Consider the following 243,793-nt stretch of genomic DNA (forward strand, 5'->3'; position numbering starts at 1 on the left):
AAAGATGATAACACCCTCTGGGAGATTACATTCAGATAGAACAAATAAAGGTGTAGAACCTAAGATGTGACAAGGACACTGTTGGGTGACTGATTCTTCCTGGGAACATTTATAAAGGCTTCCTAGGGGAGGGCGTGTTTGTGTAAGAGCTTTCCAGGTCAGAAAGTATGTACAGTGGAAAATGTATATGAAAAGACCGTGTTTGGGAATCAGGGATTATATATTGTGATTAGAGGAAAGAGTCCTAGGGTTTGATACCTACAAAGAATTAGAGTTTCTAGGTGCTTCTGGACATGTGGATTGATGACAGCAATACTAAAAATACAAAAATTAGTGGGGCATAGTGGTGAGCGCCTGTAGTCCCAGCTACTTGGGAGGCTGAGGCAGGAGAATAGCTTGAACCCGGGAGGCGGAGGTTGCAGTGAGCCGAGATTGTGCCACTGCACTCCAGCCTGGGTGACAGAACGAGACTCCGTCTCAAAAAAAAAAAAAGAAAAAAAGCAGGAGTTAGCAGAAAACCAACAAGACATGGGAAGGAGAGAGAGAGCTGCAACACCCAAGAGAAAAAATAGCAATGCTGAAATCAAAGTATAATGAAGGAGAGAGGATGCTGGAAGCTATGAAATTCTTTCTGTGAGGCAATGGGGCAATGACCCTAGAACTGCTGAGTTAGCAGCAGTGACAGACTCAGTGCCAAATCATATATTAGAAAAAAAAATCAGATAGAGGTAAAGTCCAGATCCAAAGAAGAGGGTTTTTAGCAGTAAAGCAGACAGTAGAACCCACCCAGCTTTCTAGGGTGCAGGGGGCCTCCCTTTCAGGCATCATGAACAGTGGGGGACCATAACTAGGCATGATGGCTTCAGATACAGGGCTTGTTCATCTCTTGTTGTGGTCAGGCACTGCCTAATGAGAGCAACCCCTTCCAAATGCTACTGCTGTGTTTAACTAGGGCTCTTGATAATCTGACCAGCTTCTGTCTTACTGATTTTAGGAGAAAAATGGAGCAACCTGCAAGATGAGTGGGATTAGCTTCGTGCTGTCTCCCATGCACACCACTCATGCACACTTGGCGAGCATGGCAGTTCCATTTATTTTGCACCCAGTTGTGATTTAAAAACTTTTAATTAATTAGTCTTATTAGTCTTCAGTTGGATTTAAATGCCAAATAATAACCTTCTACCTTGTAAGAGGAGCCCTTTTACCTAAAGCAAGGCTTAAGTTTGGATAAATTTTGTCCTATTTATTATTCATCCACAAGCTCTCTTAAAACACTGAATACACACTAAGAAGGCTCTCAGCACTCCGAATAGTGTGATAAATCAAAAGCCAGTAACTTCTCAAAGTCATTGTGTATTAGTCAGGGCTCTCCAGAGAAATAAAACCAATAGAACATATATACATGGGCTTTTACCCAAATGTCATCTTTTCAATGAGTCCTCTTGCCTGCTTAATTTTTCTTTTTAGCATTTGCCACCTCCATATAACATGCACTTTACTTATTTATTGTCTTATTCTCTTTCACATGGGCAGGGGTTGCATTTGTCTGTTTACTGCTGTATCCCTAGCACCTAGAGTGGTGCCTGGCATACGGCTGGTGTGTGATACATATATTTGGAGTGGAGGTAAAAGTCACCACTTAGGCTATCCACTTTTGTGACAGGGACAACACACGTATCACTTGTCATTGTACCTATAGCATCTCACCCAGAGCCACAAAAAAAGTGGCTCAAAGTATATATTAACAAAGAACAAAATGGAATAATCCCATCTGAAGGCGAGGATATAATAAAAGCAACATACCTTTTTTTGGAAGGACATGGAGAGCATCAACCTTAAGACTAAAGACTAAACTTGAGAAGCAATTATTACATTTCTATTAAAAATTACCAAATACAAATAGTTAACTTTGAAGAAATATATGAATAATGATGGTATCTGCAAAAGAGGAAAAGACTTACTCAATTTCATTGTACCTTAGTTGTAAATAGTATTCAGGCCACCATTTGGAACCTATGTGACACAGTTTAGTTCCTGTCTATGTTCATAAGAGAGGGCAAAGGCCCGTTTACATCCAACCTCTGTATGCCAGCAGCCACGTATGCCACACTCTAAAATGGCTAAACAGTCATTCATCAGAATCGGTTCCAAGAACTCCAACAAAAATTAGAGCTCATGGTGCCAGATTGGCCTGGATTTTCATGCTCCTGGGTGATTACAAAGTTGTAAATAATGATGCTGTCCACTGATTTTCATCATGCGGGGCTCTCTGCTTCACTGTGCCTTCCTCTTATGTCCATGGCACCAATTTCTCTGATAGTTCCCCCAGGGGATAGGGTTAGATGTGGGTTCATAAGCGCTGGACCACTGAGGGTAATTCACTCTTAAGACTAGCGAGCACTTTCTGAATCTGAGGAGTCACATATTAAAAGAGGCAGAATCATCTTCTGATTTCAAAAAAGCAACTACATGACCACCCTGAAAGTGATTTCAAAACAGTTGAAAGCTAGCTGTTCAAGTTGATAAAAGCCACTGCAGTTCCCTGCAGGGAATGCTGATGGGCTCCGTTCCCTCTGCACATTAGAGCCATTTAAATGAAATAATTGATCATATTAACTGAAATCACCTGGCTTATAGCTCAGGTCCTAAGAATTGTTAGTGGCACTTGGAGCTACAAAGAGGAGTCCCCAAAAGAAACGATTCTCACTTTATTTTGGCAAATGGGTGGCTTAAGTAGAACTGGTCCTATTCCATAACAATAAAAAAGGAAAAAATAAATTTTATATAAACTTATTTCCAAGATTTCTTACCCCTTCTTGTCAGCATTTCAACTTTATTTGGTGGAACTATCTTTTCTCAATTATGTGTGATGTATTGTGGTCGTGAATCATGGTGTCCTGAACTCCCTTTGGAAGCTAAAACGGTCTGTTGAGGCTCTGCCTACCAGCTCTCTAGGGTTTGTTAAAGCAAAAGAGTGAGCACTTTACTTAAATTTCACCAATTATATTATCTTCTGAGACCTTAAATGTTGAGTAGAGGGAAAATACAAGTTCAAGCCTATTTATTTCAACAATGGAGCAAGTTGCTACAGCTAAGACCTTTTGAGGCTGCCTGTTTCTTCAGGTTTTCCTTTGATTCTCAGAGTAACCCCACCTCAATTTATTTGAATACATGTACTTATGGCTTAACCAACACACAGGTGGTTTCTTTAACTACAGTGCAAAAATCTTCACACATACAAACTTTTTAAAAAACAATTCTCAATATGAAAAAGAGAAATCAATATAATTGGCTACAAATTATTGGCATCTTTTCAGAGATTTTCTCAAGAAAGTAACTGAATTCCTAAAATTCTTATGACTTTGTTAAAGGACTCAAAATGAACATATATTCTGGCTGGGCAGGTGGCTCATGCTTGTAATCATAGCACTTTGGGAGGCCAAGGATTGTGGATCACTTGAGGTCAGGAGTTCGAGACCAGCCTGGCCAACATGGTGAAACCCCGTCTCTACCAGAAATACAAAAATTAGCCAGGCGTGGTAGTGGGTGCCTGTAATCCCAGCTACTTGGAAGGCTGAGGCAGGAGAATTGCTTGAACCCAGGAGGCAGAGGTTGCAGTGAGCCAAGATTGCGCCATTGCACTCCAGCACGGGCAACAGAGGGAGACTGCATCTCCAAAAAAAAAAAAAAACAAAAACCTCATATGTCCTACAAAGCAAGTGATAAAAATCAAAATATGACAATGGGCTGAGAGGAAAGGGAAACTAGTAGTATTAAAGAAAGTTTTTAATGAACAAATAATGTTAAGGCGGATTTTTTTGTTTGTTTATTTGTTTTTGGCCTTTTTTTTTTTTTTTTTTTTTTTTTTTTGAGACAGAGTCTCACTCTGTCGCCGAGGCTGGAGGGCAGTGGCACTGTGTTGGCTCACTGCAACCTCCGTCTCCTGGGTTCAAGCAATTCTCCTGTGCTAAGGCAAATTTTTAAGGATTATAAATAGTAAATATTAGAAGGGATACTGCTTAAAAATAAACAATTTGGATAGCTAAATGGTCTTCAGACTCTTTTGATTGTACAACATGTAAAAGAATTTTGAAAACTTTAGGCATTCCTTTGAATATTTTTAACTTGATTTCTAAAACTTTTCATCAAAAAATAAATTGTTTTGTAAATAAAAGAAAACATTAAACATGTTATAAGATGAAATAAGATGAAGAGTGACTATAATTAGAATAAGTATTTCATGACATAAGTTTATTTTAATAAAAGTTCTAACCACTTTATTGTATCATTCATATCAAGTTTTTTAAATATATATTGAAATTTGGTGCTCTGGGAAAATATGCCAGCTTCATTTGAAAGAATGAGTTCCTATCCTGTACTGCTTCAGTTATTCTGAATTCAGAACATTCCCACTCTGGCCAGTCCTCTCTTATAATAAAACATACAATACTGTGCATATTCTCAGTGATTAAAAAAAATACACACAGCAGATAAAAGAAGAGGGAGCAGGCAAACCAAGAGCCAAGGTGAATGTGTTAATCATTAGCAGGTTATCCCCAAACCAATATTTGGAAGTACTCCTTTGTTGACAACCAGAAAGTGTTTACACTTCAGGCATTGCACCTAAATAAAGTGTGGATGCCTTTCCTTTCTAAAGTGGAAGGAGGGATATTGTGGACATAGGCACATTCTGAGGCAATTTTAGGAAATAAGTTGAAATTGATGGAAATTGAGAAAGACTTTGGAAAGTGTTTGCCTGCCTCCACTACCAAAAAGTCCATGGAGAAAGCAAAGTAAAAGGTCCAAAAATGAAAGTCAGCAGAAACCAGAAAGATGGGCAACAAGGTTTTACCATACAGATAAATAGAAGAGAGATTCTTAGTAAAGAAAACAAATTGAGGACAATCACTAAATAAAACAAAATCGAAGGAAACTCTAAGACCACCAGCCAAAAAGCAAGAGAAAATGATTAACACCTTGGCACATCTTGGTGAAGGAATTCCAGGATAAAGAGAATCCTATAGCACCTAGCCTAAACATAGCTCTCCTACAAAAAGTAGCTGGCTAACTAGACTTCCTCATATTGGACATCAGAAGAGACTAGCAGGAAGTCAATACTGTTCTGAATAAGACAAATTGTGGAACAAAATTTCTGTTCCCAGCTAAGTTAATATTACAATGTTTTAAGGCTCCACAGTGATCATAAAGAGTACTATGAAATAAATTCTCAGCTACTGTGGGACTCAGAGGCTCATCCAAGTACTGCTCCAAAAAAATACTCCATTGAAATGTTTTGAGATGAAGAAGGATAAAGGATGGACATGAAAAAACAAAACAAAAAACACTTCATTGTCCAGGGGTATGCTAAGTGAGCAAGAAGTGTCCAGCACTCAAAATTAAGGAGGCACTCACTCTCATGTGCCAATTCTGTTCTTGCATGAGCCTAAGAAAGGATGCCTCCTTAAATATTGCTTCCTGGGCACCTCACTTGCCTCATCTTGGTTTCAGCCCTCAAATTATGTTCAAATAACAGTGAAAAGTATAATACCCAACAGAATGCAAATGCTATAATTCTTCTATGGAAACTACTCAATGCAAAATTAATACATTAACTGCAAAAGGTCAGAGCAAAACTTCCAGAGAACAGTAGTGAAACCAAGAGTGAGATGATAGGATGCCTCAGTGTGTCTGTTTTCTTATTATATATAAGGAGAGAGACATGGCTAGGCATGGTGTCTCATGTCTGTCATCCCAGCATTTTGTGAGACCAAGGCAGGAGGATCCCTTGAAGCCAGCAGTTTCAGACCAGCCTGAGCAACACAGCAAGATCCCTGTATCTACAAAAAAAAAAAAAAAAAAAAAAAGCTGAGAGTCAACAGCCACTTTTTTACTATATAGGTTATTAACTTGAGAAATAAAGCATTAAAAGAACAATGAATTTGGGAGCACAACACAGCAAAATGTAATCTGCCCACAAAATTGGACTTAGAGGAGCAATTTTCCTCTAAGCTTTAACCTGTTTCATAATTAAATGAAAAATAAATAAACTATCCAAAACAAAATTTATATGAAGTAAAGCAAAGGGAAATAGGACATAAGCTTGATAAAAGATAAAGCTAATCAAATATAAAATAAAAAGACAAGCAGGGCTGGGCGCAGTGGCTCATGCCTGTAATCCCAGCACTTTGGGAGGCCAAGGTGGGTAGATCATCTAAGGTCAGGAGTTTGAGACCAGCTTGGCCAACATAGCAAAACCCCATCTCTATTAAAAATACAGAAATTAGCCAGACATGGTGGTGCATGACTGTAATCCCAGCTACTCGGGAGTCTGAGGCAGGAGAATCACTTGAACCCGGGAGGCGGAGGTTGCAGTGAGCCGAGATCGCGCCACTGCACTCCAGCCTGGGTGACAGAGTGAGACTCCGTCTCAAAAATAAATAAGTAAATAAATAAAAGACAAGCTATTCTTAAAATTAGTAAATGACTAAGTAGTCTAATGAAGGAGAAAGAAAGCACACATGCAATTGGGTCAGAAGTACAAAGAAGCTAAAACCTCAGATATAGATAAAATGAATATATTATTAAAAAGATAGCCTGATAAAACAGTTGAATTTTTGCAAATATACTTTAAATAGTGTGTAAAATAGATGATCCTCCAAGATAACATAAATGGTCAAAATTGATCAAAGAAAAATATAAAACCCCTTAAAAGACCAGTAACTGAAGGAAATTGAGAAAGTTATCAAAGTCTCCTCAAAATGGCTTTCAGCCTGCATGATTTTTACAAACCAATGCTTTCAAGCTTTCAAATAACAACAGCAATTATAAAAATTCCATTCTAGTCAATCTTTTTCAGAGTAATGGGGAAAAAGGAAAGTTCTCCTTTCTTGTTTTTGAAATCAGCATAAGCTCCATATCCAGACACAAAAAAGATACACAAAACACATGTATGCATACAGAGCCAATCTCATATATCAGTACATCAGCCAAAGTCCTAAATAAACTATTAGTGAATCAAATTCTGTCGTACATCAAAAGAATATTCAAGGGAAAGCTCAACATTAAGAAATACATTAATATAATTCATAATATTTAACAGTCAAGGAGAAAAAGTAAGTCATCTCATCATTAGGTAGATGACAATAAACTATTTGAGAAAAGTGAATTAATTTTCATGACTATTGTTAGAAACAATCCTTTAGGGATGGGGAGGGGAGATGAATTAGAAATGTTTCCTATCAGTTCACAATTGCATCTATTCTGAAGCCATTAGGAATGTGAATGGTAACTCTTCCTCAAACCATCACATAAGGAAAGATACCCTGAAAGTCTGACACACCGAAGTCATCTGTCAGGAATCAATCAGAGAAGCTGCTGGGAAAACCTCAGAGAAGCTGCTGGGAAAACCTAGGCATTCTGAGTCATCATTGTTCTTATCACCCGTGGCAACTGATGCAATTGGAAGCAACTGATGCTTTCAGGGTCATGGTTTCTTCAAAGCCTGAGCTCATTAATTTTGCTGTTTGAGAACTTGCAGTTTGATCCAAAAGCTGACAGCATCGATTGACCCATTGCCTTCCTTCCTGCTCTGATACTGGAAGTTCCAACAAAAGAGGAGGAGGAACAGGACCAAGAAGAACATGAAAGCAGAGGACCAGGGGCCGGGCGCGGTGGCTCACACCTGTAATCCCAGCACTTTGGGAGGCTCAGGTGGGCGGATCACGAGGTCAGGAGATCGAGACCATCCTGGCTAACATGGTGAAACCCCGTCTCTACTAAAAAATACAAAAAATTAGCCGGGCATGGTGGCAGGTGCCTGTAGTCCCAGCTACTGGGGAGGCTGAGGCAGGAGAATGGCATGAACCCGGGAGGCAAAGCTTTCAGTGAGCTAAGATCGAGCCACTGCACTCCAGCCCGGGCGACAGAGTAAGACTCTGTCTAAAAAAAAAAAAAAAAAAAAAAAAAGCAAAGGACCGAAGGACCAAGACCCCTTCCCAACTGCTCCATTGGTCAAAACGAAGTCAGAGCAGAAGCTCTCAAAAGGATGATACTTTGAATTTGCTTTCTGTTTTATTTTCTACATTCATAAACGTGCACAAATCATAAATGTACAATATTCACAAAGTAAACACACATCCAAGTCAAGAAATAAAATATTTCTAGTACCCCAGGAGCACTTCTTAAGTACCATCCATCCAGCCACAACCCCCATCCCTGCACAAGGGAAATCGCTCACTGATTTTTAACAGGACAGATTGGTTGTAGCTGTTTTTAAAAAGTATTTTATAAACCTTTAAAAGAATGTGCGTTTTGTCTTCCTTTAATCAATATTGTGCTTATGAGACCCATTCATCTATTATATATTGGGGTCTGTTAATTCTCATTGCTATACAAATAGACCGTGGTTTATTTACTCATTCTTTTTTTAACAGACAACTTCCTGTTCAGGCTATTACAGATAGTGCTCCTATGAACATTGTTGTACATGTTTTATGGATGTATATGTGCATTTCTAAGTAAAATGTTTGAGTCACTGGAATTGTACATTTAGCTTTAGGAGATATTGCCGAGCAGCTTTCCAAAGTTCACATTCGTAACGTATGAAAGTTCCAGTTGCTCCACATGTCTGGCAACATTTTGTTTTCCATCTCCTTTCATTTTATCCATTAGTTAATTTTATAGTGGTATTTCATTGTAGTTTTGATTTTCATTTCTGTAATGACTAATGAAGTTGAACATCTTTTTATATGTTAAGGAGCCACTTACATTTTCTCTTTTATGAAGTCCCTGTTCAAGTCATTGGCCCATTTTTTAGTTGGGTTGTCTGTCCCCCACCCTTTTTTGTTTTTTTTTTCTCTTTTTTCTGTACATAATTTGACTACCTATTATACTATGTCTTTCTTTTTTCTTCTACTTCTTCTTTTAGTTTTCTGCAAACCCCCTTTCCTCTTTGTGTTGTCAATATCATGAAGGCAAAATCAATGTTCTCATCTTAGTACCACCCTCAGGGCCTGACACTCTGTTTTTCTGAAAAACTTGCTCAAAAATACCCATTGATTTGCATTAGGAGATTCTCTTCATCTGCTGAATTAACCCAAGGTTCTTGTCCAAGCAGTTTTTTAATAGGATTTAAAATATGGTGGGAACTTCTTCTCTAGACATGTTGTGGCAAAACCAGAATCAGTTCTGTGTGAGGAGACAAACTAAAGGATATGTCTTAAGTGTTAGGAGCCAAATTAATTCCTGTTAGAGTTGACGCTGCCTATCTGAGTATCTTGGGAAAGTAAGAAAAATATGAAGAAGGTTAAATTATCTTTTTCTACGCTCAAAAGGAACTTCTCTTGTATGTGATACACTTCTATGCCTTGTATGTGATACATTTCTATGCCTTTTCTCATCTTGTTATGTCTTCAATATTTTTCTCCCCCATATAAATTGTCATTTCACTTGAAAGTGTCTCTGTCATCTCTCTCCAATTTTCATTATATGGTCTAAACTATATTGCTATCCCTTCTGGAAGTGTCTACATTGCCTTCCTTCACATTCATTCTTCTCACAATACAAGCCTTCCAGTTCTATCTTCTCTGTCCTTGATTTCTAAGTTAACCTCATTTATTTAATCTTGTATTGGTCATTTTCTCATCATTAATCTCTTGCAATTGGGCTAGGATAAATAAATATCTGTTTAATCTGATGGAAATATCTGGATCTAAATAATTTGAAAATGGTCTATTTTATTTTAGCATGTAAATTTTAATAGAATTTAATCACATAAATAAACGTCTATGTTTTACAATGTATAAAAAATAATAAAAACTTTAATTCTGGGGATTATAGCTTTACAGTTCCGATCGGTGCTGAGATCTGTAACATATGGCTACAATTCCGAGCAGATCTTCTCTGCATCCAATAACCTGCCCCACCATGAAGATATTTATCAGTGATCATTTTCACATGAATTTTTATTTATTTAGTACTTTCCAATGAGGAAAATTCAAAGGCCACATGAATTGACTTTTCAAGTTTGTCCAGCTGTTGTCAACCCCGGGCGCATGCTAGAAACCTCTAAGGAGTATCTAAAAATTAGTAGTATCTGGGTTCCACCCCAGACCAATTCATTCAGAATCTCTGGAGTGGGTCCCAAGTATCAGTGTCTTATAAAGGCTCCCCAGGGAAGACTAACACACAGCCAGAGTTAAGAACTGCTGAGTCTATGGTCAGGAATATGGAGAGAAGTAAAAAATGTTTAAAAAGTTCATGCTCAGTACCACATTTAAGTTTGTAACTTTATGTCCTCAGAGGCGGGTAAGGGTCCTCTCTTTGGCCCAGTCTTGAAGTTCTGCTTGTCCAAACGTGAGGTAAAAGACCAGGCCAAACATGTTGACTGCAGCAGACAGGAAAAAGACATTCCTCCAACCAGACTCAAAATCCTAGATGTAAAAAACAGAGAAAATGATCAATCTCACAAGTTCCTTCTACACCAGTTCTAGTAGCCCTCCCAGTTGTGTATTGCAATGTTGATCACAAGGAATATAAGGAACAATGTGCAGTAGTTACTTAAGAAAGTTTATGAAACTATTGGAAACAAAATGGCCAAAATGCACATGGGGTTCTGAGTTGAGATGGTTATTTCTTTAAACAAAAATAAAATACACTAATGTTTTTCTGAAAATTTGGATTTCAACATATAATATTACTCATTTAAAATTATGCCTAAAATGGCATTGTGGCATTGTGTTTGTGTCTTCTCTGTTTTTTTTTGTTGTTGTTGTTGCTGTTTGTTTTGTTTTTTTTTGTTTCTGTATTGGCTGTTGACAACTATCACTACAACCCATCTCAATTCAACATGAGTTCTCTTTGGTCTTCTGTGTGACCCTCCTCAGAAAGCCCTACTAAGTCATTTCCAGCATTATAGTCACAGTGGATTCCTAGCAGTTTAGTCAAATATTAACCTGGGAACTTGATCACATAGAAATGTAGTAAAAACAAAACTTCTCTTTGTAAGTTGGTTCTCGTCAGTCCTTCCATCCCTGCCTGGGTCTGTCTTTTCATCTTCCTCATGAGCCTGCATTTCCAAACACCGAGCAAGCCTCCTTGCAATGTCTCACAGCCGATCTGTTTCCAGACATTAAATTATCTTTAAACTGGCCTAGGACACTTTGTTTCCCTTTTGTGATTTTTTAAAAATTGGATTAGTCTGAACATATTCTTCATGATCTTCTTTTGCCCCTCTGTCTTCGTCTCTTGCTATTCCTTGACATGTGTCTTTCATTCTGGTCATAACTAAGAACTGTTTCATGCTCATGTACCTCTAGGAAGTCACACGTGCTGTCTTCTGCACCGGAACAGCTCATTTTAATCAATCTAACATCTATTCATCTTGAGAAAATAAGCTTATATTTTTCTTCCTCTGGGAAATCTGACCTACCAGAGTCTGATTTAGAGGCTCATGTAAATAGAGTAATTGTGTTGCCATCCAGATCTTTAGAGCACCGTGTGTATCTCCAACACCTAAAACAATACCTGCCACTTGAAGATGTTCAATAAACTGGCCCAACCTGACTGATGAGGAATCCAGTGGCAGTGGAAGAGATGATTCCTGCGATGAGCCCAAATCCCCTTGAGATTCCCATGAGGAAACTTGCATATCTGTGGGAAGATGATTTTATAAATGATTTTATATAGAAAGCCACCTACAGCTTCTGCAGCAACTCAACTTTAATGCAATTCAGCTCTAATGGCAAAGTCATTTTGCTTAATGCAGTTTTTCATTCACCTAAAGACATTCAGGGCAATGTCTATTTGCCAAACCTGAAATTACCAATCTACCAAGTCAATAACCAGGGAGCAATGCAGTCTCTCTGGGAACCACGTTTCTTTACCCCGGCTGCTCAGTGGAGAAGCCAGTTTGTGCAACGGGCAGGACACAGACTCCAAAGCCAGACTCCCCCAGTCCAAATCCTGGCTCTGCCTTTATGTGACCATAGTCACACCATTTAACCTCCTTGTGCCTCAGCCTTCTCCCTTATAAAATGGGGATAACAATAGGGCCTACCTAATATAACTGTGAGGATTAGATGTGTTGATATATGGCAAGTCTTGGCACAGGAGCTGGCTTATTGTGACTGTATATATATATATATATATATATATATATGGTAGCTAATATGAACAACACCATGGAAACTTTTCCAAATCACCTGTGTGTGGGCCTTTTCCCAGCATACACAGTTCAATCTCTGTTAGGGAAGCTTGGGAAGGTTTTTGTCAAAATGATTACTGGCCAAGATTGGAAATTGTTGTTCTAAAAATGCCACATTTGTTGTTCTAAAAATGGCCACAGACAGATATTTGTAGTTATTTGTCATTCTGCCATTAGTGCAATGTCAGTAACATTAAAGAGTTTCACGGCGACCACTGAGGTCTAACACCTCTGGAGGGGTCTGGAGGAGGGGAAAAAACAGGTAGAGCTCTTACCTGGGGGCGATATCTAAGGTGTTGATGATAAACCCTGAGTCACATAGGTTACTGGTCCCAGGAATAAGTATCAGCAAAATAATGGTTATCACGTAACTGGAGGCCACAAAGGGCAGGGCCACAGCACATATTGATGGAAGGAGGAGCCCTGGGCAATGAGGACATGCTGTCAGGGAACCCTCTGAGACCATGTGCAGAAAAGGGATTGGTTAAATGGGCCCACACGCTTATCCTTACCAAGAGATGAAAAGAGCTTTCGCACAGTGATCAATCTGAGAAGATTCCTGGACAAAAGGAAATCTGCCAGCTGACCTCCTAAAATTGTACAGCTTGCAGCAGCAATAAAAGGCAGGGAGGACAGAACTCCACTCTGAAGGAAGGAAGTTTATACAGAGTAGTTATAGAGATACGTTAGCACCAAAATTTGTCAGTTACACAGACCAGCCATTAACTTACCCCCATGATACTGTGGGTTGTTTGGGGGAAAATTAGCATCCTTTTTCACACTAAAAGAACACTGTCTCAGATAAGAGGGCCAGAAGCTGCATCACTCTGGGCTCCAGATAAAAGCAATATTAATTTCTTGGGTTTTTTGTTTTTGAAACGGAGTCTTACTCTGTCGCCCAGGCTGGAGTGCAGTGGCATGATCTTGGCTCAATGCAACCTCCACCTCCTGGGTTCAAGCGATTCTCCTGTCTCAGCCTCCTGAATAGCTGGGATTACAGGTGCCTGCCACCACACCTGGCTAATTTTTGTATTTTTAGTAGATGATATTTAGTAAACCATATTGGTCAGGCTGGTCTTGCATTCCTGACCTCATGATCTGCCTGCCTCGGCCTCCCAAAGTGCTGGAATTACAGGCATGAGCCACCATGCCTGGCCCAGCAATATTATTTCTAAAAGAAGCTTTGGAATCAGCTGGTGTGGTAGTATAGCATAGTGGTTAAGAATATGGATGCTGCAGCAGCTCTATCACTTAGTATTGTGCAACCTGGGGCAAGTTATCTCACCTCTAAGTGTCCTGTTTCCACATCTGTGAAAAGGGAATTATAACAATGCCTCTCTCAAGGTCATTGTGAAGGTTAAATTAATGGTTATATGTAAAGCCAGAATGTAATAGGTAACACAGAACTGTTTCTCCTTATTACCATTATCATTTTCGTAGAAGTATAGGAAGTAAACTCACATCTCTGATGTTAACATGGAGCAGAGTACTGATATACGTTGGTAGGTATGTTAGGATGATGGTGCACAACCAGAAATGGCTGAAAAAACCCAGGAAAATGGCCCAAAGTGGTAGGCATGTGACCATCGCCTTTATGGGGACAGCTCGTCCAGGAGAACTGGGCTGAAAAGAAAGATCTAATCAGCATGAGTATTAGAGCAGCCAAGATGGTGCCTCTCAGAGGAGATCCACACCCTGCCCTAGAGACCTCTGCATGGGCCACAGGTACAAGGTGTGCACTGTACCTGTTGAGCCAGTGAGGACAGGATGTGCTCCTTTTCCCTAACACTTATGCACGGGTGATGCATGGGGTCATCATAAATCACTGTGAACCATAGGAGACAGCAGACACAGCCAGTGCTACCTGGGAAGAAGGGATAAAATTAGTTTTTAGGTAGATTTGTTTACTGGGGGAAGGAAGTTTCCTCTGAAGTGGCATGCCTCTCCCTTCTACACACTAATCAATTAATGCTTATTCTACCATAAGGACCTAAATGTTCCCATTCTTTCTTTCAATCCTTCTACAAACCTGTTAAAGCTTTTTAGATATTACGTCTCAAATAGAAAGCCACCATTTGTCAATGTCAGAGCCCTCTGGAGATAACAGGAGCGTGGCATTGCATAGCTGATTAATTACTTTAAAGTCTCCAATGATTACAGTGTTATGTATTTTAGGCAGCAACTTCTTAATGCACACATAAGTTGTCTTGTTGCGGAAGATCTGAATAGTCAGGTTTGCAGTCATACATACACGAAACAACCTTCCATGAAATCATGTGGCAGGGAAAAATTTCCAATGCACTTACAAGAGACAGTATTATTTGTATTCAAGCCATACATCCATTATGGATTCCCAAAAGAAATATTTTTGTACAATACCTGGTTAACATGTACAAACCAAAATAATTAGCATCATTAATGAGAAAGCCATTCAGGCCAGGACTATATTTAATGACACCATTTGGCTATAAAAACAAAATCAAGTGTAGAAAATTGTCTTATTATTGGAATTCCTTATTTGAAGAACATTCTATGTTAAAAGATTCTGAGGACTAGTTTTCTTTAAATCCCCTCTAATTACTGGATTCACTGATTCTTTTATTTTAAAGCTAAAAATCAGGCACCATGATGACACCCAAGTGATGAAAACATAGAATGGATTCCTTGCCTCAAGCATTTCACAGTCTAGTGGAAAGAAAAGGAGAAATAAATAATTACACACCAACATAACCTAGAGAGGAAATATCATAAAGGAGAGAATGCCAGAATCTGATAGGGTAAGCCCTGGAAGGGCCCATGGGGAAGGGAACATTTGAATTGAACTTTGCAAGATTAACTTGGTAGAGAACAGGTGAAAGGCATCTTGGACAGAAATAATAATTATAATGAAATATGAAGACACATTGAAAATGTACTTCACTATCTTTGACATCTTAACTGCATATAGCAGGCACTTCAGATGTGGTGGTAGAGATTCTGCAGAAGGTGCTTGATATGGAAGGACAAGACTGCATCACAAGTCGGTGGGTGCCATGTGAATAGTCAACTCCTCTACCTTGTGCGTGTGGCTTCCCAGAACCACCAGGAAGGTGTTAATCAGGTTGTGTGACTAGATTAAAAATGATACCAACCGTTGACATTTTTTATCATCTTCCATTTGATAAAGGACATTTTCTTTCATATAGGAAGAATGTGGGTGGTGTAGGTGCCAAAATGGATGCTCAGGAAATGGAGGCGTTAGGATTTAAGAGAAAGTGACTCACCAAAGATGTAGAAGATAAAAGGCCAGCTCAAGGCCTGTGAGATTAGTCCCCCCACACAGAGGATGATGAAGGATCCAAATGCTGACCCTAAAGGAAAAAGGGAGAAAAACACTTATGAAAATATCAAAGGCTGAGACTTCGTGGCCTCCCTAAACAATGTCCCAACAGTGAGGTGGCAGACTTAGAATTATTGGGCAATGAGAGTATTTATTTCTAAAATAGCTCACAGATTTTCCCCAGTAAAGTAATATGATATAATTAAAATTAACAAATAATAGTAACACACTCTCTGATTCTTCAATGGCTCCTCAACACCAATGTGACCAAATCTAAATCCCTTAGTTTGTCACAGTAACTCTCTGCTATCACAGCCCATTAGCATTTTCTTGTGATTACAGTTGCATTCTTGCATGATCTAATATGAGGCTAGGGGCAGGAAATGAAAGACTTACAAAAATCGGTAAGATACAGCCCCTGCCCTCAAAGAGCTTCTGGTCCAATTGGAGAGAAAAATGTGAATAAAATTGATTGTCACTAGTGAAATGCCATGTAGGCTTTGGAAGTCTACATTAAAAAACAACAAGACACATATTTCACAGAGACCTATAGTAAGAAATGCATTTTACAGGGTAACATAACACACACACCAATATGCATAAACACTTGTACATACAACCACACACATATGCCTCAAACGATGGTTTCATGAATCGATATTTAACTTTACCATGTCCAATGCACTCCAACAATTTCTATTCTATTCTATTCATTTTTTAAAATAATGATTTTAACCCGCTCAATGGATTTTATGACTCACTAATGGGTCCCAAACTGAAATTTGAAAAAAAAGATGTAAAATATAAATATAATAAAACTACAATGTACGTGGAAGTATATCTGAGGATAAATTGATAATAATTATAAGATTTAGGAAGTTTTGGCCGGGCGCGGTGGCTCACGCCTGTAATCCCAGCACTTTGGGAGGCCGAGGCGGGCGGATCACGAGGTCAGGAGATTGAGACCATCCTGGCTTGAAACCCCGTCTCTACTAAAAATACAAAAAATTAGCCGGTCATGGTGGCAGGCGCCTGTAGTCCCAGCTACTCGGGAGGCTGAGGCAGGAAAATGGCGTGAACCCGGGAGGCGGAGCTTGCAGTGAGCCGAGATAGCGCTACTGCAGTCCGGCCTGGGCGAAAGAGTGAGACACCGTCTCAAAAAAAAAAAAAAAAAAAAAAAAAAAAGGTTTAGGAAGTTTTTACATAAGCTATGCAATAGGATAGATGGAATTTTGGCACAAGGAACAGGGGCAAAGAACTTTCCAGGCATATAAACTAACGGGAGCAGAGCCAGAGGGAAGTGCAGTGCAGATCTATGTGGAGAGCAGCCAATGTCCAGTGCCACTGGAGCCATGCTTGCACAGGGGAGTTGAGTGGAACAAGGTTGGGGCCAGATGGCTAAGAACTTTTGTATTCATGCAATAAAGAGGTCAGGCTTTACTCTGTAAGCATGAAGGAACACATTGAAAATTCTCAAGCGGGTGAGTAAAAATGTGCCATCTTTATTTTAGCAAGCTAACTTGGTTTTGGTGGGAAGAAGGTTGAAAGAAACCAGTCTAGAAGAGAGAGATCAGCAGATAGTATTTGCAAATAGAGGAGATGGTTACAACTATGATGGAAGGAAGCAAGAACGCAGGAGGGTTGCTTGAGGTAAAAGTCTGCAGGATGCAGCTGTGTAGTGGACCTAGGAGTGAGAAGCTGGATGGAATTTTAGTTCTGCTCTTCGAGTATATACTCTCAGCACGACAGGCTGGGGAGAACAGCAATGATAAAGCTGTAGAGGCCTGAGTAGGATCACATACCATGGAAAGGCAGTCTAGCATAGTGATTGAGAATGTCTGCTCTGGGGCTAAAATCTGCATGGGCTTAAATCTCAGACCTACCACCTGCTGGCTATTTGTATTTGGGCAATTTTCTTAATCTCCACCTTCCTTAACTCCCTTCTCTGTAAAATAAGAATTTAAAATGGTACTTATATGAGAGGGTTGTTGTGAGAATTAATGAGCTCATAATAGAATAGTAAAGAGCTTAGAATAATACAGAAACTTCAAACTCTTCCAGCCTGATTTCTCTCCTTACCACCTGGAGCTGTGGTAGCCTTAATTCTCACTTCAAAATCATTGCTAAGATGGTGTATATATAGCTTACTTGATCTTTTTCCATGTGTGCAATTCTTAAAGGTTTAAACTTTTTCCGACAAGGCTTTTCTGACTACTAAGGCTTTTCTGACTACTAAGGCTTTTCTGAGCTGAAACCTAGCTCACAATGGTTTTTTCTACTTCTAAGCTTCAATGTCTTTACTGCACAGATGCATCTTTCCTATTTGTGATGCAAGTGTCTTATATTGTTGAATTTTTCAGCAGTACTTTTTCTCTCTCTTCCCCAAACCATTTGATTCATAGAAGATAAGACACAGTGGGATGGAACAGATGACAAAGCTATGACCCATCTGTGCACACTTACCTGATCCTGCAATGGTGGTGAGCTTGCTTCGTTCAAGTGGAGGAGCCCACTTTGCCCAAATAGTAAACTGACCTGTCCATGCCATTCCCTGAAATGAAAATCATTAAGACCTTTGATATTTTGTAGAATTCAGAAATCTGGATCCCACCAAGAATGAGAAAGTATCTGGATACCTGGGCCATGCCCTGGACTGTCCGAACCATGATGACCAAAATCACTCCGAAGTCAGCAGCCAGTGGTGTAAAGAGGGTGAGAAGGGAAGAGATCAGCAAACCAGCACCAAGCATTTTTTTTGCTCCAAATATCCCTGCTAAATATCCACTTGGGATCAGAGTCAGTATTATCCCATAGTTGATGGAGCTAAAGATGATACCCTGAGTTTCTGGGCTCCATTGATACACAGAGGCCTGGGGGAAAAATAGGAAAACTCTTTGTCAAGAAGTCCTATTATGAAAATCTACTTTACAGTCAGAGTTGCTTGAGGTTAGTGAGACCCTAGTATAAAATATTGATTTTTGTTTCTCTCTATATTCTTCCTACCTTCCCAAATAACCAATTATACCCCTAATTTGCTTGTCTTAGTAGAAGGAGAGAAAAACAGAAGAAATGAAGAAAAGAGGTAAAGAAAATGATTATATAGATGAATAATAGGAAGAAGTAAATGGAAGAAAACATTGAGAGATATTTCATCTGTGAAAGCACTTCCTCTATTTTGCTTCTAGTAAAAGTTGAGTAACATCTTGACTCTTATATCAAAGAATTTTTTAAAACACACACACAAAACTTTACTGAACTCTTAACCAAAATCAGTGCCTAATTAAAAAGAAAAGTCAAGTTTGGGAATCATGGTCTGCCCTGGCTGAACTGAGTTCCTAAAACACATATTACAAATGAATAAGATCACATTCTTCTGATATAACTCAATAAATAATTTGAATTATTTTAAAATAACTACCTAAAATTCCTAAATAATTACATAAATTATATTACCTGAATATTTACCTAAAAATAAATAGATTTTAAAATAAATAAATAAAAAATAAAATAGATTTTAAAATAAAATAAAAAATAAATGCAATAAGGCCCCTAAATATCTGGCATCATGCTATAAAGTAGAGAGCCAAAGAATATAAAATATGAAATATTTTACCCACTCAAAAAAACTATAAATAATACAAGGTATATGATTCATGTGAGAATCAAGATTTGAGGATGAACATAAATAAAACAGAGACTTTGAGAGGAGAAAATAATAATTTGGGAAGGTCCCAGAAAGGAAGCAATACTTGAACTATCCCTTGAAAAATGACTATGATTTGTAGAAAGTCAAAAAGGAAAATTTTATCTCATCGGAAAAAATAGCAAAAGTGAACTTGTAGCATTTGGAAGAAACTAACAGGGACTCTGGCTTGCTCAGGGCAAAAACTTTCCATGGGTCATTGATAGCAGATGTGAGTGTGCTGAGAAGCAGGCCCAAATTCTGAAGGAACACAGCATGTCCAGTGAACACTGCATGTTTGGCAACTTGAAGGTGTCCAAGATTCCTGAGTAGTGAATCTACTCAGTGTGGATATGTAGACGGGATAATGGAGGAAAGACTGGAGACAATAAATTTATGTACTCATTGTAAATAAGCTAGGTCCAATGTAATAAAATCATTAATCATGAATTATAGGGATGACATGGGAAATGTACAGTACAAGATAATTTAAAGGATAATTTTTTTAATTGGGTAAATTCATGGTTTTCATATAAATGTAAAATAAACATACAACAAAGATTTTATTTAACTCATTGATTAATGGAGGAAGTAAGTAAGATGTTATAACTGGTTCAAAGGAAAACTCAAAGAATCACGCATAACACAAGCAGGAAGCAATGCTGAAATAGACTTTAAATATACAGCAGAGCCTGGCACAGTGGCTCACACCTGTAATCCCAACACTTTGGGAGGCCGAGGCGGGTGGATCACCTGAGGTCAGGAGTTCGAGACCAGCCTAGTGAAACCCTGTCTCTACTAAAAATACAAAAATTAGCCAGCCGCGGTGGCATGCCCCCTTACTCCCAGCTACTTGGGAGGCCGAGACAGGAAAATCTCTTGAACCCGGGAGGCGGAGGCTGCAGTGAGCTGAGATCATGCCACTGCACTCCAGCCTGAATGACAGAGGAAGACTCTATCTCAAAAAACAAACAAACAAACAAACAGCAAAATTGGCTAATTCAACTGGGAGGTGAGTGGAGAAAAGTTTTAACTGATTTTTCTCTTGGCAAAATTTATTTGCAAAGCTATGGACAAGAATCGTTTGCATTTCTATTGGTTATATAGAATTTACAGGGATATAAAATTGCTCAGAAACAATAAAACAGGCAGAGAACTGAATAGGATTGAGTAACCTATAAGAATGTGCCCAGGTAATACCTAGTTTTTCATTGAAGACATCACATAAACTGTTCCATTTTTAAATTTTTCACATTTAACTCTACAGTTCCCCCACCTTATAATCATAATAACCTCAATGAAATCTTATTTTTATTATTGAAGTAAGCAATGTCTCAAAGAAAAATAGTTCCAGTCAGTTTTAATTTGTCATTGGAAATGTATACTTCCATACTCCACAGAATCAAGATCTATGCCTTCCTTTCAAAGTTTTTTCTCTCAACAAAGAGCCCTATTTTCCATCATACTTACCTTTGTATCAAATTCCTTGATGGATATGCTGGAGTTATTGAAGGCATCTGCAACAGGCCCCTCAGTGGAGGCATTAGATAGACCTTGCTGCTGAGTGGTGTTCACCATGGCGATGATCGCAATGCTCAGACTCACACGCTGCGTTATCATGGTGAAGTTTGAGAAGTGCATGATAAGAGCCAGCCCATAGCGTAATGAACAGAAATCTGGACCTAGACAACAACACAGATGTATGTAGTGAGCATCCTGACTGAGACCCCTTTCTTTTCCTTTCTCTCACAGCTCGATCTGATAGAACTTTGGATGACACATGAAGTCTCATTGTCTTTTTTTCACCAAAATAGCCAGCACTACAAACCCACTTTGTCAAATTATTTGGTTGGCTTCAAGACAGCGAATATGGGATCTTATAACCAAGTAAAGCAAATATGGCCATCTTTCAAGGGGATAGGAAACACATGATAAATAGAGAAAACCCACATGTAAGGCATTTATGTCATATTGCTCCAAAATGAAGTGAATGGGGATGACAGTGGCAGAGCCAGTCACATAACCTTCTCAGCGTCAATAAAATTCCCTGGGCTGTAAGTGAATAGTCCCATCTGTTATGCACATTTGTTTATCACAAAGCTTGAGAGTTTATACATAACGAGCTGCCTTTGAATTAAGGTATTGCACATCCAAGGATTCTCTTTTAATACATTTGAGAGATGGTACTTTAAATGAGCACTTCGACTAATTCCCTAGTGTAATGTCTACTTGGAAATGTTATTGCTATGTGTCACTAGGTCCTGCCTTCACATATGTTCAACTTAAAAAAAAAAAAAAACTACGTGGGGTGCAGTGGCTCACGCCTGTAGTCCCAGCATTTTGGGAGGCTAAGGCAGGTGGATCACTTGAGGTCAGGAGTTTGAGACCAGCCTGGTCAACATGGTGAAACCCCATCTCTACTAAAAATACAAAAATTACCCAGGCATGGTGATGCATGCCTGTAATCCCAGCTACTCGGGAGGCTGAGTCAGGAGAATCACTTGAACCCAGGAGGCAGAGGTTGCAATGAGCCAAGATCATGTCACTGTACTCCAGCCTGGGTGACAGAATGAGACTCAATCTCAAAAAAAAAAAAAAAATTAATATGTAGAACTATTTTTACAAAGCTTGCAGGTGATGTGGTGCTGGAAGATATTCAATATATTGAAAGGACAAATTTTTTCTTTAAAAGCATCCCCATAAAATGGAACAACCACAGACCAATATTGAAAGGGTTCCCATGTGCATGATAGATTGGATTTTTCCTGCTTATTTGAAGAAAAGCACTAAAGTGAAAGAAAGAGAAAACCTGTGAAGACACAGATAAAAATATAATGGAAGAAATAATTTTTAATGGCCAAAAAAGCTCACAGATAAGAGTGGTGGTCTGGGAAATAATTATTTCCATTTTACTGGAGGTTTCCAAGCTCAGGAGAAAGAGCCAGCCGCTTGGTGAGAATATTATAGTAGGGATTCATACATAGGTTGGTTTAAAATGACTTTCCCGGGCCAGGCGTGGTGGCCCATGCCTGTAATCCCAGCACTTTGGGAGGCCGAGGCCGGTGGATCACGAGGTCAGGAGATCGAGACCATCCTGGCTAACACGGCGAAACTCCATCTCTACTAAAAATACAAAAATTCATCTGGGCATGGTGGTGTGTGCCTGTAGTCCAAGCTACTCGGGAGGCTGAGGCAGGAGAATCACTTGAACCCGGGAGGCAGAGGTTGCAGTGAGCCGAGATCGCACCACTGCACTCCAGCCTGTGAGACAGAGCAAGACTCAGTCAAAAAAAAAAAAAAAAAAGACTTTCCCAAAACTTATTCCACTCCCTAGATCCCAGGATTTATTGCTTATTTGGCTTAATTTCTCACAGATGATTTCATGGGGCTAAGGAAAAAGCAACAGGATCAGGGGCTGGAGCTGGCTCCAATGTTACACTGGGAGTATCTTTACGAAGGGTCAGTGTGATGCAGAGATGTGTAAATGTGTCGGAATAAGCTTCAGCTTATTAACATAGCCTGCAAACAAGAGCAGTGGCTTTACCTTTCCTGGTGGCAGGCTTCCCGTCCATTTAGCTTCTGTGGGAAATGGTACCACGCTTTGTGGTGGAGTTTCCCTGTGCCCTGAATCTCTTTTACTACGACAGTCTTTTATCTATGGAGAGAACATAATCCAAAACATAATACACAAATAATTTCCCCTTGTTAATGTTGCCTCCTCTTAGCATCAGTAAAAGTTTTGACCCAACACAGCTCTATAACTTACATTTTATGGGGCACTACTGGTATGCTTTTGGTTACAGGATTGTTAAAAGGAAATCTGGCTGTAAGTTCCAGCTGTGTGACCTAGAGCTAGTCATTTAAATTCTCTAATCATTCATTTCCTCATCTGTTCAATAAAGATAAGGCTCCTTTCTTAGTGCAGCTGGAAGAATTAAATGAAAAATTGCATGTACTTTATCAAACCACAGAGAAGCATGCGAAGGTGAAGAGTGGTATTGCTTGTAGCAGACCATAAGACAGGACAATTAAACTAAGCTCAAGAGCTAAGGAGGAAGGTTCCAGAGCGGTCTTTCCTTTCATTCTGATGGTGTTTCTCTCCCCTCTGTACCACCAGAACAATGTTCCATGTGCCTTCGAACATGAAGGATGACATTACATAACACTAATATGTATTACATTTAAAAGTTTAAAATGTTTATTCTCATGTTTGCTACACACAATGTGGACACTTGCTTGGACTGACAAAGTCTTCATATCACCTAGAAAATTATAATGAACAGGGACTAATTACTACAATTGTGAATAAATCCAGCTATTGTGACAGGCAAAGAGAATTCATGGCTCTAAATATGGACATGTTTAATTTAATATTTGTATACTAATCAAATTATCTTTGGGGATGCATACATTTGTTTCTTTTAGGAAAAATCCATATCCTAAGAATATCATCAATTTTCCATTCATTCCTAAATTGAAGCTTCTATGACTTTATTTTTTAAATTGCTTAAAATCCTTCAAGACATCTGAAATTTCTGTGACTTTAAAAACACATGTATCGGCCGGGTGCAGTGGCTCACACCTGTAATCCCAGCACTTTGGGAGACTGAGGTGGGTGGATCACTTGAGGTCAGGTGTTCGAGATCATCCTGGCCAACATGGTGAAACCCCATCTCTACTAAAAATACAAAAACAGCCGGGTGTGGTGGCACATGCCTGTAGACCCTGCTACTAAGGAGGCTGAGGCAGGATAATTGCTTGAACCCAAGAGGCAAAGGTTGCAGTGAGCCAAGATCGTGCCACTGCACTACAGCTTGGGGGACAGAGCAGGAATCCGTCTCAAAACAAACAAACAAAAAAACACATATATCAAACCTCTATTTTATCATTCAAGGCTTTGCACTGTTTTTGCACACAAAATTTAAAAGACTTGTCCGTACTTTAAAGATATTCATAATCTGTGACCTTAGGATGAAGGATTATAAAGAAAGGCATAGATGAAAAATTGTGTCCAAAAATATCCTTTGTAGTATTACTCATGACTGCATAATGTTAGAGATAAATTAACCTAATAATGAGAGTCTGGCAAGTCAATTTGATAGATTATTGTGATGGAAGCTATTTTAAAATGTTTTCGACAATATTGAATTACATTAGAAAAATGCTAGTACTCTAGTGTACAAAGCAGGATACGCTGTGCACATCCACATACAGGAATAGAAACTGATTCACACAAGTGCCAGTAATGACTATTTCTGGGTTACAAAACAGGATGATCACTTCATTCTTTGTGACTTTCTATATTTACCAAGTGATTTTGTAAATAATTAGTAGATACTCATTTTATATTCAGAAGTAGCTAAATGTATTTAAAAGAGCAATAATTGGACTTCATCAGCATGGCAAGTATAGTTTTCTGCTTTCCAAATATCTCTAGAATTCTGGGAATAGTATCTCTCCATCTAAATTTTGAATTTTGGGTGTTTGGAGATTTTATTGTTGTTGTTGTTGTTGTTTTGTACAATGGACCCAAATGGAGGCCCAATTGCTAGTAAGATCAGGTCAGCACCAGGACAGATACTGGTTGTTGCTCTGCCTTAGAAGGCCTCCAAGTCTTGCTAACATCTGGATATCAGGAGTTCAGCTCATTGCTCTACACTCAGATCCTAGCTGAAGTCATCTGTGGTCAAACCCAGAGTTTGGACCATTTTCTATTTGATTTCACTTTTTATGCAAGATCCCGTGGCTTGGCTGAAGGCAACTCTTTAACTGTACATGCAGCTGCAATTACTTACACTCCACTTAAAGCTTTCCCACCAACTTCTCCAATCTTATAAACACTGAAAGCTGAAAGAGACTCAGAGATCCTCTGGCCCAACTGTTTATTTTATTGATAAGAAAATTTGCGTAGAAAATTTGAAAAGTTGCCTGAAACCACATGATGCACAGAGCCAGCACCAGATCCCCTAATGCCTAGACTACTGCTTGTTCTACCTATTACAACTTCCCCTTTGTTTTCGTAATATTTTAATCACAAGCTTAAAACTCAATGGGGTAGCTCCATTTTGAGGTATTATAAAGGAGAATTTGTATATTTTAAATCAAGTTTTAATCATTTATTCTAGAAGGAAGTTTGATAATGAAAAATACTTTTAGGTTGAGCTTTGAATATTAAACATAAACACAACAAAACTACTTCTCCTTGCTCTTTATGTTACTGGAATTGTATCACAAACCCATCACTTTAGTTTTTCTTCCCATTCTCTGTTGCTGTCTAACGAGAAAGGATGAAAAGCCCTACTTAAGTTTTATGGTTTCAAATGCTACTTTGATTTTGTATCAATAGGTAATTTCAGTTCTTCGTTTCCTATTTTCCTTTGCATGAGACGAATGCAGAAATCAGGCTAACATACCAAACCATCCTAAACTGAGGTCTTTCATGGTAATGGGAAATGTTTTTCCAAAATAAGCACAGAAGCTAATAAAATTATGGAGGCTGAACACTGGCATGGTTGATATGTACTTAGAGACACTGGAATAATTATTAACCTATTTGCAAACAATTGAGAACATGTAACAGTGTCAGAACCCTTCCCTTTAAGGAGATATACCTCTAAAAAAAAATTGTGAATTCTAGTGCCAAAGTTGTAAGTAGACACAGAAAAATGAATTGAAATTAAGTTAAAGGAAAATGTTATATTAAAAAAAATTACTTGACACAGTATAGGTTGAATTTGAGAAAAAAATAAATAATGTAAATATTATGGTATACGCATAAGCAAAAAAACAGGTTTTTCCCTTTTTTTAAGTCTAGAACTCATGATTTTATTATAATGGTCGTTAGATTGCTCTTAGATTCTCCTAATATCCAGCCTGTCTTGCTTCATCTCTGTTAGCCCAGAGTCCTAGTTTACTCAGAGTAAATGTTACACCTAGATCAAAGAGCATGAACCTGCAGTGGGAGGATATTCAAGGACTGAATTCTGCTCTGCCATTCCCAAATTGAGTAAACCAGGTAAAGTTTCAAAAACTCTTAGGGCTTTCACTGTTTCATAGGAAGAATTGGGATAATGTTACTTCACTGGGCAGTTTGGAGTGAAAACAAAAGTATGAGACATGCCTCGTAAATTGCAAAGTGTTATATGTTGTATAATATTCTAGATACTAGCAACAGCAATAATAATAAACAGTCACAATATTGGCAGTCTAGCCCTCTCAGATCCATAAATACAGGCCTACAGCAAATGAAATGTATTTCTATAAAAGTGCCTTTGATTGGTTGTTAAATTGGTTTTAAATGTTTCTTTTTTAAAGTGGATTCTTCTGGCCTGGAATCCTCAAGATGAGTGGGGAGGAGTTCACCAGAAAACATAGAAGCAATTCCTTCAGTGTTAGAAAAACTGAGGGCCCTCTCATCATCTGCCTATCTTTCTGAGAAATTGGTGCTGACCACAATGTCCCTGGGTGCCTTTTCTTAGCTGTACAATGAGGGCAACAAGCTAGGTGATCTCTACAAGCGTACAATTTTCTTGCCTTCAGTCTTATTCATAACTTTGGTCATGTTCTCCTTTTCTTTTATTATTATTATTTTTTTGAGACAGAGTCTTACTCTGTCACCTAGGCTGGAGTGCAGTGGTATGATCTCAACTACTGCAACCTCTACGTCCTGGGTTCAAGCAATTCTCCTGCCTCAGCCTTCTGAATAGCTGGCACGCGCACTATGCATGCGCATAGGTGCACGCGCCGCTACGCCCTGCTAATTTTTGTATTTTTAGTGGAGACAGGGTTTCACCATGTTGGCCAGGCTGGTCTCAAACTCCTGACCTCAAGTGATCTGCCCGCCTCAGCCTGCCAAAGTGCTGGGATTACAGGCGTGAGCCACCAGGCCCGGCCATGTTCTCCTTTTCCTGAGAGACCATTTCAAATTCATATAGAAGTCTGAAAAGACTCGTTAGCCACAGTCCCAAACACAAATCTTGTCAGTTCTGATCAGTATTTCATTCCACAGCCAATCCCAGTCTGACTAATCACAGCATCACAGTTAATACTCACAGCGTCCTTGGAGAAATGACCATTGTCCACAGTGTCCATTGGTACCAGTGGCTTCTCAAGCCTTGCCCTAGGGTCTTCATTGAATCAGTTATCTTTTTCAGAGAGTCTCTTCATTTTGGAATTAGGCAATATTACCAGATGGAGATCCTTATGTTGCTGTTAATGTCTTTTCTCTGACTTCTCCTAAAACTGTTCCCTCCCCTTAATGGACCTTTGGTAAGTTAGTAATAATCCTTCTACCCAAAAAGAAGAAAAGCACTTACCTTCACCATTAAACCAGTATTTTAAGCCCTAGACTATAAGGCTAACTTGGAAAAGGAGGGAGTTTTCTGTCCCTTCTTCCCTTTCAAATACTTTTGCAGATTTTTACAGGGATAAATAGTGAGCCACGTGGCAGTCAGACGGCAACAGGTTTGGCCCCACTTTCTCAGAAAGCCTCGGCTTGGTTTTGCCGCTTAATTTTTAACTTCATTTTCAAGTTCTCACTGTTAGAGTATCTCAAAAGATGTCATCGTGTGTTTCTGCTTTGAACTGTGCATACAACCATTCAGTCAACAAGCCTTTTTTTCTGAAAGCAAGGGGGCATGGTGTGGAGGAAAGGGCAGGGCTCCTGAAATCAGTGATGGAGTCAGACCCATATTCACTTCCTAGTGTTTTCCCTGAGCTTGGACAAGTCACTGAACCTCTTTGAATTGGCTTCCGCTTTAGTAAAGCAAGGATTGTGTTACTGTACTCATGGGGTTATTGAACAAATGAAATACATATTCTAATTGGTAGTAGCTCCTCAATAAATGAGGTGTTCATTCCTCTTCAGGAGTTCAGTTAAGTCAGCTAGATTTTCCATATGCATTTGGTGCCCACAGCCTAATGAATGTGAACTGTGACTGCCCTGGCAACTTCCCAGGAAGCTGCCTTGTACCCCTCCTTCCTGTTTCATATCATCCATGTCTTCCCTAATCCATTTTCTGCTTGGCTCCCGACTCTTGGAATTGTGTCCTATTTGTAATCATTAATTTTGAGACTGTGGTTGCTATTGGATCTTCCTAGTGTGACGCAACCCTTATAAAATGAAATGAGAGCCTTCCCTCTCTGGCTTATCAGCTTCAGACTTCCTTAATTGAGTTCCGCCATCCTAGTGAGTCTCACCATACTCCCGAAATAACCTGCTGGAGTAGGCTTATCCTACTCAACTCCTCAGATCTCTGTATTTAATTCTATTTTATTGCTGTTGTAGTAAATTACCACAACTGTGATGGCTTGAAACAACACAAAATTATTTATTTATTTACAATTCTAAAGGTCAGAAGTCCAAAATGGGTTTCACTGAGCCAAAATCAAGGTATTGGCAAGGTTGTGCCCCCTCCAGAGGCTTTAGGGGAAAATCCATTTCTTTTTCTTTTCAGCTTGTAGTGACCACTGCATTTTTTGGCTCTTGGCCTTTCCTCCACCTTAAAGCCAGCAGTGTAACATCTTGAAGTATTTTTCTCTTATTCTGACTCTTCTGCCTGTCTCTTATAAGGACCCTTGTGATTACACTAGGGCCCATCTGCAAAATTCAGGAAAATCTGCCCATCTCAAAATTCTTAACTTATTAAACATGTAAAGTCCCTTTTGTCATATAAGGTAATATATTTACAGGTTCTGGGGATTAGGACATGGATATCTTTGGAGGACAACATTCAGCCTACCCTTTTGAGGGATAGAGGGGTAGCAGGAAGAGTTGAAACAATTCCTTCCTTTCTTTATTTAAAAATTCTGGTTATTGATTTATTATAGTTATCATGTGCCTGATAAGCCAATGAAAATAGTTATAATGGCCAGGGGCAGTGGCTCATGCCTGTAATCCCAGGACTTTGGGAGGCTGAGGCAGGAGAATCGCATAAGCCCAGGAATCCAAGACCAGCCTTAGCAACATAGGGAGATCCCGTCTCCACAAAAAAATGCAAAAATTAGCTTGATGTTGTGGCACATGCCTATAGTCCCAGCTACTCAGGAGGATTGCTTGAGCCCTGGAGTTCAAGGCTGCAGTGAGCTGAGATTGCACCACTGCACTCCAGCCTAGGCAATAGAGCAAGACCCTGTCAGAAAGAAAAAGAAAGAAAGAAAGAAAGAAAGAAAGAAAGAAAGAAAGAAAGAGAGAGAGAGAAAGAAAGAAAGAGAAAGAGAGAAAGAAAGAAAGAGAGAAAGAGAAGAAAGGAGAACTTTCTTGGCTTAATTTACCCAAAAGGTATGATATTTTCTTAATTTGCATAAGGCAGAGCATGAGCTGATACCAGTTCTGGTAGAAAAAGTAGGTGAGACTGGATCCCCCAAACAAGAGTAAATATTTAATATAATAAGGAAAGAGTGGCCGAAAGTATTCAATGCCACAAGTAAGATTCAGAGTAGATTTTTCAAACTGCATAATTTGTTTAAAAAGCATAATTTTATAGCTGGATTTTGCAAGCTCTCTGAGGGGATCTTGTTCATTTTGAGAATCACTATATCCACAATTCTTGGCACAGTGTCTGTCCTATGGTGTGTGCTATGATCCAAATGTCTGTATCCTCTCAAAACTCATGTTGAAATCCTAACCCACAAAGTGATAATATTAGAAGGAGGGGTCTTTGGGCAGTAGTTATACCATGAGGGCAGAAACCTCATCACTAGGATTAGTGTCCTTATAAAAGAAACCCAAGGAAGTTTATTCAACCCTTCTGCCATGTTAGGACTCAGCAAAAAGATGGCTACCTGTCCTCACCAGACACTAAATTTGCCAGGGCCTTAATCTTAGACTTCCCACCTCCAGAACTGTAAGAAATAAATTTTTTGTTGTTTATAAGTCACCCAGTTTATGATATTTTGTTACAGCAGTCTGAACAGACTAAGACAGTACACGCTTAATAAACATTAGTTTACTGAATGAATGAATTCTTGCATTGCTTCACCACCAACAATCAAGATCTCTGTAGCTGGTTTAACCCCCTCACTCCCAATCATGATTTTCATATAACAAAGTTAACTCAGTTAAATCAACTCAATAAGGTATACATTAAATGAAATTAAAGAAGTTGTAACATTTATAAACATCAAGAGTAATGTAGAAGAAAAGTCCAGAGATCCTTAAAAATTTAAGCCTCTCTGGCCTGACATTAACAGCTAAGGCAGGAACAGAAAACCAAACACCTCATGTTCTCACTTATGAGTGGGAGCTGAACAATGAGAACATGTGGACACAGGGAGGGGAACAACACTCACTGGGGCCTGTTGGGGGAGGATGGGGTGGGGGTGTGGGAGAACATTAGGTAAAAGAGCTAATGCATGCTGTACTTAATACCTAGGTGATGGGTTGATAGGTGCAGCAAATCACCATGGCACACGTTTACCTATGTAACAAACCTGCACATCCTGTACTTGTACCCAGGAACTTAAAAAATAATAATTTTTTAAAAAACAGCTATTTCCAATCAGAGCAGTTCAATTCCATACAATTATTATTATTATTATTATTATTATTATTATTATTATTTTGAGATGGAGTCTCACTGTCGCCCAGGCTGGAGTGCAGTGGCATGATCTCAGCTCATTGCAATCTCTGCCTCCCAGGTTCAAGTGATCCTCCCGCTTCAGCCTCCTGAGTAGCTGGGATTACAGGTGGGCACCACCACGCCTGGCTACTTTTTGTATTTTTAGTAGAGATGAGGTTTCACCATTTTGGCCAGGCTGGTCTTGAATTTCTGACCTCATGTGATCCTCCTGCCTCGGCCTCCCAAAGTGCTGGGATTACGGGCTTGATCCACTGCGCCCAGCCAACATACTATATTTTTTTTTGATAAATTTTCTGTATTCTAGACATGACATTAGCTTCCGACAATATTAATTTATTAAGATCTGACCCATGACATGACTTCATAAGAGTTCAGAGTCCACTGAATGAGACCACACACAGAGACAGACAACTAGAATGAAGGATGATAAACATGAACAATACAAACTTGCACAGGTGACTAGAAAAGAACAAATGAAGACTCCTGCCAACTGGGGGTATCAGGGGAAGGCTTCCCAGGCAGAACAGGGCTGCGCCAGTCTCCATGTGTGGTATGAATAAGTCAGTAATACAGGGGAAGCACCTTCCAGAAAGAGCAAACCCGTTGAGGCTTGGTGTGAGGAATAAGAAGTGTTCAACATGACTGGGGATTAAAGTACAAAGGTATAAAGGAAATGTGGTGAACTGACTGGAAAGATAAGAATTTTTTTTAACAGTTACTTTTCCCAATAGTAGAATTAACTAGACAGGAATAGAAATGGAAAGAAGTTTTTATGTTCCCTTAGAATGAAAACTATACATTTTTTAAGAATTATATGAACAAGGAAAATGTGACTCAAAGGCAGAAAATGATAGAATTTTATTAAAGGGCAGAAAACAGGATCTGGCTAAATTAAACTAAGTACTCTACTATACTATACCATATGCTATATTCTTGAATGGGAGAAGTAATACCATAAAAACTATTGATTCTTCCTAAATTAGTAAACACATTGAGTGAAAATCCAAGAGGAAGAAAGAAAAATGGAAGACAAACTGGAAATAGCCCAAATTTTCATCAGTGGAAGACTGAGTACTTTGTGATACATAGTCATTGCAGAAAAATAACACAGTTAAAAAGAATGAATCACATCTATAACATTTGACCTGAATACTTTCATATAATGTAATACATTTTTAAATGAGTAAAGCAGATACTAAGGACGTATAAAGGGACTCCATTTTTTTCTGAATATTAATCAAGAAAATTCTATATATCTGTATCTTTGTTTACATAAGATTGTGTGAGCCATAATAGCTGTTGACTTGGGTTATCAGGTTTGGGTAAACAGTTTAGTGGTAAAAAAAAGATGTGTAAGACTTGGCCGGGTGCAGTGGCTCACATCTGTAATCCCAGAACTTTGGGAATCTGAGGCAGGCAGATCACTTGAGGTCAGGAGTTCCAGACCAGCTTGGCCAACATGGTGAAACCTCGTCTCTATAAAAAAACTACAAAAATTAGCCAGGCATGGTGGCGCACACCTGTAGTACCAGCTACTCAGGAGGCTAAGGCAGGAGAACCGCTTGAACCCGGGAGGTCGAGGTTGCAGTGAGGTGAGATCGCGCTACTGCACTAAGCCTGGGCAATGACAACAAAACTCCGTCTCAAAAAAAAAAAAAAAAAGTGTAAGACTTAGCAAAAAGGTGACCAAAAAAAAGCAACATTTATAAACTATGGATGTAAAACTCTATGTATGTGTGAGTGTGTATACATGTGTGAATATACATAGGATACATTTTTGTCTGTATGTGTATATGTACATACATGCATGTATGTGTATGTGTGTGTATATATACAAGCTTTTTTAAAATGTTTTCAACAATATTGAATTACATTAGAAAAATGCTAGTACTGTAGTGTACAAAGCAGGATGCGTTGTGCACATCCACATACAGGAATAGAAACAGATATATACATACACACACACTACACACACCCCTATACCTACACCAAATATACATTGAGAGAGAGAGATAGAGAAAATAGTAACTAAGGTAGTTAATTCTGGCCACAAGGATTTTTAGATGAATCTGACTTTCTTCCTTAGGTTTTTTTTGTATTGTTTAAAGTTTCACACAAATAGCATTTATTTACTGTATAATCATAAAAGGCAAAAACCTATTTTGATTTTAGGAAAACACAAAGCATCCAAACCAAAAATCTCAACTTAGGAAATAGCGGGAAATCTAGGGAAGTCAACAGGACCAGGTCATGACGGTCTTTTATGCAATGTCCAGGAGCTTGAACTTTATCTTGTCGTTCCTATATTTCCTCAAAACAAATGTGTGTGGACGCAGAAATGGAAATGCACAGCAGTGCACTGAGGTCACAGGAAAAATACAAAACAGTTTTTCTGAAGTACTAACTTCACTCAAAACTTCGGGAAACATTTTAAAAATGGTTTTAAACAAATTTGACTAAATTTGACAAATTTAGTCAAATGCAAAATTTTCATTTTTAAAAGGAAATAAATTTTAGAGGAAAAAACAGATGTGAAAAAGAATACATGAAATAGTACATGAAGGAATACATGCACGTGGCATACACTTGAATCCATGTATATGCCAGGTTTTCTTGTGTTGCACACAAGACCAACTCTGAAGTTAAAGATAACCCAGTAGAAAAAATTAAATGATGGGGAGTAATTAAAATGTTTTCAGCAGGAGTAGGACATGATTTTTATATTTAGACTGTTTAGTCGGCTAGTTATGTCTGACGGATAGAAGTGAGGACACTCCTAATTGAAAAGTAAGTGCTACTAAGAAACTCAACGTGGGGGTCATAGAATGAAGCCAGACTTTTGTTCCCAAGCAGGAGACAGATGCAGATAAGAGGGAATGAAGATGAAGTAAGGGCTGAACCACAGAAGCTTCGCATCATAAGTCATTGTATTTCTCTGAGTGAACATCATAGAACTTATTTACTATCTGGTCACAAAATGCCACTGACATGAAAAGAAATCGGGTTGAAATGGCTCTAGACCAAGATTCCCAAGACATCAAGAAATCACCAAAAGTTGCCTCAGGTTCACAAAAAAAGATATTCCAAGGGAGTTCTCCAAGTAAGTAAACACTCATTATTTCTATAAGGCTTAGGCCACAAGACCTTGGCTGAGACCCCTGTCTCTGTGATCTGGTCTGTACCACATTGGAAGGGCCATGACTGATTTCTACCTAGACATTTAAGGCTGAACGGAGGCTGAAGAACCTCTTGCTTGCTTTCCCATAGACTCACATCTGATAACAGCCCTCATCTTAGGCCCCAGAGGGCAAGAAGAGGTTAAGAAGGATCAACCAAAGGTAAAGTACACCAAGAAAAGAGCAGCTCTTTGGTTAGAATTTTAAGATAAAGAGAGACACATAAAAGCTACTGTTGAAAAATAACAGAAGGAACAACGTTTTATCTAATCAATAGATGGAACAAGACAATAGAGGACCATCTCAACAATAACCTAGAATACCATGGAAGACAGACATAAATCATCTGTATTTGTCCTGCTCAAGACTTGCCATATGCCAGGTATGGTGGCTTATACCTATAATCCCAGAACTTTTAGGCTAAGGCAGGAGAATTGCTTGAGCGCAGGAGTTCCAGACCAGCTTGTCTCTACAAAGTTCTCTGGGGGTTTTTTTTCGTTTGTTTGTTTTTTAGGCAGGTGTGATGGCACACACTTGTGGTCCCAGCTACTCAGGATGCTGAGGTGGGAGAACAGATTGATTCTGGGAGGTCAAGGCTGCAGTGAGCTATGATTGCTCCACTGCACTCCACCCTGGGTGACAGGAACTGCAGACAGCCTCTAGAAGTTGAATCAGCCTCTACCAAGAAGCTTCTACCGGTGCAAAGAACTGAATTTTTCAACAAACCTGAGGGAGCTTGGAAGTGGAAATTTCCACAATCAAGCCTCTGATGAGAATTCAGACTCAGCCAACACCTGGATTGCAGCCACATGAGGCTTGAAGCAGGGAACCCAGTTAAGCCATGTCAGAACTTCTATCCACAGACCTTAGGTAATAATAAATGTGTGTTGCTTTAAGCCACTAAGTTTTTGCTAATTTGTTTTGTAACAATTATATATAACTAGTACACATGAATAGTAGAATCTAATATCAGCCATTGACTTCAATGAAGGAAAAAACAGATGTGAAAAAGAATACATGAAATAGTACATGAAAGAATACCTGCACATGGCATACACTTGAATCCATGTATATGCCAGGCTTTCTTGTGTTGCACACCCAGACCAACCCTGTAGTTAAAGATAACACAGTAGAAAAACTGAAGAGTTACTGAGAGTAATTAAAATGTCTTAAGCAGGAGTGGGGCATGATTTTTATTTTTAGACCGTTTAGTCTGCTAGTTATATCTGATGGTTAGAAGTGAGCCTATCTCTGGTCCCATGTTCTTAGAGAGAGTACTTTTATCTCTTTATCCATCTAACATCTCTAATTTATGTAACATCCCAAGTCCTCATTAATCCTGTGTTATTGCTGTTGGAAGTCCATCTATCCCCTCAAGAACAGAGCCTGAAATTCCTCTTTGAAAAATTTCCATTCATCATAATCTCAAATTTCTCCAATGTCATTTTCCACCTAAATTTCATGTGTGACTTGAATCTCAAGACTATTCATCTGCCCCAGGTATCTGTTTGATGCCTGGATATGTCTGAATTATTATTATTGTTATTATTATTATTTTTTTTTTAAATGGAGTCTTGCTCTGTCACCCAGGCTGGAGTGCAGTGGTGCGATCTCAGCTCACTACAACCTCTGCCTCCTGAGTTCAAGTGATTGTCCTCCCTCAGCCTCCCCAGTAGCTGGGATTACAGGTGCCTGGCACCTCGCCCAGCTAATTTTTTTGTATTCTTAGTAGAGATGGGTTTTCACCATGTTGGCCAGGCTGGTTTTGAACTCCTGACCTCAAGTGATCCACCCACCTCAGTCTCCCAAAGTGCTGGGATTACAGGTATGAGCCGCCACACCCAACCTTAGACCTCATCCTACCCAGCTCACGTGTCTTTTAATCCTTTAGCTGAGGTTGTAGTTTTAACTTATTGCTGCTTGAACCTATTTCAATGCAAAAGTTCTAAAAGAACTCAGCCACCAAAATTCCCTTGATTTGCTGCACTGTACCAAATATTAGTCTTAATGAAATACAAGATTTGTTTCAGGATCTCAAGCCCAATATTTTCAACTGTAGGCTTCCCAGTATCCAAGGTTTACGCAGGAGATTGGCAGTGGGTACATTCCCAGGGTCAGTGGTTTTTATCCAGGAAGGAACCTCAGAATCACCTGGGGAATTTTAGCAACATACACACCAGTGTTCTCAGGAGTGAGGCTCAGGTATGTGGATGGCAACAATACTTCCCTTATCAAAAAGCTGCCACCACACCAGACAAATGAAAACTGCTCTTTAATTATACAGCTTGGCCTTACCTAATGGTTCTCAATTTTGGATGGACATTCAAATCACAAGGGTAGTTGGTTTTTTTTGTTTTGTTTTGTTGAGACAGACTCTCACTCTGTCGCCCAGGTTGGAGTGCAGTGGCGCCATCTCGGCTCACTGCAACCTCCACCTCATGAACGTAGTTTTAAACAGCACTAGTGCCTAAACCAGACTCCAGAGATCATGATCCCTAATCCTATCCCTACCCTGCGGTACTCATTCTGAGATATGCCCTGGGTAATAAGAATTTTAGAAGGTACTCAGGTGATTCTAATGTTCAACCAGTCTGAGAACCATTCGCAGACTTCATATAGATACTTTATTCCAAACAGCTGAGCTGGACCATAGCTAGAAGAAGGAATAGAGATGAATGAGAGTTCATATTTTCCATAGAAAGCCGCTGCCCTCTTCTAAATGTGAATGGAAGTTCTGGAGACCCCTATCCTAAGGTAGACAGATGACAGATACACTGGAGAATGCTGAAGGAAGCAGATAGGAGTCTAGGCTTTAGACCACACCTTCCAAGACGTACTACTCATGCCTGATGAAGTATTACCAAACATACCCCTGGGCCAATAAACAAAGCAGGAGCAAATGTGTTTGTGTGTGTATAACTTTCTACACAAAATACAGAAAAAAGTGATTCAATGTTCAGCATAAATAAAATTTTGTGTTTTAGTATTGTTTTATTTCAAAGTACATCTTGGTGAGAATGCATTATTTTGAACTGGATAAAAGCCCCCCACTACTGAATCCCAGGTCTCTCTATGAAGCCTGAATAGAGGCACTGTAACTCTAATGGCCAAAGGGCTGGCCTGGAAATTCTCCCTTCAGCTGCAAAAAGAGAAAAAGAATAATCCAAGCAAACAAACAAAACAAAGAAATGAGCAAACCACTACAACACAAAACCCTTGGGATGAGATGAGTACTAGACTGGGAAAGTGATAGCTCTGGTATTCATGTGTGTGTGTGTGTGTGTGTGTGTGTGTGTGAGAGAGAGAGAGAGAGAGAGAGCACATGAGAGCACACACAAGACCCTATAGAGGAACCAAGTAGCTTATCTTCTTCCTTGGATTCCTCTATCTCATAGCCTAGAAGACATGGGGTGATCCTAGCCCCTGGTAGTGTAGGACAAGGTAGAGTGGGACTGTGGTTTTAAAATACTTTTTAGACCGGGTGTGGTGGCTCATCAACACTTTCGGAGGCGGAGGTGGGTGGATCACCTGAGGTCAGGAGTTTGAGACAAGCTTGACCAACATGCTGAAACCCCGTCTCTACTAAAAATATAAAAATTAGCTGGGCATGGTGGCAGGCACCTGTAATCTCAGCTACTCAGGAGTCTGAGGCAAGAGAATCGCTTAAACACAGGAGGCAGAGTTTGCAGTGAGCCAACATCATGCCATTGCACTCCAGCCTGGGTGACAAGGGTGAAACTCTGACTCAAAGTTAATTAGTTAATTAAAATAAAATACTTTTTTATTTGGGGCTGGGTGCAGTGGCTCATGCCTATAATTCTAGCACTTTGGGAGGCCAAAGTGGGAGGATCACTTGGGGGCAGGAGTTTGAGACTAGCCTGGGTGACATAGCAACATGCCATCTCTACAAAAATTTAAAAAATAAAAATTAGCTGAGTGCAGTGGTGCACACCTGAAGTACCAGCTACTCATGAGCCTGAGGTAGGGGGAATTACTGGAGCCCAGGAAGTTGAGGCTGCAGTGAGCAATGATTGGGCCACTGAGCTACAGCCTGGTGACAGAATAAGATGCTGTCTCTAAAAACAAAAAACAAACAAAAAAAACCCAAAAACCTTCTTATTTTAAAATGATTTCAAACATATAGAAAAATCAGAAAAACAGTACAAAGAACACTCATATACTTTTTACCTAGATTGTTAATATTATACATTTGCTTTTTCTCTACCTATCCATTTATTTATATGTCTTTATATCTCTTTATATATATATATACTTACTGAAACATTTGAAAGTTGCAGATAATCATCTTCCTATATTACTCAATACTTTATCTTTAAATTCAAATTCAAATTTTACCAGCTGTCCCAATCATGTCTCTGACAACACTTTTTCCCCTCAATCCAGGATCACAAATTGCATTTGGTTGCTATCTCTTTAGTCTCTATTAACCTGGAACAGTTTCCTGGCCTTTCTTTATCTTTCATGATATGAAATGACAATGAATTTTTAAAGGTTAGGTGTTTTGTAGATTAGTTCAGTTTTAAAACTTCACAACAAAGTGCCAAAGATGTCTTGGCAGCAGTGCTCAAAACAGGTTGGAGATGCATAGGAGCCACAGAGAAGGGTCTGGTTCAAAGGCCAGTGGTCGTCTCATTACAGCACTGCTCCATCAGGTCTAGGTCTGGAGACTTGGTAGCACGTCTATGGCCCCAAAGTGTGTAGAGAATGTTGAGAATTGCCTAGGGTGGCAGACTTAGAGGAAGAAAGGTTGGTATGAGGCCTGTCTAAAATTGAATTTGGCTATAGAGTTATGGAAGGGTTTTAGGCCATGTCTGGGTGGAATCAGATTCAGTCAGCAAGTAAGGGGTCTTTGGGAGGTGAGCTTAGGCTGTCTGGGCCCCTTCGAGGAGGGCAGATTTTATGGGGAAGGGCTCTCCTAGAAGAACCTAGTTTAGGATGAGCAAATCACGCAGGTTCATTCTCCACTTTACCCTAGCACTTCCTAGGCTCAGTGGTGGTTTTGAACTTTTCCCATCCCTGCAATTACTCCATAAAGGGAATGTGCAAGGAAGAGGGGAGGAAAGAGATGTGAGTTCTGCCAGAGGCTTCACTGTTTCATTCCCAGATTTATTTGAAACCAACCCTCCTCCTGTACTTCATGCTCTCCAAGCTCATGGTCCTGGAACTTCACATTTACATAATACGGAATTTTTTTTATTACCCTTGATCTTTATGCATGCAATCTTTCTGAACACCCTGGACCCCCTCCTTCTCTTGGTGACCTTTTCCTTCTCCAAAACATGGTTCACCAGTTATTACCTCTGCAGCAGTGGTCCTTCCAGGAGTTGCTTGCTGCTTTGTTCTTCTCTCAGCCTCAACACTTTTTCTTATCTTGTTACAGCATTTAGAATGTAATGTTTTGTTTTGTTTTTAAAACACATCTTGGCTTTCTGGAAACTTATATAGAAAATAATTTTTTTTCCCTCAATAGATATATGGCTAGGGTCCAGCCTAATGTCTGCCATAGAGAAGCCTAATGTCCAGCCTAATGTCAATAAATGTTTATTGTGGGCATAAAGGAATACATTTTAAAATAATGGAGTGTTTAGGTAAAATTAGGATTATTAGCTTGAGTCATTTAAAATCATCCACAAGAACCAGATCAAATGTACATGTCTTTAATACTGGTGAAAGAAGTAGTTACGCTGTCTTAAAGGCAAAACGATATGGACATAGCCACCAGAAATACAAGAGTGCCATCTCTTGGTAAACCTGTTAGCAGACAGAGAAGACACTGAGAAGCCATGTAAAATATACTTGATAATGTGTCTCTTATGTAGGTTATGTAAAATGTGGAAGAAAGATGGAAACAAAATTGAGAGACGTGGTTATGGCATTTTCCAGGAAAATTGGAAAATATTTTCTCCTAATAATTCATGCAAAATGTAATGATATTTTTTAATGCAGAAGAAAACAGTGTAACAAAAAGCATTATAATTATGGCAAATTGTTGAATGCTTTCTCCACCCCTGCCCTTTCCACTCAGAGTAGGAATGAAATAAGGATGTCAGTTATCACACTTTATGTTCAATATTATATGGGAGATGCTAGCCAGTGTACTGTGGAAAGAAAAATAAATGTTAATGTTAGATGTTAATGGTGTAAATATTTCAATTGAAAGGCAAAGATTGTTAGAATCGACTTAAAAATGCAAGAACCAAACACGTTGGCTAGAAGAGAAACATCTTAAATATAAAAACACAGATAACTTGAGAATAAACATATTAAAATATATACACTATGCAAACAGAAAGCATAAAAAGACTAAAATGGCTATAATAATAACAGCTAAAATAGAGTTTAAGACAGAGAGTGTTACCAGAGACAGAGTGATATTTTGTATTGTTAAAGGAGTCAGTTGCCAGCCTGGCCAACATAGAAAAACCCCATCTCTACTAAAAATACAAAAATTAGCCAGTCATGGTGGTATGTGCCTGTAATCCCAGCTACTCGGGAGGCTGAGGCATGGGAATTGCTTGAACCCAGGAGGCGGAGGTTGCAGTGAGCCAAGATCACACCACCGCATTCTACCCTGGGTGACAGAGTGAGACTCTGTCTCAAAAAAATAAAATAAAATAAAAATGCCGAGGTGGGCGGATCACCTGAGGTCAGAGGTTCGAGACCAGCCTGGCCAACGTGGTGAAACTCTGTCTCTAATAAAAATACAAAATTAGTTTGGCATGCTGGCACATGCCTGTAATCCCAGCTACTTGGAGGCTGAGTCAGGAGACTCGCTTGAACCCAGGAGGTGGAGGTTGCAGTGAACCAAGATTGTGCCACTGTACTCCAGCCTGGGCAACAGAGTGAGACTCCATTTCAGAAAAAACAAAAACAATGACAATAGAAAAGTGTCATTTCATCAAGAAAACATAATAATCATAAATGTATGATTCTAACAACAGAGTTTCAAAATACATAACGAAGTTTTAAAATACATAGCAAAATGTCATAACAGAGTTTCAAAATACATAAAGTAAAAATGGAAAAGAAAAGACAAAATAGACAATTCTACAATCACATTTGGAGAGTTTAACACCCTTTTTTTGGTAATGATGCAATAACTAGACAAAATATCAGTAAAGACACAGAAGATCTGAACAATCCTATCTATTATCTTGAGCTAATTGATTTATAGAACATTATACACAATATCTGCATGCACATTTTGCTCAAGTACACATGATATATACATCATGATAGATCATATTCTTTTTTTCTTTTATTTTTAGTTGACATATAATAACTGTACATATATACGGGATAAAGAGTGATATTTTTATATGTGTACACAATGTGTAATAATCAAATCAGAGTAATTAGTATATCCATCACCTTAAACATTTATCATTTATTTTGTTGTGAGTATTCAAAATTCTTTTCTAGCTTTTTGAAAATATACAATAAATGAGAGTTAACCATATGCACCCTACAATGGTGCAGAACACCGGAACTCATTTCTACAATCTAGCTGTAATTTTGTCACCATTAACCAACCTCTCCCTATCCTCCCCTCCTTGCTACCCTTCCCAGCTTCCGGTACCCACAGTTCTGTTCTCTAAATCCATGAGCTAAAAATTTTTCTCTACTTTCACATATGAGTGATAACATGTAGTATTTATCTTTCCAATCCTAGCTTATCTTACTTAACATAATGTTCTCCAGTTTCATCTACGTTGCCACAAATGACAAGATTGCATTCTTCTCATGGCCAAATAGTATTTCATTGTGTATATATGCCACATTTTCTATCCATTTGTCTGTTAATGAACATTTAGGGTTGACTCTATATATCAGCTCTTGTGAAGAGTGACGCAATAAACATGGGGATGTAGGTGTCTCTTTGTATACTGATTTCCTTCCCTTTGGATAAATAGCCAGTAGCAGATTTTCAGCCTCATCTGGTAGATCTATTTTTAGGTTTCTGAGAAACCTCTGTTGTCAGTAGGCTGGTTCAGATTCTTGAATTCCCTGCACAAAAGAATTTGAAAGCCAGTCCAAAGTAAAAGTAGGCAAAGGAGTTTATTGCAAGGTGAAAGTACACGCTGATAGCAGAGTCAGGGTCGGCTACTTCAGCACCAATTGACACTGAAGAAACTCCCGTTATGGGAGTCCTACGTGATTATCCATGAGGGGGTGGGAATGGGCATTGTTGTTAAATATGTTTTGGGTGGTCTCTTGAATGTGCATGCAATATTGCCATACACGCTAGTACATACATCACATGTATTATTAGCATTTTAATTCTCTACCCAAGGGTGTGTTTCTTACTATTAAAATGAGTATATGTCAACCTGAGAACACAGCTTGTGGGTTTCTGCACTTGCACGAACTTAGGGATTTTCCCTCCTGCTCTTCTACCTCCTTGACTGAGGATATTCTAACCACTAGCCCCAGATGCAGTTTGTGTAATGTCAAGAGATTTGTTCTCTCCATCAATTTGACAAGTTTCTTGTTTCCTTTCAAGGGAGGCTGTGACCACCCTATGTAACCTACCTCACTTCCATACTATTTTGCATAATGGCTATGCTAATTGACATTTCCACCAGTGGGACATAAGAGTCCCCTCTTCTGTACATCCTCACCAGCATTTGTTATTTTTTGTTTTTTTGACAATAGCCATTCTAACTGGGGTGAGATGATACCTTATTGTGGTTTTGATTTGCATTTCCCTGATGATTAGTTATTTATATGGTTTGGCTGTGTCCCTACCCAAATCTCATCTTGAATTGTAACTCCCACAATTCCCATGTGTCCTGGGAGGAACCCAGTGGGAGGTGACTGAATTATGGGCCGGGTCTTTCCTATGCTGTTCTTATGATAGTGAATGAGTCTCACGAGATCTGATGGTTTTAAAAACGGGAGTTTCCCTGCACAAGCTCTCTCTTTGCCTGCTGCCATCCATGTAAGATGTGACTTGCTCCTCCTTGCCTTCCACCATGATTGTGAGATCTCTCCAGCCATGTGGAACTGTAAGTCCATTAAACCTCTTTCTCTTGTAAATTCCCCAGTCTCAGGTTAAGTCTTTATTAGCAGCATGAAAACAGACTAATACAGTGATGTTGAGCATTCTTTCATATATTTGTTGGCCAATTGTATGCCTTCTTTTGAGAAATGTCTGTTCAGTTCACTTGCCCACTTTTTAAATGAATTGTTGGTTGTGCACGGGTGGCTCGTGCCTATAATCCCAGCACTTTGGGTGGCTGAGGCAGGAGAACTGCTTGGGACTAGGAGTTTGGGACAAACCTGGGCAACACAGAAAGGCCCTGTCTCTAAAAAAATGAAAATAATAAAAATAAATGAATTATTAAATCTGACTACAGTAGAAATAAATTTGAAATCAATAAAAATAAGAAATGTAGAAAAAAACACACATATTTGGAAATTAAACATCATTCTAATTAATCAATCTCTCCAAACAAATCACAAAAAATTACAAAATACATTGTACTATATAATAATGACAATAAAGCACATCAAAATTCATGGGATGCAACTTAAACAGTGTGTAGAGAGATCTGTAACTTAAATTGCTTATAGTAGAAAACAAATAAAGTCTAAAATGAAAGTCCAGATTCTACAAAGGTGGTATGTCTAATAAGAGATACTTGTGTTCTCCCAGTAATACTGCGATCCCAAAGGATGATAAAAGTAAACTAGAAGTAATCCCATCCTACTCTCTGGAAACTGCTAGAATGTTTGCTCTGCTTCTCAGCAGAGCAAGGGATGTGAGAGAGGTGGGGAGAGACAGAGAGAGAGAGAGAGAGAGAGAGAGATCATCAATCCTGATAAGTTGTAACCACAAGCCAACTTTTATACACATTTAGGCTAAAAAATAAAAAGTCTTGGCTAGCCACAGAGGCTCATGCCTGTAACCCCAGCACTTTGGGAGACCAAGGTGGGAGGATCACTTGAGCCCAGGAGCTCGAGACTGGCCTGGGCAACAAAGTGAGCCCCATCTCTAAAAAAAATATTTAAAAAATTAGTCAGGCATGGTGGCACACACCTGTAGTCCTAGCTATACAGAATGGTGAGGCAGAAGGATTGCTTGAGCTCAGTAGGTTGAGGCTGCAGTGAGCCATGTTCACACCGCTGCACTCCAGCCTGGGTGACAGAGTAGGACTCTGCGTAAAAAAAAAAAAAAAAAAAAAAGTCTCAATTCATGAATTGAGTTTAAAGTAATACTTGACTGGTGGTACCCCAGCTTCCTGGCAAAAGCAGACACAAACCCCCTCTAGAAGAAAGAACATCCCAGTCCTCAGTGACCCATAAGTAATTTTACCAGAAAAATAAAGAAGTTACTGGCAAAATCATCAAATGCACAAAATGGATTGGAGGAAGCGTAGCAAGAATAAATGAAGAGGAGCTGGGTGCTGTGGCTCACGCCTGTAATCCCAGCACTTTGGGAGGCTGAGGTCAGGCGTTTGAGACCAACCTGGCCAACATGGCAAAACCCCGTCTCTACTAAAAATATAATAATTAGCTGGGCATGGTGGCATGTGCCTATAGTCCCAGCTACTTGGGAGGCCTGAGGCAGGAGAATCGCTTGAACCCGAGAGGTAGAGGCTGCAGTGAGCCTAGATGGTGCCACTGCACTCCAGCCTGGGCAACAGAGTCAGACTCTGTCTCAAAAATAAATAAATAAATAAATAAATAAATAAATAAATAAATAAATAAATAGGGATCAGGAGGTTTGAGTAAATAAGGTTAAAAGTGATGGTGTTCTAGACTATTTGTGTCTTTATATTAAAGTGAATTTTTTGTAGGCAGCATGTTGTGGCTCTTTTTTTGCTTTTTTTTGTTGTTGTCTGTTTTTTTAATTCAATCTGACAACCTCTGCTTTTGTATTAGAGTATTTAGATCATTTACCTTAAGTGTGATAATCTATATGGGTAGAGTTAAGTCTATCATCTTGCTATTACTTTCCCATTTGTCCCATCTGTTCTTTGTTCTCTTTTTCCTCTTTTTTTTCCCATCTGTTGAACAACTTAAATATTTTTTCTCATTCTATTTTATTTCTTTTTGTGGCTTGTTAGCCATAATTCTTCGTTTCATTATTTCAGTGGTTGCCTTAGAGTTTATAGTATACATCATTAATTTATCGTAGTTCATCTAAAAGTATACCACTTATATAAAATAACATTATTTTCATTTCCACTTCTTTTGCACTGTTGTTGTCATACACTTTTCTTTTGTGTGTGTGTGTGTGTGTGACAGAGTCTAGCTCTGTTGCCTAGGCTGGAGCACAGTGGTATAATTTTGCCTCACTGCAACCTCCACCTCCTGGATTCAAGTGATTCTTGTGCCTCAGCCTCCAGAGTAGCTGGGATTACAGGCGTGCACCACCACGCCTGGTTAATTTTTGTATTTTTAGTAGAGATGGGGTTTTGCCATGTTAGCCAGGCTGGTCTTGAACTCCTGTCCTCAAGTGATCTGCACGCCTCGGCCTCCAAAAGTGCTGGGATTACAGGCACGAACCTTTGTGCCCGGCCTGTTTTACTTTTAAATGCTATAAATCACACATTACATTGTTAACTATTTTTGTGAAAATAGTCAACCACATTTTATGGAGAAAAAATATTATCTGTTTACTCACATAGTTACAATTTCTAGTACTGTTTATTCCTTTGTATAAATAGGAATTTCAATATGCCTAAGGGACTTTTATCATTCTGCCTAAAGGACTTTTAAAAAATATTTTTTATTGTTCTAGTCTGCTGATTAGATGTTTATTGCCTTTAGGCAGGGAGATAAAAAAATACTACAATATTTTAGTTAATGACTGTGTCAATCAAAAAGAAGCAAGACAATCTACCATTTAATTGCACGGTTGATTTTTTAAATGAAATAGAAAACATCCACATATACAGTACAAAATGTATCATAAAACTCTCACATATGACTAGATAAATTCCTTCCTCTTTTCTCTGTATTAAATTGTCTTATTTCACCCTCATTTGGGGGGAGTTTTTTTGCTTGGTACAGAATTGTAGGTCTTTCATTAATCTAAAAAATTTTGCTCCACTGTCTTTTTGCTTATATTGTGTCTATGAGAAATATGTGATCTATACACTTGTTCTTCTGTACATAATGTGCCTTTTGTTCTTGGCTGCTTTGAAATTTTTCATTTTCCTCTTGCTTGCTTTGGGTTTGATTTGTTCTTATTTTTCTAGTTTCTTTTTTTTTTTTAATTTTGAGACGGAGTCTCGCTCTGTCTCCCAGGCTGGAATGCAGTGGCGCGATCTCAGCTCACTGCAATCTCTGCCTCCTGGGTTCAAGTGATTCTCCTGCCTCAGTGTCCCGAGTAGCTGGGACTACAGGCAGATGCCACCAGGCCTGGCTAATTTTTGTATTTTGTTAGTAGAGACAGGGTTTCACCATGTTGGTCAGGCTGGTCTCAAACTCCTGACCTCGTGATCTGTCCGCCTTGGCCTCCCAAAGTGCTGGGATTACAGGCGTGAGCCATCACGCCCAGCCTAGTTATTGATTTCTATCTTCATTCCACTTTGGTCAGAGAATATATACTCTATTATTATAGTCCTTTTACATTTATTGAGACTTATTTCATGAAGTAATATACAGTCTATCCTGAAAAATGTTTCATGTGAGCTTCAGAAGGATGTTTATTCTGCTGTTTTGGGGTGTAGTGACCTATAGATTTATGTTAGGGTCAGGTTAGGTGTTTTCAAGTGTTAAGTCTTCTATTTTTTTGTTGATCTTGTCTAACTAGTGAGGTATTGATGTCTCCAACTATTATTGTCGAATTTTCTATTTCTCCCTTCAATTCTGTCAGTTTTGTTTCATGAATATTAGGGCTCTGTTGTTAGGTGCATGTATGTTTATAATGTTATGTTTTCTTGATGAATTGACACTTTTATCATTACAAAATACCTTTCTTTATTTATTATAACAATGCTTATCTTAAAGTTTATTTTGTCTGATATTAGTATACCTACTCCAGACATCTTTTGAGTACTATTTGTATGTGATGAATTGTTCCTTTCTTTCTGCTCTCAAGATTCATCTTCTTCATCTTTTGATAATCTGATTATGATGTGTCTAGGTATGGATCTCTTTGAGTGTATCCTACTTGGAATTCATTGAGCTCCTAAAATATGTATGCAAGTTAATGCTTTTTTGCCAAACATGGGAAGCTTTGAGAAATTATTTCTCCAAACATTCTCTCTCCCTGTCCTCTCACTTTTCTCCTTCTAGGAGTCCCATTATGCATATATTAGTATGCTTGATGGTATCCCCTGTCTCTAAGGCTCTATTTCTTTTTCTTCATTCTGTCTTCTTTCTGTTTTTCAGAGTAGATCATTTCAATTGACCTATCTTTGAGTTCACTGATTACTTCTTTTTGCTGCTCAAATTTGCTGTTAAAGCCCTCTAGTAATTTTTTTTTCTTACAGATGAGATATCATGCTGTCGTTCAGGCTGGAGTGACCATGATCCTCTTACTGGGATCACAGATCACGCATGCTCCAGTCTGAGCAGCAGCATGAGCTCCAGCTTGCTCCAGCCTGAACAGCAGCAATACATTCTTTCACACACAAAAGGGTTATTGGATCTCACACAAGAAGGAATTTGGGGCTAGTCCATACAGTAAAGTGAAAACAAGTTTATTAAGAAAGTAAAGAAGGGCCGAGCGCAGTGATTTATGCCTGTAATCACAGCACTTTGGGAGGCTGAGGCAGGCAGACCACTTGAGGTTAGGAGTTCGAGACAAGCCTGACAAACATGGCAAGACACTGTCTCTACTAAAAATACAAAATTAGCTGGGTGTAGTGGCACATGTCTGTAGTCCCAGCTCCTCAGGAGACTGAGGCAGAAGAATCGCTTGAACCCAGGAGGCAGAGGTTGCAGTGAACCAAGATCGCACCACTGCACTCCAGCCTCTAGCCTGGGTGACAGAGTGAGACTCTGTCTCAAAAAAACAAAAAAAAGTTAAGAAATAAAAGAATGGGTCATGCATAGTGGGTAATGCCTGTAATCCTAGCACTTTGGGAGGCCAAGGCAAGTGGATCGCTTGAGGCCAGGAGTTCGAGACCAGCCTGGCCAACATGGCGAAACCCCATCTCTACTAATAATACAAAAATTAGCCAGGCATGGTGGCACCCACCTGTGGTCCCAGCTAGTTGGGAGGCTGAGGCAGGAGAATTGCTTGAACCCGGGAGGTGAAGGTTGCAGTGAGCCAAAACACGTCACTGCACTCCAGACTCCAGCCTGAGTGACAGAGCGAGTCTTTATCTAAAAAATAAAAATAAAAGAAAAGAATGGCTACTCCATAGGCAGAGCAGCAGTATGGACTGCTCAAATAAGCAGACGTATAGTTATTTCTGGATTATGTGCTAAACTAATGGATTATTCAAGAATTTTTCAGGAAAGAGGTGGACAATTCCCAGAACTAAGGGTTCTTCCCCGTTTTAGACCATATAAGGTAACGTCCAGATGTTGTCATGGTATTTGTAAACTGTCGTGGCACTGGTGGGAGTGTCTTGTAGCATGCTAATGCAGTATAATTAGTGTATATGAGCAGTGAGGATGACAAGAGGTCACTTTTGTGGCCATGTTGGTTTTGGTGGGCTTTAGCTGGCTTCTTTACCGTTACCTATTTTATCAGCAAGGTCTTTGTGACGGGTACCTTGTGCAACCTTCTATCTCATCCTGTGACTAAACTCCTGGTTAGAATGCCTAACCTAACCCAGCAGGCCTCAGCCTTATTTTACCCAGCCCCTATTCAAGATGGAGTCACTCTGATTCAAATGCCTCTGACATATTTTCCCACTCCCTTTTACCAGGGAACCCTTAATCCTAAGGATTGCAGTGGGATAAAGATCCGTCTTCTATAACTTCTTCAGACTAAATAGGGGCAATGATATTCCTGTCTAATTATTAGGGTCTCTTGTGTCCAGGGTAGAGAGGAGCTCAGTCACAAAGTGTCAGTATGGTGAGACATTCATAACTCTGAGGCTTCCCAAAGTGTTGAGATTACAGGCGTGAGCCACTGTGCCTGGCCAGGGTCCCATTTTTATACCAGATCCTGGATCCCAAAAGAGGGAATCAGCCCTCTTTTGGGGGATCAGCCATCTCCCCTGGGAATCTTATCTCTCGGTGGGGATGGAGACATTTCCATACCTTCTAGGTAGTCAAGAGAATGCTTCTTGTGATCCAAAAGTGCAAATAGCCAAGTATTCACCTATATTTGCCTTTAGCTATCCCCAGAAGTATATTTCCTACCTGGTTATTACACACCAGATCTCCCTCATAATGCAAAGTAATTTCTGATACCCCCAAAAGTCAAAAACATCAGATAACATAATGCAAAGCCAAACAGAGCCTTAGATTTTGCGAAGGATCTATCCACTTCCAGTTCCTGGGGTTTCATGAGGAAAACAGAGGTTTTCCCAAAATGGGGTCTGTGGTGCCTCCTCTGCTTTTCCCAAGGAGTCCCAGGCTTTTAGAGATTGAATATCCACTTTTAATTAAGCTTTTAACCATAAACCATAGCACTCTAAAGCAAAAAAAAAAGGAGTCCTTTTAAGTTTCTTATTACTCAACTTTAGCCATCCCACACGGCCATTATTTCTGGCTTTTGAACTTTACCAAAGATAATCTCCCAGGTTCTCAGAGAGAGGAAAACTCAAGACAGTGTGTGGAGGGGAAGAGAACAGAATCAACAAATGGTAAAGGTCACACAGATATCAATCAGAAAGTACTCATTCCCTAAGCCAGGATTGAACCTTGGCCGCCATTATAAAATGACAAATCCTTAGCTGCTGAGCTACAACACTGGTTAGTTTCCATTGCCCTTCCCAGAAGGGGTCCAGAGCAGCCAATTTTGAGCTTGCAATGGCTTGAGATAATTTTTAGAGTTAACTATTACATAAACCCCAAAATTCCTGTTCCCTGGATGGCAGAGACCAAGAGAAAGTACCGCCACGTGGTTACAAGGTGAAGCTCCAAAGGACATAAAACAAGATGAGAAGGAAACTTCATCCAGTTTTTATTTTTTTTTTTTTCCAGGGACCTGTAATAAACTTTGCAACGGACCAGTTTACTGGGCTGGCTTGAACAGCAGGCTTATGGAGTCCTGAGCCCATGTTCTATCCTACCATATTCCTCTTTATGACAGAGTAATACAGAAAGACAAATTGATATCACAAAGTATACCAGATTCATTACAGCTTAAGACTAGCCCCACAAATCCTTGTTCCCATTAATCAAAACTTTACAGAGGTGATAAACAGTGATTTTTACCATTCATTCAGTTTTCACTAAGAGAGAGAGGCCAGAAGCCTGACTGGTAAGAAATCTTTACCCTTTTGCTGGCATGCCAGGTTTCTGGGTTCTCTTTCACTGAGCAGCACTAGCAACCTTGCTCACTGCAAAGCCCTTGGGTCCAAGCTACGACACAAAAGAAAACCAACTTTTTTCTGTTTCATGGAACCACAGGCAAATAAATGTCTCTCACTTTTGTAAGATGCTGCCCAATGGCCACATAAAGTAACCAAATTAACGTTTTCCATTTCAGCCAGAGCAATATACATGTGACAAAACATAGACATTGGCCACTCCACTTAGCACCCAATATCTAACTGGGAAGGCTCAAACTTGCCCCCAGATAGGCCCTTTCATCTTTAATCAAACTTCTGACCAGGAGTTTCAACATATGGTCTCTGGGCAAGATGGTTGTCTCAAGTAACAGAAAAGACAGAAAAGAGAAAAGAGAGAAAGGGAGAAAAGCATTGCCTGTGGTGAGATGGGGAAGGTGAGGAGTTCACAGAGGCCAGAGAAAGACCCACCCATTGCAGCAACACTGAATCAAAAGTTCAGGCGGCTGCTTGTCATAGCAAAGGGATCTTTTCCAACAGTCCTATCAGCTGTCAAGCTTCCCCTTTTGGAGAGAAGAAAAGTTCCCAATGTCCCGTGATCCTGTACATGCCTAATCCTGTCACCCATAGCTGTCAGCAAAGAGCACAGGGAAGATTAATACAAACAGAATAGCAGTTAACATCCCCTAATGCTAAATCCGTTTTTAACCAAGAGAGACTTTACTGAGAGGGGCCTCTAACCCCTTAAATCTTAAGGACTGTAGCCTTCCTAAGTTGGGTCTCAAACCCAAGTTCGGTCAAGCATTCTTGCCCTTTATTAAGAGCGGACTGAAACCCTCTCTGTCTTAGGAGAGACCCTATCTCCCCTAAGTTGCACCTCTAACCCAATCCTATCCTTTACCCGGGGACTCCACCACTTACCCAAAGTCAGCCAGTTGGTGCTGTAGTCTGTTTCCTTTGGCTTCAGAGTCTCCTCAGTATTGTCCCTTCGTGGTCACCAGAAAGATGTTACCAGAAAGGGGTCTTGATCCAGACCCCAAGAGAGGGTTCTTGGATCTCACACAAGAAAGAATTTAGGGCAAGTCCATACAGTAAAGTGAAAGCAGGTTTATTAAGAAAGTAAGGAAATAAAAGAATGGCTACTCTGTAGGCAGAACAGCAGCGTGGTCTGCTCAAATAAGCATACTTATAGTTATTTCTGGATTATGTGCTAAACAAGGGGTGGATTATTCATGAGCATTCCAAAAAAGGGGTGGACAATTCCCAAAATTGAGGGTTCCTCCACCTTTTAGACCATATAAGGTAAAGTCCAGATATTGCCGCAGTATTTGTAAGCTGTCATGATGCTGGTAGGAGTGTCTTTTAGCATGTTAATACATTATAATTAACATATAATGAGCAGTGAAGACAACCAGAGGTCCCTTTGGTGGCCATGTTGGTTTTGATGGGTTTTGGCCAACTTCTTTACCACAACCTATTTTATCAGCAAGGTCTTTGTGATGTGTACCTTGTGCTGACTTCCTATCTCATCCTGTGACTAAGAATGCCTAACATACTGGAAATGCAGCCTAGCAGGTGTCAGCCTTATTTTATCCAGCGCCTATTCAAGATAGAGTCATTCTGGTTCAAATGCCTCTGACAATGCAGCCTTGAATTCCTGGGCTGAAGCCATCTTCCCACTTCAGCCTCCTGAGTAGCAGGGACTACAGGCACACACCATCATGCCTGGCTAATTTTTTTGTATTTTTTTTTTTAGAGATGGGGTCTCACTGTGTTGCCCAGGCTGGTCTTGAGCTCCTAGGCTAAAGCAATCCTCCTGTGTCATCCTCCCAAAGTGTTGGGCTTGTCAGAGGTATTTGAACAAGAAAGACTCCATCTTGAATAGGAGCTGGGTGAAATAAGGCTGAGTCCTGCTGGGCTGCATTCCCTGTAAGTTAGGCATTGTAAGCCACAGGATGAGGCAGGCAGTGGGCACAAAATACAGGTCATAAAGACCTTGCTGATAAAACAGGTTGCAGTAAAGAAGCCGGCTAGGCCAGGTGGGGTGGCTCACACCTATAAGCCCAGCACTTTGGGAGGCTAAGGTGGCTGGATGGCTTGAGCGCAGGAGTTGGAGATCAGCGTAGGCAACATGGCGAAACCCGGTCTCTATTAAAAATATAAAAAATTAGCTGGGTGTGGTGGCACATGCCTGTAATCCCAGCTACTTGGGAGGCTGAGGCACGAGAATCGCTTGAACTCAGAAATTGGAGGTTTCAGTGAGCTGAGATCGTGCCACTGCACTCCAGCCTGGGCAAAAAAAAAAAAGAAAAAAGTAAAGAAGCTGGCTAAACCCCACCAAATCCAAGATGGCGATGAGAGTGACCTCTGGTCATCCTCACTGCTCCCCACCAAATCCAAGATGGCGATGAGAGTGACCTCTGGTCGTCCTCACTGCTATGCTCATACCAGCGCCACGACAGTTTACGAATGCCATGGCAACGTCAGGAAGTTACTTTATATGGTCTAAAAAATGGAGGCATGAATTATCCACCCCTTGTTTAGCACATAATCAAGAAATAACCATAAAAATGAGCGACCAGCAGCCCTCAGAGCTGCTCTGCCTATGGAGTAGCCGTTCTTTTATTCCTCTACTTTCTTAATAAACTTGCTTTCACTTTACAGACTCGCCCGAATTCTTTCTTGTGTGAGATCCAAGAACCCTCTCTTGGGGTCTGGATCTGGACGGACCCCTTTCCGGTAACAGGATTACAGGTGTGAGTGAGCCACCATCCCCAGCCTTAGTAAATTTTTATTTCAGTTATTATATATTTTTATTTATTTTCTGTTTTTCAGTTATTATATTTGAAACTCCAGAATTTTTATTTAGAATGTATTAACAAATCAGGAGTACTGGCATAAGCCTGGCACAAAGCAAATGTTGACATAGGTCTGGCACAAAACAAGTGTTCAATGCATTTTAGCTACCTTTAAGTGTATTATTACTAGCTGCTTCTGGGGCTATCCGGGGAAAATTATCCTTGCAAAACCCCCACTCACTTCCAGAGCAGGCTTCAGTGAAGCAGTCATCTGTGTCATGACAAGAGCCAAACTCTGTAAAACATTTGAAGAGATTTATTCTGAGCCAAATTTGAGTGACCATGGCCCATGACACAGCCCTCAGGAGGTCCTGAGAACAAGCGCTCAAGGTGGTTGGGATGCACCTTGGCTTTATACATTTTAGGGAGGCATGGGACATCAATCAAATACGTTTAAGAAATGTACACTGGTTTGGTCCAGAGAGGCGGGACAACTGGAAGCAGCGGAGGAGTGGGGTGGAGGTGATGACAATTGGTTGAGTTTGTATAAAGATTTGGGATTAATAGAAAGGAGCACTAGGTTGTGATAACAGGTTGTGAAGACCAAAGTTGTACTATGGGATGAAGTTTTTAGCTAGCAGGCTTCAGAGAGAATAGGTTGTAAAATGTTTCTTATCAGACTTAAAAGCTGTGTTGATGTTAATGCCAGAGAGGAATAATGAGGCATGTTCAACCCCCACTTCCCTTAATGGCCTGAGCCAGTCTTTCAGGTTACATTTTAAGAAGCCTGACTGAAGAGAAAGTCTATTCAGATGGTTGGGGGGCTTTAGAATTTTATTTTTGTTTTATACCTTTGCCCTTGGAAGTTTTGCTGAAAAATGAACACAAAAAAAGGCAGATTCATAAGATAAAAGGCTTTACAATTTAATTACTCTGTGGTTCTCCTCATGCACATAGTACCAATATCCCAGTGGAATTTAGAAGCTTATATGCCACCTTGAAGTTGAAGAAATAACAGGGGCTTGATCCTTGCAAAATAGGTTATGGGAAACAGAAGAAGAGGAATTCTGTTGAGGGGCAATATGTAACTACCAGGAGAGACTAATTGGATCAAAGAACAGATAAATTTGTAAATAGTTCTCCTTGGAATTTAAATGATGCTTAGAGACTGATTATCTTATAAAAGGGTCTGTTCAGGTGTGGTTACATTCTTGGTCTTTCCTATAATGCACAATGAGATAACAGAGAGGGAGAAAAGAACAATTGTTCTCGCTGGTGGGGCCATCCTATTTTTATGTACCTAGGGAAAAGTCTCTTTAGTGTCTGTTGATCTCTAAGAGTTTTTCATTCAAAATACTCATTATATCAGGAAGCCACATTTTGGGGTGAAATTCACTACTCCCTTTTAGAGATACGGGTACAAACTGTTTGTAAAGAATGCTAAGACTTTGCCGGGTGCAGTGACTCACGCCTGTAATCCCAGCACTATGGAGGGGCCAAGGTGGGCAGATCACTTGAGGTCAGGAGTTCAAGACCTGCCTGGTTAACATGGCAAAACCCCATCTCTATTAAAAAAAACAAAAATTAGCCAGGCGTGGTGGTGGGCATCTGTAATCCCAGCTACTTGGGAGGCTGAAGGCAGGGAGAATTGCTTGAGCCTGGGAGGCAGCTGTTGCAGTGAGCCGAGATCACGCCACTGAACTTCAGCCTGGGCAACACAGCGAGACTGTCTCAAAAAAAAAAAAAAAATGCTAAGACTTACTTTGGGACATCCTTTGTCAGGGTCCATGATTCTGATTAGCTCAAGGCAGGTATTTTTTTTTTTTAATAGAGACAGCATCTTGCTATGTTGGCCAGGCTCGTCTCGAACTCCTGGCCTCCAGTGACTCCCCCCACCTCAGCCTCCCCAAGTGCTGTGATTACAGGTGTGAGCCACCACACCGGTCTGGTTTTTTTTGGTGGTTGTTGTTTTAATCCTATAATCCTGTGTCCTTTCTTCCTACCTCTGAGTAGTGCTTACTCTCTCCCCTTTAGTCATTTGAAAAGTTTATCAGAAAGTGGGTGCAGTTTCAGGCTGGGTACCGTGGCTCATGCCTGTAATCCCAACACTTTGAAATGCTTAGATGGGAGGATCATTTGAACCCAGTTCAAGATTACAGTGAGCTGTGATCGTACCATTGTACTTCAGCCAGGGTGACAGTGCAAGAGCCTGTCTCTAAAAACAAACAAAAAATTGCTTTCACACTGTGATGCTATCACATCTCTCCTAAGCTCTTGTTGGGGCTCAGAAATTGATACCCTAATATATGGCCCTTGGTCATATTGAACTGAAGAAGCCTCAAAGTCTCTCTGACATCCCTGCCACCAACTATCCCTACCAAAACACATCGTGGAATTAAAGTTTCTTTATCTACCTAAGATCCAGACCCACCAAAAAGAGCAATTATTTTTATTTACCCTTCCTGTAAGACCAAGAATGTAACCATGCCCGAACGGACTTTCACAAGATAATGTTCAAGTTAATCTCTGTTCCCTGATCTACTTACTCTCCCTAGTAATGAAAGGAGTTGGCCAGCTTGCTTTAGGCAGACAGTAAGGGAATGGTACCCAGAGAACCTCTGACCTGCCCCACAAGTGCTTACACCGGATGTTTTGTGCAGATAAGGGAACTTGCACAGGGGGCTTGCCTAAACATGCCTGCAGTGGATGATTCCTTTCCTTAACACATGCACAGTTCAGGAAATTAATCAATATGGAGTAGCTCAGTCTAAAGGCCTGCATGCACTGGTAGGACAGGGTGGAGTTGTCAGGAATTTGAGTCTTAAGCCCTAGTATTCAACTGTGAAGAGCAAACCAGAAATCTGCTTTCAGGACCCTTGTCTTTGCTGAGAGCTTTCCTTTCACTTAATAAATTCTACTCCACTCATTCTTTGATGGCTGCATGCCTAATTCTTCCTGGCTGTGAGACAAAAACCCGGACCTAGCTGAGCGAAGGAGCAAAAATCCGCAACAGTAATCCCATCAACAGAGTTTCTCTTCTTCCCCTCCCATAATCTGTTTTGCCAGGATAATATATAAGCTTTTAAGCCCTCTTGGGAAGTGGATAATCATTCTATGGTTCTCCCTGTGTACATGTTAATAAATTTGTGAGTTGATTTTTCAGCAAAGTTTCCCCAGAAGCCAAAGGGGAAATTTCCCTTGGCCCCTCCACTCTCTTTTCCCAGCTCTTCTTTTACTTTCGTTTTTATTTCCTCAGCCCAGTAGGTCACAGCCTTCTTTTTATTTCTTCTCTGTCCAAACCATCAGTATATCCTACAGGTGGGAGAGAAGCAGCTCTCTGGGAAACCAGTAAGCACCATGAGTTCTGATACTTTCTAGTACCATTTGACATATTAACATCCCCGCCACCCCTAATATGTATGGACACGCACACACATACCACATCACATGCATCACACTAACACAAACTATGTATCACATACCACACACAGCACACACAGTACCACATACCCCACACAACACCCACACCACACTACGTGCATCATGCACATATGTGCACACACCTCTTGTGATGTGTGTTTAGTGCAATTCAGAAAGTTACTCTTTGATTTAATGCACATCACTATGCTTAGAAATATTCTAGTTACTGGGATTCATCAGTGAACAATATTGAAAAAAATCCATCCCTTTGCATTCTCATGAGGGAAGCAAACACTAAACAAAATAAATTAGTAAAATATTCAGTGATAAGTGCCATGGGAACAAAATAGATTTGAAAATGTTTGGGAGGGAGAGAGGGGTACACTTGCTAACAAGTGGTCAGGATAGGGTTAGTTGAGAGGCAAAATCTGAAGGAGTTGAGGAAAGGCATTCTAGGAATAGCTGAGTGCTGACTCTTGCCCACAGTGGGAACACACAGTACAGAGCTTCTGAAGGAGACTCTAGTGACCTACTTCCCATTGTGAGTCTTTGGACTCCTATATCCCATAATCACAGGATCAAGCCTAACTTTACATATTAGAGATAATGCATTCCTCCTTGGGGATAGTTCAGGTTGATTTCTCCCTAGGCCTGCCTTTGTCAACATATTCCTGAAGTCTCATCTGCACCCCATCTCTGCTTCTAATATTGGCCACTCTGTGCATGAACCAGCCCCTCCTTCCTGCAATGGGAAACAGGTGTGAGATGGGACAGCTGTCACAATCCGTTTTGCTTTTGTCTTGCTGTTATTATTGGTAATGGTAGTTTGTTTCCTTTTTAGCATTCACTAGCTTCCTTTTCCTGATCCTTTGATAGTGTTACCAGAAAGGGGGTCCCAACCCAGACCCTAAGAGAAGGTTCTTAGATCTCGTGTGAGAAAGAATTTGGGGCAAGTCTACACAGTAAAGTGAAAGCAAGAAAGTAAAGGAATAAAAGAACGGCTACTCTACAGGCAGAGCATCAGCTTCTGGACTAAGGATACTGATATGGTTTGGCTGTGTCCCCACCTAACTCTCATCTTAAATTCCCACATATTGTGGGAGGGACCTGGTGGGAGGTAATTGAATCATGGGGGCAGGTCTTTCCCTGAGTAATTTATACTGCTGTTCTCATGATAGTCAATAAGTTTCATGAGACCTGATGGTTTTATAGAAAGGAATTTCCCTGCACAAGCTCTTTGCCTGCTGCCATCCATGTAAGACCTGACTTGCTCCTCCTTGCCTTCTGCTGTGGTTGTGAGGTCTCCCCAGACACGTGGGACTGTAAGAGCATGAAACATTTTTTCCTGGTATAAATTACTCAGTCTCAGGTATGTCTGGATCAGCAGTGTGAAAATGGACTAATACAGATACTTACAGTTATTTCTTGATTATGTACTAAACAAGGAGTGGATTATTCATATGTTTTCTGGGAAAGATGTGGGCAATTCCCAGAACCAAGCGTTCCTCCCCTTTTTAGACTATATAGGGTAGCTTCCTGACATCGCCATGGTATTTATAAACCACTATGGAGCTGGTGGGAATGCCTTCTAACTTGCTAACACATTATAATTCGTGTATAATGAGCAATGAGAATGACTAGAGGCCACTCTTGTTGCCATCTTGATTTTGGTGGGTTTTGGTCAGCTTCTTTACTGCAACCTGTTTTATCAGCAAGATCTTTATGACCTGTGTCTTGTGCCAACTGCCTATTTCATCCTGTGACTTACAATGCCTAACTTCCTGGGAATGCAGCCCAGTAGGTCTCAGCCTTATTTTACCTAGCCCCCATTCAAAATGGAGTCATTCTGGTTTGAACACCTCTGACAATAGGACAGATCTGGAATGAGCCATGCCTGGGTACAGAGTCACATCCACAACAATGAAAGTTGTAGATATCTGCAAGGACTCATCGTGGGACCAAGGATTCAGGGGCTCATTCTTTCTCCTCTCTCTGTGTGCTGGTTGCCTCAGGAGTAGAATGTCCCATGCTATGCATGGGGTCTGCAACCATCATGCCAGGGCATGATGAATCGTAGGTGGCAAAACAACAGAAGGCTCTGTGAGCACCCAGGAGGGTGCAGTGCTGAAGAGTCTTCTGCTTGGTATAGGAAGAAAGGAACGTGTTTCCCAATCTTGCCTTTATTTTGAGTAGTTGGACCAGAGGGATTGCAGCTGGGCCAAACTCCATGTTCCATTGGCTATCAGGGTCAGCAGGCAGGCCAGGGGCCCAGACAGGCCAGTGGCTCCCAGAATTCAAGTTTAATTTCTCCTCCCACCTGTGTCCTGAGCTCCCCTTACTGGTTCCCTTGGACCACTGCATCTACTTAAGCCAGCATTTATTATGTTGTTATCATAAATGCCTCTTACACCTGAGACTTATAAATGTGACAAGCTCTTATTGTGAGATAGTAATCCATCTTTTTTCCCCATGAAATAATAATTCTAACGGGTGGTGATAGTACTTTTCCTTTCATTTTGAAGTGGAGAAGCTGGAGCTAAGTCATTAAGGACTTGACCCTGGACCCCACAGCCTTTTCTCCACAAAGCACAAAGCAGAGTGATGGTCCCAGGGATCCCACACAGCTCTAAGCTGGGGGCACTCACTGCTGGGCCACTAGTGACTCCCATTTTCTATCCTGGCTGACCCTCGCTATTGAAGAAGATCTGAGTCCTGCAGAAGGACAGCAAGGAGAAAAACAAGACACAGAACGGGACAGAGAAGAATAGAAAGCTGACTCAGATGAATTTTGTGATGCCAATGAGTCCTACTGCTGTTACCACCCCTTTTTCCACCACACCCTTCAGAGCAGTTATAGAACCACAAGCAACCCATAAATAGCAAAAGAAGTAACATCAGCTAGGAAGGCTTAAGGACTCCCAAGGGAGTTGGTGGCAAAAGTAGAAAGATCTCAAATCAGAGTCTGTGAACTGAACCTCTGCAGGCTTCCTGTTTTTAGATACTCTGTGTTGGGGTCACATGATAGTTTACAGGGTTATTAATTGGTTCCTTCTTTTTATTGCTGTAAAAGAAGGATATTTTCTTCCTACGTTTCCCCCTCCTTTACCGGAGAGGCGGAGTGCAAATGATATGAACAACGTCACTAGTTTTCTCCTAAATCTTATGAGCCCCGCCTCCCACAGTAGTTTCACTTCTCAGTTTAATCCGGTCTGAGTTAACTTCCTGACCCAGGAAGTGGCAGCAACAGAGGGGACTAGCAGCGAATATGTAAGTGTCTGAGCAGTGAAGGTTACGGAAAAGGTCCAGGCTAAGGTTTTCTCAGTGGATATGTGAGTGTGTACTGATGGCAAGTGGGGTGGGGAATATATTTCGTGACAGCAGGGCCCCTCCAACTCTGAAAATGGTCAGGACTTTCTTTGTTTTACAGCTCTCACCTCTTTCCTGCTCTTTCTTTCACCAGACTTTACACCAAATCTCAGAAGATTCAGAACTTAGATGAGTGGGGCCCAGGACAGGAACCCTGGAGCCTTGGAAGGAGGGGAGCCCCATCTCCCCAGAAGAGCAGTGACCCCAGCAGAGAGGGGCCTGGTGTATCACTGGAGGAAATAGCCTGCCAAGGAATACACGTCTTCAGAAGAAATTCTGTGTGGCTTCAAGAGACTGATCAAATTGTGAGAGGAAAACAGCCTACCCGGTAATTGTAGTTAAATTACTGTTTTTTATTCTAGGCACTCTTCAAACTTCCTCCTGACTCTGCCCCTGTCCTAGAGGAGCTCCCAGGAGTAGGGGTGTGGGGGCGGGCGGGGGGGAGGGATCGGGGGTACAGGGAGAGCCCAGCTAGGTTCTCAGAAGAGGCAGGCTTTTTCGCTCCTGGTCACTCCTCTGTTGCCTATCCCTGGCCTCCCCCATCTTCTTTCTGCCTTCCCTACCTCCTTGGGTCTGCAAACTCTTTATGTTGCAATCACTCTGAACATGTCTCTTGAGATAGGTCCTGTCCTGGAGAAGAGATAGTAAAAGTAAACTCCCCAGTTCTGCAGGAGCTCTGATCCCATAGAAATAACTGCTCCTCAGGAGCAAACCCTCTGCTCTGCAGCCTTCTTTCCAATTCTTATTCCCTCAGTTTAGGGAGAGGGCACAAAAAGGATAAACCGGTTCTTCTGGTTGTTCTGGTTGCCTTGATTGCTTCCATTATCCTCCTGGTTGGGTCTCTAGCAAGACGTTATTAGCCAGGGAAGTCCCACTTAGGCACCCCTCTCTGCAGAAGAGGTATTCACTATTCTCCTTTCTCTTTCTTTTGCCTATTATACCTCTGCTCCTGAAAGCAAAAACAACAACAACAAAAACACAAACAAAAAACAACCGACCTTATTAACCAGTGTTGGTTGTTGTTCTTTGTGGGGGATGGGGGGGGTCGAGGTGGAGTCAAATTTTATTGTCATGATGGTGTAGGAGCCAAGGGAACACTTCCCCTTTGCCTTCTGAAGTTCACTGAAAAATCGACTCACAAAAGGCAGGCTAATTGGAGAAAAGGCATACAAATTTATTAACAAGTACATGGGCTAGAATCACAGAGTGATTACCCCCTCTGCCAATGGGGGTAGATACTTATATAGCCTTATTTATAAATACTTATGTATAAATACATAAATATAAATATGTATGCATATGTATGTATGTATAAATATGTATGTATACTGTATAAATATGTATGTATAACGTTTATACATGTATACATATTTATTTCAGAGGGGAAGGGTGATATCAGGAGAATATAGGTAATTCTTTGAGGGGCAGTAAATGATTACTAGGGAGAATAAATGAATATTTGGGAGGATGAATGAATGGAGGAACAGAGTTTAACTTGTAAATGGTTCTCTTTGGAAAATGAATGAGCCTGAGAGACAGACATTATTTTGTGAAAGTGTCTGATTAGGTCTGGTTACATTCTTAGTCCTCTTTTCTTCAGTACAAAATGAGATAATAGGGGTTGGAAGGAAAAACAATTGTTCTTCTTGTCTAGTGTGACTGGTCTTTATGTAGATAGGGGAAAAGTCTCTTCCAGCATCTGCTGATCTCTAAGGGCCTTTAATTCAAAATACTCATTATACCAGGGAGTCATATATTGGGGTGAAGCTCCCCATACTCCTTCAATGGAATCTGTCACAGATCACCCAATTGCATAAGTGTTACTACTAATTACAAAGAGTAATTCTGGTACCAATTATTCTTTTTTTTTTTTTTAAGACAGATTCTCGCTCTTTCACCCAGGCTGGAGTGCAGTGGTGTAATCTGGGCTCACTGCAACCTCCCCCTCCGGAGCTCAAGTCATTCTCCTTCCTCAGCCTCCTGAGCAGCTGGGATTACAGGTGTGCACCACCACATCTAGCTAACTTTTTGTATTTTTAGTAGAGATGAGGTTTTGCCATGTTGGTCAGGCTGGTCTCAAACTCCTGACCTCAGGTGATCTGCCCGCCTCGGCTTCCCAAAGTGCTAGGATTACAGGCGTGAGCCACCGTGCTGGCCTGGTAACAATTATTCTTGAAGTTAACTAGAATAGGAAAGAGTTTCACACTCCCTGAGTTCTCTCTTTTACAGCTTTTGTGAGGAAGCCTGCATTGCTTCTCCCAGCACTTGGTCCAAGGTAACTTTCTGTGATAACAGAATGTTGTATATTGAGGCTGTTATGTAGCCACTAGTCACATGCAACTATTAAGCAATCAAAATGTGGCAACTGGAACAGAAAAACTGAATTTTTTCATTTTAATTTTTATTAAGTTAAATTTAAATTCCTACTCATGATAGTGGCTACTGTATTAGCTATACAGCTAGATGTTTGTGTATCCTCTAAATTCCAATGCATTTCTTCTTTCTGGAGAGAAGACTTTAGCTGGACATGGTGGCACATACCTGTAGTCCCAGCCACTCTGCCAGGGTGAGGCAGGAGGATTGCTTAAACCCAGGAGGTCGAGGCTGCAGTGAGCTGTGGTCATGCCACTGCCCTCCACTACAGCCTGGGCAAGAGAGCGAGAACTTGTCTTATAAGAAAAGAAAAAGAGGCTGGGCACGGTGGCTCATGCCTGTAATCCTGGCACTTTGGGAGGCTGAGGCGGGTGGATCACAAGGTCAAGAGATCGAGCCAACCAACATGGTGAAACCCCATCTCTACTAAAAATACAAAAATTAGCTGGGCGTAGTGGTGCACACCTGTAGACCCAGCTACTACTCGGGAGGCTGAGGCAGGAGAATCGCTTGAACCCGGGAGGCGGAGGTGCAGTGAGCCGAGATAGCGTCACTGCACTCCAGCCTGGGTGACAGAGTGAGACTCCGTCTCATTAAAAAAAAAAAAAAAAGTTAGAAGACTGAGAAAAGAAAAATAATGAAATAATTTAGAGCAGTCTGAGCTATGTGAGGTATGCAAAATTTATCAGGACAAGTGAGGCAGGAGTATAGGTCTTCAGTTAAGACCCCATGTTTAAAAGCATTTTGTTCCTGACTGGCTGCCTCATCTATTACCTACATATTCCCGAGATTTGTAATACAAAGAACAATGTATAGCCAGTCAAAAGCTTATGCTATTTTAATGTAAATTCTTGGCAAACAACTTTAAAACTGCTTTAAAACTGCTTTTTTTCCTCTAAACAACCACTTGTAACTGCTTGCTAATGAGGGCAACTTGAAACTCTGCACTTGGGTTGCAGTTCTCAAACGTGGCCCAAACAACCTCAGCCTCAACTTCTTCCTTTTAGGTCCTCTTTTCTTCAATACAAAATGAGATAATAGGGGTTGGAAGGAAAACCTTCAAGACCTATGGAAGTCAGTTGCAGCCAGCTCATCACATAGAGGTGCAGGTGAGGTGTATTTTCATCACGGTGGAAAATTCTGGCTGCTTCATCTCCATCTCTAGAGCCAATATTGGAGCTTTTCAATAAAAGCTATGGCCTCAACCACCAGCACCAAGAAGATGATGGAGGAAGCCACCTGCTCCATCTGCCTGAGCCTGATGACGAACCCAGTAAGCATCAACTGTGGACACAGCTACTGCCACTTGTGTATAACAGACTTCTTTAAAAACCCAAGCCAAAAGCAACTGAGGCAGGAGACATTCTGCTGTCCCCAGTGTCGGGCTCCATTTCATATGGATAGCCTCCGACCCAACAAGCAGCTGGGAAGCCTCATTGAAGCCCTCAAAGAGACGGATCAAGAAATGTCATGTGAGGAACACGGAGAGCAGTTCCACCTGTTCTGCGAAGACGAGGGGCAGCTCATCTGCTGGCGCTGTGAGCGGGCACCACAGCACAAAGGGCACACCACAGCTCTTGTTGAAGACGTATGCCAGGGCTACAAGGTGAGTGTGTGGGCCCGGGAGCTTTGGTAAGTACCAAGTCTTATCCTGCTCCCCAGGAGCTGAGATGATTTAACTTGAAACCTAACATTATGACTTGGAAATACAGCTTTCATCATGTCATTCTTCTGAAAAATAGTTTATGATGATTTCTTGCTCAATTATCTAGACTGTCCATCCTGACCTTCAATGGGATGGTTGGACTCTTATCTCTATCCATTTGTGTTATGATGAATTTCTTTTTGCTTTAGAACAGGTTGTTCTCAAACCAAACACCCGCATTTTTTCTTGTTTCACACCATGAATATCATTTGAAAAACCACAATATGTAAAGCCATGCAGTAGGGCCTGAAAACAGGGAAGAAAGACCCATCACCTTTTAGGTATCTACAGTCTAGTAAAGAAAACAAACCATCAAAAATGTCTGCCTGGAGGTCCCTGGTTTTGGTGGTGGGGAGGGACATTTAGGGTAGAGAGTGGTTCATCTTAGAAGTAACTCCTGAAGGACACGTAAAAATTGAACACCTATTGGGGGATTTTCATTTGGGGAATGAAGGGTCAGTGACATTGAAAATATCACTCTGGTACCTCTACTTTTTTTTTTTTTTTTTTTTTTTTTTCCTGAGGTAGGGTCTTGCTCTGTATCCCAGGTTGGAGTACAATGGTGCAATCTCGGCTCACTGCAGCCTCAACCTTCTGGGGCTCAAGCAATCCTCCCACCTCAGCCTCCCAAGTAGCTAGGACTACAGGGATGCCCCACCATACCTGGATAATTTTTTTATTTTTTGTAGAGACATGGTCTGCCTTTCTTGCTTATACTGGCCTCAAACCCCTGGTCTCCCTCCCATCTCAGCCTCCCAAAATGCTGGGATTAGAGGCATGAACCACTGTGCCCAGCTACTGTGGCATGTCTATGATAAAAGGAATATCAAGGAGTAAAATTCAAACTATCCGTATAAGAAAGGGAGGAGAGGGCAGATTTTAAGCACGATTCAGGAAGAAGAGTCAAAGATTTGGAAATGCTTGGTTGTGGAAGGTGAAGCAGAGGGAGAGGTTTTGTGTACCATCCAGATTTCTTGCCAGAAAGCATATTAAGGAAGGTGGGACTTTGCTGTTGGCAGCATGGAGGAATGGGCATAGTCCTGATGTCCTTTTTCCTTCTCTGTCCTGCCTAAATTTGAGGAAAATGTTGTCTCCAGTGTCAGGCTCCTTATTCTGTCCTCCATGAGGCAGAGGTGGTCTTGTATGAAGGCTCTAAGTCCTTCTAAGGACATGTCAATCATGACCACCACTCAGCTCATGGCAGCTCTTCCTTAAACTCCATGGAGCAGCTAATAACTGCGATGATCATATTCCCATTTGAATTACTTTTCCACCAAGTAGTAAGAAAAGGAACCAGCTTATGTTGAAATTGAGTTTTGTCACTTACTAGATGGGCAATTTTGGGCACGTTACTTAATGTCTTCACACCTTGGTTTCTCCATCTGTAAATGGGGATAATAGCAGTGTCCTCCCTCCCTAAAACACATACACAGGAGGTGGTTATAAGCTTTGAGGACATTAAAATATAGAATGCATAGAATAGCACTTGGCATATAGTAAGGACAATGTCATCTTTTGCTAAAACAGTTACATAGAACCTTTTCCTGAGAACACTCGAGAATGAATGAGTATACTTGTTGGGTTTACAGAGGACAGGAGACAATTCTTTCAGCATTGACTACAATTAGCAATTTGGGTCAGCTTCAAATCACTTTCAATAGAAATATGAGAAACTGTTTTGAAGAATAAGCTAAAAGCTTGACATGAATACTAAATCATTTTAAATTGGATTCATGATACCATTGTTCAAAAGATACCAGAATTCCCCTCTTCCATGAACTGTTTCTAATAACCAGCTGGCATCCTGATTTTTCCTGACTCATAAGACACAAAATTTCATGTGTGCCAAACACTGGTATTGGTTTTGCTTGGTTCAGCATGTTGTTTTACAAAATCTTTTAGATGATGATTACCTTGTTCTATATCCAACTTTTTCCTGGCAGGACTCTAGTGGTGGACATAGCTCAGGCTCTGGGTCAGCAGATGAGATTGCAATTGTTGCTCCACCACCTGGCAGTCATAGCCCTTTGGGCAAGTTATTTTACCCCTTTCTTAGTCTCATTTTCTACAGCACAGAAATGAAGTTTAAAATCCTACCAACTATTCAGGGTTGCCAAGGGGATCAGTATGTTCCTGCACATATAGCCTTTAGCATGCTCTCTAGCAAAAAACAATGAGGACTCTATAAATATTCACTATTATTCAAATATATCTTAGAAGATTGGGATTCCCCCTAGGTCCCTAATGAAGAGTCAAATTGAATAGGCTTCACTTATCAAATTTTTCCTTCAGGAAAAGCTCCAGAAAGCTGTGACAAAACTGAAGCAACTTGAAGACAGATGTACGGAGCAGAAGCTGTCCACAGCAATGCGAATAACTAAATGGAAAGTAAGAATCTGACTTCATTGATCTCAAGCTATTTTCCATTCTAGAGCTTAGGCATAGGGGATGATTGAGGAAAAGCACAATGAGGATTTATTCTCACTAAACCAGATTGAAAAAATGAAACCCAAGGAAGAAACCATTATTTGTACTTATGCCCCTGGTTCCAGGTTTACATCCATGAGTATTTAGCACCAATCTTTCCATCTTTAAACTGTAGTTGGCTGGGATTCCTGATACTTCAGTCAGAAGAAGCAGAATTAGTATGACTATTTACCTAGAAAAAGCATCGAGTGGGTCTCAAACTTTAAATACGTCAAAATAAACCTGGTTTGCAGGCCTCAACTCATTACCCTGGCACTTTTACCACAGTGGAGCATCTGGCTCTCAACTTTACAGGTACAGAAACCAAGCTTTGTGAACACTTAGAAAACAGGATCACTCCAGATTGAAATTCATACTACTCTAGCTCATGAAGCTGATGAAAGAAATATACTTTATTTATTTATTTATTTTTAAATTATTACTATTTTTTGAGATGGAGTCTTGCTGGAGTGTAGTGGTGCGATCTCAGCTCACTGCAATGTCCACCTCCCGGGTTCAAGCAATTCCCCTGCCTCAGCCTCTTGAGTAGCTGGGATTACAGGCATGTGCTACCATGCCTGGCTAATTTTTTGTATTTTAGTAGAGACGGGGTTTCACCATGTTGGCCAGGATGGTCTTGATCTCCTGACCTCGTGATTCACCCACCTCAGCCTCCCAAAGTGCTGGGATTACAGGCGTGAGCCACTGCACCCGGCCTATACTTGATTTATAAGTACATCACAAGTAATGCAACAACCTACACACTTGCAACTACAAACTTTCAGATTATTTCCGTGGCTGACTAACCTCCACATTATCAGAGCCACATTCTTTTATGGAAATATTTAGGTTTGTGCAAAAGTAATTGCGGTCTTTGCCATTAAAGTAAAGGCAAAAACCACAATTACTTTTGCACCAATCTTTATATTTATATAATTCACTAGCTTGCAGTAAAATCCCACAAGCTGATTACCAATTTTCTCTCTTTCAGGAGTCCTCTCTAACCTCTACCCTGATCTTTGTTTGTGGATGTTGCTCTTGAGCTCCTGAGTACACTCTTACTTCCCCCATTTCTAGGATCTTGGGCAATGGGGAAGACCTTGATTGTAACTAACATATATGAAAACCCGTCTATACAAGAGTTAAAGCTGCACCTGTCTCCTACACAAAAATTCCACCTCATCCTAAGTCAAAGACCCTTCTTCTATATCATAGTCATCAAAACACTGTATGAATTTATTTTTATTTTTTAATTTTTATTTTTTTAAGATAAGTAGAGAGTTTATTTGGGCCAAGTTTGAAGACTGCAATCCAAGAACATAGATTCAAATTGCCCTGAATACACACTCCCACTGCATTAATTTAGACAGCACTAATGGAAATTGCAACTTTACATCTCCTCAGATGAGAGTTTCACTTGATTTCTGTCAGTCTTACACATAGGAATGCTTAAGATGACCCTAGGGTAGTAGAACAGTATTTCTCAGTTAACCATAATAAATGCCTGTCACACTCAAAGCTCCCCCTGCCAAGAATTATGGACCCTCTTACCAGCCTGGTTGTCTTAAAATCCAGTCTGGGTGATGTTCATTATAAGCTTTTACTTCAAGAAAATCGCTCCAACTCAGAAATCTAACTTCTTAAATCATAAGTAAAAACCTCTTTTTATCCTTGTAACTGATAAAGTGTTTGAACTTGGCCCTAGTTTCACAATTAAATTATCTAGCACTCCTAACCCAGCTTTCTCCTGTGTCTTGGCTGAAGAACAAGAAAATTAATTGGGTGACTATAAGGAATCTGAGGCAACCTCTTCCACATCTGAGTGCCTGCCTCCCACACATGACTCTGCAGCAGGAAACTGGGGACATTCTTCCAGCTTCAGTGACTCATGAGAAAATAATGTCCCAGTGGCTGATTGTGTGTGTGTGTGTGTTTGTGTGAAAATATATATAACACTTAAGCATTTAACCACTTTTAAGTATATAGTTCAGTAGAATTAAGTGCTTTTACATTGTTACATTGTTGTGCAACCATCACCATTCCCATCTCCAAACTGCAACTCAGTTTCATCTTTCATCTTCTAAACTGAAACTCACTACCCATTAAACAATAACTGTCCATTTTCTGGTCTTGCCAACACCTTGTAACCACTATTTTACTTTCTGTCTCTATGAACTTAACTACTCCAGATGCCTTGTATAAGCAAAGTCTTACAATATTTGCCCTTTTGTTTCTGGCTTATTTTGCTTGAATGTCTTCAAGGCTTGTCATGTAGTAGCGTGTGTCAGACTTTCATTCTTGTTTATCCATTCATCCATAGATGGACATTTGGTTTACTTCCACCTTTTGACCATACTTTCTTGACTCCAGGAGAAGGTACAGATTCAGAGACAAAAAATCCGGTCTGACTTTAAGAATCTCCAGTGTTTCCTACATGAGGAAGAGAAGTCTTATCTCTGGAGGCTGGAGAAAGAAGAACAACAGACTCTGAGTAGACTGAGGGACTATGAGGCTGGTCTGGGGCTGAAGAGCAATGAACTCAAGAGCCACATCCTGGAACTGGAGGAAAAATGTCAGGGCTCAGCCCAGAAATTGCTGCAGGTGAGGCTGTGTACTTGGAGTAGGGAAAAAAGGTATGTTATAGTGCTATTAAAGGAGAATGGTAAGGAAGCATGGGAAGATAAAGTAATGTTTCTTTTAGATGTACATCAGTGCCATCAGGCTGGCCTTCACTAATTTATAGGGTACCTTTATGTCAATTAGAAAAATAAACTTCTGAGGGAACACAGCTTGGCCAAATGAAACCACGGGATAACATTTACCACTGTTTGCCTCCTTGGCCCATGTGCAGAGAACCCTGGTTGTTGACTCTCTCCTGAAATACTCCACTAGGTGACTGATGGGTGATGAAGTGGGGCAGCCAAAATGAGTGATAACCTTTTCCCTGATTTGCTTGTAGAACCCTTGCTCCAGAGCTGTTATGGTACAATCTACAGCTTTATCTGTAGGAAGATAAACATCTGGAGCCATTAATTCTGGTTCTAACTAACAGGATTGGTGACTATACTGTAAGGCTGAGTGTATAGCATGATTGCTTTACCACTGTGTGATACCTGCTACCACCATCTTAGTGGCAGTGGCCCAGTCTCAGGGCTGTGCACAGATTCACCACTAAGGACCTTTATGATAAGTGTTCTCTAATCTGGGCTCACTGTGAAGGAAATCCGATCACCAAAAGCTAGTCCTTACAGAGGGAGCATGGACAAAGCTCCTGGCCCTCAGACTTCAGCAAGGATGAGAATAGATGCAAATGTTGATAAACATCCTGCCATGCTGAATCTCCCAGAAGCTGGTAGGAATTATTCCATCTGGGTATCCATCAATACCTAAGACTGGTGGGAATTACTTTGTTTGAGTATCCATCAATATCTAAGACTAAGACTAGGGTAACTCTCTTTACTTCTTCGGGTAAAGCAAAGAAGAATAGCCCTGCATGACAAGCCCCATGAAATACCGATGTTCCCATGCTCACCTTTTCTTTTTGTTTCTTTATAGAATGTGAATGACACTTTGAGCAGGTAAGTCCTGTTTGAATGCAGGAGGGGAGGGGTGTGCGTATATAGAAATGAATGGAATGCACCTCTGAAGAAATCTCTCGCCTCTGCTTATTCTAGGAGTTGGGCTGTGAAGCTGGAAACATCAGAGGCTGTCTCCTTGGAACTTCATACTATGTGCAATGTTTCCAAGCTTTACTTCGATGTGAAGAAAATGTTAAGGAGTCATCAAGGTATGTTCACTAAAGAATTCCTGAATACTGTGGATAGAAGGGGCCTTATGCAGTAACCAAGTTTACCACCTGTCCCTTGGCAGGCTCACAGCCAGAGAGGTTGTTTAGTTAATTTCAGTAGAGCTTTCATACTTTCTCTAGTTAGTATGATTCACTGCTCAGTGAATGTGATGAGCATTGCATTCTGGTTATCTGTGCAAACCTTTCAAATTCTTATTCTTTCACTTATTAGCCATGTTACTCCAAGTGACTTGGTTTCCCCCTCTGAAAAATGAAAATATTAACAGCTCCTACTTCATTGAGTTATCATCAAAATTAAATGCATCAACATGTACAAAGTGCTTAGCCCTGTGACTGACACATGATCATAATAGCACATCATGGTATTAGATCTGATCATAGTGTTTATTATCAATAGCTCAGCCAACTCTTAGAGCAATGCAAGAAAAGTAGGTGAGTATGATAACCTATCATTCACATATTTTAGGAACTTGACTTAGATAACACAGATGACAAATGTTACAACCAATTTACAGATTCCAAAATGTTAGAACCATTTACTGAGTTTCCTGCTCCCTTGATTTTTTAAATCAGTGCTGACTATACTTTCACAAATTTGTATCCGTAAGTACAAAATCAAAAAAACCCCTGAAAATGGAAAGTTTTATCATGATTCATTTGGCTACAAAAATCTGGCCTAACCTGAAATGATTTGGTGGTTATATTAGTTATCTATTAGTACAAACAAATTACCATAATTTAGAACCTTAATACAACACTGATATGTTATCTCAATTTTTGTGGTTCAGGAATCTGGGCACAGCTTAGTTGGGCCTGCTGCTTAGGGTCTGATAAGGCTGCAGTTAAGGTGTTGGTCAGGCTGTGTTCTTATCTGGAGGCTAGGCTAAGGAAGAATCCACTTCCAAGCTCACTGAGGTAGCAGGCAGAATTTCTTTCCTGATGGTTGCAGGACTTTGGCCCTGGTTATTTCTGGCTGTTGGCTGGAGGTTGCCCACAGCTTCTACAGGCCACCCCTCAGCTCTTTGCACATGGGCTTCTAACATGGCCAGTTATTTCTTCAGAGAGAGCTCAGGAGACAGACTCTTTAGAGAAAATCTGCCAGCAAGATGGAGTCTTACATAATGAAACGTAATCATAGAAATTATATCCCATCATCTTTGCCATATCCTATTGGTCAGAAGCAATTCATAAGCCCTGCTCACACTCAAAGACAAGGAATTTTACGAGGGTGTGAACACCAAGAGGCAGGAATCATAGAAGGCCACCCTTGAGTCTGTCTTCCACAGTGGCCAACCCTGAACGGCACTGAGATGAGACTATTTAAAAGTCTTTATTTATCCCACTTAATTTGAATAAATGTTTTGCTGCAGATATATTGATGAATTTGATTACAGGGCTCTGCCTTAGGCCATGATGGGGTTGAACTTTAGAGTATATGCATTTTTTTGCCTTTATAACTTCTAAACTAATTTGAATGGCAAAGCCCATTTTGTTCCAGGGATTTCAGAAAAGGAATTATAGACCTGTGTTCCCCTCAAATACACAACAACAAACAACAACAAAACCCAAAAGCACTCTGTATTTCATCCTATACAGATGACAGGAAGGAAGAACAAGACTTTGTGTAAGTTTTGCTGGGATTTCACTGAGTCAATTTGCCTACTCTCATCTTTTACAGAAGGAATCATAATATGGTTCAAGTGAAACTATTTCTTTCTTTCTTTCTTTCTTTTTTTTTTTTTTTGAGACAGAGTCTCGCTCTGTCGCCCAGGCTGGAGTGCAGTGGTGCGATCTCGGCTCACTGCAAGCTCCGCCTTCCGGGTCAAGTGAAACTATTTCTTAAATGGGCTTATCTTTTAACTAAATATTTCTCCCCTCTTAAACACTGTTTATTAAAATTTTTCTTTTTTCAAATTTTTTTTTGAGATGGAGTCTCGCTGTTACCCAGGCTGGCTTGCAGTGCCGCAATCTCAGCTCACTGCAGCCTCTGCCTCCTGGGTTCCAGCGCCTCAGCCTCCCGGGTAGCGTGGGATTACAGGTACGCACCACTATGCCTGGCTGATTTTTGTATTTTTAGTAGAGATGGGGTTTCACAATGTTGGCCAGGCTGGTCTCAAACCCCTGACCTCAGGTGATCTGCCTGTCTCTGCCTCCCAAAGTGCTAGGATTACAAGTGTTAGTCACTGTGCCCAGCTTTATTACAAAAGTGATAGGAATAAATTTTATTTTTATTTTTAAATGTATGTTTATTTTATTTTACATTGCCTTCAAGCAGATGCAACAAATACATTTTAATCAGTCAAACAATATAAAGGATATAAGGAGAAAGTTCAAGGTTTTTCCCACCCGTCTCCAATCTGACTTCTCTAGGTAGGGTGATCTATATCTTTCCCTAAGTTTGTACAAACGTAACATATATACACTGTCTCTTCTATGTTACTCGTTACTTTTTATGTCTAATATTCCATAAGAATATAATAAATATATGTAACCATATCCCTACTGATGGAGCTTCAGGCTGTTTTTAGAACTTAGTTATTACAATGTTGCTACAATAACTTTCTAGTCCATGCATCCTTATATCCTGGTGCTTTCATTTCTTTTGGGAACATACCCCAAACTGGGATTGCCGAGGTTGTTGTTAATCTTAATATATGGTACCATATTACTTGACTCAAAGTTGTAACATACACTCCTACCAGCACCAGGAATAATGACTCACATATACTGAGCACTCTTTAGTCTGTGACAGATTAGAAAAGCTTTACTTTTCTTGGTTCTTGTTTTATATCACAGTCCTCTCTATATGGGGCATTTTTGCTTTATAGAGGAGGAAATATGACACAGAGAGGTTAGGTGAGTGTTGTAGGATCTCATAACTAGAAGGTAGTCATAGAAAGAGTCTAGAGTCTAGAAACCACTCTCTCACCATTTTGCAATGTGGCAGAAAATGCAAAGTTGTTATTTACTTATCTCTTTTAGACAGGGTCTCACTCTGTCACCCAGGCTGGAGTGCAATGGCCCCATCATGGCTCCCTGCAGCCTTAAATTCCTGGGCTTAAGCAATCCTCCCACGTCAGCTTCCCCAGTAGCTGGGACCACAGGCAAGCACTGCCACGTCTGGCTAATTTTTTAAAAATTTTTTGTAGAAACACTATCTCTTTATTTTGTTCAGGCTGGTCTTGAACTCCTGGGCTCAAGCAGTCCTCTCGCCTCGGCCTTCTAAAGTGTTGGGATTACAGGCATGAACCACCATCTCCGGCCTGAAGTTTATTTAATCCATTGCCTTGTGGACTGGGCATTGAAGTTGTGTGTAGTTGGGTTTTTTTGTTGTTGTTGCTGTTGCAGACAATACTACTGTGAACATTCTTATCCATGCTTCCTTGTGTCCCGTAAATGTTCCCTCCAGGGAGATACCTTGGAGTGACATGCTGGTGTGAGGGATGCATATCATAATTTTACCAGATACTACAGATCTTGAAATTGTTCCAATTCTACCCCACAAGCAATATAAGAGCTCTCACTCCTCCAAAACTCCCTGAGTCTTTACTTATATAATTTATGATTTTGACAGTCTTACAGATTTAAAATGGTACCTAATTGTGTACTTAATTTGTGCTTTTCTGATTTCACTAGTGAGATTGAGATTCTTTTTGTATGTCCATTAGCCCTTCAGGCCTCTGTGATTTACCCATGATTTACTGTGGTTTAATAATTTTTATTGGGTTCTTTTCCTTATTGATTTATGGGAACTTATTATAGCTGATATCTTCTGGCATGTGGATGGCATTTTGCATTTTCATCCTGTTTTTTGATAAATAGGGTTTCAAAATTAAGTAGACACATTTTCCTTCAAGGTCTGTGTCTTTTATGTCCAAAGAGCTTAGTCATCAGTGGGCAGTGAATTTTATCACCTAATTAATTTTATTAGCCCCGTGTGCTATGCCTGTAGTTCCAGCTACTGGGGAGACTAGGGCAGGAGGATCTCCTGAGCCCAGGAGTTCGAGGCTGCAGTAAGCTATGATCACGCCACTGTACCCAGCCTGGGCAACAGAGCTAGACCCTGTCTATTAAAGGAGGAGGCCGGGTACAGTGGCTTACGCCTGTAATCCCAGCACATTGGGAGGCCGAGGCAGGAGGATCACTTGAGGGCAGGAGTTTGAGACCAGCCTGGCCAGCATTGTGAAACCCTATCTCTACTAAAAATACAAAAATTAGCCAGGTGTGGTGGTGTGCACTTGCAGTCCTAGCTACTCTGGAGGCTTAGGCAGAATTGCTTGAACCCAGAAGGCAGAGGTTGCAGTGAGCTGAGATTGTGCCACTGCACTCCAGCTTGAGCGACAGAGTAAGACTCCATCTCAAAAAAAAAAAGAAGAGAGATGAAGGAGGAGGAGGAAGAGAAAGAGGTGGGGGAGGGGAAGGAAGAGAAAGAAGAAGAAAGGGACAAAAAAATTTAGCTGTCATCTTTGCTCTGATAGCATTATAATGATGATGAAGACAATTGCTAGGTTGGTGAGAGAAGGCTATATACACACCAGAACTCTCCACGTATATGGCAAGTTCATATATTTTGTTAAGTATGTCTCATTGGAGACCTTCTTTTCCCGTAACTATGACCAGTGCTCTGCCAGCTCAGTCAACAACAACATTGCATGTTGGCTCCATACCTGGACTCTTGGTCCAATTGGTAATGAAACCATCCCACCAGTGTCTTCATAATATATATATACACACACACATATATATATAGTATTCTCTCCCAGTGTCTTCATAATATATATATATACACATACACACATATATTATATTCTCTCTATACATATTTATTTATATATCTATATCTATATCCTTCCACCTCAGGTCTCCCTCTGTCTCCCAGGCTGAGTGGTGCAGTAGTGCGATTATGGCTCAACCAATGAGAGGATCAATGGCAATCCTCTCATTTCAGCCTCCCCAGTAGCTGGGACTACAGGCATGGGCCACCACATCTGGCTGATGTTTAAATTTTTTTGAGACAGCATCTCTATATGCTATAGATATATATAGTATCCTCTCTCTAATATGGATAGAGGATACTATGTCTATATCTGTATCTATCTATCTATGGAGAAGGAATACTATATATCTAATAAGATGTAATCTATATTATATATAAAAGTGAAGCATTGATTGGTACATATAATATATATATTGATTACTGTGTGTATATATTTGTTTTTTCGAGACAGGCTCTCACTCTGTTGCCCAAGCCGAGTGGTACAGTGGTGCGATCATGGCTCCACCACCTGAGCTAAAGTGATCTTCTCACCTCAGCCTCCCCAGTTGCTGGGACTACAGGAACAGGCCACCATACCTGGCTAATTTTTTAATTTTTTTTTGAGACAGGGTCTCCCTTTGCCACCCAGGCTGGAGTGCACTGGCGCAATCTCGACTCACTGCAATCTCCACCTCCCAGGCTCAAGTGATCCTCTCACCTCAGCTTCCCGAGTAGCTGGGACTATTGGTGTGCACCACAATGCCTGGATAATTTTTCATATTTTTTGTAGAGATGGAATTTGGCCATATTGACCAGGCTGGTCTCAAACTCTTGGACTCAAGTGATTGACCCGCCTCAGCCTCCCAACGTGCTGGGATTACAGGCATGAGTCACTGTGCCTGGCCTGATTATTGTACACATTTTTGATGTAATGTATTATATATGTCATATATGACAATCTAGATGAATATATTAAAGATTGGGTTTTCATTTATATATTGTAAAATACATACACTATACATATATAATATGTAGAACATATGCTATACATATTATATATGTATATGTTAACATATATAATACATACACATATAATATGTATAGTTGCAAATATAAAATTTGGTTTGTTATTTATATTATTTTGTGCAGGAGTTCTATATCTATGTCTATAAGCGGGAGCCATAATTTTCTATTCTTTGTAGGATTTGGTATGAGATTGGCATTACTCATGCCTTGACTTCTAAATTTCCTATAAAACTGACAAGTTCCATTTTTGCTTGATAAAGATGCACGTTTTATTATCTGTCGGTAAAATTTAAAGTAGTGATTTCATTTCTTTAATGTTAGGTCTGCCCATGCTTTATTTGTTTTTTGAGTGAGTTTTACTCAGAAATATTTTTTCTAGGAAGTAATAATTTTATCAGTACTTTCAATTTTATTAGTAGCATAAGATTTATTATAAAGTTCTGTAATATTTAAAAAGTTTCTGTATTCATTCCATTTGTGCCTTCTGTCTTACTTTGATAAATCTCATTGGAGGTATGTCTATTTTATTAAATTTCTTTTAAAAGAAGCTACCTTTTTTTTTGTTTGTTTTTCCTCTTTATTGCATTCTTGTTTTCTTTAACTTCACTGTTATATTGTTTAATATCTATTTTTTCTTTTTAAAAAATTATATTTGGCTTTCTATGTTCTTTTTAAAATTTAAATTAGATGCTTGGCTCATTAATGTTCAGCTTTTTAATTTTTCTAAGATAAGCATTTAAAGCCTACAAATTTTCCTTAAAATTCTGCTTTAGCTTCATTGTATATTTTTATAAATAACTTTTTATTATTGTTCCATTCTATACATCTTCTAATGACTTATTAGTAGTTTACATTTCCTAATATTTAGAATCTTTTTAGTCATCTTTTTATTATTGGTTTATAATCTTATATTGAGGCTAGAGAAAATGATCTGTGTAATACAGATTTATTGAAACTTGTTCAGACTGTTTTCTGCCTAGTATTTACTCAGTTAGTGCATGTTCCATCTATACCTGAGAAAACTGCATATTCTCTGCTTACTATTATTAAACAATTGCTGAGCTTTATGTATTGACTATGAGATTGCGCTTCTTAGATTGTTCAGACCTTCCGTATCTTCCCTTATTTCTTTCTTTTGGTCTGCCTGATCTATCAATTATGGAAAGAAGAATGTTAAAACATCCCATGATGATTGTAGATTTGTCCATTTCTCCTATAATTCTACAATTTTTGCTTTGTATATTAACACAATTCTAAACATGAATTCACTAATAATGTAGTACATTTATGTTTAAAATTGTGTTATCTTTTTTAGGTGACTCCTTTCATTCTTTCTTTTTTTTTTTTTTTGAGACAGAATCTCTCTCTGTCACCCAGGCTGTAGTGTAGTGGCGAAATCTCAGCTCACTGCAACCTCTGCCTCCCCGGTTCAAGTGATTCTTGTGCTTCAGCCTCCCAAGTAGCTGGGATTACAGGCATGTGCCACAATGCCCAGCTAATTGTTGTATTTTTGGTAGAGCCAGGGTTTTGCCATGTTGGGCAGGCTGGTCTTGAACTCCTGGCTTCAAGTGATCCGCCTGCCTTGGCCTCCCAAAGTGCTGGGATTACAGGCATGAGCCACCACACCTGGCCCTTCTTCCATTCTTAATAATGCTCTGACTTAATATCTTTTGATATAATACTATAACAGTATATGACTATATTATCTATCTTTTAGCTTCCAATCTTTCTATATGTTTTTGTTGATGTGTCACACCAATAGATAGGTGGAATTTTAAAAATCCAATTGATATTTTTTCTCTTAAGTGGTATTACCACCCCGTAAACATTTTAATTTCTCAACATGGGTTTTCCTGGGTCATTCAGGTAATATGAATTGAAACCCCAAACTTCTGTGAGTCAGGCTGATAAAAGCTAACTGAATAGAGTTTGAAAAAGGAGGGTATTTACAAAGGTGAGGAGTTGGGAAATCCACAAGGAACAGGAAGCACCCAGAACTAGGAACAGTTAGAGAGCCATCACCTCCTCTGGGCCTCAAGTGGCAGGTGTAGGGAGCTGTAACTATACTAGAGTGTGCCCAGAGGCAGAGGAATGCAGACCCTCCAAATCATAGCGTGGGACTGGGGTACTGAATACTCCCAAGGCTGCTTCTTTGTGCCCTATGGTCTCCTCTGGTGCTTCCCATTGGCTGAACCAAGCCAGAGGGCGGAAAGCCTGGTTAATCTGTCCATGTCAGCCTTCCTGGGCACAGAGCAAGACAGGGAAAAGTGAGGGATTATTTGGAAGAACAAACAGAGAGCATCCAGCACAGGAAGTGTTTCTGAATACTTGAATTCCTTAATTGTCACAGACCAACTGATCAACATTTAACTCAGTAGCACAGTGGTTTCTTAACTCTCTTGTTAGAACATCCTATTACCATTTTTTATTTTTAAAACTGCATACTGTTCAGTATCTCACTTTAGGTTATCAGATCTTTTTTCTGTCTTGTTTGATTCTAGTCTGATATTTTTCATGTATATTGGTCCTCAGTGTATTATTATCTCATACTAATGCTTATGGAACATTATCTGAGGGGAAAGAGAAGAGCTTACAATTAAAAGTCATGGGACTAGGCATGTGTCATGAGACCTGGGTCTTCCAATAACAAGCTAAGACATTAGCTGAGTCATTTTCCCTCTCTGATTCTCAATGTTGGTGGTTATTCAGTAGAGAAGGGAAAAGGTATCTTTCTGCTCAACTGTCTCATGATTCCTGGAAGTCCTGCATGGGAGAAGAACTTTGGACAGGATGGTAACCATATTAACAGGTTAGTTCTGTACCTTGGCATCCTTGAATAATTAAGACGAAGATGATGTTGATGATATCATTATTACTACATGTTGTTAGAAGAGCTGAAGCAGGACTGGCTTGTCTGTCATAATGTAAAAGAGTCTTGGAAGATGTCCGGGGTCCAGGGTCCAAAACCCCTCGTGGCCTTTGGAACACCAAGCTCTGTGCCAAATGGTGGAAGGCTGCCCTGCCGCACCACAAATCTAAGCCTAGGGCATAAAACCCCTTGTGGCTTGGATGGAACCCAGGGCTCAGGGCATAAAACCCCTCATAGCCTCTGGAAAGTGCACAGACTTGTTGGTTCCTTGCTTTTCACTCATAAACGTGTCCTCTACTATCTCAAGCAGCAGAGTATATTCTACATGTGTCAAAGAAAATGCTAAACTGTCACAGCTACGCTTAATGCACCACTACCTTTCTACCCCCATGTCCTCATGCCCTCACCTGTTTACCCTCACGTCCTCACCACCTGCTTCTTTGTTTGATCACCAATAAATAGTGTGGGCTCCCAGAGCTTAGGGCCTTTGCAGCCTCCAATCTAGTGCTGGCACCCTGGACCCACTTTATGCACTCTTAACTTGTCTTTTCTCATTCCTTTGACCCCGCCGGACTTTGTAGCCCCCACGGCCTGGTGTTGGGCCTGATCACCCCAACAACTACCACTTATTAGGTGGTTACCATGTACCAGGAATTTTACCAAGCATTAAGCAAACATAAGCTTATTCAATCCTACCCACCATTCTCTGCAACAAATACGGTAATTTCCACTTTATAGTTAACAAACTGAGGCTCAGAAAGTTAAATGATTTGCCTAAGCTCACCCAGTTTATAAGAAACAATAGTTGGGTTTGAACACAGGCTGGTTTTATTGAAAATAACTTGTGGCTGGGCATGGTGGCTCACACCTGTGTAATCCAGCACTTTGGGAGGCCGAGGTGGGTGGAACACTTCAGGTCAGGAGTTTGAGACCAGCCTGGCCAACATGGCGAAACCCCATCTCTACAGAAAATTTAAAAAAATTAGCCACTTGTGGTGGTGCGCACCTGTAGTCGCAGTTACTCCGGAGGCTGAGGCAGGAGAATTGCCTGAATCCAGGAGGTGGAGGTTGCAGTGAGTTGAGATAGTGCCAGTGCACTCCAGCCTGGGTGACAGCAACACTCCATCTCAAAATAAAATAAAATAAAATAACCTGTGTTCTTCACAGCAACAAAATTATTTTTGTTTGTTTTGTTTTGTTTTGCAGTTAGTGTGACTCTGGATCCAGATACAGCTCATCACGAACTAATTCTCTCTGAGGATCGGAGACAAGTGACTCGTGGATACACCCAGGAGAATCAGGACACATCTTCCAGGAGATTTACTGCCTTCCCCTGTGTCTTGGGTTGTGAAGGCTTCACCTCAGGAAGACGTTACTTTGAAGTGGATGTTGGCGAAGGAACCGGATGGGATTTAGGAGTTTGTATGGAAAATGTGCAGAGGGGCACTGGCATGAAGCAAGAGCCTCAGTCTGGATTCTGGACCCTCAGGCTGTGCAAAAAGAAAGGCTATGTAGCACTTACTTCTCCCCCAACTTCCCTTCATCTGCATGAGCAGCCCCTGCTTGTGGGAATTTTTCTGGACTATGAGGCCGGAGTTGTATCCTTTTATAACGGGAATACTGGCTGCCACATCTTTACTTTCCCGAAGGCTTCCTTCTCTGATACTCTCCGGCCCTATTTCCAGGTTTATCAATATTCTCCTTTGTTTCTGCCTCCCCCAGGTGACTAAGGAAAAGAGCAGAAGCTCCTTGGTTTAACCAGCACAGAGAAAATAATATAAATCCCATAAGGGCAGACGTTTGGTCTGTTTTCTTCGCTGTCATTTCCTTAGTAGTTAGACTAGTGCTGAGATTTTAGTGGATATATAATTGATTTATGTTGAATATATGGACTTAGCAACTAAAAATACCACAGATGGTTAACCTGGACTGGGGCAAAGCAAGATAATAGTGATGATCGTATGTTGCTGTCTCCATCCGTCTTTAATGGGTCAGGGCTTTGATTTCCAAGGGTCTTCAGGTGATGAGTAGGGGTACCCACAAGTCAGAAGGTCTGCGTTCTCCTAGTTTGTTTGCTGCCATTTGAACTCATGTAGGGAATGAAAGAAAGCTGCAATTATCCGCCAACTGCATTTAAAACAAAACAAAACAGAAAAATCAAAATAACATTGACTCTTCCAACCACTGACATGTTGTTTAATAATCTAAGCGGCAGTCCTGGAGGCTACCAGACTTACTGAGTTCTACCTGAGAAACAGCCAAGCAAAGTGTGAGAGAAGGGTTAAGACTGGCTTACAATGAGATGCTTCAAATGAAAAGGGAATTATGAGTAAAATTGAACTTTGATGGGGGATTCAGTTCTGGAAAAGAATTTGGTATTTTCCAGTCTGCTAGGACCAATTACCTTGAAATATTTTAAAATCTCAGTAAATAGTTATTGCTGAAATGGCTGTTGGCAGTTCTTATTATGATTCAGAGAAGAGCAAATAGACCTTAACTTCATTTTGAAAAAGACCAAATTACCATACCCGAGTGAGTAATGACAGGACTACAACTAAAACATAAACAACATTAATGATGACCATAAAAAGTCACAAAATTGCTAAATGTTATAATTTAGAGTTGACATAAAAATTGATGGCCAGGCATGGTGGCTCACGCCTGTAATCCCAGAACTATGTGAGGCTGAGGCAGGTGGATCACTTGAGGTCAGGAGTTCAACACCAGCCTGGCCAACATGGTGAAACCCTGTCTCTACTAAAAATACAAAAATTAGCCGGGCATGGTGGTAGGGGCCTGTAACCCAGCTACTCGTGAGGCCAAGGCAGGAGAATTGCTTGAGCCTGCAGCAGCTGCAGTAAGCCAAGATCATGCTGTGCCTCAAGGAAAAAAAAAATTAATGTTTACTGATATTTGTTGAAGTCCTACAACATCACCTCTGAGAATAGGAGAAATGAAGCAACAGTTGTGTCTAGATGTCAGAGGCATGGCTGGGCCTCCATCTCTGCCTAAGGGAGATATAAAAGAGTTCAAACTATTGCCCATGTTCCCCAGGGTCAGAAGTTCTAATTATGATGATAGAGGCTGGGTTGTAAGTAGTAAGTGAAGGGTAGCAGAATATGCCATCTTTGGCATAAGAAGTATTTTGAGTTGAAGACAATTGAGAAAAAAAATAGATTAAAAACAAACAAACACCTCTGCCCTCTCCCTATTTGCCTAAAAGCAGGATATGAAATTGTGAAGGTGTCTTCTTACTCGGGGAAGAACAAAAGTTAGTCACCAGAGACTTTAGACTCTTATCAGCCTGGACATAGCACCAGAGAAGTCTTTTTTTTTAAAAAAAAAAAAAAAAAAAGGGAAAGAAAAAGTTGCCTTCCCACAATTTACTGCACTAGAAACTCAAAGTCCTTTTCGTCTTCCTTGTCACTTAAAAAATGTATTCTTTTCTTAAAATGCTATATAAGCCCAAGTTCTAAATCCTCTTTTGAGTATTCATCTCAGTACTCCCCTGTGTTTGTACAATGCACATGCTTTGTTTCTGTCTTGTCAATCTGTCTTTTGTTAGTCTACTTGATAGGGCCACAGATGGAGAACCTAAGATGAATAGAAAAAAAAGATTTTTCTCCCCAACAGAAGGATTATCGCCAGTTGCACTTGTTCTATATACCCGTAGTCTCGGTATGCTGACCCAGACTTGGGTAATAGGACCCAGTGGGTAACCGAGGAACCCCACCTTTGTGCAGGATCAGTGAAGATGTAATCTGGATATTCATAAGCTCTTCTCTACCTCTTGGCATCCCACAGTCCTGTGTTAATGTAAGTGTGGTCTTCCCCAGAAAGGGGAGGCCTCCCTAACATTGTTAAAGCCTAGCATATGCTGCTTAGAGGAAATTCTATATCCCTAAGCACTTAGATTGCTGAATAAGAAAGAATGATAATAAAATAAACAATTAAATAAAAGTTTTAAAAAATGAATAAAATAAACCTGTGGAAACTATAAGGAAGGCCAGAAGAAATATAAAATTGGAGATTAATTGGGGTGCAGGAAAGTTATGGAAAGAATATAAGTCCTGCTAGATAAATCATTAGCTATTTTAATAAAGAATACAGAAGAAAATAGGAACAAAAGAATATATACTGGAATAATTTTGAGAGTAATTTGAAGAATTAGATGCAAATAAATTTGAAAACCTTTAAAAAGAAACCAATGGCCTAACTGACCCAAGAAGGGAAAGAAAATCTAAACAGACTGATAAATACAAAATGAAATTCAGACACTTACAGAGCAGCCAGGCATGGTGGCTCACACCTGTAATCCTGTCACTTTGGGAGGCTGAGATGGGAGGATCACTTGAGGCTAGGAGTTTGAGACTAGCCTGGGCAAGGCTCCCATCTCTAAAAGAAAAGAAATTAGCTGGGCATGGTGGCATGTGCCTTAGTTTCAGCTACTCAGGAGGCTGAGACGAGGATTGCTTGAGCCTAGGAGGGCAAGGCTGCAGTGAGCCATGGTCATGCCACTGAATTCCAGCCTAAGTGACAGAGCAAGACCTTGTCTCAAAAAAAAAAAAAAAAAAAGTTACAGAGCTCCAACTAAATAATGTGGGGAACAAAAGAAAAAAGAAGATGATTTTATGGCTGATTTTTTTTTTAAGGAAAAGCAATTCATGTACCCTTGAAGATTAGATTAAGTTCTATAAAATAGCCCAAAATGACAGTGGCTGAAACAAGTTTATTTCTCTCCCATTTAAAGCAAGTCTAGATGTGGAAGTCTGGGAAGCCCAGAAAATCCAGGTCTTGTTTGTGTATGGAAACTCCAGAAAATCACAGATTCCTTCCAGCCACCCCTCAATTACCCCTGGGATCCAAGAGAGCCACTAAAGTTCCAGCCATCATACTCACAACCCAAGTTGTAGGATGGAAAAAAGGACACAAAAGTAGGGTGAAGAGCATGTGTGCAACAGCTCTCTTTTACTCTAGTGTCCTAAAACCTATCATAAAACCTTTGGCTTGCCTTGCATTAGCCAGAATTTAGTACATGGCCACACTTAAGAAGTCAGAAAGATTAGCTTTTTTTCCAGGGTAGTTGGCTGAAAATCAGGAGTTCTCATATTAAAAAACAGAGAAGGGACATCGAATAGATGACCAACAATCTCCTTCACACTCATACTATTTAAACTGTCCTAGTCAATGACCAAAAAAGAAAAGCCTACAAACTCATTGATATAAAAGCTTAACAAAGGTACTCCCCGCCCCCCGCCCGCCACACACCATCCCCAAAAGGAAATTTCTAATCCAATTAACAGTCTTAGGTTGGGCTGCTGAAACAAAATACCACAGCCTGAGTGACTTAAACAACGACAATTTATCTCTCACTGTTCTGAGGTCTGAGTTGATTCTTTGTGAAGGCCCTTTCCTAGCTTGCAGATGGCTACCTTCCTGCTATGTCTTCACATGGCAAAGAGAGAGCTAGCTTTCTGGTCTTTTCTTATAAGGGACCAGTCCCATCATGCCCATCATGAAGACTCGATCTGCTAGGATCTCAACTAAACCTAACTATCACCCAAAGAGCCCACCTCCAAAGACCATCACATTGAATGTGAGAGTTTCTACATATGCATTGTGGGAAACACAAACATTTACTTCAACTGTAACTATTGAAGCAAAAATGTCCCCCCACCATAGACATCCAGCACCACAGTAGTACATTTATTACAATTGAACTTACATTGACACGTCATTATCAACGAAAGTCTGTAATTTACATTAGGGTTTATTCTTGGTGTTGTGCTTTCTATGGGTTTTGACAAATGTATAATGTCATGTATTCACCATTATAGTATCACAGAAGTTTCACTGCCCTAAAAATCCTGTGTTCTGCCTTTTCAACACTTCCTGTCACCCAATTTCTATCAACTAATCTTTTGACTGTGTCCATAGTTACTGTCTTTTCTAGAGTGTCATACAGTTGTGAAGCAGGAAGCAGGAGTGAACTCCGGAGGCAGGGACTTTACTCCGGACCAGATTGAAGACTAGCCGAAACAGGGACGAGGTTAAAGCACCTCTCCATAAGACACGCCCACCAGCGCCATGTCAGTTTTTCGTTGCCATGGCAACAACAGGACATTATCGACTTCTTTCCTCTGTACCTACTCCGAAGTTACCACTCTTTTTCTAGAAATTTCTGCATAATCCCCCTTAACATGCACTTAACTAAAAGCAGGTATATTACTGCAGAACTGCCCCTGAGCTGCTACTCTGGGCACATTACTTATGGGTTAGCCCTGCTCAGCAAGGAGCAGTACCTGTTCTGCTGTTGTACACTGCTGCTTCAGTAAAAGTTGCTAACACCACCACTTCACCCTTGAATTCTTCCCGGGCTAAGCCCTAATTTTTGGCTTGCTTGCCCTGCATCAGTTGGAGTCATATAGTATGCAGTCTTTTCAGGTTGGCTTTTTAGTAACATACATTTAAGTTTCCTTCATGTGTTTTCATGGCTTGATCGTTTCTTTTCTTTTTCTTTTTCTTTTTTCTTTTCTTTCTTTTTTTTTTTTTTTTTGAGACAGAGGAGTCTTGCTCTGTTGCCCAGGCTGAAGTGCAGTGGCACTGGCTCACTGCAACCTCCATCTCCCAGGTTCAAACGATTCTCATATCTCAGCCTCCCGAGTAGCTGGGATTACAGGCTCACGCCACTATGCCCGGCTAATTGGGGTTTTCCCATGTTGACCAGGCTGGTCTCAAACTCCTGGCCTCAAGCAATCCACCCACTTCGGCCTCCCAAAGTGAATGCATTTCTTTTTAACTCTAAATAACATTCCATTATTCAGAAGTACCACAGTTATCCACTTACCTACTGAAAGACATCTTGTTTCCAAGTTTTGGATAAATTATGAATAAAGCTGCTATAAACATCTATGTGCAGGTTTTTGTGTGGAGATAAGTTTTCAATTCCTTTGGATAAATACTAAGGAGTGTGATTGGTGAATCTTATGGTAAAAGTATGGTTACTTTTGTAAGAAACCACCAAACTGTCTTCCAAAGTGATTGCACATTTTGCATTCTCACCAGTAATGAACAAGTTACTATTGCTACATATCTTTGCAACCTTTGGTGCTGACAGTGTTCTAAATTTTGGTCATTCTACTAGGTATGCAGTGGTATCTACTTGTTTTAATTTGCAGTTCCCTAATGACATGATGTCAAGCATCTTTTCATATGCATACTTGCATCTGTGTATCTTCTTTGGTGAACAGATGTTCAGGTCATTGGCCTGCTTTAAATCAGGTTATTTTCTTACTGTTGAGTTTTAAGTATTCTTTGTATATTCTAAAAATATTGTTCTTCATCAGATCTGTCTTTTGCAAACATTACCTGCCAATGTGTGGCTTTTCTTCAACACTTCTTTGTAAATTTGCAAGTCCTTTGAGAAAAGAAATGCACCCAAAGTATTAATTTGGCAATCTCATATCACGAGAGTACTCTAAAGCTAAATAAATTACAGTTTTTCAAATTTTGAATTAATTGATCTTTGCTATTGTTAGCAAGGTCTTGTATTCTTTTTTTTTTTTTTTTTTTTTTTTAATAGAGACGGGTCTTGCTACAGTGCCCAGGCTGGTCTCGAACTCCAGGCCTAAAATGATCCTCCTGCCTTGGCCTTCCAAAGTACTGGGATTACAGGCATAAGTCACCACGCTCAGCCATCTGGTATTCTTTAGCAACTGTTTGGTAACTTAATCTTTCACTTTTTGAAAACAAAAAATAGTTTTTTTCTCATAGTTTTCTAACAAAATCTTCATAACTGAAATAATTTCTCTTTATCACCTCTTCTTATAAATATGGTTTTCTTTTTTTAAATAAAAATTTAAGACATTTTATAACTGGCCAAATTTACTAGCTTAGATACTATTAGATAGTCAATATTTTTTGTTGGATATTTGATTTTTATTTCAGGCAACTAATATCTATTCATTTTTGCACTGTTGGAAGAAAATTACTGATCAAATTCACTATGTATTTGCAGAAAATGGCTTTCAATATTGTCTACTTTATCATCCTTTTTTTTTTTTTCTTTCTTCCTTTTTAGATACAGGGTCTCACTATGTTGCCCAGGCTGGTCTCCAACTTCTGGGCTCAAACAATCCTCCCTCCTTGGCCTTCCAAAGGGTTGGATATGTTTTATCTACAGTTTTGTTGTTTTGTTCTGCTACAGGATATTTGCAATTGCCATTTATCATGAAATTCATGACATACCTTCTTCCACTCTCCTTTTTATCTTTATTGTTCTGGTTATAGGACTAGCTTTGCATCTCTACTCAATTCTGTATCAGTAGTATGCTTTCATTTTAAATTTTAAGTTTGTCCATATGTATATTGACACAGGGTCTTGCTCTGTTGCCCAGACTGGAGTGCAGTGGCAAGATCAGGGCTCACTGCAGCCTTGACTGCCTAGGCTCAAGTCATCCTCCCACCTCAGCCTCCAGAATGGCTGGGACTACAGGCACGCACCACCACACATGGCTCATTTTTTTGTATTGAGACAGGGTTTCTCCATGTTGCCCAGGCTGGTCTTGAACTACTGGGCTCAAGCAATCCTCCCACCTTAGCCTCCCAAAGTGTTGGGATTACAGGCTTGAGCCACCATGCCTCGCTTCTACACTTATTTTTAATTCTAAAATAATTTATAATAATAAATATTAACAATTAGATTTAATTACTGATAAATATTAAATGTTAAATAGGTTTTATTAAATAATTAAATAAAAATGAAAATAATCAGTATTTCAATTTAATTACTAATTATAATTCACAGTTATCCTTGTAACTCCTAATGTCTATATAAAAGATTTTTATATTTTTTAATTCTTAAAATTTTATTATTTATTTCACACCAGGCCATCACTGTGATACATTTTTTAAAACACATTAAATTATCACCAGAAAAGTGCTGTGATGGAAAATATAAATTGAAATACCTTTTCTGGTTAGGAGAGTAATTCTGTTTTTCTGATAGAGAATAGAAGAGTCCTTCAGGCCCCTCCAAACTGTCATATTCCGGGCATCGGGTGTCCCCATCCTCACTTCAGTCCACAGGCAGGGTCCTCAGTCTTCAGCGCTCCTTCTCTTTCCCCTTTGTCTTGTGTCTCCTTGGGTCTCTTTTCTCCAAGACCTAAACTCCCTGAGGACAGGACTATTTTTTACATCTTGATGTCACTCCTGAGCACTTGCTTTAATGTGTTGGACACTGGGTCCATTAAAGATTGTATGTGAAATTATAAAAGAAACGTTTTCACCTTTCTGTGGTACAGCTATAATTTCTGGTTTCATTTACCAACTGGGTGAAAGTGGACCAGTGACACCATTTGTCTGGGCCTTCCTTTCCTGAAATATAATATTGGGGCAATAGTCCCTGGTTCTTGTAAGGTGTTCAGGCACAAAACGCTAGGCATGTAACATACTAAATGAGGTTTTCCCAGTTAATTTATATGATTGCAAAGGACGTTCATATACACGGTCTGCTAAAGAATTCTGGGGCCAATTAATCTCTGTGGCATGATGGGTAAGTCGATCCCTTCTCTGGGCGTCTATTACTTCAGAAAAGGCATGAACTCAATTTTAGGGACCACACAAAAAAATTTATTCACTATCGTGTAGGACTTGGTCATTAGAGAGCTTTTGTTTCTTTTTTTTAAAATTTTTTTTAATTTTTATTTTCGTGTATGTGAATTTAATGGAGAGCTTTTAAATAACCAGATATTTAAATAACCAGATAATACAGATGCCCGGCCTGCTCCAGACAAATTAGAAAAGTATGTAGGTGAGGAGGGACCAGCCAGAAGGCGGTTTCAGCTCTGGAGTGACACTGAACGTACTTCTCTTCCAGGGATGTCACGAGGTGTCAATTTCTCTGGCCTTACCCAGGTCCATGCCCGCCCCCAGGGGCCCCAAGAATGACTTCAGCACCCCACCCCCACCTCCCTCTCCAGATGTGGGTCCTGGGAGCGTTCAAGGCCCGTCAGTCACTCGAGCCACCCCTTGGCGGCTGGACCAAATCTTGGGCTGCCGCCTGGATCTGCAGCTGGAAAGCGCCGTGACCACCGGTGTCCCCAGCTGGAGCAGGGCGGGCTGCACGACTCGCGAGGACGCCCTGAACCGCGGCTTCCTCTTTCATAGCCGCAGGACTCGTGGTCAGAAGGCCGACTCCAAGCCTCAGCGGATCCACGAAATGGCCTCTTTGAGGCTGTGGTGAAATTTAAGATACCCTTTCCCTGCCATTGTTACTGACGTACTTCAGCAAACAGGTTAAAGTTCTGAAAGGACGTGGTCACGACTTTATATTTCTTACAGATTTGTGTCTCATGTTTTGTGCGTAAAAACCATTCGTCCTCATTTGAGATTCTCATATCCGTAATTCAGTTATACATAAAACTGAATTCAGTTATATCATAAAATGTTCCCATGCGGGGAATGATTCGTTGGGGTCTCAGCCTGAGGCCAGACGCAGCAGAGAGATCGGGAGTTGGGGGATGGCGGGCGGGGAGCGGAGAGGAGGCCGCCCGCCGCCAGACTCAGGGTCCAGCAGAGCAGCAAATGCTCCCCGGCTCCCAGCCAGGGCGCAGCTGCTGGCCTGGGGCCGCCCCTCACGCCGCAGGAGCCCCGCCCGCAGCGCCGGCCCTGCCCCTGGCCTGTGAGGGCGCCAGCGCCCCCTACAGCTTGCAGTCGCCCTGCGCGCCTCCCCGCGAGGCTTGTTTTCTAGCGCCTCTGGTGGGCCGCCTCCCGCAGGCCTGGTGTGAGCCTGGGGTCCGTTCTCACAGCTGGATCTGGGGTCTGAATGCCGCGCCCTCTGGAGAGCCACAGATGGGTCTCCGCTGATGCTTCTCTCAATTTCCTCTAAGAGCGAGAGCTCCGGGAAAGGAGCCGATCCTGGTGGAAGACTACAGGTCTGAGTCCACTGGACGAAAAACGAGGTGCGTTAAGAGACCGCGGGAGTGGGGAAATGGGGAAGTGAGGGTGGGGACTGGGCAATGGGGGCGGGACGAGAGGTCTGGGGCTGGCGGGGACAGGGCTTAAGAGAGAGCCACCCCTCCTAGCCTTGAAGCTGTACCGAGCTTCCCTGTGATATTTTAAAATGCAAAAGTACAAAAATTGAAGTAATGGAACTATGCGTACGCACCTCCTAGATTTTTAAAGGTTAACGTGTGACTGTGTTTACTTCAGATGTTCCTGAAATAAATGAAAATGACCAGTTAAAATGAAGGAAGAACGCGCTTGCGTCCCTCCTAGAGGTCAAACACTCTTCTGAGGATAGGTTGTATGCTCTCAGCGCCTCTTTTTATTAAAAGTATTAAGAAGTACTTTTCCAAATATTAGATGTAGTGTGTCATATCATTTAAACGATTTTTTTTGTTTAAAATAGTCTTTTAAAAATAATCTTTTTATTTTTAGATTTTTTTGAGACAGAGTCTCGCTGTGTTGCTCAGGCTGGAGTGCAGTGGCGCCATCTCCCCTCACTGCAACCTCTGCCTCCCAGGTTCAAGTGATTCTCCTGCCTCAGACTCCCAAGTAGCTGGGATTAAAAGCGTGAGCCACCACACCCTACCAATTTTTGTATTTTAGTAGAGATGGGGTTTCACTATGTTGTCCAGGCTGGTCTCGAAATCATGACCTCCACTAATCCACCTACCTCGGCCTCCCAGAGTGCTGAGATTACAGGCATAAGCCACCGTGCCTGGCCACTTTAATCATTTTTGTTTTTGCATCTAGTCTAAGAAATTCTGCACTAAAATTCTGCACTATTTTCTTCTAAAATTTTAAAACATTTTCTATCTGTGTCTTTGTTAGATGTAGAAACTTTTGTGTATGATATGGGGTATAGCTATAATTTTATTTTTATTCCATATGAAAGCCAGTTTCTCAGCCCAGGTAATTGAATAGACCATCCTTTCTCCACCAACTCTTAAGGCTACTTCTGCTCTATTGTGTTCATAGTAGTTTCTAGGCTTTCTGTTTTGTTGTACTGATTTCTTCACCTATTTTTGCATCAAGGCTCTCCTCTTGGGGAAATAAAACAATCCTGCCAACCAAAGACCCCTCTGGATCCTCAAACACGCCATCAGCATGGAAGGCCGCTATGGCATAGCGAGAGATAAATAGGATTCAGGCAGTGCTGTCCTTACATCGCAATCATTCAGGTAGTTAGCAGGAGCATCAATCAGTACAGATATCCAGAGCTGATGGTCTTATTTGTATGAATGCCCAGTGCATATGGGATTGGAGGGGAGGGCTTGGAGTGGGATGAGGGGCTAGTGGGATCCAGAAAGGGGCTAGTCTTCAGGTCTTCCCTGGAGAGTATGTAATCTCTTATAACTAAGTGTTGATTTTTGTTTTGTTTGTACCTTCTTTAGATATTGAAGTATTCGCTAAGGCTTAACATGTAATATATTTAAATCTTCATATGAATACGTTTATCTGATAGATTTTGGTGAGACATAAACTATGAAACAAACAGAAAGATGGAACATGAGAAAGGGTCAAGGGTGGCCTTGGTTAGGGATGGCAGCTTTTACAACTATGAGCTAAGATAAAATTTAGAAGGTTTTCTTTTTATTTTAATTAATCATACCACTATTTTTCTCCTTTAATTTCCATATATAATGAGTTGATTGTAGTATTTTTATTGTGCTTAACTATTTTAAGATAATAGTTGTCTCTCCTCATTTTAGCAAATAATATATTTAATGAAAAATCAACTTTATTGAGGAATAATTTATACACAGTAAAATACACCTGTATTAATTATACAATTTGATGCGTTTTATATACCCAAACAGTTACTACTGTAATCAAGTTACAGAACACTTCCGTCAACCTAGATAGTTTCCATTTGTAGTATCACCTGTGCCGCCTCTTCCATCCTCTTGGCCCCAGGCAGCCACTGATGTACTTTCCATAATTACAGCTTAGTTTTCCCATTCCTAAAATTTCATATGAATGGAATTTATATCATATGTATTTTTTATTTTCCTTCACATTTTTGAGATTCATCCATTTTGTGTATATATCAGTAGTTTATTCCCTTTTATTGCTTTATAATATTCCAAGATATAGATATATTGCAATTTTTTTTTTTTTTGAGATGGAGTTTCCATCTTGTTGCCCAGGCTGAAGTGCAATGGCATGGTCTTGGCTCACTGCAACCTCCGCCTCTTCGGTTCAAGTGATTCTCTTGCCTCAGCCTTCCGAGTAGCTGGGATTACAGGCGCCCGTGACCATGCCCAGCTAATTTTTTAGTAGAGATGGGGTTTCACCATGTTGGATGGGCTGGTCTCAAACTCCTGATCTCAGGTGATCCGTACATCTTGGCCTCCCAAAGTTCTGGGATTACAGGCATGAACCACTGCGTCTGGCCGATATATTACAATTTATTTACCCATTCACCTGTTGATGGACACGTGGGTTGTTTCCAGTTTATAGCATTGTGAAACAAAGCCAGTATGAACATTTGTACATGTCATAGTATGGACATGTGTTCATTTATCTGGGAGAAATGACCCAGAAATATTGCTGGGCTGTATAAGTGTTTAATTTTATGTTAGAAACAGCCAAACTTTTTTCAAAGTAGTTGTAACATTGTCCTCTTACATTCACAATATATGAGAGTAGTTTCCTCCACACCCTTGCTCACCCTGGGGATTGTCAGTCCTTTTAACATTAGCTATTCTGTTGAATGTGAAGTATCTCATTGTGGTTTTGACTTGCATTTCCCTAGTAACTAATGATGTTTAAAATCTTTTCATGTGCATACTGGCCATTTGTATGTTTTCTTTTGTGAAATGTCTGTTGAAAACTTTTACTCTTTGTTTTGGCTTGTCATCTTACTAAGTTATAAGGTTCCTTATATTTTCCAGGTGCGAGTCCTTTGTCAGATACATGTATTATAAATATTTTCTCTCAGCCTGTGATTTTTCTTTTTCTTTTCTATTTATTTATTTATTTATTTATTTTTTAGGAAGAGTCTCACTTTGTCACCCAGGCTGGAGTGCAGTGGCACCATCTTGGCTCACTGCAACCTGTAGCTCCCGGGTTCCAGTGATTCTCATGCCTCAGCCTCCTGCTTTTCATTTTATAATGTTTTTTGAAAAGCAAATTTTCACTTTTGATGAAATTTATCATTTTGTTATTTATGTTTTATAAACTATAAACCTGTTGTTTTGTTTTAAAGAAATCTTTGCTAATCCTAGGGTGTTGATGATTTTCTCCTATTTTTTAAAGAAGTTTTATAATTTTAGCTTTTACATTTAAGTCTATGGTCTATTTTGAGTTAATTTTTGCATAAAGTTTGAGGTAAGGCTCCTGCTCCTCTCCCCCACACCGGATGTCTACTTGTTCAAGAAACATTTACTGAAAAGACGATTTTTTTACTTATTAAATAGCCTTGACACCTTTGTCAAAACCAGTTGTCCATAGATGTGTGAATCTATTTCTGGGTTCTCTGTTTTGTTTCACTGATCTTTGTGTCTAACCTTATACCAATTCATTCTGAAATACTTTCCAGATTACTATAGCATTTTAATAAAATTTTGATTGAATAGTTTAAGCCCTCGGACTTTTTTCCTTTTAAGTATATCAACTTGGAGAGGATTGATTCATATTTGTGTTTCATTTTTTCATTTTTCAAAATTATGTTTCAAATTGACATAATAATTATATGTATATATGGGGTGCATAGTGATGTTCTTTTTTTAAAAAATATTTATTTATGTATTTATTTATTTTTGAAACAGAGCCTTGCTCTGTTACCCAGGCTGGAGTGCAGTGGCGCGATTTCGGCTCACTGCAACCTCCGCCTCCTGGGTTCAAGCAATTCTCTTGCCTCAGCCTCCTGAGTAGCTGGGATTACAGGCACATGCCACCACGCCTGGCTGATTTTTGTATTTTTAGTAGGGATGGAGTTTCACTATGTTGGCCAGACTGGTCTCTAACTCCTGACCTCAAGTGATCTGCTTACCTTGGCCTCCCAAAGTGCTGGGATTACAGGTGTGAGCCACTGCGCCCAGCCCATAGTGTTATTTTTATACATACTGTGTATAGTGATCAGATCAGGGTAATTAATTAGAATATCCATTATTTCAAGCATTTCTCATTTCTTTGTGTTGGAAACATTCAATGTCCTCTTTTCTAGCTCTTTGAAATTATTTATTACTGTTAACTATTGCCATTCTGTAGTACAAATAGAACACTAGAACTGATTGCTCTTATCTAGCTGTAACTTATTTTAACGAATCTCTCTTTATCATCTCTTTCCCCTACCATTCCCAGCCTCTAGTAATCTCTGTTGTACTTTTTACTTCAATGAGATAAACTTATTTACTTAGTTAGCTAGCTTCTGCATATAAGTGAGAACATGTGGTGTTTAACTTTCTGTTTCTGGCTTATTTCACTTAATGTAGTATCCTGCAATTCCATCCATGTTGCTACAAATGACAGGATTTCATCCTGTCATGAACAAACAAAAATTTGCCAAAACAAAAATTACCTTAGTTATCACATTTCTTTTATTGACATAATTCATAATCATCAGAATCATCTGACTTGTACATCATTGTATCAGTTGGTTTTATGCTCAAGATGTTGTATTGGTTCATTATTGTCTTAATATCCCAACCAACCCAATCTAGACATAAATGCTGGCCCCTGTGACATGGCAGGAAAGGGAGACAGGCCTGGGCCAAGCATAGTGATAGCAATGCACCTGTGTTTGAAGCTGTTAAATATTTGCTACAGTCGTATTCCTAGACTCAAAATTAGATTCTTGTTAAGTCCTACTTGTCAGTGTCTATGGCTGTGTGAGTTCTGGTTAGTAGAAGGTGGGCAAAAGTGATGTGTATTCTTCCATAACTGGTCCATAACCACCTACCACTCACAATACTCCATGCCTTTTTTTCTCTTCAGGCTCCTTGGATTAGAGACCATCCTGAGGACATCCTTGGGAGCCATGTGCTGAAGATGGCCAAGCCACAGGATGAAAGGAGCTGCATCTTTGAGTCACCACTGGAGAAAGGTCTCTCTAAATGGATTTGCAGAGACGTCTTCTCGAATACTCCCCTTCTAAGTTCCACTTGTAATCCACTTCTTCTATTCTCCCAGCAATCAATGTGGTTTGGGGAAATTCCAGAATCTCATAATACCTTGGTCATGGGTAAATAAGGAAAGGACCTTTACATACATGTGATGCAAAGCAGATCAAAACAAGCAGAGCAGCCTAAGAGCAGCAAGACCCCAAAGGATAAGGGAAGTCCTGCAGAAGAGCAGAGCGGTGCTGCAAAGGCAGGCAGGTAAGGTAAGCAGACAGGGCCATCAGGATGGATCCTTTGGGCATGCCAGCATCCACCAGGGACTGGTAGAGCTATTTAGAGAAACTGATAAAAAGCTCTGCCAACTACAGTCACAAAAGATGGAGCTCAGAATGATGAGTAGATGCCTAAAACATCTCCATTTTGTTGATGAAGAAAGTAAAGTTTATAGAGCTTAGATTATTTGCTTTTGTACCTAGCACAGTACTTAGTTTATAGTAGATGCACAATAAGTATTTGTTTAATGAGTGAATGAGTCACTAGCCTAAGACCTTTAATATAACATGCTTAAACCTGCTACCAGGGATTGGGAACTCACCTATTTAGTAGTGAGTAGAGGGGTGTGGTACTGGTACTTAAGACAGATGCATTGTGGTTGGGTATGGTGTGTTTTTGTTTTTGTTTTGAGACAGGTTCTCCCTCTGTTGCCCAGGCTGAGATGCAGTGGCATTATCATGGCTCACTGCAGCCTTAACCTCCCGGGGCTCAAGCGATCCTCCCACCTCAGCCTCTGAGTAGCTGGGACCACAGGTACGCATCACCGTGCCTGGCTAATTTTGTTTTTTGTTTGTTTGTTTTGTAGGGACGGGATTTTGCCATGTTGCCCAGGTTGGTCTCGAACTCCTGGGCTCAAGCTACACCCGCCCGCCTCGGCCTCCCAAAGTTGTAGGATTAAGGTGTGAGCCACTGTGTCCAGCAGATATAATGTTTTTAAAAGTTTGAGAGTTAATATGCTCTCTGGTGTGCCCTAGGTCCCACTACTCCTATTGCCTTAAAACTCACGCAGTACACATTTGTCTTCCATGGGCTTCAGTTGTAAGAGAACCCTTTCTACTCTTTGCTGTTCACAAGTCTCCTTTTAAACAGAGCTTGTTCCCAATGCTGTTTTGTTTTGCCCTCTGCCATGTTCTTCCGGCCATCACCTCCTGTGGGGAAAAGAGAGAGAGATCACATTGTTACTGTGTCTGTGTAGAAAGAAGTAGACATAGGAGACTCCATTTTGTTCTGTACTAAGAAAAATTCTTCTGCCTTGAGATGCTGTTAATCTAACCCTAGCCCCAACCCTGTGCTCCCTGAGACATATGCTGTGTCAACTCAGGGTTAAATGGATTAAGGGCTGTGCAAGATGTGCTTTGTTAAAGAAATGCTTGAAGGCAGCATGCTCGTTAAGAGTCATCTCCACTCCCTAATCTCAAGTACTCAGGGACACAAAACACTGAGGAAGGCCACAGGGACCTCTGCCTAGGAAAGCCAGGTATTGTCCAAGGTTTCTCCCCATGTGATAGTCTGAAATGTGGCCTCGTGGGAAGGGAAAGACCTGACCGTCCCCCAGCCCGACACCCGTAAAGGGTCTGTGCTGAGGAGGATTAGTAAAAGAGGAAGGAACGCCTCTTTGCAGTTGAGACAAGAGGAAGGCATCTGTCTCCTGCTCGTCCCTGGGCAATGGAATGTCTCAGTGTAAAACCCGATTGTATATTCCATCTACTGAGATAGGGGAAAACTGCCTTAGGGCTGGAGGTGGGACATGCTGGCAGCAATACTGCTCTTCAAGTCATTGAGATGTTTATGTGTATGCATATCTAAAGCACAGCACTTAATTCTTTACCTTGTTTATGATGCAGAGACCTTTGTTCACGTGTTTACCTGCTGACCTTCTCTCCACTATTATCCTTTGACCCTGCCACATCCCCCTCTCCGAGAAACACCCAATAATGATCAATAAATACTAAGGGAACTCAGAGGCCGGTGGGATCCTCCGTATGCTGAACACCGGTCCCCTGGACCCCTTTTTTTCTTTCTCTATACTTTGTCTCTGTGTCTCTTTCTTTTCCAAGTCTCTCATTCCACCTAACGAGAAACAACCACAGGTGTGGAGGGGCAGCCCAACCCTTCAACCTACCTATCTTATCTCTTCCATTATCTATCCACATATGTCCTCTGTATTTTTTTGAGTAACATTTATAAGCATAAGTCCTTAGGTAGCTATGCCACTTACATAATGAACTAGAAAAGGTAACCAAACAGAATAGGGTTGTACTCAGATATACCTTCTACAAGTTTGTGTTACACATATTTACACATATTTAAAAATATATACATATTATTATTGTGCTGTGTGGTTATTAGGCAAACTCAATAAGCAGTTCTTATAAAGTATACTCAATGTAACTTTTATAAACTTACCATATTTTATAGTTATTCTGTTTTTATTAGCTGCTATAAACTACCTGGGTGTCTTGCATGAGTCATTTTATTGTAATGTTTTTGTATCTGTTGAATGAGGAGTTAGAAGGCATCATCTTTAAGGAGCTTTACAGGTACATGTCCAGGGCTCAATAATTTTATTATTATTTCCTGGACAGATAAAACCTAAGCAGGTGAAGGGGAAAGAATAAAAGTGCAGGGTGGAAGTTGCTTGAATGCTAACTGGGTCAACGATCTCCCAGAAAACCCCTGTAAAAGAAACCTAAGAACCTACATCACCAGGAGACCATTGGGACCAGTTCCTCTGGAATCCCTGAGGCCAGATAATCAGCTGAAGCTTTACATTCTGTCCCTTTCTGGTCATGACTTTCTCCACAGTCTGCTTGGTGCCTCCTCCTCTGTGACTCTAAATTCTTAGGATCAACCCCTCTTGCATATGCACATCCGCAGTGCCTGTGGGATACGGTGTGGTGTGGGGAGGAAACTCTCTTCTGCCTTAATATTTTCCTGTGTGCCCCAGGCCTTGACGGAATCCTGTCTCTCCATAATGTTGCTTTTCGAGGAGACTGATTGATTGAGATGGCGTCTCACTTTGTCGCCCAGGCTGGAATGCAGTGGCGTGATCTCGGCTCACCAACCTCCACCTCCAAGGCTCGAGTGATTCTCCCACTTAAGTCTCTTGAGTAGCTGGGACTACAGGTGCATGCCACCACGCCTGACAAATTTTTTTATTTTTTGTAGAGATGAGGTTTCGCCATGTTGACCAGGCTGGTCTCAAACTCCTGGACTCAAGTGATCTGCCCACCTCGGCCTCCCAAAGTACTGGGATTACAGGCATGAGCCAATGTGCCCGTCCTGAGGAGTTTTCTTCTGGAATTCCTGCTGGGTTTTTGTAGTCAGTCCTCTCCCCATTTCCCACATTGGCTCTTGCAGACCTTCCTTTTCCCCATTTCTATTTGCTACCATGTCAGACATGACTTTTGCCATAGGATCTCTATTCTACTATAGAGGAAACCAAAGCCATCAGTAGAAATTTCACTAACATGGAATCAGATTTATAGAAGAAAGGGGGAGGAAAGTTTTGCCTTAACACCTGGAAGGGTTTCGTTTCTTTTAGTAGCTGGGAGACAGAAACATAAGAAAGTAGCTTAGTAAGCTTTCTGCTGTTCAACTGATGATGTGTGAGCTGTCAGTAGTTCAAACTAGTCATTATCTTTATGAATTAATTATGTAATAACTTAAACAATGTCATAAACCTTCAAATCAGTTTAAGTCTAAATGTGTCATATTTAATAACAAGAGCAAGAAACATACGTTATGATGAAGAGCTCTTATATTTTCTTTGGATAAAAGTCAGTAGGCGGGGCGCGGTGGCTCATGCCTGTGATCCTAGCACTTTGGGAGGCTGAGGTGGGCAGATCATGAGGTCAGGAGATCGAGACCATCCCGGCTAACACGGTGAAACCCTGTCTCTACTAAAAATACAAAAAATTAGCTGGGCGTGGTGGCGGGCGCCTGTGGTCCCAGCTACTCGGGAGGTTGAGGCAGGAGAATGGCGTGAATCCGGGAGGCGGAGGTTGCAGTGAGCCGAGATTGTGCCACTGCATTCCAGCCTGGGCGACAGAGCAAGACTCCGTCTCAGAAAAAGAAAAAAAAAAAAAGTCAGTAAAATTTAAGAGAAAAATGCATTTGCTTTGGGACTTTTAATATTTAGTCTACAAATCTAGCCACCATAGAAATCTGCTGATTAAATACGGGTTCTGTTAAAATGGAAACATGCATTTTGGGGGAAAAAAGAGGGAGTGTTTTAGTGATTTTGTTTTTTACACTTGTTTATAATAAAATTTTAAGCAATCTTGAGGGGAACATTTTATTTCTACTTGTAACTGCATAAAGTTATGAGATAAAGTTACAAGCTATATCACATACAGTTTGTAGCTTTATAAATTATGAAATTCTAACAGAATAAATATGCTAATATGATGAAAATGTCATAAATTACATTAGAATATATTTTAATAAACCAATTCAGAAGGAGCCAATACCCAATTTCAAAATCATATTAATTGTAAAATTAATTAGGGCAGCCAAAATATTCTGGAATTCTTTCTAATAAAACAAATGAGTGTAAATACAGTCGTACTGACAAATCTGAAGAATTATGCAGCATAAAAAGTGATTATCCCAGCACTTTGGGAGGCCAAGGTGGGCAGATCATGAGGTCAGGAGTTGGAGACCAGCCTGACCAACATGGTGAAACCCCGTCTTTACTAAAAATACAAAAATTAGCCGGGCTTGGTGGTGCACACCTGTAATCCCAGCTGCTCAGGAGGCTAAGGCAGGAGAACTGCTTGAATCCAGGAGGTGGAAGTTGCAGTAAGCCAAGATCACGCCACTGCACTCCAGCCTGGGCGACAGAGTGTGACTCTGACTCAAAAAAAAAATAAATAAATAAAAATAAAAGTTTTAAAAAAGTGATTATTATGAACACAGAGTAATCTAGTAAAAATGGTTAAGTGAAAACAGCAAAATACAAAATTGAATATGTACTATAACAATATATGCAAAATATACTCAGATTTATAAAAATTAGAATGTAGAAAAGTAAATATAGCTCTTCATAATTTTGTTCTGAAGTTTAAAAATATATATATTTTTGAATGGATAACTTTCTTTTTCTAAATGCTTACAGTAGAGCCCACGATGGTTGTTAAAAGCCCCCAGGTTCAGCCTTCTTTAATTGTGTGGTCAGCCTGCCATCAACCCGAGGCCTCCCTCTGCTGGGCAAATTTGGGAACACATTGAGAAATCCTTACACGTAATTCCTTCTCTTCATGTTCCTGGTGAGCATTTTTCCCATTGGGTTTCCATACTCTGCCCTCTTGAAGTCCTGCACCCTGACATTGCAGTGTCATTCCTCTTCTACTGAAGTCTACAACTATTAGCTTATTGTCTCTAGCAAGTCTCCCTTTAGCTACAAATATCATTCAGAGTTTTACCTTTCAGAAACTTTCTCCATGAGCATTCTGGAGTAGACTCTAGGTGCACTAGGTGCAGTTAGAAAAAGTTCTGATTTGTTGGTGGAGCTATAGGAGGAGAGACAATGGTGGGCTGGAGAAGGGTGTCTACATGCAGAGAAACTGACTGGAAACTCAGAGAGATGATGGGGATTAAAATAATCCTATTGAATCTGCACAAAAGTGTTTTATTATAATTGATCCTGAACTATGTAAAGGTAAGCTCCAGTGAGTAGTTACAGTCTGTCCCTAAGATGGACTCTTTCTTTTTGCTTTTATTTTTATTGTATTTATTTTATTGTATTTTTTTTTTCTAAAGACAGGGTCTTGCTATGTTACCCAGGGTGGTCTCAAGTGGTCCTCCTGGCATCAAATGATCCTCCCACCTCAGCCTCCCAAAGCGCTAGGATTACAGGTGTGAGCTACCACACCCAAATGATTCTTTCTTTTCAAATACAGAGTTCAGCAGCAATTTTAAAGAAGTACTGAACTCTACTGCCTGGAAGATGGAATGGCCCTCACAATTCTTCCAGGCAAGCTCTGCACTCAGTGGTATGGACCACAAGGCAAGCCCATTAAGGGGTTAAATTACTGACAAACAATAATTTCTAAATATGAACATTTCAGGAGGAACTAAGATGGCTCCTTCTTGGAGAATAAGTTGGCCGGCTTCTCTAGTTATCAGACTATCAGATGGGGAGGAAAGAGCCCCTCTGTCCCGGTGAGACAGGACCCGCCAGCGCCCAAGCTCTAAGGCTTTCTGATGAGCAAATGGGGTTTCCATCTTTCTAGCTTCAGGACTCGTAACTACTCAGATTATTTCCTTCAATCTGGATATTCAAGACAAGAACAGTTCATGGTGTTGCGAAGGCCCAGATTTAAATCACATATGCAAAGATACTGACATTCAGTGGAGGGTCACTTAGATTATAGCCAGATGACTTTCCCTAAATTGATAGCTCAAATGGTAGTTGTGGATATTTTTGCTCTTAGTTACTTGCATAGTCACTTGCCAGAGGTAATAAAGTTTTAGTGTGGTTGTGGAAAATAATGGCCATATATTTAGGAACAAAATTTTAATGATGATTGAAAACTGAATTAGCTTTAACATGTGAATATGCTCAGGGGACATAGGACCACAGATCTCTGTTCCTTCCTATTGCCACTTCTTTCCTTTCCCTGGTAGCATGCTTCCATTACCCATTACTTCAAACACTGTTTCTGTGTCTCCAACTCCCTTGCATCATGGTCTTTTCATTATTCAGACACAGACACAGCTCGATTATGGGTAAACTTTTTTCTGTGGCTACAGAAGAGTTGAGCATGGCTGAAGCATCGTTGAGCATGACTGAAGAAAAACACCTAACCTTGAATTTTTTGATCAATATAAATTTATATCCACAGATTTTACCTGACTGATCTTCATTGCCCACCAGTCCTACAAAGTTTGCCAGATTGGTTCTGTTTCCACTTTACATACTCAGCAAATACTTATTAAGCACACACTTTGTGTTAGGCTTAAGTGTAGATATTGAAGAGGCACTGGTGAATGAGCAGAGGCTCTGCCCCCATGGGACCTGCATGCTATTTGGCAGCTCTTTCAGACATTCTCCTCTCTCAAAGCTTTGAGCCCCTCTATACCCCTATAAGCACCTACTTTCAGCTGCTCCCTCACTCCCCCCTTCATGGGGGAAATAACAGCCATCGTGGTAAAACCTCCACTGCCTGACAGAGCTATATTTACCATCTTTTCTTTAATTTTTATTTTTAATGGACACAGTTGTATATATTTATGGGGTACTATGTGATATTTTGATACATGTATAGATTGTGTAATGATCAAATCAGGAATTAGATCAGTTTTTTGTCTTTTTTTTGGTAAAAGATAATCTTTTATACTCTTTTGGTCCTGAAAAATGGAGGAGTGCCATATTAGGATTCCAACAGAAAAAGTTAAACCAAAAGAATATATGAAGGGCATATAATGAAGGGATATCTACAAAGTTGTGACAGGGCTAATGGGAAGAACAGGGGATATGAGGCAGCCCAAGATCAGCAACAGTAGTGATCCAGTGTCACCCTGTGCTGGTTATGAAGATTTAGTCTCTTCTATCTTTTCCAATACCGCTTTGCTAGCCACCTCCCCAAACCCTACCAATAGAAAGCACTGGAGGAAGACTAGAGGGCTGGAAGGATGTGAAAAGATTTCCCACTTTGTTTGTTGACATCCTCACAGAATGGGTTCTTCAACCTGGCAGTGGCAGTTGAATCCAGTAACAGCAGTTGGCTTCAGTTTGGAGATCTTCCATGCTCCTAAAATCAGCCTCATCATGCCTCTATCTACAGACATATCATCATCAGTGGTCCAGCATACACTCCTCAGAGGTCCCAGTTCTGGGGATCTCTTCAAAGAATCTTTTCCTTGTTCTCCTAAACCTGGAGGTGGTAGTTGCTTTCTGTCATTACTATCTCTGATACGTTTGTCCACTTTTCCATTTTCAGTCCTCTTATAACTAGTTAACAACCATTCCCATAAAATTCTTTGTTCAATTTCAGTGCAATTTCTAGCTCCCAGTTATACCCTGACAGACACACCTTTAAATCTGAAGAGGCAATGGGAGGGAACCTGTAACCAGAGCTAGGCCAGAGCTGGGACTGTGGAGGAAGAGCTGCCCACCAAGCAGGGGGGTGATGCAGGGAATAAGTACACTAACCTCTCTCTCCTTTGCCATCTACATTCCTGCTGGGCTGATCACTGGCCAAATCCAGCTGTTGCAAGAGGGCAGGGCTGCCCAGCTAATGCTATCTGTAGAAGCTGGGCTTCTGGGGCACAGAGCAAGTCAGAGACAGGCAGAACAGGGATGTGGGTTTGGACCAAACACTGAATAAACCAGATCAAGGATTCTTCTATCAAGACAAGTTTATATACTTGCAGCTTGATCCCATTGTTTCCCTTAGATAACTGTGCACTTGTTTTTGTCTGCCCTCTTTCCTGTGTCTACACTCTTCCTGTCTTATTCTATTTACACATAGCTCAGTCTTTTCCAATTAAAAAAAAAAAAAAAAAGCTTTCCCTCTCCCAAATCTCCATGCAGCTGCTGACTTCTCTCTTCCAAAGCCACACTGTGGGAGAGTCAGTTACACCTCCTGACCTCTGACAGGTGCAACACACTATAGTGAGGCTTCTGCCCTTGGTATTCCTCTGGCTCCATTATTTACAAGGTCACTAATGACTTCCTATTTCTAAATCCAGAGTGCCTTTTTAGTTATCTTCCTTGCCTTCTTGGCATCTCTAGATAACAATACTTGTCTCATTCTAACTTTTGTCTCTCCTTACAGCTCTTTCATTCATAATTCATTGTTATTCAGTTGGAGCCTTGATGGTGTTAGGGAGAAGCAGCATTCTGTAGTCAAAGTGTTAAGCCTCAGTTTATTAGCATGCCTATATCTTGGGGCTGGGACCGTCACAAGTGTTTATAATGATACAACTCCTCCTCCTCCTCCTTCTCCTCCTCCTCTTCCTCAAGTGTTTATAATGATACAACTCCTCCTCCTCCTTCTCCTCCTCCTCTTCCTCAAGTGTTTATAATGATACAACTCCTCCTCCTCCTCCTTCTCCTCCTCTTCCTCAAGTATTTATAATGATACAACTCCTCTTCCTCCTTCTCCTCCTCCTCAGACCTTTGCTCCTTTCCTGGCTGCACCATTTCCAATTTATTTTCATGAAGCTCTGATCCCTGTTGACTAATTTTCTTCCCTTAAGTGAGACAGAAAGCCTAGATGAGGCTGCAGTGGGAAGAATTACCTTCTCCCAGCTGGGATAAGACTCTGGCAAAATGTTTTCCCCTTGAGAGTAGGCCTTTGTTTTGAAGAAGGTTCTGGGGTGTATTTCATAATAATTCTTCTCTCCCTGCCAAAGCCACAAGAGGATCCTTCTCAGATCTTCACTGCAGGAACCTGGTGGGCTTTCTGATGCCCACAAAAGTGTGGGAGCTTCTCACTCTCATGGGCATTCACAGTTGGCCTCCAGCTTTTTGTCAGAGTTACCAATTTAAATGTTCTCAAATGTGATACTGTCTCAACTTCCAGGACATCACACACTCATGATTTTCTACTATCCTGACATTTGCAGTCTTTTTAGCAGATCTCCCTCCCTCTCCCTGCACCATGGGTATTGGTCATCTCAGGATCTGTCCCAGGCTTTCTACTCTTCATGCCCTTTGAGACAACACATGATCTGACCTGCCCTTTCAGGAAGAAATGTTCTGTCTACCTACTTGCTCCAGTTAAAAACCCTAGTGTCATCTTTGACCCTTCTCATCCCTACATCTAATCTGTTGATTCTACCTCCTAATTTTCTCTCAAACGCATCTATTTTTCTTCAATTTCAGTGCTACTCTCTTGCTCTAATTGTACATCATCTTTTTTAGAATTACTGTGACATTTTCTTGCCTCCAGTTCTGCCTCAGTCCATCCACTTCACAGCTAAATTTTGGATGTACACTTTTGAACTATTACTGTAGCAAAAGTAATATGTAATAACTGTAATGCAGAAATATAAAATATGCAATATAAAAGAAATACATGCATAAATGATCCCAACACTAAGGAAACAATATTGATCAATAATTAAATAATTGGTGGATAGTGAATGACAACATAGAGCAAAGTGTTCAGTAGGTTTTAAAAGCTGTGGGTTCAATAAATGCTCATGAAGCTTGTTCAGGGGCTTGCAAAATATGTAATTTGAATTTTTAAAGAAAAGGAATTTCAGATAAGAAAAAACATACATAACATGAAACAATACTTGTGGTGGTTTCAGGGAGGTCATGTTCTCACATTCAGGTGCCAAGGCCACCGTACATCCGGACACTGAGGCCACGGACTTGGTCTGCAACCTCCATGACAGCCTTGTAGATTTGAAACCGAACTCCAAGGAGCAGTTGTGCTGTGAGTTCCAGAGTTTGGGGACAGAGGAAACACCATTCTTTGGAAGTCTAACTTCCTTAAGAGGTGTCCCTTAGACATCTAGTGTCCGGTGTTATGGAGGTCCTTGTGCTCTGAGGAAGGAGCCCCTTGTTGATTGATGGAGCAAAATTTTTTTAAACAAGGAACTGTACCCGTATCTGGGCATGAAGCCAGAGAAATCCCTGAGGGCAGGGCCAAGGCTCTCAAAGATTTTCAGGGAGATTCCCAGCCTTTTTAAGTCTCGCCTATTCTTTTTTTTTTCTCTAACTGGCCATTTTGTATATATGGAGGTTATTGATTTTTTTGCTTTTATATCCTGATATTTTAATAACTGTTCATTTTTTAGTTATTTGAATTATCTACATTGATTATTTGAATGTTCTTTTTTTTGTTTTTTTGAGACGAAGTCTCGCTCTGTCGCCCAGGGTGGGGTGCAGTGACAGGAACTTGGCTCACTGCAACCTCTGCCTCCTGGGTTCAAGCGATTCTCCTGCCTCAGTCTCCTGATTAGCTGGGATTACAGGTGCCCGCCACCACACCCAGCTAATTTTTGTATTTTTACTAGAGATGAGGTTTCACCATGTTGGCCAGTCTGGTCTCAAACTCCTGACCTCAGGTGATCCACCCACATCGGCCTCCCAAAGTGCTGGTATTACAGACATGAGCTATTGCACTTGGGCTTTGAATTTTCTACGTATCTGACTTCTACGAAGAAAACTATAATGTATTACTCAGATAAATTAAACAGGAAAACTAAATAATGGAGGAGTATATTTACAGTTGAAGCGGTCAATATTTTAAAGGTATTAATTGTCCCCAAACTGATCTACAAAACCATTGTAATCCTAATCAGATTCCCAATAAGCTTTATTATAGAAATTGACAAACAGGGTTCAAATTTAATACACAAATCCAAGGGCCCAAAATAAACAAATCTGTTGCTTTATTAAATATCAAAACTGATAAAATGACAATAATCAGGGCAGTGTTGTCCAAAAATAGACAAACGAATGGAACAGGCTCAAACAAATATGGACATTGATTTACATCTAAAGTGGCACCATACAACAATGGTGAAAGGACTCTTGTAAATAAATGGCATGGGACAATTGTATAGCCTTTTAAACAGAAAAAGAACAAAAAGGAAAAAAAAAGAAACTTGACCCCCTACTTCACACTATACACAAAAAACAATTCCAGGGGAACTAACATGAAAAGCAAAATAAAGTTAAACATGAAAAGCAAAATAAAGTATATGGTAAAAAATTTATCTTACCCAAAAAGAGGTCTAGCCTTTGCCCTCAGCTACTGGGAGATGAATTTTAGACCCTTGAAATGTTCTCACTGATAAGTGTGTCTTTGTTTACCTGGAGGTTTTGACCACCACACAGTCAACAATGTGATTTATAATAGGAACTTTGAGCCACACAGTATCAGCTCTACCTGTGGAGGTAGACTAAAAGATCGGCCATGTGAGCAGTCAACCATGGCAGGCCATTAAAACTGCACACTGAGGCTCGGGTGAAATACAGTTCTCTTGTATACGGTTTCTACATGGTTTTAGTTCCTGTGGTCTACTGCAGTCCAAAAATAATAAACGGTAAATTTCAGAAATAAACATTCACCTAACTTTTATACAGTATATTCTTAACAATTATTCTAATTTATTGTTATTAATCTCTTACTGTGCCTAATTTATAAATTAAGCCTTATCATAGCTGTGTCTGTATAGGAAAAAACAGCTATATAGAGTTCAGTACTATCCATGGTTTCAGACATCCACTGGAGGTCCTGGAACATATGTTTTGTGCATAAGTGGGGACTGCTCTGTACGTCATGTGTATTGTCACACATTAATGCTGGGAAAGTAATACTGTTCATATTACTGGGAGAGGACAACTGGAAGCTCATATTTGGAACTTGCCTGGATTGTGCCTATATTAGTTTCCTAGGGCTGCTGTAACAAAGAGCTAGAAGCTAGGGTGGCTTAAAACAACAAATATATTCTCTTGTAGTTCTGGAAGCTAGAAATCTGACATGAAGGTATCATTAGATCTATGCTTCCACTGAAGCCTGTAGGAAAATCCTTCCTTGACTCTTCCTAGCTTCTCGTACTTGCTGGCAACCTTTGACATTCCTTGACCTGCAGCTGCATAACCTCAGTCTCTGCCTGTGTGTGTCTGTCTTCACGTGACCACCTTAGAAGAATACTAGTTCTATTAAAAAATATATATATACTACTTCTTCTAAGTCACCAGCCCATCATACTGTACTATAACCTCATCTTAACTAATTATATCTGCAACTATCCTATTTCCAAATAAGGCCACAATTCTGAGGTACTGGGAGTTGGGACTTTAAACATATCTTCTGGGGGCAAGGGAGATCTGCATACAATTCGATCCATAATACTGCCTTGTGTGTTTCTTTTCTCAGCTGATTTTAATCTTTATTCCTTGAGTTGTTTCCCCTTTTCAACTATTACAAACAATGAATTTTGCTGTGTATGTGTCTTGGTATATATGTGCACACATATCTGCTGTTTGTATACCTCAGAGTGAAATTGTTGGGTCAAATGCTAAAATCTTTTTAAAAGTAGTTGTATAATTTTACATTGCATTGGAATGACATAATAAGCTATATATCCTATAATAAATTGTAACCATGAGGCTAACAGCTTCAGCAAGTTCTGTGAGTCCTTTTAGCAAATTACTAACCTAAGGTTGATTGGGAACCACAGACCTCCCAACTTATAATTGGTGTTAGAAGTGAGGGTAGTCTTGAGAACTAATTTCACAAGAAGGTATTATAAAATAAGATCTTCATGACCTTGAAATAGAAAATGATTTTTTAAATAAGATACAAAAAAGGTTGTGCATAAAAGGGCAGTGTGCTTAATTTGAGTACACTAAATTAATGACTTTAATGCATCATGAGATATCATTGGCTGGGTGCAGTGGTGGCTCACACCTCTAGTCCCAACACTTTGGGAGGCCAAGGTTGATGGATTGCTTGAGCTCAGGAGTTTGAGACCAACTTGGGCAACAGCACCATCTCTACAAAAAAATACAAAGATTAGCTGGGCATGGTGGCCTGCACATGTAGTCCCACCTACTAAGGAGGATAAGATGGGAGGATCGCTTGATCCTGGGAGGTGGAGGCTGCAGTGAGCTGTGATTGTGCCACTGCACTCCAGCCTCTGACAGAGTGAAGACAAGTTACAGAGGAAATACCTGCAACACATAAAATGGATAAAGGGTTCGTGAGCAAAATTTAAAAACTTAAAACAGAAAAGACAGGCCAGGTTTGGTGGCTCACACCTGTAATCTCAGCATTTTGGGAGGCCGAGGCAGGTGGATCACCTGAGGTCAGGAGTTTGAGACCAGCCTGGCCAACATGGTGAAACCCCGTCTCTATCAAAAATACAAAAATTAGCAGGGCGCGGTGGTATGCACCTGTAGTCCCAGCTACTTGGGAGGAGGAGAATTTCTTGAACCCAGGAGGTGGAGGTTGCAGTGAGCTGAGACAGCGCCACTGCACTCCAACCCGGGTGACACAGCAAGAGTCCACCTCAAAAAAAAAGAAAGGACAAAAAGGACAAAAAGACAGCTATCTTAAACCAACAAGAAAAAACACAATCTTTTTGGCCTAAATTGTGTTCCCCCAAAATTGATGTTGAAACTCTAACACCCAATGTGCCTATATTTGGAGATAGGGATTTTGGGACTTTATGGAGATATTTAAGGTTAAATGAGGTCATAAGAGTAGGCCAGTAGTCTGATAGATCTGGTGTCCTTATAAGAAAAGGAAGAGACATGAGGTCATTTTATGGGCATATGAAGAGGCCACATGAGGACACAAAAGGCGACTGCTGTGGTTTGAATATGAGATGACATCTCACATCTGCCATAACAGTAAGAAGGCCCTTGCCAGAGGTGGGCCCCTCGACCATAGGCTTTATAGCCACCAGAATTGTAAGAAATAAATCTGTATTCTTTATAAATTATTTGGTCTCTGGTATTCTGTTCAGCACCAAACAATCTAAGACAGCAACTATCTTCAGGTCAATAAGAGAGCCCTCACTAGAAACTGAATCTCTTGGCACCTCAATTTAGGATTTCTGGCCTGGCCTTTAGAACTGTGAGGTAATAAACTCCTTTTGTTCAAGCTACCTAGTCTAGTATTTTTGTTATGGCAGCCCAAGTCGACTGATATACAATCCAATTAAGAAAAAATGGGCAAAAGATGTAAAATAAAACCATAATGAGATAATACTGCACATCTGCCACAATGGATAACATCTTCAAAAGATTAACAATTTTAATTGGAAAAAAATATTGGGAAGTATATGGAAGAACAGGAATTCCCAGCTAGATTCCATCAACATTAGGTTTGTGAGGTTCATCCATGCTGTTTATAACTGTGGTTTTAATTTTCATTTCATCGCATGTAAACCTAATATCACCACTTTCAAAAAGAGTTTAGCATTTGACCCAACAATTCCTCTCCTAGGTATACAAACAAAATATGTATTCCTATATATACCAAGACACATACACAGGAATATTCACGGTATTGTTTATATTAGCTGAAAAAGGGAAGCAAATATGCATCAACAGTAGACACCTAAATTGTTGCACTCATAACATGGAATATTACATAACAATAAAAATGAATTAAAGTTATACACAGCAACACAGATGAATCTATTCAAACCTAATGTTCTGGAGTGAAATATGTCAGGTACATAGGATTACATTTGTTTTATTTCCATTTTATATGTTTCAAAAACAGGCATACTAAATTACAGCATTGGAAATCAAAATAGGGGTTATGTTTAGGGCAGATGGAGTGATAATGTGACTGGAAGCAAGCATCAGGCGGCTCTGGGAGGGTTGGCTGATTTTCTGTTTTTTTACTTGTGTGGCAATTATTATGGTGTTCACTTTGTGTTCATTTATTGAGCTTTGCATTTTTGTTTTGCTGTGGTTTTCTGTTTATATGTTATGCTTCTCAGTTTAAAGAATGTTGAAATCTTCTAATACGAAATTTTTTTTCAATGAGAAGGATTTTAAGCATCCAGAATCAATTTTAAAATCTCCAATTTGCTTTATATGTAGGTTTATGGACTGCTTAACTGCTACTCATTTTTTCCTTCATTTATCAATAGTGAAATATGAAATTAAAATAATGACTATTTGTGGCAAAATTAGGGACTATGTAGCATATTAACAACTTTATAAATAAAAGAATAAATCAACTCACCTGGGAGTTGTTACTGTCATTGACCTAATGCTATTTCCCATGGTACTCCTTGTCCCCATTGAGAGACATGAGATACTGCAGATTTATGGGTCACTTTCAACATGTCTCCTCCAGGCCTCATTTTAGAGAAGCATAACATCATGAGGTTCTATACAGGCAAGATCTAGGCTTGTGTCCTTGAACCTTGCATTCCCTCTCAAGAGCCAACCAATAATTGAATGATCCTATAAAAAACACAGAAACACAGAGAATGGTAGCAGAAAGCGGATGCTTACCAAACCTATTTTCTCTTTTTCTAAGCAAGGAATAAGAATAACTTACCTTCCTCCCTTGGAGTTAGGAGTTCTTATGTAGAAAGGGAGGCAGAGTGACCTTCAAGAGAGTTTGGAAGGGGGAGTGATAAATCAGTTTAAAGAGAGCACCCACTGATTCTTAGATAACTTATTCTACTTTCCTTCTCACTCTTTTGCATTGACCATGGCTTAGAATATATTTGAGGAAAAGCATACTGTCCATAAGGTATTATTGCCCTTTAAAGCTGTTGGGGGGTACTATGGGATGGTATTCAGTGAGAGCAGGACAGAGTCTCTACAGAATTTTCTCTGACAAAACAAAAACTAAATGACTTCCAAGGCTTCTCTAGCTCTAAGCATTCCACAATTCTTTGGAAAGCTGGAATCTAAAATTGCCTTAAAATTAAAAAATAAGAACAGTTAGGGTGTACAGTCTTTACCATATTTATATAGAATCATCAGTCTTCAGTGTGATACTGTGCTTGAACCAACAGAAGGACTGATGAAACAGAAGACAAAGTCCAGGTCTGGCGCCATGGCTCACACCTGTAATCCCAGCACTTCGGGAGGCCGAGGTGGCCAGATCACTTGAGGCCAGGAGTTTGAGACCAGTCTGGCCAACATGGTGAAACCCCATCTCTCCTAAAAATACAAAAATTAGCCAGGCCTGGTGGCAGGTGCCTGTAATCCCAGCTACTCGGGAGACCAGAGGCATGAGAATCGCTTGAACTCAGGAGGCAAAGGTTGCAACTGAGGTCATGGCACTGTACTCCACCATGGGTGACAGAGTAAGACTCTGTCTAAATAAATAAATAAATAAATAAAATAATAAAATACAACCTAAAACCTAGCAATCTCAGCCCTGGAATTCTATTCAATTGCACCATGTTCAGCAGTGGTAACTGGAAACATCAATGCTTATCAATAAGAAATGGATGAATAACTTATGCTATTCCATGTGAAGGATTTCTTTTTTCATGACAGGGTTTTAGAAAAGTTTGGTTAAGAGAAAAGCAACATGCAGAAGTGTATATAACATCGTTGTAAAAAATTTTTATTATTTTTGTTTTGAGACTGGGTCTCATTCTGTCACCTAGGCTTGAGTGCAGTGGCACGATCTCTGCTCACTGCAGCCTCTACCTCCCAGGTTCCAGTCATCTTCCCACCCCAGCCTCCCAAGTAGCTGGGACTATAAGTGCGTGCCACTGGGCCTTGCTAATTTTTTGTATTTTTTGTCAAGATGGGATTTCACCATGTTGCCCAGGCTGGTCTTGAACTCCTGAGCTCAAGTAATCTGCCCATCTGGCTTCCTAAAGTGCTGGGATTACAGATGTGAGCCACTGCGTCCAGGCTTTGTTTTTTAAATTAATAACCCTAATCAAAAGACAAAACAATTATGCATACAAGGCCAGGCACAGTGACCGTAATCCCAACACTTTGGGAGGTCGATGATCACTTGAGGCCATTTCTAGACCAGCTTGGACAACATGGTGTGACTGTCTCCACAAAAAATAAAAACAAAAAGCCCGGCTTGGTGGTGCGTGCATGCAATCCCAGCTACTCCGGATGCTGAGGCTGCAGGATAGCCTGAGCCCAGGAGTTGGAGGTTACAGTGTGCTGTGATTATGCCACTGCAGTCCAGTCTGGGCAACAGACTGAGACCCAGTCTCAAAAGATAACGTGTTTTTTTTTTTTTTTTTTTAAAAAAACAAAACCACAAGTATGCATGTATATAGATAGGTGTATGTAAAATACTTAGTTCAAAGAAAAACATGTATATTTCTCACAAAAATAGGTGAGAATTTTTGTTTTAAAGGATAAACCTAGGTAGCTACATATTAGTTTGAGGAAGGGGGAACAGGGATGTGATGTGCCTGTATCCCTGACTTTAGACGATGGAAGGAGCTAAGCAAAACAATTGAAAAAAGACCGTTTGAAAAATACAACTGATTATTAACTCATATGCACACACGCAAAAATAAACTTTTAGAATTGAACTGCACTAAGTAAAAGTGAGTAAACTTGGCTCATCATATACTCTTGTCAGATGTAAACAAAAAAGTCCAATTATTAAAATCTGACCCCCAGAATTAAAATTGCAAAAGCTTAAAGGGGCAGTTCTGAGAAAAGGATCTTCAGTTTTGAATGTGTGGGCTCCACCAGGGTTGAAAATCCTGCACGACTGATGAAACACGATCCAGTTAAGCACAGTAATTTTCAAATATCCAATCAGGGCGCTTCCGTTTCTAAAAACAGAGAAACCGAGCAAGGGATTTTGGGTTGCAGCTCTAAAACTCCAACAAACTAAGCTCCTTTGTCCTGACAAGGGCCTAAACCAAGTCGACAGCCCGTAAGTGCACCCATGGTAAGGCGCTGCACAAAGAAAGCATTTTGCGTTTCAAAGCTTTGTCATGATGGCGCTGCAGAAAGCAAGCGAGCTAGGCCTACCTGGCGGGGCTTTCAGAGGACGCCAACGTGGGCGCCAGCCACGCCAGCAGGGTCACCGTCCTTCCCAAGGACAGACAGCTCGCTAGCCACTCCTGTGGAGAGGGCGTGGTTAAGCCATATATTTTGCCAACTATCCCAGAAGCATTTCTTAGGACCACCCAATTTCGGAAAATGCTACTTTAGCAATATTGACCCCAAAACGCAATATCCCCACTTTAACCTTGTATAATAAAAAGCCTCAAGCCTGGGACTGGGCTTCAACCTTGGTTCAATACGGTTATGACTAATTAGCTTGGAGTCGTGAGACGCGGGACTTCCGGCTACCGAAACCCAGGTGACTTTAAAACTCGATTTTAACTCGGTGCATTTGAATTCACCTTGCTATCTTTGATAGATTGAGTAGTAAATTCTTACTAGATGAGGCTATGTTAAAGTTCTATCGACTCTCCAAGTGATTCTAATATAATTGAGGGCGTGTTGCATTTGCTTGGGGGATTTCATCTGTGTACTACAGCTCTTTTCCTGAAATGCGTAGGTGGCTCTTAAAAGAGCCGTTGGGTTACTAGAAGAAACTTCTAACTGAATTTACTTTTTCTTGGGTGCCGCTTTCTTGGGTTTGGCAGTCTTTGGCTTCGTCACCCTAGCCTTGGCCGCCTTGGGTTTTACAGCCTTAGCTTTAGCAGGGCTTTTAGCTACTTTCTTGGGCTTTACAGTTTTGGGTTTTTTTGGATTCTTGGAGGATTTCCTTGTTGCCGCAGGCTTTTTAGCCTTTTTCGGAGTCTTGACGCTCTTTTTGCTAGCCCCCGTGGCCTTTTTGAGCTTTTTAGATGCACCCGTTGCCTTAGTTTTTGTAGCCACCTTTGAGGCGCCGGGCTTGGTTTCCACGGAGGACGCCTTCTTGTTGAGCTTGAAGGAACCCGAGGCTCCGGTACCCTTTGTCTGCACCAACGTTCCCTTGCTTACCAGGCTCTTAATGCCCAGCTTAATGCGGCTGTTGTTCTTCTCCACGTCGTAGCCTGCGGCCGCCAGCGCCTTTTTAAGAGCTGCCAACGACACACCACCACGCTCCTTAGAGGAGGAAGCAGCCTGCACGATCAGCTCTGACACGGAAGGGCCAGCGGGTTTTTTCTTGGAGGCTGCTGCAGCCTTAGCAGGTTTCTTTGCCTTCTTGCCAGCTAAAGGTTTCTCAGGAGCAGCAGAAGCGGCGGGGGCGGGAGGCACTGTTTCAGACATGGTGACTAACACAGCACACCAAATAAAGTGGTATAAACCTGACGAAGCAGGATGCGAAAAAAAGGCCCCAACGCAGCCTATTTATAGGGTGGGACTGCGCCGTGATTGGTGCCCGTCAGTGCCCGCCCCTCGCGCCCTAGCGCCCCCTGCGCGCTGCCGAGGGTTTCGCCCAGTCTCAGAAGGCAGCTGGGGGCCTCTAGGGCCTATGGTCCTGCTCCCCTCAACGCAAGCAAACACACAGAAAAAGCCGCTCTGGTTGCCTCATTGTGAAGGAAATTGTAGGCAGACTGCCGCCCAGTAACATCAGAGGGTACCGCTTCTCTCTCAAAAAGCAGCTCTTTTTTAGGGAGTAGGTTGAGAGGGGGCGGTTTACAAATGCAGTGCCACAAGCATCCGAGGAGTTTTATTAGAAATTTTTAGAGGTCCGTTGCCAGAGATGTTAGTTTTTAATTTGCAAGAAATGTAAAATACAGTGTTTTGAATAGTTGCGGAGGGAGAGAAAAGTGCGAGTTTTAGGCCGTGTTAGGGCCAGTTGTCATCAACTCTATTACATTTTCTGGCAATGTTTTAGAGCGATGTGTCTCGCGAATACCTTTCACGTCAAACAAGAATGAATCGTAGACAACACCAGAATTCACAAACGCTGCAATTAATACTCAAACTGCAAGTGTGGAAACGTTTCTGCACTTGCAACTTATTTCCACAGTCCAATGTGGGATGCACTTCAGGAATTTCCAATGCCCTTTTCATCCATACAACATGCCCCAAATTGGTATTAAGGTTTACAACCTGTGTTCCATGTCAGCACACGCAATCAGCGCACCATGACATGGTCAACTCATTCTTTTATTCAACAAATATTTATGGGCCTCACAAGCCTGCGAAAGGCGTTAAATGCTGGGTCCACGAAACCGGTTCCCTGACAGGCATTCTGCTGGGGAGTTAAGTCCACTTAGTGTGAAAGCAAACACGGGTGATAAATGCAAGCACACCCTGGGGATAAGATTTTATGGTAACAACCCTTTAACTTGTTTGTGGCTGTTAAGTGCATTTCAAAGTATCAATAAGCTAAAACGATCTCACATTGCCAATCAGAGACTCAGCTAATGGGAGAATAAAAAACTATTAAATCGACATCCACTTCTACAATCCTATTCTGGATAACCCCCTAGCACAGCACAGCAGAGAGTGAGGTAATGCGGTCTTATTTCCGCTCCTGCTGTGGTAGTTTTCAAATAAGTCCGAACCATGCTAAGTAACCTGAGCTTTTCCCCTTTTTGTTCAAACAACGTGCCAACCAAATAATGGAGTGGTCCCAGATAAGTATTGTACCCATCTTCTGCACCAGTGCTTCCTACGTCCCATTTTATTGAGAAGGCATGCATTCAAATATTTCACGTAATTTCTAAAAATTTGGAAAATAACGGTTGGAAACTCTACATCTTGGTTTGACGGCTAGTCAGTTATGAAACACAGGTATACAAAATTGGAAGATTTTTGTAAGTAAACCCTTTGTGAAAGATATAAACCTTTCTTAGTGTAATAAGCGAGGTATCTGAAAAAACGCAACTTTTGAAAAGGAAATACTCCTAATTATCTGATTCAGGAGTTTCCACTTTAAATAATGGGTTCTGCCTCCCTTTTTTCTATTGGGTTAAACTGGTTTCAAATAAAATGGGAACGCTCCATGCAAATGAAGGATGATAGATCTGCTTTCTAAATGGCTGTTCAAGAAAATAGCCTAAACCAATCAAAAGATAGAATGTGGCCTGTCTCTTGTGAATTTAAAAAGGTCACAATCCACTTTTCAGTGTTTTGAGATTTTCAAAATGATTGCATTAGCTCTTGGCAATGCTAAATTATGTTCCTTGCGAACCACTATCCAGTTTCTCTTGGGCCAAGTCCACCTCCTGCTCCGCAAGAGGAACAACTCCCAGCTGGTGGTACCTGGCGGCAGTGCTGGAGAAACGCCATTTTGTGACTGGCAGAGTACACCTAGGCTTTAGAAAACAAAAGCTGCAGAACGCTGCAAGTTTAGGATTCAAAGAGCATAATCAAGAGAAAGACGTCTCATAGAAAATGTTTCTGAGTAATAGTGTAATCCTACTATGTTTGAGATGCTTTGTAGATTTCAATAACACTCCTAAGTCAATTAAAGCATTACAAAGGAATCCAATTCTTGTGAAAGGTTTCAGAAATTCCCGTAAAGGGTACATTTCCGGAGAGGAGGTGAGCAGTATTCCCTCTTTTTTTTTTTTTTTTTTTTTTTCCTAAAGAGCTGAAGGTTATACGGAATTGGGGAATTATAATACCTTTGGAATCAATGCCTTGTTTTATGGAAAATAAACACAGCCTTCAGGTTATGAAAACCAGATGTAGAAGAGGACAAGTTTAAAAAATTAAAGTCCAAGCCGGCGCAGTGGGGCTCCCCTGTAATCCCAGCTACTCTGGATGCTGAGGCGGGAAGATCCTTTGAGCCCAAGTTTAAGACCAGCTTGGGGAACAAAGCAAAAGTAAAATAAAATAATAGTAGTAATAAAATACCACTTAAATAATCATCTGTAGAGTTGGAATAGAATATAGTAGCCGGTGAAACTGCACGATTGTTGCTGGCTTAAAGATAGACCAATCAGAGTGTGTAACGTCATATTTAGCGTCTTCTATCATCCAATCACTGCACTTTACACACTATAAATAGAGCAGCTCATGGGCGTATTTGCGCTAGTGTTGGGTGTTCCGCTGTGCTGTTTTTCCGTCATGGCTCGCACTAAGCAAACTGCTCGGAAGTCTACTGGTGGCAAGGCGCCACGCAAACAGTTGGCCACTAAGGCAGCCCGCAAAAGCGCTCCGGCCACCGGCGGCGTGAAAAAGCCCCACCGCTACCGGCCGGGCACCGTGGCTCTGCGCGAGATCCGCCGTTATCAGAAGTCCACTGAACTGCTTATTCGTAAACTACCTTTCCAGCGCCTGGTGCGCGAGATTGCGCAGGACTTTAAAACAGACCTGCGTTTCCAGAGCTCCGCTGTGATGGCTCTGCAGGAGGCGTGCGAGGCCTACTTGGTAGGGCTATTTGAGGACACTAACCTGTGCGCCATCCACGCCAAGCGCGTCACTATCATGCCCAAGGACATCCAGCTCGCCCGCCGCATCCGCGGAGAGAGGGCGTGATTACTGTGGTCTCTCTGACGGTCCAAGCAAAGGCTCTTTTCAGAGCCACCACCTTTTCAAGTAAAGTAGCTGTAAGAAACCAATTTAAGACAAAAGGGAATGCATTGGGAGCACTTTTCGTTTTAATGCTACTGAAGGCTTCAAAACCAATCGATTTCGGCCGGTCGCGGTGACTCACGCCTGTAATTCAAGCACTTTGAGAGGCTGAGGCGGGCGGATTACCAGAAATCAGGAGTTCGGGATCAGCCTGGCCAACATGGCCGAATCCCGTCTCTACGAAAAATACAAAAACACGCCGGGCGCGACGGCGAGCGCTTGTAATCCCAGCTACACTCTGAAGGCTGAGGCAGGAGAAACACTTGAACCTGAGAGGCAGAGGTTTCAGTGAATCGAGATGGCTCTAATGTACTCCAGTCTGGGCGACAGAGAGATTCGGTTAAAAAAAAAGTTCGACTTAAAATAATTCTGGAGTCAGAATGGGTTTACATTTAATTCTTAACCCAGTTCCTCAAAGCCTGTAGCTCTGTTAAGAAAATAAAGGCCATTGGTCAAGCCTGCTTGGTCCCACCCTCATCTCCCCACCCTCCCCCAATCGCTGCTCCCGCCATTTCCTGGGGCTTGGAGGAGGGGTTAAAGGAGCGGACTGTAGGCGTCACATTTCCCGCCTGCGCGCTTTTCAGTCTCAGTGTCCGCTGGAGGTGGGGGCAGGGGTAACGTAGATATATAAAGATCGGTTTCCTATTCTCTCACTTGCTCTTGGTTCACTTCTTGGGAAGTCATGTCTGGACGTGGTAAGGGCGGGAAGGGTTTGGGTAAGGGGGGTGCCAAGCGCCACCGCAAGGTGTTGCGTGACAACATCCAGGGCATCACCAAGCCGGCCATCCGGCGTCTGGCCCGGCGTGGCGGTGTGAAGCGGATCTCTGGTCTGATCTACGAGGAGACTCGCGGGGTGCTCAAGGTGTTTTTGGAGAACGTGATCCGTGACGCTGTCACCTATACGGAGCACGCCAAGCGCAAGACAGTCACTGCCATGGACGTGGTCTACGCGCTTAAGCGCCAGGGACGCACCCTTTATGGCTTTGGCGGTTAAGGTTGCTGATTTCTCCACAGCTTGCATTTCTGAACCAAAGGCCCTTTTCAGGGCCGCCCAACTAAACAAAAGAAGAGCTGTATCCATTAAGTCAAGAAGCTCAATGTGTAATTAAGATGAATGATACTGAGCTGACATCCTAAAAAGGAAAGATTAGGGGAACTCCAAGTTTGCCCTCCACTCACTACATATGGGTAGGGGAGCAACGATATTCCAACTCTGAAGAAAGAGTGGAAAAAAAGTAGTGTTAAAAATTTGTATTAGTTTCCAAGGGACAAAGAAGCGCTGCCCAATCAATGAGGGCCATTCGTAGCTGTCAACCAATCAGAACTGATGAGCTAATATTTCCTGAGGCAAGCCAGGGAGCCGGAGGGGAAGCTAAGAAGCTTATTGAGAAAAAACAAAAACCCTGTTTTAGGAAAAAAAAAAACCATCTTTTAGCGATTATGAAATAAAATCACAGAGACATTTAAGTATCCCTCAATCATGTACTGAGAGCAATACTAAATTTATCGCCACCAATACAGTTTTACTCTATTAAAAAGACCCTGAAAATTGAAACCCTATTCAGACTCCTGGAATACCCAGGACACTAAATTCAGGGGAGATTAAAATCTGTTTTAGAGAGAAAAGGCACCTTTTTCAGTGTTACCGCGGCCTTCAGCAGTTAACCTTTTTTTTTCCCCCTTTACGCAGAAATGGAAATTTGGGTGATAGAAATATTCCGAAATTAAATTGTGATGATGGTTGTACAACTAAGAAAACACGGTAAAATTCATTGAACTGTACCTAAAGTGGGCAAATTTTGTGGTACATTAAATATCAATAAAGCTGATTATATACATACACATATATTTTTATATATGCAGAGAGAGAAATGATGCAAGCAGGGTGGTAGGACATGAGGTTGGTAGCATAGGCAATGTTGGTCTGTGAAGGGCCACCTGTGCTAAACCTGGAAGCCTGGGGTTTGTCCAGTCAAGCCATGGTAGCCATAGTTTTAAAGGATGTTCCTGATGCAGTTATGTGTTCCAGTTAAGTACATCTAGCTTCAGAACTCAGCTGGAAAAGGGATGTGAACTTCAGGTTAGCTGATAGGGAAATATCTTACTCTCATCTGAGTAAATATTCACAAATGCCTCTCATTGTGCTCTTTTTGGTACCATTGTTATAGGACTGATTTCAGCCTCACGATGTTAGCTTCAGTGATGGATGTCTCTTTATTTTGAGGTCCTGTTTTCCACCTGACAGTTTTCATCCAGGATTTCTTGAGGAATTACACAAGTACCCAGCTTGGCTTAATTTAAAACTGACAATGGAGAGAATTCATAGCTGCATTCTGGATAGTTTCAGGAATCAGAGGAGCAAAAATGAGCCTGGTATGGAGGGTGGGTCATTTTATGTCTTTCTTAGTTGGTATTTTAAAGATATTTATTGATCTCATATGCCAGATATTGTTGAAATCATTGGGGTACATAAGTTAGAAAATTTTAATTCCCTTTCCTGAATTCCAGAGTCAATGTAGAGGGGTGTGTGGATATCGATTACCCATATGGGAGGTATAGTCGTTGTAACAATAAGCCACGACTAGCTCCTGTTACGTTTTGCCTGGCCTTTCATAGCATTGCTATGTTCATAGCATTGCTGATATGTCATACTCATCTTAGGCATACCCACCACCACCTTGGGCCTTCTTCAGTCCTAACACTCATGCAGTCCTTGTTCAGAACAAAGATAATGTTGCTTAATTTGCAACCCCTAGACTATCCCCCAGATTTTCTAAAGAGAAACTGCACGCTGATTGCTTCAGGCAGTGGCAGGTCAAGGAATGAGATGGGGAATTGATTGTGTTAGCATTCTGGTGGGCTTAGTGGAGAGCCTGGAGACTTACATAGAAAATTCACACATCCTTTCATTCAACAAACCTCCATAAACTACCTGTTAAACGTCAGCCCTGTTCAAGGTGCTAGGGATACTTCTGGGACAAAACAAAGTCCCTACCTTCAAAAAATATATTCCAGTTGGGGGAGAGAGAACAAACACAAAATAAAATATATCTAGTTATATGTATTTTTTGTTAAATATATTATTACATATATAATTCTAGGTGGGGAAATGTTATATATATATGCTATTGAGGATAGTCAACTATATATATATATGCTAAATGAGCAGAAAAGCTTATTTTACAAGGGATGATTATGGGAGGTCTCTTTCGTAAGGTTGGTATTTGAGGAGAGGCTTGAATGAAATGAGATCTAGAGCCATTCAGATATCCAGGACAAGACCCTTCTAGGGAGAAAGAATAGATATAAAGGTGCTGATGCTGGAAATGCTTGGTCCATTCCAGAAACAGCAAGGTCAGTGAAGAGAAAGAACTGCGAAGAGAATGAGGTCAGAGGGTAGCCAGAGTACAGATCTAGTAGGTTGAGCAGCTCATCCTAGTTTGCTTGGAACTTTCTAAGTTTCAGCACTGTAAGTCTTACACCCTGAGAAACCCCTGAGAGTCAGGCAAACTGTAATGGTTGGTCATCTTACTTGTAGGCTATGATAAGGATGCTGGTTTTTATTATGAAGGTGATGGAAAGCCAGTGGAATCTTTTCAGCAGACAGTGGACATAATACCTTCAAAAAGGATCACTGTTGATGCTGGATAGAGAAAAAACTGTATGACAGGGGGATTAAAAGTGAAAACAAAGACCAGTTTGGGGTCACTGTGGTCATTCAGACAAACCGCCATGGCAGCTTGCTCCTAGAGAAGCAGCAAAGAAAACAATGAAAGGTATTCTGATTGATTTTCAACAGAGCTGACTGCATTGGGTGAAAGTTGTAAGAAGCTCAGGACAAACAATATTGCACAATTCCTGGCCCAAGCTGCTTGAAGAATGGAGTTCTATTGATTGACATGACAAATATCAGAGGAAGAACAGACTTGGTGTTTACGTATAAACATATTTTGGACAAGTTCGAGATGCCCATTATTCAATTAGATACATCAAATATGCAGTTGTATATGAGTCTAGAGATTTAAGGTCAGGGAGATGGTTTATAATTGCAAACACTTATTTAGAGACACAGTTTCACTCTTGTCTCCCAGGCCTAAGTGTAATAGCGCGATCTCAACTCACTGCAACTTCTGCCTCCCGAGTTCAAGCTATTCTCCTGTCTCACCCTCCCGAGTAGCTTGGATTACAGTCGCCCGCAACCATGCCCAGCTAATTTTTTTTTTTTTTTTAGTAGAGACGGGGTTTCACAATATTGGCCAGGCTGGTCTCGAACCCCTGACCCCAGGTGATCCACCAGGCTCAGCTTTCCAAAGTGCCGGGATTACAGGCGTGAGCCACCTTGCCGGGCCTATATTTCTTAAGCTCTATGTTTCGTTCTGAAGCTTGAAGTGGGTGGAAGCAAACTGATAGAATTTGGAGAGGTGGTTAGGCATCCCGGGAATGAGAAACAGCCCGAAGCTGCCACTATCACAGGCTTTGGCATTGCTAGAAGTTAACGTGGCACTTACAGCTAGGCCGTGGTGTTCTGTTGAACAAACTATTTGACAGAGCACAGAGCATGTAAGTGGTGAGGCCAGTTGAGTTAGCCAAGAAAAGAGGAGTCCAAGAACTGAGCCAGAGTACACCAGAGTATGTAGTGGAGTACAGCTTTCTCATTCTTTAGTAGGGCTGTGTAGAGAAATACTCTATTTTATGGATGTATAGATCACTCTAGTCCTTTCTGATGAAAACTTTACAGTTGCCACTCATTTACTATTACAAACAATGCTGCACTACATTATGTTTCAGTTTTTAGCCATCTCATCTGGTCTCAGCATTTATTTATCTGCTGATGACTCACACATTTTTATCTCCAGCTCAGACCTCTCACCCGAACTCACTTATTCAACTGCCTATTCACTATATCCTCCTGTCAGGAGAAGCTTGTTAGCAAAGTAACCAGAAAACAAAGTTGATTTTTTTTGCTGAAGTAGCCATCAATATATTTGTTACTAAATCAAAGATGCTGAATATTTGGCTGACTTCTAAAAATCTGGTCACCTAACTTTGACACTTCCTAGGTCGTACAGTTTGAAACTTTCACAATTAAATCAGTTTTGGAATTTACAATTTAAGGCAGGAATAGAAGACTATTGGGTTGACAGGTACAGTGAAGATGCAAGTCATCTGAGAATCTTACATCAGAGGGGGCTTCCATCTTATAGCTGCTGCCACGGACCTCGGAGTCAGAAGAAATTTGAGTCCTTATTTATAAAACAGACTCCCTTAGTCTACTAAGTGGGAATTTACGAACTGCGTAGGCAGCCTGCTTAGGGGAGCCTCCAGCCTGAGGACTGAAAATAGCAAAGCAGCTTTAACCGCCAGTCCTACTCCAGAGAAGGGGGAGGTGACGTCACTCAGCAGGACGCCAAGCTCAACTAGAAATGGAAGTAAAGGCTTCTGGCGCTACCGGCAGGGGGCGGTTAAGGACGGCAGGTGTTACCAGGGAAGCTAAAAGTACAGCTTTTGCTGACGTTAAGTCAGATACGCCTGGGAAAACAGACCTGACACCCATTTTAATCCACCTACTCAGTTCCAGGCAGCTAGCATCTTAGGCTCTCGTACAAATAACGCACAACTCGTTTTTAAAACTAAAAAGCTGAGCTACTCATTTATCGGACTCGCGCTGCACGTTAAGTTGCTTGACATGTCAAAACTATAGCATTGAAGTTTATAGCTCACTTATCTCGGAGACCTCGTTTACTTAGCTGATTTCTGCTTTAGCAGCCACTCAGACCAAACAACCTGGTCTCTCCCAACTGGTTTATAATAGTTCTACATACTAGGCAGAATAGCCGAGTAAAGCCATTGAGATGTTACCATCCGAAAGAATACAATCACAGCTCTTTCTGAGAGGGAGTGGGCGGCCCTGAAAAGGGCCATTGGAAGAAAACTGACGAAAAGATTAACCGCCGAAGCCGTACAGAGTGCGTCCTTGACGCTTGAGCGCGTAAACCACATCCATGGCAGTGACAGTCTTGCGCTTGGCGTGCTCCGTGTAGGTCACGGCGTCCCGGATCACGTTCTCCAGAAACACCTTGAGAACGCCACGAGTCTCCTCATAAATCAAACCGGAAATTCGCTTAACCCCACCACGCCTAGCAAGGCGCCGAATGGCCGGTTTGGTGATGCCTTGGATGTTATCCCGCAGCACTTTTCGGTGACGCTTGGCACCTCCCTTACCCAAACCTTTACCGCCTTTGCCGCGACCAGACATGTCTAACCAGCTGACAACAAAAACCAGGTACGCGAAAAGAAAGCAAGCCACGAGCATTTATACACGAACATCGGACCTTATTGAGAACTGAAAGCGGGAGCGAGGATAAGGAGGCGTTGCTGCCTCACTTTTTGCTCCGCCCCTCGAGGGGCAGTGACCTAAGGACTGCGAGGGAGAACACAATAGTTTCACTTTTTAATCCCTTTAGTTTTTCCCTCCCGTTTACGACACTACTATTTGAATCTGAATTTATACCCTCGACTGAGAATTTTAATAAGGGCTTATATTAAGGGCTTTCACTAATATGCCGGAGTGGTAAACTTTTTAAGTCTTTCAAGTGCTTGAAGACATATTGACTATTCAAAGGTACTTAAAAGAGCAGGCGTGAAAAGATCACTCTGGCCTTATGTTTTCTTGAAAGCTGACCTGTTTCTTAGAAGCAGTAGGTGAAATTCTCATATGAAAGATGTTCTCACTGTAGTTTAAAAAAAGCAACATTCTTCTCAAGGATAGGAGGCTGAGGCCAAGAGAATTCTGTACAAACCTTGCACTAGCCCTTGCTGGGCGCTTCTCTACACAGTTATATATTCTAGCCTAAATCCCTTTGCTTTAGCGCATTTTTACATTTTACTAATTGTCCAATTCATTATATAAGTAGCTAACTGCTTTTTTTGGGCTTTCATTACCTTATGAGAGCACCTGTGTCACGTAAAACCTGTGTTAAATAAATGCATATACCTTTCTCCTGTTAATCCATTTTACATTAATTTAATTTGCTGGTCCAGCCAGAGCCCTAAGAGGATGGGAGTGGAGTTTTGCTATCCTTCACACTGTACTGTCTCATTCAGAAGAGGGTGATAGCTCATTGCAACCGTGCCTTCATCTGTAAATCGGGTTATGATGATACTCAGGGGACTTTTAATTAGCTAATGTGAACGAGGCATGAGAAGAGACTGTGGAAAAGAAATAAATATTACATAATATGGTTTAATTTTAGATGTTACTACTTAAAAAAATCTGCTCAGAGTTGGGATATTGTCCTGAACTCTCATTTTCGTGTTTTTACTCCCAACACTATATTGCTAGCAGCAACTATGTATGTATTAGTAAGGATTGTTTTTTTAAAATCACAGCCTGTAATAACGTACAAGGTGTTGACAGATTCCGTTTAGCTTTTCATATGTGACATGTTAAAATTGTCCGAAAATATTCCTTTGTTCTCTTTTCCAAGGTGCAATACAATAGCAGCATTCGTGCTTTCCTATAGCCAAGTCTGGAGTGTAGTTCAACTCTCCATACACGCTTCTCACTGTTGTTTTAAATTTCCTGAAAACATTCTTAAATCACTTCTATTGGAAAAACTGCAAGGGCTACTGCTAAATTTTTAAGTCTGAAAAATGCACCCCAAACTTGACTTCTTTCTCTGAGAATCTTAGCCATCTCACCCAAATCTAACAAACCAAAACTGATTTTAGACTTCAACAGCATTAGCTGTAAACTTCAGCCTGCAGCATAACATCACTTTGTTGTGACTGGGCAGGAAAAACCCTGTTAAACTGTTTCAGGCGCGTCCGTGTGAAGAGACCATCAAACAGGGTTTGTGTGAGCAACAAGGCTGTTTATTCTACCTGGGTGCAGGCGGGCTGAGTCCGAAAAGAGTCAGCGAAGGGAGATGGGGTGGGTCCGTTTTATAAGATTTGGGTAGATAGTGGAAAATTACAGTCAAAGGGGGTTGTTCTCTGGCTGGCAGGGGTGGGGGTCACAAGGTGCTCAGTGGGGGAGCTTTTGAGTCAGGATGAGCCAGGAGAAGGAATTTCACAAGGTAATGTCATCAGTTAAGGCAGGAACAGGGCATTTTCACTTCTTTTGTGTTTCTTCAGTTACTTCAGGCCATCTAGAGGCATACGTGCAGTTCACAGGGGATATGATGGCTTAGCTTCGGCTCAGAGGCCTGACAAACTGAACAACTGGGAACAAACAACATTTAATGCACACAATCTCTATCTTGTAGGGAGGCAAAATTTTACCTCTACTCTGTTAGGGTCTCCAGCTGGACCTGATAATTCATTTGCCATAAAACAGATTAGCAGAATGAAAGCATACAAATGTATTTAATGTAAATTTTATGGGACAGGAGAACCCTCATAAAAAAGTGAAGCCCCAAAGAAATGGCAAAAGCTAAATGCTTTCACATTAAGTTAAAGAGAGGCAATTGTGGGAAAGTAAACCATATGAGGAGATTAAAGGAATATATGATTATTTTAACAAGGTTTGTTTGTGTATAGAAGTCTCTCGGCTATGACTCCCTGCTGTGTTTGTGCAGAATTATCTCATCTATGCCTCTGGGCTGAAGAATATGTCTTTTCACCTGGTACAAGCAGAGCATTTTTCACATTGGAACTTTTATCTCCTGTTTTCAGAAAGAAAAGTTTAGAAGAATTCCCTTCTTGAATGCTGTTTTTGAAGTGCCTTTAGCTCAAAAGAATCCTGATCCCACAGTGGTCTATTTTTGGATGGTATATTCTGCAAACAACACCCCCTTTTTGTCTCCAATCTCTCCTTAATTACTCCTCTAATACAAAACAATAGATTCTTAATATAATATTAAAATGTTTGCACTACTCACAAATACAAAATGCTCAATAAATTTTCTTTCACAAATGAGAATTTCATCCATTCGTTAATTTTTAAATATCAACTGTCAATGAAGAGTTACAGCAGAATCCTTGTTCTGTTGAGGAGGGGGCAAAGAATGTAAGTGAGGGAGTGGAAAATAGCTGGACTGAGCTACCACCCCCTGTCCATCTGATCCTCAGACAGTAATGTAACTTTATTCTTTTATGCTATTCGTCAGACCCAGTACCTCCAACACATTTGTTTCCTACAGATAAAGAAAATATAAAAAGTCAAGCGCTATACATCAGATCCAGCACATCTATAACTGGAAAAAAAATACTTGACCTTCAGCTGGGCCCAGAGCTTGTGAGTAGTCACCTTGGCATAGACCAAGTCCATTGGCATCTCTAACATATCTATACTGTCTGTGGATAACAAATGTCTATGCCAGTTAGAGTCGCTTGTATAAGAGTCAAGAAAAACGAATCATAAAACAAACTGACATATTCATTTTCATAATTTTTAAAATGCAAATATTACTTTATAAACCAAAAACTGCCTTATTAAAAGCTGGAACACAAATGAATTTAAGTAAACGATGCAATTCAAATTTAATCTTTTGTGTGTGTGATTTGTTGTTGTTGACAGTTGGTCAGGCGATTTTAGTATGGTACATCAGTTTACATTCTAGATGTAGGCCAAGAAAGAATGTTAGGTGTAAAAAATATTTATTGTAAAAAAGAATGTGAGGCAAGGTCTTTGGAATTAGTAGTTTTAATGTTGGACATTCTGTGGTTGTTCTAAAGTTAGTCTGTAAAATGTGATGTAAAAGCTATATGATAAAAAAATACAAAATATAAAAATTTTAAAGTAAATATTACTTTTGTTTGCGTACAGTATTCCCATCCCTCTAAATTTTCTTCCAGTACTCAATCCCCAACCTCCAAAACCGAAAAGCAAGATCAACAGAAAGAAAATGGTTAAAACTTGTAAATTCTAGATTTTAATAACTACAGGCAAGAAGTACTGAAAAAAAGAATGTGGCATGTCATGGTGCATAGTCCTAGAGGAGACAAAGCAATGCAACCAGATAGACTATTTACAAGCAAAGCCACACATATAAAAATTCATATATAAGGGATTAAATTATGCTTGGTCGACAGACTGACAGATTTAAAGTGGGTAGCTAGCTATGGATAAAATGAGAGCCAGTTAGATCCCTGCCTCACATTTTGCACCAGAATAAATTTCAGGTTAATGTTAACAGCCAAATGAATTTAACAGTATATATATATATATATATATATATAATATATGAGAAAACCTAGGGGACTATGTATTGAGCTGAGAAAATCTTCCTAAGCATTTTGAGGAAGACACTGGAACTCGCAAGACACAATTTTCTAATCTTTTCAAAGCTTTGCAAAAATGCCTAGTAAGCGCCAGTTAACTACTTACCAGATTTTTCCCTTACTCTTACAAAGTTGTTTAAACAAATGCTAATCATAGCAAGCTAGAGGCCTGAATGATAGTGGACTTACACAGCTTCTCTCCAAATAGCACCTTAATAAGGTCAGAAATAACCTACACTGCAAGACTGACCAAACCGTTATTTCTGTTAATCAACTTTAAGACCATAGTCTAATGCTTTCCGGGGGGGTCCTTAGAAATTTGTTCTGTTAAGACAACAAAAAATTATCACAGCTACTTTCGTTGGAATAAGTGGGTGGCTCTGAAAAGAGCCTTTGGGTTTTAAGACTGATGAAAAAGTGACTTTACATTTACGCTCTTTCTCCGCGAATGCGGCGAGCGAGCTGGATGTCTTTGGGCATAATAGTCACTCGCTTAGCATGGATGGCGCAAAGGTTTGTGTCCTCAAAGAGCCCTACCAAGTAGGCCTCACAAGCCTCCTGCAGCGCCATCACCGCAGAGCTCTGGAAGCGAAGATCGGTCTTGAAGTCTTGGGCGATTTCTCGCACCAGGCGCTGGAACGGCAGCTTCCGAATCAGCAACTCGGTCGACTTTTGGTAGCGGCGGATCTCGCGCAGAGCCACAGTGCCCGGGCGGTAACGGTGAGGCTTTTTCACGCCGCCGGTAGCCGGCGCGCTCTTGCGAGCAGCCTTGGTAGCCAGCTGCTTGCGTGGCGCTTTACCGCCGGTGGATTTCCGAGCTGTCTGTTTAGTACGAGCCATGGCAAAACCACAGAAAAGCTTGCCTGCAGAGACGTCTGTGGAGGAAAGGAAAGAGCTACTCTTCTTTTATAGAGTCAGACCACCAACTATTGGACCCAAGAAAATTCAAAAATCCCCGCGCCCTTCTTGGATTGGTCCATCTCTGTGCCTGGTTGCAGATTAAGAGAGGCTCCTGCCCATTACCGTAGCTACTCTGACGTCATTTTGTTAACCCCTTAGCTGCTATATCCACTGTGGACAAGTCTTGTACTGGAAAAGTTTCCTGAAGTCTTAAAATTTACAACCACACAAAGCAACGCGGAAACCTCCAATTGTTTCTAGTTAAAATATAAAAAAGAAATCAGAGAATATTGGAGACGATTAGGGAAATTTGCATATGCGCTTTATTTAAAATTGTATTTTTCTGGGTGTCGCATAAGAAGTGTGGGCAATTAGAAAAATGCTCTTAGCCGGGCGTGGCGGCTCTCGCCTGTAATCCCAGCTACTCAGAAGGCTGTCAAGAGGATCGCTTGAGCCCGAGTTCGAGGTTACAGTGAGCTGTTATCACGCCGCTGCACTGCAGCTTGGGCGAGAGGGAGACTCCACCCCAAAACAAAGCAAAACATCCCCAAACTGGAAAAAAGCTCATTTTGGGAAATACATACTCAAATGTTCAGTGGTAATGTGTGTGCTCTCAATTGTGTATGCCATTAATTGCTACAGCAAATGGTATGACATATTCAAACTTGTGTGGGGCATGCGGGTTTTAACACTTCCATTCAAGATAGTTAGGAATGCACTCATGGGTATAATTTCCTTCCTCTAAAATGTAGTAACTGCTGTGTGTGAAACTTAACGCGAATCACCCCTGTAAACATGTTTTGTGCTGCATGGCACTTCTCCCACATACCTAGAATTCCTGAGGTTTCTATGGATCTAATTTCTGCAGGACAAATTACTAAAAGTGCCACACTCAAAGCCATTAAAAACACCTCAAAAACATCTTTATGGGCGGCATAATCCAAAGCACAACAGCTCATTTAATGGAAGTCGTAGGTGGCTCTGAAAAGAGCCTTTGCTGTTAGGCTGATTTTGTCTGCTGACAGAAAAACAGCAGTGCATGAAGCGTTAACTCTTCACTTTCCCTTGGCCTTATGATGGCTCTCAGTTTTCTTAGGCAGCAGCACCGCCTGAATATTAGGCAAAACGCCACCCTGCGCGATGGTCACACGCCCCAAGAGTTTATTAAGCTCCTCGTCATTGCGGATGGCCAATTGCAGGTGGCGCGGGATGATGCGGGTCTTCTTGTTGTCGCGGGCCGCATTGCCCGCCAGCTCCAGGATCTCGGCGGTCAGGTACTCAAGCACCGCCGCGAGATACACCGGCGCGCCAGCCCCGACGCGCTCGGAGTAGTTGCCTTTGCGGAGCAGGCGGTGCACTCGGCCCACAGGAAACTGCAAACCTGCACGAGAAGACCGAGTCTTAGCCTTGGCGCGAGCTTTACCGCCTTGTTTGCCGCGACCAGACATAACTACTTCTGATAAGGGAAAATCGCCACAAGAAAATGTAATGAAACTACATTAGAACGCAAGGCAGAGAAGTATTTATACTGACTGGAGGTAGGCTGTGAGGAATTCTCCCATTGGCTAATGTCAAATACCCAATGGGAAATCAGAATCTGCATCCTTCATTTGCATGTAATCCTTCCGTCTGGTGTAAGGTTTATGTTTGACCCAATCCCCAGTCTGGCTTGACGAGCCTTCGACTTGAATACTAATAATAATTGGCCGAATTAGGATTTTGTCAAAATACCTTTTTTAAGCATGAGTGGAGGTTTTGTTCTGGTTATTTTGACTTTCAGCCGCTCGTGCTTTTCCCGGATTGTGACTCATGTTTTTGGAAAGGAGTGGACTCCGACCAATTTCTAAATAGATATTTAAGAGGTCCTTCAAATCGGGCGCAGTGGCTCATGCCCGTAATACCAGCACTTTGGGAGGCCGAGGACGGCGGGTCAGGCGTTCGAGACCAGCGTGGACAACATGGAGAAACCCTGTCTCCAGTAAAATAACCAAAAAAGAAACGGGGGAGAAAAAGAAAAAAAAAAGCCGGGCTTGGTAGTGCACGCCTGTAGTTCCAGTTACTCGAGAAGCTGAGGTGGGAGGATCGCTTGAACCCGAGAGGAGGAGGTTGCAGTGAGTTCACATAGAGCCACCACACTCCAGCGTGGGCGACAGAGCCAGAAGACTGTGTCTCAAAGACAAAAAAAGGGGAGGGGGAGTGGGAGGGAAGAAAAGCGAATACCCCAAATCCCAGTGAACTGTAGAAGCTTATAAGCTCTCTTGATTCATAAGGGAGAAAGAAGGGGGATGTAGGCAACTTAGGGGAGAGTATATGATTTTGGAGAAAAATAAATGGGTGTTTCAAAGAATAGGTGACAGCTGTGACAAAGTCTGTTTAGATGGTGTTAACCACCAGTCTCCTCTCCTGTGATACAGTTAATCTTCTCTGGTTGATGAGATTCCCCAGGGAAGTGAATCTTAACAACTAAATTCCTTTTTGAATTTTTTTTTAATTTTCAAATTTTTGATTAGAGTTCAGCGAAAGCCCTTCCTTGAATTTACTGTTTCCTAGGTGCCCTCAGTTCAAAGAAATCAGCGTAACAAAGTGGCACATTTTTGAGTTGCATTTCCTGAACTTTTTCACAACACTGAATGAGGAGTCTCTGGAATCTTTCAGGAAATGAGAGAACAAACATTCCATAACACAGAAATACTCAAAATGGGATTATGATTATAAAAGTGTTTCACTGACCACCTTCTGCCTTCCTGTCTGTAAGTCCCATTCTCCCCAAAGTCTAGCCATAGAAACCAGAATTCCTCCTCAAGGTAGGCCATACAAACCAGAACTCCTTTTCCCTAGAACCAGCCATAAAACCTAAAAGTATTACTCTAACCTACCTTGTTTGCCTGTAGGTCATAAGACCCCCCATTCTAAAAGAGAGTCTTGTCCTATAACCAGAAGGAAGAAATGCTGCACTGAGAGGTCAAGAAGAATCTTGACAGACAAGCCTTGCGGGGCTTCCCCACTCAGTCTGTTAGCATTAGATCGTACCCTATACAGCTGTTTATCTTGTTGAACCTAAGCATAAAAATGGGCAATTTCCCCTGTATCTTTCAGTCTTAATTCTAAAATCTCCTGTAAAATTGTGATGAAATAAATATATATGCCTTTTCTCCAGTTAATCTGTGTTTTGCCAGTAATTTTCCATAAACCTTGGGAGGGCAAAGGGGAAGTTTTTCCTTGGCCGGGACAATATTATTACAGCCATTGTCTGGCTCTCCTGTTGAGGAACCTAAAATCAAGACAGATTGCCTAGGGAAATCTTGGTGTTTTTCCTTTTATATTCCATGAGATAGGAGCAGATGGAGTACAGATGAACGTGGATTAATTATTCCAGGAATTTCTGAGGTATCTACTACTTCTATCTGTGGTCTGCTTATACTGAAACAGGATGACAGAAGGAAAAAGAAACATGAGTGTAAAAAAATCTGCTCCTGGCTGGGCACGGTGGCTGATGCCTGTAATCCCAACACTTTGGGAGGCCAAGGCGGGCAGATCACTTGAGAACAGGAGTTCGTAACCAGCCTGGCCAACATGGTGAAACCCCAGTCTTCACTAAAAATACAAAAAATTAGCTGGGCGTGGTTGTGGGAGCCTGTAATCCCAGCTACTCCATAGGCTGAAGCAGGAGAATCGCTTGAACCCTGGAGACAGAGGTTGCAGTGAGCCGAGATCGTGCCACTGCACTCCAGCCTGGGCAAGAGCGAAACTCCATTTCAAAAAAAAAAAAAAAAAAAATCTGCTTCTAAGCCAACGCTGTCACAGAACTATGGATTTGATTCAGAGAAACTGTCAGGAGACTAAAAGTGCTCATTTTTAGTTTGTTTTTTGCCTTCTCCCAAGTCTTCTGACTCTAGTGTTATCTTTCCCTTCACAATATTCAACTTCCCTTTTCAAAATTATAATGATCTTCACCCTCAACAATAGCCGTAAACATCAGTAATCACTGGCTCATTTTCTTTGAAAAGGTACAAGATTCATGATGGAGATGTTAAAAAGTTATCTCAGATAGTGCCCTGAAGAGATTATACTCAGAGAAGGGAGGACTTACGTACATGAAGATTAAATAGCAGTGCACGTTCTGCATATAAAATAAAGATTTTGAGCAATAAATCATACAAAAGCACATGGAAAAGAAGATTGATCAATGTAAATTAGAAGGATTTAGAGAGTTCATGAGGGAGATGTATATCCAGCATTATTAGTTCAGCATATATTTACTGAAAACCTGCTAAGTGCCAGAGAGTGTTCTAGGTGCAGGGAGCATAGCAGTGAAAAAGCAGACAACCTGTTTCCTTACGGTGCTACTTGTCTTGTAGTGGGAGGTGCACAATAAGGTAAATACATAATGAAAATGTAGAGATAAGTGATGAGTGCTGTGGAGAAAAATAAAGAAAGGGGATAAGAAAAAAGAATAGAAATAAGGATGGAAAGTTTCATCAGGAGAATGTCATTTGAATTCAGACCTGAAGGCAAGGAAGAAGCCAGCCAAGTAGGAAGGATAAATACTTCGATAAAATGCTGGATGTGTTTGAAGTCCAGAAAATGTCAGGAACCGTGGTTCAGAAAGTACAGCTATTCTAACTTCCTAAACAAATCGTAGACCATTTTGGAAAGAGCCTTGGATATGTACAGGGCTAGATAAAATTGAAACCAAGATTAAGGGTAGCTTCAAAAACTCAGACTAGAAAGCAGGAGTACATCCAGTCACAATATCAGTAATCTATACTCCACTGAGCCATGGATGAGAAAAACTCTTCTTCTCATCCAAGTTACCTTGAATTAAGCAAACCAACAAGCGCCTGGCATGTACTATTAGCAAAACAACTTGATGGCAATCCTTTCAGTAAGTGCTTCAAAAACAGTAAATTCTAGGCACTTGCCTTCAAAAAACATACAAAAGGCAGATATTGGGGAGGGAAATATTGGGGGTTATTTATTCCATATAAATATAAGAGGAAAATAAGTTGTTTCCCAATAACAACTCCAACACCAGGAGCAGAGAAAGTAAGACAATCTATGCCTCGTGGTTTGCGAAAACAATAAAAAAAATCTGTTAATTGCATAATACAATTCACCCTTGAACACGCTCCAAATCAGTGCCCACTAGCTACAAGTAGCTACTGTGAAGTTGAAAAAGGGTACTTCAGATTGAGCTATTCTGTAAATATGAAATAGACTTAGTGTGTTAGTTCGTTCTTGCATTACTATAAGGGAATCCCTGAAACTGACTAATTTATAAAGAAAAGTAATTTTTTTTGGCTCACGGTTGTGCAGGCTGTACAGGAGGTGTGGTGCAGGCATCTGCTACTGGCAAGTCCTCAGGAAACTTCCAATCATGGTGGAAGGTGAAGAGGGAGTAGGCATATCATATGGTGAGAGCTGAGCGAGAGAGATGGGGGAGGTGTCACACTCTTTTAAAGAACCAGATCTCTTGTGAACTCAAAGTGAGAACCCATTGATTACCCTGAAGAGTGCGCTTCATGAGGGGTTCACCCTCACGATCCAAAAACCTTTCACCAGGCTTCACTTCCAACATTGGAGATTACATTTCAACATGAGATTTAGAGGGGACAAATATCCAAACCATATCACTTAGTATGAAGAAAGAATGTAAAACATCTGACTAATAATTATGCATATTGAATACATGTTATAATGACATTTTGACTACAAAAGTTAACGAAAATATACTATTGAAGATACTCAAAAATTTAAAAATACATATATAATTTGTAGTACATTTGTACTGGGCAGAGGAACCTCTAACAATGTTCCAAATGTGGCCTGTGTATGTGTATGATGTAGGAGGGATCAGTCATGTAAGATGATCATAATATAGTTACTTAGTCCATTTTGTGATACTATAACAGAATACCACAGACTGGCTAACTTTTAAAGAAAAGAAATTTATTTCCTACTGTTCTAGAACCTGGGAAGCTAAGGGCATGGAATTAGTATCTGGTGAGGGCCTTCTTACTGCATCATAACATGTTGAGAGAGCAAGGGTATGTGTGTCAGCTCAGGTGTCTCTTCCTTTTCTTATAAGGCCACCAGTCTAAAGGAAATCAAAATATTTTACCCCAAAATATATTTCTTTGACATATTTTGAAATGGCTGCTGCTTGGCCAGCAGGCAGAAATGGGCTTGCAAAGCTGCCTTAAATGGGAAAAATTTTACATCTGTAGAGAATCTCCATTAATGCAGCCATGCCTCCTCACCTTTCTATACCTTTCCCCAGATCCAGGAGAGACTGAGAGTCTGACACTTAAAAATCATAAAAGAAACATTTACCATCTGTTCTTTCTGAGGGAGGCTTCACCTACCTAACAAGGCCACCTTTGCAAGCCAAACCTCTTTTGCCTCCCATAACCTGTTTTACCAGAATCTAAGCCCCAATTCTTTCTGTGATCTAAAAATGGTATATAAGCATCTATAACTCATTGGGAAGTTAGGTAATTAATTCTGAATGCTCCCACATAGACACGTTAAACAATAGGTAAAATGCCTTTTCACCTATTAATCAATCTGCCTTGTCAGTGATTTCTGGCAAACATTTAGTGGGCCAAGAGACTATGGTTCCCACACTACCCTTCATGAACTTAAGCCCTAAGATATCAATAATTGCATTAAATGTGTGTGGTATAAATACACCCATAAAAAAACAGTTTGGCTGGGCGCGAGGTCTCACACCTGTAATCCCAGCACTTTGGTAGGCCGAGGCTGGCGGATCACTTGAGGTCAGGAGTTCGAGACCAGCCTGGGCAACATGGTGAATCCTGTCTCTACTAAAAATACAAAAATTAGCCGGGTGTGGTGGCGCATGGCTGCAATCCCAGCTGCTCAAGAGGCTGAGGCAGGAGAATCCCTTGAACCCAGGAGGCGGAGGTTGCAGTGAGCTGAGACTGTGCCACTGCACCCCAGCCTGGACAACAAGAGTGAAATTCCATCTCAAAAAAAAAAAAACAACAACTGTACACTGTCTGCAAGAATCTCACTTCAAATATAAACATAACGCAGGTTGAAATTAAAGGCTGCAAAAAAGATAAGCCATATAAACATCAGCCCAAAACTGCAAGAGTATCTGTATTAATAATATCTGGGATCTGAAAGACCAAAATAGATGCCCCTATACCAACTAAGACAGACTCTAAGATTAAGCAAACAAAGTTACCTACTGGTAGAGCATTCATGGCTTGGCTGGCATGGCAAATTCCTAAATTCCAAAGACTACCAAAAAACTCACACTTGCTAAATTCCTTAACTATAGGAGCTATCAGAAGCCCTCCTAACTCTGATTTACAGTCCAGTCCACTACAACTCTGATTGGACAGAGGACCGCCTTGACACACATTCTATTCTTACACGTAATTGTAGACCTTAAGCCATTTTCAGCCAGCTGCTAGAGGCAGCACGTAAACTTTGTTCCTATAGTTCACCTTGTGATGTAAAGACCTAAATTCTACCTCATTTTAACCAAAATTTAACCTCGAAGTGAACATGGGAGGTATATTACACGTGTTTATCCATTGTGAATGCACTTGGCACCCCTCATAATATATATAGCTGTCCCCCCAAACGTGCTAAATATGTATGACTCTATTGTGTAATATATAGCCTATGAGGCATAAAAATAACCAACCTGCTCCTTCTCCCCAAAGAGAGAGTAATTTTGGCAGGTTCTGGGACCATCTCTTCCTGGCTTGCAAATTAGTATTGCCAGTAAATCTCTCCTTTCTACTCTTTAGCCATCCTGGTGGTCTTTTGGATGATATATCAGATAAGTATATTTCAGAGCAAAGAAAATTACTAGGAACAGACAGGGATATTACATAATGATAACAGGGTCAATCCAATACGAAAAACAAGCAATTCTAAATGTATATGCACCAAATAACAGAACTGCAAAATATGTGTAGCAAAACCTGATAGAACCGAAAGGAGAAATAGACACATACATGATTTAAAGGTAGAGATTTCAACACCCCTTCCCCAATAATTGATAGAACAACGAAACAAAAAAATTACCAGGTGTATAGAACTCAGTAAGTGACTGTATTACTTGTTTTGATCTGTAAAACAATGATAATAATAGTACTCACACTTCATTGAGTTTTGGTGAAGATTGAATGAATTTATACTTATAAAGAATTTAGAAATGTGGCCGGGCCCAGTGGCTCATACCTGTAATCCCAGCACTTTGGGAGGCCGAGGCGGGTGGATCACCTGAGGTCGGCAGTTCGAGACCAGTCTGACCAACATGGAGAAACCTCATCTCTAATAAAAATACAAAATTAGCCAGGCGTGGTGGCGCTTGCCAGTAGTCCCAATTACTGGGGAGGCTGAGGCAGGAGAATTGCTTGAACCCTGGAGGCGGAGGTTGCGGTGAGCCGAGATCGCACCATTGCACTCCAGCCTGGGCAACAAGTGTGAAACTCCGTCTCAAAAAAAAAAAAAAAAAAAATCTTAGAAATGTAACTGACATATCATAAGCCCTCAAACTTAATAATCTTTTAATACATGGAGCTATCTATTTAAAATAATGTACATAAGGCAACATCCCAAAAGAAAATGGGCAAGAATCATGAGTAATCAAACCATAATAGAAGAAATGTTATTATCAAAATGTGCAGTCTCAAACAATAATTGTCTTAAAAATAAAAACAACAATGAGATTTAATTGTTCATGTCGGCAATTTGAACAGACTAACACACCCACTGTTCAAGAGCATTTGTGGAAGTCAGGAAAAAACACCCTGTTGGTGAGAGTGTAAACAGACCTTCAGGAGGCAACTTGGTAACATGTATTAAAAATCAAAATATGTATATCAATGGATGCATGATTCCTATCTCTATTTTTGCCCTTACAGCAATCTTGTGTGTAGAGAAATACTGAAAAGCATTTTCATGGTAACATGGTTTAAATTTTTAAAAAGCGAAGGTCAGTGAATAAAGGGCAATTATCTACTTCCCTACAATGAAATGCAGTAATGAAAATAATCATTAGAATCTCTTTTATTAATTTAAAAGGATACTAGAAAAGTGAAATACAATCTCACTTATAGAAGATTTACATATTGGTTTGCATAGACTTGCACAAGATAAAATTTCTGTAAGATTGGTCACCAAAATGTCCTGAATGATAACATTACAATTAATGTTTATATTGTAGGGGAAAAGAAAATTCTGTTTTTCTCACCCATCAGTAAGTTCATGCTTGAGGCCCCTCTACAAAAAGACAGATTGGTCGGGTGCAGTGGCTCACGTCTGTAATCCGAGCACTTTGGCAGGACGAGGCGGGCGGATCACGAGGTAAGGAGATTGAGAACATCCTGGCCAACACGGTGAAACCCTGTCTCTACTAAAAATACAAAAATTAGCGGGGCATGGTGGCACGTATCTGTGGTCCCAGCTACTCGGGAGGGCGAGGCAGTAGAATCGCTTGAACCTGGGAAGCGGAGGTTGCAGTGAGCCGAGATCGCGCCATTGCACTCCAGCCTGGGTGACAGAGCAAGGCTCAGTCTCAAAAAACAAAAAAAAAGATTAGCAAGAGAAAAGCATACAAATGTATTTAATATAAGTTTTATATTACATGGGACCCTTCGGAAATGAAAACTCGAGGGAAGCGGGAAACCTGTGAATTTTTATGGCAAGTTTTGTGAAATGCATAGTTGTGGATTAATATGATTGACAGTAGGCATATGATCTAATGGTAATAAACTGAGGGGGACATAGCAAGGCTTGTTTGTTAATTACCTATTAACGATCAGCCGAGTATCAGCAGAGACAGCAAAACATCCTAGTTTTGAGTTAGAAGACCTAGGTTTTTGTTTTGGCTTATCAATTATGGGTATTGTTTTAGATGAAACATCAAGTATTCTTGATTTCTTATTTCAAAAATAAAAAATAAAAAATAAAGGAAGGAAAAAAGAAGAAAAAAAGAGAAGAAAAGTGTCAGAGTTACTTGAACCAGAGTAACTCCATTTTGAGTGAGGGCTAGGAAAATGAGGCTGAGACTTTCTGGGCTGCATTCCCAGAAAGTCAGTCATTCCTAGCTTCTAGATGTTTACGGTTAAGGGAACAAATAAATAATGTTTACTAAACAGACTCAGACTTAGGAGTGTCCAGATATCCCTATATCTGGAGAACAAAGGCATTCTTAATTTTGTTTAAAGATAATAATGTTGATTCTTGCAAAATATAGTAACTAAGAAAATTAATCCTTTATCACAAACTTGTAGCAGAGCACATCTCCCCATATATACAAGTATTGTACCTAGGGTGGATGCCTTCCTCCTCTTACTTTCGGGAATGTCCTGCTCCGTCTATGGAGTAGTTGTCGTTTCACCACTTTACTTTCTTAGTAAACTTGCATTTACTTTGCACTGCGGACTCACCCTGAACTCTTTCTTGCGCGGGATCCAAGAACCCTCTCTTGGGGTCTGGATGGGGACCTCTTTCCTGTAACATATTTCTGGCCACCACAGAAGGGACTATAGTACAGAAACCCTGACCCAACAGCTACCTTTGGGTAAGTGTTGGAGTTCTGTAACAAAGGAAGAAGGCAGGCAGGCAAAAAATTTATGAAAGAACATACGACAAAATAATTTCTGCTTCAAAACTTCATATTTTTTTAATTTTTTTTTTTTTTTTTTTTTGAGACGGAGTCTCGCTCTGTCACCCAGGCTGGAGTGCCATGGCGCGATCTCGGCTCACTGCAAGCTCCGCCTCCCGCGTTCACGCCATTCTCCTGCCTCAGCCTCCCGAGTAGCTGGGACTACAGGCGCCCACCATCACGCCCAGCTAATTATTTTGTATTTTTAGTAGAGACGGGGTTTCATCGTGTTAAGCAGGATGGTCTCCATCTCCTGACCTCGTGATCCGCCCGCCTCGGCCTCCCAAATTGCCGGGATTAAAGGCAAGAGGCACCGCGCACGGCCCCGTCCAAGTTAACCTTGGCTCTAAAACTTGTCTTCGCTAACATTCCAGTTGATCCTCTAGAACTGAAACAGAATAGCAGCAGCACCACCTTAAGAAATTGTGGTTATAGCTCTCCTTGTGACAAAGTAGGTGGCTCTGAAAAGAGCCTTTGGGTTTGGAAGTGCTTACATAAGCACTTATTTAGAGCTAGTGTACTTGGTAACTGCCTTAGTGCCCTCGGACACAGCATGCTTAGCCAGCTCCCCAGGCAGCAGCAGGCGCACAGCCGTCTGAATCTCCCTGGAGGTGATGGTCGAGCGCTTATTGTAGTGAGCCAGGCGAGAAGCCTCGCCCGCGATGCGCTCGAAGATGTCGTTGACGAAGGAATTCATGATCCCCATGGCCTTGGATGAGATGCCGGTGTCGGGGTGGACCTGCTTCAGAACCTTGTACACATAGATAGAATAGCTCTCCTTGCGGCTGCGCTTACGCTTCTTACCATCCTTCTTCTGCGCCTTAGTGATAGCCTTCTTAGAACCCTTTTTAGGGGCTGGAGCAGACTTAGAGGGTTCAGGCATTGCTATTCCTAAACAGAATAGAAAAGCTACTAACACTCTCCACTACAGAGTAGTACAGAGAACAGTTCAGAGCCCATGTATTTATAGTCCTGAGATTCAAATGACGGTTTAAGATTCCTCACTTCTGATTGGACAAAAGAAACACGGTTTCACTGAGGGGTGGGGTTTATGCAAATATGGAATTTATGTTATCTTTTTCTATTGGATAAAGCACCAAACATAATTGACCAATAGGATAGCTTCCTATTGCAGCCTTGCAGTTTGTATAAAAGGATTTGTTCAGGCGCCATTCCAGCTTGCTTGTCTTTCACAGTTTTCCGCTGCTTTCATAGGTCGCTATTTGCGGACGTGGAAAATGGAGCTAAAGCAAAAACTTGTTCGTCGCTACCGGGCTTGCAGTTCCCAATAGGGCAGAGTCCGTCATCTTTTTCGAAAGGGCAATTATTTTGAGCCGGTCGGAGCCGGTGCGCCAGTGTACTTACAATACCTGGCCGCCGAGATCTTAGAACTGGTGGGCAGCGCCATACGTGACAAGACCCGCAGCATCATCCCCCGCCACCTGCAGCTGGCCATCCGAAACGACGAGGAGGTCAACAAGCAGCTGGGCAACGTCACTATTGCTCAGGGAGGCGTCCTGTCCAATATTCAGGCCGTCCTGTTGCCAAAATAACAGAGCCACGATAAGGCCAAGGTCAAGTAAACACTCAAATCAGAAAACGTAGCTTACACTTGAAACGGCATTTTTCAGAGCCGTCCATAGTTACACAAGAAAGGATGATAACTTGCTTCTGTTAGGGTATTTTTTGCTTTTCGTTTGGATTGGTTTGTTTTGAGACAGTCTAGTTCTGTCACCCAGGCTGGAGTGCAGCGGCGCGATATCGGCTTACTGCAACCTCCACCCCGCCGCTTCACGCGGTTCTCATGCCTCAGCCTCCTGTGTACTTGGGATTACAGGCGTCTGCTACCGCGCCCAGCTAGTTTTTGTATTTTTATGCGAGACGGGGTTTCACCATTTTAGCCAGGGTTGTCTTGAACTCCTGGCCTCTAGTGATCGTCCCATCTCGCCCTCCCAAAATGCTGGGATTACAGGCGTGAGCCACCGCCCCCCTAGCCTAATGGTGTTAAAAAGTTAAGTTTCGAGAAAATAACACCTTCCTTTAGAAAGTACATTTTAGAGTATACAAAGTGAAACTTAAGGCCAACCAAAATAAGACATTTTGAGAACAGGCAGGGTGGGAATGTGACTTGGACTTAGAAAACAAAGGGCAAGGAAACTTGCTGTTCGCCAGTAACAAAATAGCATGGAATCTCATTCTCTGAATATAAGCGTTATTTCCCGACATGAGTCTGAACGTTTCTGGTGGTTTAGTGAGTGTTCACCAGCATTGATAACTTGCGAGACTGTCAGGAATGCAGAATTTCAAGTCCCACTCAAACTTACTGAATCGGAATTTACATTTTAAAAATCCTTAGATACCTTGTTATACACTCTGTTCTTTGGGACTGGATGAACTAGAATTTTAGACAATTTGTCGCTGCAGATAACTGAAACGAAAAGGACAGGATGGGCGGTGGGGCAACTCATCCAATAAGATTGTCTAGTAATGAACCAATCAGTCTGGTCACTCTTCAGCCAATGATTTTATCGCGCGGGACTTTTGAAATATTACAGGACCAATCAGAATGTTTCTCACTATATTTAAAGGCCACTTGCTCTCAGTTCACTACACTTTTGTGTGTGCTCTCATTGCAAATGGCTCGTACGAAGCAAACAGCTCGCAAGTCTACCGGCGGCAAAGCTCCGCGCAAGCAGCTTGCTACTAAAGCAGCCCGTAAGAGCGCTCCGGCCACCGGTGGCGTGAAGAAACCTCATCGCTACCGCCCGGGCACCGTGGCCTTGCGCGAAATCCGTCGCTACCAGAAGTCCACCGAGCTGCTGATCCGGAAGCTGCCGTTCCAGCGCCTGGTGCGAGAAATCGCCCAGGACTTCAAAACCGACCTGCGTTTCCAGAGCTCTGCGGTGATGGCGCTGCAGGAGGCTTGTGAGGCCTACCTGGTGGGACTCTTCGAAGACACCAATCTGTGCGCTATTCACGCTAAACGCGTCACCATCATGCCCAAAGATATCCAGCTGGCACGTCGCATCCGTGGGGAAAGGGCATAAGTCTGCCCGTTTCTTCCTCATTGAAAAGGCTCTTTTCAGAGCCACTCACAATTTCACTTAAAAACAGTTGTAACCCATTCGGTTGTCTATGTTAGTTTCCAGGAGATATAAAGGTGATAACTACACACAAGTTTTGTAACTGCAGACAAGTCTATCAGGCCTTTTCAACCGGTTTTACTGCGAGAAAACAAGCTGAGTTACTGTTTTGCCCTTGTTAAAAAATTCCTAGGGGTCTTTTTAGCATGTATATGTGTAAATACTTACATATTGAAAGGCTCCTGGGGACACCACCGTCACTCCTTTTAATCCACGTGACAATTTTAGTTCTGATGGCAGTATTATTAAAGCTATCATAAAGACAATGTGTGTGTAGTTACCTAAGTCCACAAAAACAATAGCTGACCCCAAAATTCAGTATTGGTTTTGGGCTGCTGGAGGTGGAGTCAGAGCTCAGGTGGAAGAAACTGGCCTCAGTACACACTGCCAAAAGTCCACTAAATAGATTTATGTAACAAGTACACAAGACTTGCGTATGACCATCCAAAGATTATGCGGTCATCCTTATCCAGGGAATTTGAGAATGAAGGGTGGCAACTGCAAAGCTCTTTTACCCATGTCCTCTTTTAATAAATATTTAAAAATATTCAAATGCTGATTTCATCCATTTTCTAAATATATTAGTATACTTAACTGATGGGGTAGATCAAGGTTTTCTGGGGATCAAACCTTTTACAACTTGTTAACTATTAAAAACTATAATGTAAAATTAAAAATGCAAAAGTACTGCAGACTGTAAATATAAATTTATAATGGGAAAATAAAATCAAATTCCAATTTTATAAAAGCTGACAAAACAACAGCCATCACAAAATTCAGAAAATAGCATATTTTATTAACTTCTGAATATGACACTACCAAGTATATTTTCCTGTAGTTTTGACTGAATACTCTGATTCCATCTTCAGATCGAAATTATTTTGTAATGTTGTCTATAGGTAATGGAAATAGAATTCAATCTTTCCTCCAGGGTGGCTGATGATAATATGTTTTCTTCATAACTTAGAAGTATTTCAGTTTCAAAACACATTATTGGTAATGTCAAGTAAGTTTTTAGGATTGTTTTCAAATTTGGAAAATCCTCTGTTAAGCTCCTTTCACATGTAAGTTGTAAACTTTGTAAGAATTCTTTCCAGACTAGCTTCTGGCTCTATACGTTTCTACTCTCCACTAGACACTCACTCTCAGTGCTGGGAATGTGTTTTGAATACTTAGATGTCATAACATTTTATCTAGACCTGCATCTTGCCAGGAATTTAGGTGAGTTATTCCAGTGAGCAGTAGGAACATTCCTTGAAGCCATTCTTTTTTTTTTTTTTTTGAGACGGAGTCTCGCTGTGTCTCCCAGGTTGGAGTGCAGTGGCGCAATCTCGGCTCACTGCAAGCTCCGCCTCCCAGGTTCATGCCATTCTCCTGCCTCAGCCTCCCAAGTAGCTGGGACTACAGGCGCCCGCCAACACGCCCGGCTAATTTTTTGTATTTTTAGTAGAAACGGGGTTTCACCGTGTTAGCCAAGATGGTCTCGATCTCCTGACCTCGTGATCCGCCCGTCTCGGCCTCCCAAAGTGCTAGGATTACAGGCGTGAGCCACCGCGCCCGGCCTCCTTGAAGCCATTCTTACGTCAGATTGGCTGGCAACGAATGAAGTACACATGATCACATATGCAAATCACGTAACTTATTATCCCCATACTAGATACATCTTCAACTAAACTTTCTCTTACTCAAATTCCAAATATTTTCATCAGGATTCTAACATAATCAGACAATGGTGATTTTAATAAAAAGGAGGATTGAGTGAAAATAGCAGCCTGAACCATCCGTGATTAAAGTACCTTAATACTGCAAATTTTAAAATCAGAGAGAGAGAGAGAGACAAACTAACACATTTGTAGGGCCCCTCTCTGCACCTTGGAAGTACAGGCCCTTACACTTGTGTTTCATTAGCTTCAGGATAAATCTGCCCCAGATCACTGGCCAAATTTTACGTGGCCTTCTTCAGCATCCTACCACTCTATTCAAATACATCTCTGCAGGAGCACCCTGTGAGTTGAGAATTACTGGTCTGGGATGACCACTGTTTGCATGATGCTTTGGATGGTGGTGCTGTTCTCAGAAGAAATACCAGAAGGAGAAAGGTTAGTCAGGAGAATATAAAGTCAACCTTAAGCAATTTGAACACTTCAGTGGTTAAGTGAGTTCCCTGGGACAACTCTGCAAGCTGTTTTAACTTTATTTGTATTGAATATTACCTTCTTTTAGAGAGGCCAACGTGTAGAAGGAAATAACAATGAAACAAAGGATTCATTAATAGTATAAACTATAAACTAACTGTCATTGATAGTCTTCCACGGGCCAAGTACCACATGAAGTGGTTGGTCTGAATTATTGTGTAAAATTCTTACTTCAGCATTGTAAGGCAAATTATCTCACTGTCTCCATTTTACAGAAGTGGAGGTTCAGCCTCAGGAATTTCACTAAATTCGCCAAATTCTTACTACCAGCAGATATCATTGCCAGGCAGTGTCACACTTTAATATCTTCTAATCAATAAGATAACCCTAAAATTGATTATCATATATAATTTCCTTCTCATATATAGTTTCATACTATCATATATAGTTTCCTTTGTTTCAGAAATTGGACTCCCTCAGGGTGGATAAGGAGACATGGTGGTGTCCTGGCCTAAGTATTGTTGGAATCCTCTAGTCAGAGGCCTGATGTGAGGTGAAGTGGACAGTGAAACTGCCTTTGCAAAAATCATAACTGAGAAAATTATTACAGTGAAAGAGATCTTACCTAACCGACTCCATCTAACGTCTAAACTCCAAGCTGTCCTTTTCATTCCTGAGTTTGGGATTAACTAACTTTGGGAGGAGCTTAGTTTATACTTTTGCTTTTAAACAAAAACAATAACAGCCCTTTCAGAAACAAACCCCTTTCCTGCCTGGGGACCAGACTGCTTTTGCAGGACTAACAAATTAGCCACAAGATTATAAATTATGGTTTAGGAGTCATGCAGCTGGAAGCTACAAGATTCTAAACCTCAAATTGCTCCTGGGGATAAAATCACTATTTTAAAACCTAAGATCAATGCTTGAGCTATTTTGCAGACCCTGAACACAATGGATTAGCTGGCACCACCCATATAGATAAACTGGATTATCTGGTCTTGAGTCCCCCACCCCACCACTCCCAGGAACTGATTTAGCACAAGAGGACAGCTTAGGCTCCCTATAATTTCATCTCTGACCCAACCAAGCAGCACTCCCGACTCACTGGTCCCCTACAATCAAATTATCCTTAAAAACTTTGGTCCCCAAATTCTCAAGGAGACTGATTTGAGTAATAATAAAACTCTAGTCTCCTGTAGCGCTGGCTCCTTATTGCAATTCCCCTGTCTTGATAAATCAGCTCTGTCTAGGAAGTGGACAAGGAGAGCCCGTTGGGTGGTTACAATAGGACAAACCAATAAAATATAAAGTATTAGAGACACTACCTGGGTTTCAGGAACAGGTCAGAAAAAGTGTTTTCTTGGAAAACATCTGGATTCTGCTGCAGAGCAAGTATTTGCTTGTGTCTTCCCAGAGTATAAAAGCTGTCCTGTCCAAGATAGTTGCCACTAACCATATGTGAGTATTAAGCATTGGAAATGTGGCTACTCCAAACTGTGATGTGCTTTAAGTGTAAAATACACACCAGATTTCAAAGAACTAGTAAAATAACAAAGTAAAAACTCAATATTTTAATATTAGATACCTTGTTGAAACAATTTTTGGTTACACTGGATTCAAATCATTAAAATAGATTTCTTTTTTCACTTTTTAAAATGTGCCTATTAAAAAATTTAAAATTACATATGTGGACCCTATGTTTCTGAGGAACAGTGCCAGGACATAGAGGATAGTTATATTCACTCACAGATCAAAAACTAGCAAAACTATGAAATACCTAATAATTTAATTTTTCACCTTAACTTTTGGCATATTCCACAGATCTGTAGTATATTTGAGTGTGATAGCTTAGGAATAAATATGATTGGAACTCATTCATGTTTAGAGAGAAAGGGTGTCAAATTGAGAACCAGGCAGATACACCTAATCTTAAAATGACCCCAAAGTAAAGTGGTTGAAGAAATTAAATCCCAAAGATTTTTGGTGAAGAATGTTGTAGTTTTCATCAGTATGTGTATGTTCAAATGGAGATTAAAGAAGGCAAAATAAGGCCGGGTGCAGTGGCTCACACCTGTAATCCCAGCACTTTGAGAGGCCAAGGCAGGCGGATCATGAGGTCAGGAGTTTGAGATCAGCCTGGCCAACATAGTGAAACCCTGTCTCTAATAAAAATACAAAAATTAGCCGAGCACGATGGCATGCGCCTGTGGTCCCAGCTACTAAGGAGGCTGAGGCAGGAGAATCACTTGAACCCGGGAGGCAGAGGTTGCAGCGAGCCGAGATCACGCCACTGCCCAGCAGCCTGGGTGACAGTGAGAGACTCCGTCTCAAAAAAAAAAAAAAAAAAAAGTCAAAATAAAAGAACTGTGGGCTGACAACTGTGGATTAAGCATCAGTTCTATTAAGAAGGGCTAACTTGAAGATGAATCTTTTGAAGATACATTTTGACTCCAGCTCTTTAGAGGAACAAAGTTTACCTTGATGTGAAATTCTTCAAATAAAAATTTATTGACTTTAAATTTAAAAAAAAATGCACACACACACACACACACACACACAGCTAACTAGCTACATCCTTAATGACACCAAGCTTTAGTCCTTCACCCTGAAGTGGGAATGACAATGGCACTTACTTCAAAGTGCTGTGACAAGAATGTGTTTGAAAATAAATATAGAGTAATCAGCAACAGTGCTTGGCATATTGTAAATAAGTGCTCAAAAAATGCTAGTTCCCAAAACTGTTGTTGCCACTGTACCCTAAATCCCTATTCTCTTCTGATATCCTTTAGTGATGTAATTCTGTCTTGCACTGGGCCTGTTCATCTCTGGTATGAATTTCAACCACAATGTCCTTACTACATTTCCCTCAGGCTTATATAGCCAAAATATCCAGAGCTTTGCCTAGGAGTGTATAATATGATACTTCAATTTGTAGCCATGATAGCACTGTGTATGAAAGTTTGGAATAATGCGCCGGGCATGGTGGCTCACGCCTGTAATCCTAGCACTTTGGGAGGCCGAGGTAGGTGGATCACTGAGGTCAGGAGTTCGAGACTAGCCTGGCAAACATGGCGAAACCCCGTCTCTACTAAAAATACAAAAAAATTAGCCGGGTTTGGTGTCAGGTGCCTGTAATCCCAGTTACTCAGGAGGCTGAGGCAGGAGAATTGCTTGAACCGGGGAAGTGGAGGCTGCAGTGAACCAAGATCACGCCATTGCACTCCAACCTGGGTGACAGAGAGAGACTATGTCTCAAAATAAATAAATAAATAAATAAAAAACAGAAAGTTTGGAATAATGCATTACAAGTAGCCTCTAGTTTTTATGTTACTCATAGTTTTATCACACAAGAACAATGTCATAAATTTTCATGGTTGAATTATCAGTTGTTTATGCAATATTCATTGATGTTTTTGGCTTATCAGCAGTGTTTCTGGAATTATTTGAATATTATTACCGTTTTTCAAAATTATTTTATAAAACTAATTTAAAAATCAAAAATGATATAATTACTAATGTGAAATTAAATATAAGTTTTGAAGAATATCAGGATGTCACCCCCAAATTATTCTACTTTGGCATAAAAGTTATTTTCAGCTGAAGGCAATTGAAAATCAACAGGTGTAGGAAGAGGTCTCTGTCTTCTCTTTACCCAAATTTCCCTTTGTGAAGGTGACAGAAATTTCCCTTGTAAAAGTGTCCCCAACTGCTATACCAGGAAAAAGAGAGCAATTCTTATCACTAGATATGGAAGGTTGGCACTGAGATGACTCTGCAAAAACAAACCTTACTACAATTATTTCTATCTTTCATTTTATCTTCCATGGTTTTTATTGCCCATGTATTTATTTCCTTGTCACATTCCCAAATTCGTCATCCCATGAAGTGCAAACTCCCTTTCCTTTGTTGGAATGGTGTATAAGTCTGTGAGTCTAACCGCGTTTTTAAGGTTTCAATTTTTTTTTCTTTGGGAACTCTGTGCATGTAATATACTAATAAAATTGCATGCTCTTTTTTTCGCATGTTAATCTGTCCTTTGTCAGTTAAATTTGCAAGACACTACTTAGTGAATCTAAGAGTACAGAAAAACATGTGTCCTCATTGACAGTTTCAAAAACTAAGTAAAATTGAGGCAAGAATCTTTTTCATCTTAAAATGGCCAATTTTAATTTCCAAATGAATGGTTCATTAGACCTAAGCCAGTAAGCTATGTGAACAATTGTGATGGAATAAAACAAAACTAAAGAGCATGAACAAAATTGAGAAAACATATGCAAGACTGAATCTAAAGGCCAAATAGAATTGAAAATTTTTCTAATTTTTAACTCTATAAATTAAAGGAATGTGTTTCATTTGACGAGTTTCATCTGTGGAAACATGTTTGCAGAAGACATTCGAGGTTAGGATTAATTGAAAGTACATAAATCAAATGGATTAAGACCCCAAAGGGCATTGAAGGAAAATTAGAAAATCAGCTATTTTTGCTTGGGTTGATTCCTCTCCTGACTAACTCTTGGAGATGATAAGAACATCAATTAAATGGGTAGCCATGAAAGTATCTAAGGGAGAAAGGAACACAGAAGTTCAATGTACCATAACTTTATTTTTATTTATTTAGTTTTTTGAGAGAGAGTCTGGCTCTGTCGCCCAGATGGAGTGCAGTGGCGTCATCTTAACTCACTGCAACCTCTGCCTCCTGGGTTCAAGTGATTCTCCTGTCTCAGCCTCCCGAGTAGCTAGGATTACAGGTGTGTGACACCACGCCCAGCTAATTTATTGTGTGTTTTCATGGCCAGGCTGTATTTTCATGGCCAGGCTGGTCCTGAACTCCTGACCTCAGGTAATCTGCCTGACTCAGCCTCCCAAAGTGCTGGAATTACAGGCGTGAGCCACTGCTTCCGGCTTTTTTTTTTTATGACGGAGTCTCGCTGTGTCACCCAGGCTGGAGTGCAAGGTCTCGCCTCACTGCAACCTCCGCCTCCCAGGTTCAAGCAATTCTCTGCCTCAGCCTCCCGAGTAGCCGGGATTACAGGCGCCTGCCACCATGGTTGGCTAATTTTTATACTTTTAGTAGAGACGGGATTTCACCATCTTGGCGAGGCTGGTCTTGAACTCCTGACCTCGTGATCCACCCGCCTAGGCCTCCCAAAGAGCTGGGATTATAGGCGTGAGCCACCGCGCCCAGCCTTTTTTTTTTTTTTAATTGTTTGATGTTGAGATGGAGAAACAGGAGGAGGTGGAAGAGATCTTAATATACATATGGAAAAATAAAAAATGGAATAACCAGGAAAATTCTGAAAAAGAAGAGTAATGAGAGAAAATTAGCTCTATCTGCTATTAAAGTCACGTTACAACATCTCAGTTAATTAGTCTCCCAAAGGGGAGACTAATGTAAATGCATGTTTAATAAACTGCACCCCCAGTGGATGCCTGAAACCACAGATAGTACTGAACCGTATATACACTGTTTTTTTCTATATACACATGGCAATGATGAATTTAATTTATAAATCAGGCACTGTAAGAGATTAGCAATAACTGATAATAAAACAACAATTATAACAATATACTGTAATAAAAATGATTTGAGTCTGTGAACGGTGGTTCACGCCTGTAATCTAAGCACTTTGGCAGGATGAGGTGGGCGGATAACCTGAGGTCAGGAGTTCGAGACCAGCCTGGCCAACTTAGTGAAACCCCGTCTCTACTAAAAATACAAAAATTAGCCGGGCATGGTGGCAGGCCCCTGTAATCTCAGCTACTCGGGAGGCGGAGGCAGGAGAATCGCTTGAACCCGTGAGGCGGAGGTTGCAGTGAGCCGAGAACGTGCCACAGCACTCCAGCCTGGGTGACAGAGGGAAACTCCGTCTCATAAATAAATAAATAAATATAAATATAAATTATATGACTGTGATCTCTCTCAAAATAGCTTACCGTTTTACTTGTGATGATGTGAGATGACAGAATGCCAGTAATGAGATAAAGTGAGGTGAATGGAGTAGGCATTGTGAAGTAGCATTAGGCTTGATAAGATACTACAGATTTAGGTATTAGTTGAACACTTGCCATTTGTCACATAATCATCTCAGCATTGAGGATAGCACACAACACAATGTTTAAAACAATACAATTCTACCTTAAGAATTGTGGGAATGACTAAAGGAACAAAATAGAAACCTGAGAAACCTAAGACAGTCCAACTGTCCATGAAATTATAGCGTATTAGCCTATGACAAAACAGCCAAAATTGATAGGAGCGTGGAGGGTGGCACGGGAGGAAGAAGGGGGAAGCAGAAATGAAAGTTCATAAATGGTCTTGGGAAAAATATGTCCATATGTTAAACCTTACACCAAAATAGAGGGTTCACCATGTTAAACCGTGTTGTAATGTAAAATTAACAACACAAAATTACTTAAACCATGGGAGAATGTTTTCTCCTTCTTCCCTGCCTCTGTCTTCCTGTCTCTCTGCTTGCCTCCCTCCCCTTTCTCTTTCTTGGGATGAATCCGTGGTCACTATCACTAACAAATCAACTCACTATATTAATCATTGTGGAGATGGTAGAATAATTGAGCAGCTTATCTCCAGAAGCCCCAGTCCCCATAATTTAGGTCTCACCAAAATGTGCCCACCAGATTTTAAAAGAAGCGAATATAAGACGCTAGGCTTTCTGTATTCAGAAGCACCATGGATGTCAAACAGAGGGAACCATTAACGAAGGCCTTTATTAGAAATGTCTCCCATTTATCCATACACTCTTCATAGTTAATAGTACAAATACTGTTTTCTGCATAGAAACATTTGGACTGCCAAACAAAATACGTTTAAAGGAACTTCGATTTTTAAATGTTGCTGTCTGTCTAAACAGGATAAGCAACCGTAGTCATGCGAGGACAAAATGGCTGGCTAAAAGTTGTGCTTTCGATACGCTCAAAATCGATACGCTCAAACCTGTCAGTTTAGCGGAAGGCTACATGTTATGTGGCACAAAAAACTCCCTAGGTCCACGATTGCCTTGGGTGGAGGAAGGGCTATTGCCGCTGTTGTGGCTGTTTTTTAAATGCATTCCTTCGTTGCCACAGGAATGAGAAATTAACAGCAGAGGAATGTAGGACAAAGGTACCTGCACGCACTCTCCTCCCAGGGCTGGATGTTGCCACTACCTCCAGGAGACATCAACTTGACTACCAACAACATGGAAAGCGTCCGAAATCCCAGACATTAATATAAAGAGAAAAGAGGCAAAACTTTTAAGTCACAGTAAAGCAAAAAACACAGAATAAGCAACGTCTTCCACCATCCAATTAAATACAGAATGAAAGTCATGTACTAGAAGAACGGACCAACCCGGGAGCAGGGCGGGACTTTTGAAAATTTTTTAGTCCAATCCGGACATCCCTTTAGACTAAGAAACTGGCTCTTGTTTTGCGGTCTTTTCTGCCGTTCACAGGCCTGGGGCGGGACTGCCATCCCAAAACCATCCGCCAGCGAGAAAAGCCTCCGGTCAGGGACCTAGAAGCCGCAATAAAGGTTTAAATGCTGTAACCTCACCACGGCCACTCTCCAACCCCGTCACCCAATTCGTCTGATACCTCAGTAACTCCCATACGACTAACCTTAAGTAACAGGGCAGAACAAGAAAAGGCAGATAGTAAAGAAATTATCCAGCTCTTTTATTGAGATCAGTGGTGGCTCTGAAAAGAGCCTTTTGGGTTTTAGAAGTAGGCGTTCGCCTATTTCTTCTTGGGCGCCGCCTTCTTAGGCTTGACAACCTTGGGCTTAGCGGCCTTGGGCTTCACAGCCTTAGCAGCACTTTTGGCAGCTTTCTTGGGCTTCGCAACCTTGGCCTTCTTTGGGCTCTTAGCCACTTTCTTGGTTACAGTGGCCGCGGCCGGCTTCTTCGCTTTCTTCGGTGTTTTCTTAGCGCTCTTCTTCGGAGTTGCGCCGCCAGCCGCCTTCTTGGGCTTCTTGGCTGCCCCAACTGGCTTCTTAGGTTTGGTTCCGCCCGCCTTTTTAACCTTGGGCTTGGCTTCCCCGGAGGCTGCCTTCTTGTTGAGTTTAAAGGAGCCAGAAGCACCGGTGCCTTTCGTTTGCACCAGAGTGCCCTTGCTCACCAGGCTCTTGAGACCAAGTTTGATACGGCTGTTGTTTTTCTCCACATCATAGCCGGCGGCAGCCAACGCTTTTTTCAGAGCAGCCAGAGAAACTCCGCTACGCTCTTTAGAGGCGGCCACAGCCTTGGTGATGAGCTCTGACACCGGGGGACCAGACGCCTTACGAGGCGTACCCCCAGCCTTTTTGGCCGCCTTCTTCTTTACAGGGGCCTTCTCCGCAGGAGGCGCGGCAGCGGGAGCGGCAGGAGCAGTCTCGGACATGTTGAGAATCAAAAACTCGGGTACAAGTGGCAAAGCGCCGATGAAGCAGCGCCTGGGCAGGGCCGCTGTATATATAGAGCGCAGGCGCGCTCTGATTGGTGCTCTGGTCGCCCGCCTGGCTGGCAGGCTCTGAGCCGCTGCGCTGCTCCCAAGTTGTGTTTGTTCCACCTCACAAAAGGGGAAAAATATTAAAATTCCCCGCACCAAATCACTTGGGTTTGGTCAGGAAAGGATCTCAGAAGCCTCGGGCTTCATGCTCTTCATTTATTTTTTCCACAAACACAAAAACAACGCGTCCAGGCGTCCCCAATTCCCCCAACTCCGAAGGAAGTCTGGGGCAGTCAGAGACCACTTTCTGTTTTTCTTATAAATTACCTGTTCGCTCCTTTGCCCCTGAAGGTTCTTTTTCCCAGGGGTGGTTGGGCACATGCTTCCCTTATTTTTGAAGAAAAAAGCGAAATGGTTTCCACCTAAATTTTCATGATAATTCTGTTTCTTCACAAGGGAAGTAACACAGGTCCTCTGTGAATTCTTCGTGCAGTCGCACAGGAACTGTGGACTGGGACAAGGATTCCACGGCCAGTCCAAAGCAATTAGGGCGGGATGGGAGGGGGTTCATGAGCCTTGCTAGGGTCCGGGGTGGTGGGGGGCTACAGACTTAAATCTTTGATTTGAAGACATTGAAACTATCAAATCCCTCTTTTCATAGATGGGGGTGGGGCATCCTTTTCACTTCTCTACAGGCGAGAAATTGGGCTCTTTTTAAAGAGCTCTGAGGTCCCCCTCTGAGTTGTGTAAGGCAGGAGGTCTGGCCCTCAAGATAGAGATCATAAAGGAACAAGGGAGAGCCCTTAAGCCTGCAAAAAAGCCAATAGATTTGGCAGTTAGAGGCACTGAGATAATATGTTTTCAAAGAAAACAAGCATTTTTTATTTATTTATTTTTGTACGCTGCAATATAGAAATGAATTTCAGCCCATGAAAATTGTAGGTTACTTTCAGTAACCATACCTTACGCAAGTTACCATATAGGACAATCTCCAGTTGGGAACTCAAATATATCTTTTGAGTTGCAAATAAAGCAACTGACTTTAATAAAACACACTCTTGACTTTTAAGATGAACAATGTATTTGAAATTTATTTTTTTAAATAGCAAAATTTAACACAGAAAGACAAGAAAAGTACCAGAACATGTAATTTATTATAAGATCTGTTGTTGATGAGCTGAAAAATCACCTCTTCTCATCCCCTCTGAAACTATTCTGTTCTAAAGTTTGCTACTTTAAGGTTCACTACTTCTTATTTTACTCTCCGACCCCAAGTAATTGCTATTTTTTTCTTGAGATTAAAGGCAAAGTAAATTGTCTGCCCATATATTTGATATAATTATAGATTCATATTTAGGGACAAAGGTAATATTACAACTCCCCAACAATTTCTGCTCAAATATATGTTTTCATGAAAATATGTGTTAAAGAGAACAGCCTTAGATTGTGGGAAAGTCAAAAGGGAACCTACAAATAAGAGTTCAATGACAAATGAAAAGTGAAACATCTTTTAGACTAAGGGTGACCCCATTGTTTTATTAAATAACATTTGTCCAACATTTGTAAACATTGTCTGCTTGTGTGCTTATGTCCTCTGGGAATTAACAGTCTAATGAGATTAGTGATGGATGAATTAGCAGTGGTGGAAAAACACTTAGACCGGCTATTCCTCAGAGTGACAGGGTATAAGAATTATACAAAATTATGGAAAGTGTATAAACAATTGAAGCACCTGCATCATACTAATATATTGTAGTAAAAGAAATAATATAAGGCTGGGCCCCGTGGCCCACGCCTGTAATCCTAGCACTTTGGGAGACTCGGGGGCGGATCACCTGAGGCCAGGAGTTTGAGATCAGCCTAGCCGACATGGTGAAACACCATCTCTACTAAAAGTACAAAAATTAGCTGGGGGTGGTGGCACTCAGGAGGCTGAGGCAAGGGAATCGCTTGAACCCGGGAAGCAGAGGTTGCAATGAGCCGAAATGACGCCACTGCACTCCAGCCTGTGCAACAGGGTGAGACTCAGTCGAAAAAAAAAGAAAGAAAGGAACAATATAAGAACATGTCACTTAGGCCAGGCTTGGTGGCTCACGCCTGTAATCCTAGCACTTTGGGAGGCTGAGGCGGGCAGATCGCCTGAGGTCAGGAGTTCGAGACCAGCCTGGCCAGCATGGTGAAACCCCATCTCTACTAAAAAAAATACAAAAATTAGCCTGGCGTGGTGGCAGGCAACTCTAATCCCAGCTACTCAGGAAACTGAGGCAGGAGAATCATTTGAACCCGGGAGGTGGAGGTTGCAGTGAGCCGAGATTGCCTCGTTGCACTCCAGAAGCCGAGATTGCCTCATTGCACTCCAGAAGCCGAGATTGCCTCATTGCACTCCAGCCTGGGCAACAGAGCAAGACTCCATGTCAAAAAAAAAAAAATAAAATAAACATTTCACTTAGATCTTATTCTATGTGCAATGAACCCCCTTCTCATTTAAAACTCAGCTAAGTATATCCATCATGAAAATAGCTATGAAACGTCTTGATTACCAGGTAACTGGACCTTCTTTCACTATAAATTGGTGTCCTGGTTTATAAATCGACATGTAAATTTAATCGCTGTGATTCAGTTCTCTAATATGATTTTTCTAGTCGACTCAATCTAATCACATCTCTTTATATGCAAATCTCAAGTCCAGACCTCAAGCCATTAGGACATCCAGCCACCCAGAATCTTGTCCCCAACCTCCTGGCAACATGGTGGAGGCCAGAAGACAGAGAAACATGTAACCAACCCTTTTCTAGATCCTTTATAAAGTGTGTTGAAAAAGTTATGCAAAACTTAAAAGCAACGCAAAAATATTTCTCCATATCCTTCCAAGCTATATTAGAGAATTATCTAAAAAGCCTACTTATGGGGTACCTGATGATGTAAGGCAATACTAGACAGTAAAATAGAATGTGAATCACATAAATACTTTCCAGATTTCTAGTGGTCACATTGAAAGAATGAAAAGAAACAAGTAAAATTAATTTTAAGATATTTTATTTAACTTAATATATCTAAACTATTATCACTTCAACATATAATAAATAAGCTAAAAAAAAAGACAGTTGACATTCTTTTTTAAATGATAAATCTTCAGAACCTGGTGTGTATTTTACACTTTTAGAACATTTTAAATCAGTCTAGCTATAGTCCAAATGGTCAATGATCACGTGTAGCTAGTGGTACCTTATTGGACAACACTGTCCTACGTGAAAGTAACTCTGACTTAATGTTTACATTTTATTGGGTCCAGACTATCTAAAAGTAAACATTCACTTGTAGAAGTTTAATAAATTAATAAGGATTTTGTCATAGAGATGGAAATGAATTCTTAATATAGAAAAAATGACCCTAAAAGTTATTATTGTATTGCCTAATAAGTCATTAAACAACTTTATATCTGATTTTCCCTTCCTCTTCCAGTATACATCCTTTCCCTGACCAAATACATATTTTATTCTCCCGTATCTTCCTTTGACCTAATTGTGATTCTGCTTCCTCCTTCATTAATGAATTAAATCATTCATTGACACATACACAAGCTCACTATATATAGTACATATATGTCAGTCATGTTTTTAACTTCCTGAATGTTGTACTTTGACACTTGGTTGTTCAATTTCGCCTAAGAGCTCTGAATCAGAACCTTTAGAAGCCATTCTGAAAAACTGGAAGATACAAAGCTTTTGACTATCAACTCCATAGCAACCTGATATCTGGTTGGTGTTCCATGGAAACTGTATTTCTCAAATTTTGAAATAAGATTGAACAAGCCTGTGAGCAACAACAAAAAAAAAGTCTATTAGAATGACCTCTGGCCGGGCGGGGTGGCTCACGCCTGTAATCCCAGCACTTTAGGAGGCTGAGGTGGGCAGATCATGAGGTCAGGAGTTTAAGACCAGCCTGACCAACATGGTGAAATTCCGTCTCTTCTAAAAATACAAAAATTAGCTCGGCATGGTGGCGTGCATCTGTAATCCCAGCTACTTGGAAGGCTGAGGCAGGAGAATCACTTGAACCCAGGAGGCGGACGTTGCAGTGAGCTGAGATTGCGCCACTGCACTCCAGCCTGGGTGACAGAGCGAGACTCTATTTCAAAAAAAAAAGAATGACCTCCAAGGGAAAGTTCAGATTAAGGATGTGGTCGTCCCACCCAAAACTGATGTCCTCAAGAAAGCCACAAACAAATTGAGGACACAGTTAAAATATTGTAATGCAATATATTGTGTATTCTTTTATTTACACACACATCATAAATATTATAGGTTGACTAGTTTTGTTTCATGCCACACTCTTCAGGGTCTGGAAACCCTGGTAGAAAAGTTAAAAATGCAGAGCAAAATGTCAAGTCCAAACAGCAGTAATGGGGCTAGAGAGAGACTCAAACAGCCAAGATATATTCAAAGGATAGTGAGAGGAGTTGTTAGGACAGGTGTAAGGAATGAGGGTGACAGCTGGTTTTTCTTTCACTTTTTCCTTCTACTATGCCAATTAGAGTTCTTTGTTTTTGATAGAGACAGGGGTCTCACTATGTTGCTCAGGCTGGTCTCAAACTCTTGGCACCAAGTGATCCTCCTGCCTCAGCCTCCCAAAGTTTTGAGATTATAGGTGTGAACCACCAAGCCCAGCCTTAGAGTAGGGTTCTGTCATCTTTTGGATGTAGCTAACCTAATATTACTAAATCCTGTATAGGCCAGAACTTTGAATGATTTAAAGCTGTTTTTTCCTGACTCACCAATTAATGAAGCTAATAATAACAGCCACCCCACTGGCAGTGCCTGCCTCAAAGAGTAAGTGTTAGTGTTGCTATCTGCTTGAGACCAACAATACAGGGACTCCAGGATATTTTCAGCCTAAATAAGATTGTAGGGGCTCTTGTCTGTTGCCTGGCTTCAGCCCCATAAACTTTTTTTTAACATATAACCCAGAGCCACAGTTTTGCTCATATTTCAATCTTTGAAGGCAAATGGCCAACAATTAGATTAAACCTGAGGCTAAATATTTCCTCACCTCAAGGGCTGAGACGAAAGTTACTGCATCTGTATTCCCTAACACGCCCTCAAAATGGGTTGCAGAAAACAACAGAAAATATACTAAAGCACACAGTAGGAGCATAATAAATAGTGATTAGCTGGGTGCAGTGGCATGCGCCTGTAGTTCCCGCTACTCTACTCATGAGGCTGAGGCAGGAGGATCACTTTTGCCAAGCAGTTTGAAGTTGCAGAGAGCTATGATCACAACACTTCACTCTAACCTGGGCAACAGAGCAAGACTCTGTCCAGAAAAATAAATACATAAATATAAAATTTAAAAATATAAATAAATACATAGAGAGTATTACAAAAGGAACAATATATTGCAAAATATATTTACCTAACATTTTGAAATTGCCATTATAATTGTATAAGTGACATAGGAAACTGGGTCATTAACAGCTATCTTATTCTTCAAGCTTCTTTCAAATGATGTCAAAGCATTTCAGAAAGTCAAACCTACCCTCAAAGGATAAGAATTTGTCAATTGTGAGGATATGCACATTTTTACACCTTCTCAATCTGTGTCTATATGAAGGCAGTTATAAAGCACAAGATGCAAACGTATATTAGGCAATAGTCTTCATCAGAATAAGTACATAACCTGACACAATGACTATATTGGAAGAAACATGGAAATGCAAATTTCAATAGATTGGTTGACATTATTTTTTAATGTCTAGTTTTTTACTGTGCTGTGTTTTTACACACTTAATGAGCACTTGTTAAGCACAGGACACCAGGAGAAATAATAAAAACTAAGATCAGCCTAGCAGTGTGTCCTCTCAAGAACTTATACCTGGTGGGACAGATACAGACAAATATAACCATCATACAGTGTGAGAAATCGATAGAAAAGACACAGCCACTGAGAGCACAAAAGAATAAAAACATAAAATGTTAATGTGCTGGCTAAACGTTTGCCTTCAAGTATTTACCAGTCTAGCTGGGAAAATAAGACAGAAGACAACAGCCTAAAATAGTGGTTCTTAAACATTTAGATATCAGGACTTCTTTACACTCCTAAAAACTATCAGGCCTCCAAAAAATATTTTGCTAAATATAGGCATTTATCACTTTGGAAAACAAAGCTGAGTATTAATTATTTAATTATTTATATTAATATTTATTTGATAACCTTTAAAATATTATAAAATTAATATTTATTTATAATGCATATATGTGATTATATAGTTCATATGTAGCCATATATTTATCATATATACCATAGATTTATGTTATATATTACATATGTATGAAGAAAAAATGGAAAGTAAACCCAAAAGTTCCCCATTCCCTAACCCATTCAAAACCCTGGAAGTCCCAGGCTAATCTGAAACTTGTAAAACTGCCTGCATGTAGAGAGCACAGCTGAGCTGGTAGTGTGGAAGAGCAGAAAGACAGCAGTTCTGGAGCAAGGAAGCTTTATATTTAATCCCAGTTTCTCCATTCATGAGCTTGGTTACCCTGCCAAGTTCCTTCTCTGTAAAATGGGAATAATACTCCCAGAAATACAGTGAGGATTAAATTAGATAATGTGCATACAGTTCCTGGGATTGGGATCAGCACACAGTAGCCTCTCATTTGAGGCATATTTGCATTAGATCCTTGCTGTATGATATCCTTCTGTTTCTTTCTTTTTTTTTTTTTTCCTTTGGTGACCCTAAGAAAGATGGTACTCTCCTTAACTTGGAGGGCTGGATGCGAAGAGACCAAATCCAACAAGCTGGTTCATTCTTTCTAATTATGTGTGCTTCCCTTAGCTGCCTCTGAAAGGATACAGGCCCTAGGTACTAGCCCCAAGAAGCCTAATGATAAGAGATAGAGCTGGACCACCAGAGAAGAGATGAGTGTGTATGTGTGTGTGTGCAAGCAATTATATGTGTGCATTTAGGAGTGGTAGGTGTGTAAACAGTCTAGAACACTCATTCTCACTGTGATGTGAGGATGTATCCCCACATCACTGTTCTGGGAGCTCACTCCTTGTCCATCATCCAAGCTTATGATGGACAATTCTTTCCCAAGTGGGAAAGAATTCTGATGACACTCACATAACTACCCAGTCCCAACTTTCTGTATCCAAGGTGTGTGCATACCTTTGATAGCAGGCAGGTGTGCCTAGCCAATATATTAGGAGCATGGTATTCCAGCACTCTGCACTTTTTTACTATAGAATTCATCTCAACCTGCTTACATTACATGAAAGTTTTGATTGATATCAAATTTTTATTATGTTTGCTTATCAAAGGATTTGTAATTATGCTTCAGTTGATACATAGATTGTTTATATTTTTCATGGTTACTTGAAGCACTTATATTTTCCTCATACTTTTACAAAGTAATCAAGGAAAAATACAGAGGCAGCTTAGTATATTAGTCAAAAGAATAATTAGACTGTCTTGGAACCTGGAATGTCTGAGTTCAAATTCAATTTTGCCGTTTTACCAGCTGTGTGACTTTGGGTGAGTTAATAAACCTTTTCGTGTCTCAGTGTTCTCACATGTAAAGAGACAATAATAAGCCTACCTGTTTCATGGGTCATTATGAGGATTAAGGAGTTAACATTTAAATAGTTCTTAGAACAACCTCTGACATATTTTAAGTACAAAAATATATACATATATTAAATAATAACTTTTCTAAAACATCCTACCTACAATCTTGTGTGCAAATTGGTGGCTCAATTCTGCAACTGTTGTTGGTGGTGTTGTTGTTAAGCTTTTGTTTGTCATGACTGTTATCAGTAATATTAATACAGACAGTTAACTGAACCCTTCCTCTGCACCAGGCATTATATGGACTATTTTCATTCTGACTCCCTGCATTCTATGAGACAACCACCATTGTAATCATTCTCACGTTGCCAATAAGGAAATGGAGAATGAGAATTCAGACTTCTCCAAGAAGTGCTGCAGACTGATTATAAATCATGCATCCTAAACACACACATATTAAAGTATCAACTAAATCAAACAGAATAAAACTTTTGTTTTTCTATCTACAAAATGCATGAATTAAAATATGCCCCAACTACTTAACTAATATATTTAGTAAGTAGAGGGATGGAAGCGTTTTCACTCCTTCAATACATTCTTCATCAACCTCTCTCACCTTACCCCTCTGTCACAGGCATTTCCTATGTCATGCGGTTTTTCTGATGTACGCTAGGTGGCAGTCAAAACCACGAACTCTTGAAAGAGAGTATATTCCTATTTTTCTGCAGCCTCAACCTCCAGGGCTCAAACGATCCTCCTGCCTCAGCCTCCTGAGTAGCTGGGGCCACAGGTGCGAGCCACCACACCTGGCTAACTTTTACATTTTTGATAGAGACGGGGTCGCCATGTTAGCCAGCCTGGTATCGAATTCCTGACCTCAGGTGATCTGCCCGCCTCAGCCTCCCAAAATGTTGGAATAACAGGAGTGAGCCACAGTACCTGGCCGGTAATTTTTAACTTCTAGCTATACACTTAGTTTTTTGTCCTTTTCAGTGGACAGAAATTATAATGCCTGTTTGACAGGGGATAATTCTGAGGCACTGGGAAGCCATGAGACTGCATGGATTGCACAGGCAGGCAAGAACATGGGAAGGAACAAGTGTCTTAGACACTTGTCTCAGTGGTCTAGAAAAATCATGCTAGCTGATTCATTCACTCCACAAACAACTGATCAACATCTTCAAGAAGCCTAACAATGTACTGAGTTCAGGGGACAAGAAAATAATTCAGACAGGCTCTACCTTCATGGTGGTGTTTGAAGAATAGGGATCTAGAAAACGGTAGGTAATAGTGGCTGTGCAAAAGATATCAGAGATGATATGAAAAGGAGGGACTAGACCATTTTACCCAGGAGTGGAGGTTAAACATAGGGTCTTTAAGGGAAACGTAAAAATATTAATTCTTTTCATTTTTGAAGTAAAATGACCATCGCTTCTCGGCCGTTTGGCTAAGAACAAGTGAAGTAAAATGACTGAGGATGACAGACATAAATACTGCTATACAAACATGGTAGCACTGAAATTGGCTCTTGCCTGACAGGAAGCAAAATTATAAAATTCATTATTTAGATATATCAATAATGATGGTGATCAGGCTGTAATAATAATGTTATTAATCATTATGTATCAATAAGAATACAGGTGTGTGACTTTACAATGTGCCTAAGAGCAACCCAATATTTTGATTGTAAACCACATTCCCTTAAACACACACACACCTCAAACAAGACCCCATAAAGCAGACTGCACTAAAGTGGAGGTTATGTAAAAGTCCAACAGAATAAGAACCCTCCCCCATTGTGTATTAATCTGTGAACTAAAAAAAAATTTCATTAAATTGAAAATATCTAATTGTCAACTAGCAATTTTAAAGAGTTTAGGCAGAAAATGAAATATAAAGCTTTTTTTTAACTTTTAGATTTTTCAAAGCTAGCAGAACTGCTGAAGAATAACAATTCAAAACATAGGTTTGCTTTGGTTTCAATCTCTGTAGCCAAAGGCATTTACAATGTAGGATGTTGTTTGTGCTTTCAGACACTAGATGACGCTCCAAATCAAAATGCCGGTAGTTGGACAGCCCCTGATCAAGCCGCCCGGCAAATCATTAACTGGGTTGACACTGTATTACTCAGCAGATTTCAAAACTCATTCACATACAGAGTCTTTTGGTGGACAAAAATAATTATTACCCACAATTGACAGTGACAGTACTGAGAAGCTGGGAAACTGAAGTAGGACCCTGGAGCAGCCAAGTACAGAGACTGGCTCCCAGGACCTTAGGAGTTAATACTATTCCTAAAGAGAATAAATTGTCAAATAGACAAGAAATTCATGTGGGTTGATGCATTCACTTCCCCAAAACAATTATTAAGCAGTAGAAATGATAACTACGCTGGTAGTGGAAATAGTTTACAGTAAAAGGGAGAAGACATGCAAAAACCAAAAAAAAAAACGGGGCCGGGCGCAGTGGCTCACTCCTGTAATCCCAGCACTTTGGGAGGCTGAGGCGGGCCGATCACGAGGTCAGGAGATCGAGACCATCCTGGTTAACAAAGTGAAACCCCGTATCTACTAAAAATACAAAAATTAGCCGGGCTTGGTGGTGGGTGCCTGTAGTCCCAGCTGCTCAGGAGGCTGAGGCAGGAGAATGGCGTGAATCCGGGAGGCGGAGCTTGCAGTGAGCGGAGATCACACCACTGCACTCCAGCCTGGGCAACAGAGCAAGACTCCGTCTCCAAACAACAACAACAAAAAAACAGGCAGTGATGTTTTATGTGGGTCAGTGTGAAGTAGAGATCAAAGGAGAAAACGGCCAATCTTACCAAATAATGGATGCAGAAATAATCTTCATGGAGAAGCCACTTTAATTATGTCTTAAATGAGAGTAACAAATTAAACATAAGAACCTGTAGGGGCTAAGGGAAAACTTACTCTTTGGCCTCTGAAGAGTCGCTGAAAACCACCGACAAGAGGAAGATTAATAGGATAAAATGCATCCAATTTATTATTATTATTATTATTATTATTATTATTATTATTATTTTTAGACGGAGTCTCACTCTGTCACCAGGCTGGAGTGCAGTGGCGCAATCTCGGCTCACTGCAACCTCCGCCTCCCGAGTTCAAGCAATTCTCCTGCCTCAGCCTCCCCAGTAGCTGGGACTACAGGCATGTGCCACCACGCCCAGCTAACTTTTGTATTTTTAATAGAGACGGGGTTTCACCATTTCGGCTAGGGTGGTCTTGACCTCGTGGTCTGCCCGCCTCAGCTCCCAAAGTGCTGGGATTACAGGCGTGAGCCATTGCACCCGGCTGCATCCAATTTATTAATGTGTATATTAATAAATTATCCAATTTATATCCAATTTATTAATGTGTATTAACATGTACAGGGGAAATTGTCCATTTTTATTTTTTAGATTCAACAAAGTATGGGCCGCCGTGTAGAAATAGGATTGCTAATAAACAGAGTAGGGAAACCCAGCAAGGCCTGTCTGTCTAGATTCTTCTTCGCCTCTCTGTGCAGCATTCCTTCCTTCTGGATCCTCTCTGGAATGCGGTCTGGTGATCTATGATCAAATAAGGTAGTTCAGATAATTTCTTTATGGCCAGTTTTTACACAGAAAAACAGAGGGAAAGTTAGAGTAATATTTTTAGGTTTTATGGCTGGGCTCTGGGGAAAAGGTGTTTTGATTTCTATGACCTAACTTGAGGAAGAGGAATTCTCATTTCTATGGCTAGACTCCGGGGAGAATGGGACTCAGAGACAGGAGGGCAGGAGAAGATCAGAGAAAAACTTTGGCTTCTGCGGTCTTTATTTTGGGGTATTGTTTTCTGAGTTCCAACAAACCCCAAGGACCTACAAAGACTGCATACTTTTTTTTTCCTTTTTATTAATTGTGAGATAACCACAGCATAGGCAATTTGTTTTTTGTTTTTGTTTTTGAGACAGGATTTTGCATTGTTGCCCAGGCTGGAGTGCAGTGGCATAATCATAGCTCACTGCGTCCCCAAACTTCTAGGCTCAAGAGATCCTCCCAGCTTAGCCACAACTGAGAGGTGCTACTAGCATTTAGTGAGTAGAGAACAGATATGACTAGAGGTTCATTAAGTGTTTTGAGCCTTTACAGCTTCAAAATTGTCTTTGCTAACCCCTAACTTTTGGATGCTACAGAGGGCCCCTGGAGTATCCAAAGGAGAGGTAAACAGGATCATTTGACACGTTTAGTTATATAGGATTGTTGAAATAAGGTGATATTTGATCTTCAGGTCATATTTCAGTGAAAACTGTGAATGTGTGTTCCAAAATTATAGGGGATTTCTAGAGTTCTGATATCTGAGTTTGTGTCATCAGTTATAATTAGAGTTATTGTGTTAGGCTATTGTAAATCACAGAGGTGACTAAATTTCTTTGTCAATTGTGTTTTTGACTGTGACTACCCTAGGACATTTTAACATTCATAGACAAATGTTGTCTTGTTTTGAAACTCTGCAAAGAATGGATTATAACCCTCAATTGCAGGTTTCTGATAACTTTGAAGATTGTGAACAGGAGTTAACTAGGTGAGCTGAACTATTGGAAAACTAATCTTCTTGACTCTTGCCTCTGTACCTAATTCTTCCTGGATGCAGGACAAGAACTCAGGCAAAGGTGCTGCAGCATAAAGTCTGGCCAGAGAAACTGACACTCCAGAGGTTTTGTAACAATATTTTATGTTAAATAATTTATACGTATTTCCTATTCTAAGCATTTCAAGTGATTGTAAAAACTCAACTCATGAAAACTTATAGCTGAGATGATGTATCCTGTGATTTTTAACTCAACTTTATACCAATCTAAGTTGATTAGCATTCTTACAAAGTTTAAGAAGTTAAGATTTGCCATATTAAGTATTGTCTTAAGATTTTTAAGAATTGAAAAATTTGGAGCAGTTTTGTTCATTAGTCAATTGGATACTTTAAAAGTCCAGTATGTCAGATTTAAAAATTGCAATTTATAAGTTTTCTTCTTAAAGTTCGTCAAATTGCAAAAGCCTTGCCAAAAATGAATGTTAAAAATTTGGTAGATTATTTGTTCTATGGGTTCTATGGGAAAAAATTGGTAGATTAATAAATGCCAATAGTAAGCATTGTAAATTGAATTTAAAAGTTTAAGGAAGAGCTATTAATTTAATTTTGTCATAATAATGAATTGAATGTTGTTTTTTAAGTACCATAGTACTTGCTGAATGATCTTTCTGTATGGAAAAGGACATAAAAATGCACATTGGTAACATCAACTCTATTTCAGCGGCGGGATTGTGGGGTGAGCTTATCTCCAGGTTTGGGAAGGATGTGTTGTATCATCTGCCTCTTGTGTGTGTACTACCTGCCATTGCTGCTTGGCCACCAGCATCCATCTTGGTGAGTCCTGTCTCCCTCTAAAAGACTCGAGCTGTGCTGTTCAATCCAGTAGCCCCTAGCTACATGTAGCTATTGTAATGAATTAAAATTAAGTAAAATTAAACATTCTGCTCCTCAGACACCAGTCACATTTCAAGTGCACAATAGTCACAAGTGGCCAGTAGCTAGTTTTGAACAGTGTGGAAAGATTTCTGTCATCACAGAGCATTCTATTATCACGTTGTAAAGCATTCTCTAGCTCTTGCAAACTTGTCAGATCCCTTAAAAGTTCTTAAAAATAATTCATCATTCGAATTTTGCTCAGACTAATTTTTAGGGAAGTCTTTTTCTGGAGGCGTGGACTTGTGATCTCCATAATTCATCCCTTCTACTATGTTAGTTACCTTGAGCTGCTGTAATAAAATACTATAGACTTAGTCGCTAAAAAAAAAATAACTTTCTCACAGTTCTGGAAGCTCAGAAGTCCAAGATCCAGGTGCTGGCCAATTCAGTTTCTAGGTGAACGCTCTCTTCCTGACTTGTTGGTGGCAGCAGCATTCTCACTATGTGCTCATGTGGTGTCCTTTTTGTGCTTGTAGGGCTTAGGCAGTGGAGAGAAGGAGGAGAGAAAAAGAGGTCTCACTGTTTTCTCCTTTTCCCGAGACAGGTTCTCGTGTAGCCCAGGCTGGACAGCAATGGCTCACTGCAGCCTCCTCCTGGGCTCAAGCAATCCTCCCACCTCAGCCTCCAGAGTAGCTGGAGCCTCAGATGTGTACCACCACACCCAGTTCATTTTTTAAATTTTTAGAAGTTGGGGGTCTCACTATTTTGTCCAAGCTGGTCTTGAACTCCTGGGCTAAAGCGAGCCTCCTGCTTCAGCCTCTCATAGTGTTGGAATTACAGGCATCAGCTGCAGCACCTGGCTCTATTGTCTTTTTTTTTTTTTTTTTTGAGATGGAGTCTCTATCACCCAGGCTAGAGTACAGTGGTGTGATCTCACTGCAACTTCCACCTCCTGGTTTCAAGGGATTCTCCTGCCTCAGCCTCCCAGGTAGCTGGGAGTACAAGCGTGCACCACCACACCTGGCCAATTTTTGTATTTTTAGTAGACATGGGGTTTTACCATGTTGGCCAGGCTGGTCTCAAACTCCCAACCTCAGGTGATCCATCCACCTCAGCCTCCCAAAGTGCTGGGATTACAGGCATGAGCCACTGCACCTGGCCTGTTGTCTCTTTTAATAAGGGCATGAATTTCATCATGAGAGACACATCCTGATGAGTTTGTCTAAATATAATGACTTCCCAAACGCCCCAGCTCCAAGTACCATCACACTGGGGGTTAGGGTTTCAACATATGAATTTTGCGACGGGGAGTCAATTCAGTCCATAGTACCTACTGTATTAGTTTTCTGGGGCTGCAGTAACAAAGTACCTCAAACTCGTTGGCTTAACAACAGATATTTATCGTCACACAGTCCTGGAAGCTGGAAGTCTGAAATCAAAGTATCATCAGGTTTGATTCCTTCTGAAGGCAATGAGGGATAATCTGTTCCAGGTTTCTCTCCCAGCTTCTGGTATCCCCAGACTCATTGCTTGACTTGAATGGTGATTCTCCCTGTGTCTACTCACCACATTTTCTCTCTATAGGTGTCAGTCTCTGTGTATGACATTTCTCCTTTTTATAAGGACACCCTTTATGTTGGGTTAGAGCCCACTCTTATCTTAACTGATGAAGTGCAAAGACCCTATTTCCAAATAAGGCCACATTCACAGGTCCTGATACAGGAGGGGGAAAGTGCTGGGAAGGGAAGGGCATGGTCCCTTTAAATGATATGGAAGTGGGGAAGGGAAGGGCGTGGTCCCCGGCTAGGGCTCCACCCCCAGGCCTGTGCCCAGGGACCACGGTGAGGACAGGCATTTTTGTTTTCCTGCCCAAATGTTGCATTTCCCAAGACCTCCCCTGGCCTGCCACAAGACACGAATAGCTGGACGTCCAGGGGAGCACACTGGCAGAAGAGCACACAACAAACGTTTGCCTGGCAAAATGAGGCGGAATTTGACTGGGGTGGTTGGAGGAGAGCCTGGGCCACTGAGTGGCTGACTCCAAGGGAAAACTTTCCCACTCCATCCACTTTTGGCTTTGCCCAACTGCTGAGAGCTACCTCCACTTAATAAAACCTTGCACTCTTTCTCTAAGCCCAGGTGTGGTCTGATTTATTCCGGTACACCAAGGCAAGAACCTGGGATACAGAAAGCCTTCTTCTGTCCTTGGGACAAGGTAGACGGTCTAATTGAGTTGGTTAACACCAGCTGCCTATAAATGGCAAAACTAAAAGAGCACCCTGTAACACACACCCACTGTGGCTTCAGGAGCTGTAAACATTCAACCCTAGACACTGTGGTGGGGTCATGGGGTTGGAGACCCACAACCTGCCCGTCTTAATGTTCCCCTAGAGGTTTGAGCAGCCAGGCACTGAAGAAATTAGCCACACTCCTATCACATGCCATGCGAGCGGGACAAGGGAACTTTTCCCATTTCAGTACTGGTGGTTAGGACTTCAACAACTTTATTTTTGTGGGAATGCATACTTCAACCCATATTATGAGGGTTCCTAGAATGTGGACTGCTGAGGCTGAAGCACTACCTAAGTGCCTGAGGCCAGCCTGCAGTTGGTTTCTGGCTCTCATGAGTTAGCTAACATCTCGGGAGAGAGGAAGACAGGCCTAGGAAGAGCAGAGCCCACGATTCATTCTTCATTCCACCTCTGCTCTTCAGAATCTCCTTCAGTCTATGTGATGAGCCATCAGACCTCTTGGTGGGAAATGGTGCTGCCGTGCCTAGCCCTTTTCGATTGTGCTACCATGCTGAGATTACTGAGGGACCAGGAAGGCCTGGACTCAGACCATATAGGGTGCCACCCTAGTGGGAATGGAACCTGTCAGTGCTGGGTGAATGTGACCGTCCCATGAGGAGAAGACAGATACTCTTGCCAAGCTGAGCATGGAGACCTGATGGGACACTCATTATCATGAGGGGATGAAGATCCAGGCTTCCAAAGTTGGTACCACAGGGTGGCTATGGCATGAACAGGGGGTTAGGATGAAGGACCCAGAATCTAACATGCTGGAGAGGTAGGGAAAGGAGTCAGAAATTCAGTCTTGTTGAACCCTAAATATTGCATCTCTCTCTCTCTTTATTTTTTTTTTCTGGAGATGGGGGTCTGGCTCTATCATCCAGGCTGGGGTGTAGTGGCATGATCTCTGCTCACTGCAGTCTCCGCCTTCTGGGTTCAAGAGATCCTCCCACCTCAGCTTCCTGAGTAGCTGGGACTACAGGTGCGCGCCACCACTCCCAGCTCATTTTTGTACGTTTTTGTAGAGACACGGTCTCACCATGTTGTCCAGACTGGTCTCGATCTCCTGAGCTTAAGCGATCTGTCGCCTCGGCCTCCCAAGAAGGATTGGGATTACAGGGCCTGAGCCACTGTGACCAGCCAACATTGCATCTAATTTTAGGGTATTCATCTGACTTTCCTGAACACTGCTTCTTGGGTGCTCATTTTAGCAGGCATTTGGCCATAGGTAGATTTAAAGTTTTGGTGGGTTTTGTTGTTGTTGTTGAGACAAAGTGTCACTCTGTTGCCCAGGCTGGAGTGCAGTGGCAAGATCTCAGCTAACTTCAACCTCCATCACTGTGCTTCAAGTGAGTCTCCTGCCTCAGGCTCCCGAGTAGCTGGGATGACAGGTGTGTGCCACCATGCCCTGCTAATTTTTTATATTTTTAGTAGAGATGGGGTTTCGCCATGTTGGCCAGGCTGGTCTGGAACTTCTGACCTCAGATGATCTGCCCGCCTCAGCCTCCCAAAGTGCTGGGATTACAGGTGTGAGCCACAACCCCTGGCCAACGTTTTCTGAAAAAGCTATTCTAATCAGGTAGGAAAGATGGGAAGCGGGGTGGCGGGGTGTACTTTTTTCTGCATATTCAGTTGCAGGGTCCCAGACCAGGGAACAATCTTCAATCTCTTACCTTCAATCTCCCTTCATGGAAGTCAGTGCTCAGCCTGGCCATTTACTGTGTGCAGTAGGTGTGATGTAGAAAGCCTCTAAACCTCCATGCCTACCTGCCAGGAACAATATACACAAAGGTGTGTGTGTGTGTGTGTGTGTGTGTGTATCTTACGGATTCTTCCACGTAACTATGTGGACATCTAATCCATTGCTTCCAACTCTATATTGTGCAGTGACTTCATTTTACCTCCACCTCTCTCAGTGAAGGATATCAGTCAGCCCACACTTTCCTGTCACCTTTATGGGATATGTTTGAGATGATATTTGGAAAATATTCCCAGGGAGTGGGCACTCCCATCAGCAGTGTATGAGGATTCCTGAGTCTCCATATCCACACCAATACTGAGCATTATTCAGCTCTCTAATTTGTTAATGCTCTCTTTTAAATGCAAAAGGACACATCACTTTACCTTTCTTTCATTACCAAGTGCTTTGGATTTTCCTGTATCTAAATTTCTTGTTCATTTATTTCATATATATATATATATATATATATATATATATATATATATATAATTTTTTTTTTTTTTGAGACAGAGTCTCACACTGTCACCCAGGCTGGAGTGCAATGGTGTGATCTCAGCTCACTGCAACCTCTGCCTCCTGAGTTTAAGTGATTCTCCTGCCTCAGCCTCCCAAGTAGCTGGGATTATAGGCACCCACCACCACGCCCGGCTAATTTTTTGTATTTTTTGTAGAGATGGGGTTTCACAATGTTGGCCAGCCTGGTCTCAAACTCCTGATCGGCCCGCCCTGGCCTCCCAAAGCGCTGGGATTACTGGCATGAGCCACCGCGCCCGGCCTCATACATTTTTTATGTGGAGTTTCTGTTTTGTTCTTCTTGGCCTTGTGCATTCTAATTACTCATCCTTTCGTCTGATTCAGACATTTAATTCTCTACCATCCTTACAGCAGTGTCTTAACTTTATCCATGGGATCCTTCATTGAACCGGAATTCTTAATTTTGACACAAACAAATTTATCAATTTCTTTTTTGTGTGTGTTTTTTTTTTCTGTGTGTGGTTTTTGTTTTTCACATTTCTGAGTATGACCTAGATTTATCCTTTGATAACTTCTTCTCTCTTCCCCATTTTCCTCCACTGGAGGTCAGCTATATGTGTGTGAGAGGGTTAGGTATATGTGGATATATAGAGAAAGTTTAGGTATACATATGTGGAGAGGTCAGATAAATATGTATATATGGGAGAGATATTGGGTATATATTTTGGGGAGGGGAGGTCAGGTATATGTGGACATATGGGGAGGGGAGACCACAGCTCTCCTGGAGTCACCCTCTTCCTCTTCCCTTCTGGGCAGGTAACGGTGGGGAGTGAGAGGGTGTTCCTCCCTTCTTATTATTAGCCCCTGGGTACTTTAGGGTCTCTAGTGGTTATTTTTCACAGAATTTTAACTGATAACTAATGAACAAATGTTTTCCCCACAGAAATATCTTTACGCCTTTTACAATCATTTTTATTTTCTATGCCATAACTTTATTAATATTTGCCAATTTACTTGGGGTAGGACTTTGAAAATTTTGTTTAAATTAAGGGAGGAGACCACCCCTCATATTGTCTTATGCCCAATTTCTGCCTCCAAAGAAAGAAAAAGTAAAAATTAAAAGGGAGAAATGAAATCCACAGGCAAACAGCCCGGCACCGCACCCTGGGTCTGGTTAAAGATCGACCTTTGACCTAACAGGTTATGTTATCTATAGATTCCAGACATTGTATGGAAAAGCATTGTGAAAATCCCTGTGCTGTTCTGTTCTGTTCTGATTACTGATGCATGCAGCCCCAGTCACGTACCCGCTGCTTGCTCAATCAATCACGACCCTCTCATGCAGACCCCCTTAGAGTTGTAAGCCCTTAAAAGGGACAGGAATTGCTCACTCAGGGAGCTGGTTTTTGGAGACAGAGGTGATTAACGGACGGTCAAGGCAGCCCCTTAGGCGACTTAGGCCTGCCCTGTGGAGCATCCCTACGGGGAACTCCAGCCAGTTTGAGCGACACAGATCTGGAGAGCGCTCCCAGGTAGGCAATTGCCCCGGTGGAACGCCTCACCAGAGCAGCACGTGGCAGGCCCTCGTGGAGGATCAACGCAGTGGCTGAACACCGGGAAGGAACTGGCACTTTGTTGTCAGGGCATATTCCAAAAGCATTAAGGCCTTCCTATCAAAAATCCTTAACCCAGTAACCCGCGGATGGCCCAAATGCATTCAATCTGTAGCGGCAACTGCTTTGCTAACAGAAGAAAGTAAAAAAATAACTTTTACAGGAAACCTCATTGTGAGCACACCTCACCGGTTCAGAAGTATCCTAAGGAAAAAAGAAAAAAGAAGATGATTTAACATTAACCACTGAAAATTCTCTTAACCCGGCAGGTTTCCTAACAGGGGATCTAAATCTTAATTACCATACAAAGCTCTGACCAGACCTAGGAGGAACTCCCTTCAGGACAGGAGGATAGATGGTTCCTCCCAGGTAATTAAAAAAAAAAAAAAGCCATCTATACCAATTCTAAGTTAATTTGGACTAAATAAGGTCTTATTAATAGCAAAGGATAATTGAAATCCCAAACTTACAAGGTTTTCAACAAAAGTAAAGTTTGCTAAAAGTTAACAGTGTAACATGTATTATAGTAACTTCTAATCTTGTGGCCTTAGACAGTCTAGTCCACAGACATAAAAGAAGTTCGCTTTGGAAAAGAATGGTTATCATCCTCGGAAAAAAAAAAAAGGAAATAAAGAGGAGGCAGAATTTATATAAAAAAGAATGTTGTATGGAAAATCCTTGTCCTGAGATAAATTAACTAGTTGTTTAAAGAAAGGGATGTTTGCAATAAGTCAGAAAGTTGAGGCATGTCGAAGAATTGTCTGTGAAAGTCATGAAAAAAATGTGTGTTAGAAAAATAAATTTATGTAAGAAATGTTGTATAATTTAAAAGTAATTAGGCCTCCTTCTAAATGTAAAACTATTGAATAAACAGTTTATGTGCAAGGTATGTAAGGAAAGTAAAATATACCTTTGGTAAAAGGATTATGAGGATGCATAAGAATGTGGATTTTTACCTACATTAAAAGGTTACAAAAATTGTTTTGAAGGTTTAAGCAAGTTTTGAAACCTTAATTGTAAAGAAAATTCTGTGTCTAAACATATTGGCTAAAGTTAAGGGGTATCATACAGTTTTTCTGTGAACTGAACATTAAAATAAAAACACAACGGGTTTTTCTTAAAGCACTAACCTGTTCTTTAACAAAAATTATAAAAGGTTAAAGAAAAGTCTATAAAAATCTTACCTTATGGTCAGACATTAAAAATCAAATAAATATGTCTACAGAGTTTTATTAAAACTAAGTTTAACATTAATAACACACCAATATAAAGGTGAAATCTAGCTTATCTGGTATAAACATACAAGAAGCGTTGTCAAATATAAAATGGCATTTGACTTTCTTTGGTCTAAAAACTAATAAAAATAGGTGCTAAAGGAAATTTCTCAGTAAGAAGGCACCAAGGACTATAAAGTCCACTGCTGATGTCCCCACATTTAAAACAAAAGGTCAACTTCTTAAAAGTTATATACTTGGTTTATCTTCCACTTTCCTTTCCCTCAAAACTAAAAGTCTTTTAGCACATGTACCACCCCTAGAATTTTCTGTAAACCAGCACCAGCCTGAAGATCATGTTCTCATCAAAGGGTGGAAAGAAGGAAAACTTGAGCCAGCCTAGGAAGGACCCTACCTTGTGCTGCTAACCACCGAGACTGTTGTTCATACGGTGAAAAAGGGATGGACTCATCACACCCGAGTCAAGAAAGTGCCACCCCCTCCAGAGTCATGGGCCATAGTCCCAGGGGAAAACCCTACCAAACTAAAGCTAAGAAAAATTTAACTCCTTCATCTATTCTATTACTCTTTCTTCTTCCCTCACTCTATTTCTGACCATCTAGTTATTAACATAACCAAGTCAATTTTGCCTCAAACTATTGAATTTAATGCTTGCCTTGTTATACCCTGTGGGGACTTGCCAAGTCGAAGACATCTCTGTACTTCAGAAAAGTACCTCTGTCCCTCCTGACTCTCCTCAGACTGAGCCTTAGTAAACTGAGACCATTTATTCCAGAGAGATTTCAATAAAGACCCCAGTGTCAACGAGGAGTCTTGCCCCCCGATGTAGAGCTTTTATGCCATAGTTGGTCGAATGTTGTGTGGACCACTAAAGAGCAAGGATGGACTGCCCCAACCGGTTTTTGTAATTTCCTAAAATCATACATTCATTTTACTAGAGGGTCATAGAAGTTAAAGACTTAAAACAAACTTTGATAATTAAGCAGGATACCAAGATGCAAATGCCCAGTTGGAATGGATCAAATATTCTGTCCACACATTAAACAAAACCAATTGTTATGCTTGTGCACATGGCAGGCCAGAGGGCCAGATTATCCCCTTTCCACTAAGGTGGTCCTCCTGTTGACCAGGCATGGGCTGCATGGTAACTGTTTTCCAGGATTCTACAGCCTGGAGTAATAAGTCGTGCCAAGCTCTCTCTGCTATATCCCAAAGTCCAGCACCCTGCAGGTCAACCCCTGAGGGCCATCCAGCTTCCATCTCCCAAAACTAAGTTCACTTCTTGTCTCTCATGACAGGGAGGAAACTTAGCATTCCTTGGAGACCTGAAGGGATGCAGTGAGCTTAAGAATTTTCAGGAGCTTCTCAATCAGTCAGCCTTTGTTCATCCCCAAGCGGATGTGTGGTGGTATTGTGGTGGACCTTTACTGGGCACTCTGCCAAATAACTGGAGCGGCACTTGTACTTTAGTCCAATTGGCTATCCCTTTCACCCTAGCATTTCATCAACCAGAGGGAGGAAAAATAAGACATCGTAAAGCAAGAGAAGACCCTTATGTGTCTTTCAACTCTCACATCTATTTAGATGCAATTGGAGTCCCACAGGGAATAGCAGATCAATTTAAATCCCAAAATCAAATAGCTGCAGGATTTGAGTCAATATTTTGGTGGGTGACAGTTAATAAAAATGTAGATTGGATAAACTACATCTATTACAACCAACAGCAATGAGTTTTTCATGAGTTAAAAGAAAAACTCATGTCGGCCCCAGCCCTGGGGCTACCTGACCTGACAAAACCCTTTACACTCTATGTGTCAGAAAGAGAAAAAATGGCGGTTGGAGTTTTGACCCAGACTGTGGGGCCCTGGCCGAGGCTGGGCCTCCAAACAACTAGATGGAGTTTCTAAGGGTTGGCCTCCATGCTTAAGAGCCTTGGCAGCAACAGCCCTGCTAGCACAAGAGGCAGATAAGCTAACTCTTGGACAAAACCTAAACTTAAAGGCCCTCCATGCTGTGGTGACTTTAATAAATACATCATTGGCTAACAAATGCTAGATTAACCAAGTACCAAAGTTTGCTATGTGAAAATCCCTGCATAACCATTGAAATTTGCAACACCCTAAAACCTGCCACCTTGCTCCTGGTATCAGAAAGCCCAGTTGAAAGTGACTGAGTAGAGGTATTGGACTCAGTTAATTCTAGTGGGCCCAACTTCCAAGACCATCCTTGAACATCAGTAGACTGTGAGCTGTACGTGGCAGCTTCGCCAACGCCTGCAAAGTGACTGAAGAAGACAACAAGCCCTGCTCCAGTCACACCCGGAAGCTGACTGGTCCATGCATGGCCGAAACATGAGAAAACTCATCAAGGGACTCATTTTCCTTAAAATTTGGACTTGCACAGTAAAGACTTCAACTAACCTTCCTCAGACTGAGGGCTGTTCCCAGTGTATACATCAAGTCACTGAGGTAGGACAAAAAGTTGCTACAGTCTTATTATTTTATGGTTATTATAAGTGTACAAAGACTCTAAAAATAACTTGTTTGTATAATGCTATTCTATACAAGGTAGGTAGCCCAAGAAATGACCAACCTGATGTGTGTTATGACCCATCTGAGCCTCCCACGACCACAGTTTTTGAAATAAGATTGAGGACTGAGGACTGGTGGGGGTTCATAAACGATACGAGTAAAGTGTTAGCCAAAACAGAAGAAAAAGGAATGCCCAAACAAGTCACCTTGAAATTTGATGCCTGTGCTGTCATTAATAGTAATAAGTTAGAAATAGGATGTGGTTCTGTTCATTAGGAAAGAGGCTATATGGCAGAAAATAAGTACGCTTGTCATGAATTAAGACTGCGTGGAAATAAATGTAGATACTGGTCTTGTGTCATTTAGGCAACTTGGTTAAAAAATAAAAAGAATCCTGTCCACCTTCAGAAAGGGAAAAGTGGCCCTTCCTGTACCAGTGGTCAGTGTAACCCCTTAGAACTAGTAATAACCAACCCCCTTGATTCTCACTGGAAAAAAGGGGATCGTGTAACCTTAGAAATAGTTGGGGCTGGACTGGATCCTTGAGTAAATATGGTGGTTTGAGGAGAAGTTTATAAATGCTCCCCTGAGCCAGTATTTCAAACCTTCTTATGATGAACTGAATGTGCCAGTACTAGAAATTCCAGGAAAAACAAGAAATTTGTTTTTGCAATTAGCTGAGCATGTAGCCCAGTCTCTCAATGTCACTTCATGTTATGTATGTATGTGGAGGAACTGTAATGGGAGATCAATGGCCATGGGAAGCACGAGAATTAGTACCTACAGACCCAGTTCCTGATAAATTCCCAGCTCAAAAGACTCACCCTGATAACTTCTGGGTCCTAAAAGCCTCAATCATTAGACAATACTGTATAGCAAAAGTGGGGAAGGACTTCACCCTTCCTGTGGGAAGACTCAGCTGCCTTGGGCAAAAACTGTATAATAGTACTATAAAAACAGCCACCTAGTGGAGTTCAAACCACACTAAGAAAAATCTATTTAGTAAATTCCCAAAGTTGCAAACTGTGTGGACCCACCCAGAGTCCCACCGGGACTGGACAGCCCCCACTGGATTATACTGGATATGTGGGCATACAGCTTATGCCAAATTACCTGACCAGTGGGCAGGTAGTTGTGTTATTGACACTACTAAACCATCTTTCTTCCTACTGCCCATAAAGACAGGCAAACTCCTGGGCTTCCCTGTATATGCTTCCCGCAAAAAAAAAAAAAAAAAAAAAAAAAAAAAAAAAAAAAGCATAGCTATAGAAAATTGGAAAAATAATGAATGGCCCCCTGAGAGAATCATACAATATTATGGGCCTGCTACTTGGGCACAAGACGGCTTGTGGGGATATGGGACCCCCATTTACATGCTCAACTGAATCATACGGTTACAAGCTGTCTTAGAAATAATTACTAATAAGACCAGCAGAGCCCTGACTACTGTGGCCTGGCAAGAAACTCAGATGCAAAATGCTATCTATCAAAATGGATTGGCTCTCGACTACTTGCTAGCAACTGAAGGAGGGGTCTGTAGGAAATTTAACCTTACTAATTGCTGTCTACACATAGATGATTAAGGGCAAGTAGTTGAAGACATAGTTAGAAATATGACAAAAGTGGCACATGTGCCCATGTAGGTGTGGTATGGATTTGTTTCTGGGGCCATGTTTGAAAAATGGTTCCGAGTGCTAAGAAGATTTAAAACTCTTATAATAGGAGTTATAATATTAATAGAAACCTGCTTACTGCTTCCTTGTTTGCTACCTGTACTTCTCCAAATGATAAAAAGCTTCATCACTACCTTAGCTCACCAAAATGCTTCAGCACAAGTGTACTATATGAATCATTATCAATCTGTCTTTCAAGAAGACATAGGTAGTGAGAATAAAAGTGAGAACTCCCACTAATGAGTGAGATTCTCAAAGGGGGTGAATAAGTGAGGCGACCACCCCTCATATTGTCTTATGCCCAATTTCTGCCTCCAAAGAAAGAAAAAGTAAAAGCTAAAAGGCAGAAATGAAATCCACAGGCAGACAGCCTGGTGTTGCACCCTGGGTCTGGTTAAAGATTGACCCCCGACCTAACCGGTTATGTTATCTATAGATTCCAGACATTGTGTGGAAAAACACTGTGAAAATCCCTGTTCTGTTCTGATTACTGGTGCATGCAGCTGCCAGTCACATACCCCCACTTGCTCAGTCGATCATGACCCTCTCACACAGACCCCCTTAGAGTTGCAAGCCCTTAAAAGGGACAGGAATTGCTCACTCAGGGAGCTCGGTTTTTGGAGATGTGAGTCTTGCCAAAGCTCCCAGCTGAATAAAGCCCTTCCTTCTTTAACTCAGTGTCTGAGGGGTTTTGTCTGTAGCTTGTCCTGCTACAAAAATAAGTGTTAAACATGAGTTTTATATTACCTCATAGGTGGAAGAAGACAGGCCAAAAAAGCTGTTTTAACAACAACAAAATGCACAAATATTTATACTAACAAGACAGATATCCATTGCAGTATGACACGAGAAACAAATAAATGAGACAAGCAGTCAATTCAGACATTTTAGGAAGTGATTTTTACAGAACATAGTGACAATTGCTGAGATCTGGTAGCCTTGCAAGATTCCTTTGTTATAATAAAAATAACATTGGCAAAGACCATTTTATGATGCAGACTTCTGCTTTTTTAAAGTTTGGGGGGAAGGGGAAACATTTTTATTCTATAATGCTGAAATTTCATTTTTCTTTTCTCTTTTTTAAGACCAAGTCTTGCTCTCTCACCAAGGCTAGAGTGCAGTGGCGTGATCTCAGTTCACTGCAACCTCCACCTCCCGGGTTCAAGCAATTCTCCTGCCTCAGCCTCCTGAGTAGCTGGGACTACAGGCACCATGCCCGGCTAGGATAACATTTTTTGTTTTTAGTAGAGATGGGGTTTCACCATGTTGGCCAGAGTAGTCTAGAACTCCTGACCTCAAGTGATCTGCCCGCCTCATCCTCCCGAAGTGCTGAGATTACAGGTGTGAGGTACAGCATCTGGCCTCATGCTGAGATTTCTTTCATTACCAGTTCAAACACCTTTCACTTTTCAAGGCACAAGGAGAGGAATTCCATGTGTTGACACTGGGAGGAAGGGTACAGACCTACTTAAAAGATTCAAAACTTCTATGACAGTAAAAGAAATGTATATCAAGTTCCTTAGGGCTGCCGTAACAAAGTACTATCAACTGGGTGGCTTAGAACAAAAGAAATTTATTCTCTCACAGTTACGTAGGCCAGTTGAGATCAAGGTATTATCAGGGCCAAGATCCCTCTGTAGCCTCTGGGGAAGGATTCTTTCTTGCCTGTTTCCACTTCTAGCAGCTTCCTGTGTTTGGTTTGTGGCAGCATAACTCCAATCTCTGCCTCCATCTCTACCTGGCCATCATCCCTCTGTGTCTGTGAGGACCCCAGTCATTGGTTGGAGGACTCACCCTATTCCACTATAATCTCTTCTTAACCAGTGAACTCACCGTATTCCAGATAAGGTCAGGTTCACAGCTACTGAGGGTTAGGACAGAGTATCTTTTGGGGAGATGCAATTCATCCCATAAGTGGGTGGAAAAGGATGATTAACAAGTGGTATGTGGGGATGTATTGTTTTGCATCTACGTAGCTCTCACCCCATTTCTTTCCACAACACACATTTGTCACTCTATTCTTTATTAGGTTTACAGAGAAAAGTAGATCTTCAACCACTTTCCTGGGATGTGGATACAGCTCTTTTTTTGGAGACAGGGTCTCATTCTGTCACCTAGACTGGTGTGCAGTAGCACTATCATGGCTGACTACAGCCTCAATGTCCCAGGCTTAAGTGATCTTCCCAACCTCCTGAGTGGCTGGGACCACAAGTGTGTGCCACCACACCTGACTAATTTTATTTTTTAATTGTTTTGTGAAGACAGCATCTCCCTATGTTTCCCAGGCTGGTCTTGAATTCCTGGGCTCAAGCCATCCTCCTGCCTCGGCCTCCCAAAGTGCTGGGATTACAGGCAAGAGCCTCCATGCCTGGCCTTCAACTCTTGACCTTATGAACACAGCCCTATACCAGTTCCCTTCATGCATGTGCCTATAAGCTAAACCCTTTCCCAAGTGTACATGAAAATCTGAACCCCAACAAATATGGCCTAATTCTAAATCTGACTTTCCCAGGAGTAATTTTTGTCATTTCCAGCTTACCAGCCTTTGTGAGTGTTGAATTTCAGCATTTCTGTTTGCTTGCAGCAGAAGGTGGAGCCAGGATAGGGTGGCTCAAGATTAGAGTTTCTTCCTTAACAGTTCAGTCAACTTTTTAATCTTGGATTTATAGCTTCCTACCTGCTCTCTTAAAGGTGAAATGATCTATTCACCTTCAGACCATTTGCCCTCGGGGTCTCACTGAGCAATCTATGGCTTAAGTCTTCTAAGTCTCTTAATGGCCAAATACAATGGACAATTTTCAGGTATATCTGACACCATTTCTCTGCAGCCTTTGGCACCTATAACCACTCCATGGCTTCCACAATGTGATTGGTCATTTCTTTTTTGTTTATATGACAAGTTTTTATTCTTCTTCTGCCTGTTAAATGCGCCTGACCCCCAGTGTTCTGATTTTCACTATTTTTCTTAAAAAAAAAAGTTTAAATGAAAAAAGTTTCTTATGAAAATATTAAAACATATACAAAAATAGAATAGACATTGATAATAGATCCTAAAATTCCTAGGGAAATTCAGCAGACTGAGAATAGCTAATATAGTCTTCCAAAAAAAGATCAAATTTGAAGTTGAGAAACTTCTTGAATTCAATTTACTAAAAAGCTATAGTAATCAAGACAGTGTAGTCCTGACATAAAGATAGGATTATAGTCTGGGTGTGGTGGCTCATGCCTGTAATCCCAGCACTTTGGGAGGCTGAGGTGGGCAGATCACCTGAGGTCAGGAGTTCCAGACCAGCCTGACCAACATGGTGAAACCCCGTCTCTACTAAAAATACAAAAATTAACCAGGCATGGTGGCAGGTACCTGTAATCCCAGCTGCTTGGGAGGCTGAGGCAGGAGAATTGCTTGAACCTGGGAGGAGGAGCCAGTGGCCGGGATTGGGCCACTGCACTCCAACCTGGGCAATAGAGTGAGGCTCTGTCAAAAAAAAAAAAAGATAGGATTATAGATTATAGCATAATGGGATAAAATTGAGACTCCAGAAATAAACTCTCACATTTATGGTAGATTGATTTTTGATAAGGGTGCCAAAACACTTCAATGAAAAAAGAGTCTTCTCAACAAGTGATGGTGGAACAACTGAATAACCACATTTTTGTTCTATCTGGGGCCCTGATTCAAAAACCCAGGCAAAGATGGAGAGAAATCAGAACTCTCATACACTGCTGATAGGAGGATAAAATGCTTACTTTGGAAAAGAATGTGGCAATTCCTCAAAAGGTTAAACAGTGTTACCATATGACCCAGCAAACCCACTTCTAGATATATAACCAAAAGAAATCAAAACATAAGTCTACAAAAAAACTTGTACATAAATGTTTATAACAGCACTATTCCCAATAGCCATAAAGTAGAAACAAACCAATGTCCATCGGCTGATGAATGAATAAATAAAATATGTTGTGGTATGTCCTTATAATAGATATTATTGGTCCATGAAAAACATACATAAAAACATTATGCTAAATGAAAGAAGCCAGTCACGGCAAAGCAATATATTATATGCCTCTATGTATACTAAATGTTCCAAATAGAAAGAAAGTAGATTAAAGATTGTCTAGGGCTGGGAGGGGAGGAGGAGGAGAATGGAGGAATCTGGGAGGCGATGAATTAAGGGTACTGAATTAGGGGAACATGGTTTCTTTTTGGGGAGATAGAAATGTAAAATTTTGGTAATGGTTGCACATCTCTGTAAATATACTAAAATCCATTAATTTTTGCATTTTATTTTATTTATTTTATTTTTGAGACGGAGTTTCGCTCTTGTTGCCCAGGCTGGAGTGCAATGGCATGATCTCGGCTCACCACAACCTCCGCCTCCCAGGTTCAAGCGATTCTCCTGTCTCAGCTTCCCGAGTAGCTGGAATTACAGGTGCATGCCACCACACCCAGCTAATTTTTTTTTTTTGAGATGAAGTCTTGCTCTTGTCTCCCATGCTGGAGTGTGATGGCACGATCTTAGCTCACTGCAACCTACGCCTCCCGGGTTCAAGCGATTCTCCTGCCTCAGCCTCTAATGTAGCTGGGATTACAGTTGCCTGCTATCACGCCCGGCTAATTTTTGTATTTTTAGTAAAGACGGGGTTTCACCATGTTGGCCAGGCTGGTCTCGAACCCCTGATCTCAGGTGATCTGCCTTCCTCGGCCGCCCAAAGTGCTGGGATTACAAGCGTGAGCCACTGAGCCGGGCCAATTTTTGCATTTTACATAGATGAATTATATGGTATGCTAATTATATCTTACCAAAAATTGAAAAAAAGGAATAGTACTATCAGCCCCAATGTGCCCATCATCAATATTCTACATGTTTCCAATGTTATTGTATCTGTTTGCCTACAGTCGAGGCCCTGATATCCTGTTTGATTTTCTTGAATTGCCAAAATTTGCATACATGCTTACAAAAATAATGCCTGTTGAATTTGCTAGATATGTAAAGGTTTGGAGCAAATCAGGTGTATTAAATTTATTAATATTGTTTGAAATGTCTAAGGCAATAATTCCCAAACTTCGTTGAGGGAGAAGGAAAGCTTTTAAAATCCCATTGCCCAGGTGGCATCCCATACTGTTACTGGGAATTATGCATTGGGATGGATCCTTTAACCGAGGAGATTATTATAGCCGGAGCTCTGAACCAGCAATCTCAGTTCTTGTGATAGTGAGCAAAGAACTACAAACTAACACCAAAATGCAAGCTTAAAGCAAAGTTTATTGAAGCACAATAATACACTCTGAGGGACAGCGGGCTTATTTCTGCGAAGTGAACTCAGCACTTCTTTACAGAGCTCAAGGTGCTTTTATGGGGTTTGTGGGGAGGAGTTGAGGTTTGGGCTGTATCTGAGTGACAGGATGATGTTATTTGATTGAAGTGTATAGCTATACAATCTAAAATTAAACTGTGCATGGTCTTACCTATAATTTGTTAAGAAAAGCCTCCCAGGGATGGGGGGGCAAAACTGTATGTAAATTCTATTATAATGATGGCATGATGAACTTGGGGTGAACTTGAAGACAGGCTTTTGTGTTGTTGGGCATGTGCCACCTTAGGGAATTTCCACCTGTACCCTCCTTTCTCTTTCTCCAGGATATTTTGGCCACAGACTTTATCATAAACTCCATCCCTTAGGGTGGCATTAGGGTAGTCTTGGGCCTGAATTTAGGTGGGCCAGTGGCTGTCTTAGTGACAGCCTTTCCGCTCTCTTCTGTCATCCCCTCCCAACTGCTAATGTCTAACTACCTAACAATTACCCATTAAATCAGTGTGTCTGGGGTTAGGAGCAGGCCTCAATATGTTTAATCATTCTCCAGATAATCCCAATACTGTAAAGTTTGTGAAACACTTGTCAGATAATTCAATTATGAAGGCTGTGGAAGGTGTTTCAGTAGGATCTAATTGGTTAATGTTATGACTTAATTAATTTGAATCAAAAAACAAAATGAAAAAGCTTTATATTTCTAAGTCAAATAAGACATAAGTTGGTCTAAGGTTGAGATAAAATTTTTAAATGTATGATTGAATTTTGAAAATCATAAATATTTAAATATCTAAAGTTCAGATCAGAACATTGCGAAGCTACTTTCCCCAATCAACAACACCCCTTCAGGATTTAAAAACCAAGGGGGACACTGGATCACCTAGTGTTTCACAAGCAGGTACCTTCTGCTGTAGGAGAGAGAGAACTAAAGTTCTGAAAGACCTGTTGCTTTTCACCAGGAAGTTTTACTGGGCATCTCCTGAGCCTAGGCAATAGCTGTAGGGTGACTTCTGGAGCCATCCCCGTTTCCCCGCCCCCCAAAAGAAGCGGAGATTTAACGGGGACGTGCGGCCAGAGCTGGGGAAATGGGCCCGCGAGCCAGGCCGGCGCTTCTCCTCCTGATGCTTTTGCAGACCGCGGTCCTGCAGGGGCGCTTGCTGCGTGAGTCCGAGGGCTGCGGGCGAACTAGGGGCGCGGCGGGGGTGGAAAAATCGAAACTAGCTTTTTCTTTGCGCTTGGGAGTTTGCTAACTTTGGAGGACCTGCTCAACCCTATCCGCAAGCCCCTCTCCCTACTTTCTGCGTCCAGACCCCGTGAGGGAGTGCCTACCACTGAACTGCAGATAGGGGTCCCTCGCCCCAGGACCTGCCCCCTCCCCCGGCTGTCCCGGCTCTGCGGAGTGACTTTTGGAACCGCCCACTCCCTTCCCCCAACTAGAATGCTTTTAAATAAATCTCGTAGTTCCTCACTTGAGCTGAGCTAAGCCTGGGGCTCCTTGAACCTGGAACTCGGGTTTATTTCCAATGTCAGCTGTGCAGTTTTTTCCCCAGTCATCTCCAAACAGGAAGTTCTTCCCTGAGTGCTTGCCGAGAAGGCTGAGCAAACCCACAGCAGGATCCGCACGGGGTTTCCACCTCAGAACGAATGCGTTGGGCGGTGGGGGCGCGAAAGAGTGGCGTTGGGGATCTGAATTCTTCACCATTCCACCCACTTTTGGTGAGACCTGGGGTGGAGGTCTCTAGGGTGGGAGGCTCCTGAGAGAGGCCTACCTCGGGCCTTTCCCCACTCTTGGCAATTGTTCTTTTGCCTGGAAAATTAAGTATATGTTAGTTTTGAACGTTTGAACTGAACAATTCTCTTTTCGGCTAGGCTTTATTGATTTGCAATGTGCTGTGTAATTAAGAGGCCTCTCTACAAAGTACTGATAATGAACATGTAAGCAATGCACTCACTTCTAAGTTACATTCATATCTGATCTTATTTGATTTTCACTAGGCATAGGGAGGTAGGAGCTAATAATACGTTTATTTTACTAGAAGTTAACTGGAATTCAGATTATATAACTCTTTTCAGGTTACAAAGAACATAAATAATCTGGTTTTCTGATGTTATTTCAAGTACTACAGCTGCTTCTAATCTTAGTTGACAGTGATTTTGCCCTGTAGTGTAGCACAGTGTTCTGTGGGTCACACGCCGGCCTCAGCACAGCACTTTGAGTTTTGGTACTACGTGTATCCACATTTTACACATGACAAGAATGAGGCATGGCACGGCCTGCTTCCTGGCAAATTTATTCAATGGTACACTGGGCTTTGGTGGCAGAGCTCATGTCTCCACTTCATAGCTATGATTCTTAAACATCACACTGCATTAGAGGTTGAATAATAAAATTTCATGTTGAGCAGAAATATTCATTGTTTACAAGTGTAAATGAGTCCCAGCCATGTGTTGCACTGTTCAAGCCCCAAGGGAGAGAGCAGGGAAACAAGTCTTTACCCTTTGATATTTTGCATTCTAGTGGGAGAGATGACAATAAGCAAATGAGCAGAAAGATATACAACATCAGGAAATCATGGGTGTTGTGAGAAGCAGAGAAGTCAGGGCAAGTCACTCTGGGGCTGACACTTGAGCAGAGACATGAAGGAAATAAGAATGATATTGACTGGGAGCAGTATTTCCCAGGCAAACTGAGTGGGCCTGGCAAGTTGGATTAAAAAGCGGGTTTTCTCAGCACTACTCATGTGTGTGTGTGTGGGGGGGGGGGGCGGCGTGGGGGTGGGAAGGGGGACTACCATCTGCATGTAGGATGTCTAGCAGTATCCTGTCCTCCCTACTCACTAGGTGCTAGGAGCACTCCCCCAGTCTTGACAACCAAAAATGTCTCTAAACTTTGCCACATGTCACCTAGTAGACAAACTCCTGGTTAAGAAGCTCGGGTTGAAAAAAATAAACAAGTAGTGCTGGGGAGTAGAGGCCAAGAAGTAGGTAATGGGCTCAGAAGAGGAGCCACAAACAAGGTTGTGCAGGCGCCTGTAGGCTGTGGTGTGAATTCTAGCCAAGGAGTAACAGTGATCTGTCACAGGCTTTTAAAAGATTGCTCTGGCTGCTATGTGGAAAGCAGAATGAAGGGAGCAACAGTAAAAGCAGGGAGCCCAGCCAGGAAGCTGTTACACAGTCCAGGCAAGAGGTAGTGGAGTGGGCTGGGTGGGAACAGAAAAGGGAGTGACAAACCATTGTCTCCTGAATATATTCTGAAGGAAGTTGCTGAAGGATTCTATGTTGTGTGAGAGAAAGAGAAGAATTGGCTGGGTGTAGTAGCTCATGCCAAGGAGGAGGCCAAGGAGAGCAGATTCCTGAGCTCAGGAGTTCAAGACCAGCCTGGGCAACACAGCAAAACCCCTTCTCTACAAAAAATACAAAAATTAGCTGGGTGTGGTGGCATGCACCTGTGATCCTAGCTACTCGGGAGGCTGAGGTGGAGGGTATTGCTTGAGCCCAGGAAGTTGAGGCTGCAGTGAGCCATGACTGTGCCACTGTACTTCAGCCTAGGTGACAGAGCAAGACCCTGTCTCCCCTGACCCCCTGAAAAAGAGAAGAGTTAAAGTTGACTTTGTTCTTTATTTTAATTTTATTGGCCTGAGCAGTGGGGTAATTGGCAATGCCATTTCTGAGATGGTGAAGGCAGAGGAAAGAGCAGTTTGGGGTAAATCAAGGATCTGCATTTGGACATGTTAAGTTTGAGATTCCAGTCAGGCTTCCAAGTGGTGAGGCCACATAGGCAGTTCAGTGTAAGAATTCAGGACCAAGGCTGGGCACGGTGGCTCACTTCTGTAATCCCAGCACTTTGGTGGCTGAGGCAGGTAGATCATTTGAGGTCAGGAGTTTGAGACAAGCTTGGCCAACATGGTGAAACCCCATGTCTACTAAAAATACAAAAATTAGCCTGGTGTGGTGGCGCACGCCTATAGTCCCAGGTTTTCAGGAGGCTTAGGTAGGAGAATCCCTTGAACCCAGGAGGTGCAGGTTGCAGTGAGCTGAGATTGTGCCACTGCACTCCAGCCTGGGTGATAGAGTGAGACTCTGTCTCAAAAAAAAAAAAAAAAAAAAAAAAAAAAACTGAAGGAATTATTCCTCAGGATTTGGGTCTAATTTGCCCTGAGCACCAACTCCTGAGTTCAACTACCATGGCTAGACACACCTTAACATTTTCTAGAATCCACCAGCTTTAGTGGAGTCTGTCTAATCATGAGTATTGGAATAGGATCTGGGGGCAGTGAGGGGGTGGCAGCCACGTGTGGCAGAGAAAAGCACACAAGGAAAGAGCACCCAGGACTGTCATATGGAAGAAAGACAGGACTGCAACTCACCCTTCACAAAATGAGGACCAGACACAGCTGATGGTATGAGTTGATGCAGGTGTGTGGAGCCTCAACATCCTGCTCCCCTCCTACTACACATGGTTAAGGCCTGTTGCTCTGTCTCCAGGTTCACACTCTCTGCACTACCTCTTCATGGGTGCCTCAGAGCAGGACCTTGGTCTTTCCTTGTTTGAAGCTTTGGGCTACGTGGATGACCAGCTGTTCGTGTTCTATGATCATGAGAGTCGCCGTGTGGAGCCCCGAACTCCATGGGTTTCCAGTAGAATTTCAAGCCAGATGTGGCTGCAGCTGAGTCAGAGTCTGAAAGGGTGGGATCACATGTTCACTGTTGACTTCTGGACTATTATGGAAAATCACAACCACAGCAAGGGTATGTGGAGAGGGGGCCTCACCTTCCTGAGGTTGTCAGAGCTTTTCATCTTTTCATGCATCTTGAAGGAAACAGCTGGAAGTCTGAGGTCTTGTGGGAGCAGGGAAGAGGGAAGGAATTTGCTTCCTGAGATCATTTGGTCCTTGGGGATGGTGGAAATAGGGACCTATTCCTTTGGTTGCAGTTAACAAGGCTGGGGATTTTTCCAGAGTCCCACACCCTGCAGGTCATCCTGGGCTGTGAAATGCAAGAAGACAACAGTACCGAGGGCTACTGGAAGTACGGGTATGATGGGCAGGACCACCTTGAATTCTGCCCTGACACACTGGATTGGAGAGCAGCAGAACCCAGGGCCTGGCCCACCAAGCTGGAGTGGGAAAGGCACAAGATTCGGGCCAGGCAGAACAGGGCCTACCTGGAGAGGGACTGCCCTGCACAGCTGCAGCAGTTGCTGGAGCTGGGGAGAGGTGTTTTGGACCAACAAGGTATGGTGGAAACACACTTCTGCCCCTATACTCTAGTGGCAGAGTGGAGGAGGTTGCAGGGCACGGAATCCCTGGTTGGAGTTTCAGAGGTGGCTGAGGCTGTGTGCCTCTCCAAATTCTGGGAAGGGACTTTCTCAATCCTAGAGTCTCTACCTTATAATTGAGATGTATGAGACAGCCACAAGTCATGGGTTTAATTTCTTTTCTCCATGCATATGGCTCAAAGGGAAGTGTCTATGGCCCTTGCTTTTTATTTAACCAATAATCTTTTGTATATTTATACCTGTTAAAAATTCAGAAATGTCAAGGCCGGGCACGGTGGCTCACCCCTGTAATCCCAGCACTTTGGGAGGCCGAGGCGGGTGGTCACAAGGTCAGGAGTTTGAGACCAGCCTGACCAACATGGTGAAACCCGTCTCTAAAAAAATACAAAAATTAGCTGGTCACAGTCATGCGCACCTGTAGTCCCAGCTAATTGGAAGGCTGAGGCAGGAGCATCGCTTGAACCTGGGAAGCGGAAGTTGCACTGAGCCAAGATCGCGCCACTGCACTCCAGCCTAGGCAGCAGAGTGAGACTCCATCTTAAAAAAAAAAAAAAAAAAAAAAAGAGAATTCAGAGATCTCAGCTATCATATGAATACCAGGACAAAATATCAAGTGAGGCCACTTATCAGAGTAGAAGAATCCTTTAGGTTAAAAGTTTCTTTCATAGAACATAGCAATAATCACTGAAGCTACCTATCTTACAAGTCCGCTTCTTATAACAATGCCTCCTAGGTTGACCCAGGTGAAACTGACCATCTGTATTCAATCATTTTCAATGCACATAAAGGGCAATTTTATCTATCAGAACAAAGAACATGGGTAACAGATATGTATATTTACATGTGAGGAGAACAAGCTGATCTGACTGCTCTCCAAGTGACACTGTGTTAGAGTCCAATCTTAGGACACAAAATGGTGTCTCTCCTGTAGCTTGTTTTTTTCTGAAAAGGGTATTTCCTTCCTCCAACCTATAGAAGGAAGTGAAAGTTCCAGTCTTCCTGGCAAGGGTAAACAGATCCCCTCTCCTCATCCTTCCTCTTTCCTGTCAAGTGCCTCCTTTGGTGAAGGTGACACATCATGTGACCTCTTCAGTGACCACTCTACGGTGTCGGGCCTTGAACTACTACCCCCAGAACATCACCATGAAGTGGCTGAAGGATAAGCAGCCAATGGATGCCAAGGAGTTCGAACCTAAAGACGTATTGCCCAATGGGGATGGGACCTACCAGGGCTGGATAACCTTGGCTGTACCCCCTGGGGAAGAGCAGAGATATACGTGCCAGGTGGAGCACCCAGGCCTGGATCAGCCCCTCATTGTGATCTGGGGTATGTGACTGATGAGAGCCAGGAGCTGAGAAAATCTATTGGGGGTTGAGAGGAGTGCCTGAGGAGGTAATTATGGCAGTGAGATGAGGATCTGCTCTTTGTTAGGGGGTGGGCTGAGGGTGGCAATCAAAGGCTTTAACTTGCTTTTTCTGTTTTAGAGCCCTCACCGTCTGGCACCCTAGTCATTGGAGTCATCAGTGGAATTGCTGTTTTTGTCGTCATCTTGTTCATTGGAATTTTGTTCATAATATTAAGGAAGAGGCAGGGTTCAAGTGAGTAGGAACAAGGGGGAAGTCTCTTAGTACCTCTGCCCCAGGGCACAGTGGGAAGAGGGGCAGAGGGGATCTGGCATCCATGGGAAGCATTTTTCTCATTTATATTCTTTGGGGACACCAGCAGCTCCCTGGGAGACAGAAAATAATGGTTCTCCCCAGAATGAAAGTCTCTAATTCAACAAACATCTTCAGAGCACCTACTATTTTGCAAGAGCTGTTTAAGGTAGTACAGGGGCTTTGAGGTTGAGAAGTCACTGTGGCTATTCTCAGAACCCAAATCTGGTAGGGAATGAAATTGATAGCAAGTAAATGTAGTTAAAGAAGACCCCATGAGGTCCTAAAGCAGGCAGGAAGCAAATGCTTAGGGTGTCAAAGGAAAGAATGATCACATTCAGCTGGGGATCAAGATAGCCTTCTGGATCTTGAAGGAGAAGCTGGATTCCATTAGGTGAGGTTGAAGATGATGGGAGGTCTACACAGACGGAGCAACCATGCCAAGTAGGAGAGTATAAGGCATACTGGGAGATTAGAAATAATTACTGTACCTTAACCCTGAGTTTGCGTAGCTATCACTCACCAATTATGCATTTCTACCCCCTGAACATCTGTGGTGTAGGGAAAAGAGAATCAGAAAGAAGCCAGCTCATACAGAGTCCAAGGGTCTTTTGGGATATTGGGTTATGATCACTGGGGTGTCATTGAAGGATCCTAAGAAAGGAGGACCACGATCTCCCTTATATGGTGAATGTGTTGTTAAGAAGTTAGATGAGAGGTGAGGAGACCAGTTAGAAAGCCAATAAGCATTTCCAGATGAGAGATAATGGTTCTTGAAATCCAATAGTGCCCAGGTCTAAATTGAGATGGGTGAATGAGGAAAATAAGGAAGAGAGAAGAGGCAAGATGGTGCCTAGGTTTGTGATGCCTCTTTCCTGGGTCTCTTGTCTCCACAGGAGGAGCCATGGGGCACTACGTCTTAGCTGAACGTGAGTGACACGCAGCCTGCAGACTCACTGTGGGAAGGAGACAAAACTAGAGACTCAAAGAGGGAGTGCATTTATGAGCTCTTCATGTTTCAGGAGAGAGTTGAACCTAAACATAGAAATTGCCTGACGAACTCCTTGATTTTAGCCTTCTCTGTTCATTTCCTCAAAAAGATTTCCCCATTTAGGTTTCTGAGTTCCTGCATGCCGGTGATCCCTAGCTGTGACCTCTCCCCTGGAACTGTCTCTCATGAACCTCAAGCTGCATCTAGAGGCTTCCTTCATTTCCTCCGTCACCTCAGAGACATACACCTATGTCATTTCATTTCCTATTTTTGGAAGAGGACTCCTTAAATTTGGGGGACTTACATGATTCATTTTAACATCTGAGAAAAGCTTTGAACCCTGGGACGTGGCTAGTCATAACCTTACCAGATTTTTACACATGTATCTATGCATTTTCTGGACCCGTTCAACTTTTCCTTTGAATCCTCTCTCTGTGTTACCCAGTAACTCATCTGTCACCAAGCCTTGGGGATTCTTCCATCTGATTGTGATGTGAGTTGCACAGCTATGAAGGCTGTACACTGCACGAATGGAAGAGGCACCTGTCCCAGAAAAAGCATCATGGCTATCTGTGGGTAGTATGATGGGTGTTTTTAGCAGGTAGGAGGCAAATATCTTGAAAGGGGTTGTGAAGAGGTGTTTTTTCTAATTGGCATGAAGGTGTCATACAGATTTGCAAAGTTTAATGGTGCCTTCATTTGGGATGCTACTCTAGTATTCCAGACCTGAAGAATCACAATAATTTTCTACCTGGTCTCTCCTTGTTCTGATAATGAAAATTATGATAAGGATGATAAAAGCACTTACTTCGTGTCCGACTCTTCTGAGCACCTACTTACATGCATTACTGCATGCACTTCTTACAATAATTCTATGAGATAGGTACTATTATCCCCATTTCTTTTTTAAATGAAGAAAGTGAAGTAGGCCGGGCACGGTGGCTCACGCCTGTAATCCCAGCACTTTGGGAGGCCAAAGCGGGTGGATCACGAGGTCAGGAGATCGAGACCATCCTGGCTAACATGGTGAAACCCCATCTCTAATAAAAATACAAAAAATTAGCTGGGCGTGGTGGCAGACGCCTGTAGTCCCAGCTACTCGGAAGGCTGAGGCAGGAGAATGGCATGAACCCAGGAGGCAGAGCTTGCAGTGAGCCGAGTTTGCGCCACTGCACTCCAGCCTAGGTGACAGAGTGAGACTCCATCTCAAAAAAATAAAAATAAAAATAAAAAAATGAAAAAAAAAAGAAAGTGAAGTATAGAGTATCTCATAGTTTGTCAGTGATAGAAACAGGTTTCAAACTCAGTCAATCTGACCGTTTGATACATCTCAGACACCACTACATTCAGTAGTTTAGATGCCTAGAATAAATAGAGAAGGAAGGAGATGGCTCTTCTCTTGTCTCATTGTGTTTCTTCTGAGTGAGCTTGAATCACATGAAGGGGAACAGCAGAAAACAACCAACTGATCCTCAGCTGTCATGTTTCCTTTAAAAGTCCCTGAAGGAAGGTCCTGGAATGTGACTCCCTTGCTCCTCTGTTGCTCTCTTTGGCATTCATTTCTTTGGACCCTACGCAAGGACTGTAATTGGTGGGGACAGCTAGTGGCCCTGCTGGGCTTCACACACGGTGTCCTCCCTAGGCCAGTGCCTCTGGAGTCAGAACTCTGGTGGTATTTCCCTCAATGAAGTGGAGTAAGCTCTCTCATTTTGAGATGGTATAATGGAAGCCACCAAGTGGCTTAGAGGATGCCCAGGTCCTTCCATGGAGCCACTGGGGTTCCGGTGCACATTAAAAAAAAAATCTAACCAGGACATTCAGGAATTGCTAGATTCTGGGAAATCAGTTCACCATGTTCAAAAGAGTCTTTTTTTTTTTTTTGAGACTCTATTGCCCAGGCTGGAGTGCAATGGCATGATCTCGGCTCACTGTAACCTCTGCCTCCCAGGTTCAAGCGATTCTCCTGTCTCAGCCTCCCAAGTAGCTGGGATTACAGGCGTGCACCACCATGCCCGGCTAATTTTTGTATTTTTAGTAGAGACAGGGTTTCACCATGTTGGCCAGGCTGGTCTCGAACTCTCCTGACCTCGTGATCCGCCTGCCTCGGCCTCCCAAAGTGCTGAGATTACAGGTGTGAGCCACCCTGCCCAGCCGTCAAAAGAGTCTTAATATATATATCCAGATGGCATGTGTTTACTTTATGTTACTACATGCACTTGGCTGCATAAATGTGGTACAAGCATTCTGTCTTGAAGGGCAGGTGCTTCAGGATACCATATACAGCTCAGAAGTTTCTTCTTTAGGCATTAAATTTTAGCAAAGATATCTCATCTCTTCTTTTAAACCATTTTCTTTTTTTGTGGTTAGAAAAGTTATGTAGAAAAAAGTAAATGTGATTTACGCTCATTGTAGAAAAGCTATAAAATGAATACAATTAAAGCTGTTATTTAATTAGCCAGTGAAAAACTATTAACAACTTGTCTATTACCTGTTAGTATTATTGTTGCATTAAAAATGCATATACTTTAATAAATGTATATTGTATTGTATACTGCATGATTTTATTGAAGTTCTTGTTCATCTTGTGTATATACTTAATCGCTTTGTCATTTTGGAGACATTTATTTTGCTTCTAATTTCTTTACATTTTGTCTTACGGAATATTTTCATTCAACTGTGGTAGCCGAATTAATCGTGTTTCTTCACTCTAGGGACATTGTCGTCTAAGTTGTAAGACATTGGTTATTTTACCAGCAAACCATTCTGAAAGCATATGACAAATTATTTCTCTCTTAATATCTTACTATACTGAAAGCAGACTGCTATAAGGCTTCACTTACTCTTCTACCTCATAAGGAATATGTTACAATTAATTTATTAGGTAAGCATTTGTTTTATATTGGTTTTATTTCACCTGGGCTGAGATTTCAAGAAACACCCCAGTCTTCACAGTAACACATTTCACTAACACATTTACTAAACATCAGCAACTGTGGCCTGTTAATTTTTTTAATAGAAATTTTAAGTCCTCATTTTCTTTCGGTGTTTTTTAAGCTTAATTTTTCTGGCTTTATTCATAAATTCTTAAGGTCAACTACATTTGAAAAATCAAAGACCTGCATTTTAAATTCTTATTCACCTCTGGCAAAACCATTCACAAACCATGGTAGTAAAGAGAAGGGTGACACCTGGTGGCCATAGGTAAATGTACCACGGTGGTCCGGTGACCAGAGATGCAGCGCTGAGGGTTTTCCTGAAGGTAAAGGAATAAAGAATGGGTGGAGGGGCGTGCACTGGAAATCACTTGTAGAGAAAAGCCCCTGAAAATTTGAGAAAACAAACAAGAAACTACTTACCAGCTATTTGAATTGCTGGAATCACAGGCCATTGCTGAGCTGCCTGAACTGGGAACACAACAGAAGGAAAACAAACCACTCTGATAATCATTGAGTCAAGTACAGCAGGTGATTGAGGACTGCTGAGAGGTACAGGCCAAAATTCTTATGTTGTATTATAATAATGTCATCTTATAATACTGTCAGTATTTTATAAAACATTCTTCACAAACTCACACACATTTAAAAACAAAACACTGTCTCTAAAATCCCCAAATTTTTCATAAACTCAGTTTTAAACTAACTTTTTTTCAAACCACAATCTGATTTAACAATGACTATCATTTAAATATTTCTGACTTTCAAATTAAAGATTTTCACATGCAGGCTGATATTTGTAATTGTGATTCTCTCTGTAGGCTTTGGGTATAATGTGTTCTTTTCCTTTTTTGCATCAGCGATTAACTTCTACACTCTAACATGTAGAATGTTACTACAATATTAAAGTATTTTGTATGACAATTTTATTTGAAAGCCTAGGATGCGTTGACATCCTGCATGCATTTATTACTTGATATGCATGCATTCTGGTATCTCAAGCATTCTATTTCTGAGTAATTGTTTAAGGTGTAGAAGAGATAGATATGGTGGATTTGGAGTTGATACTTATATATTTTCTATTTCTTGGATGGATGAATTTGTACATTAAAAGTTTTCCATGGCAGAAATCTTTTCAAAAACTTTTTTTTTCCGGGATGGATTGAAGGCCCTGATTTCACCACAATGCAATATATTAATGTAGCAAAATTGTACTTGTACCCCATGAATATATATAATCTTAAGAAAATTTTTTTAGCCAATTATTATTACTTACTAGATATTAGGCTGTGTTCTGAATCTTAATTTAATTCCTCCAAAGAATCTTATGAGGTAGGTAGGAGCTATTGCTGCTATTCTGTTATGCTTATGTTGCTGTTATGAAACCAAGGCACAGAGAGGTTAGTTAACTTGCTGAAGAAAATGATGTGCTGGATTTTTATTCTAGCTATTCTGGAATAACAACTACACAACCTTATGTCTGAGCCAAGGAAACATACGGTGTGGCAACAGTTACCATGTTTTTAGGAACAGCAGCACTCCTAATGTTTGCTGCAGGGAAAAAGGAATCTCAGAATTTGCCTGATCCCTATAATTTTTTTCCTAAATATTTTGAAATATCTTTCAGATGTATTTTAAAATTTAAGGATATTTTGTTCAGTTCATACAGAATTTTTTTTTTTTTCTCGAGATGGAGTCTCACTCTATCACCCAGGCTGGAATGCAGTGGCATGATCTCGGCTCACTGCAACCTCTGCCTCCTGGGTTCAAGCAATTTTCCTGCCTCAGCCTCCCAAGTGGCTGAGACTACAGGCGCATGCCACCATGCACGGCTAATTTTTTTTGTATTTTTAGTAGAGATGGAGTTTCACCATGTTGGCCAGGCTGGTCTCGAACTCCTGACCTCAAATGATCCGCCCTTTTTGGCCTCCCAAAGTGCTGGGATTACAGGCGTGAGCTACCGCGCCCAGCCAAATTTCTAACTTGTTTTGTTGTTGTTGAGACAGGGTCTCAGTCTGACACCAAGGCTGGTGTGCAGTACTGCGATCACGGCTCACTGCAGTCTCGACCTCCTGAGCTCAAGTGATCCTCCCACCTCAGCCTACTGAGTAGCTGGGACCACCACGCCTGGCTCATTTTTTTCTATTATTTATTGAAACGGGTTCTGGCTATGTTGCCCAGGTTGGTCTTGAACTCCGGAGCTCATGCGATCCACCCACCTCAGCGTCCGAAAGGATTATCAGGAGTGAGCCACCGTGCCCGGCCAAATTTCTAACTTTTGAATTGACATATTCATTTATTCTCTTTATCATTCAGGGAGAAATTTGGGGATGGATAGCCTTGAAGCATCATCCACCAAGTTATTTTATACACCAGATTTAGATACAAAGTATTTTTTTATTATTTAAAAAAATCAAATTCTAGCTTTTACTCTGAAGATTCTAAAAAGAATTTTGGAGTCTTTAATTCATACTTCAGGGGCAGGGGAATAAGTACCAATATTCGTATAACTTTCAGTGCAAGTCACGTTAGCTAACTGTAGTCTATTGAGTTAAATATCCTTGATTTATTCCTTAAAACTGAGTCACTATGACGGCACTTTTTTGTTTTTTTTTTTCGAGACGGAGCTCGCCCTGTCTCCCAGGCTGGAGTGCGGTGGTGCGATCTCGGCTCACTGCAATCTCCGCCTCCCAGGTTCAAGCGATTCTCCTGCCCCAGCCTCCTGAGTAGCTGGGACTACAGGCACACACCACCACGCCCAGCTAATGTTTGTATTTTTAGTAGAGACAGGGTTTCATCATTTTGGTCAGGCTGGTCTTGAACTCCTGACCTCGTGATCAGCCTGCCTCGACCTCCCAAAGTGCTGGGATTACAGTCATGAGCCACTGCACCCGGCTGAATGGCACTTTCATAAAACAGTAAATAACCAACTTCACTACTGCCCCCAAGAGTTTTACTATGTATATGAGGGCATCTGTTTTAAGTATGGGTATAATGTTACGGGTTTTTCTTTGTGTAAGTTTGGGTTCACAATTTCATCATTAAAACAAATGTAAAATACTTTGTGCTTTCTGTGTGCTATTAAGAAAGTATTCAAGGGAATTTTGAAAATCAAATTTAATTACTCTCATGTTTGTAAAATTTTTGAAACAAATGTTTAAGAGAGGATAATGTTAGAAATTATCTTTCCAGCCAGACCTGGTGGCTCACGCCAGTAATCCTAGCATTTTGGGAGGACAAGGTGGGCAGATCACTTAAGCCCAGGAATTCAAGACCAGCCTGGACAACACAGGGAAAGCCCATCTCTACAAAATATACAAAATTAGTGGCCGAGCGTGGTGGCTCACGCCTGTAATCCCAGCACTTTGGGAGGCCGAGGCGGGCAGATCACCTGAGGTCAGGAGTTCCAGACCAGCCTCAACATGGAGAAACCCCGTCTCTACTAAAAATACAAAATTAGCTGGGCGTGGTGATGCATGCCTGTAATCCCAGCTACTCGGGAGGCTGAGGCAGGAGAATTGCTTGAACCTGGGAGGTAGAGGTTGCGGTGAGCCGAGATCCCGCCATTGCACTCCAGCCTGGGCAACAAGAGCGAAACTCCATCTCAAAAAACAAAACAAACAAATAAACAAAATTAGTCAGGTGTGGTTGTGCACACCTGTAGTCCCAGCTACTTGGGAGGCTGAGGTGGGAGGATCACTTGAGCCCGGGGAAGTGTAGGCTACCATGAGCCATCATGGTGCCACTGTACTCCAGTCTAGGAAAAAAATAAACATTAAAAATTTTAAAATCTTAAAAAAAGAAAAGAAATTTTCTGTCCAGATATCTTTATTTTTAACAAATCGAAGTGTATTAATAGTGTTTATGGGAGCGTGCCCACACAAGGACAGCAAGCCTAGGAAGTGCAAGTCAAGAAAACTTTTTGTGAAATAATTTAAACTGAAAAGAAAAAGCAGAGATTTTTTTCTAGAAAAGTAAGGAGTGGAGGTAAAAAAAAAACACAGCAGAGACACAGGTATGCTACGGAACCAAAGGTGTGCCAATGGTACTGACAGTTTAATTCAGAAAAAAATGAATCAGAAAATGGATATTTTTAAATAAGTTAGGTTGCTGAAAAAGAGAAATGCAGTGAAGCCTTAGATGGGAGTGAGATAAATCAGCCATTGGCTAGAGGAGTTTCTTGCCCAAGACCAGTGGTGATGTCCCCAAATGCCTGGAAACAACTGTTGTGACATTATAAAGCCCCCATAGTCTAAGTTGGGTGAGACTATACTTATGCATTTTCTCACCTGTAATATAGCTTAAAAGTATTTCTACTCTGGGATTTCTTTACATTTTACTAAAGCGCAATTATATACTTAAAACTGATAGTGTATGCTGGGCTGCTAGTCATTCTCAACCCTGGCCAATTATCAGAATTGTTTGTTGAATATATAGGTGCCATATATAGGTGCATACACACACACACACACACACATACACACACACACACACACACACACACCATATTTCATTCCTCATATCGAATATTCTGAGAGAGTTAGTTTGTGGAGGGTAGTTCTGGACAATTTATATTTTCATAACACCTCTGGTTATTTTTTTTTAAGTAGAGATGAAGACTTGCTATGTTGCCCAAAATGGTCTTGAACTCCTGAGCTCAAGCGATTCTCCCAACTCAGCCTCCTGAAGTGCTGGGATTACAGCCGTGAGCCACTGCATTAACCTCTGATTAATATCATAGATTAACCTCTGATTAATATCATAGATTTATTTGTTTGAATGCTTCATGTATCCTCTCAACCACAACTTGTTTGCAGAGTTTTAATCTGAAGGGCTTAGGTCTCTTGTTCAATGAATGAGTTTGATCTGATGGGTGAGAGGAAGGTGAAATGGAAAGCGAACGAGAAGCCATACAGATTAGGCGAGTGAGCCTAATCTCTCCCTAACCATAAGATTGAGTATGCCTGAATTCTTCGCAGAGTGGAAGAATCCATTTTAAATATATATATCTACATGTACAGATCCTTTAAATATTTGTTCTGACATTCATTGTTTTTGAGTCACTGTCATTGAGAAAAGTTTAGAAAGGAGATATTAGGAGCAGGAAATAGAAAGTAAATAAAATATCAAAATAAAAATGGGGTTTTATAAATGATATAATAGGCAAAATAAAGGAAAGGCATCCTAGACCTCTGGTTAAAATGAAGATGGCACTTGGCGAGATGTGTTCCAGGGTAGTTCACATGATGTATGTTTTCAGAGAATTGTCATATTGCATATGCTGCTATATTTTTTATTTTCATGAATTAAAAGGCATGTTGAGATTTCAGAGTTTTACTTATGATCTCAGACTCTGCATTTTTTCTCTGTAATGTTTGACATTTCTTCCTAGCTAAGTCTCTAGTTATAAGGTCTGTGTTGTGGCATGTGGACAGTGAGTGGAAGAACCTAAGAACTCAATTTGGGGCAGAAGAATGTAATCAATTATTTCAGAAGTGATACAAACAATATGACATGTAGAGCATTCTGGCCTTTCCTGGGTCTTTTTTCTCCATTCCTGGATTTCTTCTCTTCATGTGAGCAAGTCTGAGGTTACTATATAATGTCTCTCACAGGCCACAGCCCCATTCTAAATATTCCCAATAGAAATTCATTTATTAACCAGAGAGTGGTGGGTGGGGTTGTTTTTGTTTTTTAAACAAAAGTGGATCTTATGGGCATTCTGGAAAGCTCCCGCAGGAAGCTAAGAATAAAATTTTGAATTGAGAAGTCCCTTTCTTCAAACCACATTCAGACCCAATTCTGCTATTCTATTTATTTTTCAAGGGGATTAGCCTTATTTTAACACCAATAATCTTATCACAAAAACCTCCCAGAGGAAGACCCTGTAGATTTTGTAATGACCTTAATCAAGTATTAGCCCTACACTTCAATTAATCCCCAACTGTACAAAACGAATGTTCTTTTCTCTAAAGCTGTAGCAAGTTGAAAGGGGATTAAAAACGGAGGGAAGGGAAGAGTGTTTGGAATTTCAGGCACAGCAAACAGGCACAGCAGACCAGGAAGAGCGTCCCGGGAAAACATATTATCCAGACTTAAGTTTATATTCCCTGTCTCTCTCAGACTTTTGCAGAAAAATGAGTCATTCAACAAATATTTGAATCGAGATAGGGAAAGTGACGAGGAAGAAGTTTGCACTTATGAGGTTTTAATTTGCAATTATTTGGCTACCTTTTTGCCTTCCCAAAACATAGGGTCTTTAGGAGTGAAACTTCATAGCCAAACTTATACCTTGTCCAGCACAGAGAAGGCCATCAAAATGCCTGGTTTAAATAAAAATATTAAAATGATTGGGAGGGTAAATCCCTTGACCTATAAATCTGACCTCCTTTAAACATTATTTGTATGTTCCCCAATAAACTATTCCGTAATTTATTAGTTAGCAAGTGGAAATAAAAAGAAATGTGGAATGGGGCTATGCTTAGCGTCATTAAGCTGACAGGAATACAGCGCATTCAACTTGCAAACACCCTTCCACTCCCACAAAGAGCAAGCTGTCACTGGCCAATCAAAACAATGAACCATAATGAAACAGTTTTTCTTGCTCCACCCACTTGGTGACCAAATTTGAAAAAAAAAAAAAACCGCGCCAACTCATGTTGTTTTCAATCAGGTCCGCCAAGTTTGTATTTAAGGAACTGTTTCAGTTCATACCTTCCACTGCGATAGGAATCATGTCTGGTCGCGGCAAAGGCGGAAAAGGCTTGGGGAAGGGTGGTGCTAAGCGCCATCGTAAGGTGCTCCGGGATAACATCCAGGGCATTACAAAACCGGCTATTCGCCGTTTGGCTCGGCGCGGTGGCGTCAAGCGCATTTCCGGTCTTATCTATGAGGAGACTCGAGGTGTGCTTAAGGTTTTCTTAGAGAACGTTATTCGAGACGCCGTCACCTATACGGAGCACGCCAAGCGCAAAACTGTCACAGCCATGGATGTAGTATATGCCCTAAAACGTCAGGGGCGCACTCTGTATGGCTTCGGCGGCTGAATCTAAGAATACGCGGTCTCCTGAGAACTTCAAAAAACAAAAACAAAAAAACCCAAAGGCCCTTTTCAGGGCCGCTCACAAAGTCGTTTAAAGAGCTGAAATGCGTTGCGAGAATGAGTTTGGATGACAGAAATAACCGTGACATCCTGCATAAGAATGAATTGTGTTTGCCATGACCGGCCACACTGTGACAAAATTTCAAAGCATAAAGTAGGCATAGAGAGGTAAGCGCTAATAAAGTGATTGGCTCCACAAAAAGCATTTTGCTGGGCGCAGTGGCTCACGACTGTAATCCCAGCACTTTGGGAGGCCAAAGCTAGTGTATCACTTGAGATCAAGAATCCGAGACCAGCCTGGCCAAAATGGTGAAACCCCCTCTACCAAAAAAAATACAAAACTTAGCCGGGCGTGGTGGTCTGCACCTGTAGGCCCAGCTAGCCCGGAAGCAGAGATTGCAGTGAGCCGAGATCGCGCCACTCCCCTCCAGCCTGGGAGACAGAGAGAGACTCCTCAAAAAAAAAAAAAAAAAAAAAAAAAAAAATTATGTATTTTAGAGCATTCTAAGAATGGTACTTTGGACTTAACCGAAGGGCTGGAGGCGCGTGTTGAACAAAGGTTATCACCTTTTGGCTCATGCGGCACACAGCTATGTAAATAAAGCATCTTTAGGGACAAGCTCTCATTTGCGGAGGGTTCTATGGCTGTTGTCCTATTGGCCAAAACAAAGTGGTCTAAGTCCGGGCGCGGTGGCTCACGCCTGTATTCCCAGCAGTTTGGTAGGCCAAGGTGGGTGGATCACGAGGTCTGGCGTTCAAGACCAGCCTGGCCAAGATGGTGAAACCCCGTCTACTAAAAATACAAAAATTAGCCGGGCGTGGTGGCGGGCACCTGTAATCCCAGCTACGTGGGAGGCTGAGCCAGAGAACTGCTTGAACCCAGGAGGCAGAGGTTGCAGTGAACCGAGATTGTGCCACTGCACTCTAGCCTGGGTGACAGAGCGAGGCTCCATCCAAAACAAAACAAAACAAAAAAGTGGTCTAATAATCCCCAGAACTGGAGGAAGAACCATAACTTATTGATTTTGTTTTTAACCTTATGTATGCCAGGCATGCTAGCCTTGTATACATACAAGGCTAGAGGAGCAAAGGTGCAGGAAGCCATCTTGAGGGAGTCCCATATTATTGAGAGACCGGCCAGCTGCTGGGAGAGGCTAGTTGTTCATCCTCACTGTATGTGATGAGAATCTGGTGACAGTCCATTGCTGGGCACAGCATTTAGGCAAAATGGCTCTCTGCTATGTCAGGCAAGTGAGGCATATTTTTGCACAATCCTAGTAATTCCGAACTCATTGGGAAACAATGGCAATTACATCCAAGCAAGGAAAGGTCTGTGGTTGATTTTATCTATACAAATTTAAAACATAATGTTTACAACCTTTCATTATAGGACACAATTTTTAAAAAGATGCCAAACTATACAAATAAGTTCAGAAAAGTGAGGTACTATTGAACCGTCTGGAAAACATAAATGTATGTGAAATAATGCAATGCATAGTTTTGCAGGGGACTTTGTTCAAAGTTTCTCGAAATACCATGGTCCAAAGTAGACTAACATTAGCATTGGTTATTTATGATGATCAGTAAGAATACTAAATCAAAAATCAAAGGAAAATTAAACTATGTCTGTTTAAAGAGAAACGTAGTTTACCTCAGACTGAGAGTTAAAACAAGTTTGTGATTCAGGAAGGTGGAATTCAGAACCTAATTGGGCAGCCTCCAACATTTCCATTAAGGTTTGGATTCTTAAAATTTTTCAGTCTTCGGTATGCTCTGGTAGTCTGATGAAACTTACAGATTCTTTTCATAAATAAGATACTTAAAGTAATTCATAGGGTTACAATTGTATTAGACCAATAATATTAAAATAATTATCAAACCACTTGACCGTAATATGTGTGTTTTTGTTGATATACCTAATAGTACTTCGGAAATAAGCAAGCACGATTTCCAGATTCTTGCAACAACTATAACCTACAAATTTGTTATTTCTATCAGTCACACACAATGGAAGAAAATTCTAAATTTCAGCTACAGGATAATGAATAGATGAAAAACAACAACAACAACAACAACAAAAAAACTCCCCTAATCCATATTCTGGGACACCTTGATTCCTATTTATTGATCCCTTGAAGTCAGTGGATAGCATATTAAGAAACAATAGTTACAATGACACCACAGAAAGACTAGAATGTAGTACTTGTGTTAAAAAAAAAAAAAGTATCAGCAAGTTATGTTTGGATGCCAAATTGCTCTCCACTTCCCTTCCCTGACACTGGCATTTCCAGAACTTAGATGCTCTTACATGTAAAAGCCTCCTCTAGTGCACCATCGAGCTTTTCAGGATTGGACATCAGACTTTTTAGTTCCTGGACCTCTAGATATACGGCAGTCTCTGACAAGAAGCCCTTTTTCTGTTTTAACTTTTTTTTTTTTTAAGTTTTGAGACAACGTCTGACTCGCTGTCACCCAGGCTGGAGTGAGGTAGCACCATCATAGCTCACTGTATCCTTAAACGCCTGGGTGCAGGGACTAAGGGAGCGTGCCAACCATGCTTGACTAATTTACTTTTTTGTAAAACCAGTAGTCTCCAACCTTTTTGACACAAGAGACCGTTTTGTGTAAGACAATTATACCACGGACCAGGGGGTGCAGGGGCTGGGAGCAATGATTTCCGGACTAAAACTGCTCCAACCTCAGATCATCAGGCATTAGATTGTCACAAGGAGCCTGAAACCTAGATCCCTTGCATGTGCCATTCACAATACAGTTTGAGCTTATGAGAATCTATCTAATGCTGCAGCTAACCTGACAGGCGGTGGAGCTCAGTTGGTTAATGTTCGCTCACCCCTCAGCTGTGCGGCTCAATTCATAACGTGCCATGGACAGGGACCGGTTACCGGTCGGTGGCCGGGGAAATGAGGACCCCTGGTATAGATGGTAGTCTGGCTATGTTGCCCAGGATGGTCTTGAAGCCTGGCCTGAATTAATTCTCCAATCTCAAGCCTTTTCAACTCAGCTGCATCACAACTTAAACCTATAGATAACTGTCACAGAAACTTGTTTCCAGTGTTACGCCATCTTAAAATAATGTGGGTGGCTCTTAAAAGAGCCTTTGGGTTCTTTCCAAATTGGCCTCCCGGAAAGCTCTTTACTTCTTAGATGTGGCCTTTCTAACATTAACTTCATGATGTTGGGTCAATTTTGACTTCGAAGCCCTTGCCTTCACTGGGCTCTTCTGCTGTTGCTTACCCTTGGCTCCTTTAGCCTTTCTCCCGCTCCTAACAGTTTTAGGAGTTGTCGCTCTCGGCTTCTTGGCTCTCTTATTGGTTTTAGCAGTCTTTGGTGACTTGGAGTCCCTGGATAAAACCAGCTTCTTGGTCTTGGCAGAAACTGACTTTTTAGCCTTGCTTCTGGTAGATTTAGGAATCACCTTCTTACTAAGCTTAAAGGAACCGGAAGCACCAGTACCCCTGGTTTGCACCAGGATTCCCTTGTTCACTAAGCTCTTGAGGGACAGTTTGATGCGGCTGTTATTCTTCTCTACGTCGTAGCCAGCAGCGGCCAATGCCTTCTTGAGCGCAACCAAAGACATACCTACTCGTTCCTGTGACACTGAAAGGGCCTCGGTGATCAACTTGGACACAGAGAGGTTCGGCACTTTGCGACTTGCACTTATCAAGCCAGCCGGCTTCCTCCCTCGCTTCTTGGTTGGAAGTTTCTCCATAGCGGCTACACCAGCACTGGCAGAAGCTGCAGGCACGGTTTCAGACATAACAACAGAGAAACGCAAGATGTAATAACCAGCGAAAAGCATGAAACACCCGGGCGGCCTCGGGGCCTTATATAGGGTAGGGCGCGCTGTGATTGGTGCATCACCTAGGCACCGCCCCCGCCCCTTGGAGGAGGAGTATTTGTGTTTGTTTTACCCGGAAAAGTTGAGTATAACAAAACCCCTCTTTACAGAATCTCCCAGGGTCTAGTGCTGAATAATCTGCGGAAATTCATATTTGACATGACTTTTCTCTTTTTAATGAAAAATGACCCTGGATGCCAAAACTATTCGAGAAAGCCCTCGATTTTCAATCAAATTCACGGAGAGGAACAAAACTTCCCCTTTTCCTTGTAAATTAATAAGTAATCTTTGGCAGAAGACTTATTTCATCTCTTCAGAGTGGTCTTCCAAATGGATAGCTTCAAATCGGTAGAGGAAAGAAATTATTCACGCCATGATTTTTATTTAAAATTATTTATATATGTGAGGGAAGTAACACAGATCTCTTAGCTGTCTAATTGCGGAGTCAGAAGATGCTTATAGAATTGTCAAAAGACTGCAGAGGATGTCTTTATTTAGGCATGTGCAATCTAATAAATCATAATCCACAGGAACATGGGTTGTCTGTAATTAAAGGTGCTCCCAAGTCCCTGTAGCTTTATAGAGGACTCTCAAGGATGGGGTAATATCAAGATCTCACACATTATGTAAGATTGGCCATAATCAGGCCACTCTCATGACCGGTGTCCTCAACTGAGTTTTGCTTCTGGTTTCATTAATTGAAGTCCCCTCTATCCCCCTGCCCACCCCTACATCCCCAGATAAACAGACACAGTCCCTCCCCTAAATTAACTATAAAACATGAGGTAGGAACCCTAGACTCAAGAACCTACTAGAAACTACAGACCCCATGTCTAACAAGACTGGGCGGGTTGGCTGGGCGCAGTGATTCATGCCTGTAATTACAGCACTTCGGAAGGCTGGAGGCCAGGAGTTCAAGACTAGGTTGGCCTGGTCCCTACTGAAAAAAAAAAAAATTAGCTGGGTGTGGTGGCACATGCCTGCAGTCCCAGCTTCTGGGTAGACTGAAGAGGATCACTTAGAGCCCAGGAGCTTGAGGTCGCAGCTACTGCACTCCAGCCTGGGCAGACCCTCATCTCTGAATTGCTTAATTAATTAACTGAGCTGGCAGATTTGGCTGCATAGCTGTGGGGAAAGGGTTGTTGGAATAATGTCCAGTGTGCTCCCCTGAGCTTCTACTGGAACAGGTCTTTGTGAGAGGCCTGGAGATAAGAGCTTGCTCACAAAGGCTGAGGCCTTTCTGGGATGCTGAATGAGTTTAGTGTGGCCAGAGCATAGGGTCTCAGCAAAGGAAAACTCCATAAGGGCCATTTGTGAAGATCCCCAAATACTTGTGTGAAACATTTGGTAGATATTAGAAGTTTTGTTTTGGTTTGGTTTGAGACAGAGTTTTGCTCTTGTTGCCCAGGCTGGAGTGCAATGGTGTGATCTTGGCTCAGTGCAACCTCCACCTCCCAGGTTCAGGCAATTCTCCTGCCTCAGCCTCCCAATTAGCTGGGATTATAGGCGCCCACCACCATGCCTGGCTAATTTTTTGTATTTTTAGTAGAGATGGGGTTTCATCATGTTGGCCAGGCTAGTCTCGAACTCCCCACCTCAAGTGATCTGCCCGCCTCTGCCTCCAAAGTGCTGGGAATACATGCGTGAGCCGCCGCGCCCGGCAGACATTGGAAGTTTTTAAGCAGAGAATTTGTTGTATTGTTGTAGTTGTCTTGGGTTTAGATTTATTGCATAAACAATCATTTTTGAGAAGGGCCCACAGTCAGAAGTTGGGAGTCTGTTGCAATAGTCTCAGAAGAATGGCAAAGACCTTGCCTAAGGGGACAGTGTGGTAAAGGAGAGAGTCTACATTTGAAATATTTCTGAAACAAAAGCCAAAAGATAAGACTTCAAACTTCTGATTGCAAAGTGAGATAGAAAAGTTTCTTTCTCTCTGTCTCTCTGTTATACCCATACACACACACATATGCACAAACACCTGAAAGAAAAAAAAATTCAGGGAACAGGCCAGGTAGGGTGGCTCATGCCTATAATCCCATAAATTTGGGAGGCTGAGGCTAGTGGATCACTAGAGCCCAGGAGTTCACAAGGCCAGCCTAAGCACATAGCAAGACCCTGTCTCTACAATTAAAAAATTACCCGGGTGTGGTGGCACGTACCTGTGGTCCCAGTTACTCAAAAGGCTGAGGTGGGAGAATCACTTGGGCCCAGGAGGTCAAGGCTGCAGTGAGCATGATTGTGCCACTGCACTTCAGCCTGGGCAAGAGCGAGACCCTGTCTCAAAAAAAAAAAATTTTTTTTTTTTTTCCAGAAAACAATACTATCTTAAGCACCAGCACTTTAGTATATTCTACTGTGGACTAGTTCATTTTTAAAAGAACACTAGGTTGGAAATCATGAGATTGATTCCACAACTCACTAAAGCACCGTGTCACTCAGTTTGGAAAATATTTCTCCTTAGAGAGATTACAGGTGCATCTTTCTGAGCACCTGTATGTTTTTACATTTGTTTGGCTTCTCTGACCTTTGATAATTTCTGAGTGTTGTACTATTAAATATTAGTGGCTAGGGGTCAAATTGTGGATCAGGTTGATCCTTATATTTACAAGTTGACAGATACGTTACTCCATTGCTTTAAAACTAACACAGAATTAGAGAATTTAGAAAATTCTTACATTCCATAATTTAAGACCCAGAAAAAAAAGATTCATATTTTGCATTAGATAGCTAAAATGGTACCATAAAAACAAATGATATCCACATATATATAGTATATAGTGCTTCTTCTGTGCCAGTCACTATCCTAAGTTTTTCTCTCCCTTCCCCAAAAATGTAGGAATTAACTTTATAGATGAAGAAACTGAGGCACAGGAATGTCACATGACTTGCCCAAAGGAAATTCAGTCTTCCTTTTTCAATTCTTTTTTCTTTTTACTTTGCTGCAGGGTCTCGCTGTGTTGCCCAGGATGCTCTTGAACTCCCGGACTCAAGCGATCCTCCTTCTTCAGCCTCTCAAAGTGCTGGGATTACAGGCATGAGCCACTGCGCCCAGTCAGGAAATTCAGTCTTCTAAACATTCATTATTGAAATAATATTTCCATAAACATTTTCTTAGATAAACTTTGGCATCTCTAACTTCTAAGTAGCAAAGTCATGGAAACAGTCACAGAGAAAATAACTTTATTTTAAAAATAATAAATTCTTATCTCCGGTGATAAGAAAAGTATACAGCCCATTTTTTAAAGTATTAATTTTACATTCTAATTTGGTTTTTTTAATGTTTACCATATATTTCTCTTTCTACATATGTGTGTGAGTGAATAAAATAAAGGCATCTACAGATTTTTACATGTTCAGTGAGATTAGCAGGGTTTCACTTGACAGCACTCTTACCATACTCACTTCTTGGCTTTTCCTGATATCTAACATTTTTAAAATGAGTAGTCCCTTTTCATATGATTCTTCCTTTTTCAAGCACTATTTTTGAACTTTATATTTGATTGGCAATAATTTTTACAGACATTATTTTACGATTAACTTTAACTCTGTTCAAATGATTTCTTCATTTTCAAGTATTTTATTTGAACTGCTTTTTTTGGTTCAACTACTGAGTATTTAATTTGTCTGTTTTGTAGAAAGGGTATGTAGATAATTCCATGTTTTGTAAAAGTTGTCTCTAAAAATCTAACAAGTGTAAGTACGATGCTATTACAGGGCTGAGAGACACAGAAAAAACACACACACACACACAAAATTTTTTTTTAAGTATTACTTGGTCTCTAAACTAAAGAATTTACCATCTATTTTGGGAGATGAAATCCAAACATAAGCAATGACAACAATTATTATGTGCTTAAATCAATGTCCAAGACAATAATTGACCCCAAGGCAGGGAAATCACTGAGAGAGTATAGCAGAGAAGGTGTCCTCTCTGTTCAGATGAGCCTGAATAATTTGTTCAGTAGGTTTCTGCTACTCATTTATAAACTGCACATCTTCTGTAGTCCTGGAAAATGTCTAAGAGGAGAGAGGAACTAAGATCAGGGCCACCATTTAATTAGGAAGTTCTGGGAGTACCTGACCCAGAAGAAAGATCAGCATAGCTGAAAATCACCCATAGGAGAAACATCTAGGTAATCTTATTTCTGTTCCACCTGACATTTCAACCTCTCTTTTCAGCTATAAGTATATAAGTACTTATATGTAAGTAAAGAAATTTACCCACATCATGTTGTTTTTTATTCAATGCTTAACATGTATAATGCTAACAACACAGACTTGATGTCCAAAACATTTCTATGAACAGCTCATTACTGGATGACTGAAATAATTTTTCCAAGCCACGTGGAGGTTAATGAGTCAGTTTTTGAAAGCAAGGAGAGAAAAACATTAGAATTTAAGGTGACGTTTCTGTTGCGTTGTAATCCAGAATACAGAATAGTCAGAGAAAAGCAGAAAGTCTTTCTTCTTAAATTTTCTGAAAACCAAGGTGTGCATTAAAATGGTACATGCCTACTTCCCTTTCCCTTTACCCTTTTTTCCTGCATGGAACATAGATATGACCCCTAGACATGCTGCAGATGACCATGAGGTTGAAAGATACATGGAAGATGGTTAACACAGGATGATAGAAGAGACCTGCATACTTGGGCAGCCTAGACAGCTCCTGCCAGCCCCCAACAAAACAGCCTAGCCTTCTTGCCAATCAAGAAAAAAAATCCCTTCTGGTAACCCACTGTAAGTGAATTTCTGTAAATGTGGCCCAATGTATCCATAATTGATATACAAATATTAGTTTAGTGGGTAGCACCTCTCCATGAGCATGTCGACTTCATGAGACTGAGATTTTTGACTGTCATGTGCAGTTGTCCCATTACAGTGCCTGGTGCATGGGAACAGCTCAACTGTGCATACCCATTGAAGAAATAGATGCATGGTCAATCGAATTTCCAGGTATATCATATGTTTCCATAAAAAAAGTAAACATACAGCATATCTCCTTCCAGTTTATTTATTTTTCTCTCTAGGACCAATTTACAGTCTATCAGCAGTGCGTGAGCACCTGTTTCACCACATATACAAACCCCTCCAAGACTATAAGGATATCATTAAGCTTTTTATCACTGTCAGTTAAGTGGTAAACATAGTTTTCTACATACTTTGCATTTTTGTTTCTCATGAGATTCAATGTTTTACATGGGTAAGTTGTTAGATCATATTTATTCAAGATGAGGCATTTGTCTCCTGGTAAGACATCTTGGTCTAATGCTGACTCTGGGGTGTGGACATTTGGCTGTTGACTGTGAGGTGGCTATCTACATGTGGAGTGGAGGAGTCCTGGCCTTGGATTGAGGAGAACAAGGTCAACTTCTCACCTCACTTGTTTCTGGCTTTTGTGACCTTGGACAAGTTTAACTTTTCTCTCTCCTAGTCTTAGTTTTCTTGTCTGTAAGTGACAGCAATGATGCTGTCTTTGTTGGCTTGGGCTGCCATAAAAAAATACCATAGATTGTGTGGTTTAAACAACAAAATTTTATCACAGTTCTGGAGGCTGGAAGTCTCAGAGCAGGGTATAGCATGGCTGGATTCTGTTGAGGGCTCTCTTGCTGGCTTGTAGAGTGCTACCTTCTCACTGTGAGAGCTCACATAGCCTTTCCTCAGTATATGTGCAGAGCTCCCTCTCTTCCTCTTTTTTTTTTTTCTTTTAAATAAATTATTTAATTTGGAAGACCAAGTGCAGAATCTTCCTCTTCTTATAAGGCCACCAATCCTATCCAGTTAGGAACCCATCCTAATGACCTCATTTAACCTTAATTACCTCTTATAAGTCCTGTCTAGGAATAGAGTCATATTGGGGTTTATGGCTTCAATATATGAATTTGGGGGGATGGGGAGACAATTCAGTCCATAGTAAACACTTTCTCAAAGAGTAGTTATAATGTTTATAAGAGACAATGTAGGTAAAAGTAGTTTCAGTTGCATGCAGCTAAATGCAGTTTAGTATCCCTTCAGAGTCCTCCGCAGAAAAGGCACCTGATAAATATTTATGTGGCCTTAACCTAAGGTATTATTCTTTATATAGTGCCTTCCCATGTAATGATTGATGTCATGTTTATCATTTTGCAGTGCAGTTTATTTCTTATAGGGTCATGGCTAACAAGAAACATGGGAAGAATGACCCTCACTAATAGAGTCATTAAAATAATGTAATTTCAATTTTTTTTTCTTTTGAAGGACTATTAGGTTAACAGTGATTTTTAAAATTTATTGTAAATATGAGTGCTATAAAACAGGAATTTCCATATTATTTTGGGATTATAAATTGGTATGATCCTGAATAGCAATTTGGCAATGTATATGTTAAGAACCTTAGAAAATGTTTTTCACTTTTGATTTAGTATTTCCACTTCATGAAGTCTATCCTTAGGAAATAATATTTGAACAAAGATTTATGTACAAAGATGTGTGAGCTATATAATCTATAATATAATGCATAAAAATGGGAATCAATTGAAGTAGTCAATAACAAATACATAATTATCAATATATCCATAAATTATACATCCATAAAAAAGTTTCTAAGTATATTTATCTAAATATATATCATGACACCTAAATTTATTTTATATATGATACATGATGTGAGATATATGTATATATGAATATGAGTATATATAATATACATATAAAAAGAATAGGAGATACTAGGAGTTATTTTAATTTTGTCTTTATGTTTCCTGTGTCATAAATTTCTATGAAGAATATTTTAATAGTTTTATGCATAGAAAAAAGAGCTAATTTTTCTCAGCCAGGTGTTCATTTGTCCTTCTTTGATTGTTCAAAATACCTCCATTTATCTTCTTCTAGGATCACTCATTTTCATTGGTTTATTTGCAAGATGAAACAGTGTCCAGCAGTGACGACTGTTGGAAAAGATATGTCTAAAAGCTGTTGTCTCCCCCTGGAGAAAAGAGAGAGAGTGATTGATTCACTTCTGTAATTTATCAGATATGAGATATTGTATTTGACTCTGAGAACAATGATAATGATGATGGCTAAAGTTCACTGGATGTTTGCTCTGTGCCAGGCAGTGTTTTAAGCACTTTACACAATAGATACCAATGCATTTAGTTGTTCCAACAACCTTATGAGATACCTACTGTCATTCTCCCTGCGTTATAGATGAGGAAATTAAGGCACAGAGAGGTTAAGTTTCCCAGGTAGCACAGCTGTTGGATAATGAGCCTGTGCAGTAAACCCACATCCTCTAGCCCTTGAATGTCTGTACGCTCTTAAAAGATGAATGTAACCTAGTCAGTGTCCTAAAGTTCCATTTGATCTAAACTTGAAGGATAAAAATTTATCCAGTGAGGAAAAAGACTTAGTGTTTTTCATAAAGAAGATACAGCGACGAAGGCCAGGCCGTGGGGACTGTCTGATTTTTAGAGCCTAGAACCCTGAGCACACTCTCTAAACCCTCCAACATGCTCTTACTCTGTTGCCTGCTGAGCATCTTTGATCCACTCTTGAGGCTAGCAGTTTTCCTTCCATTCAAGATCTCACAACGTGTATTGTTCTCTGCAGATTTTTTAAACATGCAATTTTATTTTTTAATTGTTAAAAATATATTTATTTCAGTGCACTGAAGCTCAAATGTGTGTGTTTTAAAATCTAGTGTCCAAGGTTCATTACCCCAATTGTTTAAGCAAGTCTAACAACAAAAGGGGCACATTTTAATTTTCAATTTTTTTTTGTTCTAGCCTACAGTTGAGTTTGGGCAAATAATAGTAGACAAAAAAGTGAAAAGAAAACTAAGGACAAGAAAATAAAGGAAGGGAGAATGGGGGGAGAGGAGGGAGAAAAGTGAAAACAAAAGTTTATTCATATTTCTCTTGAATCCAATTCTTTTACCATTTGAAAACTTGATATGGTCAGAGAATAAGCCTAGAATTTTAAGTGATGAGGATAAGGTTTTACCACAGGTAGCCTCCTCTACATAGGTCTATTTCCTCATAGAATGAGAGAAGCCCCATCATTTCTGCTCTTTTACCCTTCTGAGCCAGCAGCAAGGAGATCTACTATCAAGGCATGAGCAACTGTAGAAACATGAGACCAGATGTCTCTATTAATTATTCTACAAATTGCGCATTGGATGATAAGGTTACATGAATCTTTAAATCAGCAAACCAAAGTCCCATTATTATTACATATTTTTTCCTCCTCAGAACTGAAGTGGGGCGGGGTACAGTGACTCACACTAGTAATCCCAACAATTTGGGAGGCTGAGGCAGGAGGATCACTTAAGCCCAGGAGTTTGAGACCAGCCTGGGCAACATAGTAAGACCCCATCTCTACAAAAAACTTTTTAAAAAATTAGCTTGGCATGGTGGTGTGCACCTGCTGTGGTTCCAGATACTCAGGATGCTGAGGCAGGAGGATGGCTTCAGCCCAGAAGGTGGAGGTTACAATGAGATGCGATTGCGCCACTACACTCCAGCCTGGCAGCCTGGGCAACAAAGTGAGACCCTGTCTCTGAAAAAAAGAACTGAGGTCAAGGAGTAGTAAGAAAGTGGCTCATTCTCCAGATTTACTCTCTTTTTCTTAATTATAATGAACTCATGATACTTGAGGATATGTCAAACTGATCTTCAGACCCCAAAGAAATTACTCAGAGCCTAGAATACCTTTCAGGAAATGTTACAGTGGTATACTCTACTCAATTTAATTTTATGCTTGGTCATCCAGGATTACACAGGCTAAAGGTAGGAAAAGTTTCACTAATTTTTAATGTCTTTTAATTTAGGACTACTGGGATTGTCTGTCAATGTGCTGAATATATATATCCTTCCAAATCTGGAAGATTTAAGAGAAATGATAGTTATCATTCTTTAAGTCCTTAGGAATATGCCTAGAGAGCTAATTTCATATGTTCAGGGAAAAAAAGTGTATTTTTTCTCAACCTGTTGGACCCCGGTAAACATACTATGATCAACTGGCATTTTCATATCAAATAATTTATGAAATTCTTATAATTTATAGAAGGCCAACTCCTACCAAAGTCTTCAGTCATAAGCTGCTTCAAGTCCTTTTAGGAGCGTAAAGATGGTTATAAATAAAATTTGTCAAACAGCAGTAAACACAGTGGTTTATATGCATTAAGGATCTTTAATCTTCACATACTTCTAGAAGGTAGGTGCTATTACCATCACTGTAAAGGTATAGAGAAGGATACTAATGCACAGAGAGATTAAATGACCTGCCTCAGAGTCCCACATCTTATATGTGGTGATCTGGGAGTCAAACTTGGAGTCTGTCTCCAGAAGCTTCACTTTTTGTCATCATTGAGCAGTGCTGTGCAGCCATTTTACTAGCATGATACCACGTCTGGAACTAGTGTTCTATAGGTGCTATTTCATTTAATCTTCACCCCATCTTTATGAGTAGGGCAATTATTACCACTCTATAGGCTCAGGGTAGTTGAGTTTGTCAAACTGTGACTGAAAGACATTTAATTTTTGGCATACTATTTACTTGTGCTCAAGGTATATCAAGCAATGGACTGATTTCACTCAACAAAGTATTTTAAAAAGATGATTTATAAAATAGAAATGGGAGAAAAAAACTACAAACTGTCTAGGAATAGGATGTTATGTTTGCACATTATTTTCAGTAGAAAAGAGTTTAGTATGGATACTCTCTTCTTGTATAAACCAAGAATGTTAAAAGAAAACAATTAGTGATTCTCTAGAAACAATTAGTGATTCTCTAGAAACACTTAAGATTGGCTGTGCAGCACTATGGCTATCTCTGTGTAGTATTTTCCACTGACAACCAACATTTCCATGTTAGGTAGGCCATGTCTTCACGATTTCTGGCACCAGAGTTTTTCAACTCCTCCATTTTTGGTAAAAATATCTCATAAAGGAGCAAGTCTAACCATGTGAGTTTGTTTAGTTTTTTGTTTTTTGTTTTTTTGACAATGGCTTTGTAACAACATTTAATAATCTGCATATTAGAGAAGCACAGAAGTAGGGCAAAAAAAAAAGTTATGAGGGTAATTACAAATATTATAAGAATTCCTTAAAGTACAAATTGTCTCCAAGAATTTAATTGGCTTGTCTTAGATGAATAGGTCTCAAAGATCAGTTTGGTCAAAGATCAGTTTGGTCAACTTTAGTTAAACAAGTTCATTTTTCCTAATTGATTATTTTGACTCAAATGTGGGCCACAGGCAGAAATAAATTTTCTAGTAAATATTCTTATTTAGGAACTTTTAGTCAAGTTATAAAGGTCCTTGTTACAAACCTGCAAAAAGTTAGCATGCCAATATCTTAGTAAAATATAACTGAGATTTGTTTATTTGCTTGTTTTTTAATACTTGGGAGGGCCAGATCAAAATTTCATCACTGGAAAGACAGATAATGGAGAAAAGGACAAAACAGAATAATACCACAGGTAAAAGAAGGAAGAAGCTGTCTATTTCAGACCTCATCTTCCTCTGTAGACTTTGAAGAGGAAACTTCCTACTTCCAGAATTCTGGAGGTCTTTTAATGAATCTCAGAACTGTATTTTTAGTGATAGTGTATTTCTCAGTGAGATTCCAAATGTGTTTACACTGGGAAGCACATATCCATCTGCTCTGAAGTATAAAAGCAGTATTTGTTGTTTGAAGTACTGAAAATGGAGGTTCCAGCATTGTTATAATGTTGTCAGAGAAGATTGGTTATTACATTAAGATATGAATATAAATCATGGCTATATAAAAATAAGAAAAAGATTGAAGTCTTATTTTAGAGTGACAATCCATAGTAAATTGAATGTACCACATTAACAAACAGTAACAACTTTTTAAATAAGTAAAGGCTCAAGGTAGTCATTATCTCGAATGCTTACTTGTGTTTCTCTGTAGCTATAGTACTTGATAGAGTCAGAGCTGTTTGGATTAACCATAGCCCTTAAACAAAGCAGGCAATTGTGTTCCCGCATAGGCATGACGAAAACAGAGGCAGTCATCCAAAACCTGCATGGTCCTCTACGCCCACACGTATACAGTACGTGATTTACAAATCTAAAGTGGCGAAAGCAACAGTATCTATTCTAAGGCAATCATATGTTCTCTTATCTGTTTATCAATGGTTATTCTAAACTGTGTAAAAATGTTATTTGCATAAAACTACACTGTTTCTTGTGATTTGTATTTTGTACCCTCCAATTTAGAAATTGTCCAGGTATCCAAAGATTGAGAATTAATTTACTCAATTTAATAATATTCACCTAAATTCTTAAAGTTATCATACACTGTGAACTCAGTACTTAAGCTCACACATTGAATCCTTATAATTAGTAACATAAAATTTAATTCCATTTTTAAAAATGACATTATCTATTATCATTTAATTTGGTTCAATGAATAATTTACAATTTTAGAATAATAAATAAAGTGATGTTAACTCATGTAACCAGTACAACTAGTGGAAGAAATTTAGTAAATGCAAGTTAAATTAGCTTTTGTTTTTGTTTTTTAGAATATGAACCCTAAACTTGTGTATACTATAATATTCTGCTAATATTATTTTTACAGTATAAGAATAAAGAAGCCATTTTTAAAATGAAATTATTAAGCCAATTTGTCCAAAAAAAATCTTGATTAGATGTATTATATATTTTCCTTATTAAAAAAACCTAATAAAAGAGGTATTAATATTTTTAAGTTATTTAAAAATTGTGAAGTATTTTTTTTACAAAATACTTTAAGCTGTTAACTAAGACCACTAATGAAACTCACAGTTAAACTTTTTTTCTCTTAATTAGAACTTAAAGAGGTAGCACATTTAAAGCACAAGGAAAATTTTTGATTTTTTTTTAGACAAATGAGTTTTTATTTAAATTGATGTATTTTAAGTCTTTATGTAAGCCAACTAAAATTTAAGATTACATTATAATTTATTAATTCCCTTAAGTGGATAATTTCACAATTATTTAAATTCATAAAATAAGATAGTCTTTTCTGGGCACGGTGGCTCACGCCTGTAATCTCATCACTTTGGGAGGCCGAGGTGGATCACCTGAGTTCGAGACCAGTTTGGCCAACATGGCGAAACCCCATCTCTACTAAAAATGCACAAATTAGCCAGGCGTGGTGGTGCACCTGTAATCCCAGCTACTGGGGAGGCTGAGGCAGGAAAATTGCTAGAACCCTGGAGGCAGAGGTTGCAGTGAGCCGAGATTGTGCCACTGCACCCCAGCCTGGGCCACAGAGCAAAATTCTGTCTCAAAAAAAAAAAAAAGATAGTCTCAATCTTATTGCCAATTAGGAAAGCTAACCGTGCTAATAGAACAGAATTTAAAGTGGGTAAAAACAGAGCCATAGGTTATCTATTTAGCATGTTGATCAGTTAAAGAAATAAAAGTATGTAATTAAGATCAGAAGTCCCTCAGGTGGCACCACTGCTGAGAATATGAATAATTCTGATTCTCAGTTTAGAAGAAAATTCTAGTTTCCTAGTTTCCAGCATCACATCCCTTACAATAAACTCGTTAAGGTTTAGAAAATATTAAATCTTTGTTTTATTCAGATATTGAAAGCACTCTTTTTTTTCCCTGACTCAATAGTCCAATTTGTAACAACATTATGTTTCTTCTGTCCTCTAACCTTACTTAAAGAACGTGAAGGGGCAATAATGTGAAATTACTAAAATTAATAATAAGCTGTAGAGCCTCTGCCATAGCAGTTATTGAGACCAGACATTCGGTTTCCTTGATTTCCTTTTTGTCTCCTGTTAGTCCTAACACTTTCTTAAAGTCAAAAGTTATAACAGGGCAGCCATTTTATATTCATATCATCTTAACACAGGAATACTGGTTTTGCAGATATCGACAACTATTTGGACTCAAAAAAGACAAGTTTTGGAAGGTGGAAAGAGGCATACAAGCACAAAACATCAAATCCCATGTAAAGTCAGAAAGAAAAACACCAACTCTAACCCTGTGTCCTCACAGAGAATATCAACATCTTCAAACAAAAACACCCCAAAAAAAGGTTAATAAATAAACCAGATTTCCTGTCCTCTCCACTGACTAATCACTTAATGATGTGACCAGAAAACCAGAATTCAAATTCTACTACTGCCACCAATATGCAACCAATCAGCCAAGTCCAATTAGAATAACCAAAACAAACAAACGCGGACGATAAACTTTTAGCATGCAAAAGCCAAAGGAAAGTGAACAGAAAACTCAAAGGGTCCAGGGATAGACAACCTGTTTCCAAGACACACATTTCTGTTGGTTCTTATTGTATGACTCACATAAACACTGTCTTGGTGGAAAATTCAGAAATAAATGACCAAGAAGTTAATAATTTGCTTACTGGGTACTTGTACAGAAGAGAGAACAAGCAATAGAATTATTTCATCTAACACAGGCAAAAACATAATCTATGTAAGAGAAAGGGGAAAAGGCGGGGAAAGAATACTGAATTTTGTTTGCAGATTTTGGTTACACTGATTAGTTAGTTGGCAGGTAGGAGAGCGGTCAGTCTGAATGGGAATAAGTGACCAGGTCCATTAGAGGCATAGAAAAAAAAAAAACCATTTAGGCCCGGCGCGGTGGCTCAAGCCTGTAATCCAGGACTTTGGGAGGCCAAGGCGGGCAGATCACCTGATGTCCGGAGTTCGAGACCAGCCTGACCGACATGGAGAAACCTCGTCTCTACTAAAAATACAAAATTAGCCAGGGTGTCGTGGCGCATGCCTGTAATCCCAGCTACTCCGGAGGCTGAGGCAGGAGAATGGCTTGAACCCGGGAGGCGGAGGTTGCTGTGAGCCAAGATCGCGCCATTGCACTCCAGCCTGGGAAACAAGAGAGAAACTTCGTCTCAAAAAAAAAAAAAAAAAAGAAAAAAAAATTTACTTGTGAGGGACTCTGGAAATTTCATTTCTCATCAGAATTTCTCAGATAAGTTATCTAGGCAAGGCAGCCTGTGATTGCACAGCAGTGTTCAAGTATAAGGCCTTGTCTGGCACCAAAGACAGGCCTTAGTTTATTTCCCAGGTGTGAAAGAAATTGCAGATTTAAGATCACACAGTCCTTATGTTAAATAACTGTAACCTAAATTACATGGTATTTAAGTTTGTAAAAATCTGCTTTAACACTAATTTTATTTATTGTATATTCCCGGTTTTTAATGGAGAAAGCAAACTTCTAGGTGCTAAAAACGTGTTCTAGACTTGAATAAAAAGATAGGTAGACTACGTCTAACCCTTCATCTTAAAATCTTTACCTGGAAAAGACCATGAGTAAAATACTTAAGGGAATGTGGAATTTCCCAGGCCACAAAGCGGCCTGCAGTTGTCTAGGAAGGGAGAGTCCTCTAGGAGATACAGTGTATGTGCTAAGTTTAATGACGTCTCCTCTTCATTCTCCCCCACCCAGCGCCTAGTCCTTACTGGCCTTCAGTTCAGTGTTCGAAGGCTTGTCAATTTACCCAGCAGTTAAGAGTTGGCTTCTCCTAAAGCAACTTTCAAACTTGTCTGCATGTTACAAGCCCCCTACGGAGATTTTAAGTTTCAATCAGGCAACACACCATTTATGGCTGACTGAGCACTGGGATTCAAGCAAAATTTGATTTGATTTGAATCTTGAATAAACCAGTTGAATAGAATAAGATGTATGAAGCAACATCTGGCGCAGTGCTTACATCTTTAGTTCTGTACTGCCTTAGTGTTGTTATCAAAACTGACGCATATTAGGTTAAAAGACTATTACCGGGGCAGTTGGAAACCCAGGAGACACACCCTTCAGTATACTACGAAGGTGTGCGCCACGAAAACAGAGGGGGAGTCCTTCCTTAGGCAGTTACTGCCCAGGTTCCCACTCCGGTCCGCTATGTAAATCAGAGTCTCAAAACAGCTTTCCCTCGATTGGTTAATATTTAAAATGACAGGACAGCCTATTGGCTAGAAGCTGGTGGCGAAATTATGACATTACGGCAACCGTTGATCCTGGCGACGTAGACAGGGACAGACAGCTGGGTCTGAAACCTAAGCGAGCCTGCGGTTTCTTCCGGGAACGCCGAGTTAGCAAAATGGCCGCTTGTCTCCATTTTAAATTTAAGCACAACGAATTGACCCCAAAGCCATTTTTAATGGCTGGCTTCTTTCGGGTTCAGGACCCTTTGTCCCTCTCTAAGCTGCAACACTTGTCCCCACCCCTCTCCAGTTCCTATATTCTAATACCCCTCCGCCGCCAAATAAAATTTGGCGTCTGGCCACAGCTCTTTTAGTGGGTATCTGGGTGGCTCTTAAAAGAGCCTTTGGGGTTAGGTGTTAAGACGCTTACTTGGAATGTTTACTTGGAGCTGGTGTACTTGGTGACGGCCTTGGTGCCCTCCGACACGGCGTGCTTGGCCAGCTCTCCGGGAAGCAGCAGGCGCACGGCCGTCTGGATCTCCCTGGAGGTGATGGTCGAGCGCTTGTTGTAATGCGCCAGGCGGGAAGCCTCGCCCGCGATGCGCTCAAATATGTCGTTAACGAAAGAATTCATGATGCCCATGGCCTTGGAAGAGATGCCAGTGTCGGGATGGACCTGTTTCAGCACCTTGTACACGTACACAGAGTAACTCTCCTTGCGGCTGCGCTTGCGCTTCTTGCCATCTTTCTTCTGCGCTTTGGTCACTGCCTTCTTGGAGCCCTTCTTCGGGGCGGGAGCAGACTTGGCTGGCTCAGGCATCTTAAAACACCAGAAATGTGTCGAAAGTAAAGAGCGGATTTCTGCTACTTATAGGGCTTTTATGCTAATGAGGGATGGAGAGTACCTCTTAGTTAATTGGAAGACAAACTGCACAGTTGTCATCCGTGGGCAGAGCTATGCAAATGAGGTATGAAAGTACAGCTTTTCTATTGGCTATCTGACTAGCATTTGCTACCGACCAATCAAAAAGTCGGATTTACTCCCCAGGAACTACCTATAAAAGCGGCCATGTTTTACATATTTCTTGATTTTGTTTGTTTTCTCGTGAGCTTAGGCCGCTGGTTTTGGTGATTTTTGTCTGATTGCAATGTCTGGACGTGGTAAGCAAGGAGGCAAAGCTCGCGCCAAAGCGAAATCCCGCTCTTCTCGCGCTGGTCTCCAGTTCCCGGTGGGCCGAGTGCACCGCCTGCTCCGTAAAGGCAACTACGCAGAGCGGGTTGGGGCAGGCGCGCCGGTGTACCTGGCGGCGGTGTTAGAGTACCTGACCGCCGAGATCCTGGAGCTGGCCGGCAACGCGGCTCGCGACAACAAGAAGACTCGCATCATCCCGCGCCACTTGCAGCTGGCCATCCGCAACGACGAGGAGCTCAACAAACTGCTAGGCCGGGTGACCATTGCTCAGGGCGGCGTCCTTCCTAACATCCAGGCCGTGCTTCTGCCTAAGAAGACCGAGAGTCACCACAAGGCCAAGGGCAAGTGATTTGACAGGTATCTGAGCTCCCGGAAACGCTATCAAACCCAAAGGCTCTTTTCAGAGCCCCCCTACCGTTTCAAAGGAAGAGCTAACCTCACTGCTTGTAGGTAGAAGGAAAAAAGGCACTAAGGTAAGTTAATTTTATGCCAACCTTGAGCAAAGCGTATTACTGCTTTTCGGTTTTTGGGGAGCGCTGTTACTAAAGGTTGGTCTGTTTGTATGTAATAGTAGGTCAGTTACGTACTATCATACTCTAAAGAAATATTCTAGTTAATGCTTTGTAAGATCGACCATAGTTAGTGCCTAACAGTTTACATGCAGGGATGCCTCGTGATCTAAACACTTCGTTGTGATTACTTTAAAAATGTAAATTGAAGGCAAAACTCTAACGTGTTGGTAACCTTGTTTGGTCCTCCGACTAGTCCCCCGTCTATTTTTTTCTCAATTTAGGCTGTAGGCAGCCTCACTTTCCTAATTCTGTGAGAGTTATAGGTCCCATTCCTGCTAAAGTGCAGAGTATATTACCTAAAAGTTAACCAGGGAGTTGAAAGGTGTCTGTAAAACAGACTAATGTCCCTAATGTAGAACGGTGCCTGACATGCAACTTACTCTTGTATTTTAAGAAGCTCAAGCGTCTAGGTTGCCATTACAGGCAGAAAAGGAAATAGAGTGGGGCCTGTGGCCACTCAAAAACCTTTGCTTTCTGCTCACCCCTCTAATCCTACCACTTTGGGAGGCCGAGGGGGCTGATCACCTGAGGTCACGACTTCGACACTAACCTGGCCAACATGGTGAAACACCTCTCTACTAAATAAAAATAATAAATAAAAAAATAAGTTGGGCGTGGTGGCACATACCTTGTAATCCCAGCTACTCTTGAAGCTGACGCAGGAGAGTCGCTTGAGCCTGGGAGGCGGAGGTTGTAGTAAGCCGAGATCGTGCCACTGCCCTCCAGCCTGGGCAACAGTGAGACACGGTCCCCCAAAAAAACCTTTGCTTCTAGGGATCTGGTAACAGCTGCCCCACCCACAAGAAATGGAGATCTGGGACCATGGACAAATTTCTAGAGACCTATTTTCCTGGATTCTGTGAATCTCGCCGAGGTTTTCTTCCGGATCTCGGTTTCTGCATTTTTTTGTTTGTTTGCTTGCTTTTTTGAAACGGAGTTTTGCTCCTGTTGCCCAAGCTGGAATGCAGTGGCGCGATCTCGGCTCACTGCATACAAACTCCGCCTCCCGGGTTCAGACGACTCTCCGGCCTCAGCCTCCCTAGTAGATGGGATTACAAGCGCCCGCCACCAGTAGAAACGGAGTTTCACCAGGTTAGCCGGGCTGGTCTCGAACTCCTGACCTCAGGTGATCCGCCAGCCTCTGCCTACCAAAGTGCTGGGATTACAGGCGTGAGCCACCGCGCCCGGCCGGTTTCTGCTTTGATCGGAATTAAGTGGGCAGAAAAGTCTAGGCGGGCTAAGTCTTGCCTATGCATCTGCGCCCAGCTGCTCAGACTGGCCAAACAGACCCAGTCGTTTAGTCTAACGCTTCTGGAACTCCACTGAAGCGTTTTGCATTGTTTCGTTTGGAGCCTTCAAATCCGAGTGTGTGGCAGGAGATAATAATCCTAGCAGAAGCTGTTTACTGCTGACGCGCCTCCCACTTCCCAGATACTGACACCGGCTCAGGGCGGATCCAGCCTTTTCCGCTCTTCCCTCCCTCCACCCCCTCCTTTCCCTACAACTACTCTCAAAGGAAAAGGGTTGGATGTCCCATTTGGGTGAAAACAAAGTGGCATAAAAGCAAATGATCACCTTTGATAGCCACATATTAGAATTTTCCGAGGGTATTTTTAAATTACAACGATTCTAATGGGCAGCTGGGCTGAGAATCATCAGATTTGAAGGTCTGGTTTCACATGGCTCTTGGGCTGAGAAGACCGGATTTTCCCCCCCCAGCATTTCCTGTATGTCCGAGAATTTCGATCCTAAGGTTAGAATTGCCTTATGGGCCTTGGAATCCTTTTTATTCACTGACCAAATTGCCTTTGATTCCAGCTCCCAATCGGTGTGTGACCTTGGCCTAGGGCTTAATCTCTTCCTACCTCCATCTCTTCCTTGTATGCTTTTGCTCACCTTGAAATGAAAAGAACCTGGCTCAGCAAGTGTAGATTCTGAAATCAGAAAACAGGCTGAATAAGAGAGATGGTTTATTAGGCACTACTGTGTGCCAGGCACATTTCATGAGCTTCCAGTATGTTAATTCATTTAATCCAACAATCTAAGAGATAGGTTTTATCCTTATTCCGAATTTTGAGATGAGCAAACTAAGAAACAGCTTAAAGAACTTAAGTTGTAAGGCCAGGAAAACAGTACTTATAACAGCTGACTATTCTATAACCACACCTCCTTAAGAGATTATTGTCAGAAAAATAGAAAGAGTAAAACATCCATACATAATGGGTAAACTTTGTCCACATACCAGAATGTTACTAATGGCTTTCTAACCTCTGAAGAATTTAAGGGAAGGAGGAAAGGTAATTTTCCCCAGGGAATCTACACGAAGAGGTAAATCTTGACAATGTATTAATACTGTAAACCCAGGGAAAAAAAGCCAGTACAATTTTTATTTAGGGTGTGGCAAATAAAACAAAGGGACACGTGAAAACATGGCTCAGTAAAGAGCTACAAGACTTGGTGCAACTGACTTATTGTGGTGAGTGAGAAAAGGAGAGAGAGAAAACTTGAATTTCAATTCTTCTCTCTGGGCTCCAATAACAAGATTTTGTATTCGGTCTATTTAGTAGTGAATGATACATTGTGTTAAGTTTGTTAACCTAGAGGCTTTCATCTTAAGCAGTACTTAAGATGTAGACCCCCTCTTATTCAAATACTGATAATCAGCATAGAACTTGGCATACAAGAGACACTTGGCTGTTGGGCATTGAGAAAATGTTGAACTGAATGAATCAATGACTTAGGCAGCCAGGAAGCACTTTGTTGTAGAGAGTTGGTTTATTACTAAGGAAGACATTAAGTATTAAATATTAGACTAATAGGTTGCTAATAGTGTTTTCTCTTTCCAATAGAAAATGTCTTCTGAGGCTGATCTGGTGTCTCACATCTGTAATCCCAGCACTTGGGGAGGCTGAGGTGGGTAGATCACCTGAGGTCAGGAGTTTGAGACCAGCCTGGCCAACATGGCGAAACCCCATCTCTAATAAAACTACACAAATTAGTCAGGTGTGGCGGTGTTCACCTGTAGGCGCCTGTAGTCCCAGCTACTCAGGAGACTGAGGCAGAAGAATCACTTGAACCCCGGGAGGTGGAGGTTGTAGTGAGCCAAGATCGTGCCACTGCACTCCAGCCTGGGCGACAAAGTGAAACTCCGTCTCAAAAAAAAACCAACCCCATCTCTACTAAAAAATACAAAAATTAGCTGGGCATGCTAGTGCACGCCTGTAGTCCCAGCTACTCGGGAGGCTGAGGCAAGAGAATCACTTGAATATAGGAGGGGGAGGTTGCAGTGAGAGTGAGACTCTCAAAAAAAAACAACAAAACAAAAAGTAACAAGAAAAAAGAAACTATATTCCAAAAATCCAAATTTCACTGGCAGTTTGTTCTGGGAGCTTCAGACACATAGAAGGTGTCAGTTAACCAGTTCTTACCTAAGAGGTACTGCTAAGAGCCTAGTCCCTAAGCAAAGGGAGCTTCAGAGAAACACAGAAGGTGCCAGTTAACCAGTTCTTACCTAAGAGGTACTGCTAAGAGCCTAGTCCCTAAGCAAAGGACATTCCTCGTAGCTCTGTCCTGTCTCCTCATCTCCAAAATACTTTACCTTCTACTTTGAAATGCCCACTATTATATTCAAAAGCCCTAGTTACTTCCAGGGAAAATTATCTATTGAGCAATGAATTTCGGTAGCTTCAGTTGGATTCCAACTCTTGAGCAAGTTTTCATCTCCCTTGCCTGAATGGCCCTGGGGAGGACTATTTAAATTGGGGCGAGTGGATGAGGATGCTAAACCTAGAGGTCTCCCAATTACCAAAGGCACCTGGGCACCAGGGACTAAAGTTTGTCTCAGGAATTTACTGAGATATGAGGCTGAGATAAAATCATTTTTTGGTACATAAGGTATCTTGAACAAAGCAGATCAGTTTAACACAAAATCAACAATCGTAATTTCCCTTTTTAAATTTCCAAATCTATGTAGCAATATCCTTTCCTTTAATTCATTCATCATCTCTATTCACTTTTTGTATTCTGTAAATCATTTGAACTTTTATAAGAATTATATTTTCCCCTTGAGGTCACAAAAAAGAAAGTATTAGAAATTTTATAACCAATTTTTAAAAAATTATATTTTAAGGTTAAATACAAACCTTCTAAAGGTTTGTCATCTGTTGATCCTAAATTATAATTATAAATTTATATATTCCTGTTGAATATAATGCATGTGTGTTACAAGATTATTAGCAATTTGAGAATTTCCCGTGCATATTGGAGATGAGCAAATGGAATAAGTGCTCATGTGTAGCGACAGGATTCTCTATTTTATTTCAATACTTAATATTGTACCAAACCAAGTAAGAGGAGCATCATGAGAAAATGTACTAAAGGACAGTCATTACCTATATTTACACCTAGAAAAGAAAACTATATTATTGATAAACTGATAAATCTATTTTATGTATTTATTTATTATTTTGCTCTGTCATCCAGGCTGGAGTGTACTGGTGCGATTTCCACTCATTGCAACCTCCTGCTCCCAGGTTCAAGCAATTCTACCTCAGCCTCCCTAGTAACTGGGACTACAGGCATGCACCACCACACCCAGCTAATTTTTATATTTATAGTAGAGACAGGGTTTCACCATGTTGGCCAGCCTGGTCTCAAACTCCTGACCTCAGGTGATATGCCCACCTCAGCCTCTCAAATGCTAGGATTACAGGTATGAGCCACCGCGCCCAGTCTGATAAATCTATATTAAAAAGAATAAATATAACCATTGCATCTTCAACAGAAATTGGAATATGGCATGTAGATTTCAAAATAAAATGAATTCTCTGGCATTGAATTACTGTACTCATGTTGAAGAAATGTCAGAACTTCATTGGATGTTATTATATTACAGTTGTTTGTTTGAGTTGTAGTTTGGGCAGAGTAAAGGAGCCAACATGTCTTAGGATTTAGAACTTGTGCACATTGCCTACAGTTGAAAGAAGAAAGCATGCTAAATTCCAGCCTCTTTGGTATGTGGTTGGGACGTAAAGTTTTACCACATCCTTCATTGTCTTAGCCTACTCAGGCTGCCATAACAAAATACCAGAGACTGGATGGCTTAAACAACAGAATCTTTTTTTCCATATCTAAGAGGCTTGGAACAGAAATTCATTTTCTCACAGTTTTGGAGCCTGGAAGTTTAAGATCAAGGTGCCAACATAGTTTATGGTGAGAATCTGTTCCTGGCTAACAGATGGCTGCCATCTCACTGTGTGTTTGTATGGTGTTTCCTTGGTGCCTGCGTGGAGAGAGAGCTCTAAGTGTCTCATCTTCTGTAAGGACACCAGCCCCAATGGGATTAGGGCCCTATCCTGTGATCTTTAGTTTTATGTACCCCCTAAAGGCTCTATGTCCAAATGCAGTCACACTGGGGTTTAGGGTTTTAATAAATGAATTTTGGGGGACACAGTTTAGTCCATAACATTCTGTCCTTGACCTGCCAAAATGTATGTCCTTCTCCCATACAAGATAAATTTATTCCATCCCAGCCGGGCATGGTGGCTCACACGTGTAATCCCAGCACTTTGGGAAGCCAAGGCAGGCGGATCAGAAGGTCAAGAGATCGAGACCATTCTGGCTAACACGGTGAAACCCCATCTCTACTAAAATAAAAAAAAAATTAGCCAGGCGTGGTGGCGGGCGCCTGTAGTCCCAGCTACTCTGGAGGCTGAGACATGAGAATGGCATAAACCCGGGAGGCAGAGCTTGCAGTGAGCCAAGATGGTGCCACTGCACTCCAGCCTGGGCGACAGAGCTAGACTCCGTCTCAAAAAAAAAAAAAAAATTATTCCATCCCAACAGCCCCCTGAAAGTCTTAACTCATTCTAGCATCAATTCTAAAGTTCAAAGTGTCATCTAAAAAATCATCTAAATCAGGTTACGGGTGAGGCTCAATGTGTGATTCATCCAGAGACAAAATTCCTTTCCAGCTTTGAACGTGTGAAACCAGAAATGTTACATGCTTCTAAGGTACAATGGTGAAACAGGCATAATAGACATTCCCATTAGAAAATGGAGAAATAGGAAAGAAGGAAGGTGTAATGTGTCCTAATCAAGTCCAAAACCTGGCAAGGCAAATTCTGTTAGGTCTTAAGAAAAACCCTCTTTGGCTTGATGCCCTGATTTCCAGGCCCAGTGGTGTCTCAGTGTCACCTCTGGCTCTGTAGTTGGCCTACTCCATCTGCCCTGCCTGAAGTCTCGGTCTTTCAGTTTGGTGGGGTCCCACCCAGGCAGCCATCTGTGAGAGACTCCCACACAGTTCTGCAGGGCATCTTTGAAACAGGTAGAGTCAGCCTTGACTACATGTTCCCACCCCCACCCTATCCCATCTGTACTCTCTGAGTCTGACATCAAAGTGGCAGCCCTGGCGGCTCCTGCCTGTAATCCCAGCACTTTGGGAGGCCAATGAGAATGGATCACTGGAGGTCAGGAGTTCCAAACTAGCCTGGCCAACATAGTGAAACCCCATCTCTACTAAAAATACAAAAATTAGCTGGGCAAGTGGTGGCAGGAGCGCTACTCGGGAGGGTACAGATTTAGAGCCTGTAATCCCAGCTACTTGGGAGTCTAAGGCAAGAGAATCCCTTGAACCTGGGAGGTGGAGATTGCAGTGAGCTGAGATCACACCATTGCCCTACAGCCTGGGTGACAGTGAGACTGCCTCAAGAAAAAACAAAAGAGTCAGCCCTAGTGATCTTGTAAGTTGCCTTTGGTGGGTCAGTCTTTCCTTTTCTTAAAGAATAGTACACATTGACAGCCAGGTAGCTCTATGATCCTGTTCTATAGAATTCAAAAAGTCGACAACCTTCCTTTGTTCCTTTCTGTTTTCTCTGCCTACGTTAGTTTAAATTGGCAGTGTCTCTGCTGGAATAATCCCATCTCTCTTCCTGGCTTCTGCTGAGATGGCTGATTAAATCCTTGGGTCACACCCATTATCTCTTTATCAAATGGTTGTTCAGGCTAGGCTCAGTGTTTCACGCCTGTAATCCCAACACTTTGGGAGACTGAGGAGGGCAGATCACTTGAGCTCAGGAGTTAGAGACCAGCCTAGGCAACATGTCAAAACCCCATCTCTATAAACAACAACAAAAAATTAGCCAGGGTGTGGTGGTGCATACATGTAGTCCCAGCTACTTAGGAGGCTGAGGTGGGAGGATTGCTTGAGCCTGAAGGCAAAGGTTGCACTGAACTGAGATTGTGCCACTGCACTCCAGCCTGGATGACATAGCCAGACCCTGTCTCAAAAAACATAAAAATAAAAATAAAACCAAGAAAAAAAAAGAAAAAGAAAACATTGTTCAACCATACCTCTTCAAGAAAAACTTTCTCAATTTTTACAATATAGATTGAGAAATCTATCCCAAATCTCCAAGTTCTGATTGTGTTTTGCTTAAAAATTCCTTCTTTATTTCGGCTCTTTCCTCTCACATTTCACTTTAAGCAGTAAGGAGGACCTAAATCACACCTTCAATACTTTGCTTAGACATCTCTTCTGGTAAATATCCAGTTTTACTGCTTATAAGTTCTTTCCAGTAAACACTACAGCGTAATTCAGCCAAGTTCTTGACACATTGTAACAAGAACAGTGATTTCTACAGTTTCCAATAACCTGTCCCTCATTTTCATCTGAGACCTCACAAGAGTTGACTTTAATGTCCATATATATATATTTTTTGTGTGTGTGTGGCGGGGGGAGTGGAGTCCTGCTCTGTATCCCAGGCTGGAGTGCAGTGGTGTGATCTTGGGTCACTGCAACCTCCACCCCCCGGGTTTAAGCGATTCTTCAGCCTCAGCCTCCCGAGTAGCTGGGACCACAGAAGCACATCACCATGCCCAGCTAATTTTTGTATTTTTAGTAGAGACAGGGTTTCGCCATATTGGCCAGGCTGGTCTCAAACTCCCGACCTCGTGATCTGTGCCCTCAGCCTCCCAAAGTGCTGAGATTACAGGCGTGAGCCACCACGCCTGGCCTAAAGTCCATATTTTAACCAGCATATTTAATATTCTATCCATGATCGTTATAAATCTAAGTTTCTATGAAAATGGAAGCTTTCTGTCCAGCTCTCTTCCTTTCTGAGCCTTTGCCAGAATTGCCTTTAATGTCCATATTTCTTTCAATAGTCCCTTCACAATTGGCTTTTTCTAGTATGAACCTCAAACTCTTCCAGCCTTTACCCATCACCAATTTCCAAAGCCACTTCCCCATGTTTAGGTATTTGTTGTTGCAGCATCCCACGCCTGGGTACCAAAACTTAGTCAGCTTGGACTGCCATAACAAAATACTACAGACTGGTGGCTTAAACGATAGACATTTATTTTCTAACAATTCTGCAGGCTGGAAATCTAAGATCCAAGTTGCCAGCATAGTCAGTTTCTGGTGAGGATCTCTTCCTGGCTTAAATTATTTCACAGACACCAGGCAGATAACCATATCCATTCTTTCCTGTATTCGTTAATAGTCAGAGCTAAAAGTGTAGGGCTCTAAATTTACACTTCAACAAATTGTTCTGTTATTAAGTATTCACCTCAAAATGACCAGACTATACTATCCTCTAAATTTTAGAAACTTGGAGCTTGGCTCTGGTCCCTAGTCTTTGTTCTGTCTCATTAATGGCTTCATCAATACTACGGTTCCAAAGACTATCTATATGCAGTAAACTTCCAATTTTACATCTCCAGCCTGACCTTTTTTCTGAAATGCAAATGTGTGTAGCCACATTTTCACTTGACATCTCCATTTAGAACTCTAATAGGTCTTTCACCCTAAACACTTCCAAGACACAGGAATAAACGTGCTCCTTAAGCCTGTTATCCCTTCCAGTTCTCCCCAGTTCAATAACTGACACTACCATTTACTCAAATCAACATTCTAAGAGTGTCACTTGCTACATTTCCTTCATCTCTACAAATCCAAAGTATCTGTGAGTCACGTCACCTACATATTCAATACATGCAATAATTCATTCTCCATACTCCTTACCATGACTTAAGGGCCCACTCAGTGACCATCTCTGGCCTCTGTTCACCTCTTCTGCTGTTCTCCTTTGCTGTTCCAGCCACGCTGGTCTCTTTTCACATCAAGCAGCTAAGCTCTGCCCATTTAAGACATTTAACTTCTTGGCCTCAATCTCTGAAATGCCTGTTTGATTTTTCTTCTGGTGAGCTCATTTTCACTCATCAGGTCCCAGCTCTGTTTCAGACAAGGCTATCTAAAATAGACCTACCTAAATGGATTAAAAATCTGAGAATATGAAATAACAAATATCAGATGACATTTTAGGAGACCCTTTATATACCTCATTTGTGTGTGTGTGTGTGTGTGTGTGTGTGTGTGTGTGTTTGGAAATGGTGATGGAGGGTGTCATTGCTAAGTGAGGAGGAAACACAAAAGCCATCTAGGAAAGGACACAGACTAGATAGGTCCAAAAGTGGTTTAAGACAGAATATATGTAAAGAGAGTTATAGAAAGAGCAATAAGTTGGGATAAAGGATTTCCAAAACATATACGGGGTTAGTAACCTCAATTTACAGGGACAAACTGCAAAACGTTAGTGAAAAGGCAAACAACATAATATAAAAGATGATTAAACGGTATTTTATATCATGTATTAAATTCATATGGCCAATACATATGAAAAACAAGAAACAAAAAACCTTCCTAGTAATTCAAAATTATGCATATTAATACAACAAAGGGATACCACTTCTTTTTTTTTTTTTTTTTTGAGACAGAGTCTTGCTCAGGTACCCAGGCTGGAGTGTAGTGGCATGATCTCAACTCACTGCAACTTCCACCCCCTGGGTTCAAGCGATTCTCCTGCCTCAGCCTCCCGAGTAGCTGGGACTACAGGCGCCTGCTACCACGCTCAGCTAACTTTTGTATTTTTATTAGAGATGGGGTTTTACCATGTTGGTTGGCCAGGATGGTCTCGGTCTCTTGACCTCGTGATCTGACGGCCTCAGCCTCCCAAAGTGCTGTGATTACAGGCGTGAACCACTGCACCTGGCCTAATTTTTGTATTATTAGTAGAGATGGGGTTTCACCATATTGGCCAGGCTGGTGTCGAACTCCTCCTGACCTCAGATGATCCACCCACTTCAGGCTCCCAAAGTGCTGGGATTACAGGCATGAGCCACTGTGCCCAGCCTGGGATACCATTTCTTACCTATGAATAGACAACCACTAAAGCCAGTATACTCAGGACTGCAAAGGATGAGGAAGAATTGCCATTGTCATATAGTTTTTCATAACTTTTCCTGACAATGTCTATTAAATTGTATTAATAGACATTTGGAAAGGGAGAGTGTCAACAATCTAGAATAAAGGCCCCACTAGGTAAGGTTACATATGTAAGGACTCTTTCAAAACTGTCACAAGAATTCAGGTACGGTGGCTCATGCCTGTAATCCTAGCATTTTGGGAGGCTGAGGCGGGTGGATCACTTGAGGTCAGGGGTTTGAGACCCGCCTGGCCAACATGGTTAAAACCTATCTCTACTAAAAATACAACGATTAGCCATGCATGGTGGCACATGCCTGTAATCCCAGCTACTCGGTAGCCTGAGGCAGGAGAATAGCTTGAACCCAAGAGGCAGAGGTTACAGTGAGCCGAGATCGCACCACTCCAGCCTGGGCAACAGAGTGAGACTCCATCTCAAAACAAAACAAAAAAACTACTCAAAACTGTAATAAGAAAAAAAAAAACCTAATTATACATGTAAAACATTTAAATAACTAAAATAAGAATACTGTTGACATAGTGAGACATCCATTTATACTATGGAATGTTATGCAGCTACCTGAAACAATAATCCGGTGAAACAAAATCACACACACAACTGATGAGAGTAAATAGAGAACCGTATGGAAGAAAACATACCACAGTAATTATCTCAGATAGCTGAAACTAAGTTGGTGCAAAAGTAATTGTGGTTCTTACCATTACTTTCACTGGCAAAAGCTGCAATTACTTTTGTACCAACCTAATAGAATGGGGTGAGGAGAGGTAAACCTTTATAAACATCTCTGTGTGAACTGTTAAAATGAGCAAGTATATTTTTTTTAAAGTATAAAGAGAGAAAAAAGTAAACTTTCTCCATTTCCCACCTCAAATTATGTTCTGTCACTCATCCTGTTTAGATTCTTTCAAATGCAGTTTGAAGTTTTATTTATGAGATTCCTTGTTGTTTGCCTCTTTCCATTAAACCTAGCTCCACAAAGTAGGGACCTGATGTATTCATTCACTGTTATATCCCAGCATCTAGCAGAGGGCCTGACACTTAGTGGGAACGCAAGTATCTGGTATATAAACCAGAGAATAGATATTTTTTTAGCCCAGAAAGCTGTTTCACTGCACAGAGTGTAATTATCTGAATTTCTATAAAAATGTCTATCTATAAATCATTGTCAATACATTACCTACTCACCTTACCCAGCTACCAGGAACACTATGAAGTTTTGAATTACACCCCATTTGTTTTCCACACTCTTACCATTTTCCCAGTTTCTGCACTGACCTCTCCAGACATCATGTGTACTGATAATTCTAAGTTGTCTAGATTGTTAATTCTTTTAAGGGCCTGTTCTCTGCTAGCTGGCATCATGCATAAAATAATTCTCTTTAATATGCTCTGGGTCTAGGGTTAATAGATGTTTGCTTAAAATCATGGAAAGAAAATGGTCACACAGCTGGTATGTGTGATCAAATTTGTGCTGTTTCATCCACTTAATGTTTACTTTGTGGTAATGGAACCTCCCAGCTTTTATTTTCCTTCCTTCCTTCCTTCCTTCCTTCCTTCCTTCCTTCCTTCCTTCCTCCCTCCCTCCCTCCCTCCCTCCCTTCCTTTCTTTCTTCACAGAGTCTAGCTCTGTTGCCCAGGCTGGAATGCAGTGGTGCGATCTCAGCTCACTGCAACCTCTGCCTCCCGGGTTCAAGCGATTCTCCTGCCTCAGCCTCCCAAGTATCTAGGATTACAGGTGCATGCTGCCACACCTGGCTAGTTTTTGTATTTTTAGTAAAGATGGAGTTTCAGATGTTGGCCAGGCTGGTCTCCAACACCAGGCCTCAAGTGATCCGCCTGCCTTGGCCTCCCAAATTGCTGGGATTAACAGGCCTCAGCCACTGTGCCCGACCCCAGCTTTTATATTCTAATGCTGAGATTATTCAGTTAACACTCTTACCTGCTAGGATAAGTTTGTTGGAGAATTTTACCTTACCTTGTACCCTTTACCTTCACATCTACCTGTACCCTGGCCCTTCACATCCTTTCCATATAATATATCTTCAGTAAATACAGGGAAAAAAACCCAGAATGATTATGTTGACAGCAAAACATGTTTGTGCAGAAACGGAGTAGTCACTATCTAAGCCACAGAGACTTAGGAGTGTATTCCTGAGTTATGTATCATTTTAACCATCACTGGATCTTAAATCCCAGTTGCTAAATTGAAGGGAGATACATGACTCTTTTTAGGGCTTTGCTCTCTGATACAGTAGCCATTAGCCACATGTGATATTTTAAATTTAAATAATTAAGTCAAAAATTCAGTTTCCTCAGTCTCACCACATTTCAGGTTGCTGGTGTCTACTGTATTGGATACACAGACATAGAACATGTCTATCATCACAGAAAATTCTATTGCATTGCACTGGGATAGGTACTTTTTGTGCCCTTGGGCTGATAAGTTCAAGTGCACTTAACTAGCTTCCTCCAAGTGGAATCAGAGGATAAATTTACCATACAAAATACAGGATACCCAATTATATTTGAATTTCAAACAGGCAACAAATAATTGCTTAAGTATGCCCCTCACTGCACACCCAAATATTACATGAGACATTCTATACATATATATATATATATATATATATATATATATATATATATATATATATATATATTTGAAATTCAGATTTAACTGGACATTTGGTATTTTTAATGTGCCAAATCTAGCAACCCTATCTGAAGAGCAAAACTGGAGTGTCTAGTCTGGATAGGTCCTTTTACACCACAGGGAGTTATTTGAGGAATTGAGAAGGGCTGTGGTACCTGTAAAGAACTAACTCATTATGAAGAAAAGGATCTGTAAGTTTTTCTGTATGTGTAAGGAAGGCCAAGAAGGTGGTTTCCAGATATATTTACTTTTTCTTCTCTCTCTCTTAGGTTGCAAAAGCTTCTCATTTCAGAGAGATGCCAGGATCCTAAGTGCCTGCCAAACTTACCAATTCTAAGGAATAAGTGGATGGATGGCATTACTGATTCCTACATTACTGATTGATTCTGCATCCGCAAATTGTTTTATTAAAAACATTCTACATCATGTGTGGGGAGATAAGGAGGATAAAATGAAGAGAAAGAATATTATTGAGGGGAAGTTCTTCTGAATACAAAATGTGTTTAATTTTTTAAATAAGTATTACATTCACAGGGTTCAAACTATTTGAAGTAAAGAGATTATATATAAAGAATCCATCCCTCAACTTACCCAGGTGGTCACTTTTCTTTTTCTTGTGTATCTGCCCAGTATTCATTCCTGCTGATATCAGTCAATAATGAATGATACGTGTTTTCTTCACTTTTTTCATTCTTGTCAGGTAGCAGACTGTGTAGACTTTTCTGCACTTGCCCTTTTCATAACAATCTATCTTGGAGAACTTTCCCTATGAGAACATACAGAGCTTCCTGTACACAGTTGCATGTACTGCATTATGCAAATGCATTATATTTTATGTAACCTGTCCACTGTTGGTAGGCACTTGAGTTGTTTTAGTCTTTTGCTATCAAACAGTTCTGGGATGATTAACCCTGATTTACTGCAAAATTGAAATTGCTCTGCTATTCTGCTGGAATGGTGGTAAGTGAACTGAAAATTCCAGTCACTCTTGGGCTAGACTCAACGTTCTTAAAAACTATGTGGCCATCACCAAATTAGTTATTTTGAACCTTAATTTCTTCACCTCTAAAATGGAGGTAATACTTACCTTAAGTGGCTATGAGAATGAAGATCATGTGTATGAATTGTTGGTGCTCTAAAGAACAGCACAAATAAAATTATTTTCAAATTTAATTTTAATTGAACTATGTGTAATTTCTTAATTTTGAAATAATTTTATTTGTAATGTGCATAATCTTATTTAATGTATAATGTATACATTGTAATAGAAACAGATTTCCCAAATTCCAGCCTGGCATGAGGTAATAAAAGGTAATGCAAAGGGAGAGGAAAGCATGTGTCATTAATTTTCTGCCTAGGACACCTCCCTGGTTAAATTGCCATTTCCTTTCTTCCTTGCATAATGATTAGGAAACACATCCTCCTGACCTGCCTGCCCTCTTTTGCCTACTTTTTCATCTGCAGTCAAGGTCTGGTTTTAAGACTGACTGTTACTTTTACAAATCTGTGTGTATTGGTGGCTAAGGGCCTGTATGGTCCACTGCTGTATTCCCAGGTCCCAGCATGGTGCCTGACGCTGCCTGGCAAATAGTAGTCACCCGAGAAATGGCTGATGAATTCATGAGGCCTACTCTGTATGGAAATTTCAATTCTGGCCCCGAATTTTCAGGAGCTGGCAAGAGAGCCACCTTAATATCATAGGCTGAGTTGGAAGAAGGGAACACCCAATTTATTCTTAAGAAGTACTTTGCCCAGGTACTGTGGCTTAGGCCAGTAATCCTAGCATTTGGGGAAGCCAAGTTGGGCAGATGGCTTGAACCCAGGATTTCGAGATCAGCCTGGACAACATGGAGAAACCCCATCTCTACAAAATATGTAAAATTTAACTGCTTGGTGGGCCTGCACTTCTGGTCCCAGCTACTCCAGGGCTAGGGTGGGAGGATTGTTTGATCCCTGGAGGTCAAGGCTGCAGTGAGCCATGATCACAGCAATGCGCTCCAGCTCTGGGCAACAGAGCGAGACCCTGTCTCAAAAAAAACAAAAATGCCTATACAATAAATCTATAAAAAGTGGGTTTTGTGTGTCTATACACACACACACACACACACACCTGCATAGACACTCAGGTGTTCTGGAAAGACACAGGAATCTGAAGCCAAAATACTTGTGATTTTTTTTCAGCTCTGCCACTCACCAAATGTCTGATGGGATTAGTTACCTGCCATCTCAGAATTTCTCTTCTGTAAAATAAGGTAATAGTACCTCCCAGAGTTATGAAAAACTATCAAATGAGATGGCAGATGAGAAAACACTATATTCCTTGTAAAACCTGACAAATATGTGCAAGATTATATAAAGACTGTCTTCTGTCCATTTTCAAATGTGGAAAAGTGAAAGCAGGACAGGATGTTGGGATTTCTGTCAGAGATTTGCTGGCTTCCACCTGCAGAAATTGAAGTAATTGGGGTTCTTACACCTAAGTACTAACTGAGTCTGGTTGCAGTTTGCCCCCATGGCTACATGAAGCTTTTAGAAGAGTCAGCATGGTAGACATGGAATGTTGAATGGTGGTGGAGTGTACCCACACACCTCCCACCAAGTCAGCTCCAGGTTCAGAAGCAGCAGCCCCAGTGGAAGGCATGCGTGTTTGTAACTCAGCTGAGCCACCTTTCAAGAAGCAGAGGCTTTCCAAACAGGGATGCCCCCTGCTTTTGGTTCAACTTGACTTCCTACCTTCAGTGAGGACATGGAGAATTCATCTAGACTGGGTACCTGAGCAAACTTGGCAGAGCAAAGAGAAATGTGGAAGGCCCTAGGTAGACAGGCCCTGTGGAAGGAAAGAATGAAAGAGGACAGAAAGAAACTCCCATTTTCTTTAGCACAGTCCCTTCAGATTAAGGATGAAGAGGCTGGGGTTCTGAATTGGTTGGCCTTAGGTAATGGTCACAAAAACAAGTCAATGGCTTTTCCACATCCGTACATTGAGATATATTTCTGCCCTTGGTATTCATTTTCTCTGACCTCCAATTAAAGATCTATGCGTCATTTTAAAGCCTTCCTTCCTTTCTACTCTGTGGTCAGCGTAACATTGGTGGTTTGAAACTGGCCATAATAGCAGCATTTACATCATGGGAACTAGCATATGTTACATCAGGGTTTTTTTGTTTTGTTTCTGGAGAGCCAGTAAACATACATCGTCACACCACTTAAATATTCTCTGCTTAAATATTCTCTGCTCCTTCCTGGTAAAGATAGCCTCATCTCTCTCTCCCCACTCCCCAACTCCATCCAGCACGTGCACATTGGATCACTCTATTGTGCTGTTTTCCTACCCAGAAGGGCCCTGTCTCAAATGACCCCTACGCTTCTGGTCTGATTTAAGTTCCATACTCTTTCCTATGAGGTGTACCCACTGCATATATTTCTATGTTGTTTCTCACCTTCCCTGTTTTCATGTCTGCTCTCCAAATTTTATGAGGAAGCCTAGAACACTCTTTTTGGAGATACTCATTCGCTTAAATATCACTTCAGTGAGGCCCTCCATTGACCATTTTCCCACTCCCAGAGGGGCAGGGAGGCCTTCTGAGAAAGTGAACATGGTCTGGTGGATAGTGATGCTGGGAACGTGAACTGTCAGCAACAGCATAGCTAGGAATGCAGTGAGCAAAGGCACTGTGAAGACACAAGCAGAGCTCTTCAACCAATGACCCCAGGGACTTTCTCTGGGTTGCCTGGCAATGAACTGGGAACAATGGCTGCTTCTTTCCCTGTGGGAGGATCAGCCAATGTTCCCAGGTGCTGGAAGGCTGGCTTTCTCAGCTGACACCCACACAGAAAATGTTTATTCTCTTTATCAAGTCTGCTCTCATGCTTTCTCTATGAAAAGGAACAGCCCGGGCTGTGTGTGGGTCCCTTTCTGGAGCACAGCCTCTCTGTGCATCAGGCTACCCCCTTCCTGGGCTCAGGGCTCTGTAGGCTGCAGGAGAACAGGCACTGTGTATCTGCAACCCTCTGCCCACTAGTTCCAGCTGGCACAAGCAACACTGTGCCTGCTGACAAGACAGGCAGAAGCCACGAGAGGAATTAAATTACCTCCGAAGGTGGTAGACAGTGAAAATGAGTGGATATAGGCTTTCATTAAAGGGCTAGGATTTAACTTCTTAATCATTATTCCAGTCACCTTGTATCTCATCTTCTCAAATGCTCTTAATGAAAGTCACAAACCAATAGCTCTCTCTGTAATTTTCCATTTATGCCCCCCTTTCTGTTGTCCATTATTTGTCCACTATCTCTCTTTCCTCTCCATTTAACATTAGCTATTTTTAAAGCAGCACTTCAGAAAAGTTTCTTTTCTGTTTTGCACTGGGTAGTGTTGAAATATGTGGAGGCCCTACTGCCACATGCCACAGATGCCCCAGTGGCAGTCAGTCATGTAGGACCTAAGAGTTGAGCTCCTGGTTTCTGGTGGGCCCACATTTGTGTCATGGTGCAGCATATGTGGACTGGTCGTCTGGCTCTGTGATCAGGAATCTAACTTTTAGCTTGGATCTAACCTTTAGTTCAGAAGCTGAGCCTCAGGTTGAGATCGATATTCCTTGTTGCCCAAATGTACTGTAGTTTGCTATGCTATCCAAACTACATGTAATTGATCCATTTCTAAGCTCATTCACGTGATTCAGTGAATACAATTCTTTCCAGGGCTGTTAGGCCAAAGGCCTCAAATCCCTATGTGGGCCTCTCCACAGGAGAGTGCACCACATGGCAGCTGACTTTCTTCCAAAACAATGAGCAAGTGAGAGGGCCCAAGAAAGAAGCCATAACCATGTGTAACCTAATGTCAAAAGTGACACAGCATCATTTTTGACATATTCTATTTGTGAGAAGCAAGTCCCTAGGTGCAGCCCACAGGAAAGGAGATAATACCAGAGGATGAATCCTCAGAGGCAGGGATCATCCTGGAGAATACCTGCCACACTGGGTAAATCGCAACCTGTGTAAAACAAGGCAAAACTGTCTTCTTGATCTGACATCCTTATAAATGGAAGTGCACCTCTGTGTTTTCTAGGGCACTTTGCTAAGTGCAAGTACAGGGTCACATGCAGGTACAGGGTCACAATCTAAAACTGCAGAAATATTTGTGGTGTTTGAGTTTCTGTTTGTTTCTATCACTTGCCCATTAACTCTCTGATGCTGCTGTATCTCACTGGAAACTACATCTGCCAGGTTTCCTTGCTCTCTAGTTTCCAGTAGATTTGTCCAATGGGTGTCACTGATGGACGATCATGATGGGGCCAGAGTATTTCTCTTCTATTTTGTTTCCTGGGGCTTCTCCAGCCTCCTTGGTACTTTGACTTTAGTCCTACCACAGAGCCTTTCTCCTGGTGGTCTCAATTCTTGCCTTACCAGCCTGCGCTCTCCCTGCTTGACTCCAGCATCACCTCTTCCCTTTGTTCCTAGAGGACAGAGGTGGCAACTTTCTGCTGCAGCTTATCTGTGGGTTGCCCTCACCCCCTCTCTTGGGTTTCTCAACTCTTTCATCACCTGTTTATCTAATTACCTCTATTTAATTCCTTCTATATGAAATCCCTAGAGTGGACTGTACTTGTACACTGACAAACAGTAGGATTGAATGAACATTGGCCTTTCCTGAGCAACTCATGTACAGAGAGCACGGTTTGGAGTGTTTGCTAGTCCTAAATGTCAGACTTGGTCCTCATGCTGCTGGAAATTTAGAGGATGGTCACTTCTTCAGGATGTACCTTCACCACTCTGGGCTTAAGTTTCTTGTTTTGTAAAGTGGGAGGATTTGTGATATCTGTGGTCCCTTAAATCTCTGAATATTAGGGACTCTAGAATTTTTCCATAAGGAAGGTTTAGGAACTGCATGCTGATTGAGAAGTGGTGGAAGCATTTTATATGAGACTAGCGTGGGACGGTGAGGAGAATAGTAAAAAATAAGAAGGAAAGGAACAGAAAACCCAAAACCCTAAATTGTCCATATTCCAGAAGGTAAGTGCCACTGGTGGACACTATGAAGAAAGCTAACATGAATCATGCCATGACTTCATAAAATAAGTACATTATCTCACAAATCGCTTCCTGTTTTATATTCCACTCCCTGCTTTCTACCTCACCCCCAAATCAAGGAAGGGTGCTTAGGAATAAAGTTCTAGCCTGGGCAACATGGCAAAACTCTGCCTCTACAAAAAATACAAAACTTAACAGGGCATGGTGGCATTCACTTGTGATCCCAGTTTCTCTGGAGGCTAAAGTGAGAGGATTACTTGAGCCCAAGGGGCGGAGGCTGAAATGAGCCGAGATCATTCCACTACGATCCAGCCTGGGCAATGGGAGTGAGACTCTGTCTCGGGGGGAAAAATAGAATAAAGTTAACAAACAGGAAAATAACATCTTGTTGGACTTGGGATAACAATAATTTACAAAGAATGGTAGAATTCGTTACTAGAAAAGTCTCATGAAGAGAGGCAGCTATCTTAGCTGTAAGACCATGGGCAATTGACATCTTTGGGCATGATTTTGTTTTCTGAAAAATGGTTTTAAGAGTATAAGGGTTATTATAAGGACTGAGTATTTGTCAAGTGCTTAGAACAGTATCTAGCACATAGTATCTACTCTATAGTAAATTTCATGAATATATTGCAATAGTCTAAATTGTCATCCACTACACTTATATTGTAACTGACATAATTTTTTTTTTTGAACATGGAGTCTTGGTCTGTCACCCAGGCTGGAGTACAGTGGCACAATCTTTGTTCACTGTAACCTCTTCCTCCTAGGTTCAAGCAATTCTTCTGCCTCAGCCTCCCTAGTAGCTGGAATTATAGGCGTGCACCACCACACCCAGCTAATTGTTTTTGTATTTTTAGTAGAGACCGGGTTTCATCATGTTGGCCAGGCTGGTCTCAAACTCCTTACCTTAGATGATCTGCCCACCTCGGTCTCCCAAAGTTCTGGGATTACAGGCATAAGCCACCGTGCCTGGCCATAACTGACAAAAATTAAACAGGTATATTATACTGAAAACATGTTCCTCCATTAGTAGTTCTAAGCAAACGTGCCTCCAAAGGCCAAGGAAACTGAGAGGCATAAGAAGGATGATGAAAAATCAAGAAAGAAAATTTTAATAGGGACTTATAAACAGAAGCCATGTCTTCCATGGCATGTAGACAACTTGGTGAATTTGCCTACCTGCCATTACCCCACCCCAAACCCCAGGGCTTATAGATCACAGGGAATTTGCCTAAGGGCAGGATTTATAGTAAGTATGTGTTTACAATAATATCAAGATTGTTTTGACTTAAGGGCAGGATTTATGGTAAGTACAGGGAAGTAGAAATCTTAGAGGCATTCCCAGAACTGGGATTATTTAGAAGTCAATACAGCAGATTAGCATCTAAGATTGAGTTACTTTAGTCTCCACACTAGAAATTCAGAGACTTCATGTAACAGCAACTATGATTAAAAAAAAAAAAAAAAAAAAGGCTGGTGATCACCTAGAAAATAGAATGATGAATTGTTCACTGTATCTTTTCCACAGAGCAGAACGCAGTACACAAGTGTCCCTGGGATAGAGGAGCCGATTGGTCAGGAGACCACTGCTTGATGAAAATGTCTTTTATTACAACTCTATGCACAGAAATTATCTTCTAATTTGTATCTTTGCCTCCAGACCAGAATGTAATGCAATAAACACATCTCTAATACATATATTTTTTTTTTTGAGACGGAGTCTTGCTCTGTCGCCCAGGCTGGAGTGCAGTGGCGCGATCTCAGCTCACCGGAAACTCTGCCTCCTGGGTTCACGCCATTCTCCTGCCTCAGCCTCCTGAGTAGCTGGGACTACAGGCTCCCGCCACCACGCCCGGCTAATTTTTTGTATTTTTAGTAGAGACGGTGTTTCACCTGGTTAGCCAGGATGGTCTCGATCTCCTGACCTCGTGATCCGCCCGCCTCAGCCTCCCAAAGTGCTAGGATTATAGGCGTCAGCCACCGCGCCCGGCTCTGATACAAATTTTTTAAAATTTTTATTTTTATTTATTTATTTATTTATTTATTTATTTATTTATTTATTTATTTATTATTTTTGAGACGGAGTCTCGCTCTGTCGCCCGGGCTGCAGTGCAGTGGCGCGATCTCGGCTCACTACAAGCTCCGCCTCCCAGGTTCACGCCATTCTCCTGCCTCAGCCTCCTGAGTAGCTGGGACTACAGGCGCCCACCACCGCGCCCAGCTAATTTTTTGTATTTTTAGTAGAGACGGGGTTTCACCGTGTTAGCCAGGATGGTCTCGATCTCCTGACCTTGTGATCCGCCCGCCTCGGCCTCCCAAAGTGCTGGGATTACAGGCGTGAGCCACCGCGCCCGGCCTTCTGATACAAATTTTTAATATGAAGTGTATCTTTCATTATAAATTGATAAAGTAATGGTATGGCTTATAAACCTATCTCATGTGAATTTAGGTTTGAATAATCATAGTAATAGATATTCTTACTATGTGCAAGACATTGTTATAAGCACTTCAAAAATATTGTCTACTCCTACCAACAATCCTACTAAAGTAGGTAATAGTTGTAACCGTTAAGTTTTTGCCAAGCTATATAAAAACTCCCCACATCTTGGTGGATAATAACAAGAAGGGTTATTTCAGGCCCAAATTCTATTTCTGTATGGATCAGCAATGGCTCTGCTCCATATTTTCTTCATAGACAGACCCAGGCTGAGAGAAACTGACATAAAGGGATCTCAATGCTCTTAAAGATTCTGCAGGAAAGTAGACACATGGTACTTCTACTCATATTTTATTGACCAAAGCAACTCACTTACAAAGACTTATGTGTAGTAGGAAAGAGTGTTCCTTACATGGAGAGGAATATAGTAAACCCATATCAATGGGCAAGGATATATAATACTCCCAAAAAGGGCAGTAAAATCATGGGAGCAATAGTACAATTTACTACATATTCTTATCTAAATTTTAGGCATGAGAAAATTGAGAAATAGAGTTTAGGAA

At 41.1% G+C, this 243,793-nt stretch overlaps 16 protein-coding genes, 1 long non-coding RNA gene, 1 other non-coding gene and 2 pseudogenes across 46 annotated transcripts, besides 55 other annotated features; 10 read left to right on the plus strand and 10 right to left on the minus strand.

Annotated features, from left to right (window-relative positions):
* SLC17A2 (solute carrier family 17 member 2) lies at nt 9,733-27,670 on the minus strand. Of its 10 annotated transcripts, none has more exons than XM_006714949.4 (12): nt 27,519-27,670; nt 22,748-22,858; nt 20,674-20,885; nt 18,158-18,391; nt 17,985-18,072; nt 15,466-15,552; nt 13,948-14,066; nt 13,664-13,825; nt 12,715-12,847; nt 12,478-12,625; nt 11,559-11,649; nt 9,733-10,430 (listed from the first exon to the last, which is right to left on the minus strand). In XM_006714949.4, the coding sequence occupies exons 2-12, from the start codon at nt 22,773-22,775 to the stop codon at nt 10,296-10,298; spliced, it is 1,437 nt and encodes a 478-aa protein (XP_006715012.1). In that variant the 5' UTR covers nt 22,776-22,858; nt 27,519-27,670; the 3' UTR covers nt 9,733-10,295. The 10 variants fall into 10 exon arrangements, with proteins under 10 accessions (XP_006715012.1, NP_001273052.1, XP_047274021.1 ...); NM_001286123.3 differs by having other exon boundaries at nt 27,256-27,670; XM_047418065.1 differs by having other exon boundaries at nt 11,524-11,649; nt 27,256-27,670.
* Nucleotides 42,589-42,648: an enhancer, noted in NCBI's record as "active region_24170". NCBI's record gives its function as "activates an Ori minimal core promoter by ATAC-STARR-seq in GM12878 lymphoblastoid cells {active_cell/tissue: GM12878}" and the evidence as "EXISTENCE:reporter gene assay evidence [ECO:0000049][PMID:35858748]".
* Nucleotides 55,649-55,953: a transcriptional cis regulatory region, noted in NCBI's record as "candidate enhancer chr6.1077 targeted for multiplex CRISPR interference". NCBI's record gives its function as "positively regulates expression of the H1-3 and H1-4 genes with high confidence and the H4C3 gene with lower confidence in K562 cells {active_cell/tissue: K562}" and the evidence as "EXISTENCE:mutant phenotype evidence [ECO:0000015][PMID:30612741]".
* Nucleotides 59,781-88,210, plus strand: TRIM38 (tripartite motif containing 38). 2 transcript variants are annotated; one of them, XM_047418080.1, is made up of 9 exons: nt 59,781-59,834; nt 60,028-60,261; nt 63,314-63,912; nt 66,304-66,399; nt 68,848-69,078; nt 70,033-70,055; nt 70,152-70,264; nt 71,769-71,909; nt 72,558-75,074. In XM_047418080.1, the coding sequence occupies exons 3-8, from the start codon at nt 63,502-63,504 to the stop codon at nt 71,804-71,806; spliced, it is 912 nt and encodes a 303-aa protein (XP_047274036.1). In that variant the 5' UTR covers nt 59,781-59,834; nt 60,028-60,261; nt 63,314-63,501; the 3' UTR covers nt 71,807-71,909; nt 72,558-75,074. The 2 variants fall into 2 exon arrangements, with proteins under 2 accessions (XP_047274036.1, NP_006346.1); NM_006355.5 differs by lacking the exons at nt 71,769-71,909; nt 72,558-75,074 and adding an exon at nt 80,143-88,210.
* Nucleotides 67,998-69,197: an enhancer, noted in NCBI's record as "MED14-independent group 3 enhancer chr6:25971247-25972446 (GRCh37/hg19 assembly coordinates)". NCBI's record gives its function as "activates an origin of replication core promoter dependent on BRD2, BRD4, P300/CBP and CDK7 cofactors, and independent of MED14, by STARR-seq in HCT116 cells {active_cell/tissue: HCT116}" and the evidence as "EXISTENCE:reporter gene assay evidence [ECO:0000049][PMID:35650434]".
* Nucleotides 89,455-89,764: a silencer, noted in NCBI's record as "silent region_16997". NCBI's record gives its function as "represses an Ori minimal core promoter by ATAC-STARR-seq in GM12878 lymphoblastoid cells {active_cell/tissue: GM12878}" and the evidence as "EXISTENCE:reporter gene assay evidence [ECO:0000049][PMID:35858748]".
* On the plus strand, nt 89,646-98,754 carry LINC02980 (long intergenic non-protein coding RNA 2980). 5 transcript variants are annotated; one of them, NR_186645.1, is made up of 3 exons: nt 89,646-89,897; nt 94,882-95,269; nt 98,229-98,754. It is a non-coding gene; the product is annotated as a long intergenic non-protein coding RNA 2980 (long non-coding RNA). The 5 variants fall into 5 exon arrangements; NR_186643.1 differs by having other exon boundaries at nt 94,882-95,264; nt 95,866-98,754; NR_186641.1 differs by having other exon boundaries at nt 94,882-95,264; nt 98,008-98,754.
* Nucleotides 89,755-89,964: an enhancer, noted in NCBI's record as "active region_24171". NCBI's record gives its function as "activates an Ori minimal core promoter by ATAC-STARR-seq in GM12878 lymphoblastoid cells {active_cell/tissue: GM12878}" and the evidence as "EXISTENCE:reporter gene assay evidence [ECO:0000049][PMID:35858748]".
* Nucleotides 95,862-96,496: an enhancer, noted in NCBI's record as "OCT4-NANOG-H3K27ac-H3K4me1 hESC enhancer chr6:25999111-25999745 (GRCh37/hg19 assembly coordinates)". NCBI's record gives its function as "activates a minimal SCP1, AML or CMV promoter by ChIP-STARR-seq in naive H9 embryonic stem cells {active_cell/tissue: H9 hESC(naive)}" and the evidence as "EXISTENCE:reporter gene assay evidence [ECO:0000049][PMID:30033119]".
* Nucleotides 96,497-97,132: an enhancer, noted in NCBI's record as "OCT4-NANOG-H3K27ac hESC enhancer chr6:25999746-26000381 (GRCh37/hg19 assembly coordinates)". NCBI's record gives its function as "activates a minimal SCP1, AML or CMV promoter by ChIP-STARR-seq in naive H9 embryonic stem cells {active_cell/tissue: H9 hESC(naive)}" and the evidence as "EXISTENCE:reporter gene assay evidence [ECO:0000049][PMID:30033119]".
* Nucleotides 112,959-113,958: an enhancer, noted in NCBI's record as "NANOG-H3K27ac-H3K4me1 hESC enhancer chr6:26016208-26017207 (GRCh37/hg19 assembly coordinates)". NCBI's record gives its function as "activates a minimal SCP1, AML or CMV promoter by ChIP-STARR-seq in primed H9 embryonic stem cells {active_cell/tissue: H9 hESC(primed)}" and the evidence as "EXISTENCE:reporter gene assay evidence [ECO:0000049][PMID:30033119]".
* On the plus strand, nt 113,086-113,820 carry H3P26 (H3 histone pseudogene 26; annotated as a pseudogene).
* Nucleotides 114,011-114,766, minus strand: H1-1 (H1.1 linker histone, cluster member). Its single transcript, NM_005325.4, has one exon. The coding sequence runs from the start codon at nt 114,709-114,711 to the stop codon at nt 114,064-114,066; it is 648 nt and encodes a 215-aa protein (NP_005316.1). The 5' UTR covers nt 114,712-114,766; the 3' UTR covers nt 114,011-114,063.
* Nucleotides 116,942-117,758: an enhancer, noted in NCBI's record as "NANOG-H3K27ac-H3K4me1 hESC enhancer chr6:26020191-26021007 (GRCh37/hg19 assembly coordinates)". NCBI's record gives its function as "activates a minimal SCP1, AML or CMV promoter by ChIP-STARR-seq in naive H9 embryonic stem cells {active_cell/tissue: H9 hESC(naive)}" and the evidence as "EXISTENCE:reporter gene assay evidence [ECO:0000049][PMID:30033119]".
* H3C1 (H3 clustered histone 1) lies at nt 117,430-117,937 on the plus strand. The gene has a single exon (NM_003529.3). The coding sequence runs from the start codon at nt 117,469-117,471 to the stop codon at nt 117,877-117,879; it is 411 nt and encodes a 136-aa protein (NP_003520.1). The 5' UTR covers nt 117,430-117,468; the 3' UTR covers nt 117,880-117,937.
* Nucleotides 117,759-118,575: an enhancer, noted in NCBI's record as "NANOG-H3K27ac-H3K4me1 hESC enhancer chr6:26021008-26021824 (GRCh37/hg19 assembly coordinates)". NCBI's record gives its function as "activates a minimal SCP1, AML or CMV promoter by ChIP-STARR-seq in primed H9 embryonic stem cells {active_cell/tissue: H9 hESC(primed)}" and the evidence as "EXISTENCE:reporter gene assay evidence [ECO:0000049][PMID:30033119]".
* Nucleotides 118,093-118,192: an enhancer, noted in NCBI's record as "active region_24172". NCBI's record gives its function as "activates an Ori minimal core promoter by ATAC-STARR-seq in GM12878 lymphoblastoid cells {active_cell/tissue: GM12878}" and the evidence as "EXISTENCE:reporter gene assay evidence [ECO:0000049][PMID:35858748]".
* Nucleotides 118,223-118,272: an enhancer, noted in NCBI's record as "active region_24173". NCBI's record gives its function as "activates an Ori minimal core promoter by ATAC-STARR-seq in GM12878 lymphoblastoid cells {active_cell/tissue: GM12878}" and the evidence as "EXISTENCE:reporter gene assay evidence [ECO:0000049][PMID:35858748]".
* Nucleotides 118,576-119,391: an enhancer, noted in NCBI's record as "H3K27ac hESC enhancer chr6:26021825-26022640 (GRCh37/hg19 assembly coordinates)". NCBI's record gives its function as "activates a minimal SCP1, AML or CMV promoter by ChIP-STARR-seq in naive H9 embryonic stem cells {active_cell/tissue: H9 hESC(naive)}" and the evidence as "EXISTENCE:reporter gene assay evidence [ECO:0000049][PMID:30033119]".
* Nucleotides 118,613-118,842: an enhancer, noted in NCBI's record as "active region_24174". NCBI's record gives its function as "activates an Ori minimal core promoter by ATAC-STARR-seq in GM12878 lymphoblastoid cells {active_cell/tissue: GM12878}" and the evidence as "EXISTENCE:reporter gene assay evidence [ECO:0000049][PMID:35858748]".
* On the plus strand, nt 118,628-119,029 carry H4C1 (H4 clustered histone 1). The gene has a single exon (NM_003538.4). It carries the CDS (start codon nt 118,658-118,660, stop codon nt 118,967-118,969), a length of 312 nt encoding a protein of 103 aa, NP_003529.1. The 5' UTR covers nt 118,628-118,657; the 3' UTR covers nt 118,970-119,029.
* Nucleotides 118,993-119,222: an enhancer, noted in NCBI's record as "active region_24175". NCBI's record gives its function as "activates an Ori minimal core promoter by ATAC-STARR-seq in GM12878 lymphoblastoid cells {active_cell/tissue: GM12878}" and the evidence as "EXISTENCE:reporter gene assay evidence [ECO:0000049][PMID:35858748]".
* Nucleotides 122,640-122,934: an enhancer, noted in NCBI's record as "tiled region #4264; K562 Activating DNase matched - State 5:Enh". NCBI's record gives its function as "activates a minimal TATA promoter and a strong SV40 promoter by Sharpr-MPRA in K562 cells {active_cell/tissue: K562}" and the evidence as "EXISTENCE:reporter gene assay evidence [ECO:0000049][PMID:27701403]".
* Nucleotides 123,875-123,924: an enhancer, noted in NCBI's record as "active region_24176". NCBI's record gives its function as "activates an Ori minimal core promoter by ATAC-STARR-seq in GM12878 lymphoblastoid cells {active_cell/tissue: GM12878}" and the evidence as "EXISTENCE:reporter gene assay evidence [ECO:0000049][PMID:35858748]".
* On the minus strand, nt 123,875-124,262 carry H4C2 (H4 clustered histone 2). The gene has a single exon (NM_003544.3). It carries the CDS (start codon nt 124,229-124,231, stop codon nt 123,920-123,922), a length of 312 nt encoding a protein of 103 aa, NP_003535.1. The 5' UTR covers nt 124,232-124,262; the 3' UTR covers nt 123,875-123,919.
* Nucleotides 123,955-124,014: an enhancer, noted in NCBI's record as "active region_24177". NCBI's record gives its function as "activates an Ori minimal core promoter by ATAC-STARR-seq in GM12878 lymphoblastoid cells {active_cell/tissue: GM12878}" and the evidence as "EXISTENCE:reporter gene assay evidence [ECO:0000049][PMID:35858748]".
* Nucleotides 124,035-124,354: an enhancer, noted in NCBI's record as "active region_24178". NCBI's record gives its function as "activates an Ori minimal core promoter by ATAC-STARR-seq in GM12878 lymphoblastoid cells {active_cell/tissue: GM12878}" and the evidence as "EXISTENCE:reporter gene assay evidence [ECO:0000049][PMID:35858748]".
* Nucleotides 124,331-124,916: an enhancer, noted in NCBI's record as "NANOG-H3K27ac-H3K4me1 hESC enhancer chr6:26027580-26028165 (GRCh37/hg19 assembly coordinates)". NCBI's record gives its function as "activates a minimal SCP1, AML or CMV promoter by ChIP-STARR-seq in primed H9 embryonic stem cells {active_cell/tissue: H9 hESC(primed)}" and the evidence as "EXISTENCE:reporter gene assay evidence [ECO:0000049][PMID:30033119]".
* Nucleotides 124,917-125,501: an enhancer, noted in NCBI's record as "H3K27ac hESC enhancer chr6:26028166-26028750 (GRCh37/hg19 assembly coordinates)". NCBI's record gives its function as "activates a minimal SCP1, AML or CMV promoter by ChIP-STARR-seq in naive H9 embryonic stem cells {active_cell/tissue: H9 hESC(naive)}" and the evidence as "EXISTENCE:reporter gene assay evidence [ECO:0000049][PMID:30033119]".
* Nucleotides 125,502-126,087: an enhancer, noted in NCBI's record as "OCT4-NANOG-H3K27ac hESC enhancer chr6:26028751-26029336 (GRCh37/hg19 assembly coordinates)". NCBI's record gives its function as "activates a minimal SCP1, AML or CMV promoter by ChIP-STARR-seq in naive H9 embryonic stem cells {active_cell/tissue: H9 hESC(naive)}" and the evidence as "EXISTENCE:reporter gene assay evidence [ECO:0000049][PMID:30033119]".
* Nucleotides 128,568-129,078, minus strand: H3C2 (H3 clustered histone 2). Its single transcript, NM_003537.4, has one exon. It carries the CDS (start codon nt 129,037-129,039, stop codon nt 128,629-128,631), a length of 411 nt encoding a protein of 136 aa, NP_003528.1. The 5' UTR covers nt 129,040-129,078; the 3' UTR covers nt 128,568-128,628.
* Nucleotides 128,715-128,944: an enhancer, noted in NCBI's record as "active region_24179". NCBI's record gives its function as "activates an Ori minimal core promoter by ATAC-STARR-seq in GM12878 lymphoblastoid cells {active_cell/tissue: GM12878}" and the evidence as "EXISTENCE:reporter gene assay evidence [ECO:0000049][PMID:35858748]".
* Nucleotides 128,985-129,104: an enhancer, noted in NCBI's record as "active region_24180". NCBI's record gives its function as "activates an Ori minimal core promoter by ATAC-STARR-seq in GM12878 lymphoblastoid cells {active_cell/tissue: GM12878}" and the evidence as "EXISTENCE:reporter gene assay evidence [ECO:0000049][PMID:35858748]".
* Nucleotides 130,042-130,671: an enhancer, noted in NCBI's record as "NANOG-H3K27ac-H3K4me1 hESC enhancer chr6:26033291-26033920 (GRCh37/hg19 assembly coordinates)". NCBI's record gives its function as "activates a minimal SCP1, AML or CMV promoter by ChIP-STARR-seq in primed H9 embryonic stem cells {active_cell/tissue: H9 hESC(primed)}" and the evidence as "EXISTENCE:reporter gene assay evidence [ECO:0000049][PMID:30033119]".
* On the minus strand, nt 130,071-130,597 carry H2AC4 (H2A clustered histone 4). Its single transcript, NM_003513.3, has one exon. It carries the CDS (start codon nt 130,545-130,547, stop codon nt 130,155-130,157), a length of 393 nt encoding a protein of 130 aa, NP_003504.2. The 5' UTR covers nt 130,548-130,597; the 3' UTR covers nt 130,071-130,154.
* Nucleotides 130,455-130,554: a silencer, noted in NCBI's record as "silent region_16998". NCBI's record gives its function as "represses an Ori minimal core promoter by ATAC-STARR-seq in GM12878 lymphoblastoid cells {active_cell/tissue: GM12878}" and the evidence as "EXISTENCE:reporter gene assay evidence [ECO:0000049][PMID:35858748]".
* Nucleotides 130,975-131,034: an enhancer, noted in NCBI's record as "active region_24181". NCBI's record gives its function as "activates an Ori minimal core promoter by ATAC-STARR-seq in GM12878 lymphoblastoid cells {active_cell/tissue: GM12878}" and the evidence as "EXISTENCE:reporter gene assay evidence [ECO:0000049][PMID:35858748]".
* Nucleotides 131,075-131,124: an enhancer, noted in NCBI's record as "active region_24182". NCBI's record gives its function as "activates an Ori minimal core promoter by ATAC-STARR-seq in GM12878 lymphoblastoid cells {active_cell/tissue: GM12878}" and the evidence as "EXISTENCE:reporter gene assay evidence [ECO:0000049][PMID:35858748]".
* Nucleotides 131,455-131,514: an enhancer, noted in NCBI's record as "active region_24183". NCBI's record gives its function as "activates an Ori minimal core promoter by ATAC-STARR-seq in GM12878 lymphoblastoid cells {active_cell/tissue: GM12878}" and the evidence as "EXISTENCE:reporter gene assay evidence [ECO:0000049][PMID:35858748]".
* Nucleotides 140,206-140,692, minus strand: H2BC3 (H2B clustered histone 3). The gene has a single exon (NM_021062.3). It carries the CDS (start codon nt 140,634-140,636, stop codon nt 140,256-140,258), a length of 381 nt encoding a protein of 126 aa, NP_066406.1. The 5' UTR covers nt 140,637-140,692; the 3' UTR covers nt 140,206-140,255.
* H2AC5P (H2A clustered histone 5, pseudogene) lies at nt 140,879-141,529 on the plus strand (annotated as a pseudogene).
* Nucleotides 140,936-141,175: an enhancer, noted in NCBI's record as "active region_24184". NCBI's record gives its function as "activates an Ori minimal core promoter by ATAC-STARR-seq in GM12878 lymphoblastoid cells {active_cell/tissue: GM12878}" and the evidence as "EXISTENCE:reporter gene assay evidence [ECO:0000049][PMID:35858748]".
* On the plus strand, nt 142,363-142,848 carry H3C3 (H3 clustered histone 3). The gene has a single exon (NM_003531.3). The coding sequence runs from the start codon at nt 142,390-142,392 to the stop codon at nt 142,798-142,800; it is 411 nt and encodes a 136-aa protein (NP_003522.1). The 5' UTR covers nt 142,363-142,389; the 3' UTR covers nt 142,801-142,848.
* Nucleotides 142,406-142,725: an enhancer, noted in NCBI's record as "active region_24185". NCBI's record gives its function as "activates an Ori minimal core promoter by ATAC-STARR-seq in GM12878 lymphoblastoid cells {active_cell/tissue: GM12878}" and the evidence as "EXISTENCE:reporter gene assay evidence [ECO:0000049][PMID:35858748]".
* Nucleotides 150,116-150,289: a silencer, noted in NCBI's record as "fragment chr6:26053365-26053538 (GRCh37/hg19 assembly coordinates)". NCBI's record gives its function as "represses an EF-1alpha promoter that drives an FKBP-Casp9 reporter gene in an ReSE screen in K562 erythroleukemia cells {active_cell/tissue: K562}" and the evidence as "EXISTENCE:reporter gene assay evidence [ECO:0000049][PMID:32094911]".
* Nucleotides 150,688-151,309: an enhancer, noted in NCBI's record as "H3K27ac hESC enhancer chr6:26053937-26054558 (GRCh37/hg19 assembly coordinates)". NCBI's record gives its function as "activates a minimal SCP1, AML or CMV promoter by ChIP-STARR-seq in naive H9 embryonic stem cells {active_cell/tissue: H9 hESC(naive)}" and the evidence as "EXISTENCE:reporter gene assay evidence [ECO:0000049][PMID:30033119]".
* Nucleotides 151,930-152,551: an enhancer, noted in NCBI's record as "NANOG-H3K27ac-H3K4me1 hESC enhancer chr6:26055179-26055800 (GRCh37/hg19 assembly coordinates)". NCBI's record gives its function as "activates a minimal SCP1, AML or CMV promoter by ChIP-STARR-seq in naive H9 embryonic stem cells {active_cell/tissue: H9 hESC(naive)}" and the evidence as "EXISTENCE:reporter gene assay evidence [ECO:0000049][PMID:30033119]".
* Nucleotides 152,402-152,471: a silencer, noted in NCBI's record as "silent region_16999". NCBI's record gives its function as "represses an Ori minimal core promoter by ATAC-STARR-seq in GM12878 lymphoblastoid cells {active_cell/tissue: GM12878}" and the evidence as "EXISTENCE:reporter gene assay evidence [ECO:0000049][PMID:35858748]".
* On the minus strand, nt 152,719-153,449 carry H1-2 (H1.2 linker histone, cluster member). Its single transcript, NM_005319.4, has one exon. The coding sequence runs from the start codon at nt 153,405-153,407 to the stop codon at nt 152,766-152,768; it is 642 nt and encodes a 213-aa protein (NP_005310.1). The 5' UTR covers nt 153,408-153,449; the 3' UTR covers nt 152,719-152,765.
* Nucleotides 152,962-153,011: an enhancer, noted in NCBI's record as "active region_24186". NCBI's record gives its function as "activates an Ori minimal core promoter by ATAC-STARR-seq in GM12878 lymphoblastoid cells {active_cell/tissue: GM12878}" and the evidence as "EXISTENCE:reporter gene assay evidence [ECO:0000049][PMID:35858748]".
* Nucleotides 153,102-153,501: an enhancer, noted in NCBI's record as "active region_24187". NCBI's record gives its function as "activates an Ori minimal core promoter by ATAC-STARR-seq in GM12878 lymphoblastoid cells {active_cell/tissue: GM12878}" and the evidence as "EXISTENCE:reporter gene assay evidence [ECO:0000049][PMID:35858748]".
* Nucleotides 161,606-161,745: a silencer, noted in NCBI's record as "silent region_17000". NCBI's record gives its function as "represses an Ori minimal core promoter by ATAC-STARR-seq in GM12878 lymphoblastoid cells {active_cell/tissue: GM12878}" and the evidence as "EXISTENCE:reporter gene assay evidence [ECO:0000049][PMID:35858748]".
* Nucleotides 163,592-164,091: an enhancer, noted in NCBI's record as "H3K27ac hESC enhancer chr6:26066841-26067340 (GRCh37/hg19 assembly coordinates)". NCBI's record gives its function as "activates a minimal SCP1, AML or CMV promoter by ChIP-STARR-seq in naive H9 embryonic stem cells {active_cell/tissue: H9 hESC(naive)}" and the evidence as "EXISTENCE:reporter gene assay evidence [ECO:0000049][PMID:30033119]".
* Nucleotides 171,989-172,489: an enhancer, noted in NCBI's record as "H3K4me1 hESC enhancer chr6:26075238-26075738 (GRCh37/hg19 assembly coordinates)". NCBI's record gives its function as "activates a minimal SCP1, AML or CMV promoter by ChIP-STARR-seq in naive H9 embryonic stem cells {active_cell/tissue: H9 hESC(naive)}" and the evidence as "EXISTENCE:reporter gene assay evidence [ECO:0000049][PMID:30033119]".
* Nucleotides 172,490-172,990: an enhancer, noted in NCBI's record as "H3K4me1 hESC enhancer chr6:26075739-26076239 (GRCh37/hg19 assembly coordinates)". NCBI's record gives its function as "activates a minimal SCP1, AML or CMV promoter by ChIP-STARR-seq in naive H9 embryonic stem cells {active_cell/tissue: H9 hESC(naive)}" and the evidence as "EXISTENCE:reporter gene assay evidence [ECO:0000049][PMID:30033119]".
* On the minus strand, nt 183,269-188,013 carry HFE-AS1 (HFE antisense RNA 1). The gene is made up of 2 exons (NR_144383.1): nt 187,702-188,013; nt 183,269-185,141 (listed from the first exon to the last, which is right to left on the minus strand).
* Nucleotides 184,408-195,322, plus strand: HFE (homeostatic iron regulator). Of its 14 annotated transcripts, none has more exons than NM_001406751.1 (7): nt 184,408-184,495; nt 187,820-188,083; nt 188,293-188,568; nt 189,588-189,620; nt 189,706-189,939; nt 190,098-190,211; nt 191,165-195,322. In NM_001406751.1, the coding sequence occupies exons 1-7, from the start codon at nt 184,420-184,422 to the stop codon at nt 191,203-191,205; spliced, it is 1,038 nt and encodes a 345-aa protein (NP_001393680.1). In that variant the 5' UTR covers nt 184,408-184,419; the 3' UTR covers nt 191,206-195,322. The 14 variants fall into 14 exon arrangements, 13 of the variants coding, with proteins under 13 accessions (NP_001393680.1, NP_001371093.1, NP_000401.1 ...); NM_001384164.1 differs by lacking the exon at nt 189,588-189,620 and having other exon boundaries at nt 189,664-189,939; nt 191,165-191,197; nt 191,383-195,322; NM_000410.4 differs by lacking the exon at nt 189,588-189,620 and having other exon boundaries at nt 189,664-189,939.
* Nucleotides 200,450-200,559: an enhancer, noted in NCBI's record as "active region_24188". NCBI's record gives its function as "activates an Ori minimal core promoter by ATAC-STARR-seq in GM12878 lymphoblastoid cells {active_cell/tissue: GM12878}" and the evidence as "EXISTENCE:reporter gene assay evidence [ECO:0000049][PMID:35858748]".
* Nucleotides 200,584-201,274: an enhancer, noted in NCBI's record as "NANOG-H3K27ac hESC enhancer chr6:26103833-26104523 (GRCh37/hg19 assembly coordinates)". NCBI's record gives its function as "activates a minimal SCP1, AML or CMV promoter by ChIP-STARR-seq in primed H9 embryonic stem cells {active_cell/tissue: H9 hESC(primed)}" and the evidence as "EXISTENCE:reporter gene assay evidence [ECO:0000049][PMID:30033119]".
* H4C3 (H4 clustered histone 3) lies at nt 200,912-201,316 on the plus strand. The gene has a single exon (NM_003542.4). The coding sequence runs from the start codon at nt 200,927-200,929 to the stop codon at nt 201,236-201,238; it is 312 nt and encodes a 103-aa protein (NP_003533.1). The 5' UTR covers nt 200,912-200,926; the 3' UTR covers nt 201,239-201,316.
* Nucleotides 204,391-205,114, minus strand: H1-6 (H1.6 linker histone, cluster member). Its single transcript, NM_005323.4, has one exon. The coding sequence runs from the start codon at nt 205,070-205,072 to the stop codon at nt 204,449-204,451; it is 624 nt and encodes a 207-aa protein (NP_005314.2). The 5' UTR covers nt 205,073-205,114; the 3' UTR covers nt 204,391-204,448.
* A 5,034-nt stretch (nt 205,115-210,148) lies between these two features.
* H2BC4 (H2B clustered histone 4) lies at nt 210,149-220,905 on the minus strand. 2 transcript variants are annotated; one of them, NM_001381989.1, is made up of 2 exons: nt 220,494-220,905; nt 210,149-212,114 (listed from the first exon to the last, which is right to left on the minus strand). In NM_001381989.1, the coding sequence occupies exon 1, from the start codon at nt 220,881-220,883 to the stop codon at nt 220,503-220,505; it is 381 nt and encodes a 126-aa protein (NP_001368918.1). In that variant the 5' UTR covers nt 220,884-220,905; the 3' UTR covers nt 210,149-212,114; nt 220,494-220,502. The 2 variants fall into 2 exon arrangements, with proteins under 2 accessions (NP_001368918.1, NP_003517.2); NM_003526.3 differs by lacking the exon at nt 210,149-212,114 and having other exon boundaries at nt 220,446-220,905.
* Nucleotides 218,325-219,011: an enhancer, noted in NCBI's record as "H3K27ac-H3K4me1 hESC enhancer chr6:26121574-26122260 (GRCh37/hg19 assembly coordinates)". NCBI's record gives its function as "activates a minimal SCP1, AML or CMV promoter by ChIP-STARR-seq in naive H9 embryonic stem cells {active_cell/tissue: H9 hESC(naive)}" and the evidence as "EXISTENCE:reporter gene assay evidence [ECO:0000049][PMID:30033119]".
* Nucleotides 219,012-219,696: an enhancer, noted in NCBI's record as "H3K27ac-H3K4me1 hESC enhancer chr6:26122261-26122945 (GRCh37/hg19 assembly coordinates)". NCBI's record gives its function as "activates a minimal SCP1, AML or CMV promoter by ChIP-STARR-seq in naive H9 embryonic stem cells {active_cell/tissue: H9 hESC(naive)}" and the evidence as "EXISTENCE:reporter gene assay evidence [ECO:0000049][PMID:30033119]".
* Nucleotides 219,697-220,382: an enhancer, noted in NCBI's record as "NANOG-H3K27ac-H3K4me1 hESC enhancer chr6:26122946-26123631 (GRCh37/hg19 assembly coordinates)". NCBI's record gives its function as "activates a minimal SCP1, AML or CMV promoter by ChIP-STARR-seq in naive H9 embryonic stem cells {active_cell/tissue: H9 hESC(naive)}" and the evidence as "EXISTENCE:reporter gene assay evidence [ECO:0000049][PMID:30033119]".
* Nucleotides 219,697-221,054: a biological region, named in NCBI's record as "BRD4-independent group 4 enhancer GRCh37_chr6:26123079-26124278".
* Nucleotides 219,830-221,029: an enhancer, noted in NCBI's record as "BRD4-independent group 4 enhancer chr6:26123079-26124278 (GRCh37/hg19 assembly coordinates)". NCBI's record gives its function as "activates an origin of replication core promoter dependent on BRD2, P300/CBP, MED14 and CDK7 cofactors, and independent of BRD4, by STARR-seq in HCT116 cells {active_cell/tissue: HCT116}" and the evidence as "EXISTENCE:reporter gene assay evidence [ECO:0000049][PMID:35650434]".
* Nucleotides 220,078-220,817: an enhancer, noted in NCBI's record as "active region_24189". NCBI's record gives its function as "activates an Ori minimal core promoter by ATAC-STARR-seq in GM12878 lymphoblastoid cells {active_cell/tissue: GM12878}" and the evidence as "EXISTENCE:reporter gene assay evidence [ECO:0000049][PMID:35858748]".
* Nucleotides 220,689-221,054: a silencer, noted in NCBI's record as "fragment chr6:26123938-26124303 (GRCh37/hg19 assembly coordinates)". NCBI's record gives its function as "represses an EF-1alpha promoter that drives an FKBP-Casp9 reporter gene in an ReSE screen in K562 erythroleukemia cells {active_cell/tissue: K562}" and the evidence as "EXISTENCE:reporter gene assay evidence [ECO:0000049][PMID:32094911]".
* Nucleotides 221,061-222,260: an enhancer, noted in NCBI's record as "BRD4-independent group 4 enhancer chr6:26124310-26125509 (GRCh37/hg19 assembly coordinates)". NCBI's record gives its function as "activates an origin of replication core promoter dependent on BRD2, P300/CBP, MED14 and CDK7 cofactors, and independent of BRD4, by STARR-seq in HCT116 cells {active_cell/tissue: HCT116}" and the evidence as "EXISTENCE:reporter gene assay evidence [ECO:0000049][PMID:35650434]".
* Nucleotides 221,068-221,753: an enhancer, noted in NCBI's record as "NANOG-H3K27ac-H3K4me1 hESC enhancer chr6:26124317-26125002 (GRCh37/hg19 assembly coordinates)". NCBI's record gives its function as "activates a minimal SCP1, AML or CMV promoter by ChIP-STARR-seq in naive H9 embryonic stem cells {active_cell/tissue: H9 hESC(naive)}" and the evidence as "EXISTENCE:reporter gene assay evidence [ECO:0000049][PMID:30033119]".
* Nucleotides 221,088-221,227: an enhancer, noted in NCBI's record as "active region_24190". NCBI's record gives its function as "activates an Ori minimal core promoter by ATAC-STARR-seq in GM12878 lymphoblastoid cells {active_cell/tissue: GM12878}" and the evidence as "EXISTENCE:reporter gene assay evidence [ECO:0000049][PMID:35858748]".
* H2AC6 (H2A clustered histone 6) lies at nt 221,151-221,669 on the plus strand. The gene has a single exon (NM_003512.4). The coding sequence runs from the start codon at nt 221,212-221,214 to the stop codon at nt 221,602-221,604; it is 393 nt and encodes a 130-aa protein (NP_003503.1). The 5' UTR covers nt 221,151-221,211; the 3' UTR covers nt 221,605-221,669.
* Nucleotides 221,318-221,527: an enhancer, noted in NCBI's record as "active region_24191". NCBI's record gives its function as "activates an Ori minimal core promoter by ATAC-STARR-seq in GM12878 lymphoblastoid cells {active_cell/tissue: GM12878}" and the evidence as "EXISTENCE:reporter gene assay evidence [ECO:0000049][PMID:35858748]".
* Nucleotides 222,268-222,357: an enhancer, noted in NCBI's record as "active region_24192". NCBI's record gives its function as "activates an Ori minimal core promoter by ATAC-STARR-seq in GM12878 lymphoblastoid cells {active_cell/tissue: GM12878}" and the evidence as "EXISTENCE:reporter gene assay evidence [ECO:0000049][PMID:35858748]".

The sequence above is a fragment of the Homo sapiens genome, chromosome 6 (assembly GCF_000001405.40).
Source record: "Homo sapiens chromosome 6, GRCh38.p14 Primary Assembly".
NCBI lineage: Eukaryota > Metazoa > Chordata > Mammalia > Primates > Hominidae > Homo > Homo sapiens.

What these genes read in the sequence shown, in the direction of transcription:
- SLC17A2 (XM_006714949.4), bottom strand. Translation starts at nt 22,775, where the DNA reads ATGGACGGGAAGCCTGCCACCAGGAAAG. An exon ending in CAGTCCAGGGCATGGCCCAG is followed by an intron (nt 18,073 to 18,157) that starts GTATCCAGATAC and finishes TTTTCATTTCAG; the next exon opens with GGAATGGCATGGACAGGTCA. An exon ending in CTGGATTCCTCATCAGTCAG is followed by an intron (nt 10,431 to 11,558) that starts GTTGGGCCAGTT and finishes TTTTACATCTAG; the next exon opens with GATTTTGAGTCTGGTTGGAG.
- TRIM38 (NM_006355.5), top strand. Translation starts at nt 63,502, where the DNA reads ATGGCCTCAACCACCAGCACCAAGAAGATGATGGAGGAAGCCACCTGC. An exon ending in ACGTATGCCAGGGCTACAAG is followed by an intron (nt 63,913 to 66,303) that starts GTGAGTGTGTGG and finishes TTTTTCCTTCAG; the next exon opens with GAAAAGCTCCAGAAAGCTGT. An exon ending in TGCGAATAACTAAATGGAAA is followed by an intron (nt 66,400 to 68,847) that starts GTAAGAATCTGA and finishes TCTTGACTCCAG; the next exon opens with GAGAAGGTACAGATTCAGAG.
- H1-1 (NM_005325.4), bottom strand. Translation starts at nt 114,711, where the DNA reads ATGTCTGAAACAGTGCCTCCCGCCCCCGCCGCTTCTGCTGCTCCTGAG.
- H3C1 (NM_003529.3), top strand. Translation starts at nt 117,469, where the DNA reads ATGGCTCGCACTAAGCAAACTGCTCGGAAGTCTACTGGTGGCAAGGCG.
- H4C1 (NM_003538.4), top strand. Translation starts at nt 118,658, where the DNA reads ATGTCTGGACGTGGTAAGGGCGGGAAGGGTTTGGGTAAGGGGGGTGCC.
- H4C2 (NM_003544.3), bottom strand. Translation starts at nt 124,231, where the DNA reads ATGTCTGGTCGCGGCAAAGGCGGTAAAGGTTTGGGTAAGGGAGGTGCC.
- H3C2 (NM_003537.4), bottom strand. Translation starts at nt 129,039, where the DNA reads ATGGCTCGTACTAAACAGACAGCTCGGAAATCCACCGGCGGTAAAGCG.
- H2AC4 (NM_003513.3), bottom strand. Translation starts at nt 130,547, where the DNA reads ATGTCTGGTCGCGGCAAACAAGGCGGTAAAGCTCGCGCCAAGGCTAAG.
- H2BC3 (NM_021062.3), bottom strand. Translation starts at nt 140,636, where the DNA reads ATGCCTGAACCCTCTAAGTCTGCTCCAGCCCCTAAAAAGGGTTCTAAG.
- H3C3 (NM_003531.3), top strand. Translation starts at nt 142,390, where the DNA reads ATGGCTCGTACGAAGCAAACAGCTCGCAAGTCTACCGGCGGCAAAGCT.
- H1-2 (NM_005319.4), bottom strand. Translation starts at nt 153,407, where the DNA reads ATGTCCGAGACTGCTCCTGCCGCTCCCGCTGCCGCGCCTCCTGCGGAG.
- HFE (NM_000410.4), top strand. Translation starts at nt 184,420, where the DNA reads ATGGGCCCGCGAGCCAGGCCGGCGCTTCTCCTCCTGATGCTTTTGCAG. An exon ending in GCCCCTCATTGTGATCTGGG is followed by an intron (nt 189,940 to 190,097) that starts GTATGTGACTGA and finishes TTTCTGTTTTAG; the next exon opens with AGCCCTCACCGTCTGGCACC. An exon ending in AAGGAAGAGGCAGGGTTCAA is followed by an intron (nt 190,212 to 191,164) that starts GTGAGTAGGAAC and finishes TTGTCTCCACAG; the next exon opens with GAGGAGCCATGGGGCACTAC.
- H4C3 (NM_003542.4), top strand. Translation starts at nt 200,927, where the DNA reads ATGTCTGGTCGCGGCAAAGGCGGAAAAGGCTTGGGGAAGGGTGGTGCT.
- H1-6 (NM_005323.4), bottom strand. Translation starts at nt 205,072, where the DNA reads ATGTCTGAAACCGTGCCTGCAGCTTCTGCCAGTGCTGGTGTAGCCGCT.
- H2BC4 (NM_001381989.1), bottom strand. Translation starts at nt 220,883, where the DNA reads ATGCCTGAGCCAGCCAAGTCTGCTCCCGCCCCGAAGAAGGGCTCCAAG.
- H2AC6 (NM_003512.4), top strand. Translation starts at nt 221,212, where the DNA reads ATGTCTGGACGTGGTAAGCAAGGAGGCAAAGCTCGCGCCAAAGCGAAA.